This window comes from Tenebrio molitor, chromosome 8, assembly GCF_963966145.1.
Source record: "Tenebrio molitor chromosome 8, icTenMoli1.1, whole genome shotgun sequence".
Taxonomy (NCBI): Eukaryota; Metazoa; Arthropoda; class Insecta; order Coleoptera; family Tenebrionidae; genus Tenebrio; species Tenebrio molitor.
The window spans coordinates 894,106-1,104,995 of NC_091053.1; the positions used below are offsets into that span (position 1 = coordinate 894,106).

The following is a 210,890-nucleotide window of genomic DNA, read 5'->3' on the forward strand; positions in this document are numbered from 1 at the left end:
ACTGAGTGGGGCAATGAAGCTCACTTATCCCACTCAAATGAGTGGGATAAGTGTCATTTATCCCACGGCTTAAAATGTGACCATCCCAAAACCAAACACTTGCGGTAAATGACAATCACGAAGATTAATTAACACTGAACAATTCTACAAAATTAATTAATTATAAAATAAATTGTGAAATTAAAATTTGCGAATTAAACGAGACGTTTTGGGGTGTAGAAAAATTGTTTTTCTTTGTTCAAGAACCGTCACTTCCACTCCAGACGCCACAATTAACGAGTCCTTTTGACCTACCTGCAAGATTTTTTCCCTGACCTCTGCGTCGAAATTTCGCAAACCTCCTTACACAGTGATCCAATTTAGCTATCGGCAACCGCTTTACCGACTAGACGCCGCCATAGTCCGATTTGTATGAAAGTTCCAGGGAGAAATTCAATTTCGCAAATATGATAATACCGGCGCTTAATCGAAACGAGGCTGGAGGCGTCGCGCCGCCGTATAATTTTTTCGTCGGCCGAATATCGTGAGACACATATTCGCCGGCTCCCTTATTGGGTCGCATCTACATGCCTGGATTTTTACCTCGCAATTGACAATTCCATCCGATGTCGACGACTCCATCCCTCTCGGAAAAATCCAAACAACGATAAAATAAGCCCCGCAAACGTGCCTCCGCCGGCCGGGATTAATGTTCTCCGTGCACGCGATCTGATCGAAACAGCCGCGACGCTTTTTTGCGCAAAGTCGAACCTGTTCGATGGGAAAAGGAGAGCACCAAGGGATCAAGAAAACCCACCTTAAAAAATTAGCTTTATAGTCATAAATTCCATTACATCGTAAGACCCGAAGGCGACACTCGGGCCCGTGGTTGTTTTTTTTTTCGAGCTTTCAACTTTTTTTTACAAAATATATATATACGGTGGTCGAATAAAAAACATTGTAATAATAACAAACAACAACATTTAGACAGGTAATGCATCTTGACGTGGTGGTTTGGCTGCATCGAGAACAACAAAATCGGAAAGCTTTTGTGATGTTAATCTTACAGACTAGACTTTAAGATGATTTGTAACTTAAGACGAGGCCAATTTGACTCGGAAACAATCGAAGCGATGCGTATCTGCACGTTAGATGTCGCTCCAGATGACGGCCTTCTTGGATCTGTCGACGGTGGCGAGCATGGTTCCGTACGGATGCCACCCGGTAGCTGTCACGGCGGACCTGGAGAAGAGGCCATGTGATCTTCACAAAGCATGTAACAAACACCACAGACGTGCAGCCAACGGGTACTACCAGGGTGCGGAAAAAGAACGACGATCCTCGACGACCGCCCCCGAGTTGGGCGCCAAATCTTACATAAATCATCGTCAGCGGCGGCACCGTCTAATTACGAACGGGATCGATTACCTCGCGGGTTTTTCCGGCACGTCCCAAATTCACGACTGGCCGATCTGCAGTGTGAGACCGAGTCGACGGCCGAAATCGATCTGCGGACCACCTACAACTTTTAATTTAATAACGCGGCAATTAACCCCGAGTAAAACAAGATCATTAATTATGGTGCGACCGACGTGCAAAATACATACTATTAGAACCGGCAATTAATGGAAGCGTTGCCACTTGTGATGGGTCAAAAAAAAACGACTGGTAAAGGAAAGGATACATCATTCTGAGGCTTTTCAGAGAGTTTTCAGCCACACTGACGGGAAGATTCGGGATGGGTCGGTGAGGATGGGTGCGGAAGGTACTGGACCCAGCATTCGCCTTATCTGTGATATGAGACATACCACGATGTGATGGTGTGGAGAAACTTTGAAAAAAACCCACACCTAGTACCGGGGTTAGAACCCGGGACCTCCGGAATGTAAAGTGGCGCGCTAGGCGCTTGGCCACAGAACTCGGTCTGGCTGGTATTTCGGCGAAGAGGTGTAAAGTAGCGTGTTTTGGTCGTCGAGGAACGTCGCTTCTAAAAACAGATCTATCTGGAGAGAGAGGTGTTGTGAAGAAGCAGCACAGCTCAAGCTAGTGAGACGAGATAAAATTTGAGAGAAAAAAAGAGTGCACTTACGAGTGTTCCTTGAGGATGCCCTCGACTTTGGAGGAGTTGACTCCCCAAATGTAGACGCTGCCGTCGGCTGATCCCACCGCCAGGTACTGCCCATCGGGACTGAAAGTGACCCTCGCCCAGTCGCACCCCACCTTGAATCCGTCGCAGCTGGAAGGAAGAACAAGTGTGTGACAACAGCCCCCGCAGTCAATATTCGAACGTGTCAACCCGCGAGATGACAAATTAATACCGACATTATTTGCTCGAGAGCACTTTTCTTGAGTTGAAAAAGTCTCGCGTGAGCAGCGCAACTTTTATCTGACGTTGACGAGACATCGCGCGCCGCACAAAGGAACCAAGTCCCGCCAATTCGTGTTTCCATCCATAATAATTTTAAAGCGGGACAAGAAAAATGGAAAAAATTTAAGTGCGAAGTGCGCGATAATGGTTAAAGTTTTCGGATCGGAGTTTTCACGCCAAAACACCGTCGAATATCTAATAAATCACGCGGACCGTCGGCCGGGGACCGACAGGGGGTCGGGGTGATTCATTTTCGTACAAAACGCGTTAAACACTTAACTTCTTCGAGCGCGCCGGACGAAAGTGGGTTAAGTGGAGACGCCAACAGGTCCTCTCCGTGTGGATAGCGGCCGCGATAAGACGGCACCCTGGGCGAGACCGATATCGCCATAAAGTCATCGTTTTTATCTTACGTCATTAATCTTGCACCAGTCGACAGCCACCCCGCCAGAACATCTCGACCAGACCGGTGTATTTGAGAACTTCTTTATCGCGAAGGACGTACGCCACATGCCCCCGGCCGCCTTCCTTTTGAATTGTAAAAGATGTTATTAACTATGCAGTGCGACGGAGGGGATCGATCAAATACATTTTAAAGAACATCCAACCAAGACGGCCAATCTACTAGCGCAAAATGTTTGCTTCAACGACGGAATTTAATCATTTTATTCCTTGAAACCTGCACAGTCGACTGTGCACACTTCAATCTTACCAAATGAATCAACCCCACTGTCGTTTCTTCCATTTTTGGCACGCCAAAAACTATGCTACAGGAAGTGATTGCACAAAAATGAATACCGCCGAAAGACGCCACGGGCACCATGATTCTGATTCCCTTTCTTGTGTTCACAAAAACTGTTGTCTCCTTGTTTCCTCGTTGGTTTCAAAAACAAGACTACACCAATATCTTCTTTGGGTTGACAACCAGTTTCAGCCAAAGTCTAAGCTAACAGTTTCGTAGATTTTGTTCCTTTGAAGCTCTGGGGAAGCTTAAAGTGCTCCAGATACGAATTTTTAACACATTCTTCCTCGTCTTCGTAGAAATCGTGTCCACTTTAATCGACGATTAATCCTCGTTAAATTGTTGCCAGGCAACGACACTTGCTTGAAAAATGAAACCGGCCAATTCCGACCACTTGTGATATTACCGTCGACAATTATTTACGGTCGCCGTACTTGGACGACTATATTTTATCATAATTATCTTTCCAAAACAAAGACTACATTAATATTCACGCACAACCAATGCAAATATGAATTAGTTAAGTAAATATGAATTTATTATGCGAGCACCTGTTATTAAGCACAAAATCTATTAATTAAACACGGCTACCGTTTAAACATTTTTTTCACCGGTCTTGCTTTATGATATCCTACGGACATCACAGGTTTGTTTACTTTTAGTTGGAAATTTATTACAGAAATGCAAGCAAAAGCTTATTTACGAATGCATAATTAGTCGTGCTAATTTGAATCTCTGGAATAATAACTGAAACGTGGCCAGATTAATATTTGTTTTCTTGAATAAAAAGCTCTGGTAGCCGGAAAATTGTACCGATAATTCGAATTTTCGAAAAGAAAAGAATATTTTCCTTCGTCGTTAAGATGGAAGATGACTGAAAAGTGTGCCAAAACGATAGTTTCCGTCATATGTTCTCGACAACCGAGTACTGTGGCCAAGCGCTTAGCGCGCCACTTTACATTCGGGAGGTCCCGGGTTCTAACCCCGGTACTAGGTGTGGGTTTTTTTCAAAGTTTCTCCACACCATCACATCGTGGGATGTCTTATATCACAAATAAGGCGAATGCTGAGTCAGTATCAACCTCTCAGTACCCCTACTCCCTTCCGCACCCATCCTCACCGTACCTATCCCGAATCTTCCCGTCAGAGTGGCTGAAAAGGCTCGTATCCTTTCCTTTTCTTCTCGACATTCATATTTGAATAAATCATATGTATTCTATTTCATATCTCTTCGTAGATTTTTTCGGTAATAAATAGATTTATACCGTTTTGGTGTCTCAATTTATTCTTGGAAAAATTCGTAAAAACGAGACAAGTGGCGACGATCAAACTGTTTATAAAACGAGATCTTGCCAACGACAAGTGTGCTTACTCTGATGCTGCAAGTTTCATTTAGATTTTAAAGTAGCAGAAAAAAAACGTACACTTCTGTAGTAAAGTGCCATTTCCTCCCTTGTTAAATAATTATTAATTTCAGGTCATGTAGGTTAAGTGACGACAAACGTTTTAAAACACGCCTACTCCAAATGCGCGACTTTTCGAACAGCCGTTGCTATACGTGTATTCCCCGGAAGAGCTCTATTTTCATTGAAAATACATTTAGAATTGCAGTCTGACTTATAAATTTAAGAGGGACTGATTTTTGTCAACAACAACAACCCACACACCGGGGATGAAATAACAATGAGTAAACAACTCTGTTGCTGGAATTATGATTTTATCCGTCGTTTATGAAATCCTCCGAGCAATCTAAATACAACAAACTGACTCTTTGATTCTTACGAAAAGAATCAATTGAAAGCTAAGAGGTTAATATGTTTTTATGCAACTTACAATACGCTGGAGTCGTAAATTTGCCTACGTAACTTGCCGGTAACTCGCCTGGTAAAAATCCTCCCGGCCATAATTTAATCATCGTTCGTGTTTTTCGGGTCGAGAAGAGTGGTCGGATGTGTTTTCGACAACTTTCGACCCGAAGCGGGCGCATTAATATTTCGGGAGGTCGGTGGGGGGGTGGCGTTTCGAGGCACGCACCCCTCTGCCAAGTCCGAATCGTCGGAGCGCACTTATTCGAATAAATTTATTTCTGTGTGTGCGTCGGCACCGAATAAGTTGTTTAAAAAGATGTTTATTGGATTCGGAGCGTTCGCTCGAATGCAACGTTACGATCGAACGGGGAGTACATCATAGGGTGCGATATTCTGGTTCGATAACGGCGCAGTTTGAGATAGCGACTCAAAGCGAATTGTCGTTATTTCGTCAGGATTAAGGAACGATTGAGCGTATCTACCGAGTCGCTCAAAAGACTGAAAATTCAAAGGCGAACGAAAGATAGCGGAGGAGCTTTATGAACCGGCTTTAAAAATACCCGAGCAGTCAGCTAGTTTTCCGCCGATATGAATTATCTGCCCTTTATTGTCTCTCGGGTCATGGACGCCGGCACAGATCCTGCCACCGAAGGCGGAAGAAACATCGACGACCGAAACTTTGTCGCTTTATTCTCTACTCGCTGAAACCTATCGAGGGATCATTCGGACGCTTTTAATTACGCCTTCTCCGGATATTTTGCGCTTGCGACTCGAGTCTCTGCATGATTTACAAGGCGTCGCTACCAAAAAAGAAACACCAACAATCAACGTTCCCTCTAGGTCTGCCGGAGATTCCATTAAAAATAAATAACGGTCTGGTCGTTAATAATTTTCGATGTGCTTTGAGTGTATGACGTGGCGAGATCGAATTCCTTCGTCAAATACAAAACATGTTTTCTTCTCGATGTACAGAAAAAGAGCACAGTTTTTACCGACAAAACTAAACAATTCTAACAAAAAAATCTAAATCGAATGAAAAACTTATAAAGATAAGACGCGTAATTGAATTGAAACTGAATCACGGAAAGAAATAAAAACAGTAGTTTCGCTGGCTTGAAAATAAATAACAAGGTTGTGTTAATAAATCCGGGTAATTGTGAGAGACGCAATTTGTAAGAATTCAAAGAAGAGGGATTTGAAAGTTGAAGAAAAAGAAGAAATCCAGCTCCTGTATTAAGAAAATCAAAGCCAAGACAAAAAGGCGTAAAAAATAATTATGTGTTATTCAATTTTCGATAGTGAAGACATTTTCTGTGGAAAAAAACAATAACCTTCTGACTCTGAACAAATCTAGACAATAGCTCGGCTATCGCCTCGTGCCTAACACGGAAAAAAATTACATTTCCTAACTTATTGCACAAATAGCTATTTTAGTATCGTCTTTGGTAATAATGCATAAAAAATCATAATTACCCCTTTTTTAATTATTAAATAGAGAATATTAATTTCGCATAAATAATACATCCCAGAGATCATTTGAAAAATTAAAATTTTATGTTTTATCGAAAATTATTAGAAATAATTTTTAGCATTATAAAGAAAGAGGTCCTTTGGAAAACTGATTATGAATGAAAACCAGTCCTTCACTAATATTATTAACAAATTAATAAATTAATTATCAATATACAGGGTGTCTCAAAATTTCAGTGTAGATGATTGTGGAAAATAATAACATAAAACAATTTTTTGAAGAATAGCTTTACTTGGGAGTAAAAAAATCTTAAATTTTTGTAATTTTTTAATATGCAGACTGCTATAAATGCAACAAAATTAAAGTGCTTATATCTTCTTCAGGAAGAGCGATTTTTTTTTCTAAGTATTTACAAGCTCCACTGGGTCCTTCCCTACCACGCTTTGAATTCGGATTTCGACAATTTTGAAACACCCCGTATAATTGGGATTAGAGATTTCTTCATAAAAATTAGTATAAAATGTACATTTTCTTTGAAACTTTTGGGCAACATTTTGATTTTTTTCAATTAATTGTTACCGAGCCGATCCGAACCGATGAATCTATAAATCAAGCGAAATTGACATATTTCGTGGGGCGCTTTTTAACGTGTCTCACGTCTAAGCCTCAATTGATACAATATGTTTTTTTTACTCTTAGAATAAACGACTGGACTAGAACAGTAAAAGGAGACAAAGGTCATCAACAATAAAATTCGCAGCGTACCATAAACAAAAAACAAAATACGAAAGTGTCCTTGGATCGAATAATAAAAAGAGTCCTTCCAAAAAAAAGTGAAACACGGAATATAAAATTCATGCAACTTTATTGTTTGAAATAAATAAAACTTTGATTGTTATTCATTAGATTAATTTTAATAAACTTCTCTTTTTTAAACGTTGCTGATCTCTTCAAGGATACTGAAAAATGTAGTCTTCGACGCACTTTGTACATAACAAAAAAAAATGAATTGCACAGAATTTTATATTTGACTGTTACAAATCCGGAGTCAAGGGAAAATAGCACGGCCGGGCCCCACTTAACGCACCTTTTGCCTCGTCCTCCGTGCAATTCCTTGGCGCACTTTCACGATTCAGGTCAAGTTTATCGGGAAATTTTACAGTTTTCAGCTACTGGAAATCGTTCCGTCGCGGCGATAATGGCCACTTCTACGGGGAATCCGCGATAAGTACATTGGTCCGGTTTTATTGCGCCGTTTTTGCTTAACAATACGCCAATAACGCCTCGCACTGTAAATATCAGGCCATAAAGTCGCGTTCCGTCGAAGCGAAAGCTTTTTTCTCTCGAGATATCCACATAAAATTAACCCTCGACATGACAGATTTATTTTTATATCGCCGATTGAATTTTATCGGCTTTTTAAACGGCATCGATCACGTCGCCCAACTTTTACTCGAATCCTAATGTTTCACAATGGGGAAAATACACCGAGGAGGCAATGACTCAATGACTAATATGCATTTTACAAAGATTTCCACCTCGCGGACAGGACTGGCTTTCCTTCGTAATCAGTTTTTCCAGGGGACCTCGTCCAAAGAGATTTATAATTCTGGAAACCTGTCCAAATAATTTAATCCATCTTTTCGTCAAGATATAAAAATGGTGGAGGCGCCGGGTATCATATTTTTTATCTCGCGCAGAATGATCCACTCAAGATGGCGGAACAACAATGGACGTGTGGCTCAATAAGAAGAACAAGCAACTGTTTCTTCTGATAATGATCTTCCACTTTTAGGTGGTCAAAATCTTGAACGTAGATCGAGAAGAAAATATGCTAAGGAAGAACCATCAGTATAAAATATCGTGTACGTCAATTAGACAAAATGGGCCATTTTGGCATCAACAAAATTTAATACTTAGTTATTTCCACTACGAAAAAGCTTTTGTTCACGCGAATTGCGTGTTCGTTTTCATAAAATCGAATTTCGATTATGCGTGAGCGAAAGTGAAATCTTCACCCACTGGTAACTATGGATACAGACTCACTTTCTAGGGAGGTATCGAACAAAAAATATTGAATCTGTTTGATATTCGAAGGTAGTTGCTGCCTCTGAGAAAGAGATGAACTTGACAGATTATTTTCAAATTGCAAAAATTTTAATTTTTTTTCAATAGACAATTTGAAAAATCCAAAATAAAAACGACAAACAATTTTCAGGTTTTTCAAATTTTCACGAAAACAATTCCACAATCTACGAGGAAAGTTCAAAATATACGAGCAAGCTCAGGAAGCGTGGAGCTTTCCGTGCTCATTATACAGTTAAATATTCCTTTAATGTGCCGTGTTTTAAGACGTAGCGCTTTAATTTTTGCTTTTTTCCCAAAACAAACTCCCCAGTCGCCGCAGTGCACTTCTTCGCCGTCCCAATTTCCCTCTTACGTTTTGGAAAGTGTGAGAGAAAACGTGAAAAACGTTGCGTAACACCGTCGCCGATCACGCGGATCAGTTCGATGATCGATAATTACGCCCCGACACGTCCGACGCACCTACAATTTTCGTTCCCTAATGACCGGCAGAGGTTTTGATTGCAGCACCGACCAAGTTTTGTATTCGCATTAATGGGCATTAATTACGATGGAGCATAAATCATTACGCAACTTGGGGTGGACTTTAATGGCTATCGGTTACATCCCGGAAATTTATGTTTCGACGACGCGAACAAACGCAACTCACCTGAACGACTTGACCACTTGGTTCATCCTCAGGTCGAGGAGCTTGAGGGTGTCGTCTCTGACGCAGCACACCAGGTAGTTGGCATCTGCAAAACGAATCCACCTTTCAACCAGGAATGGGGGATGTCGACAATTCGTGTCGACTATGTTATTGTCGACGCGTCGACAATTAAGTAGACGTCGAGAATGTCAACAATGTCGACAATGTTATCAACGTCGAGAATGTCATCAACGTCGACAGTGTCGAGATTACGACATTGTTGACGTTATTGTTGACGCAATGTCGACGTTTTATCGACATTGTCGACATTGATGACATTGATGACGTATTGTCGACATGTCGACAAATAAAGTTGACGCGTCGCCACCCATCCCTGCCTATCATCATCTTGTATGACAGTATGACGTTAATTGACATTAATTAATTAATTTTTTGACACTTTGTTGATATGGGCATAATCAGGCAGTTTTTTTAATTTGTGACAATCTAAGGAAATTTTGAAATGACATACCTATTATTTCATATGTAACCTCACATTTGTCGACGTTTTATCGACATTGATGACATTGATTACATTGATGACGTATTGTCGACATGTCGACAAATAAAGTCGACGCGTCGCCCCGCATCCCTGTTTTCAACGAACGAGCCCCCAGATCGCGACGGCGTCCCCGCCGGATTAAAATTTATGCAGTCCGGCGTGTTATCTCGGCTGTTTTTATTTCCGCTCGGGGGCGCGGCGGCCGTTCGTGAGGAAGTTAGATTTATTTAATCAGGTGACGAAATTTACATAATTAGTTTGCATTAGTGAGTTTTCTCGGGCGCGCACAATGAACGCGCCTCGACGCTCGACTTTTCCGGCATTAGCCGGAATTTACAATTACAATTAGTGAAGACGCTGCCGATTCAGACGCCATCGGCTCACCTGCCACACCTTCGCAACCCGGAAACTTTGAAAAAATTTCAAAATCACGGTGAATCGCTTTTTATCTCGCAACCCTTAATTTTATTGGACCAGAGGGTGCCACTCACCCCTGGTTAGATCCAACGACGTCACTTTGCCGTTGAAGAGGATATTGTTGGCACTGGATTCCGAACGGGTGTCCCAGAAACGTATGCTCTTGTCGAAGTGACCGCTGACGATGGTGGATCCGGAACTGTCCACTATCACCAAGTCGTTGCAGCTGGAACCGGCGAATTTCGTCTCTATACCTGCAAAAATATTCACTTTTTTTACAAGTGGGAACGTTACACCCACGAGCGCAGCGAGTGTGGTAATCACACGCGTACAAAAGTGGTTCACACGCATCATTTTTGCAGCACCAATTCAAAAAGTTGTAGATATTTAGATTAGGTAAACCAGCTTAAAAAAGTGCAATTTTAGTAAAATGTGAAATGAAGTTTCCCAAAAAAAGTAAAATAAAGTTGTTAAATAATACGTTTATTCATTACGTAAATATAGATACATTATGCTAGTTATAAATTACACCCGTGACTTATTATAAGTCACTTGTGATTTATCATAAGTCACAGATCTTAAAAATTTTGTAATCTAAGTGTTTTATGAAAAAAAGTCGTAGGTCGTAGATAAAACGTTGTATTTAACTCGCGAATAATGCCTACAATCCACTGTGGTGATTAAAAAACTCGCCTGCGGCTCGTTTTTTAACTTTCACCCTCGTGGATTATGATAGGCATTATTAGCTCGTCAAATAATATACAATTTTTTTAAATAAAGTATAATAATAATGAAGTACTTTATTTTAGACTGGAGGGTAACGCCTTAGCGTGCAGCTGGCGAACGCGAAATGAAGATGAAAAGAAAAGAAGTGATAATAACAGACGGAATGTTGATAACCGTAAAAATTATAATCGTCTGCTAAATCAGATTATATTAAAATACTGAGAAACGGCGAATGTCAAATATGGGAATGGCGTTATTATAACGGAATCCCATAAAATATTGTTGAATATACATCTAATTACGAAGCATATAATTTATGTAAGTAAGCAAATAGTTGCTTGTTAGCATATAATATTGTTTGTGTTTTTTATTTATACCAGGAATGAGGTATTCTCAAGAGTGTAGGAAAAAAACAGTGTTAACATCTCTATCAGATCTATTAGCGGTCAGTAATTACGGAGCATTTTTTGCTGGAGCAATCAAGTTCTTTTACACACCTGTGGTGTGAAGGATATGTGAGCTTTTCAACAATCATCTCGCTAAAATCGGAATTTTTTACTAGTTAAAAACGAAACAAACAAAATCAAAAAATTGGGTAAAGTAATCACACGGAGGAGGAAATGAAACTTACTGCGGAGGGAAAAAAAAACACTAAAATCTAGAAAAACTTTCTCATAATTAGAGCATCAGAGTAAGCACACTTGCCGTTACCAAGGTCACGTTTATTTTATTGGAAAAATTAATTCTGGTAGAAAAGAGATTGTTGCGTGGGACATCCTCGAAGAGGCTAAAGCGGCACAATTGGATTTAGTCAAAAAACATAAGGAAAATGTAATTTTTGCCTATTTTTCATGCAAGTCGAAGACATTAACGTCAAAAACAATGTTGTATAATTTATAGGAGTATTAATTAATAAACAATTACTCGGGACGTTTTTACTTTTACTGCCTGGAGAGACAATTCTATTGTGTTCTTTCCTCTATACTTTCGGCCATAAAACGAGAGAACAATACATTTGGCGGTTTGTGTTCCGCAAGGGTCTCCACGCAGCCCCGCGCTTTTTTCCCTGCCACCATCACACTTTCTGCGTCCATCCGGCTCTTTAGGAGTCGATCTCACGTCCGGCCCTTGCAGCAACAAATTTGCATCGCTGCGACACGTCGAATTTAAATGTCAATTCGACAATGTCGGGGGTGTTTGTTAAAATTCGTAGACCGTACCGCGGCTAAAATACACAATAGAGGTGCGTTCGCGCCGGATTCGAAGATTCATGAATCAATCGAGTGATGCTGTCGGCATCAGCTCGGGCGATGAAGGAATGTAAATTTTCACTCAAACACGTCGACCGATCTTGCAGATGTAGATCAGCCTTGATTGTGCCTTTAACAACGAGAACGTGTAATTTTCATCGATTCACATACCATGTTGCTCGATAAAGACCGGCTTGCGTAAATGGGGATCTCCAAATGAGTGGTTCGTGGTGGTCGATGTTGACACTGTCTTCCAAAGGACTTGTCATTATCGATGATGTGCGTCATTTTGAAATCGAATTGGTGTTTGAAAATTAATTGGAAACATTGAGGAAGGTCGAAAAGAGAGAAAAGTCACCTGAAGGAGGAAAAACTACTCCACAGAAAAATCTTTCAATATACAGGGTGTTTTTGAAAGTTGTGCAGAAATTTTAACCACGAGCTACTGGCTTCATGTAGAACTCGGAAATAATATTTAAAAAATTCTGTCAAAAAATAAAATGACATTTATTTTTTAAGCTACAATTTTTTTTTATTGCTTTTAGTGTTCTACGTTGTTCCACAGCCTCGTTGGTAAAATTTCGGCACATTTTAAAAATACACCCTGTATATCATATTTTATAAAAATGGTTAATTGCAAGGCAGCATTTGTTCCAACAACATATATTTTTGTTTTTTATGACCCATTTTACACCTCAATTTGCAGACGATTTAATAAAAAAGGGAGGAAATTAAATTTTAAAAAGGCAGAAACAAGATATTTTTTTGCATAAAACTAATTACATTTCATTACCGAATTTTATAGACACGACATCTTTCCCAATGAATTTTAAAATCACTGCCGTGTTGTGTTTTTATTACCAGAACAACTCGTGCTTATTAGTGATAAGTTGAAAAATAAGAATTTAAATTTCACGACAGGGGTTGAAAGTGTTAGTGTTTCAAGTATGGCGCCAGTTTACTGGCGGCAGCCCGGAAAAGAAATTAAGGCGTAGACAGTGCAACCAACGTAGTCCATTAAATCGGTGTGGATGGTACCGTAAATCGTGCATCGGTCCCATATGAAAGTTTTCCCAGCTAGGAAATGCACCACCGCACAGAGCGGCACAACTTCCAGCGGCCATAAAATAAATTGAAAACTGCTACACAGAACAGGGAAAACCATTAATTCCGGTCCCAGTCTGAATTTAACATAGAAAAGTATGCAGAATACAGATAAGTGTTGAAAAATGTCGTCTCATAATTTAATTTAAAATCAATTTGGGGAAGTTAGTGACGCGCCGGTGACAAGAAAATTTGTGAACGAACAGACATCGATTTCGTCCCCTTTTTCTCTTCTCTGACCCCCACCCACCCGGTCTCGTCCCCGACAATCTTTCAACGTTTAATCTCCTCCGATGGAGTAGGTAGAGGAGGAGGATGAAGTGTCCCATAAATTGTTAACGGCTTTTTTACTATTTTTCCTTTCGACGATATTAAAATCGGCGGCTGGCGTCTCTTTCGGCACCGTTAATGGACATCAAAATGCAATAACTCCGAACAATGATGCGGAACGAACAGACGTCTCAGGTATCCGCCGGAAACTGACGACGGGACCGAGGTGTTACACCGGTGAGGCCCCGAGCGACAGACCGGACGCGTCCAACTTTTTTTGTCCTGTTTGTTCCGTCTCGCACCGGTTTCACTCTCCTCCGGCACCAGAAAAACGAACCACGAGGGTCGCAGTCAGCACATTCCAAAAAAAAATTGCCAAGGGTGCGTCTGTGGCGTGACGCTGACTAACGCCTTTGGGTCAAACTGTTACCCTGGCGCGAAAACCACGTCCACGAGACATGTTGAGCTCATCGAGGTCTACAACAAAGTCCCAGAAGGAATCTCTCCAAAATTTGTAGATTTTGACATATACATACATAATTATTTTTGCGAAAATTTTTCAACATATTTTTTGACCGATTCCAATACTTTTATGCGTTGGAGAAACATTTAGAATTGATTCTCTCGATTCTCTACTGTGCTTGGAACAAGTAAAAAAAATATCTGGGTGTTTTTTTAAAACGTTGGCGGTTACAACCGTACACCGTAGAAAAAATAATTAGTCCGCCGTCTGTGATAACTGTGTACGATAACACACGCGACCACTCCGACTTAAACACGAACAAGTCTATACTTACAGGCTCTGCTTCTGAGATCCCATATCTTAAGGGTACGATCGTGACTGCCGGTGACGACTTTGGACGCTTCGCCGAGAAACTTGGCCGCCATCACCTTGCCAGAATGTCCAGTCAGCGTGTGCTGCAAATAAAAACGACAAACTTGAACGATTGGATTATCTCGCGGTCCCCCGTGCATGTATCAGCAATGTGATGGTTGCACTAGAAAGATAGGAAATCGTTCCTATCACGATCGGTATTGCCGCTGCGAAATCGAGCATGTCTCTGCTTGGACATGGAATGATTTAAAGCAATACCACAATGTCTGCGGGACGCTCCGTTTTTACCAAATAAGCCGCACGGATCGATCCCGAATGCGAACAGGGAGGGCTTGTTTTTGTTGGAAGAGTCTTCACCAGACTTGTTCTACGACAAATCGGACTAATAATTCCAAACGTGACAGATCAATACACCGAATAAGCTCTCATTTCCGAAAAAATTCGCAAAAACGCCTTCCTGCTGGGATAGAGCACCTTAAGGTCCTGGTTTGAAACCTTGCGTCATTCGGAACAGCTTTCTCTGAATTTTCCGTGGAAAGCATTCTTCTTAGTGGAAGCTATAAGTTCAGAATGCAGTTTCTTACTTCCAACCGAGCATCGTGGCCAAGCGCCTAGCGCGCCACTTTGCACTCGGAAGGTCCGGGGTTCTAATCCCGGGACCGCCTGACTTGGTGTGGGTTTTTTTCATTTCATTTCATTTCCTTTGAGTTCGGAACTCGGTACATCGTTTGCGCCTTTGGACAAAGAGCAATTATGTCAAAGGAACGTGAAGGGTCCAAGGGTCTAGGACTAGAAGAACAAGGAAAATCATGGGAGAGACTCGATACTGCTCAACGGACTGCGGGACATCAAGAAGAACATTTTCATGATTTTTTCTTTCTCGTTCAAAGCAGTGACTTGCTCCTTTCGTTCCTCCAAGTGATGTTCCAGGAGTTCGCGTTTGAAATTCTTCTATTCTTCTCCCAGATTTTTGCATACGATAACTTTTTTTGTTCTTCTAATTTTTGTTATATTCTATTTGTGACCAGTTGGCTCTCGTATTTAATGCGGATGTAGGAAACTCGGGTCGGGGGAAGAGGTGGCGAATCAGACAATCCCTTTACCAAATCTGGATGTAACCCTTTCCCTTAATAATCGCCGAATCTAATGAGAAACGGGCGGAGGACTGCACGAGTGAAAACATTAATTGAGTTTTAGCACGTTTATAAATATTTAACCGTCCTATTTATCTCTCCTCATGCAAATGCGAACTACTACATCATCCTTTGACAAGTCCCAACGTCATTAATTTCCTGCTGATGATTCGGCTTTGATTCCGTTGATTAGACACCTGCACCGGAGCAGAAAAAAACCTCTAATAATTGGGAGGAGACTCCTCCGATACCACCGTCACTCCAACAACAATAACCACTATATTTCGAAACGGCTCCCTTCCATGGAGTGTGTAATTTCCTGTGAATCGATTGTGTCTAGTACGTAAGCCGTGTTATAAAAGAAAAATCAATTGGGAACAATCACTTCTGATGGACTCGAAATTCAGGAAGGTATAAATTACTCCGCCACTTGAACGTGAGCGCTTACGTGTACACCACATTGGGAAATTAACTTCCTCGTTCCTACCTACCATTTTTCCGCTTTCCACATTGCCGATAGATTGTGTGCAAATCGCACGACAACATTTTCCCTTCGACGCTTCAACAGTTCAAACTTTGCCTGCCAATTGCAACAAAGGGAATCGAACCGGCTGCAATTAAAGCTGCACATCATGCAAAATATTAGCGACGAACGACGAATTTTCCGGAACAATGCGCACCGACAAAGGTCGACCCGATCAACAACAACAATAAAATAAATTAGCATATTGACAATAATTACAGTGTTCAATTGAACGCGCAACGGTAATTATTATCGCTAGAAGAGTTCTGCGGTGGTGGTGCACAATTATTTACGGCCTTCTCTTGGAGCTTCACCATTTAGATAACTGTTGTGTCGACTTGGGCCGAGTTAATTAAAATTTTAAATTATCGACGGGACTGTTCGTTTTTCCAAACTGCTCAAATAAATCTGCCTCGAGGAGTGACATTTCCTCATCACAAAATAGCCCAATCGGTAGACAATATCTTTCAAAATCACCTCCGCATCAAGAAAAATGGGAGAAGCAAATTAATGTTTTCGGTAGATACGTTTGTAAATTTAAGATAAGATAAAAATCGACAAAAACTGTGACCTCTGTAAAAATTCTTTTAAATATTATTACAACATTAACAAACTTTTCCTGGAACAGTATTCACTCAGGAGTAATCATGATCCTACACTTTACTTCGGTGTTCATATCTGATACACCTGAAAGAAAGTTACGCAAACTTTGTGCTTCATTACTGCCACTTTTCTGACTTTTAAAACATTGTACGTTAATAAAGCAAACAGTAATTAATTACTAATCAGATATATCAGGTGGTCATTTAAATTTCTCTTCAAAGTTTTGGTGCTGCAACACTCGAGTCAACGCCCCGACAGTTTGGTCCTTCGAGCCGGACATGAACCAGCGACCACTCGTCAGTCGGCAGCGCAAAAACCCAACGCAAAAAGTGAGGTTAGATTTAAACAGCTGATCCGTGATCGTAATCCGTGGTGCATTCACAATCGACTCTTCAACGCCCACTTCGAGAATAATTAATTGAATACCCGATATTTTGTAACGATTTATCTGATCCACAATTAGAAAAGCAGAACTGGTGCCAATACCACCTTCTTTATTGACTATATTTTGCTGCGTTCGTGACCAGCCAACTATATTTTTTACTTTGGTGAGAAGCGAACTGCTCTGAAAGGTTTCCGGGCTGGTGATAATTTATTAATTTTTTTTACAAGTAATGACACCACTTCCGACTTTTAATGCAGCTAATGGGTTTGTTTCACATGCAAGTTGAGAAATTTATTTAAATTTAAAAACGGGAAAACGAAGCAATTAATCAAAACCACTGGAATACGTTAGCAATTTGTAACGATCCGTTCATTGTCTGACGTAGAAGCAAAACACTTTTTAGGCACCCTTAATGAAAAAGGTCATTTTACGTACTCCCATGCAGACGAAAAGTAACTCTTTTTCGGACGCACTTTTTCGTACGCACTTTTCAAGGCACTTTAATTTCTGCACGGTCCAAAGTACGATTGCTTTTTCAACGATTCGAATGGGTGAAAAGCGAATCCAATCAGGTACTGCCTTCTCATGTTCGATCGGTAATTCCGCGGCCGTAAACTTTATTTCCATAATTTAAGTTTTATCTGCATTTTACAAGCCAGATGATGGCTTTTAAGGAACTTAACGAGCAGCTTTTTGCTCTTTATAAAATTTTAATCTTGGAACCAGGAGGAATCGACAGACGAAAGGAAGATGATGCTTCTTCGGGGTCTCCGGTGAGATGGCGTACCCCGGAGAGTTTTACCATCCGCGCGAACCGATTACCATAAAGTTTAAGCGGCATTTAATTACAATTAACACAACTAGTTACAAAGCTGTTTCGATCTGCAGTTAATGAAACTACATTACCACTAATTAGCTGGTGGGTCGCGAATTCTGACAATAACACTTCAATTATAACCGGATCCGGTGATTTCGACTCCCTTTTGGTAGACCGTAAATCACGTGACGTCGCGTGATTTATGTCCGACCCAAAAACGAAATAACTTTCCAGGTATTTAATATCAAAACTTTTTAAATTCCGACCTCTAAGATTATTAGAGTAAAAAAACAGAATGTCATAAAGGCGGGCAATAAAGCGGAGGAATCTTTTAAAAGATAAAGTGACGTTGCGAGGGTGGAATTTATGAAAATACATAATAACTGGAACTCCTCCACTTCATTTCGTTCGGTTCCTGGCCAGGATTCCATCAACTAATTAAATCGCTTGATTTCGGGACGCGTTACAAACCAGAGGCGCAGATAAACATATTGGAACAAAGTTCTCCTCTTGGTAACTTCACAACTTCTTGCCTCCGATACTAGCTACATTTCGGTTTACCACCTTTTCGCTTAATTGTTGTTGTACTTTAATCAAGCGAGAGGCAAAAGTGCCCCGGGTCGCGTGCACTCCCATTCTTTTTGATTTATACACCGAAGGGTCCCCGGCGAGTACATAAATGCGAACCGAGGAGGCTCTTAATTGTCAAAGTCGACTCTCCTCGTTAGGAAGTTGAGGCAAGTTGGATTTCTTATTTATCCTTAATGAAATCATAACGAGCCGTTTATGTAGTCGACTACCAGGCAATACCCGTTGTCGGCACCGTAAACAACGGCTAATTGCTGTGGTATATTTGGAATTTTTCAATCAGAAACTGCAACCATAAATTCACCTAATGGCCAACCCACTTCGAGCGATGTAATATGCGTGGGTGGTCAAATAACATCCAAAATCGAAAAACAAGACCCAATTTAGTATCACGCTGATGACTCTAACGCGCCCTTAGTGGAAGTGGAAGTGTACGGGATCGGGGGCGGCACGATGCCCGTGTCGAAGGTTAAGACCGATATGAAAGCAAAACTGTATTCTATTGGTCTCTGGGGCGCACTTACCCCAAATCGCTCGAAATTAAGAAGTTTTTTATTTCTTTCCGAGCCGGATCCGACACCCGGACGCCACCGTGAGGGTAGATTTCATAAATCCCCCAAGGTTTTTCAGCCGCCACTCTCGCACATATTTAATTTTGAAAACTGTTTTTTCATCAAGACCGCCACGAAAAAAAGACATTTTACGCAGAGTGAACAAAAGCAATTGATACATATTAAGTAAGCATTACTAAAAATAGTGTAGTAGTGGTCATGGCTCAGGGGCTAGATACTAGCTTGTCACCCATACCGCCCGGGTTCGATTCCCGGTTAAATCATCAGGTTTTTTTCAAATCACTACAATCTTTCGGAGGAGATGTAAAGCTTTCTGTCCCAGTACTCACTTAGTAGTAGTTGTTAGATCATGTTAGAGGCGCTTTTATAAACAACCAAATGTAACTATGACACCTGAACATATCATGCAAACGCGATTTCCAACTCGAAAAAACTTTTTTTGTGCTTAACAAGCTTAAAAATGATAATAGGGGTTGCTTTTTGTGGGTGTCAAGCGACGAAGGTGACGATATACTCAGAGGATGAAATAGGGGTGAAGCGGCGAAGGTGAGGGTATTTCCAACTCGAAAAAACTGTCTTTTTTTCTTAACAGGGTTGAAAATGGTAGTAGGGGTTGGTTTTTGTAAAATTAAAGTAGGCAGTGATTTTCTTCTTGTTTTGAAGATTAAGTGTACAAAATTTCATCAAGATCGGAGTAAAACTGTAGATTTGCATACAAAATATACAAACAAACATTCAGTTTTATATATATAGATGAGCCAAAAAAATCATAGAAAAAAAAACCGATATGGTTTTGATCTATGGCGAAGCCCGTGGACTTTCAGAGCTAACACGGCAAATTTACGGTGAAAGGTTTCTTCAAGGGATACTTCCCAATACACGAACCTTTGTAAACGTTGTGCAGCATCTTCGCGAAATGAATAAGCGGTATCTTGGATCGCATTTTAGTTGCAAAATCTATTGCAATCGATCAGTTCGATGTACTTATTTCGTTTTTCATCAAAATCGGTGAACCCGCAAAGTGCGTCGCGCCAGGATAAAAATATCAAGTGATCCGGGATCATCCATCGTAGGGCCCGCGCATTCCATTTCGCACTGTGCACTTCATAAAATGGTGATGAGCACGTAAACTGTTCATTTTGTGGGAACAGAAAACCGACACAAAACTGTAATGCGGCGACCGCAATGTAATTTTCATTCGTGTTGTAATGTTGGTCGGCGGTTGCGTACTTCCAAATTGAATTTTAATTTCTTTCGCCTTTTAAGCTGCGTCCCGTGTTACTGCTCGTACTGCTCGTACCAACGCTAACCATGCATTCTTTCATCAGCGCCGACAGTTTCGATTAGTTTCGACAGATAGCTGGCGCCACGCAAGGTTGCTACCGGGGCCCGATCCTCTTCATCAAAAAATACCGGACGCTGTCGCAATTTTCGTCGATCGTTGCAACATAATAATGTATTTTTAATCGGATCAATTTGCAACATAACATGAATCAACAGAGCTTCTATTAATTATGACGGTGCAAGTCCGGACGTGATTGGCATATCGACTGTGGCGTCAAACCAACTCCGGAGGAAAATATCGTTCGATTCTTGTGTGCCATACTGATTTCCTGGAGAAACCGCTAAACAGGAAGAGACCAATAAAACCGTTTATGGGATGCTGTTTTCGTCCTTTTGATCGGAATGATGGGAATAACGATCGTTCGGTTTTACTACCTTGTTAACGGACATAATTAAAAATGGGTGATGCTTTGAGCTTTCGGGTCGAACTGATCGCGTGTGACGTGACTCGTCGGTATTAATTTGCAACGATTCGCAACATTCTGACGGATGTGAAAGAAAAGGAGACGCGACAATTGGCCGTAAAAAACGGATTTCGAATTCGCGGAGCTGGATGCACTTGGTGTGTCCTCGATAAAGCCGCGTTTTACATAAAGCAAACAGGACCATTTTTTTTTATTTCATTAAAGTGGAAAATTTGCAAACCGCACACGCGGAAAACTTTCCAATTTGGAAAAAACTGGAAAGTTTTCAGTGACTGCGCGAAAAATTGACTTGAAAAATTTCTTTTCAACAAATTTTTTCGTGTTTTTTTAATTTAACTTCCTTCAAAATTGCCATTGCGCAATAATTCTTGGTCTTGTGGATCCCTCTCGAGAGTTTTATCATATGAATTGCTTTTGGTCTGACCTGGTTCACATTTTAGACAGTAAAAAGTTTTTAATTTGTTTGCCAATTTCAATTTGCACACCATCTGGCATATTATCTTTAATTAAAATCTTTGATTTATTAAAAAAAAATTGATTTGGTTTTGAGGAAATAGCAAGAAACAAATATTTTCTTGTTTTTTTTTCACCTAACTTCCTTCGAAATTGCCCAAAAGTATTATTTTTGGTCTAGTGAAATTCTCTCGTGTGAGGGTATTTCCAACTCGAAAAAACTGTCTTTTTTCTTAACAGGGTTGAAAATGGTAGTAGGGGTTGGTTTTTGCAAAATTAAAGTAGACAGTAATTTTCTTCTTGTTTTGAAGATCAAGTGTACAAAATTTCATCAAGATAGGAGTAAAACTGTAGATTTGCATACAAAATATACAAACAAACAGACATTCAGTTTTATATATATAGATTTTTGTATCAAGAAATCAAGAAGAGAGACAACGAACAAACAATGGAACGAAGATTTCTTCGCAGCTACCCATCCAAATATTATCTGCACTCAGCGTTGCTTAACTTTTCTGATCAAATGATACAGAGAGACGTTTGCTCCTTTGCTGTCATAATATTTACGAATTTCCCCGCGTTATTTCAATACGCAAATGTTAGTTAACGTAACGTACGCGTATTTAATTGCGTACTTATTATTTAATAAACCATCTTGTTAGTCGCAGTAAATTACACGAATCCTCGGAATCGAATTTCACTTTTTGTTCGTTTTGTCGTCAGTGTAATCCGAGATTCACTCCTCGATATTTTTTCCTGCAGACACAAATCACAAAATATCGCAAATATTTCCACACACCAAATTGACAGATCGTTTTACCCAATTACCTATACAGTTGTAGCGTTTTTTTGATTAAATTCGATCCGGACACACCCTTTTCGCAATTTATTGTTTTACAAACTATGACAAATTGCCGGTTCACGTTTTACCGTTGCGTCTCACTGACCTACGCCGAAACTTGACCGAAATCCGACAATTGTTTCTCACATTCTCATTTTTTCCATGTACGGTAAACCACGCACATCGATGCGGTTTCGGCAAACCAAAACAGGTACAAATACAGCGAATTTTCGAAATTCTTTGCTTGCAAATTTGGTGGTAAATAACCATCTGTTCCCCATCATAAATCTTTATTATTGTTGTCTTTACATTTTGTTTGAAGATGTTCTTAGAGGTATTTTGAATAGAGAAGAACCTGTCACGTGGCCTTTACTACGCGTTGAAATAGAAAGGACACCGAGCGCAGTGGCGTAGCAAATTGTTTTTTCTCAGCTGGCTGATTGACGTTCGACATAGATTGATTTATGTGACATTTTAAAAATCTATATATATATAAAACTGAATGTCTGTTTGTTTGTATATTTTGTATGCAAATCTACAGTTTTATTCCGATCTTGATGAAATTTTGTACACTTGATCTTCAAAACAAGAAGAAAATTACTGTCTACTTTAATTTTACAAAAACCAACCCCTACTACCATTTTCAACCCTGTTAAGAAAAAAAGACACACCTGCCCAAGTGCGCACCTGACTCGTCACCTCCCCCTGCAGAAAGAAATGAACTAGTCCGACCTAATTTCGTCTCCTACGCATATCACGTGACAGGTCCTTCTCTATTCAAATTACCTATACATAATTTGACTTAATAAAATCAGGATTCAGATTTATTTTGTCCGGACTATACGCGGTGCCAGCTTGACACCGAGTCGGTGTGCAAGGTTAATAGCCATTTACTAAACTAATAACCCATTGAAAATTGCAGACATAATAATTCTAGCATAATCTGACAGCAATCTTAATATAAGTAGAGGCAGATTACTATTGATTTTTAATCGCGAAGTTCAGCCGGATTTAAAAATGCACAAGTGGGCAAATGTGGGACATAAATTATGAGAGGTAATTACAATTCGTCGAGCGTAAATAAGTCGATGCGTCCCCCCTTCCCGCGAAAAAATTAATTAAATTTCCTGAAAGTATCGGATACGGGTGACCGATAGAAAAATACAGGCGGCGAAAAAAGACAAGCAACGTCTTTCTTTGGGTTTGTGCAACCGCACTTATTGGACAGATGAGTGACAACTTCTTTTCCTCTCCAGTTAAACTCATTAACTCGACACAATACGAAACAGACCGACGTAATTATCATAACGCGAAAGCTCCACGAACGCGATATTTTATGGAAATTTTTGCCAATTATTGAAAGGGCAAAAAATACCACCTGTTAGTCGAGCTACGTGCAGCAAAACGGCCACTCTTAAATCTCGTCGCGTTTTTCCTGTACCTCGATAATTGCACCTCGTTTCGGGCGCTAATGAATCCACCTGCAGGTCAGATCGACGTTTTCGAGAAAACGCACCTTCGAATCGACCGATTTATTATCCTGTCATGGCGGTCAGGCGAGCGCGTTGTTGTACAAATATGGCGATGGCGCAATATCTGCGGTAATAAGTGATGATCGCAATTACGTCATTACATTATAAATCAGGGTTATTACATATTTATTAGAACATAAACGCCAATAAGTACTAGTGACAGCCAACCGCTGATATTCAAATTGAATGTACATAATTTCATTGGTAAAAAGATGCATTATTCCAGCAACAATGAAGATTTTTTCCTTCTTCCGCCATAAATCAATTTCTCTTCGTTCATCCTTTGTCAGTTGGATGTATCAATTCCGAGAAGCAACGGTTCTCCACATTCGAAATTTTGCACATCGCATTGTGTGACACTGTTTTCGGCAACACCCCGTACGTTGATTCTTGCATTCCGGAAAATTTCACGTTAAGCGTTGCTCGGCTTTTTTTGGCGGATCTGACCGGTCCTCGAACTTGAGAATTATTTTTCGTGGAATATTTATACGTGCAGTTATGATTTTTTCGCTGCAGTCGCATCTGCATGCGATAATGTCCTTGGCATGCCGAGACCTTGGACTAACTTAAGCGGCGTTAACTAATCACGTTTACATATACCTATCTGGATGCTTAAGGGCGTTTTCTTCAAATTAACGGTTGGCGCGACGAGTATGATGATGAGTCGTGAAAGACATTGTCACGTAAAAAATATGTCTTCAAACGATCCAGATTTAATCGACCGGTGTTTCGGAAAAATTCGCACCAACGAACAAAAATCACTATAAATATGGATGGCTCCAAGTCATGTTCTAAGGCTGAATAATTGGCTTTCTTACTTTAATAGATGCAAATCCGATTATCGTGTTTAACTGCAATCTATTAACAATTTGCATTGTAAGTTGTAACCTGAAGCGCACACGTAAAGTTTTTCTGCGAGATTTATTTCTTTGTTCACCTATACTCATTTCTCATAAGGCCTCATTTCGATCGCTTACGGTAAAATGAATTCAATTTGAGAAAAAGAAAACAAACCGATCTGTCGTCGTGTTATTGCTGGATCCAGAAATAGGATAGAATCCCCACAAAAATTTTAATCGTGAACAAGAACATCATTCTTTATGCGATGACGAAAATTAGTTCAATTTTATTGATCATAGAATCAAAAGCGCTATTGTGAACCACTTCAAACCTGGTGAAAATCCAATCCAACGCAATGACGCGTGGAATATGTGATCGTGAGATGACTCACCAAAGAGCAGAAACAATACATATAATAATAATAATAACGTCCGAACCGACAAACTAATCCAGCCTGAATGCCGTGCCATAGGATATGTGGTGGGTCAGAACGTAATAATATAATGCTATACTCCGTTTCTGAGTTCTGAGTTCGATGCCGGTAAGTCGTAGAACCCGGTTGTCATAAATGAAAAATAATCACCGCTTAACACATGCACATGCAAATTTATCTATCGTTATTTCGTTCCGAAAGCTGTGTGTAGGCGTAAGAGTGAGAAAACATGATGTTTGGAAGATAGTACTTAGAGCAGGAAATCCAAAACCTTGAATTGTAACATTTTAATACCAGTAGAATGGCCTAGGCTGCTTATAATTAATTTATTATTAACGAAATGTTTTGGACGCCCTGGAACGCTTCGGTTGTTTTATGGCTTAGCAGCATCGAACTCAGAAACAGAGTACACCTATCATCTTGATTTTTCAAGAAAAACATCGTTTGGCTTCTAAGGAACAAAAGGTTTTTTTTGTTCTGTATTAAACAGAAATGTGATACGGTGAGATCGAAAAAAAAATTGAGTTGGCAGTGACCAAAAATTTCAGTTGGCAATTCGTTAAGATTTCAATTATCTATCAGATGTCAGTCTTAAAAGTTAGGTTAATGATTTTTGAGAACGTTGAAATCTTGATTTTCATAAAGGTGAGCATTATGTGTGACCTGTCGGTTGTAAAAGAAGCTGTACTAAGCCCCGAAGTCGGAATACGATCATTTTAAGACACCCTGTATTGTATTGTATGAATAATACATAATAATTAACGTCGGTTGCAAAATAACTATGCACTTGTCATGAAAAAGTGGAAATATCTGCGCCACTGCGAGACATCGACGATTCATGCAGAACAACCTAAATTTTCAGGAAGAATTCCTGCAGCACAATGGATTTTACTGTCCACATTTTTAACCCGAATAACATAAATATTGTGCGGAATAATCTCCCAAAATAAAATTTGAATAGTTTCTGAACGTTTTAAGACACACTTTGTCTAAATAAAACTCTGAAATTTGTCTGGAGGTGATTTACTTTGTAAACGTGACTGTTATTCCATCCCACCAAATTATGTCACTCCACGTGACGAGTCTGACGGCTAGGGTGTGACAATTTGTCACTGGATGCGTCAAATGTTCGCTGACTCGATTGTCTGTTGTCGATCCGGTAGCAATTTTGATTGTTATTTGTCAGGACTCATAAAACCCAAAGAAAAAAACTAATAAAACGTCTCGAGGAACGTCTAATTAGGCATTATAAAATGTTGGGCACGCACGCATCTCGGTCGTTCTTGCTTCACATAGGTCAAGTACCTATGGAGGCGACCGCAAGGACGTTCATGATGCAAAAAGAGGTACGCCCAAGGCCTTCTTCAATCACTGCCGTGTTATTTTTGAACAGGTGAGTAGCGTTCTTCACACTCTCACTGTTACACGCAACGGATACGCACGGGAAGATCAAAATGACGTACGTGTTGGATCTGGCCGTTCTTGTGATTAACAAACAACATTAGGGAAGATAAGATCGGTGGCGTTTCCGATCGTGTCTTCGGACGAGACCCGCAACGACTCATCGATCCTTGCTTAATTGCTCTTCGAGTCGATAAACTCGGCGTTGTTAATGAAAGAATTACCGGAGAGGCGGGCAGAGCGGAGCCTTGGCACAACAGAAAGCGAAAAGCCGACTGTATGACGAGAAATTCCTGCAGCGCCGAGTGACATACGAGGGGTCTGGCAGGAGACGAGATGGCAGGAACGTGTTCCGCAGGACAATGCATATTTGTCTCTAGAACTGACTGATGATTGCCCCTAATAGGCAAATGAACTCCGTCTAATGGCTTCGTTCAAATTGAATTTTCTACTTGAGTAACCAGAGGCACAGCATCACGCTTCTTATGCTCGCACGACCAAATTAAATTAGCCTGGATTTTTTCCTACGCACATCCAACAGCCGCAATTATTGTTGTTGTTGCGCGCACGGGAAAATCCGGAGCCCCTCCGGAATCTTCCAGATTACAACAACCGCCGTTTCGACGATCTTAACGAGACCGCCGCCCATCCTCTCATTGTTGAGACACGCGGACTCTTTGTGCGCCACGTGTCGAGTGAAATGTGTCGGGCCTGGGGCGGCGCGACGGCGGCGGCAACCTACGATCGCCTCCAGATGGCTATGCACACACTTGCGACGCCGCATTGTATTAACGGGGTATGTGTATCTGAGACAAAGCAGCGCGGCTCAAGACCGCTCATGGTAGTCATCATTCATTCCTTGTCTTTGCACAATGTTGCCGGAGGAAGCATGGGAACGGTTCCGCAAACATCGCCGAGGAGGCGCCCCGCCGCGCGCACTGCTCCCATCTGGGACAGGGACGGACTCGTACAAAGAAGCTCCTGTCCAATCAGAATTCGTAACAGTTAAGCAAAAGAATCTCCCGTTGCAGAGTAGAAGATCGTTTTGGCCGAAAGGAGTACTCGACGAGTTTTTTGAAAGTGATTCTAGTCTTGCCCGGACGCGACGAGGAGTGCCTCCAAAGAAACCACTCACAAATGATTCCAAAGTAGATTTTGATCGTTAGGTTCTGATATTCTGAGCTTTTTGCTCACGGTTGAAAAATCAAAAACTAGAGTATACAAAAAATACTAAACTTCAGACGTCCTATAGGTACATATTGAATAGCATAGGACATAAAGCTGATCCCTGGGGACTTCAAATTCACAATGGTTCTATTAGATAGTACTGAGGAAACAAAAATGGTTGTCCGTCCCTGTCCCCATTGGTCTACAGCTTTTTTCCGCCTTCGCATGTCCGGTAAATTATATGTCCATTCCAACTGAGCGGAACACGTAACTCTACACGAAAAACAAACAAGTCCTCGTTACAAAATACGACATTAAAAAGTGCTTTCTCTTACGAGAAAATACACAAAAGTGAGAGTCAAAGCAGTTTAAGGAACCAGAATATGCAAGTCCAACACTGTAAAGCTTAATGGACTGCAATATTTAGTAATGGAGGCTTGGTCAATTCAACCCCAAATTTTAATACAAAATAATATATTTTTTTTTAATTTCTTCATTTTTCACCCAAACCAAGATGGCTACGAGTTCGACTGTTAGAAACTAAAAGAAGCCCCTTAAAAAGAGGAATCCAACGGTGTCAATCTCAATGGAATACGATATTTAGTAAGGGAGTAATGGTCAATTGAATCTTCAAATTTGAACTAAGGGTAAAATCATTTCCTATAAGTCTTCTTCATTTTACTCAAAAACTAAGAGGGTTACGACTCCGACTGTTATAAATTAAAAGAATCATCTTGAAGAGAGGAATCCAACACTGTAATGTTTAATGGACTGCGATATTTAGAAAGGGAGGAATGGCCAGTTAAACCCCAAATTTTAATACAAAATAATACATTTTTTTTTTCTTCACTTTTTACCCAAACCAAGAGGTCTACGAGTTCGACTGTTATAAACTAAAAGGAGCATCTTGAAAAGAGGAATCCAACGGTGTCAATTTCAAAGGAATACGATATTTAGTAAGGGAGCAATGGTCAATTGAATCTTCAAATTTAAACTGAGGGTAAAATCATCTATATATATATAAAACTGAATGTCTGTTTGTTTGTATATTTTGTATGCAAATCTACAATTTTACTCCGATCTTGATGAAATTTTGTACACTTGATCTTCAAAACAAGAAGAAAATTACTGTCTACTTTAATTTTACAAAAACCAACCCCTACTACCATTTTCAACCCTGTTAAGAAAAAAAGACAGTTTTTTCGAGTTGGAAATACCCTCACCTTCGCCGCTTCACCCCTATTTCATCCTCTGAGTATATCGTCACCTTCGCCGCTTGACACCCACAAAAAGCAACCCCTATTATCATTTTTAAGCCTGTTAAGCACAAAAAAAGTTTTTTCGAGTTGAAAATCGCGTTTGCATGATATGTTCAGGTGTCATAGTTACATTTGGTTGTTTATAAAAGTAGCAATTTCGCAAAATGTGTTTGAATGATTGTGTTTTACTAACTAAAAGAAGCACCTTGAAGCGAGGAATCCAATCCAATGGAATACGATATAAAGGAAAAGAGTCTCTGGTGACGTATTAGGAATTTGTTCCGTCCGAAATGAGTACTCGAGGAACTTCTCATTCCGGCCCTGCACGAAAACTTCTTCATTTTGATGACCAATGTTCCAAGCAGAGGTTCCAAAATGGAAGAATGATTAGGTTCTAGTATTGAAACAAACGTTCTCGTTTTGATGAAGAACGTTCCAAAGTGAAAGATTTTGATCATTAGAGTACTAGAAAGTACTCTAAGAATGGACAAAAGTACACCAAAAGCACTTGAAAATATTTTGCAAATCTTGCCACACGTGACAGATACGCATCTAATAACATAGGACCCACTAGTGATCCCTGGGGGACTTAAAATCGACCAATTTTCCATTTTCCTCGGTCGTTCTTCGCAAAGTTCTGACGCAAGGAAAAAATATAGTTGCCCGTCCCTGTCCGCGTTGGTCCAGCGCTTTCTTCCGCCTCCGCGTGTCCGTTAAATTATGTCCATTCCGGCAGAGCGCAACACGTAACTCCACTTTGTTAATTTCTGCGGGCAACAAAAGTTTATTAATTATTTACGATTGAGTTCGGAATTTACGACGCACACGTTGACATTAATTTCACTTTGAAACGTTCCTCCTAGCTGCAGGGGGCCATTCCGAGACCGATACATAGATAATGGGCGACGGGATTGGCCGGCTGCCGTTTTCAATCAGCGCTTTTATGAAGACGTATTCGATGACTAATTTGAAATTATCCCTCATTAAGTTGCGACGGGAATAATTTATCGGCTGTCGTACAAGAGACTTATCACCGAATGATACGTTAATGAAGATGAGGGGCGCGCGCGACTCCCGGAATCTTGCTCGCTTCCACCAAAGACGCTACTTGAATTTTTACGACTGCCAAATCTCTAATTCCGATCGAATTTACACTTAATCAGAGAAGTGCGCCGGGTCCCGGTGAAATATTGCCCCGCAGGAGGGGCACAGTTAATTTATGAAACAAATTTTTCAAAAGTGACAACCTTAAAATTTTTGTGGTGACAGATTATACGACTCTTAACGGTTCTGTACGCATTAAATGCTGCTTAAAATCTCATTCTGGGTATTTATGGGAGGTGTCGTAACTCCCAGATTATTTGGTGGCGGAACTAATAGGCGACCCACGCGAGTTCAATTGGACTCGGATCCGGTAATTTATCGTTTCTTTTGTGAGGGAAAATTACGTTTTCCTTCCGCGTGTGTGGAAAACAATCCGCGATGGAATCCCACCTGATCCTATAGCCTCGTTTTATGCGTGAGCTATTTCAGTGTTAATTAAATTGACCCCGTGGATTCCTCGAGCCCAGCGAAGATTTCGTTGGTGATTTTTGAGTCACGCGCCAACCGTTGCGAACCAGTCGAGATGTTTCCCGAATCCCAAATATGTAGGTAGGTACTACCGTTGCGGCCCAAAACCGGCGTAAATCATGGCGTGGAGTTGCGGAAAAACGTAGCGACATCGGCGCTAGCTCGAGTAAATCGAATCAATTATGTTCGGAGTGACTATAATTAATTACTTAATTATTGGAGCCCGTCCACCGGCGCGATTTATGCGATAATTATTTTAATCATGTCAAAAAGGCCGCGTTCGGCGCACTCGCCATTAATATTAATGCGAGGTTTTTTCCGCCCCGTCGCTAATACAGATGTTGTACAAGAGTCAACCGAGATGGAAAACGTCGGTCGGAGATGCTTCCTGCAGAACTTGTCCCATCTCGATCGCGGTCTATCAACATCTGCATTACAGATTTCTGTAATGGTTTTGCGGATGGATTTTGATTAATTATTGATGGGGTGACGAGTGCTCGATTCCATTAGTGCCATGCGAAATTTATTTAACTTTACGGCGACGGTGCCGACTCCGGAGGGGTCGACGCTTCCCGGAGAAAAAAAAAGGATAAGTACATCTTCATTCCCCCCCGAAGGGGGGCAAGCTGCTGACGCTGTCCAGAGCCTTTTCAGCCACATTGACGGGAAATTTGGAATGGGTGCGGTGAGGGGAAATACTGACCCAGCATTCGCCTTATTTGTGATATGAGACCTGTGCTCATACCACGACGTGATGTAGTGGGGAAACCCCTGAAAAAAACCCACTACAGATCAGGCGGCACCGGGGTTAGAACCCGGGACCTCCCGAATGCAAAGTGACGCGCTAGGCGCTTGGCCACAGTGCTCGGTTGCTTCCCGGGTAAAAACTATCCCTTCCCCATAAATATCGGCTTCATAATGCGGACCATGATTGTGTTTTCAATTTCCGATACGATTATGTTGCCAATTTCGCCCCGGCACGGTATGTAGGTAGGTATATAGAATTTGCATTTATATAACTGGAAATATCATTTTCTATACATCGCCGGAATATTTCTGTTGATGCGTTCTGTATTCTGAATGTTCATCATAAACACCATATAATTTCCGGGAGCTGTTTGAGTCACGTTTATGCTAAACATGCTCGCTTTTTAGGGTCGCCCGGAGTTTGCCAACTACAAAGTAACAGACCGCATCCACAAAGTGTATCAGAGACTTAACGCAATTACCGGATGCTGCACCTCCACACGTCCTTGCGGCGCCCCTTCGAAAGGGAGAAAAAAGTGCCGGTCCACCACCGACAGAAAGCGATCTTTCCGACCGACAACAATGGATTCGTAATTGGGAAAAAATGAACGCGGACCTCCCGGTTTCGTATTGTGAACGAGTACGGTTTTGCAGAACAAAACATTTTTTTTTTCGCCGGGGACGGCAAAAAGAATATTAATTTTTAAGAGTAATGGGAAATTCCGACACACGTAGATTGAATCGGGTGGAATGAAGATAATTATTTTTTGCAAATTGGGATTTTACATGGTGCGGAATTCGCGTGCGGCGATTCGCAGGAGCGGTCGGGATGCCCCAGGGTGTCGACGAAAGCTCAATCCGTGGGCCGTGATCGATGGTTCGATATGGTTGCGCAAATAAAATGTGTCGATGACAGTTCGCGATTCGTTCAACTCAATTTAACAATCGCTAATATCACTTAAAATATATACAGAGTGTTTTTGAAATGCGTAACCAAATTTTAACCACGAGCCACCGGCTTCATGTAGAACTTGGAAAAAATATTTAAAAAATAAAATGACATTTAATTTTTGAGGTACAATTTTTTTAATTGATTTTAGTCTTCTACGTTGTCCCACAACCTCGTAGGTAAAATTTAAGCACATTTTAAAAATACACCCTGTATATCATATTTAATAAAACGTACACCAATGCGGTTTCCTTGTTTTAAAGCATATTTCCTAGAGGTTACTTCGCATTGGCGTACATTTTATAAAACATGATATACAGGGTGTATTTTTAAAATGTGCCGAAATTTTACCTACGAGGTTGTGGGACAGCGTAGAAGACTAAAAGCAATAAAAAAAATCGTAGCTCAAAAATTAGAGACTTCGAAATATGTAGAGTAAGAAAGAAAGAAATAGATAAAAGAATCAATGTAGACGACATTAGAAAAACACAAAAACAAAAGAAAATACAAAAGTTTGCTGCATTTACTTCTGGAGTTGAAGTAAGTTGACAAAAGAACAAGAGGAAAATGTTAACCACGAGACGGAGGTTTTGGAGAGCTTAGACAGCTTCCAGTATTCAAGGTTAACATAGGGAAACATTCGGCAAACAATTTGTTGTCTCTCTGAAGACTAAACATTGTGAAGCATTCGGAATTCCTGATTTAACGTCAGGAAGACATCTTCAGTCGGCTAGTAGTGATTAGTGAATGATCCTTTTGTTGGCAAATTATACCATTTGGGCCATAAATCACGCGTCTGATTTGCGCTTAAATAAACACTACAAAGCATTGTTCACATTGTTTTGGAGCTCAATTTTCCGTGATGTCTTCTCTGGTCACCTTTCTGGACCTGGCCTTTGAGCAACCTACGCCGCACGCAAATCCTCCTCCTACACTATTTACTTTGTAGACAATGACGCGTCGTCAATCTTCATTTCATTAAATTCTTATTGTCCACCGAGGTATAAATATTGCAATAACTCCGAAACGATATTACACGTCCTCGGAAAATTTATGGGACATTGTGTTTGCCAGCTTCCTCCTTTTGATTATTGAAATAAAATAATAAACGTTCTTGAGGCGTGTCCACGTCCAGCTGTACCTCGTAATCTTGCAACATTCGTATCATTCACACCCGACTTCCCCGTTTTGTGCTGAATCAATTCACCGGCCACTTGCATTATGATCGATGCAGCAAGGTTGCATTATGTAACGCAGTGTGAATGCACCTTCGCCGGATTGTTGTTTCTCTTTCGTTGATGACTTTCCCCGGGCGATCAACCATCTGCAGAGAAGGACCAATTAGGCGTACTTTCTGTTAAATGGTAAAACTGATCCCGTTCAAATATTAAATATTGTCGGCGGTATTTGCGCTCGTCTCTTGGACATTTTTCCCTCTGCCATCGGTGTAATAGGTAGCGGTTCACGGATGTCGTAACAAGACTCATGGGAAATAATAAGAAAATTTCTGGTGGGCGTAAGCCGATTTGTTCTTCGCATATTTCCTCTGGGCGCGTAAGCTGGCATCTGGTTCAAACGCAACAAATCTTTCGGAGTCGGCTAATAGGTTTCCGCGGACGTTGCCTGATTAAAATTCTTCGCTTCCGGGTGGATGGAGCCGTTTCTTGCCGAACAATGGCTGACGGCAGGAGATGTTGTGAATTTTATGATGGAGAAATTAAAAACGGGAGCTTTTTCCGATTCAGACCAGAAATCCTCGGCTCCTGCAACGGAGGGAATCGATCGGCTCGAAACCGAAAGCTCGACACAGAATCTATATCTATGTATGTCTGATAGATGTGAAGAAAGCTTTGACACTGTGCAAATATAAGATGTAATGTATATTGTCGGAAGATCCAGTTCCATCTCAGAAGGATGAAATCCTTCAAAGGACTTTAAGATAATGCACGTACACATAAAGTTAGAATCAACCATCACATTGATGTCGTCAGTAATACAGGGTGTTTTTGAAATGAGTGTACAAATTTTAACTCGAAAAAAATATTTAAAAAATTCTGTCAAAAAATAAAATGACATATATTTTTTGACCCACAATTTTTTAAAATTGGTTTTAGTTTTCTACGTTGTCCCACGACCTCGTAGGTAAAATTTCGGCACATTTTAAAAAATCACCCTGTATATCATGTTTTATAAAATGTACGCCAATCTGTGTCTTCTGGGGTTCCGCAGGACTCCGTTCTTAGACATGTCCTGGTCATTTGTACGATAGTAGAATATTTGGAACGACTTGTGCAGGTTTTTATAACGTACTAATACTTTTATGAGGGTTGGAACGCTTGGGACAGCCCATTTAAATCAGATCTGCTTCCTCTCGTCACCGTTCCGAACGATATAATTTTGATTGTGGCGCGTCCGCCCCGATTTTCACCTGGCACCTTGATATTAAATTAAATCCGGATCGTTCCTCTGGCAGAATCAAAATGAAATTTTTATTGCGAACCGTCCGTAATTACTTTTCTGCATCGCAATTTGTCCACAAAGCCCGAAATGACTCTTCACTTCTGGCAGTCGATTGTGATTTTAATTTAACCCGTATGATAAGGAATTGTCCGTCAACATTTTCTACAACGTCCGTATTAATTTATTTTAATAATCAGATCCGGAGTGGCCTGGGGCCGGCTTAAGATGCCAGCGACTAAATAATAATGCGAATTCGACGATCCTTTATGACGGATGAAAAAGAAGAGGAATAAAAGGAGAGAAAAAAATGAGCACCGCTATCGGCAGAAAGTTTTCCAACGGCCATAATGAAAACAGCAACAATGCATATTACGGTATGTGGAAGTCTCAAGTGGCGATAATTCGCCAAGTAATTTATTACGTTCCAAAAAGACGTTATTAAAAGAGAAAATGCCGGATTCTTGCAGTCCTCATTGTATCGGACGGAATAATTGGACGTTGTGTTTACGCCAAAAAAATCATAACAGATGGTATTTCCTTAGGTAACAGGTAGACGACCTTGCCTGGGGACCTCAACTTTTGATTACACGCCGGTGTGAATCGCAGACGTGATGTAATGCGGTAATAAGGTGACTATCAATAAGTTTTCTTGTATTCAAAGCTCTCCTCCTTTGTGCGCGCGGATAAATTTTTACGATGTCTTTGCTAAGGCCGTAACTGGTTTAATTGCCGACACCCGGTGGTAAATTCTGCTCTTAGTGTTAATAAAATCCTCTAATAACGTACTTACGTTTTCAATTACAACACACCTTTAGCCTGGTGTCGCTTCGTTTTTCACCGGAGCTCGGATTGCCATAAATGCAAATTTCGTGTTTGCCTTCTCGTCTACGTCTCGTTTCTCGATTGCTTCATTAAAGATCAGATCGTCGTTTTTACTACTTGATGGGCAAACGATAAATCAACGTCGTTTCGCTAATTATCGAGGATGCAACTTTTCCGACGCGTTTCCCGAAAAAATCGTCGAGCTTTTCGCACCTGCTAATTAAAACGCGGTTTGTTTTAGTGTTTGAAAAAATTAATCAACCGCCGATGCGACTCTTCATAAATCATCGATTTTTTCCCTTTCGTAATTATATTTCGAGCGAAATATTCATCGCTAACGACGCCATTGATTAATTACAATAAATCCTATGACGACATGCGAACGTATTAACTGACTGCTAACAATACCCTTGCGCCACTGATATCACGTCCTTCTTCTTCTTCTTTACAAATTACTTCTTAGCTCGTGTTAATCTTTGAAATAATTATCTCGGACAGGACAGGATTCGCCCGCGTCTACGACGGAACACGCCGGATGTATATCATGCAAGGAACTAATTAAGTTTCGTAAATTTCGTCTGGACCGCTCTTAACGAGACAAGTTAGTTTTATGGAGGAGACACCTGCAACTGTTGCCTCTCGTTTTCCAAATTTTTTCCCCTTTATTCCTCGTTTTCAGACTTTGACCAATTTACCAGTTAATGAGAGGCGTGTTTCGGACGCTAACTGGCTCCCAACATGCGACTGCTCTTCCCTAATTGTCCCTCGAAGGTGATTTTTGACAACTTGCAAATTTCACAACGTATGGAAACTACAAGGCGAATAAAAAACGGCCAACAAATCAACTCTGCTTGGTAAGAGACAGAGCAAGAAAATCATATAGGGTAAGAGGAAGAAAAAAGAATGGAACAACCATATAGAAAGAATGAGAGACAGCAGAATGGTAAAAATCGCAAGAGACAAGTCACCAAAGGGACCAAGGAAGAGGTGGTGTGGCGACATCCAAAGAAGAGGTGAAGAATCGAAGAAGGAACAGCCAACTGGGCTAATAACGAGAAAGAAGAAGAAGAAAAAGAAGACCTCAGTTTATATTTTATTATTATCAGATCGTTATGTTTTGTTGAACAAACTGGAGGGATCTGCATAGGAAACACTATTTCTTTTGGTGTTCCGCAGGAATGCTTGTTTGGACCTTTGCTGTTCAATCCAAATCTTCAAAAATATCACAGCAAATCCAAAAACAAATTTGTTCCACCTTATCCCACCAGTACCCTCCATTTTGACTCAAGACCAAGAACAGACTTGTACTCATTCAACAATATTCTTTTGCTCATTCTCGCGTTTCCTTTCAAGCAGATCCACCATCTGGCACGTCCTACGCTCTTTCCCGTTTTCTCCGTCGGTCCACCTCGCCTTCCAACTCTTCTCGCGGTCTTGAAGAAAAAAGAATAGAACAACCATATAGAAAGAATGACAAGAATCGCAAGAGACAAGTCCCCAAAGGGACGAAGATCAACAGGAAGACCAAGGAAGAGGTGGTGTGGCGACATCCAAAGAAGAGGTTAAGAATCGAAGAAGGAACAGACAACTGGGCTAATAACGAGAAAGAAGAAGAAGAAAAAGAAGACTTCAGTGTACGTTTTATTGTTATTAGATCGTTATGTTGTGTTGAAGAAACTGGAGTGATTTGCAGTTCGCGAAACGAGTTTCAATCCAAAGGAATCACTATTTCTTGTGGTGTTCTGCAGGGACCCTTCTTTGGACCTAGGTTGTTCAATCCAACTATCTGGCACTAAATCTTCCACGACTAGCGATCCAAAAACAATCTTTTGCTCTTTTTCGCGTTTTCTTTCAAGCAGCTCCACCATCTTCGCCTTCCAGGTCTTCTCGCGTTCTTGATCTCGTTCCGCGGAGCGTCATTCCGGTGGGAACCCGCCGGAATTTGTCACTGGTTCCCTTCGCATCGAGCGCGCCTTCGTCCGGCAATCATGTCCGTCCTTCGTGATGGTGCAATATGCATTTTGTCGTGCACGACTGGATTCTGCAAATCTTTCGAATTGGGTGCAAGTCTTTCTTCACATGACTAAGTCCGCGCGGTTTTGCGGGCAAAAGAAACCGCACGGTTCAATCACGTCCGACTTTTTAAGCTTGCTCCGCGAAATAACTTCCAGTTGTGGATATCGTCCGTATCGAAAAAGTTTGATGAATTGCTTTTTGTCGTGGAGCACCTGCATTGTTTCGTCCTGTCGGCGTGCGTTACATGTTTCGAATTGCGCGCTACCGCTTCGACATAAAACCGGGCCGCGTTCACGTTGTGCCCCAAGCGGGGACGGCACTTTCCCCCGGAAAAATCAACGACACTAAAGAAGTGGATCGTCAATCTATATATGTATATATAAAACTGAATGTCTGTTTGTTTGTATATTTTGTATGCAAATCTACAGTTTTACTCCGATCTTGATGAAATTTTGTACACTTGATCTTCAAAACAACAAGAAAATTACTGTCTACTTTAATTTTACAAAAACCAACCCCTACTACCATTTTCAACCCTGTTAAGAAAAAAAGACAGTTTTTTCGAGTTGGAAATACCCTCACCTTCGCCGCTTCACCCCTATTTCATCCTCTGAGTATATCGTCATCTTCGCCGCTTGACACCCACAAAAAGCAACCCCTATTATCATTTTTAAGCCTGTTAACCACAAAAACAGTTAGTAAAAGCTAGTTCCAAATATTCCAGAGATGGATCTTTTGGATGGTCATCGCGTAACAACCAGCTCCCACCTTCGAGTGTTACATTAGGATCTTTAGAAGGCAAACCAGAATTTCTTGTATTTTCCTTTGGCGAGTTCTGCTGGTCATGGTAGAAAACAGCCGACGCCGGCAGTAAAACGCGTTAGATGCATCACCATCAGCCAAACAAACGGAAAAGTTATGCGCATATCCGTTAGACGTTTCATCTCGGACTGAAATTAGCATTGTATAATTGGAAGTAAACAATCTAATAGTTTTACTTTTAACTGTACATTCGTCGAGCCAGCATCGCAACTAACAATATGCACTCCGGCCAGAACGGACGATTCTCTAATTGGCTCCCATATAACAAAGACACATAATTGCGGTGCACAGGGCCAAAGTGAACACGAATTTCGTGAACAATCTCTTTCGAATGAGTCTTAATTACGGATCTGTAACACAGAAACTTTTTAGTCTTGGAGCGACCCGTTTTATCACTCAACTAATGGAATAACTTGAACATTTCGCATGCGAAAGAATAAAAGGCGTCATAAATTTTATTTCGAGTCAATTTCTTGCCTTGATGCATCCGGAAATAACACAGCCGAGAGTGGTTCTCGCGCTTGCAGTTTGTAGACACATTGTTGCACATCGCGCAAATAAAACTATTCCTCCGGACGGACTGATTTTCGAGTCTCGACAACAGCTGATGCCAGACTTTTCTCACTTTTCCAACCGCGAGGGCGAGGCCGTTAACTATGACTCCTTTTTGCAAACTGACGCGGTCGAAATTAGCGTGGGTGCGTTTGTTTCTTTGTCCTTCGAAGAATTGTCGGCGTTCGAAATTCGTCGACCGGCTTTGTAAGAAATGGATTTGACATGAAACCTAAACGCAACATCTGACCCGAACGCACGACTTGTATTAAAAGAATCGCACAAGGCGAAGATAAATGGGAAACTTTTAATGATAAACATCAAGAATATAATCGCGTGAGTTCCAAAGCTCGACTGACAAGAATTTATTTGAAGCTCACGTGTATGTAACTGTAACCTTACTTGGGGAAACTCCGGTTATTGTTTTACAAAGGAGATTTTGAGCGTGGCGTCTCGCAAGACATCTAAAACTAATTAAATAGTTTACTTCACGTGCACAAACGAACGCACACGTCCATTATCTCCCCGTACATCTCCTTATGCTAATTGCAAGCGCCTAGTGGGCAATTATAAAAACGGCGAGGGATTTTTTTCTGTTTGTGTTGTTGGTTGCGATAATGAAAAGGAATTGTCTCTTCATTGCGACGTCGAGTGGAAAAATCGAAAGTGCCACCGTTAGATTCGCCACGCGTTCTGTTTATTCAAATAAACTTAATAAGCTTCGGAAATATCGCCTACCAAGAGTAATGAGGAGGTAATTGGCGTCCTGTCGGGATCTCATAAACGTATCGGGATAATTGAACGCGCAAGTTTGCACAATTCGAAATCTGGATGAGCGTTCGTACCGTTACAATAAAAGACAACCAAGTCTGCGCACTAATAAGGCAAATTTATTTCACGCCGATAATTCGAACACACAAATCATGGAGAGAACACAATTACAATAATGAGCAGCGGGCAAGATCCATCCGCGATTTTTTCCATTATTATCACCACCATTACTATTATTATTATTATTCTCAAGTAGGAAATTGGTTGCGGTTTCATGTCCATTGCTCGGATGAAGATGGCATTAATTGCTAGACCACTCCACGTCACTTGTTAAGATCCACAACAAGAGAAAAACCGAACGAACAAAAAGGAAAACGAAACATTTTTCGCGGAGCGTGCTCGACGCTGCGGCTAAAAACTTTTAAATTAAAGCGTTGTTCTTGCTGAAAAATAATCTCCGAGTTGTAAGGATTATGTCGTGTTTGGTCTAGTCCATGCAAAAACAAAACGACTGTCTGTTGGGGGAGTTTTAACGCGCCATCAACATGCGAGTTTCGGAACACGTTAGAGCCTCCGCTTAAGAACTCCATTAGGAGGGGGGGATTTTTCCAGTCTAGCGGTCGAGGGGCGAGCTTTCCCGCTCTAATTAGGACGACGTCCCGTTTAGGTGGTTTCCAGGTTTACATTTACGACTGCAAGTGTAGTTGGCCATTATCGGTGGCTTTTATTAACAAGACATAAAACCGAATAGGTGGGAGTGTGCTGAAATAAAGTTATCGCGGGCGAAAACGTCGTAAACGTTTGCGCGACCGTTCCTGGGGAGCTCATAAAGGTGCGATTTGGCGTCCAAAAAAAAATGTAAGGTTCCAGGTCGACGTCGGCGGTGTTGAAAGCGACATTATAGCCCCGAAAAAGCGCAATAAACCACTTAAAACAAAGTGAATCGCATAAATCTCGGCCGGGATTAAACATGCAATAAAAAGTCACCGTGAAATTTATTCAAAAATGCAAATAAACGCCTCGGTTATGATTCATATGGTTTGGTGGCGTTCCCGCAGGAATATGAAAAACAGAGGAAAAATAAAAAGGAAAATCCGAATTTCTCGGTCTCTGATTTATGTAATGGAGCCGGTGGTCGGTGTCCACTCCGTGGGACGCCTCACCACTTATCTCTCCCAGATTAAGTCCAATGCCGTGTACAGTGTTGGAAATGAGTGTCGGGGCCCACGCTCCTTCCATAGATAGGTCAATCAGTTATCGCGAATCCTTGTTTAATTAGCATCGAGTCGGAAAAAGCTGGCGCCCACACGGCACAGACCGGCCCTGGAATGGAAGACCCTGTTGCTCGGCGTCCTGTCACTCCAGGAGCTTTGTATCCGGTAAGCTGAATGAAATGATTAATTGCCGTCTTCATATTTAATTATATTTTAAGATGTATCGTGTTTACTCGACAGCAGTCTGATAATAACATGCTCTCCGAGGGCTCGCTTTATTAATTTATTATTGTAACAAGGGGAAAAATCTCTCTCTGTATCCTACGATAACATGTCCGACATGGGAACTGCGAAACAGATGCTAATTTCGCACAGCTAAGCCGCTCCGAGGGTTTCACCACTCGGAAATCTTCTTCACACACGCGGCCTGTCACGTTGCTCCACACAAAAATGTCTCAAATGTTTGTTAGATTCTATGAGCAATCTGTAACCAAGATGGTTTCCCTAGTTTATGCATCGGACACGTGAGATAAGTTAGGTATGAAGACATTTCAGAACGTGTCTGGCAAATGCAAAACCAACCCACACTTGCCCACACCGGACCAGGATCGCAACGAGTTCCATTCATGCAACTACCAATCATCCAGTCGCGACTCATCAGCAAACTGTTAACGTCAACGTGCGTCAAAAAAACGCAATCAAGCTGCAAGATCCTCCGCCAGATTCCGGAATGTGTGGCGGCGCTATCGAACTTCCGTCCAGATCCGGTTCCCTTCGAGGGAAAAAACTCGATTTAATAAATCACACCAGTAAATTGACGAGACGGGTCTGGCGGTGTTGAAAGAAAGAAATGAAAGGACTTGTGTAATCTCGTTTCTTCCTCGTCCGGCCGTCGTAAGTGGTTCAGGTGCAACTTGTGTGGTCAAACAATGGCGAAGTTGTTGAGTGCGGACAGCCGCACAATGGCATATTTTCCGAAGTGAACCGCAGCCGCTGTCCAGTAGATCACAGCGAGATAAAACGCATGTGCACACGTCGAAAAGAACAATGAACTTGGACCGATGTGCATAAACCTCTCTGTGTCCGGAAGGTCCTTTAATCACCGCAATTGGACCTGAGCCTTTGTCGCGACGGTGCACCGAGACGTCCTCAAAAGGACTCGTTACAGTAATTGCTTTATTGGTTGCCTGAACGGGGCGCAGCTCCTGGTGCGTATGCAACCAGCAAAACCGAACCGGCCCGCGAAGTGTCGTCGTTTTTGCGCGCGAACTAATGGAAATTACCCCGAGTGGCTTTGCTCATTAGGGCGAGCCGCATGAATTTTTCACGAGCGCCGCCGCCGCCGCCTCCCGTTCGTGCGGACGTCGTAAAATTTCACCAGTTTTAATGTAGTCATAGATTCCGTCGTCCGGTTGACTGCACAAAGCCCGACAAGAAATGTTTGTGCACCTCAATGGCGTAATATTTCCTGCTCCCGCGGAGCCAGCGCAGTTTTTCCCCCCGGCCGGGACGGCTTTCCTTCGGGCGGCGTCTCATCCCATAAAGTACGCGTCATCTGCACCGACCATTCGCTACTTATTGTTTTGTTAAGTCGTTCGTGTCGTCTGAATATTCATGGAGCGAGCGCCGCACTCCGACCATATGGTGACGACGATTTCCCTTCGAACGCCGCTCCCTTCCGCCGCCTCCGCGGTGCAACGCGAATCGTGACGCACTTATTCCGTGAGCTTTCGATCTCGCATCGCTGTCATAATTTCATTAAATATCGCTTTCGGTCATCCAAGTTGTTCGCATACGTTTATGTGTGCGTAATCGGTTCTAATAGGCGATTCACGATGTGAGTGGCGGCTGTTATTAGATTCGATTCCACTTTCAGTTTCACACGTACATCATCGCGATATCATTTCTTACGTGCACCGATTGTAACACGCCGACTACGATCGACCGTACACATGTTGGGACGTGGACCATGTGGAGGAGGCGAGCCTGCCACCAGTACAACCACCCCGGAAAAAACTCACTTCTCAGAAATCATGCATTCTATTGCCCGAAGCTAGATGCCAATTTGCGGGGAATCGTTAGATCGCCACAAGGGTTACCGCAACGACCTGCCCACTTCTCCGTACGTTATGATTTTTTTTGCAAATCTGGTGCCAATTCTCGGCCGGACATTCTTTCGTCGATCACGTCGCACTGTTATTAGTGGTCGCGCTCAAAGTTCAACCGGATGGCTTGGACAACATTTTTCGTTTCGACTCTGCGATCTGTCAGATTCACGCTATTTTCGGGTTCATGTCGCGCATCGGAAGCCCTAAATAACCGGCAACCCACCAAGCGGGTTCCCAACATCACCACCAACCATTCCCATTCCCAAGCATTCACCGGAACCCAGCGAGAATTTGTCACAAAAAAATGGCCCGTTTAAAGAACCCTGGGGGACTCCTGTGACCCCTCTAGACCTGCATCCGCCGAAGGAGGGTCCAAACAGTGACGTTTCCACGCATTCCCGATTAAAGAACCCTGGGGGACTCCTGACCTGCATCCGCCGAAGGAGGATCCAAACAGTGACGTTTCCACGCATTCCCGATTAAAGAACCCTGGGGGACTCCTGACCTGCATCCGCCGAAGGAGGGTCCAAACAGTGACGTTTCCACGCATTCCCGATTAAAGAACCCTGGGGGACTCCTGACCTGCATCCGCCGAAGGAGGGTCCAAGCAGTGACGTTTCCACGCATTCCCGATTAAAGAACCCTGGGGGGCTCCTGACCTGCATCCGCCGAAGGAGGGTCCAAACAGTGACGTTTCCACGCATTTCCTCTTCGATCGCAGCTCTGGAACGCTCCCGCTTGCTTCACGCCTGCTCCTTTGTCCATCAGCTGCACTTTCATAGCGACCGCGATTCACAAATCGCCGACGTAACGTTCGTTTATTAATTGATCCGTTGACATCGCCAACAACTGGCAATTACCGTCCAACAATGGTAATCAGTGGCTGTCGAGCAGTTGAAAGAGGAGAAAAATCGGCAGAAAGCTCGAGTCCACGTAGCGAAATAACGACGCGAATAAAACGAAGACATCAGAACGCAATTAAATTTCGTGAACAGGGCAATATCTCACTTTCAGAGTAACATTCCGATTGTACGTACGGAGAGATATGATGTTATTTAAAATTTCTAAGTCGGTGATGGCACAGGTCAGGGAGCAGTCGTGAGCTCGCACACTTCCAGATCCTTCACTGCCATCATCGCCTGCTTCGTGCGCGGATGAAATTTGAAGATTCGAGTTGACTCCGCCGACCACGTGAGTCACGTCGCCTCGCGTCCTTCGGTCCGGCTCAAAAACTCACTCGGCTCATTTAATTTGATTTGCAATCACCGACGAATTAATACCTGCGCGTTTCCGGCATCGGGAGCAATTAAATTTAAAGATAATTATCGCCATTCTTCGGGTAACTGTACCGCCATGGTCTGCCTCTTACCGTACAAGAGACTTTATTAATTATCGAACGTAAGACGAGTAGTGGCAAAACAATCAAACGGTCGCTTTTAACATGTCTTTCATCGGAGCGGCACAATCCGTTTATACGGATCATTAATTTGACATAGCAGGATTTCAATAATGCGGATGTGTCTTCCGCTTCGGGTCCGTCATCGTCGTCATCATGGTTATTATATATTCGTCGCCCTCACATACGATGACGGCGATGACGTGACAAGTAATGGGTTTGTTAATTGGAATCATGTCGGAATAGAACAATTCCATCTTCTTGTTGTTGCGTTACACAGCTTGTTTGTCATTATCTTTTTACTGTTGATTTGACATTTTAATATTCCGTAATTAAATGGTAATGGGACGTGGTCGCACGTTTATTGCTCTAGGACAGTAATGAGTGCTTTCAACGTTTTACGACTGAATTAAACAATAATTAGTTATAATATTTTGCTCCATTCCACCTTTTCGACCGCAAACCGTACCCATTAACGATCATCATCCATAAATCGGCTCCGGCTCTATTTGAGCATATAAGGGGATAATGTTTTGTCGTTATCAAAGCCTCATTTTGACTCTAACGGACGTCCACCATCATTAACGTGAAGATTTATACCAAATTAATTCAAAGTCGGTAGCTCTGCATAATTGATGGAATTACTTATTAATAAATGGAGGCAACCTGAAAACACCGGTCTGGTTCGACCAGCTTGACAGGATCGAACCATCCAAGACCGCTTCCAAAAGCTCAAAACAAAACTAAAAAGCTCTGATTTTTATTTGGCACCTGGTGATGTTATTTGTGTTTGTTCATTGTTGCCCTTTCGCGGCCAAGTGAGCAGAGATAAATAATTAGGAATTAGATAAGCCGCTCCGGCTGTTGGCTGCACTCTCTCGTCTCGGCACATTCGCTTTTACGACTGCAACATCTCTTGCCGATTCGCATCCTTTCGTGGCGAACCGCCCGCTGGCGCACATTGCGCCACCATCTCACCAATACACAGCGATGATTACATTTGTCATATCCACGTTTGATAACAATGAGGGGGGCCGTTGAACCGCACAGCTTGTCACTCTTTGTCCGCCACCGCCGCATTCCATCGACGAAATGGTACACTTTTCACGAACACTATTTCCACGCCCCCCGGAGGTGGTCTCGGTGCAATCTCTTGTATAATTGCCGTTTTAAGATTGCAAAAATAATTGCGTGCCAACATCATAGGCCACCACACATGCTGGATCTAGGGAAGTGGCTCAAAGACCATTTTTCACCGACACCGTAATTATATACATCACGTGCCTGCCAATTTTAAGGTTGTTCTGTTGGCAATCAGCGACCACTTTGATTCATAATGGAGGAAAGTTAATACTGTACCGGAGCTGCGGTCAAGATTGCCGACAATTATCCGCGTAGACCTGGATCCAGATCTGGTCAGTATGGAAACCGCCATCGCTTGGATTGACAGGAGGCGGCGTCTGGACAGTCAATATTTCAAGTCACTCCACGGATTAGCATAACCCAACTCTGACGGATGATCAATATTAATTAAATCACATTTTTCCAGAGCCCGCAGCTAATCCATTAACTTTTCACCTCACATATCCACTTTCACGAAAACATCTCCGCACCGTGTTTAATTTAAATATATAAATATCCATTTTATAAATAAGCCAAGAATAAGCAACAATGGATTGTATCTCGTTTGAGGTGTATAATTCTGCCTTGTAAAACTCGTAATTACGGACTCACTTGTATTATGGCTGCGGAATACATTACAACAATACGCTCGAGAAAGTCAGCCGAAACAGCCACCAGATTGCTTTTACTTGAAAAAAAAGTACTACCAACAGATGCTCCGAGTGTGCACGGAATGGGGCTGCATTCGCAGCATATGAATGGCTTCCCCGAAGAATTGCAACTGAAACAATTACCACACGGGCTTTTAACCAACGGAATGCGTGTAAACGTTCTGGCGACAGAAAGGGAAATGCAACACCATTTGTTCCGTCTCGGGTGAGGTCTCGGGTTTGGGCCGACACCTCCTAAATCGTCACGAAATTATGTCAGCACGTTCACCGTTTATACATTTGTGGAACACGTTTTGGAAAATAAATTAATAATGAAAAAGGAAAGTAGTGAGCGCTGTTTTTCTTGCAACTCCGAGATGGCAACAAAAAGTAAATCCCAAATGAAACCGTTTCGGAATTCACTGTAGTTGGTGTGAATAGAATAGTTGTCCAGTGATAAAATGCATCCACAATGTAATTGTAAATACAAGAAACAGCCGATATTTTTATCCCACCTACTCTTAAAAGGAGCGAGCAATCCTCACCACCTTTTTTTCGGCGAGAGTATGCTTTTCGGCTTAGAGAACGAACCTTAGGCGTCACGACACCTGCAAATTCCTTCCCCATTTGATGATAATTTATTCTGCGACCAGATCGCTAAAAGCAACATCGTATTCGACTTCCGCGTGATGCCGAAAGCAACGCACATGTCTTCGGAAGGGCGTTCCGCGGAGAGCGCCTGTTCGACGACGTGGTCCGTCGCGAAGGATCCGACTTAATTGGTCGAAAAGCGATCGTCCCGAGCTTTCAGCGCTTCGACACCGACCTTTATTCGTAAGTTGATCTCGCGACAACCTGCTCGCCTGTCACATATTGTCTCGCCTCGGAACGCGCCCGAGATCAACGATAACGATGGTCAAGTCCGATACACGGTAGGTGGCATTACCGTTACGCCGTCCTGGTCATTAATTAATCCACCTGAGAAATAATAATATGCAAGTGTTGTTCCATATCTGTCGCGAAACGATCGTTATTATGCGTCCAGAGAAAATAATTATTGCCGGATGCTGGACAAGCAGGTTTATTGGTTCAAAAGCGGACCGCGCGCCGCATTCCGGCCTCATATCCGTGAGAATCTCCGATCTTGCCGCCGCCACCATCGTCGTTGCGTCCGCCGCCCCCAGCGCCCGACAAATGAAATACCGCCGCCATAAAACGGGCGCGACTTTAATTCGCCCGACGAGTTATTGTGGCGAGAGACCTACGTACGCACCAGATTTCGGTATTTGAACGGAAGAAACATTTTAAATTCGTCCTGCAAAACAGGACTGCGCTAACGCAAATATATTACGGCCACATATTACCGAGTGGCGGGAAAACCATAATGCGACCGGCACGGTGATATATTTTTCAGTTATACGCGGTTTATATTGTTTTCGGTAATGTCGGAACGTGCGATTCACGACCTAATCTTGACGTCGCTCCTTTCCACATGCAGGACACGAAATGACACCGCCGCAGACGCTCCCGATGGGCTGCCGGGCCATTTTTCAAATTGCACCAGCGCGATCCACGACACAACATCGAATATCCTTGAAGGAAAACCAGTCACGAGTGATTTCTGGCCAAAAGTTAAGGAAAAGATGTGCGGCAATGACACGAGCGCCCGAAAGACATACTCCAGCTATCGACCAACAGCTTCCTGATCGGAAACCGATGGGAACACTCTGGAACGGGAGTCGCATGGAATTCAAACGTGTGTGACACGTGAACGCTTGCCTCCGATTGCATTGCGAGAGTAGGTATTATGCAATGACAAAGGGAAACGTGTCCTCTTTCAGGAAACATCACCGACTGGTTTAAATTGTTGCGTTTTTGCGACAGAACAATTATTAATACAATACGACTGTGTTGAATCGGCCGACCCACTAGGCATATAATTGCTTACAAGATGCCGTGTAATGGAGGCATTTAATAAGTGCGGCTCGACATTTTTTCCCACTGGCATAAGATAGCGACGGGGAAAAGAGTACGTCCTGCAGGGATATGCAATATGCAAATTTATCCCAACGTATTATGCAAGACCGCTGGCTTATAATGAGCCGTGGCCAAGTAGGTGTTCTCATTTGTGAAACGGACACAACGCCGCCCCTTGAAACCCAACAGTTTCTCCCCCTTTCCACGAGATGTGGGTTTCTAGAATTCACGAACGGTCGTGTGTTCCTGTTTACAGTTAAGATCGAAGAGAATCGACGAACTGTCGGAGATATTTGCGGCAGAACACAACGCATTCATCTTGCATCATTGCATCTCATTGACATCAACTGCCTGACCGTTGTGCACCTTCCAATAAGGACCAGGATCTAAATAAACACGCCACGTATTTTAACAATAATGAAGATTGTCTCTTCGCGGATAATGGCCAATATTGTTTCCAATGCTCTCGACATGATTCTTCTTGCCGATTTTGATTACGGTAATCCTGCAAATAAACAACGAAACGACCATGGGAATGGGGACCGACCCTCGGGTACCGAAACATCCACAACCGTGCTCTCACGCATCGAAAAAAACCCATGTCCCAGTTTGTGCCATCCTCTGTTGGCATTTCATGTCTTCACGCGAGCTCTGGGGGCGTTGATTCTAAACCCATCACAATTGTCCACCAGTAAAGATAGCTTGTCTTCAGTTGGTCTTGTTTCTTTGTCATCATCACCTAACACTCTTACTTTGACACCTTCAAGATTAAAGAAGTAATACACCTTCTTGGATCTTGGAATTTTTCAACCAAATCAGTCAAAATCACAAACTGTTGTACAAGAGTTCTGTCCTTTTATTTATTTATTTATTTATTTAATTGCTCTAAGAAACAAATCAATATAACTTTCCAATGTCATTCTTTTCAAATCCCCTTCCACACTCTTAATCCATCTCTTCCCTGGTCTTCCCTTTCTTCTCGCTCCTACTGGTCTTTTTTTCTTAGCAGGGTTGAAAATGGTAGTAGGGGTTGGTTTTTGTAAAATTAAAGTAGACAGTAATTTTCTTCTTGTTTTGAAGATCAAGTGTACAAAATTTCATCAAGATCGGAGTAAAACTGTAGATTTGCATACAAAATATACAAACAAACAGACATTCAGTTTTATATATATAGATTATTCGCTTGTCCTTCTTATGTCAATTTCTTGTATTATTTTTTTAGTAATTTCTTTTTTTTTTCTGTTCCATATCCAAACTTCATCCTTAATTATTATCAGCTTTTGGAAGCCCATTTTCAACAACTGTCGTTCCAACGAAGATTTGAATTAGTTGCTTTAATCCGGGGCGTCGCACCCCTCTCCCCAAATTGCCCCCGGGGGCGACTTAATTCCGGTTTTTTTCCCGCCCGAATCGGAATATTAAGTTGGGCATTAAGAAAGATTCGGGTCGAGGGAGAGGGTGGTTGATAAATTAATAAGTCGGCAAACAATGAGTGTCGCAAGCACCCTCCCGGTGCTCCACCACGTGACAACAATCGAGTAAGTAATTGAGGAAAGGGGGTGTCTCGCAAAGAATAACCGCATCGTTGGAGGAACGGCGTGTTCCGCAGGACGCAGGTCCTGTTGACGATGGTCCTGATTTATATAACGAGTTGAGAAGGTCGTACCGAGCGCTACAATGAAATATCTGCGGGGCAAACAAAAACGACAACGTCCTCCCATCCGTTATACTAATAAGGGTGTAAATTCCGTCGACTGGGGGTGGAATAGTGGCGACGGCCACGCCGCCACTGCAGCCAACAATGCTACAGAAACACACGTCACCGACAAACGATTTATCGGCAACGTTTATTATGAAATTGCCGGGGAACGTTTTTACGCCAGGGCAAAATACGAAACGGGGACGAATTAGCGACGAAACTAAGATGCTAAATAAAACGACGCGGTTTCACAGACCCATTGGAGAAACTCGAATAAAATTCGACGAATAAAACGAATTTTACAGCTGTCTTCACCCCATGATTGAACACTAGTGCACTGAATGGGGGAAGATATATTTTATTTGAGGCTCACAATACGATCGAACGGGTGACTGAAAAAACTATCAATCTTTATTAATCGACATCCGGACAAGGACGACGTGATCATTCGATGAAATTATCCGCCCCTCGCAGGGGCGGCGTGACGAGGGAACTCATTTTGTTACGGAAAAACGGAAAGTTTCAATACAAATCAAACAATTTTTTCAACGTCAATAAAAAATTCGAAAAAACTAATTTTACGTACTCCCATGCGAACAAGAAGTAACTCTTTTTCGGACGCACTTTTTCGGACGGACTTTTTCGTACGCACTTTTTCGGACGGACTTTTCAAGCCACGGACCGTTGGTCTATTTAGTAAACTATTAGATCCTTAGAGGATTTCTTCAGAGAGTTATTATAATTAGGACTAAATCCACCGTACGTCAAGTCTGGCTGTTTTTGTCAAGTTTCAATCACATCAAGCATTTTTTTATTCAGAGTTATTCATCACCGAAAAAAAACTTGCAAGCCGAAAGGAGTCGCAGCCTCGAATGCAAAGCAACACTTTTATAACAAAGACTGCTTTAGACAGTACGAAGCAGCAGGTTTATTCAGTGTATTTTACAATAGAGCAGCGGTTGGAAAGAAAAATTGAAATCATCGTCAGATGTGAAAGTGGAAATTAATGCGGAGAAAGAAAATGTCTTGGAGTAAAATCAGTTAGACAGTTAAAAATACCTCACCTGGGGTCAAGAAGACAACCAAATTTGAATTCGCGATGTTCATGACAACAGACGAAGTGTCAAATTTGATGGGCAATTTATGAAAATTTATCGACGAATTACAAGCCGCGACATTTCGTCGAAAAAGGCAGAGAAATAACGGCATAATCGAGGATTTATCGGCGAGACGGTCGAGCAAAGTGGCAAAAATGCAAAATCAATTTCGATATTGAGAATTTAATAAGTTTGAATTTTTTCCAGTCGCGTCCAACACTCCTGATTAATTGAATATATTAACACCATAAATTTCGCCGGGAAAAAACCGCCATCTCCGATAATAGCACTGATCCTGCAGATAATATGAAACTAATTGCATACCCGTCGAACATAATTGCACAACGCTCTATAAATTTCGTCCGCGTTAAAAATCCCAACTGGGTTGACGTTGACTGGTGGGGCACATTAAAGAAAATAATAGGTGTTAACCTGTTGGCTATACTGTTGTTTGCATGGTAATTGATATCACTTTTTGTCGTCCCTCCTTTAACGGCGCAAAATTTCGTTAAACCAATCCGAAGCTTTTTAATCCGCCCGTTAGAATCGGCACAAAACAGAATTGTTTTGTGGAGGCGATGATGAACGTCGAGCGGGCCCTAACCTAATTAATTAGCCGAATTTACATGAAATTACTTTCGGCAAGGATTGAATCGTGAACAACGGTAATTTGGACAAGTTTTCCACATAATAAAGACGTCGAATAAAATAATTCGCTTCCGGGAGCTTGCCGTTTTATTAATGTTGTTCGCGTGGCCAAGAAACCCCAGAAATTCGTTTAATTGATGTTTAGGGGTCTGCAATATAATTAGGCGAAACATGCCGCAACGACTGACAATACGTTCTGAAACAGACATAAAACCTGCTGAGCTTTGTGCCAGAAATTCTAACGCTTCGACGTCCAAAACTGAACTCGGTACTATTTTTGCCAAGAAAGAGCTTTGCAGGATCGGTCATGTGTGAGCCCAAACAAATCTCTTGTTGTGTTTCGTTAAACAAACACAAATTTGTGCTCGCCAAACGAGAACAACTAATTTATTTCCAGATGTTAAGATGTGGAACAAAAAACGCGTAAAGGTAAATCGAAACTGCGGCCTTAATTATCTGGGAAGATTTGAAATGATAAACTACGTAACGCTACCGCCCACATTCAGGTATCATATAACGATAAACTACTCGTTGTCATATGTACAATACACACAAGCTGTTAAGTGCGATTTATAGATTACGTAATGCGAACGGCGCTATAAAATAAAATGTCGCGAAAAATAAACCGTAAAGTTTATTGTGGTCGTTCATAAACATTTTAAAGTAATCGTAACTGTTCAAAGTGATATTTGCATGTAGCAACAAAGAATCGAAATGGCACGGCGACGATCTAGCAGGAAGAGAGTGTCGAAGAGAATAGAAAAAACATCTGACCTCCTCGATGTCCACACCTCAAACGCGTTGAATTTTCGTGAGAAAAACTCAACAGAAAAATTAGATGACGTTGAGTAATGTAATACGTCCCTAGAAAGTGAGTCTGTATTTGTAGTTACCAGTGAGGGAAGGTTTCTCTTTCGTTCACTTCACTTTCGATCATTGCTTTTCGCTCACTGTCTTTTACTCACTGGTTTTCATTCAGTTGTAAATTTTTTCAATTCTTTCTGATAACCTAATTTTGATTTTTTAGGCAGCATTTGGTAACCCGCGGCACTTGCCTCTTCCCGACATCATCAGGAACATATAACTCTTCATCATCCATTTTCACAACTACAGCAACGTGCACACAACCATTTTATTGACGTTACACAACTTTGATTATTTTGTAGGAGTATTTTTTCCGTTCACTTCACTTTCGATCATCGCTTTTCGCTCACTGTCTTTCACTCACTGGTTTTCATTCAGTTGTAAATTTTTTCAACGTGCACACAACCACTTTATTGACGGTTGTTTATTTTGTGGGAGTATTTAATTTTTTTCCATAGCAACAGATCCGTCCAAAAATGTGATTTATTTTTATTTAAATTTTTGAATCCTCCCAAAAAAATCTCCCAACAATCTCTCTGGAGATCCACATCTACATTGTTGAATTTAATAGGTAAGCCTCTGGCTTACGTCAAAACCTACAATTTGTAGCAATAAAAATATCACCTTCAGAAAATTACCTTTCTAAATCCCATCACCTAAGCAGTACTAGTATGACATAGAAAGACCCAAAAAGTTTACTTAGATCAAACTGACAAAAACGAACTGTAGATTCTTCTGATGCAAGATGTTTTTTGGAACGAAAAGACTTCTTCATATCAATTCACCTCTGAAAAAGTCCTCCTGTGGTGCTGTCACGTGACTCTCTTCGCTTCTATCGATTCCATCTTCCCTCGGATCACGAAAGCGCAATTGCAAGGACAACATCAAATAAACTCTACCCACTTGTATCGGATAATTCATGGACATCGAAGAATTCCAGTGAGATATTATTCGGTCGGGAATTTAAAAGGTGGCGTCAACCATTAACGCTCATCAGAAACCGTTTCTTTCTCGAGAAACAGCAGCACTCGGTCGGATGCAATGAATGCAATAAAACGCAGCAATTAAGTTCGCCGGATTGAATAGGAAAAAGCTCGGCCTTCTGTGCATAAAACGCGATCCTTTCCGGGATCGTCGCCGTCAAATTCGATTAACGGTGTTGTTTTTTGTGGGCTTGCAGTGGGTTTCTTGACTAATTGCGTCATTTATTTTAAGTTGACAATATTACGCGCTAAATTCACCGTGACAATTGGATTTGGCGCTTCTGCTGCTATTACTGTTATTATTACTCGGACCGGTGATTAATTCTTCTGAAGGTTTAGGTCTGCCGGTGATGATGATACATCATGGTGATGCGACGTGTTCGATGCGGACCTTCTTTTTTTCACTCTATATATCTAGATAAATCAACAATAATAAACGATTCGTCGTTTCCTTTTCCCCTAAATAATTCCACCGAGCGCACGTATGATGAATGGAAAATTTTTATGAGCTTTTGTACGATTCGCGGCCATTGTGGTGGCGCTCGTTATGTAATTGATTTACAGTGTTCCTTTTGATTGCAGGATTGCTCACTCATATAATACACGTCGTCGGACATATGGCTGTATTAAAAGCTGAATTTATTGTCGATTAAGACACTAAACTGTTCACTTGTTGTGGTCGATTTATGGCCCCGTCTTTATTTCCTTCGCTTTTACCTTCACTTCCGTACGTCTCTTACATTGTTGGAACGGAACGACTTCTTGCACCGGCTCTCGTACACGGTTATTACATTTTTCCTGCATCCAAAATTAAATATTCGAAGAGAAAATACAAGTTTCTTTAAACCGTCCCCCGCGTCGACAACCCAGAATATCCCAACTCCTTTCACTTTATCACACAAATTTTTGTCTCATGTAATGTAACGAGAAGTACATGGGCGGTCCTGCGATTTACGTGACAACCAGCTGGGCCGGACGCCACGTGACGTGTACTTTTCGCTTCGAGCGTTTGAAAATTTCTAGTTTTCCGCCGGTTTAATTTTTAACTGCTGGCGCCACTTGAAAAAGCAGTAACGAGCACTCGAACCCGTTGTTTTTAATTTTGCGAACCGTTAAATCTAATCGAAAAGTCAGCAATCAAACAACAATAACAGGGGCACGGGGGGGAAAATCGTTAAAAAATGAAGCGATCCTCGTCGACCCGTAAAAAGTGCATTCCTCTTACGAATCCCGGATTTTTACGGCTCGTAATTACGTCCAATCAGTCGTTTTATTTTTTTTTATTCACGATCGAGAAGAACAAATCGAACGACGCAAAGACAATCTGAATAGAAATTTAAGGCCGGCTTTTTATCGGTCGCATTAGTGACGGATCGGCTCGAAAAACCCACATAATTAAATTAGTCGATGTTTTACGTTTATTTTCTGGGACATGCATCGATGATGAAGCGGGAGCTTTTTGTGGATGATGCAACGTGTTTATGACGGGACGTGTAATTATGTTTTTTCCGTGGGCTAATTGTGACCAATTAGCGTGCAAATAAAAACGTGATTTACGACGATTCCGAATTCAATTTACGATAATTAATGGACGTAATCAAAAGGGAGGCCCGAAAATGATGGTCCGCCGGAGGTCGAGGTCAAAGTTAAGACACGCACGGTCAGTAGCGCTCTCCTCCATTAAACTTTATGGTATTATGGACCAACGGGATTTTGCACCGAAAAAAATCCATAAATAACAATCGGTAATTATTCCTCCCACTACCACAACACCAGATCGATTCCCACAGACGGTTTTTTCTTGATCCATCGATTGTCGTCGATAAATTTCGTCAAATTATCCCCTGTACGGTGTCATGGATGTTACACAACCGTTGGATCAATCGTCACTCTTGACCCCCTTGTCCTTTTCCTTTATTATGGTAATAAAAACGATTTTCGAATGGTTCGGCGTGGGCCAAGTGGGAGGAAAAAGTTTTTCGCACTAGCTAACGGTGTCCCGGATTTGCATATCTGCCCGAAAAGTCCTGACCCCTCTCGCCAAAAAAATCAGGTCGACCGCATTCCGGTCGCACATCCAGGTACGCGTTAATTCGTTGCATCGGGTGCAGTGACCCGTCCGGGTGCAGGAAATCTTCCGACATAATTAAAACGTTGCGCGCAGACGTGCGAGGAGCTATTTTCACAGGATAAATTTCGAAATTGTGTACACAATACCTAATTTAGAAGTGCATGGGTGAATACAATGAAAATTCAATTAAGACTTCGCGTTGAACAGCACACGATTCGCGGCTTAGACTCGTTAATTTATGTCCCTCGCATGTATTCCTCCCGTTCCCAGAATCTTCGCTTGCGGACTCGCATCATCTCCCTTTCGATTCCATTCGGAAATCTGGTGACCTGACGATCTCTCGACACCACCCGTGCACACTTTTCCGACACGCGCTTTTCGCGATTCATCTTCCTTCTGTTGGATACTGTTATGACCCAATTACTTTACGATAAATGCTAATCGCGAATGGATTAATAAATTTGTAATGTATGTGATTCATAGCCCACTGGCCTGGATGATGGATCGTTTAATTAGTATGATAAAATTTTCCTGAGAATTATAATTTGATTCAATGAGGCGAACGAAACACGCTACTGCCTGTTAATTCCACTTTTCTACACAAACGAGTCTTGCAAAGTGTCACAAACAACTAAGTAAAGCTGCAAATTAATTCGATGCTGACATATTTCCAACTGCGTCATCTTGGTTGCTGGTTTACCGTAATCCCAAAAATTTTGACCGACACGTGGAGACGAACACCATTGGTACATTCTACTGCATGAGGTACCAAAAATTGCTCGCAAGTTCCTGCAAAGCAACCTAGAGACCCAGTTCTTCTAAAATTAATTCGGTTTGCTCACATGGTGAAGCTTTGTACTGTCATGATCTGACCCTGAAGGTTTTCTCTTGTGCAATTTTCTTGTCTGGTCCTCGAAGATTAGACCAAATTTATTTGCGTAAAACATGGTACCATTCCATTTTGGAACCATAGGTACTCCTCAGGGTTATCTTCCAAGACCCCATATATTTACAATTTAGTAGTATCGTTTCTCAACAGAGAGGAAAAGTTGTTCGTTTCTCATGACATAACTAGAATATTTACTACAACTCGTTTAAACTTCTTTACTTTTCAATTTTCTCAGCTTTGAAGATTAGACCAAATTGCCATCATCAGGAAGCCTCCTCAGGGGTACCTTCCAAGACCCAGTATCGTTTCCCAAAAGAGAAGAAAAGTTGTTCATTGCTCATAAGATAACTAGAACACGTATTTCCACAACTGGTCTAAACACCGAGTACTGTGGCCAAGCGCTTAGCGCGCCACTTTACATTCGGGAGGTCCCGGGTTCTAACCCCGGTGCCGCCTGACCAGGTGTGGGTTTTTTTCCGAAGTTTCCCCACATCATCACATCGTGGTATGTCTAATATTACAGAAAAGGCGAATGCTGGGTCTAAACTTCTTCACTTTTCAACTTCTCCCCTGCAAGCTTGAAACAAGAGAATCGCTACGGAAGAACGTTCGGAAAAACTCTCTAGTTTCGTTGTTTGGAGTCGATGCCGAGTCCCTGGACATTTCTCAATCTGAAAAGGAATCCCCGGAGCACTTCTCATCGATCAATCGCAAAACGTGGCGAATTCCGCCCCGTCGAGAGGCGCCGCCGCCGGACTACATTTTTCGTCGCTACATATTAGACAGAGCAATCTCGAAGATAATCGGCCGGTATTAATTACACTGAAACCATTAGCGATTACCGAGTAATTGGATATGATCATGTCAGTTGATGTGCGCATAATTATTCGACGAAAAATTCCGACCGATCCGTTAGCTTTTAGATTTATTTCATCATTATCATGTACCATACTGAAAAGAGAAGAAAACAGACTAACCATCTTATTACGTTCCATTATTATGCACCTTTCAAGAACGTACGTCTGCGCTCATTCTTCTACTGACAAAACTCCAAAGATGAAGGAATTCAAAGTCACTCACCTGAAAAAAAAAAAAAACAAAGAATTAGAAACAATGGACATTTTTACTTTCTTGTGTTTACTGCGGTGCTTTATCTGATGTGGCATCGCAAATTGCCACTTGAAACTTGTTCTGTCAACATAACAATCGAACGTAATCAATAAAGATCTGATCGGCCTTGAAACCTTGAAAGCTCTGTTGTTTTCGCGCGGACAATTGAATTTTTACGTCGACCGAGATGGAAATTGTATGGTCGACGAGTGGAGGTTCGACACTAATGTCATATCTCATTTGTCGACGGCCGACAACTCAAAGCTTCACACAATCATCTCAACACAACAAACAAATCAATCGTAACTGTACTTGGTGTCCAACGCAAAAATTTTGCCCACGATTCGGTATCAAAACAATGAAAATCTTGACAGTTTCGGCTCAGTTCTTCAATTCCCAAGTCACGTAAAGTCTAGACGTTTGAACTCTACGTGAGACTCATTAAAAATTAAACTTACGCAACTAATTAATCTTTGTTGTCATCTACAGCTTATCCAGGTAAAACCAGAGTAATAATTTTTGACCAGACTGGTGCGTATCTCGAGATTTATCTTCGATTAAGCGACCAAGACCAATTACTCGTCTCCAAATACTTGTTTAATTGTTTGCAAAATTTTTGGCAATAGGTGTCCAACAGATCGCAGATGGAGGGATAAGGAACCCCGAGGGAGAAAATGTCAGCAGATACGGATGTAGAATAGAAAGATATCTTTCGATTAGTTACAACTACCATCAAGGTAATTTATGGTTGTTAAGAGGCGCAGACAGTTATTGATATATTAAAATTCCGCAGATAATCTTACATCAACAGTATAATGTTCGCAGAAGATTTAGAGAAAAAAGTCATTTTTAATAACTGCCTTGGGGCCACGACGAATTTAATTAGAAACGAGGCAAACACGGAACCTCGTCGCCACCTTCTTCAACGAACAAAAACACTCTCACAATGAGTGCAATGAGTACCATTTCGGAGGCGAGAAGTCTTCCATTGAAGAAAGTGAATCCGGAACGTACTGACTACCGTAACTTCTTCTTTTTTTGGTCGAACTCAGTTAGAACAACACCATATGGTAGAGCACCGAATTGATGGTTTCTTCACACGTCGTGCGATATTTTCTTCAATTAACACTCCAATGGTACGGTCACGGTCAACGTACCTTGACCAACTGCTCGTAAAGAAATTTTCGTGGCATCCGCAACGCAGAAGTAACGCATCTTTCCGGTTCGACGTGATCATGAGAATCGACGTAATTTGTGGTGCCGGAAGTGTTTGTAATTTATGCAAGAACTGGGATTGGTCGCGAGTGCGTCAACCGGTGCATTTTTGATGGGACATCTGCGGCCCAAGATGGAGTGCGCTCGTAAGAAACGAGTAAAAAAGAAACTTCACTTTGGGCACGCCATTTTAACGGAAAACTCCCTTAACGGGTCGAGTTATACTTCACTTTCAACGTTACTTTCAGTTTTCGGTTCAATTTCATTTTTATGGCGGGTAATATAAACGGAAATTTGCAATATGTTCACACGTTTTATGACTTCCTAAACTTTTCATCAGTTGTAAATCTATACGGCTAAATAGCGGCAGTAACGTCGCCCTGGCAAAAGTTCCGGTTTTATAAAATTGAAACGGTGGCCCCATTAAGATTTACCGACGGTTCGCAAGACGGATTTTATGAGCCGTCGTGATCAACGTTCGAAATTATTGCGGTGGCCGAGTTAGGACAGAATTACGGACAGATTGCCGGAACGCCGAGTATTTTCTATTGTTTCATCCCTTTCGCATCCCAAGATCAAAATAAAAATAATTAAGTGAGGTTAAGCAACGTCGGACGCGGTCAGCGTTTGGATGGGTGGCCGCCAGAGAAACCGTGAAAATTTGGAGGTAAATAATAAAAACAAGTCTCTTCCTTTTATTCAGACAAAATATATATTTTTTAACACATGTACAGTATTCTCAATTTTGTTGTATGTCGTAAAATTTTATGACCTACAACCAAATTGAGAATACTGTATGTTTTTTGTCGCTCCATTGGCAATTCCAAAATCTAATTCCTCCTCAAGAAAAAGAAATAATTCCGAACAACTGGCGTTGGAACTCCTCGCATTGTTAGTTAGTGTCGTTGGCAACAATTAAGTTTTCTGGTTTTCCGGCCTGCTTGTGTATGTGCATTCGGTATTTGTGCCCGATAAGGAAGCGGAACCTCGGTAATGGTCTAATTTATACGACTGCTGATACATTGCGGTCGGTGTTTATCTGGCTTGAGGTCATAGGTGACCGTTCGATGTGGGACAAACAAACCGGAGGGGTCATTTCCTAGCGGGACAGAGAGAATTTTTTCCATCCGCACACACACACACACACAAACGGTTAAAAAATTCAACCCGACAACCGTGAGAGTGCACCATCAGAACCCATAAATCCGGACGCATTTATCTAGCCCAACACATCGTTACTTCCACCAAGTACAGATGTTTCTCGGTGGTACCGACGGTTTAAATAAGTCCGGTCTGAGACGTTTATGCGATATTGCATTCAATAGAGTAATAATTCAATTATTCATTGTTTTCTAATGCGGCCGTTGCCGGCTTACTTACGACCAGAGTTATATTTTAAGACTGTTGCCGCGACCGTGTAATTCCGCACTTTTCCCTTTAATATTCATGAGGTGTGTGAACGTACAGCTCCGTATGTTCATGAACGCAATTTCAATATTAATGCGACCGGGGATCGATCGGAGATTCTACTTCTGAACGTTTTCGGGACAAGACGTTTCCTGGGTCCTCGCTCGGAACCGCAACTTTTCCTACGAGCGAAGACGCTAAAAGGAAAATGATCCGACGACTGTCTACGTTTTCTCACAGAACAACGGTTAACAACATGATTTACGGTGTCTACAGATGGTGTTCTAGTTTCTTCAAGAGCCAGACACCATTTTGAAATATGTGTGTATTGTCTTGTGATCACATGTCATTTTCAAATACCGAGTCTGCATTTCAAGAATGTGAGTGGCGTCGGTGAGCAAAAATGGCAATTGAATCACTAGTGAGGAAAAAATATTTACTCACTAGTGAGGAAAAAATATTTTCTCACTAGTGAGCAAAATGAAAAAAAAAATGCTTTACCAAAGACAACAGCTTCCCACAAACTTGTTCAGGGAGTATTTTTACTATTAAATTTCAATTTCTTTAATTAATAAAATTCGGCAGGAACTCATTAAGGACCAATCAAGATAAGCTCGCTGCAAATTTAACATTTCACCGATTTCTTCTTTCGTGATTTATTTTGCACAATGTAACACGAAAGCCCAAAAAAAACAACATAAAAACGTTTTGTTGTCACAATTTACTGCTCATCACCGTTAGATCCTTTCAACGGACATCATCACTTTAGGATGCGTCAACAATAAACACGTCTTTAAGCGATCACGACCGTACGTTAACATATCATTTCAGCGCACAACTTTTCTTCATTTATCTCACAGTTTCGACCCACTCGATTTTTGCGAGAAACTTATGACCTTTTCTTTTCTTTTAATTTTCAACTGGAAAAATTATTCCCAGTTTATTCCGGCCACAATACAACTAATATTTATGCAAAACTCCGGCGAGACATCCTTATCTACCGGAATGAATCCTCCACCTACGCCTCCGACCCCAAACAAAAACACGCCAAACAAAATCCACCGTTTTCGATCTCGCCGCGGCACAAGAATTCATTCTGACAAGTTTTTGTCGAGGAGTAGCGCGCGTCCGCCGTTTCTTTCTGATCGTTTCCGATTAATTTCGATTAACGTCGTTGTTTTTCACGGCGGCGAAATAAAACAATAAAACTTGACCGATTCAAATTCCCAATCAAATAATCGAATCGGAGATGGTCCCGTTTTTGGGACGAAGGCAAAAACCACCAGAACACATCGCCCCGAAACGGTAACCGAAGAGATGGGTGTCACGGATGGTAATTGAAATTTTTGTGACGTTCGTCGACGGGCGGAGGAGGTTGGGGACGGCGGAAAAAATGACGGCGCGCAAGCACCACACAAATTAAATGGCTTTCGGTACGCATGACTTCCTTCAACGGTTAAAACAGGTGTAAATGTGGAACGAGTAGGTTGCGTAAGAGGTGGAAATATTTTCGCGTTTTTGCCCAAGACCAAAGGAGGACGGGGGGATGTGTCATGTGCCAAAAATCCAATTTGGAAAAGGAAAGGATACATTTTTTATTCTCCCCCGAAGGGAGGCGGGCTGCTGAGGCTTTCCAAAGCACACTGACGGGAAGATTCGGGATGGGTGCGGAAGGAAGGTGGTAAGGGGTACTGAGACCCAGCATTCGCCTTATCTGTGATATGAGACATACCACGATGTGATGGTGTGAGGAAACCTTTGAAAAAAACCCACACCTGACCGGGGTTAGAACCCGGGACCTCCCGATTGTAAAGTGGCGCGCTAGGCGCTTGGCCACAGTACTCGGTTTCCCTAATTTGGCATCTGTTCATTTATATTTCTCTTGCCTCTCAAAAGGTGGCAGGTGGGATCGCAATTAGCATGCGGCAAAAAAAATGTTTTCTTCGTCCAGATAACATCTTTTTATCGTTTCTTTGATTCCCCTTTTCCCGGCGTTTCCCCGCTTTTCTTTTCGTAGTTTTGCATTGCTGACCGTGACGTTCAGTCGAAAAAGATGCTTCGTCCCACCTCCCAGGACATCTGAGATACAAGTTTTTCGGTATCGCTCCTGTGAGCCCAACTGCAAACAAGGTAGATAAGTTCAAACGATTCCGGAGCGAGCTTTCACAATTTGCGACGTTTTAACGTTCTCCAGTAACGCGTTAAATGAGCCAACTTTACATCGGATAGAATTATCGAGGATGTTGTTCGTCATAAAAAAAGATCAAACGCTCCCAGAAGCGTTTTATTTAAATAAACACACGATAAAGGAGAAAAATACCGAGCCGCCTCCATTATATCCTGCTTATAAATACATTACGAAAAAAAAAAGTGAAAACAAGCGACATCAACAATGCGTCCGACATAATGGCGACCTACATAAATGAGACAGATCAGTTTCTTTGTTCCTGGTGGAATGAGGGGCTCTTCGGACCACATCGAAAGTGGTAATGTCGCTTCGGTACTTCCTTCTTGCAAACGTCACACCATAAATTGTGTATTTTTGTCATGAAGGGTGCCCCGCGATATTTCCACGCTCTTTATGCCCACATCCCCCGCGCTCTAAAATACGAAATTTATTTAGCACACGTCGAAGACTGTTTACGGCCTGTGCTCCTTTGAAATATTGAAGGGCGATAAACGGTTCGCTAAACAAACCCTGAAAAATCCCGAACCGATTCGTCAACGCATTTTAATTGTTTGGGGGGCATCACGATCATTCTCGAAAGCGTGATTGGCGAGTCGGAGCCATCGGCCATACCACGGAGCCGTTCTCATTTTTTCACTTCCATTCGATAATGCTCCTTGACCCGCCCCTTTTGCTTTTCTTCCGCGCCGAAGAGCTTTGACCCGCCGTGTCCTCACCAACCCCGACACTTTAATTCTCCTTGGGACAGGTGCGAGAAGCGAGTACTGTGGCCAAGCGCCTAGCGCGCCACTATACATTCGGGAGGTCCCGGGTTCTAACCCCGGTGCAGGTGTGGGTTTTTTTTCAGAGGTTTCCCCACACCACCACATCGTGGTATGTCTCAGTACCTATCACCTCCCTTCCGCACCCATCTTCACCGTACCTATCCCGAATCTTCCCGTCAATGTGGCTCTGGAAAGCTTCAGCAGCTCGCTATCTATGGATTATTTTTATTATTATTATTCTGGGAGTATGTTACGCCTGAAATGTGTCTCAGCTGATTCTAAAAGAATTCTTTTTGTTCGTTTGCGTCGAATATGATCAGTTTTCATGGAAAGAACTCCCGAAACTGCTGCGAACAAATCCGGTTTATGGAGTAACATCCGACATGTGTCGCCGATGTGGTGAAGGAACTCCACTCCTGCAACGACCGTGTCAAATCCGAATTCGACCTAACTGTTTCGACCGTCATTAGCCGCGAAGCATAAAACTAATCTGAAATTGGCGTTATTAGAGGAAATTTTCGGGGAACCACCCAAGATCGCGCTGTTCACGTTGGCACACCCGGAAGCCGCGTCGTCCCCCCTCCAACACCTTACCCGGTGACAAGACGCTATCTCCTGAGAATATCGAATCACATTAGAGTTTATATTTTAATGAGGCATCGGTGATGTCGTGTAAGCGCATAAAACGCATTCCCGCAGCCGCACACCATTGTTGTTGCCGTCGCCGACTTCCTGATTAGTTTAGTTTTAATTGTGAACCGCCCGCAGGAAAAACGAGACCGTCGAGATTCCGAACGCTACCGGTTTTGCTCCCGAACGGGGAAAAATTATGCAATTTATTGTTTCATAACGATACGATTCGCGGGACGTCCTTCCGCAGGATGCCGCCGACGTCAATGGATCCGATCCATTCATTCGCAGCAGGAAAAAAATGCGATTGATCGTGCGGCAGGAGTAACAACGAGGCCGCCTTCCAGGAACCGTGACCTGTTTTCGACGGAACTGACACTCTTTCGTTCGGCCGCCAGATGGCCAGAAAATTAGTTCAATTTCAATTTTGACACCTTTTATATTCTCACGATATTATTCTTTATGGTTGGACGGCGTCATTGTTATTGGTCGATGGTCGCGTTTCATATCTTTTTCCACATTTCACTCTTAAAGTAGCTATCGTCCGGCGCGGAGCACAAAATGCAGCCGCGCCACCCCTGTAATGGGGATATGGATCGTTGACAAGCAGCTGACACGTGAAAAGAGTTTCTCGTGAGTCTGCTAACACCTCTTCTGTTTTATTTTTCCCGATATTATTCCAGACTTGACCAAAAGGATCCATGAGAATTCGCGACGGATCAATTTAACACAATTCACATCTTTCTAGGGTCACACAGTTCGCATCACAAATTTTTTAAATGCTGTTTCATGTTCATAGATTTGTCTATTCAGCTTAGTCACTTATCTGTTAGTCAAATATCAGTTCACTGGCCGCAAGTCAAATTCAAAAAAATATTTATTGAATTCACTCATTTCTTGATATGATAACTATACTAGCTTTGCCCGCAAATTTCAGAATGTTTTAAAATTATGTTTCTACTTTCATGTAAAATTGAAGTAGACAGTAATTTTCTTCTTGTTTTGAAGATCAAGTGTACAAAATTTCATCAAGATCGGAGTAAAACTGTAGATTTGCATACAAAATATACAAACAAACAGACATTCATTTATATATATATATAGATAGATAACAAAATAGCCTCCAAAAGGAAAACGTTACAATATCGGGACCGAATTCCTCCTCCACCCTCGCTGTCTTTCCGAGGGCAGCGTGGGAAAGCGCCGTCCGAACCCACTGGTACAATTCCAACCAACCAAATTATTTGATAATGATCGTTGCTCATGAATCTTCTAAACGGTTTTTAATGATCAAATGTACTATTACGACGCGATTAGGACGTTCTTTATCTTAATTCGAAAGCTGATACCGTTGCGTTGTTCTTGCCTCACGTTCGTTGTCACTCCTGACCCACTCTGTACCTTTTCGGAAAATTGGTACCTTCGAAAAATCTCTGCCGGATTAGATCCGGACGAGTTTAAAAGCGGTGGTTCACGTTTTGCCGCAAAAAGCCTAATTTCGCCAGAACAAAGAGCTTACGGTACCAGAGTGGGTCCATCACGCCGCCGTCCCATCATTTAAGACACTCGAAGACATGGAAGACTTATTGCAAATCAGATTTAATGGACAGGATGAGCTAAATTACATTTCATGCTTCCACACGTCTTGCTTAATTTGACGAAAGAGTCAAAAAAACGTGGTAAAGTCGGGAGAGCGGCTATTTTATTAGTTGCAAATTCTATTCTTTCATAAAAAGCGAAGCTGCTCTTCCCGCGATTCGTTATAAGTAATGATAATCGCAACAAAAAACTATTCTTTCGGTTGACTCTTGAACCTCATGTGAGAGAATTCCTGTGCACGTTTCCGTTGTGCAGGACAAACTACTGACGAACCTACCGCAGGATAATTCCATCGCGGGTTCCGCGAGAACCATCGAGCAGGGTGTGGCAACGCTGCCGTATTTACGTTATATTATCTAATTGTAGCGGTTGTAAATTTATCATCTGGCGTTATTATATTGTTACTCCGTATAAGGAGCAAGTGGCAGCGAGATACCAACCGACTGCACTCGCTGTTGCAAGTATAAAATATTCATCAATTCGCTGCCGGCGGAGATGTTATCGGGTCTATCGTCGCCTAAAATCCATATGTTATTGCTGCCTGGCACAAATTCCATCCGGTGGTCCGAAAAAGAACGAAAATTTGTCTCGTCGCCGTACACAAAACGGACGTCTTTATTCACGCAAGCAAAAAAGAACGATAAGATGTCCACTTATTGCCGTTTCATTTCCGGTTCGTTATGGGTTTTGTTTGTGGCGAAGAATGATTTACCGTCAGGAGTGATTGCCGAGCATCTGTAACACTTCATTAAAGTAACGTCCCACGACAAATTTCTCTTAATTCAACACCTCCGTCTTTAGACCTCTGTAAAGATGTAATCGCGAGGGTCATCTCGTTTTGGGCACCGGTACCGTATAATGAGGCCTTCTTTGATCCGGTGGTAACAGTCAACACCCGAGCGATCCGCGATGGCAGATAAAAAATCATTCGCAACAGTTCAAAACACTGACGGGTCACTTTGACCCTTGCGAATGTTTTTCTTTCACTTATTTTTTTCAATTCTACATTGTCACTTTGTCTTCTCTTTGCGACTACGTAACGTAAAATACCCAATTACGTTTTTATTTGCTTATCATGACATGGGTCCGATGTGACCCTGAAAAAATATTTTGTTTCGGAAACGCTCTGTTGAGCTTGCATCAGTTTCTGTTTGTAGCGCAGCTTCCAAAAGTTAAAAAAGCAAAAATATGTAGAAAAACTCTGAAAAAACTTAATACAAGCAAGAAAAGAACAAAATCGTCAAGAGGCAAAGGAAGGTATAAGACAGTCAAAGAATAAAATTACATAAAAATATAAAAAATTGTCATTTCAACACGTTTTCCCTAGAACGGGTCAAAGTGACCCATACTGTAAGCTAGCTAAATTTAACTAAAAATCGCGTTTTTGCTGCCGGACGAGCGTTTCATTCAAGCCAACGTGCGCGTCCGACTTAAATTTTGTGTCTAAAATTTTAATCTTCATCTCGTTCCAAACTGGCGAAAAAGCGAGCGAAAGCGTTTAACAAATTTGTGTGAAAATTAGTACTAGGCGCGTTTATGTTTTAAACACAATTACAGTAACAATTGCGATAACGTTGAAACTTCCTCACAAAGAGACATTGTTGGTGTAACTGTTCATCATTTAATAAATTGCCCATTTTATTTTCATAGACCTCCGCGGATTAGCACTGCGAAGCGGAAACGTTAATTCTGCGTTAAATTTCTGTAATATCCCTTGAAGTGTTAATTGCCTATTGTTGTCCTGTTCGGTTTCAACAAATAACAATAATGGACGAGGGAAATGAGCGACATTACGTAATAATATTTACCAACGAAATCTGGCCCGTGTGAGACGGACTTATTAATTCCGCGATTCTCCCATCGCAATAAAAAAAATCTCCAGCGAACTAGTACAATTATCCGTTAACGATAAATTAACGAAAAAATCGCAACGAATTCGAGCAACGGTACATTTATTTATTAACGTTGCAATAATAAAAATAATTACGGTGCGTTCTCGTGGAAGAGGCGAATCATAATGACGATCCTCGATATTTTCTGTTCGATTGGAAGTGGTGTTATTTTTAAAAACTCAATTAAAATTTTGTTGAAAAAGTGATGCGTCTCATCAATTTTCGTTCCTTAATTAAAAGTAAACACTCTTCTCGCTAAATCATAAAAAAAGCGTTAATGAGGCGGGGTCGAAACGTCTTAAGAAGAGAAAGGAAAAAAATAACAAGAATAAAATTTCAATGAGGAAGTTTTCGCTGGATCTTTCTTCCTTCGTGCGTGTAAATATTAACTTTTGATGAAACCTGGAAGGCACAAACAGTCGACCATTAAATTATCACACCCACTTCGACTAGAGCGATGAGCTTAATAATAAAAGAGAGAGAACGTTTTTTTCCAATAAATAGTTAGCAAAGATGGCAATTGAATCACTAGTGAGGAAATAATATTTTCTCACTAGCGAGAAAAGTTTTTTTAATTCATTTTTAAAATACTTTCTGAACATTAGTAACTAAAGCTTCCGCGACTCTATTTTATGATCAGATTCAACACGCATGAGCACTCGGACGGTAGGGGTCCTCGCCTACGGCTCAGACGCCCAACTTCCGTACTGGTGATTAAATGCATTACTTTGCTCACTTGTATTGAAATAGCTATTAAATTGCCCACGGAAAAACACGCCAAATGAAATGTCATTTCGGACGTCCAGAAAAATACCAATACGAGTGACAGTTTATCGGACGGCGGGATCTAGCACTGATGACAACTAAATGAACACGTAAACGTCGCCACGAACATTAGTAATTTAAATCCGACTTTATCAATCGATTTGGATTTTTCATCGGCAAGGAAGTGTATTTTTTCCGCGTCCGATGCTAATTACGATCAAAATAATCCGTTAATGGAGACGTAATGATTTTTGATTTATGAGACGATGCAGCTGATTCACAAAAGATGACGTCCGATTTATGGTCTGAAATTACACGAGTTGGTGCAATAATTACGCGAGCAACCTTTTGCTTAGCCTTTAGCTCTCCGCGTGATAATTTCTTATTTTTTCGCGGGCCCCGCAATAATTACGCCACGAGCCCTCCCCATCTGCATTAGCTAATGTAAATTTTATTCGTCCATTTTTACCACCAAGACGACATTAATAACAGACTCCGTCCGGAGCGATCGCAAAATGATGTTGCTCTTGATGATATTGTTCGCCGAATGACGGTCACTCGAGATAGCTTCCGCTCATCTGCATAAACTAATTAATTTTTTTACTGTTCATGTCGTCTGCTCTTAATTACACTTTCTTCCTGTTCATTAAATTCTTTTGTGATGTACGCTGCTTGCGCTGATTAAATTTTAACGTTTCGCCTCATTATCTCCCCATCTCGGACCGGGAAGGATGCACCGGTACGTTTTTTGTCCGCGAACAACGTGGGTCGCACTGTGCGCCCCTGCGGTACGCCGCCGTGAACAAAACGCATTGAATCCGATTTCAATTAGAGTGGACGACGAGTTCCCGGAAAAACCGGAGGGTTTCATCGACGGACGCAGTTCCCGGAACAATCTATAGCATGAATGGGGATGGCGTCGGATGGACTCGACCAACAAAGTGCCCACACCGCTTAGTGCCTAATTAATAATTAACGTAACGCCAAGGCTGAGCTTTTGTCGAGCCGGATGGAAATTAATTAAACGGCCCCAGAGGAACTATTCTGTCGGAGATGGCGGACTCCATAAAGGCAACACTGACGGCTCTCCTCTTATCGGTCGATGCAAACGTAATAAATAAATGCAATTTAACGATATTGTGGCTTAATTGCGCGGACTTGAGCTAACGGCCAGGGATAAAAGCATAAGCCGAAGCTGAATGGTGCAGTACCGCTGCAATTCAGGATAATAAAGACGGAGAGCTTCCTGCATTAGTCCGCGGGTGTCTCTTCTTCTTTGGACCATCATACAAATGCCCCAATCACATCCTCCAATTATCCCCCCACCTGGGGCGACAAAACAAATGTCGGAAGTCGAATAAAGTCTATTTATCAATAACAAAATTCTAGAGGCGGCGACCGACCGTGAAGCGATTGCATTGTCGTGTAATTTAAATCACCCCAGATAGTGTCTGGATCTCGGCGTTCGTCTGCATAGGTAGTTGGATGGCCGAGATGGAGACCGAGATTGAGACCAGAACGGCGTTTTCCTCCTTGTACAGATAACTCGACAACCTATGAATTTCTATCTTTATTATTCATCTTTTCTTATTGGGCATTTCGCCACAATTCCGGTTCTTTATTGTTCCTGCGAACGGTCGCGACGAAAGGATCACCCTTGGAGGCTCGAGGGTTCGATGGAAATTTCCGCCGAGGGTCGCATTAACACTCCCAAACAAACCAAAAGGACAATCTCATGTGTCTCTCACCGAACGAGGGAGGAAAAATGTATAATATTAACAGCGTCGTCTCCGGAGAGCACTTACTTCCATTTAATTCAAATTATATTAATTCTAAAGAGGATTGGTGGTTCTGAACAATGAAAACCAGTGATTTACATGAAACATATCCATTCTTCTCCTATAAAGAACCAAAAAGGTAGACCCTGCTTTGGAAACAAACCGGAGCAATTTTTTGAAAGATCTTCCAACGATGTCATCCGAAAAGAGCGTAGCTACATGTTTTCTTTGACATTTTTCTTTGTTTCTGGATAAGGTTGCAAATTGGTCTCCCTTTTATTTGACTCTTCTGAAGGAAAGAGCCACGGACAAGGCACACATGAGAGAGATAGGGAGGAAGGTAAACAAGGTAGTGGGAATAGGAGAGAGAAAGTGGGGAGGTGATTTCGGCAGGAGAATGATGATGTTTGAGAGCAGGGTAGAGATCTGGGAATAGAAGGAACAAGAGGAGGTAGAGAGAGTGCAAGAAAAATTTGTGAGATGGGTGCTAGGAGTGGATGGAGGAATGAGGGAAGAGTGTAAGAGGAATAGGCTGAGAGTGAAAGCGGAAAAGAGAGCGGCAAAGTTTGAAGACAAAATGGATGGAAGGGAGTACCGGATACTAACGGAATGCTGGAGAGAAGAAGGAGAGAGAGAATACTACCAGAGGAACGACTATGCCATCGAAGAAGTGGAAAGATTGAGAGCAAAAAGAAGATGGATGAATGTAGAGCTGAGTGAAAGGGATAAAGACACAGACAAGCAAAAAAAAGGGAAAGGATCAAAGAATCCAGAAGAAATTCCCTACTTGGGGAGAGAGAGTGCAAGAGAAAGAAAAATGATGGCGAGATTCAGATGTGGGGACGAGGAGATAGAAACAGGTATTGGATGGGAAGAGAGGAAAGAAGATGCAGAATGTGCTATGAGGAGAGAGAGACAATAGAGAACGTGTGGAATAGATGTAGCCAAATGAAAGAGAGGAAGGGAAAAGAACAGAATGAAGACGGAAGGGAGATAGGATGGATGAAAAAGATGGAAGAGAAGGGAAAGGCACTGAACTTGTTCCAGAACATTTTTATTTTCTTTCTTCATCAATTTTTCCCTTCTTCCTTTTTAAACTTTGGAATGTCATCTTCGCAAAATCAAAATGGTTTTGGAAAAAGATGGAAGACGAGGGAAAGGCACTGAACTTGTTCCAGAACATGTTTACTTTCTTTCTTCATCAACTTTTCCCTTCTTCCTTTTTCAACTTTGGAATGCCATCTTCGTAAAATCAAAATGGTTTTGGAAAAAGATGGAAGACGAGGGAAAGGCCCTGAACTTGTTCCAGAACATGTTTACTTTCTTTCTTTATCAATTTTTCCGTCCTTCCTTTTTCAACTTTGGAATGCCATCTGCGTAAAATCAAAATGGTTTTGGAAAAAGATGGAAGACGAGGGAAAGGCACTGAACTTGTTCCAGAACATGTTTACTTTCTTTCTTCATCAACTTTTCCCTTCTTCCTTTTTCAACTTTGGAATGCCATCTGCGTAAAATCAAAATGGTTTTGGAAAAAGATGGAAGACGAGGGAAAGGCACTGAGCTTGTTCCAGAACATGTTTACTTTCTTTCTTCATCAACTTTTCCCTTCTTCCTTTTTCAACTTTGGAATGCCATCTTCGTAAAATCAAAATGGTTTTGAAAAAAGATGGAAGACGAGGGAAAGGCACTGAACTTGTTCCAGAACATGTTTACTTTCTTTTTTCATCAAATTTTCCGTCCTTCCTTTTTCAACTTTGGAATGCCATCTTCGTAAAATCAAAATGGTTTTGAAAAAAGATTTCTCCATCAGCAATCAGTTCACCCTTTCCTCCTTGCCATTTCAAATGTTTCCAAATACTTCGAGTGAAAGCATCAGTTTCCGTTTCATCTAAAACTTCCCATTTTTCCGTTTCGATTCAGTCTTGTCTTTCCTCCATCGTCAATTTTGATTTTTCCTTCGGCGACGTGAGCGCAACGGTGCCACTAATCGATTCCGCGGCCGCAATACAAGAGCACACCCTTCGATTACGACATAACGGACGGGTTTATTGTAAATTATGAAAATCAACACGACGGCTGTACGGTTTTTTTCCCGAGACGAAAGCATTATGCGACCGAGCCCCCTCGATATTAATTCCTTTGCAGGATTGAAACCCGTGAAATTTCCACAATCTCGTCCAACAGATAATTTAATTAAATACATTCTCGATCGACGATAAACCGTTGGCTTATGGGCACGCCGTCATTATTTAAAATGTTCGCCAACGACGACGTCATCTTGATTCGCGGCACAATTCGCCCCGGAATTTTAATAACAAAACACCTAATTAATTTTAAAGGCGACGTTTTGTCACCGCAACCCCCGCCCAAACATAATAACCTCATTTCACCACCACCATGCAAATTGAGTTTCGTCGGCGTTGATGTGTGCACGCGTGTGTAGCGTTTTGTACGACAAACAAGGTTTGCCATCCAGGAGACTTAGTGTCCCTTTGTCTGGCCTATATGGAAGTATGGAAACGTTTCAACAAGACCACCAACAAAATTAATAACTTCGTTACTAATATATTTGCTTAACTCTGAAATGGACCATTATATAATTTGTTCTTGATTGTAATTAACTTGAGTAAAGTGCTCCACGCTCAAATCGACAATGCCTGGATTCTACACGTTGTCCTTTTACGGGACCTTTGTTTTTCGAATCCAACACGCTCGTAAAAACTTCTAAACCTGTTTTGAACTGTCACCGCGAAACACTCTTCGTATTCTCTGCTCAACCAAACCGTTTTTCAAAATTTTTGCAATCATCAGAAACTCAAACATGTCTTTTCAATGGGATTCGTGTCGGGCGCATCACGTGTAACTTTGTGGCGTGCGTGTGAGGTTGACCAAGAGACACGATTCAAATCGGAGTCGACAACGTAACGGTGAAAAGTCGCAACCACCCTCATCAGCCGTTTTGGTTTATTGTAGGTGTGTGAAATTCACATGGCGGAGCACCGGATTTGATCAAATCAGGACGAGTCCTCGACAACAATGGCATCGGAGTGAGATATATCACGCAACACATGATGATAGCATCGCAACAATGAAGTGGGTAAGTATGGTAAAATTACAGCATCGGAACTGGCTGCGCCACACAAATGAAAACAGGAATTAATGACGACGTCGGGGCATGCGAAACGTAGGAAGACTAATCGCCAATTTATTAAATGATGGTCAGCAACCGGTCGACCGAGTTTAATAGGGCTTCGGTTATGCCATAAAGAATAAAGAATAATAATAGCAATAAGTTAAAAAATATACGCGAAGAACCAGTTTACAATTATTAAGCAGTTAGTGATATACGGCAAGATAGACAATAATAGTAGGTCCCCGTGCACTTTGTACAGTTAAACGAGATGCAATTACAAAAGTCGTCCTTGCCTCGTGTGTGATAAGCGTATCGCGGTGGGCTGCGAACCGGCCTGACAACCGCGGTCTGTTATCGCGGGTTCGGGCATGCAATCGCGTGGGGTCGACGGTGTCAGTCGCGTATATGAAATGCCCTTTTCATAATTAAGAGAACAATAACCGAGATTAACATGCAGTGAAGCTCGCATATTGAATATGTTTTGTGTTGGCTAATCGAACCGGACAGGACAAAAACGCGAAGGCTTTGTGCAACAACCCAGGTTTTCGGTGCGGGGATGCGCGTTCGACCACCACCGAAACGGGACAATGGTTTTGGTCGATCGAAATGTGAAGCGTGATGAAAAATTCTTGGACAAAATGCTGAAGGCTACGAAAGGAAGCAAAACGGAAGAAGGCTTCAAAGGCACGTTGCTAAACATGGAATTTACTCTCCGAAGATATTTACTGCTTCTTTTGAAACTCAAGAATGTAATGTGATACACTAGTGAAATGTGAGCACATATGAGTAGTAGTCATTACAACTGACAGGTGGCAATAAGTATGATGGAAATGGAATTTAAATAGCCAAACAGTTCTGAATCTGTAAACAAGTTTTTAGGCACCCTTAATGAAAAAGGTAGTTTTACGTACTCCCATGCGGACAAGAAGTAACTCTTTTTCGGACGCATTTTTCGTACGCACTTTTCCAAGTGGTCAGATAGACCATCACGGAGTAAATTTTACAGATCTTTTGGACGAATTAGGAAATTCAAAGAAAAAGAAAATACATAAATTCCTTCATCAATGAAGTTCCCTACTTCACAGATCTGACCCCTTCCGTTGTTCCTGTTTTTTCCAACTTGAAAAAAAATCTTGACTGGAAGGAATATTTCTATGAATTAAATTGTCTAGGTAAAGGTTCCCTATTTTTTTCAGAACCAGAAACGGAACCTGCAAAGTTGCGGAAGCAGTCTTGAAAAATAATGAAATTCAACTTTCTGGGTGGCAAATTAATTCAACGAGAAGTTGAGGCAGTCCTAGACAAAGTATTGAATTAATTAACATTTTAAAATATGTACGGAAGGTACGGCAATCGTAACTGCTCCTTCCCGACCCCACTTCTGGAAAAATCCCTGAAAGCCACCCCCTTGTCCAACCCTTCGATCGACCCGCGGACATCGTTTAGTATTCCTGGCGGGAGCGCGAACTTTTCGAAAGTATGCGCAATTTACGAGCACAATAACTTTCCGTGGAAATCTTGACCGGCGAGAAATCCCCGAACGATCTCGTTGCGAATTTTTGGCGGCAACTTTTTTTCGAATCTCTCCCTCGGACACGTGACGCACGAAATAAATTCGAGGTGGCGCGGCGGCGGCGGCTGAACAGCTTGCCGATATTTTATCCCTAATAAATTCGCCATTCTTGCGGACTCTTTTGCGGTCGTAATTTATCGGGAAACAGAGTACACAGCATCAGTTATCCGCTCCGTATTCTGCTGCGTGCCAAGTACGGGTGTTGGGTTTTAGTTAGTCGACCAACGAGTAGTATTTATGGACCTGTTACGTCCTTTCTTCCGTCATTATTATATTGTGCAACAAACGGAGGACGTTTTGTCCAATAATAATTGATATGCGTTCGTGCCGGCCGCCGCCATCAACACCTCCTCCGTTCATTATGAGCCGTTCTCTTCTTCCGCCGCCTCCGGTTACTGTTATTGCCTGTTGCCCTGTTGACTCAATTGCGCTACTTTACGAATAATGGATGACACGGACCGGCCCGGTTACACACGCCCCCTCGTAAATCTCTTTCGAGTTATTGCCCACAAGAGATACGGCGACGGCCAGAAAAGAAAAAAAATCAAATCAAATCATTAAAAGGGGCCTTCATCAACTCGACCACCATTTATCTAATTTTTTTTTTGGATCAAATGACAGAAGAAATCGTTCCCCGAGACACATCAAGTGTACTTCAAAGAACTGTTTTTATAAATGTGTAGTACCGAGCATTGTGGCCAAGCGCCTAGCGCGCCACTTTGCATGCGGGAGGTCCCGGGTTCTAACCCCGGTGCGGCCTGACCTGGTGTGGGTTTTTTTCAGAGGTTTCCCCACACCATCACATCGTGGGATGACCACAGGTCTCATATCACAGATAAGGCAAATGCTGGGTCAGTATCCAACCTCTCAGTACCTACCCACCCTCCTTCCGAACCCATCCTCACCGTACCCATCCCGATGGGGCTGAAAAGGTTCTGGAAAGCCTCAGCAGCCCCGCCTCCCTTCGGAGGGGAATGAAAGATGTTTTTTTCCCTTGTATGTCGTGCAAAAACACTCGACAATAAAATAATTTTAATGGCGCTCTAAAAGAAATTATTATTACTCCGTGATGGAATTAAATCCGGCCTCAATGCTGTGCCTCCATTTTACAATAATTACATTTCATTGAGGACTTGTGCTGCGATGAAAAACGCATGTTTCGAATGTTCTGAACGTTGCATTCGTGCACTTAAGTGAGAGCGATCGCGTTACATCGCTATGTTTTACACCTTCCGTGGATTTCGCTGATTTTAGAGCAATTTGAGGAGGAAAAAGCCGACTCGCAGCCAATTTCGGAATGATAATGAATAGAGCGTACTCGGCAACACGAAAAAGCGTGAGAAACGGCGTCCGCACGCGAAATTACACGTCTTTGTTTCAATATACCACATTCGTAATCGAATAATTATAGAGTTGCGTTACGACTGCCGTACGTTTGTTACTGTTGCACTGGTGTAATATCAAGACTGACACGTCCGACAGAAGGTGTGCACCGATCTTAACTGACCACTCTAATCTCGACCGGGAAGAATAAAATCCTTGGGAAAATTTAAGATGGCAAGTCGATAGCTTAATTGCCGAAGGGTCGATACCTGACTCGTAATTACGATTACAAATTAAAAAAAAACAAGATCATAATAAGCATGCAATGATTACCAGATACGTTACGCAATTTAATTGGGTCATTATTTACTGATCGATGATAGGACGTTGGCCATAAACTGAGTAAATTACAACTTACTAACTACTTAATTTCATACTTAAGATTCACCACTTAAAACTCGACTCTAATTAATTTTATTTGATTAAAGGGGACATTTTCGTTGTGTGACGTTTTTGTTCGTATAAATCTGCAATAAAGGACGGACCTCCTCGTAAAATTTCCTTTTAATAGTTTAAACTTTCTTATCTGACTTCCTTGAAAGCGCTAATTTACATACTCTTTGTAAATTAACTTGAGCTTTTTAAAGAAGAAATTGAACGTCAACTAACGTTGTTACGGTCGGAAAATTGCTCAGACTCGAATATAGATTTCATCTCGGAAGCGAGAAAGAAAACAAATATTAATTTAATAAAAATGTAGACGGCGAGAGAGTAACTCTTCGCGAGCGAAGACCTGAAGCTGCGAAAGTCAATCGACGAGCATCACAAAGACAAACGACCGAGAATTTAAATACAATAAACAAGTCAAATAATAAAATGCAAATACCTAGGCTACCGGTCATAAAGCACCGAGTTATACGCATTTAAATGAACAGTTCGCAGAAGACTTCTTCTGAAAAAATCTCGAGACAATATTGTTAAATATATACATAACGGTGACGGAAGTCGGCGTTATTGCTGCGTGACCATGTTGGAACAGTGCCCACAACGCCTGGACTCTCCATATGGACACTGTTGATCAGGAAGCGGCGGAATAAAGACGACCGTTTTTTCCAGGATGTAAATCTTATCGAAATATGTAAATGGGAGATTTCGAGTGCGCCGGGCTAATCACCCGAAATAAAGGTCTCGCTTTCCGTAATTAAAACCCAGATTAAGGTCCCAGCGTTCTAATCACAATGTATTAATCACACACGCAGGTACATTACACCGAACACTGTGGCCAAGCGCCTGGCGCGCCACTTTGCATTCGGGAGGACCCGGGTTCTAACCCCGGTGCCGCCTGATCTGTAGTGGGTTTTTTTCAGGGGTTTCCCCACTACATCCCATCGTGGTATGAGCACGGGTCTCATATCACAGATACGGCGAATGCTGGGGCAGTGACACATGTAGGTACATTACGAACACACCTCCGTTATCCGATCCAGATTCAATTGACTGGAAAATCTTCCGACCTGCTTCTGAGGAGGCAGCGCCTCCAAAAATCCGCTCTTGGTGTCCGTCACGCTCGGAGGCGTCGCGTGATGTAACAACCCGTTAAAAAATGCGAACCACTTGATTATTTCCATCAGGATGGCGGTGCGTGCAGACTTATGTAAATATAAACCGTACGCTTTCGCATCTAATTGTGCTTTCGCGACGACCTTACGTCCACTTTTTACCCAATTCGTAAAGCTCCACGTGCAACAGGGGTCACTCCTGCACAATTTATTATTTTAATTTCCTGCCTTCGGGTGCATTGTTTTCAGCGCGAAACGTTCGCTTTCGGTCACCTCACAAAAAACACAAAAAAGCTCTCGCTTTTCGCATTCATCCGAGCTTTAGATCGGCCGTTAATAATAATAATGATAACGGAGAGGGCGGTGAAAACGACTTGCAACCTGTTATTAACGTCCCACTTCAATTGCTTTCAGCAAAACCAGAAGCAAAAACAATGCGAGACGTTCTAGGGTAGAAAATTATAAGGCCCGGACATCATTTTGATGTCTTCATGATGGCGGGGTAATTCTCGGCGAGACACCTTTGGCCTGTAACATCAGATGCACATTTAAACTAATCATTTATACATCATACTTTGCACACGAGCGATTTTTTTCTTCGGGGACTGTTATTACACAGTTTTTTTGGCTGGCACCAGACGCGATGCATCCGCGGATGCATTGTTTATCAAGGCGAAGTGCATAAATGGTGTATAAATATTAATGAAACGAAAGCGTCGTAATTTGTGTAGTTGTTGGTGCGAAAACGAGTCCTCCACACCAAGCCAGAAGGAGTAGTTAAATTTCCTTCCCTTTTAAGTGCGTTCGTTGCGGCCACCTGCTCGAAAACTGGGATTCCGCCCTGTCAGGACAAATTATCATCGTCTTAGGAGGCCATTGTGGGGATGTCGCTTGATTGAGTATCGCGTAAATATTCTCGAAAAGGCTATTTGTTTGCGACGTGTGCGGTAATCATCGTTTGAAGGGTCGTTACATGGCGATGATTTATTGCCGGAACATAAAAAGTGAGCGAAAATCTCCGAGCACCTCATAAACCCGAATGAACAATACATAAGGAATTCAATATGGAGGAGGGGCGGTAGGTACGACTGCGGAGGGAAAACGTTGTAAATGGAAGGGTTGGGATTATTAGCACGGATGGCGACAAAAACATTCCGGGAACAATTCGCACGACAAGGAAATGTTGATTGCCACGCGTAAAAACAACTATTAAGTCTGATTGACAAAGTTTGCAATAAAAAGTGGGGCCGCGCCGGAAAGGGATGCGATTCCGGGAGCTTTTATGTAAGCGAGAAGGGCGCCCTACACCCGGACCGGCGGCTGAAAGGAAAGTAATTAAATCGGGAAAAATTACGATTGTCCGATAGCGCGCTTTATTAGCCCGCTTTTAAAATTCGCCGGGGATATCTTATTCCGGCAGTGAATTCACTTTTCTCGGGTCGACGCTGCAAAACGATAAGATTCATGAATACACATGCAACTCCGGATGGGGCAAGCGTTATCGCCGACTAAATTTTACCGAAACGAAAAAAAAAAACCTCAATTTGCTCGTTACGATCTTGCCGCTTCCACCAACAAGATAATACTCTCCTACCAAGCAATCCAGAACGCTGATCCCTTCCGCGATAATCTCTCACAAGACATAATTGCAACGAGTAAAGATGCACTAACGTAAGAGACTCTCTGCGTATTTGTAATTCCCAGGGGCCACCCGTTCTAATCTTAGCTGCACGCAGCGCTGCTTAACTTCTCTGATAGTAAGTGCTGTCAAACTAGTAGAGGCATCAAGGCATCCAGAAATTATAAAGTTACGGAACGAGCACTGTGGCCAAGCGGCTAGCGCGCCACTTTGCATTCGGGAGGTCCCGGGTTCTAACCCCGGTCAGGTGTGGGTTTTTTTCAAAGATTTCCCCACACCATCACATCGCGGTATGAGCACAGGTCTCATATCAGAGTTAAGGCGAATGCTGGGTCAGTATCAACCTCTCAGTACCTACCACAGCTTTCTTCCGTACCCATCCCGAATCTTCCCATCGATGTGGGTGAAAAGGCTCTGGAAAGCCTCATCAGCCGGCTTCCCTTCGGGGGGGAATGAAAAATGTATCCTTTTCCCCTCCGGCCACCCGTCCAAACACTGACCGCGTCACAGTATATTATTATCATCGTCATTATTATATTATTATAGAACATATTAGGAGTGAATTATGTTGAAACTGCAATAGTTATTTAAAAAAAAATCAAAAATCCCAGTAAGCGATAGCTTATGAAAGGAAGCTAATATTTATAAATTTAATAATAATCATTGTAATCTACATATTTAGATTAACGTAAACATGTATGATAATATACATTAGGCAAATGAGCTTCTTAGATGTGGACAATTTTATGCATATTTAAGAATTCTCGATGCAAATCGTATCAATTTCCAAGCGCGTCCATTCACTTGGCCACTTTTTCATTTCGAAAAAGAAAAAACCTCTGCTTGATGGATCCCAAAAAACCGAACTGACCTAGCCACCCGAAACAATCTTCTCCCTCGCTCGCTTTTTCCTCGTGCACCAGCGCTGCACTCCTGCATGCTCCGATTTAGTCGTTGCACCGTGAGGTTAGTCGCCGGTCATCGCGGCTAAATATAGACCTTGCCCTCTGACCCGTGCGTGTTTCACTCGAACATGAAAATACGTTGGGTGGCTGCTGAAAGCGAAACCGTGGCCTTGCTCCTTGAGCACTTCCATGTCGCTCTCTCTTTCGATTGACAGGTGAGCTCGTTTATTCAATTACCGGTGTCATAACGACGGCGGCTGATCGAACGTCGCCTGATCAATCATGCTGCCGTCTTCGGGGACAACTTCCAAGTGGTTCGCTCTCTCTCGGAGCGCTGAAAGGACACGATTAGCGGTCGCGATATTAGTCGTGATGCCTTTTCATCCATCCCCTTTGAATCGGAGGGATTAGCGGAGATTAGCATGGGGGGTGTGTGTGTATTCGCTGTTGGATGGGGCAAGATTGCAGCACGTGTGTGTATCTCATCCCGACCAGGCTGTTGACTCGGGTCATCAGGAAATGCACCTCCGAGGAACAAACATCGACTTCGTTAATTAACTTAACGATATGCAAACACGGCGATCGATGGGAAACTATTTTCGGCATCGACGATCTGACGGAAGTTATTCAGATTTCGGTCCAGATAGCGAACGAACATGTGCACGTCGCCGACGTCTGTTCAATACATCCGAAGAATTCCACTTGCTCTATTGATTAGTCCTCGAGCTTCGCTCTGCGGCAAATGATCACGGCAATAATGATTTATTATGATCCGTAAATGAATACAAGACTAAAAAGGTTGCAAACTACGAAGTATTAACAAGATGACAACTCCGACGACACAAAAAAATCAAGACGTTCCATTTGCGAAGTTGGAAGATGGAAAAATAATTTGTTTTTAGAGAAAAAAAAAAACAAATTGTTGTCACTTAAAGAACGATACAAGTGCACTCGTGTCTGGAGAAAATAACAAAATCCCACTGTGATGGACCCACTTCTTGGTATTCCTGTGGTATTTGGAGTGATCAAAATTTTTTTTTGGAATCGTGGTTAATAGAGTTTTCAAGATGCCCAATAAAATTTTGGCATTCGTTGGCAATTTCATGGTTTATTGAACGTGGAAGTAATTTCGCCACATTTAAATGATATTTAGTGTTTCGGTAATTTTTTTTTACTTAATTTGAGCAATAATGGAATCAGCAAACCATGTAGAGGATACGCAGAAAGATCTGATGAAGATACGAAAGCTGAGAGTGTCCAACAGATATTACAAAACTGTTGAAATCTTTTCTGAATGGACTTTATAGGTATGTTGCAGTGTATAAATCTTAGAAAAAATAGTTGTATTGGCATACGATTATATTTTGGTTAAAAGACCTACAGCTACATTTTTCTGCTATTTTTATCAACCAAATGTAACTATGACACCTGAACATAAAAAAAATGATAATAGGGGTGGCTTTTTGTGGGTGTCAAGCGGCGAAGGTGACGATATACTCAGAGGATGAAATAGGGGTCAAGCGGCGAAGGTGAAGGTATTTCCAACTCGAAAAAACTGTCTTTTTTTCTTGACAGGGTTGAAAATGGTAGTAGGGGTTGGTTTTTGTAAAATTAAAATAGACAGTAATTTTCTTCTTGTTTTGAAGATCAAGTGTACAAAATTTCATCAAGATCGGAGTAAAACTGTAGATTTGCATACAAAATATACAAACAAACAGACATTCAGTTTTATATATATAGATTTTCCTGTTTTTTTTTTTGGACTCGTCGAGTCGAAAACTTCACTTTGCTCAAGATGACCTTCCATCCGTCAGTCAAAAAGTTTCAAATTTCCCTCGTTTAATCTCCGTAATTCAGTCTCTTACCAAGAAAACACCGACATCCAGTCCGACTGATATACATTATCGGTCGTGGCAACTCTTACTTTCAGAAGTAAAAAATTCTGGAACCTGAGGCGAATAAACTTGATGCGGCTAATGATATGGAGCAAATTTTAGTTTGCAGAAACAGCGACTCGAGGCGTTCGAGTGCCTTCGAGGGCCTTTCCAGCGACAACGCTTTCGCTTAGATATGTACATATTTTACTCGGCTATCTTTTCCCGTTCGTCTTTTTTCCCCGATACATCTTTAATTATCGTCACCGGCTTGTCTTCCTCCGGGGCGACGGATGACGCGAGCCCGGTCACGTGCCCCTCGATTCCAATTTGTATAATTCGCGAGGACGTGCACGCCGATCGAATTAAAACCCGCATTGTCGACGGCAATTTTCGCTCCGGCTTTCCGGAGGCCCGGATTCTCTCCGGTCGACGAGGGGAATCCATTTCGGCGGCCGATCACGGACACGGATTCATTGGCCAATCAATCACCGCACGCTTCCTAAATTGTAATTGACTGTCAATTACCGCTGATGAAGCTTCCGAACGGAGTCCGCCGTTCGACGTGGAGAGAAGAATGCGCGCCAATTACCTCTTCGCGCTGTTATTGTTATTGCAAACTTTACCGATTCGATTATTCCCCCGTGAGAAATGTCGCCATTACGAAAATCACGAAACCTGTGATGCGGTGTGCCGTTGTGACTCTTCCTGATGGACTCGATGGGCGTTCCGTCCCGACGAAAAAACCGCATTCTATCACATGTTCGGGGATTAACGGATGTTTTACTTACAATGGTCGAACGGACAATGAAGATGATTTTTTTTGGGTCGACGGCGAATTACACAAATTCGTGTGTAGCGACGGACCTAACCCGACGACCACTTCGTCAAATATTTGCACGTGATGATCCCAAAAAATTAAAATGTAACAGTAAATCGTTCGGCTGAAGAAGAGCAGGCAAGAACCGAGCCCACATGGAGAATTTCACGCTTCTTTCACGGATTCTTTCCGGTGCTGAACAGAAGGCCCTCCATCGAAATGCTTCCCAACCGAGGGTGGCGAAGTTCATCCTCCTTCAAGAATCTCAAGATTCTTCATTCTAGACGTGGTTGGAGGCTCGAAGCGTCTAACCATCGAATCAAAGAACCGCGCCGATTAGCAAGCCAGATCGTACAGAATCAAGACAAGATCCCAGCAATGTTTAACTGAGGGCATCTCGAGACATTTTAACTTCTGAATCCTTTTCCGGAAGAAACGAAGAAAATTTAGAGAGATCAAACTCCCACCTACAATCTTCCGTTCTGGTGGCCACGTTCATCCTCCTTCAAGAATATCAATATTCTTCATTCTAGACGTGGTCGGAGGCTTGAAGCGTCTAACCATCGATCCGCACCTGGATTCAAAGCTTTTTGAGAAAGGAATCAAAGAACCGCACCGATTAGCAACGCCAAATCGTACAGAATCAAGACAAGATCCCAGCAATTGAGGTCATCTCTAGCTTCTGAACCTTTTTCCAGAAGAAACGAAGGAAATTTGGACAGACCAAACTTCCAAACAACGCCATCGACGACCACGACCACGAATGGTCAGTTACGTGAAAGCAATTTTCAATCCTTTGGTCACAACTTGACCCTCCTACCACCTGCAAGCCTTCCGTTCTTCATTTAACGACCAACAAGTCTCATTCGATCATGAAGATTCCCAGTTTGGTCTTGGGCAACAACCAAAAAATGTACGCACGTGAACTTTCACAACTGACCTTCGACACCATCGAGGATTGTGTCTACTCGTTAGAACCCACTTGCCCATTTCCAACGTGACCTTCCGCCCTGTTTGTCTTTTTTGCGCTTTTCAAGAATCAACCCCTCCCAGTAGGTAGATTCTGCACGGTTGAACTCGAAGTCACAAGAACAGATTATAATTGAATATATTGCCGGAGTAAATCAGGATTAGATGTCGGAAACATAACAGACAATTTCGCTGTGTCGAACGGCATCTGCGCTAATTACCCTAGAGGACGGTCTCCCCCACCTCCGTGCAAACAACAACAACAAGCGAGATGCACACCCGATTGGTCTTCACTTGGTGCTCGGGGTTTCCGAAAGCCATCTGTTATCGGCGATAGCATCGTGCAATAATATACTACATTCCAAGAGTCCCACCGTACACAGTGCGGTAGTATTGATATCTCATGATCACAATACCGTTACGACACCAAACATGAATTCATCTTCTTGTGTGGAAAAGAGCGCTGCGCGGACTCGCCATGATTCATGGGACCGTGCTCGCGGGGCTCTCTCCGACGATGGGTACGCCAACATAATTCCCAATCAGAATGCATACGCGAAGAGATGTCACCCGGTCCGGCGGTGACGGCTTCCGCCAGCATCGATCATCGCCCGTGGAAGAGGGACGACGTGGAACATGACGCCGCCGCTGTTCCGCCGACGATCTACATCTTTATTTCATGACGACAGAAGAGATACAAATAACGATTGACGCGACAGATCCAGGCCGAGCCGCGATCATGGCCAAACGAAAACGAATATCCGCAAAACATATCCGATGGATAAACATGTGGAGCGGTTTTATGGTTTGTGCACTTTGGAGGCGAACGGATCGACTCGACCTCTTCACCTCGCTGGAAACAGCGCCGTGCGCTCTTCGAGACTTTAATTTGATTATAATGTAAACGATCACCATCATTCCACCGACTCACTTATTAATCAACAGCTATGTTGCCGATGCCGAGGCACTTTTTTACGTTTCAATCGAAATGTTTGAAAAGTGCTTCCAGATTATGACCACAGCACTAAATCGATTACGCCGAGACAACTGGAAACTTACGGACGGTTGGAAATTTGTTATCACCCCAGGGTTCAATTATGAGACCGATTTTATTGAATGTATAAGTTCTACCGCCCCCGGGAACCTAGCGACTTCCATTTAGATTAACGCATTCGGAATAACTGTAAACGGCTCGGCATAAAAAAAAAACATCATTTTACTTTTGACAGTGCTATTTAGATAATAAAAATTGCTACAGATTTTTTAGAAAAATTTATTTCACTCACAATGTCTTTTTTTGCTAAAAGGCATAATAAAACATGATACCCGGAATTTTATAAAAAATTATTTGTTGAGTTGGGACCGGTTTTCTAAAGCAAATAACTTAATTGGAACTGATTAACGAACACAATTTTCCAATCGTTATTCAGATAAGACTATTTCTGGTTTGTTGGTTTTAAAAAAATCAATAAACCGTAGCTTTATCTTCATCTGAGGCCTTTATCAAGAAATGTGACAACATCGTCTATATCATGCCGATTTTTTTTTTTGAATTTTTTTCCAAAGATCTGTTTGAGCTATCCATTACTCAAAATTGAAAGACGTTTAAATAAATATAATTACGTTACGTGAAATTACAGTAATTAAGAAGAACTACAACTATAATATAGAACATAAACTTAACGTAATGGATTGCAACTAGGATAACATATGACTTGACGTAAACGTCCAAGGAAAAAAAAAGGTGAGCTCATTGTGATAGATATATGTATCTTTTTTAAATAGCACGGGGGTCAAATTTAGTATCATTAAAAATAGTATTTTTTTGTCAATTCAGTGATGTAACACATGCATATCTCATTTTCACCTAAACCTTATAAAAAATTATCGAATTAATAAAATTTGAAAAATCTAACCTTGGAAATGTCTTTATCTATAGTTAGTTCTTTGTGATCTATATTTTAACCAAAAAATAAATAAAAGTTAATACCTAATAAGTGTAAAAATTAGACATTTAACCGAAACAGAATACATTTTAATAAAAAAAAAATAATAAAAAGTTTAAACGCAAAATATGTACTTACATAATTTTTACGCTACAAAAGATTTTCAAAATAGCGGGATGTAGGTGTGTGTTACATCACTGAATTCACAAAAAATACTCTTTTCAAAAATATTAAATTTGCCCCCCCTTGCCATTTAAAAAAAATCAAGTTAGCCTTGTATCTTCAGAATAAATGAGGTTAGAAAATTGAAAAAATCTCAGATGATAGAATTTAAACACTTTTAACTGTGTGCCAAATTTCAACGAGTTCTGGTAAACCGTTCTGAAAATATTTAGCTGTGTCCATACTTTTTAGCGACCCTGTATATTTATCGTCACTGTGCAGTTCCCTGATGCCACATCGTGATGGACCAAGTTGCAGAACCCGACCAGGAATAGTCCCTTTCCAACAATCTTTGTTTGAAGAAAATAAAACCATTACTTTTTGAGTTAATTGGATACAAACATATTTTGAAAAAACTACTACAACGCGTATCGCGTAAATAATCGAAAACAATTCGAATTGTTTGAATATACATGTACTGAAAATATTCATAAACTTACAATAATTTAAAATTCAATTTTTTGCAGCATAATAGGTATTTGACTTGATCACTGCCGCACTAAGTTCCCACATTGGTCCCAAACTGGCAGTTTAATGCCGATTCGGTGAAAATTTCGACTTGTATTTTCGAATCGTGACTCACTAACTAAATCACTTAAACGTATTTGCAAAACTAATTATCACGAATGCAACTTAATTACGCTAAAAATTGTGTTCCCGTTCTGGGAACGTTGGCATGCATTGTTACACATTTTTTAACATCTGAAAAATTTTTTTTACAAATGCAAATTCCATTTCATTCCATGAATAGTCATTTGTCCCACACAACCTCCGGATTTTGTACAGGTTTGTTTCCTGTAAACATCTCGACAAATGTTTTTGTAAAAAAGAAATTTTGGCAACCTTGTAATTTTAAAATTTTCGGCTATTCGTTTGAAAAAAATTACGTCTGGTTGTCCTAAATCTCAAAATGAGCCAACTAAACTAAAACAAAATAGTAAAGTGAAAAAATAGCCATTTATGCAACGAGTTGCAAAATGAGCGTCTTTTTTGCACTAGACATGACAAATGTCGTGTGTAAAAAAATAGCCATTTTGCTACGTGTTTCATACAAGATTTTTTCTAATTTAGTTAGATATTACTACAATCGGGGAGTTGCTATGGGAATACTGTTGGTTGTTTCGTAAACAATAAAAATAATTTTTTAACACTAGTGATAATATAATGCCATTTTTTAACACTAGTGATACTACAGGGAAAAAATAAAATAAAAAATACAGGCTGATTCACGTAGCCCGTTCATTAGAAACTTTTTGATTTCTCAAAATCATATTAATATGAAAATTGGCAGTTGACTATAATCGACTACTCCAAATTCAAATGAAATATTTTCAAAATGGCGGCACTTCCGGAAATACCGGAAATCGATGCCATCTTTGTTTTTTTAAATAGAAAGGCCCCATTTTGACTTAACATTTCGATTCTACGTTAACTTTTGAGTTTAATACATCTTTTTGTCAATACTTATCTGTCATCGTTTTTGACCTATGTCATCTTTTTTGCAAAAAAGTGACGTTGCAGGGCTTCATTAAAAAATTTATAATTCCTGAACCATTAGAACTAAATAATTTATTTTTACTTTACCGACTTGCCAAAGATTTGTCCGCTTTTTTGCGCTATCAACGACGTTTTTTTTTATGTTTCATACGCCTACTGCAATTTTTTAAAATTGATAATCAAAAATGTTGAAAACTTCATTTTTTTAAATGGCAACTACCATTTCTGATACTAGATATAAATCTAAAATTAAATTTTAAGGCCACTTTTATTAACATTATGTATGCCTATTTGCAGCCGTTTAGGCGTAATTTCAATTTTTTGAAAAAAATATTCTTTTTTATAAGCAATTGTTTTATTTGAATTTTTATTCAAAAATAGCATTGCAATAAATATTAGATAACAACAAAACAATAAAAAATAAGCAAATTAACAAAAAAATATTTTAATGTAAATGATTTCATTGAAAATATTTTTTTGTTAATTTGCTTATTATTTATCATTTCGTTGTTATCTACGGCTTATTACATGTGATTTTTGAATAAAAATTCAAATAAAACAATTGTTTGATAAAAAAGATAATATTTTACTTAAAAAATCGCAATTACGCCAAAACGGCAGGGAATAATTAACACAATGTTAATAAAAGTAGGCTTAGGATTAAATTTTACATTTATATCTAGTGTCACAAATGGTGGTTGCCATTTAAAAAAATGAAGTTTTAGACATTTTTTGATTAGCAATTTTGAAAAATTTCAGTAGGCGTATGAAGCTTAAAAAAATTTCACTAATGGCGGAAAAGATCAGCCAGGTCTTTAGGAATTCAACTAAAAAAAATCAATTATTTATTTCTGATGGTTCAAGAGTTGTGAATTTGTTAATGAAGCCCTGCAACCTCGCTTTTTTGCAAAAAAGATGGCATAGGTCAAAAACGATGACAGATAAGTGTTGACAAAAAGATGTTCTAAACTCAAAATTTAACGTAGAATCTAAATGTGAAGTCAAAATGAGGCCTTTCCATTAAAAAAAATAAAGATGGCGTCGATTTCCGGTATTTCCGGAAGTGCCACCATTTTGAAAATATTTCATTTGAACTTGGAGTAGTAGATTATAGTCAACTACCAATTTTCATATTAATATGATTTGGGGAAATCAGAAAGTTTCTAATGAACGGGCTACGTGAATCAGCCTGTATAGGGGGTGGGGGTCTGAAGGTTCAAACTTTTCGTCATGTTTTCTTCAAATAAAAAATATAAATGGTTGACATTCATTTTGAAATATGGCGAGGATGATTATGTAAAAAAACAGTTTTACCTCGAAAAAATAAGTTTTATTTTTCCAATTTTTGTTCAAAAGGGAAGTACAACATAGCTATAATATTAATCAGGTATTTTTGAACAAATATTGGCAACTTTGATATTTTTTTCAAAGCAACAGCTTTTTTTTTTACATTTTTACTTGGTCAACAGGATGTCCCCTACTAAGCCCCGAACTCAGAATACGATAATTTTAAGACACCCTGTATAATGTCACTTTTTTCACTAGTTATTAAATGAAGCACGTTTGACAACTAAAATGACATATCACAATTTTCGTAACTAAATTAGAAAAAAAAAAGTATCAGAGAAATGTCCTAAATGGGCAAAACACTCTGAAAGAAAAAACCTTGTAATGAGGTTTCCAATTTGCGGTCTTTATAAATAGAGGTTACCAAAAAAAAGTTATCGGCATTATACTTAGAAAAAAATACTTTCTTTTTCACGATAACGATTGACTTGTTTTTTCTCCACAAACCAACTTTAATTAAGTCGGTTTTACAAGTCCGCTCGTCGGGATCATCTCTTGCTCAATTTTTACGACCGCTACGAGATAATTCGGCAACAGTAAGTAATGCTGTTAAAAAAAGGTGAATAAACTTACGGCGACTTAAAAAAAGAATAATTTTAATGAATTTAAAAGGTAATAATGGTCTTGAGGAAGGCACAACAAACATTTAATTTCACACTCAGAAAATGCCACATTAAAAAATTGATTATGAATTTTGACCGTTATGAATCATCCTTGACCGGCAAAAATCATCTCGAGTACGTTGTTGTGGCGGACGCGATTGTTTTACTAACGGTGCCCCAGCTTAATCAATTAGCTCCGATCGAAAAAAAAAAATTAAAACGCGTCATTAACGTTTTTGCATTTCCGACGATAATTCATGTGCAATTACCGGGAAGACCAAAAACCTGTCGCAAGAAATGCGTTTTTTAGTTTTTCATCGATCGCCTCGAGAGTGTATTTCTGGTTGCCTAAGCGCGGAAAAATGTCGATCGTAACAGTATTGTCTAGTTTTTATCGCTAAATCACGTTTACATTAGAATTCACGCAAAACAAGCAAGAAACCGTGCGATGGAATTGCGCGTTGCGCTTGTTTATGCGAATTTACAACACTCATCAACATACTGCACTTTAACGGTAACGTTGTTTTGTTGTTTTCTGGAAAGCTCTTCGTTAACGAACCCGGCAAGGACGTTGTCGAAAGCGTTCAACTCGGACTCACCTGAAAAAGAAGAGAAAAAAAACCATCAGAAATCGAATGAAAAGTGATATTTCTCTCTCTATTGATGGAAGAATGAATTGTGTTGCGGCCGACAATGGCGATAGTTTTAGGATGTCTTTTTTCCTCGACGACGACCGTTTTAACGGACCGTTTTCTGGTCACGTCCAAGACGGTAATTTAAAATTTTTCTTCTCCCCGAAGAGGCAAAAAAAATTTTTGTTAAGACATCTCTCTGGACAATTCCAATTTACAGTGACAATAAGCGAGTGTTCGTCGTACAAAATGCTTAAATGTTCCTGATTCTCGGAATGCATATCCACTGTAACAGCCGTAAAATTTCATTTTTGAAAGAAAGATTCAATTCGCGGAACGTCTCTCGTTCATTATCCGACCGGGAAAAAAACACCTCATTTGTTGCATCCGAAGGTGTGCCCGTTTGCTGGCCCACGTCGATGGACAATAGACCAACGCGGGCTTAACTAGTTTTTTATTGTCTCGGATTGTTCACGGCTCAAATTCGTAATCGGGCACGTGCTCGTCCGAAAATTTTTAATTAACTCCCGTCCCCCAGAAAGCTCCGCGCTTCCTGCGAGCCTGGTTGACTTCATAAGCCCCGAATCTGGGAGCTTTGCGAACATCCGCCAGGATTTCACATTCACTTCGATCCTTTGATTCGGCGCCTAAAGGTGGCTCTGCCGTGTTGTTCCTCTTTGCCGCCTCAAGAGGATCACCGACTCCGAGGATCGTAAAATGGCGCGCACACGCGTTTTAATATTTTAGTCGGACCGAAAACCGTAAGAGGGTTTACGGGTATAAGAGGAAAAGGTGATTTCATATGAGGGTTGTAAAGGCCCAGTTAATCATGATTGGGGATGCCCTTTTACGCCGTCTCCGGGTCCCGGCTTTAAAGAGAAACGTTGCCAACAGACGCGCACGATCCACGAAATTGCCCTCATTACAACTTTGGACGAGCCGCCGATGTATTGCCGCCAATGTGAGCAGGACATCCCGTCCGAATCGCACATCGTAAACCAACCGAACGTCCAAAATTATCTGCGGGAATGTTAAGTGGGAAACTGACCTCCCTTTTCGTTCTAATTTTATGCCAGAGGTCCTGTGATGAGAATACGGCGGATTGGCAACAGGTTTATAAGGCACGCGTGCCTAACAAGATCCCTCAGTGAAATAGTGAGCAAAGATGGCAATTGAATCACTAGTGAGGAAAAAATATTTTCTCACTAGTGAGCAAAGTGAATGTTTTGCGAGTACTGAAAGTTTTTTAAATCTGTTTTTAAAATACTTTCTGAATATTAATAACTAAAGCTTGTCTTATTTTTGACTTATTTAAATTTTTAACTTGTTTTTTAGATTTCAATTGACGAAAAAACGTGAAATTCCTTGTACGGTTGGGGTGCTCGCCTTCGGCTCGGACGCCCAACTTCCGTACTCGTGATCAAATGCACTACTTTGCTCACTTGTATTGAAAATAGCTATTAAAGGACACTATAATTATTTCGCGACGAAAGATTTCGTCTGTAGAATGTTTTCCCCAATTTCCCTATATCTCTCCCTGGGATCTCCTCTCCATTTCTCTAATTATTCTCCCTGCGTCTCCTGTCTCGGACGACCCTGTATTTCCTCCTGATCTCCCTGTATGTCTCCCGGATCTTACTGGATCTCCCATGCATCTTGTTCTATCTATCATCGCAGATCTCTCTGCATTTCCTTGTATCTTCCTGTGGGTATCTCTTTCCTTCTTCTCCCCCGGATCTCTTCGTACTTCCACCTCATCCTCCCGTATTTCCTCCAGATCTACCCGTTTGTCTCATGGTTTCCCTTGTACTTCTCATTTCGGATCCCACAGTTTCTCCTCCTGATCTTCCTGGATCTTCTCCTACAAGTATCTCTTATTCCGGATATTCCTGTATCTCTTCTACCTCTCATTCCAGATCGTTCTGTATTTTCCCCGGATCTTCCTAGATCTCCCATGGATCTTGTTCTATCTATCATCGCAGATCTCTCTGCATTTCCTTGTATCTTCCTGTAGGTATCTCTTTCTTTCTTTTTCCCCCGGATCTCTTCGTACTTCCCCCCATCCTTCCGTATTTCCTCCAGGTCTACCCGTTTTTCTCATGGTTTCCCTTGTACGTCTCATTTCGGATCCCACAGTTTCTCCTCCTGGATCTTCTCCCACAAGTATCTCTTATTCCGGATATTCCTGTATCTCTTCTACCTCTCATTCCAGATCGTTCTGTATTTTCCCCGGATTTTCCTAGATCTCCCATGGATCTTGTTCTATCTATCATCGCAGATCTCTCTGCATTTCCTTGTATCTTCCTGTAGGTGTCTCTTTCCTTTTTTCTCCCCCGGATCTCTTCGTACTTCCCCCCCCATCCTCCCGTATTTCCTCCAGATGTACCCGTTTTTCTCATGGTTTCCCTTGTACTTCTCATTTCGGATACCACAGTTTCTCCTCCTGATCTTCCTGGATCTTCTCCCACAAGTATCTCTTATTCCGGATATTCCTGTATCTCTTCTCTCATTCCAGCTCGTTCTGTATTTTCCCCGGGTCTCCCTGTCTCTCCTACGATTTTTCCTCCATTCCCCATCCAGAATCTCCATCAGATTTTCCTGTATTTCCCTCGAATCTCCTTGTATTTCCCCAGGATTTTTTCGTATTTCCCAACTCAGATCTCCTTGTATCATCTGGATTTCCCCATATTTCTCCCGCATGTCCCTGGGAAACCTCCGGCTGTCTGTTTCCGTTCAAGAGAAAAAAAGAATGATCGGAATAGAGCAGAAACGTCGCAACAGCGCCTCCGTTGACCTCAACCGAAAGAAGAAAAGGTCATACTTTCACTCGTTACCTCTTCCTTCATCGTACAGTTAGTTACGCGTCTAAAATGTTGCACTTTTTCGCATTATCCCATCACGACGCCTCCGAGACCTCCACGTTTAATATTCACAACGAAGACAGATTTATTATTATCGTTGTTTATAATATATTATATGGCAATTACACAAACAGATATGAAAATTCCTCTTAATAGATATTATTTATGATGCTCATCGCGTGCACTTTAAGTAACGATGAAATCGTAGCGGCATTAGCATCATCGTCAACATCAAATAACCGAGTTAAACTCATATGCTCGGTGGTGATTATTTTAACGATCCGGGAAATTACACCGGTCACCATATTAGATCATGTTAACGTTTCCGGTTTGTTTCCTCGCAGATAAATCCGTCGCCGATGATAAGGAACCCATCCCCACTCCAGAAGCGATATTCGCGTATGCCATTCGGCTATCTCGACCCACCTGACGCATTCCCGCGTGGTCGCGCGACCAATTAGCGTTGTTGTCGTTTGGACCCCTCTGTCAATCGGAAGGGCTTTGTTGATTCCACGGTGGAAGTGCAAATCGATGGCAAACAATGCAGCAATTAAATATAAAGCCGAGGCGATTCCCGTATTAGATGGGAGTTCGCGATGTGATTACGGTGTGCGCGACCAGGAAAACCGTATTGATTGTAGGTGTGTTAACGCTCGTGACATATGGATAAAAGGCACCAGTTGAAAAATCCGAATTGTAATACAAGATTCCAATATAAGCATACAATGACGCGATCCTTTATTGGGAACTATTGCTCAATACCGTTACATCGACTCTGGCATTTTTTATTTAATTTAGCACGATTTATGCAAATTTATAGGCGGTCGTGGTCACTTGTCGAATGTGGGGAGCCGGCAAACAATGCCGAACATCATTAGCAGAAACACGACATGTCAATTTGGTGCTTGTACGTTCGAATTCGGTCGGGCGACAAATGTTTGACCGTTTTCTTTTGTAACGGACTGCACACGGGTGTCACAGCCTCTCCTCCTGCCTCATTCAACAGATTTGATTTATTGCCGGCCAACACGTCACGATCCATTATGCAACGTACTTCTCCAGCGACCAATAGATCAGATTTTTTACCATTTTCATTTCTCACGTCATTTCTTCTTCTTGGAGAGTTTCGACCAAACGCGGAAGCAACAGCGCAAATGTTGATGCATTGTGGACTAGCTGGGAGCCGGCAGGCCACCGCGGAGCCTTCGAGCTTCTCAGAATATACTTTGTCTTTCATAAATCTCTTCGCTGACCGACGGTGGCGCACAAATTGTGGCAAAATCGACGCGCGCCGCAAGCCTCCCACTCGGGACCCATTCTTTTCGCGCTAGTATACAATGCGAGGACATGGCACGCATCTATCTTCTGGATCCCGATTCTGGCAGAAGAAATAATCATAGGAAGAAACAAGAAGACACAATATTGTTTTCTCTCTTGTGTTTTTAGATAAAAGAAATTTATCGAGTGATATTTTTTCATCGTCCATCGTTCGCAGACGATTTCCTCCTTTTAATTGAGACACAATTCTTGCAGCGCTCGTTTATTGACAACAATTATTTATGTGGACATCCACGTCTTGCAGAGCGAATGAATTATGGACCAGTGGAGATACATATCAAAACAAGTTGTCAACAGGACTTGACGCCGCATGGTGCAAATGTGCAGGGAACGGCCTTCGCCTATTAAATATTACCAATTTACCTAATTAATTTACGAAACACGTCGCTAATAATCATCACGCGTCACGCGTCCGCGCTGCACTCACCAACAATTATCACGCTGAAACAAGAAGAAAACCAACGCAGCAGGTTCTTCTGGGAATTAATCGGTATCGTAGTGTTAATTGGTCCTCGACGATTGAAATTTTCACTGAAAGCCGGAGAAACGCAATGTACTGAAAGAGGAGAACACGGATGGACGCTGAAACAGTAAATCTCTTTGACTTGAAAAACCAACGCTATTTGTAAAATTTCACGCTTCATATACTCCCATTTTCTTTTGCTCTGTTTAATAGTACTGCTCGATTATACCCATGAAATGGTGTCTAAAGACGAATTTTTTCACAAACGGCACTAATTTCGGCGCTGCCACACACAAAAGTGTTAAGAGAGTAATTGCCGCGCAACAACAAAAAAAAATTCTAACGGAAGACCGGTTCCATTCAATGCGCCTTTCACATATGCCGGAATGGAATTTTTCTTGAGTAAAAATGCAAAAATTCTAACGAGAAAGCGAAAGCTGTAATTTAATAAATGAACCACAATCAGAATAGTTTATTCTATAAGCAATCGCGACAATGCGCCGCCTAACGGCATCCCTCGGCAAATTACAGCCGGCATCTGTTGAGAACTGGAAGATTCGTTCGTCATCCGGCAACAGAAAAAAACCGAAATCAATGCACCCAACATGGAGCAACGGAGGATGAATGACGCACAGTGCTACCAAACGCACGACACCCGACCGGTTTCCCCGTCACATGACTGGGAGCGGTAAGTCACGCGTTTTAATGCCCCCAGCTTCAATTTTTAATTGGTAGTGAGCGAGCTTAACGTCCGATCGAAATTGATATTTCCTATGGTGCCAACCGAACGTCCTTGGAAACGGCCTTGATTTATTGTTGTGGAAGAGAGAGAGAAGGCGTCTGATATTACGCCGGAATAATTGGAATTAAGAGATGATATCGTGCTCTGCGGTCTGACTCTTGTTTTGTTTGCCGAAATGGAAAATTTAGAAGCACGACTCTGCAGAAAACCACCGATCGGAACGTTGTCGCTTCTGGAAACGAGAAACGCTAATGCTATTACCGGCAAAAAATGATACATTTAAACATGGCAATCATCTCGACCTCTCTATTCAATTTTCGAGCGAATGTTGACTTTGGTTTGCGATGGGATTTGTCTTTGTGCCGGTGGAGATGAAATTTCAGCCACTTTATACATTTTTTCATAAGAAAGAAGTTCTCTTTAATTAGGAAATCGTAAAACAGCACACAATGTTTTTTAACGCAAAAACTTCATCGACCGTAATTACTCTTCTCTTAACAATTTTCCATATGTTCGATGCTAACGGTGCAACTCTCTAATGCCAAGTTAATATCGTTTCTTGCAAAATCATCTTCCTGCAAAACTGATGTTTACATCAAAATCTTTCCACACAACTAGTTCTACAGCGAAAACTTCCCAATCTATATACATATATAAAACTGAATGTCTGTTTGTTTGTATATTTTGTATGCAAATCTACAGTTTTACTCCGATCTTGATGTAATTTTGTACACTTGATCTTCAAAACAAGAAGAAAATTACTGTCTACTTTAATTTACAAAAACCAACCCCTACTACCATTTTCAACCTTTGCCGCTCGTTCCTTCGTCACTCGTCCCACAAAAGCCCGCGCGCCCGTAAGAGAAAGGTCCTTTGCCGCTCGTTCCTTCGTCACTCGTCCCACAAAAGCCAGCGCGCCCGTAAGAGAAAGGTCGATCTAACGAGCTAAATCTGATTTTAAACGATATCTCCTTGGTTCCAGGGAGATTAAAATTCTGGTTGTAAATTACACAGTGTTAAAATATTTGCACAATTATAAGACGTTGTATCTGATGGCTCCAGGTGCAGATCCAATTGTGATTGACTTCCGTCTCGTCCGTTACACGTAATGGTTTCGTTTAACAATCGAAAGCATTAGGGTGGACTTACACCGGATTCTTTTCCTCACAATCGCGGCATTCTTTCGCATTATAAAAGTACAACGAGCTTATCTTATTCAGATGCGATTCGCACCGTTAGGTTCTTATTGTATTTATCTGCTGTTTTAGCATTTCGCTGTATATCAAGCGCGCTTGTGTATTGTATGATAACATCATCTCGGTCGCTTTTCAACGAAAAAACCCCATAATTTTTCCACTCGGACATAACTCGCCGTAATTAGTGCTTAATTGTGGCACCTCGATTAAATACAATAACCCATAAATTACAACGTTGTGAGACGATTCGATCGAGCCACGTTAATTACCAACTAATTCGGTGTTAATTAAATTGTCAACAATACTCTGCGTTAAAGTACCTAAGCGCCCATTAAATTTTCCAGGCAGATAAATAATTCCATACGAATAAGCGTGGGCTCTCGACACCGTTGTTAATTTCGTAAATGCCGACGATTCCTTCTGTTATTACCAATTAATGGAGGCGGCACCGTGGTTGGCTTTTCCCTTTCTTCACAAATGTAAAATCAAGACGTCAGTTGCGAAATGACTTTCCCACGTATCGATACGGCGAGGCAATAATCTAGGATCGTCTGGAAGGCCATTACTGCACCAACGCTGCATCGGATCATGTGTAATGTAAACAGGAAATAATTTGGCGTAATTATTACGAGAGGCTACTCCTTGGCAGGTTTCCAGTACCGCATTGAAAATTTCAGGACGCTGTGAGACGCAGCGCCGTCCTGCTGCCACCATAATTGCATCATCGGTAAAAAGCTCGCATCTGCCGGATGAAATATTCCGCAGGAAGGACCGACAGGACTGTCTAGATGTTGCCGGAGATTATCGTTCATATCTAATATATAACGCGTCAATTTCGTTTTGTTGTGTGTGGAGTTTTTGCTCCGGCAGATTTATTCCGGCCAGATCTGCATGCGCAAAAATCCCATGAATCAATGCCTCCAATATGTATCTAAATCGTTCATTTCCTGTTGGCCGAGCAACGTATCGGTCCAAGCCGAAGGAGTAAATCTTTCGCCATTCTCACGCTTCGAACGCGCCGGAAGATCCTATCGATTACTTATTACGACTGTGTATTAATTTCCGAACACTAAAACCGATCCCTATCTTTGTGTACAATTTCACGAGCGGCAATTAAGATCGAACGCTGATCCTTATCGTCGCAAAATTATTGTTTCGCCAAATGGGGGCGATCGCAGGTCCCGAACCCAAACTTTGCGCTCGGGAATTTACAGAGACGCCCTGCGGTAATTAACCGCCCCAGGGGCCCTCAAGCAAACTTAAGAATCGTGGTGATCCCTTTTTCGGCGATTTTACAAACCGAAAACAGACAGATAGGCAACCAGACATACAATCAAACGAACCTCCATAAGAAAATACACGGGATTTTGGACAGTTCTGCACAGGGGTGTACAAAAGGACCACTTAATAGGGTTGAAAATGGTAGTAGGGGTTGGTTTTTGTAAAATTAAAGTAGACAGTAATTTTCTTCTTGTTTTGTAGATCAAGTGTACAAAATTTCATCAAGATCGGAGTAAAACTGTAGATTTGCATACAAAATATACAAACGCTTGCCCCAAAAAGACTCACTTCTACTCTTTATGATATAATATACTATTTCACGCAGATTCGTTGCAAATAAAAACTATTTAAAGAACGTAAAGAGAACAGAAAGATGTCGCGCATTTCCATGGTTCGATCGCCTCGGGATCAAGCTTTTAATAAATGCAAGAATTTTCCTAGACGATTTTAATTAATTTCCTCGTCGTCTCGACCGTCTTTTTCTCCTCACGACGCGATGATACAATCTGCCACATCAAAAACATTAACACTCCTTGGGTGGCATCGTTCCATCAAAAATACGACCCTCGTTCACAAAGAACTGCGAACCCGACCATGGCACACCTAATCTTTATCCCGCTGTGGATAAGTGCGCATTCAACAAATTTATTTGTTTCGTATGATGTGTGCCTTTTAATCTGGCATTAAGTATGACGGCGTTTATTTCCCATTACGTGAACGCATGAGAATATAAATAGTATTGCCGCGAGTATATTTAAAACATAATGTATATGCTCGAGACCTCCGCATTGTAAAATACAAAGATAACCCCGGATTAATTCGTACGGTACTTTAATGCGACGTCTTGCACGTTGTTCGTTTTTTAAGACGGCCTCTGTGTCATTGTTAATTGTTCGCGTTATACCGACTGTAAACTCGCATGGTCCATTTAAACCAACAATGGCGCATCCACCATTCGTTGCGACGGAATAATGCCCAAATAAAACCCCGACTGCCTGAAAACACTCCATACAGGGTGATCCGACGACGCAATAAACGAATAATGTATGATACAAGTTGACAGACGCCTCTGAACTCTGTCCCACCTTGCTTAAAAATAAATAAAAATACCTAAAAAATTCTGTCAAAAAATAAAATCACATTTATTTTTTGAGCCACAATTTTTTTTTTATTGCTTTAGTCTTCTACGTTGTCAAACAACCTCGTAGGTAAAATTTCGGCACATTTTAAAAATACACCCTGTATATCATATTTTATAAAACTTACGCCAATGCGGTTTCCTTGTTTTAAAGCATATTTCCTATAGGTTACTTCGCCAGTAGCTCGTGGTTAAAATATCTGTACAACTTTCAATAACACCCTGTATATGGAAGAACAAACACTCATCAGTAGATACCAAGAGCAGAATTCACAAAAGGGTAGTCAGAGCAATAATGATATGCGCAGCTAAAGAAAGGTAGGAGGCAGCAATGACCTTGAGAATATTGAAAACAGAAGAAATGAGAATATCATGGAAGACAACAAATAAGACAGACAAGAGACAAGTGACCTAGTGGAAGAAAAACAACAGGAAGACCTAGAAAGAGTTGATGTGACGACATCTAAATAAGAATCGAAGAAGGAACAGGAACTTGCTTACTAACAAAAACAAGAAGAAGAAACTGGTAGATAAAATCTTGCTATTGGAAAATCATTTCCAGGATTCAAACTCGTCCAATTATATTCATGAGAGTCAACAAAATGTTTTGAACCAGAAAAGTTTGGCGGTTTCGAGAAGCCTTTCGCGACTTCATTCATGCATCTCTTCGGCACGGAAAAATTTTCCGGTGATACCGATGATGAAAGGCACCTCCTCGGTCTGTCGAGACAAGTCCCCATCGGTGACAGCCGAGCGACTTCACGTCCTCTCTCGGTCGAGCGAGAGCAGTTGCTGGATCCATTAGCGAGGGGACAAGGCCGGTCGGGGGATGCTGAAGGTCGCAGGTGGAATGAACTGGTCTTCTTCTGCTCCCCTTGTCCGTTAGGTGTGCGCGAGAGTATCCACCGGTTTTTACGACGGTGCCGAGCACAAGTACGCGCACGGTCGCCAACTTGCATGATTTATTTTGGGAATCGGTGAAGCCGACGAGCTCGGAAAGTTTCACCTCGTGATCGTGGTACTCTCGAGTAATTGCCGGTCGATGGAAACGCCAAAAAAAAAAACCTAGTCTTTTGTTCTCCGGACCAGTTTTTATTGGAGTGTCGATGATTTATTAAAAGTCGACCGGGTATTCGGTAACTTTGCCATGTAATTTTGTTGCCCCAGGCTCTCTTTACCGACGGAGAGGCAGACTGGGTTTCGATCGGCTAATTTGTCACATTTAACAAACGACGATCGACAATTTTTCTTCTCTAATACACAAACAAAGATGCTAGTTTCGGAAACTTATCGACATTATTCTTTCCACTCCACACTCTGTCAAATAATACCTCATATATCAGTTCACTCTACATTTAAAAAAATTACTACATCAGAACTTTTGACACCAAAGATTTCTCAAACTTCTGTTTCAATCACTATTAAGTCCAAAAAACACAAAAAACCGCGACATTATTCCAGGACAGTGAATTAGTTTCACCGTCACGTCTCACGCTCCGAGGTGAAAGACTCATTCGATTTTGATCTAAACTTTGCAAGAGACTGTCAAGAAGATTTTTTCAATGAAAATAAAACTTAAATCATGATTCAAAATTTTTGGTCCGGTTTATTCTTTCATTTGTTTAGTAACATTTTTTCCCACCTTTTTCCGATCCTAGTCTTTCTCTTCAGCTTCCGGCCATGTCTCGTTATATTTAGTAATTTTATAAAAGAATGAATAATTCTTCCTGTTTAAATAAACATGGGAAATGTACACCCACGAGCGCAGCACACTGCATTTATATCGCGGGTTCAAATGAAATCCCGGGCTGGGAAGGCGTTGGAAACCGTCAATTGTTGTGCTTTTTTAAAGCGTAGATTAATTGGAGCATGTTGACAGCTAACCTAAAATTTAGAGCCAAAAATATCTTGCTTCTTTCTTTCTTTGCAATGTTTTACATTAAAAATAGAGTAACGTATCGATTCCTATTCTCGAAGCAAATATCTAAAGGCACACTTTGCTGAAAACAAACATATTTAATTATGTCCCGATTAAACACAAACAAATGTCATTCATGTCAAACGGCGGGAAATTCAAACTTTACACTGTTCTAAACGGTTTAATTTTTCCAACGCCTACTCAGCCCAGGATTTCATTTGAACGCGCGATATCTCTGCATACATAAAGGTATTTGTACTAATTGTCTAGTATCATCGAGCTGTCGTCATGTTTTAGTGAAAACTTTTATATTTTAGAAAAACGACCGCACACTTTTTCTAATAGTTACAATTATAAAGTAAGTATCCCATTATTATTTTATTTTATCGATTATTCTGATCTCTTGGAAGACTGTTTCCATGTGAACTCACATGCTAGGCACATTCCTAATCATTTGATACCATTTTAGGCAACAAGAATGCTCTTCAAATTACCACAAGAAATGAGATTCCAGATAACATAACAATAGTGTACTGTCAATACAAAGGATTAGATCTACCAAATTACAGAAGGAAACACTTCCATCTGGCAGACCGTAAAATTGCCAAGTGTGAGTTTTTAGTGCAAGAACTTCCAAATTGTTTTGATTTTTCCTTGCCTTTTTACACTCATGATTTCTACTTCTGATGCCAAGAGACAGTCTCAGGCAAAGTTAAGAAAACGAAAATCTCTCCCCTAATTAAATCCAACCGGACCGAAGCTCGTACAACGCCGGAAACAATCCTTGGCGGTTCTTCCGCTCCACGGACGATCAATCACCCACGTCCGGAACGGGCGATATTTGGTGTTGTGCGTCTCGGCCGACAATCAATTTACGCCATAAATCTGTTGAATCGATGGTTTATCGTTGTTTAAAAGCTGCCCTCGGCCGTCGATTTATCTATATCACAAAACCACGACTGTGATAACTTTCGTTCTCTATGGAATGATTTACCGTCGCCTGAATCACTACGTATTATAATAATAGTGATTGGTGGCACGTAAAGTGAAACTGAAATTTATGTCGGCGATACTGGAGGCGTCCATTTCGCCGTGTCCCAGAGGTCAAAAGCGTTTTGATAAGTAATGTCCGGGATATTTATGGAGAATGGGTCACACAACGAATCCCGCAGGCTCTCGATTATTACCACCCAGCCGGAAAAGTGTTACGGCGGCGATTCGCACAAGAAATTCTATTTTCAACTCCTACGTTCCTTATTTTTACACCGACCATCGAAGATTCAAAGATATGCGACACGTCACAATTAAATTCAAGCAGGGATGGGCGATGTCGACAATTGTGTCGACTATGTCGACAATTGTGTCGACTATGTCGACAATTGTGTCGACTATGTCGAAAAATTGAGAGCTGTCAACAATGTCGACAAGGTCATCAACGTCGACAATGTCATCAACGTCGACAATATCAACAAGCATAATCAGGCAGTTTTTTTAATTTGTAACAATCTAAGGAAATTTTGAAATGACATACCTATTATTTCATACATAACCTCACATTATTACAGTTTCCGACATTGTCGATATTGTTGACGCAATGTCGGCGTTTTATCGACATTGATGACATTGATTACATTGATGACGTATTGTCGACATGTCGACAAATAAAGTCGACGCGTCGGCGCCTATCCCCGAAATCAAGAGAGCACTTGCCCGGCAATCCTCATGTTCAATAAATAGGCTGTAACGTTAAGTTAAAGTGACATAATTGATCGCGTTACACCACTGAAAGCTGCTTCAAACAACGATGCAGTCGGGTTGTGTTTGCACAAAATTGCAGCAAATAATTACGTTGAAAGTTGTCGCCGATTCAATTATCCTGGTAGCGATTTTATTGGTCCATCGCTTTTATCGCTCATCTCACACATATCACGCGTCAATTAAATTTGTTACTCGTCGAGAATCTAATTTATTCATTAGGTGATTTGCATGCCGTAAAAAAGACCAAAAACGTGCAAGTGTGAGTTATTTCATTACCGGCAAACCAGTCGGGAGACATCGAATCATGATGAATTATGTGCGAATCGACAGCTTTTCGCGTTTCGTTCGATCCTGTCAGATTTAGAGCTTTTAACGAGATGGAAAAAAATCAAGAAACAAAAGACAGGATGCTAAACAAAACGACGAGTGAGACAATTGCAAAAAGCACATCCGGGCCGAAGAAGATTAGAGAACGGTCCAGCCACGCCTCTTCAGAGATTGAAACTAAAACGCTCGATCGAAAAAATCCATCAAAAATCTTTCCCCTTGGCAGGAATCGACAATCCGCTGAAGAATTTGTATTTTTTGCGGGGTCGACACATATGGCCACGTAGAATGACTAGGCAACTCATATTTTGACTCAGAAATTGATATATTAATTTAATGCGAAAGAGATGCCGCGCGGTGTAAATCGATACGCAGAACTTCTTATGAAATTTCATGGTAAAACCTTCCGCCGGTAATTGAATGGTCAGATCGCGTCGGCGAAAAAATTTCAACCAAAAAAAAAAAATTACCACTCTCCGCGAATCCGATCTTCCATCGAGGCCGTTGCATTTTTCGATCTAGTTGCAACGCCACCTGGTTCCGATAATCACACCTTCCGCATGCGTTACAGATATGCAAAATAATAGAAATCGGAATCGGTCAAACAGGCGACCTTGTCCGTTCCGAATGAATTGTTTTTCGAATCTGTGTAATGTTATGTAGATTACGCAATTAAATTTTATGCGCGATCGGAGATACCGTTGGACGCAGCTACCTACTGACATTTTAATTGTAAACAAATGAAGCAAATCTATGTCGTTCTACTTGTCTGCTGTAATTTCACATAACACAGTGCAAGTTTGTTTTTTGTGCGTTGCCGCCATTAACCCGTTTAACGCGACCACAATAACTAAATAAAACGTGTTAAACCCGCGAAAAATCGCGTTTACGAAACGGTTATGCGGTCGGTGGCTGCGGAGGAGCTTCCAGATGGACGACGCCCCTGCAATCTGGGTCGTTCCAATAACGGGCCATTAGACATAATAACGCTATAAAAATCATGTTGTACAAGTAAAAACGCTCAACTGGACGACCATTACGGACGGGAAGACGTGAGTCGACCTTGGATGGCCAGACACAATGGACACCATCGACGTGGGCGAAGAGCACGCGGAAATTGGCCACGTAATGCGGACTTTGTGAACCAACCGGCATTGTGCCAATCTATTAGTCATAAATAAAAATTTAACGGGTACGAAACAACAATGGGATCCACGTAATTATTCCATTGAGGTTTCGGCTGCAGGACCAATTTGGACTGGCCGTTCGTGAGATCTTAATGATCGACAATCGAGCTACCGGCGCTTCTTTTCCTGCAAAACTGTCTCGATTGTTAACTGGTGCAAGAGTTCACTGTGCTAATTGGGCGGGACCCCCACGCTGAAGACGAGGTCACCTCCTACTTCCCGAAAAAAATTACAATTTAATTTTATACATTTTTTAGTACACACTATGTAGTTTCTTTTACTGACTATTTTAAATGAATGGTAGAAGTGTTATTTTCCACATTTTTTTATTAAATCGAGATGTCCGACAGAGGTAGTGAAGGACGAATCAGATAGATCAAGAAACCAGAAACTCACTCGAGAGTACGTCGCTTTCGTTCACTTGAATTGCATCGCAATTCGCGTGAACGAAAACTTTGCCTTCCTCACTCTTACTGTAAACAACTATTTTTTACTGTCACATCCACGTGTGTAAATTCGCGCGAATTTCCCTCTTCCCCGTTGGTAAAGATCAATGGATTTAGTGTCGTAAATCACGACCAGGTGTCGCCGTCCGGTTCTGCATTATTCCCGTGTAATAAAAGGGACTTAATTGTGTGGCCGCGCACACCGGTAACAAACGTTCCTGCTCTTCTTCGCGTCTTGATAAGCGGGAGGCCGTTAATAGCAAAGCTAACCTAGGCTATTTATTATTTCTGTGCAATAAATTTTCATTAGGGACGGTTTTTTCGCCGGTTTTCGTTACGAAACGTGCATCATATGCGGAAATTTGCGATTCCACGTCGAACAGTAATCGATACGGGACTCTTTTATTATCTGAACTTCATCTCGGGTAAGTGGTTTGTGGGATTCCTGAAATCTCGCACTTTGATCGATGGTTCCAGTTCACCTATACCTGCCACATAATGGAACTTTTAAAATTATTGCTTCGGTTTGTATATTTTTTTTTCAATCGGTGTAATCTACACCATTAAGAATGGACGATATGATCTGGTCGGTAGGTGGAGAAGTCATCAATAATTCGGTTGAAAACTCGAATTTGTACCGTTCAATCAGCGATAATTTATGCGTAAAATGATCAAACCCAATTTAAGAGATCGTATCGGTAATAAATAATTAACTCGGTAAAAATGGGTACTGTTATTGGTCACGAAACGTTGTAGCTTGGAGGAGCTACAAGAATCAATTAGCGGTCGGACGTATCGACACTTGCGCGATTGAATAATGTCCGCACGAGACATCGACTTTTTGATGAATCGCGCTCCGCACGAGACAAATCGGAAAAACTGATCAGATCGAGAGAAAACACAAATTGCTCTGCTCACGTCTCGGCGAAAAAGTGAAACGCCACTCGCTACCATTATTATTATCACCCTCTCCAATCGGTTCGAGAACACTCGGCATTATCCGGGAGCGTCGCCATAAAACAGTGACGATTTGTCAATGACTGTTGCAAGCAAGAGTTTAATCAAAAAATCTGGCGAAACGAGCAAACGTGCCTATGTTAAACAAGTTGCTCCTCGTGCCGACTGTGGGCGTATCGTCATCAGGAGCTGCCAACCGCCAGTTGACAACTGCAGAGCTTACACGACTCGAATTGCACACTGTTTATCTTTGCTAAATAATGGGTATTTGTGTTTTGTCTTTGGTAACGCTTCTGTTTGCTTTTGCGCGATTTTCGAACGCAGACACCCTCTCGTTGCTCATCCGAGGATTACCGATTGTGGAAAAATAATCACGACCTTACGACCAAAAAGCGATCCCGCGGAAATGCCTCGCCCGATCTCGGACGCCCTCTCTAGAAGTTTTCAGGTCACGCAAGCGCCTCCAATGACCTAAACTAAGTAAGTAGCCGGGACAGACAGCTTTACATCTCCTCCGAAAGATCGTAGTGATTTGAAAAAAATCTGATGATTTGACCGGGAATCGAACCCGGGCGGTACGGGTGACAAGCCAGTATCTAGCCCCTGAGCCATGACCACTACAGTTTGACATGTTGCTTCAACTCTACATACTTTTGATATTTTGATTATGCTCTACTGCGAGAATGACACAACAATCTGGCTCGATTTTCATCATGGTGGGGCATTTAACCGTCGATGGTCTTTATCCAAAGGATTATTCGGTCAATATTGACCCGAGATCCCGTGAGAGCTTCCTTGACAGAGATGGCGTTTGCAATATTTAACGAGTCCTCCTTTGGAACTTTTGATCTCTTCGATTGCCGGATCCGGTCGAATTAAGTCTTTGATTTAAGGAAAAAATCCGGACACGGATCCCCGTAAATATCATACAAAATGTATTTCCATTTAATTCGTTTCGTATAACGGAAGAGAAGCAACGAGGAAAAGGAAACCCGATTGATATTCCGGAGGAATGGAGTGGCTGCGGGCGTCGCAGGCGTCGTCGTCGGCGTCACACGATTTCAGCACGGTCACCATTCGTCAATTACGTGGTTGCCTTGCAGACTTTTAATGTCTGGTCGGTTTAATAACGTTGCTGCCTTCAAGACCAGTGCAATAATAACTGATGATGTGTTGCGCTGCCTATGAATACACGATCCTTTTACTTCCCCTTTAATTTGCTTATCCCATCCATATATGGCATCTAATTACATGTTATTGCTATTATCATCACTCTTTGTACTCTCGATGCAGATTGTTTGATCCTCTCTTATTCATGAACTGTTCGTACTCTCGCCGCGATTGTTTCGCTTTCCTTCTGGAATCTCTCCTTTTGTAAAGTTGAGTCGTTACGGTCTCTCTTCATTGTCTTCTCCGTGGCCCGTTTTTCGCCTTGATGAATGCATGAATCCATTAGATTTCGTACAACGTTTCGGATGAAAAATACAGTCACGTCTCGTCGGAATTTCGAGACGCCGACAGAAGAAGACGAAGGAAAAAAAACTGTTGTGCAATCTTTCTTGGTCATCGACGCTGACTTGCTCGGCTATTGCATAAATCCGTATTATCAAGTGCTCTTTATCATTATTGCTATTGTCATGTCCGTAATAGCATGTGCGTACACTAGAATTACACCGGTTCGTGTATGGAAAATAATACGGGGGACAAGTAATTACATATAAGTAATATCATGTTACTACTTATTGTATAAATAAAGCATTTAAGATGGAAACGATAAGAACTCAGCGACTTTGGTCGCATAGCATACCCTACCGACGAGAAATTATTTATCTGCTCCGGAGGACACAGAAACGGACGGCCTCTATTTAACATTTAATGCACCACATTTACCTACAACCGGATCTGGAAATTCAACAATGTTTAACGACGCCGTACGTAACTAGACGAAGAAATTGGCACGGATAACTGTGTCAAATGGCACGCGAAACGATCATTTTCGCATTGCAAGAAAATACCGATGCGGCAAAATCTTTCCTTCTGGTGGGCCGTTTCACGCTTCACCTCCTCCAAGAGCCGAATTCCCTTTTCAATTAACGCCTGTTTCAAGAGAAACTCACCGTCACAAAATCTGGTGTAAGAGACGAGGAATCCAAAGATGTGAATTATTTTTTAATGCAAAGCTCCATAAGGATTAACACAGATGCTTCTGTGGCAAAATAACTCCGCGAAATATTCAACAAAAACGTGCCGACCACGAGTTTTCCTTACTGGTCACTTTTTTCCAAAATTTTTCAAAATTTCTTATAGCAAGAGTCATAGTTATAGTCCGTAAACTGTAAATGTCCAAAGATACGTGAGGGAAAAAGCAAGAATAGTTATTTACGAAATGTGTGCGAGAAGACATTTTTCCCGCACGAGCGCATTATTTGAGCACGAGCGACGAAGGAGCGAGTACTTCATTTGCGCGAGTGTGCCGAATACGTCTTCCCGCATCGTTCGTACAATATTTTTTGAAACGAACATTATGTATGATTTGTCGCAGACCCTTTGTAAATAGGATGGCGCTTGTCCGCGCACTTTTGGATGATTTTGAAGCACTAGTGCGCGAACGTCGATTTCGCGGTCGCGAAATGTCGATTTCGCGGTCGCGAAATGCCATTTTGAACGTCCAAAAAAATAATTTAGAATCAACAACACTTACTCTTGCTTTACAAAATAGAATAGCATCTTTTACAAGCGTCTGACAAGTAGCAAAGCGAAGCATTGACAAGCAGATCCGTACAAGAATGCGCGATTACCCTTGTGGAGGTTTGAACTATCGCTAATGATCTTCGATTTATTCGCGGTGTTACAACTGACCCCAGTCTACTCGTACAAAAAACCTCGATACATCTAGCAGTTCCACTTCTTTTCCTTCTTTGAAAGCGAACGAGGCATCAGCCTGCAACATTATTGAAAAACTCCTTGTCCATACTTCAAAGACAGCACATGCATCACAATTAAGCTCCGAATGGCGATCATTACTAGGAAGCTTAAAGCTTGGCTGCATACATCACAATCGAAAAAATGTTGGCTGACTCTAATCGAGGCGGATCAACTTAATAAACCATAACTATCACCGGCGTTCCATCTAATGTGATAATCGTCTTCCATGCAATGGGCAAATGCAGATGCAGATAACACCTCTGCCAGGTCCCGCACATTAATTAACTTCCGTATGTCGATTAACCCCTCGAGCCGACCAGATTTCACAAATGGTGATCCTGGCACCGGTGGTGACGTCCACGTCACGAGTCCTCGGTGCGTGTGCAGGACACGCGCACGCCCTCGCCTTCCGCAATCAGATTATTATGAAATATATTTCATAGCGGTGCACGGGCAGATTTTCAACGCAGATTACATTTCCATGGGACATAACTCAAACCAGTCGAGGAACACGGCACATTATTATCACTCTTCTGGCGGCACCCTTTAAGGCAACGGTGTCGATTTACTCTGTTTACTTTTGACCACCACAATCTGTCACAAGTGATCTATCGAGGAGCAACGCAATTAAGAACCCAGCTAAGAAGATTTCTGATTTCAAACAGAAGAAGAATTCCCCTCGAAGAACGGAAACCATCTGATCCGTCTTCTTTTTGCCAAAGATAAAAAGACTAATGTAGAATAGAATAGCAACAGTTGAAATTTGTCGGCTAGAGTTCCAGGAAACTAGAAGCTGGATCTTCTGCGACAGCGCGAATGCAAGAAGCGTGTGGCAGAAGCAGAAGACATTTTCAACAGATCATTCCACAATCAAAGCCGACGATCTCCGGCCGTATGCTAATCCAAGGCCGATCCCGATCCGGATAATGTTTTTTGTCTCGACCGGAATCAGTCATCCCATCTGGACGCACCGTTTCGAGCTTTTTGCAAAATTCCTCGCCATTCCGAACACGTCTTCTGAAGTGCGTCGGCACACAACGCTGCGGCTCTTCTGCTACACAAAAACGTTAATTCGCGTTGGCCGAAGGCGCGCTTCACTTGGAGATAGCGACGATCGATCAGGCAACGAACTTTACCCATCAAATATTAGATATAAAAGCGATATTCTCTCGGTAACTGTACAAATAACATGTGTGTTTGCTCTCGCAAGGAATAAAAGAGTTTTCTTCGCATTTCCGCGTCTCGAGACTATGCCAAACAAACAACAGTCTTATCTTAAGCGCCCCGTTTATTCCACATTTATTTATTTATTTTAAATTGGGCAATTAACGTTTTTCTGGGCATTGTCTCGACTGAAAATCTCGCCCGGAAACCAACAGTTCGAAGAGGAAATGTAATCGCGGCCAACCTAATTAGTCTTAATGAAAGAATTTTAACAGTTAATGCACAAATGCCATGTTCTTTTTCAACAATTAAGATGATATCGAGTGCTTACAGTACTCGTGGATGATCTACGACCTCAGTCTACTTTGCATTTATTATTTCATTAATTTTCCACGCGGAAAAAAACATCCTTTGCCAAACACATTCTTGGTTTCCACATTCTTACATTTTGGAGCATGGGCTGATACCGTTAAATGGTACCGGGTGTCCAAGAACGCATAATATCTTATGAATCTAAAAATCTTAATTAAATGTTAATTCGCCGGGTTCTTCGTCTGGCAAAAAAAAAATTCCGCCCATAGCTGTGATTTATTTATCCAAATTCATTAGTGTCACAACTATTGGGATTTTTGGCGATTTTATTATTTTATTAGCAGTTCAATTTAATCGCGATCCTTTATCTACGTCGGATAATTTATGTTGCGATTGTAATGATATGGCTGAAGTTAATTAGAAAAAATAATTAATGGGTCCTGTGTGGTTTTAGTGGCTGAAATTTAATATCTCTGCGAATTCTGGTGAATTCGTTAACACCGAAGAGAAAAACAAGAACACTAATCTTTATTAGTTTAGGAAGTGGCATTTAAAAAATTCTCGTAAAATGCGATGTCGAGACACGTCGATTATGTTTTTGACAAGTTTGAGGACAAAACTGTGTGAAATTGCTTTGCATTCCTTGGAAAATATTTGCGAAAGAAATTACAAATATTTAATATGCAAGAAGTGTTCGCGGCCAGGAGCTTTACGTAATCTTGTCAAAAGCTTCGACTTCAAAGTCGAAGCTTTATTAAAATTGCTTTGCCATACTGAAAATATTTAGGCAGTTTTGCATGTTGCAACAATATTAATAATCCAAAGAGTACCTTGCACAATAAGGAAATTCAGTCGGTGGCGTTCACAGAGGAACATGCCTTGAGGTTTGACGGTTCAACCGGAGAAAACGTCAGAAACAACATCTAGATGTCAGTTCGCCGTCCAATTTCGATCAAAATTGCCTCTAATAACGATAATTAATGAGGCAACATGTGTGGATGTTGCACTTGTGTTGATTCACAAACCGGAAAAAAACCCCTTGTTACGACCGGTGATTCTGATTGATTCGATTATTATCGATCTCTTTGCATAATAGGTTTCGTAACCTGATTACCGTCACATTCGGCCACAGCTGTAATCTCTCATATGGCCAAGAGAGCATCTAATTCCGACCAAATTGGCTGACGGTAAATTGGAAATAACGAGACTGGAAGACGTGATTCCATATGGTCTCGGTGCGGTAATTGAATAAGATAAAAATTAGGACCCATTCAATGTGAAATTACGCCAAATGTACGGTATATCACTCGTCAATTGATTAATTAGGCATCCATTAAAACCGGTCAAAAGGTAACGAAATCAACGAGCAGACGCATCGCCAGATGTTCAACCGAATTTGCGAATTAACCGACGACGCAAAACTGTTTTGGGATACGCGAAGATTATGGAAATTCGCTCGAAACGTCGAGAATTAGAGCGGTGGGTCGCCGCGGGGTGCTGCTTACACTCCAGCCCTCGGCGGGGATTCCCGCAGAACACTCAAAGGGAATGCTTAGCGGATGCTATTAAGATGGCAACTGGGAAAACTGAGCAGACGTCACGTGCACAACAATCGGAAGCAATGACAAGAAACTACGACCGTCTGGAAGCACCGGAGAATTCACAATTCCCGCGATAAAAAGCACTGGAACGTTGCCGGGAAGACTTTGAACTATGTTCGAAATGACATATTACGCGACGAGTACGGAAAATGACACATTTCGCACGAGCGCGGAAAATGACACATTTCGCACGAGTGCGGAAAATGACACATTTCGCGCGGTAACTGCAAGAGTGAAACCAAACAGTCTAGACAATCGAAAAACAAAAACAACGCGTCCTCCATCAACTGTACCAGACGCGGTACCACCACCTTATAATTAAGCGACTCACTTCCATCGATTTGATTTAATGATGCGGTTGACAGAAAGCTTGTTTTCGGTCTCGTATCGCCTCATTTATAAACAAGACTGCGTGACGGGAACTCGACCCATTTGTCAAAGGGGATTTGCCATGGTCGCTTCGAAATTGCACCTGCCCGAATATCTTACTCAACTCAGCGTACCATTTTTCTCCCTTGCGCTTTGATGATCCAGTTAAAAGTCGAAAATTAACGAAGCGCCCGATAATGGTCGTTTTAATTCGATTTGTAGGGACTACTTAAAAAGAGCGACGATGACGTCCCCCCACCATGGATAAATCCTGATCCTGTCGACTCTAATTAGGTCCACTTCATAAATAAATTGTAAACGAACCCTAGGTGGGAAGCCAGGCGGAGGGAAAATCGAAAGTGGCATTGTGAAGCCTTAATAATGTCGTCATGACGGCTCCTGCACGAGGACGAGGATCAATCGATGCACTTTGATGCGCTTTACATTGATGCTCGAATCGGAAGGCTTTGTGCAAAGCAGAGACCAGGAGTTTTCGATGGGACTCGAATCAGGTCGTCCGGAGGGTCCACACAGAAGGATTATCGAAAACTCTTTAATCAAAGACCGTGCTGCCCACAGGGATGGGTGGCAACGCGTCGACTTTATTTGTCGACATCATGTCGACAATACGTCATCAATGTCGACAATGTCGATAAAACGTCGACATTGTGTCAACAAGATCGACAATGTCGGAAACTGTAATAATGTGAGGTTATGTACGAAATATTTCAAAATTTCAAAATTTTTTAAATTTTCCTTAGGGGGTGCATTTAAAAACGTCACTTTTCTTAAATTTTTATTGCGAGAGTAAAGATGTTTTCTGGAATCAATTGAAATTTAAATGATCGAAATCTCGACATTGTTGACATTGTCGACGTTGATGACATTGTCGACAGCTCTCAATTTCTCGAGATCTACTTAATTGATGACGCGTCGACAATGATATAGTCGACACAAATTGTCGACATCGCCCTGGCTGCCCAGAATAAAACATCCAGATACAAGTTTAAATAATAACACTTCCACGAACACCACATGACCATGGAAGGCAAACACAGTGATTTACGAAGTTGGAATTACCTAAACTGAAATACAGTTGCAAAGCCATTTGTTTCTGGAAAGGTTAGCAACCTAAACGAAGCAGCTGAGTCAACACTAATTAAACTAACTCGGTGTGACACCCGTGGGTGGATTTAAAACTAATAAAGTGAATTTATTCCCCGACCTTAACAAAAAAAAAACCTCTAATCGAATTGGGTCATCTCTGCAAACGGTTTCAATCTGGTGACAGGATCGATGAAAATCGCGTCCGCATCTGTAGGAGTGAAAAAAATGCGAACTATCCGATGGGATGCAGATTTCCAAAAGATAATTGGTTCACGTTCCACTGTTCCAATTCGTATCCGTGGGCGTGTCCCGTTTCTTTTTATAACCTAATCTCGCGTGCGCGTGAATCGTATTCCCTGCAAAATAGGTGCTACACCTACATTTAAATCCATTAAGCTAAAAAAGATTAATTGCGGCCGTTACGACCCGACTTATATGGCACGAGGAGGTGTTATTACGAAAACTGGTAAAAAAAGGGGATAGTAAAAGACCATGTCAGTATGACGCTGACCCCTCCGTCTTTGTGTCAAAATAACAGAACAAACCGGGACACCATAATTGCGTAAAACGACCAAATTACCTCGAAGCCATGTGGTCGACGAAAAAACCCTCAACACAAAATAATCATAATCCGGTATCGCTCGCACAAAGCCATCGGAGTCGTTCCTCGGTCGAGTTTAATGCGACATGTGTTACGTCGCCATTAAAAATACTAAACGATCTTGTTATTCCCGTAATATGTTCATCATGGCGACGTTTATCTTGCGAGAATGGAGACCGTACCGACGTGCAACATACAGAACCAATAATCCCAATTGGCAACCCCGTCACGTGTACTTCTTAATCTTGACGCGGCGCAATTAAACCGTCATCATCCAATTTTCTAGTATGTACTTCTCAAGAAGCGGTTATTGCTGCGGCCGTTACCATCGCAGTAATTAAATAATAACCATCGAGATAAAGTCGCGATGGACGTTACCCCCGATCCAAACACAGAAGTGTACATGCGCTTGTCCGACCAGAAAGCACGTCTAAACTCTCCTCCCACACTTGCACAAATTATTGTTATTAAGACAAGTTAAACGAATGGTGTGCTGTCAATTAATCTTTGTGACCGGCACGCATATGCAAGAGCTTTGTGCCCGATTCAATTAATACCAATCCGTTGTGCACCCTCCTTGTAAACCTAACAAACCAAGCTCCGAAAGAGTGGGAGTCAAAAAGGCAACATTTTATCGGTTGGAATCCGGCTCGAAGGACCAGATGAAACCGAATCTTCTCAACAAAATATTTCAACCGCCGGTGTGAACTTAACACACTCCTTTTGGCTTCGACCATTTATCTGCACCAAATGCACTTGTTCCTTCCTCATTCCAAAGAAAACACAAAGTCACTGAGGTTAGTTTAGGTCTTTCCGGAGGATGCCCAAGTTATTCAATTAATACCCAAAAAAGCAACTAACAATTATTCGTATTTTGGCGTTAACTAATTTCAGTATCGCTTGGAATCCGGCTCGAAGGACCAAAACGTTTCCAGATCAATCATGAAATTTATTATTTCTGGCCATTATGAACTTAACACACTCCTTTTGGCTTCGACCATTTATCTGCATTTCTACCAAATGCACCACTTGTTCCTTCCTCATTCCAAAGAAAACACAAAGTCACTAAGGTTAGTTTAGGTCATTCCGGAGGATGCAATTAATACCCAAAAGGCAACTAATAATTATTCTGATGTTGGCGTTAACTAATTTCAGTATCGTTTGGAATCCGGCTCGAAGGACCAAAACGTTTCCAGATGAGACCGAATCTTCTCAACAAAATATTTCAACCGTTCTTCTTCACTACCGATTGTCAATCATGAAATGTATTATTTCTGGCCGTTGTGATCTTAACACACTCCTTTTGGCTTCGACCATTTATCTGCATTTCTACCAAATGCACCACTTGTTCCTTCCTCATTCCAAAAAGGTTAGTTTAGGTCATTCCGAAAAGTTATTCAATTAATACCCAAAAAGCAACTAACAATTATTCTGATTTTGGCGTTAACTAATTTCAGTATCGTTTGGAATCCGGCTCGAAGGACCGAAGAGGTATGTTGCGCTTGGAAGCGACACATAAAAGCGACAAGAACGCCCACAACTCCTATAAATATCATCGAAAATATGTTAGTCAACCCCCACGCCACAGAGGCAACACTGAAATTCGCCCCGATGCACCTTGATTGGTACAACGTTGCATGTTTTGCTCGATTCTTGGTGCATTCGAGGCGCAATCGTTCAAACACATTTGTACACTTCCCTTGCAAATGCGATAACTTAGCTGGAGCATGCGTCCGCCGATCGAAATTATCCAGAAATCTAGTTTACTTAATTCCAGCGAGCCAAATGGAAACGAGTACCACTCGGATTGTGCATAATTGGCGTGATTGTCGTAATAATTCGTTGCATACCGACAATTTAAACCGTGTCATCATCACTTCGTTAAACTATTACAAGCAAACGTTTCGTTCGGCTCATTATCGCTAAGTGGTGTGCAATTTCGTCGAATGGCGAGTACATTTGCTGGAACTAGTTTATCGACATATTTATCGAAATTTTTCAAAAGCCAGCTTCTTGTCGCCGGAAATCAGATCCGGGGGGCGATAAAATACCCCGGCTTAAAACAACGCCACGATATTTTAATGAGACCAGGGAACCTTGCGCTTGTCCGATTAACTCGTGCCGATTGACCACTGAATTCTGCCACATCCTCCCGAGGCCAAAGAACTTCATCCGAACCCACCGATAACAATCAAAAGTAAAAGTAACTCACGTAACGATTGGCGGCGCCGTAAACTTTACTTTCGTCTTTAATATTTCATTTTTTCTAATTGGCAACCACATCTCCAATTATCTAATTAAATTTACGACTCGACTCTTTATCGCATTATGCGATCGTTTTAATGTTGATTTAATTAACTTGCTAACACCAGCCGGGACGTACCGAGTGGCGAACGTGATCAATTTAAAAATACTGTTCTCCACTGGAACGTGATCAGGTTGTGACCGGATGAGATTTCGTTTTCGACAAAAAAAGTCATTTCGTAGACGCCGCGACCACTGCTAGATTCGCAAGGACGTCACGAACGCGGCGGTTAAAGGATTTTAGCGCTAGCTCAAAAAATTTCATCGTTTACAGGTTGTCCCGCAAAATGAGACATCTTCAGATGGTGCTAGCGTAATCACCATGACTTTCTTTATCCAAATCCGCTGCATTTTATTGAATTTTTAATGAATTAGTTTCATGCGACACGCTAAAATCGTTCGCGACACGCTAAGAAGATCGAAGTTTTCACTTCTGTCGTGCGGTCTTAACTACACATTCTTTTTTTTTCAATATCTTGTGTCTGAAAGTTTAGACCGAGTTGCTATTATATGACAAGAAGAAGAAGAAGAAGAAGAAGAAGAAGAAGAAGAAGAAGAAGAAGACATTTGAGCAGATTGACCACGGTATCTTCAGTTTGAATTTTTCAATTTCTTCTCAACTACCTTGTACTCAGTTCACACTAGGTTCACTGTAACAGCTTTTCCTCAAGGCTTCGCTCTTGGACCATTGATATTCTCACTTTTTATAAAAGATCTATTGACTACTGTCAACAGTGAGCGTTTCTAACGAAACCCAACTTCAAAATACCAGTGATAATCTTCTTTCTTCGAATTTCCTTCTTCCTTCGGCTTTTTCTCTTCATTCTTCTAACTTTTTGCAATCCGGACCGAAAAAAATCCGGAAACGCGATAATCCTTCATCACCTGTTGTGTGGACCTCTAAAATCACTATTTCATTACGAGAATGATTTGCGAAATAGCGCTGGTGGGCTCAGTGACAGGTGAAATAGCGGGATCCCGTGAGCATTGACGAAAGCTCTCCGGACGAAATGTCAAAGGTGCTTTTATACCTAAAGCGGTCCAATAAACACGTTGTTTCCATAGTGTTTAATCAGGCACAGTCATGATATCTGTTATTAACCTTAATTCACTTCATTTGTGGTGTGGGGCTATAATAAATACCAAGTTTGAGGCAAATACATATTTCGCTACACAAAGCGAATAATATTCTCTCACGTCCCACATTTAATCCGCATTCGAGGTACTGTTATCGCAGTTTTGTACGTTAATAATATTAACAATAAATCACACAAGTGTATTATCGCAGATAGGAGAGAGATTTCGTTGTAGTTTTTTGTAGGTAATTATAATTCCATCTGAAATTGCTTCCACAAGGATCGCTCTAATCCTTATGCATTTTTCTCGAGGGGCTAATTCCACGAAAACACGTCGATAAAACGCAGTTCGATTCCACTCGGATGGTCTTTTTTTTTGGAAATAATTTCCGAAGACCTGTGTAACAGCCGTTCCATTGTGCCCGATCGGATTATTGAAACACAAAAGGGAATAAATTAAAAATCGAACAAAAATGCGAAAAAACCGCGATGTCGATCGATGATCCTCCAGTTTTTTCCGGCGGACGTTTTGTGTGGTCCCGCGAAAACAATTACCGAAGTAAAACAAGCAAAATGAAGTATGACGCAACGGTACTTAACGGTCTGGAACGGAATCCGAAAATTTGACACTGTGTATAGTAGAAAACAGGAAAAAACTTGTACGCTGGCCAATTAAACGTTTCCTTCTTCTGGCGGTTCTGTGCGGTTTCTCTTCGAAGGCCAAATAATCCATCACAAATTCACTTGACATTTACATGGACGCGTCACGTACATCGAACGTATTCATGTATGCGAACCGACCGTTGCATTATTCATACGCATACTCTCTGATACGGTTTCATACGTTAAAGTGCATTAACAATATTGCGATGCTGCTCAAATTCATTAGGAGAACCTCCAACCGGACCCACCAACTGCAGCTACAACTTCCACAGACCTCCAGTCAATTTTTCGAAGCGATCTTTGCGGTCAACGTCGATTTACTGTCGCCACAAATATTTAATAACGCTCAGACCACAGAAAAACAGCACAAAATACTGTAAAAAACTGTAAACAGGAGAATTGGAGAATCGGGAACAAGAAAGAGAGCAAGAATATGGTGCCGGAGGCAACTATTCGTACTGCCTCCGTCCTGATTTTAATTAATAATCAAGTTTATTTCTCTCATCGCACTATATGAAGAAGTGCAGGCAAAAACTCAAAATGGTTGTTAGACGTGCGGCAGGTTTAGCATAAACAAAGTGCGGAGTACCACAAGGGTCACCATTAGGATCATTATTTCTTAACGATCTGAACAACTTCGAGTGTTACGAAGATATTAATTCCAGTTTGAAAAAACTGTGTCTAATGACAATTAAGTGGGTACAAATATGGAAGAAAAGAAATGAAACCACTTTGGAATATGAAACTTGAAGCGAGTTGGGAAAAAATCAACAATTCGGAATGCGAACAGATAGAAAACAAATATTTAACTTCAACTTGTAAGATTATTTGCGGGATTAGATCCATGTTGACAGAAATAATTTGTGTGGGTTTTAATACGTATTGTCCAACATAAATCTTGTCCAAACCAAACAAGTTCTGCTCTTTGCAGAAGCGCGAGACATGGAGAACGTGCGATTTTTTTGTTGGAGATTACGGTCTTCCTGGCGCCACGAAATAAAGAGGAATATTGCCAAAAGTCAACTTTCACCTTTAACAAGATGTTATCGGCAATGTAGAAAAATCAGGTGTTGAAATTCTGATTCAAACATTATCAAAAGCAGCACAGCTCATCAATTTTTGCGTAAAAATAAAATGTGAGAAAACATGACAATAAAGCAATTAAAGCAATAAAAAGAACATTTGTTGTGAAAGTACAACATCGAAATGAGGATGAGACACAGCAGAACCGTCACGTCAAAGATTCCAGGTTTTCGGTCCATCTTTTGTCATTCCGGTTTAAAGACAATCTGGAAATGATGCGAAAAATATTGCTGACCAACTGCAAAGGTCTAAACCGTCCGATTGAACTACAAAAGCAAGACCATTCGTTTTGACCCACAATGGCCGACCCAATCACCCGATCTGGATCCAATCGAGAATCCGTGGTCGCGGAAGACTCGTTTTGCATATTTGAGGAAAAAAAGTAAAAACAGATCGCGCTTTCAGGGAAGGCGAAAAAATGGCGAGTTGCGTGTCGACTCCACATCATGTGCAAAAGTTAACACCACTCCTCGCGGGTCCTGATTATGCTCTGGGAACGATTACGACACGCACTCGTCCTCCCCCTGACGTAACCGTAAACCGTAACATAAAGATTTCTGAATGATTAATAACACCTGTTCGTGAAGAAATGCTTAACGACCTAGACATTCACCGGAGCGCGAGCACCTCGGCAAAAGTGAAACCGTGCCTCGTCGACTCAAAGAAAGGAAGAGGGATCGTTCGGCGCTAATTGCTCTCCGACGAGCACCGTGTGGGAGTGTCAATGTCAAGGACGCCCGTTCGACCATGTGACAATTGCCGATAATACACATATCGGTCGAGGATGAGTGCAGGTGCAAAGTGGATGGAGGTGCTTGGGTATGCGTTTATCTGGCGGTTCACATGCGGGATTCTCACACGGATCCGTGCTGTTATTATTTGCGGGCGCAATCCGGTAGCTCTGATTAGGAAAATAAAAGAATCGGACAAAACTCGGATTATCCGGCTCGAAGGACCGGAATCGTGGAAGGTAATGGTCGCGCGATCGGCGCTCGGCCGTGGGTGCAGACCACGGTGATACAGGACAAATGTTCCTTATTGATACTGTCATTTACAAATGTACGGCGGATCAGATAAGTGCCTCGCGGACTCACATAATAAGAGAAATTCTTACTCGTTATGTGAACCATCTGAATTACAAATCACGCATATTTCTCGATCTGATACGCATTTCAGAAAATATCCTAGAACCGCTGGAACAATGGAGGCGGCTCGCCGATCGTACATTCGTTATTCGACACTGTATCGCATCGGGTGTCGATCGCGGTCCGCTCTCCCCTATGACCGATTGCTTGGCAATTACGATTCGATTCGTTTCAAGCTTAATCAGTCTAATTCGAACTAACTGTCCTTCCTTAAAATTTAGCCAATTATTAAGTAATTAGCGGCCGTCTTGGCTAAATGACGCCATTTATGAGGAAAACGGTAAAGCCGTGATTTAGTGATTTATAATAACCAGCTGTAAACACAAACAGATGGTCTTTTCTGCCACAAGAATTGAAAAATCATAAAGTTAGCTCGGGTCGAATTTCGACGATACGACTCTGGCACGTGAGTGGCAAAGGTGTAATTGAATAATATTAATATTTAGATTGGCAATTATTACGGTGTGAAAAGATATACGTATCTATAAATTAATTTGAAACTAAACTTATTATGGTCAACAATGAAGTGTTATTATGCCGTGACTGTGCGTTAACGACCCTGTTATAGTCATAATTATATTCTACCATTTTCGTTCTTGAAAAAATCAAAGCGCCAATGTGGTCAACGTCAAATTAAATATGGCGGTGGAGTTTCAGGAACCGAAGGAACCGGTGTCAAGTGTTGGCGTCTCGTCGACGACTCCACGATAATGGAGCTCATACCGTGACCAAACACCTGCCCCTAGCTCTCGACTGCCCGAAGAAAAGACCACGAAGAGGTGCTTTCCCTTTGTGGCGCAAATTAATTTCGCCGCTAAAGTAAACGTTGATTTTATCGTGACAAAAACAGGCATCGCATGAATTCACCATCTACGTTTAAATTATAATCGATGCACCTTTCTCATTGTATCGACAAATACCTAGTACATCCAAATTCCAAACATTACTCGTTGAGGATTGTGGCAGCTAAAATTAATCTGTTTCGCCATGGATGAGTAACATATTTGCTATTTATGTACTTCAATTAAGATCAATTTAGTAAAGGTTTTGTGATTTTTTTTTCCTGAAGAAGCACAGAACATTATTTGTCCAACATCCTCAGACAAAACATACTTGGAGAATATTCCGACTGCAATAAAAATGTTGTTAACTTCCCAGCAATAAACCGGTCATAAATTTTTCCCGCTTGTGAAATCGGCAACTGAAGATGTGGATGTGCGTTGCCCTGTCCATAAATAACGAGAATTTTTCTCTTCTTGCCCTTCCTTTTTCTTTCAAATTCACTCAACCATTCTATTGATTTTTCATAGAACTAGAAGGACACGATCAGTGCGTGAAAACATCAGGATCTGCTGCATTTGCGATTACAATAGTTATTTACATTACATATGCAGTAGGCTACACTTTACAGTGCGAGGTTTTTAGATTGAAACACGATCGCGCAGCGGGAGTGTTTTAACAAAAATCGAGCAATGGATTAGTAATGTATTAATCATTAAGTACTTGATTGCTCAAATTTGAAATTTGTTGTAACGAATAATTTTGCAAAACTTGTCAAAAATTGACATTTAATTAATGAAATGGCAGAAAGTTATCTATTATACCGATAGCGATAACTGACACGTTTACGATTTACAGCACAAGATAGCGCCATCAGGAAGAAAACAATTAATTCATTTTTGAAAACTGAGTGGATTAATGGTAGCGGTATCTTGTCTTAGTATAAATGGACTTTACTTGTGATACGTTAAACGTATTTTTGGGGGTTCCAGAAAGCTTAAAATTTTCTTGTTATTTTACACACCCCGTGCGGTAACATGACAGATTAATGTGTAAAAATCAAGATACCCTATCTGTTCAAAATGTGTAAACGTTATTTTACACACTCAGTGCGGTAAAATGAGAGATAGTTTGATTAGTGTGTAAAAATCAAGATACTCTAGCTGTTCACAATGTGTAAACATGTCATTTAGAGTTGAGGAAGTCAAAAAAAATTTTTCTTTTTCAAGGTTTATTGTCCAACGTCTTTTTGCCACTTTAACAACCTGTACGCTTTTCTGTTTTATTTTTTTTTTTCACAAAACAAAAGAATAATCCATTTTCGTGTATGGTCGTGTATTCTGGGAACTTTTTTAATTCAACTTCGCACCATTTTATAGTTGAGACTCGATGGTTCGCCATAAATTGCTTTAAAAGAAATTTTGGTTTCCGAATGTTTCCAGTACAACATTCCAAGCTTGAAAGCTTTCAACTGTTACTTTTTTCTGAAATCGTTGTTCCCGAGATAAGTATTTTTGGATAGGACTAAAACATGATCTTGTCAATTGCCACATCTTGCAATTTTTTTCTCAAAATCTGTTCATTGAACTTTTCTTGACATTTCTGAAAATTTCTACTACTTTCCTTTTCATTTAAAAGTATCGAATCACTTGCAATTTTTTTCTCAAAATCTGTTCATTGAACTTTTCTTGACATTTCTGAAAATTTCTACTACTTTCCTTTTCATTTAAAAGTATCGAATCACTTGAAAAAATTCAAAAGACCCAAAACATCCAGTTTTATCCATTCTGTCACCCTCAAAAATAAATATCGGGTGTTCATTTAAATTGATCCTCAAAGTAGACATTGAAGAGTCGATTGTGAACGCACCATGGATTACAGATCACGGATCAGCTGTTTAAATCTAACCTCACTTTGTGCGTTGTTTGTATTTTTACAAGTGGTGCGGTCACAATCGACTTCAACGTTTAATTGAACACCCGATACAAAAAATATTTTTTGCAGAAATCGTTTAAATAACTTTTTAAGGGATTCTCGTTACTCACATTCAATATTTATTTCTTTTCAACATTTCCCAAGAGCGAGGAAAATGTTTTAGTAATCCGTAATTACCCCAGTTTTTCATCGATAGAAGAATTCCTTTTAAGTGTAAAATTGTCATTCAATTAAATCGAATTTCCCAGTTGGTCTACAATACTTCAAAGCTGACAAAGAAAAATTCTTGCAATGAAATAAAGTAGCAAAGTCGCCGAACCAGTTCATTAAAAACCAATTAGATTTAATTCGAAGTAATTAATCCAACGCGTTAGTTTGTTTTCCACTTCCAGAAGTCGACTAATTTCCACTATTTCTCCCGCTTACCAAAAAAAAAAATAAATCTATGCAATTTTTCAACGTCACGTTTCACTTATTCATTCGCGCTTCGAGTGATATTCATCGCGATTATTAATTCTCAGGGTAATTATTTCAACTGAATGAAAAAAAACCTACACATTTGCATAAATAACTCTTCGAAAGATTTATTTCGGCGTGAACAATTTGTATCGGACTCTTCGACCGGTGCATTAAGGAAATTGCCGGTGTTTCCTCTTCCTTAACAACTCAAACGACCGATTTAAAAAAAAATCACATTCATCTTTGTCCGCGACAGAAACGCCAACACGGCACTCTCCCGATAAACAATTAAAATAATCAAACAAGGAAAAAATCCAAATTTATGTGAGAAGAACCGAAGTGTGGCTTTTGCATACGATAATCATAAATTTTCATCTTGATGTGATGATCTAATTTTACCAACGTCATTAGCGTGGCATCTTTCAACATAAATTTCCCTATTCCCCATTCATGCAACTGGTTTTTCGACATCCGAAAAACGAGTTTTACGATTTCGTGTTTGCTCATCTCGTTGGCCGGTAACTTCTTATTTACACATCTTTTGTATTTGTTGTGTGAAAGACAAACAAGGCCCCCGGATTTAGTCCGGTCTTACGTAAATTCCCAATTTGGACGGAGAGCGTGGGCATCGCCGTCTTCGAAACTTCTTCCGATTGATTCACATGGCAGTCGTAAAAAAGCCCTAAACCCAAAATGGCAACGTCGAGAGTGCCACCAAGACGGGTGCGAAAGTTTGAACACGCTAACGACTCCCCGAAGTTGTTTCCGGTGAATTATAATTTGTGGTACCGGAAAGTTGCAAGTTCGGGAGTCGTAAAGCTATAACGGGCGAGCTTCCGGAGTTGAGGAAAAAATCCAGGTGGTAAATAATAGAAGATCGGTCCGGAACCGTCCCCCGGACGTTTCGCTTTGAGAAATGGCCTCTTCGATGATTGCGAGATGTGGTGCAGACCACAAATATCTCTGCGTACTTCGATTCTAAAGGATCTGATCGATCCTTATCTCGTAATCAATGTCGATTGTTCGGCAGGAAAGTTTCAATAATTATCGCTCGGGATAATTCAAAACGCACCGTAATCATGAATATTAAAGGAACGTTTGTGGCCGTGCAATTAATTGTTGGAGCCGTCCCTTGAGCCAAAGAAAAAAGAAAAAAGCCGAGAAATAGTACCGCAACGGCCATAACTCACTATTAACCTCAAAGCCTGACTAGATATCCCGCAAAACCCATGTTTCACCATTGTTTAAATCAGATATATACCCCAAGAGCAAATAATCCAAAGAGTTTTAATAGATAAGTACGAGTATAGGTAGCTAATTACCAGATCGTGTTGCCGGGTACCTTATAAATTAATACCCGAAGAAAAAAACCCGACCAAGTTGATGCCTCAGGCCTGCATCTTACTGCACTCATAAATAATGGACCTTACCTATTTCAATGCACGCTAGTTCAACGATTCCCATACCTGTTTTCAGAATTAATTAAGCTAATCGCCGCAAATAGTGAACCCCCGCCAAAATCCTCCTGCAGTACCCGCCATATGTCATATTAAAAGCGCAACCTGTCCGCATTTTAATTAGGTCGTTACTTATGCTTTCAGTCAACGGATGCAAAAAAAAGCGAAAGTGCGGACAATACCAGACCAATTAATGCGCCGGAATCGGTCCTGTTTTAGATGACAGCGATTTCCTGTCCAGCCAGATCAGACGTTTAAATCTGCGAAGCAACAACCTCGGAGACTCCGACGGCCGGTCAAGCGCCAAACTCGGCGAAAGCGCGTCACGTGACCGGAAACAATTCGGGATGGGGAACTGGACGTTCGGCGAATCGTCACGATCATCGAAAATCCATCGTGGAAATCGATTCTGCGCGGGCAGCGCTAATGCAACGCGATTTTTTGAGGGATTTCGATTCTCGGTAAGGCGAAGAACCCGCGCGCCGGATTCTTTTCGGAATTGATTTTGTCACATCGCGAACAAATGTTCGGTGTCAACTCATGTGTAATTCATCGTCGGCAGTTACGCTTAACGTCCGGACTCGATTCATTAGTATTCAGCAAATCGCCAGCAAGCATTAAACTGATCCAAATACATGACCAAGATTACTCTATGATCAATGCGTATCACCGACATTTATCACTATTACCCGATTATTGCTGTATACGTCCAACTTGTCTTCCCACGTGTGTGTAAGTTTCAGAGAATTTAATTAATGCCGGACGATGAGAATCATCCGGCTGTAAAACTTTGAGTGGCTCCTATAATTTTTCACGACCTTGTGGCGATAATAAATCGTCCACAGGTTATTACGTTCATTATTGCAACCTGTAAAATATAACTGATTATTGGTGTAATCCATGAAATGAAAATCGTAATTGTGTTTGTTTTGTTGCTTTGTATTTTATTGCTGCTCCTCGTAGTTTACGAGCTTGCCGGGAGCACCCACGTTTTATTAATGATTAACAATTCGGGAACGTCAGGCGTAACTGTTAATCAATAAACTCCGACTACATCAAAGTCGAGGAGGCGATTCTCCTTCCTCCATTACTCAACCAGACCGCAGGTAAAATTTCGCCAAAAAATTAATTTACAACACACAAGATATTTTACGGCCAGGAACAGTCTCACATGTGAGAAATTGTCAAATATAAATCAACAAAAAAAATATCTTCGATCGGTTCTGTTTCAACAGAAATAATAATTCAACAAGAGTTATTTTTGCAAAATTTGCAGCTGCTCAAAATGTACCTAAAACCGATCAATGAAAAATCTTCGACAAATTAGATACATAAGTATCGGGTGTTCATTTAAATTTCTCCTCAAAGTTGGGATTGAAGAATCGATTGTGAACAAACGCACCACTCGTCAGTCTGCACAGTAAAAACACAAACAACGCAAAAAGTGACAATGGGAATTCTCAATTTTATGGCAAAGCTGAAATAAGAGGCTCAAAACGGTCGGCTAGTAGTGAATGATCCTTTTGTTGGCAAATTATACCATTTGGGCCATATTTTATTAGAAGTCGCGATTTCTCGCGTGCGCGTATACGATGCTCCATCCTGTAGATAAATAGAAAAAAATCAAGTTTCGTAAAAATGCAGGTCTCATTATGAGCTAATTGATTGTTAACAAAACCTTCCAAACACGGAGATCCGTTCTAAATTAATGTGAACTTCCTATACTTAATAGCATCTAATTAATTCATTCATCTAATTAATTAATCGCTTGACATACTGGTCGCAAAATCTATTTGCCTCCAGATTTTGAAAAAATTAAGATTCAATACAATGTTCCTGTAACCAGTAATTATCAAAGTACTGTTTACGTTTGGATTGAATTCAAAAAACCAGCGCCTATTTCTACTTTTAAAACGTTCCGAACCGTCGTAGGTAAAATTTTGTACGCAACAGGTAAGATCCTTCACAATTACGGCACTTGTGTGATTACACAGGCCTCGTTGTGCAAACTTCACATGCGTGCGATAATTTTTATATCCCACTTGTTGCGCAAATAACTATTACTGCTTCTGAAATACAAAACGTTGAGTGACACATCAAAAACTTTCTTATCAACGAATGGTCATTTAGTAACGGAAATACAGGGTGTCTTAAAATTATCGTATTCCGAGTTCGGGGCTTAGTAGGGGACATCCTGTTGACCAAGTAAAAATGTTTAAAAAAAAAATTGTCACTGAAAAAAATATCAAAGTTGCCAATATTTGTTCAAAAGTACCAGATTAATATTCTAACTATGTTGTACTTCCCTTTGGAACAAAAATTGGAAGAATAAAACTTGTATTTTTTCGAGATAAAGCTGTTTTTTCAAGAAGTGTCTTTTCATTTATATTTTAACATTTTCCATAATCATCCTCACCATATTTCAAAATGAATGTCAACCATTTAAATTTTTATTTGAAGAAAACATGATGAAAAGTTTGACATTCAGACCCATATATTTTTTTAAAGACCCCCCCTATATTTTTTATTTTATTTTTTCGAGATTCCTGAAATTTTTCCCTACAAGACCCCCGACTTGGAATACGTTAATTTTGCAACACCCTGTATATCTCAAATTTGATGAAATGCAAAGGCGATAGTTGTGGCTTTTTTTGCACACCTGATCTGATTTCTAAGAATTTATCCATAATCCAGACAGATTTCTTAAGAAGTCGCATGAATTGGTAAGAATCAAAACGCTAAAGAAAGGAGAGGAGCGATGATGACGCCATCTCTTAGAAGATCTTCCGCAAACACCTCGGAAGGAAAAGTCATCACAACAGTTTTTTCAGTGCTCTTGAGTAAATATTAGGCGAGGAGACAAAGGTAAAAATTGACGATGAATCAATTTGCAGCCTCGGTGGTACTGTCAATAAAAAAAGAAAGGGAAACTGAAGACGAGATGTCTGCATTTCCTTCACCGTTACTCATAATGCCAGATCTAAAATTTTGATTCAGTGATTATTCTTAGTTGCCAAAATAATTAAAAGAGTACTTTCGTGGTACTAATTTTCCTGATGATGACGTGGTGAACATTTACAATGATCACGTAACAATGTTAAGAACTAAATTGTATGACTTTCATTCTCTTGTATTATATTGTCATAAAAATACATAATTCAACATCCAAACACTTACAGTAAAGCCTTTTGGTTTTTAATGAAAAAAAAAAAAAAAGTGGAGAACCGCTACAGCGTACTTTGGGTTTTTGCAATTACTGTTATTAGTGTCATTTTCTAACTAATGGGTCTCGTTTTTGACGAGGCAAGGCCCTCCACACCAATAAAAGAGTTTCTTCCGCGATTCAGCGTTGAAAAATCGGGGTAAGTGTCGTTGTGGGTGCGATAGGGTCAGTGAACGCGCGGTCTTCATACGGCCTTGGTAATGAACCTCCTCCGGTAGAGAATGCCGGAGCGGAACGTTCCGTGCATTTGCATTCTCTCGAACTCTCGGAGGATCAAGTGGACACCGTCACCGTCAAAAACGCGATCGCGCTCTCTTCGGTTGTCCTTCGAGGATCAGCAGCGACTGTCTCGAGCCGACTCTTGTGCCTTTGGGTACGTGCGCCGATGCATCCTCCGAAATCCTCCGGTCCTGACGGCGGAAGAGTCCGGTGGCAGCGACCAATGATGGTCTTCGCGAGTTATAAATATGCGATGTTCCACCTGCCGTGGTCGAAGTAGTGGTACGGCCCCACCACCAGGTCTTCAGCAGCCGCCGCTGTTGAGGCAGGAAAAGAAGCAGTTCGTCGCTCGCCAAAGCATTTCTGTTGTGGTTGTGACCGTGAACGCACCGCAAAAGACAAGGCCAAGGACAGTGTCAGTGTCTCGACAGTTCATACCATCGTGGTCACCGTCGCCGTCTGCATCAGCTCGTGCCGCGCACCGCACCACGGAAGGAAGTTCAAGGTAGGTGCATTGATACGCGCCGCCTCTTATTATTATGTCACGCAAACAAACCTCACGGCATTTTCGGTGGTCACAGAACGGAAAACAGTCCACCCCCGGATTATCGCGATTCCGGGGAATATTTATATATGGAGAGCTTTCTGAAAGCTCCGGTCCCGTTCCGGTGATTGTGAAAGTGATGCGCGATCATCTTTGCATACGCACAGGAAATTGATTCGGAGGAGGCGTCTCTGGAAAATCACGGTTTTCACCCGGAAAATCACAGAATCACTGAAATTATACGACCCGGAATCGATCCGAGGGGCCACAATAGAACTCAATAAATTTATAAATCTAGAGGAAAATGTAAAATTTTTGTTTTACAAAATAAATGAAATAATAAAAATTCGATTGGTCGGAATAAATAGAATTGGAAGGAAATCACGAGAAGTATTTACTTTTTAATTGAAAAACCGAGGAGCTCAAATATAAATTTTGAATTTTTGGAAATTTGTCGAAAGGGAAAATTGAAAGGAGAGCCGCGACTGAAAATAATTTTCTCGGCAAACATATTCCAATAATAATCCTAAATATGAGTAGGAGCTGCGAGTGGTGCAGCTCTTGTATATTAATAATTTTAAAAAAAGTCAACAATTACACGCACCGGAGGCGGCTGAAAAATACAGCAAGCCATTACGTCGCCGTTAATTAAAGCACATGTCGAAAAAATCCCGTCAAAAAATCAGTTTCGTTCGAACCTGCAAAAATCCATCATAACATCGAAATCCGAGCGAATTACGTGTGTGAACTCGAGCCTCGAGCAGAACAAATCGGCGTAATAATGGGTCCTGATTGTGCCGAAAAAAAAACCCCAGTAAATTTCTAATAAGCGCGCGTTAGCAAAATGAATCTGATGGAACTCCCGCTGGAAAAAAATTCCGAATCGAATCGGACATTTTTCAGTGCAAGCTGCCTCCACGTCGGCATATGCCACATAATCTGAAACGTGAAAGTATCGATGCATGTCGCTGCTGAAACTTTTTCAGGACTTTGATCTAACCGTAAATTCGCGAGTCGAAAATTTCTCGCTTCAATACGCCAAAAAAAAAACACACACAGATTTTCGATATCGATCCGAAGCGTCAAACAACGGAAATGATAACGAATTTATTATTTACAAGTGTTTCCAGTTTTAAATTTGCAAACGTCGCGGTTAACAGCAAGTGGCGAGCAGCGGTGTTCAACAAGTTTAAATTTGTTTGCGAATTTGTCAAACTACTAAAAACAAACATATTTTACACGAATCCATTAAAGATAAAAAGCGTGGGCAAAAAGTGAACAACAGTTAAACGAATCAGATGAACGTTCAGTGTTTTTAAATAAATCGACAAAAGCTTGTTTTCCGTGCATTTCACTTCGGAATTTTTGATGTTTAGCTCAAGTGAAAAACTGAGTCCTTTATCCTTTAATCTTACCTTTTCGTATTCATCTTACAAAAATATTCCCCTTTGTGATAAATATTTCTATGTGTATTGAATTTATAATACTATCTCCATTAGTACATGACTCTTGCAGTGTCGCTTTTCGTCAAGTTTTATTTCTTTATTTTAATTTTTATTCGAAAATAATTCATGCAGAATAATATTCGTGTACAAGATCTAATTGTGAATTGGGATGTTAAAACTTAAATTAAAAAAAATAAATAAAAAAAAATGAGAAAAGCACAATTAATGGTAGAATAATAGGTAGTAGTAGCCAAAAAGAGGAAAACGTGACGTTTTAGCAACCGACAGAAAGTGGAATTTGCTTAATTTGCTACAGAAATAAAGAAAATAAAAATAAATTTCATACTACTGTACGTGACAGTGCTTTATTATCACTTTCGCTCACTCTATGGAAATAATTGTATGTACAAGTACTCTAAATAGCTAATTAAAGTGACAAAAGAAATGCTGCCCAGTTCACATTTTAAACTTTTATCGTTTCAGAGACGATAACGTTGTAATTTGCATCTTATGCGTGAGATTGCGACACTCGCTGCTCGTGCATCTAAACTTCCCAATTCTACAAAACTGCGATGCTTTTTACAAGACATGTGTATTTTTTTTCGTCGAGCTAACCTAACATTTTACAACTTATTCCAGACATACCAAGAAGAATAAAATTGTGTTTTACAAGACAACAATACCGGTGCATTTCCTTATCCTCTCATAAAACTGCAAGGATTCGCTTTTTATCCAGTCTAATGCACTTGAATCGTACCTGCAACGTCTGAACACTTTTATTAGTTCTGATCTGATACTTCCGACGTTATCTTGCGTGGTTTTACAAACAGACTCGTCGCCACCGAATAAATACTCTTATCTTAGTTGAAAAAAAAAAACCAACACAACCCTGTTCCAAATTTTGTCGGCCGTGAAAACCTCGTGTCTATTGGTCGTGCGGTTCGACCGCATCCTCGGCGTTTCCCTTTCGGTAGCGAGGAAATAAGAGAGACAGTCATTAATCTCGTCGACAATGGGGTCGACCGGCCGATACGCATCTCCCGGGCGTGTGAAGGAGTTTCGCTAATGAAAGCGCGCGCGATACCCGTTAGCGGCACCGTGTGTGGGAGTACCCGGGTCGCACGATCTGCCATCGACGGGGTTGGTGCACCGGGTCGAGCGCTCGTCCTTCCGAAAGGACTTGATTAACTCCCGCCCGGCTCGCTAATTGCTTGCATTGTATTAAAGGACGCCGGATTCGTAACGACGCCCGTATTTGGGCATTTCCTTTCGCGGCGTTTTAATCTCTCAACAGCAACCATTACGGCGTGTTTCGTCTGCTGATTGACGCACATCACTTTGCGGATGATCGGATGAGCCCGGAAAAACTCCCCCCCGCGTCACGATTTCTTCGGGATCCCTCTGGCGTCGGAATCGTCATAAATCGTGGGTCGGAGCAATCGGACGGAGGGCGTCGCTGCGTGTCGGCGACGTCTTAATTGAGCCGCGTTATGGAACCGCAACCGTAAAAATGTAATACCCCCGACGGACGCACAATGAAAACCGTTGTAAGGACTTGACAATTATTAATTCGTCCTTGCCGGATCCGCTTTTACAGCCTTCTTTTGCGCGAACAATGGACTTGAAAGGAAACTTCCAACATAAAAAAAAAAACGAACCGCTCCCGACTAGAACGGCTCCGAGTAATGGGGGCAGCCGAATTCTACGATTCCGCTGTTTATCCTCGCAGAGGATGTTACTCCTTCCATAAAAGAACACCGAATTTATTGTTTTGTATCATCGGAGCTTGAAATATTTGATGTTTCTTGGGGGCCACCCATCCAACTATTGACCGCTCTCAACGTTGCTTAACTTCTCCGAGCGAATGCAATTGGTGTTTTATCGCTGTTATTGCGGCCGCGTCTCGATCCATAACCCCCAAATTTACTTTTTCTAGTTCACCCAGATCGTGATAAATCGCGAAAGTGGGACACGGGACGAATTTATTATTTATTCGTCGAGACCGGACACCGGTGGGTTTGCATATCAATAAGTCAATAACGCGTCGCACCCACGTTTTTCGCACAAAATAACTGTACCATCCAGATGTTGGCGTCTACCAAATGGGAAACGCTGGGACCTACGGAATGCCCACACGGCAGGTTGGCGTCCAAGTGACCCGCAAACCCACCGGTTTCCACCGTAACCTGACCTTGGTTAAACTTGCGTTGGTAAACGGTAGTTTAGATTTTTGCGAGACGACACCGATTCAAATTTCCATCGAACACGTCATCGAGGTGCAGCCGTTGCATCGGGAAAAATCGCCGAAAATTCCTTCATCTCTCGCGGATTCCGCATCCGGACCAAAGAGAGAGACGGAGGAGAGCTTTGACGATCTGGTTTGAGTGGTTATCTCGCCGTGTCGTAATCACAGAGGTTAACTCGGCCGGTCGTTTGACCCTGTTGCAAATGCAACTTACAGTTACGATTGTGGTGATCTAATAACATTCCATTGTCGCATAATGGGACTGCGTAACGCGATGAGAACCGCAATTCTGGGCCACGCGGTTAATTACCATTTTCTCGCTTTCGGAAACCGCATCGCACAACCTGAACTTTACGAAAACAAGAGGTAGCGGTGCGAATTCGAAGGTCTCCTCGCAGCGGGCGGTTTTACACGTTTCGACGTAAGAACGGTAGCGTTTTGAATTTCATTTACGGTAACCTTTGTAACGAGGAAATTAGGGTTTTTTGCCGCCTCTCGGACCACCCGCCGCATCCTAACAAGCACCACATTTACCTGTCAGTCGAGGAGGTGTCCACGTGACGATGTTGAATTTTTTTTAACTCACTACCTTCGAAATGACATTTCGCGACCGCGAAATTGAAATTTCGCGACCGCGAAATCGACGTTGGCGCATTAATGCTTCAAAATCATTCAAAAAGCATTCTGAAAATAATTTGACTTATCAGGTTTAGAAGACGCCATCATTACTCCAATTTGGATCATGAATGTTTTGAAAAGTAAATCGCTATTAATTCGATTGACGTATTCGGCACATTCGCGCAAATGAAGCACTCGCTCCGTCGTCGCTCGTGTCTCGCACTCATTTCGTAAATAACTAAGATCGCTCCATTTTACAACCGTAAAAGTAAAAGTTGAGGCGCGCAGCAACAATGAAAATGTGCAACACCTGGTAGTCTATATGAAAGTTATTTTATTAGACAAGTTTTTCTGTTCACAACTCTTGCACTCTATCGCATCTCAGCAACTTCGCGAAAGCCCCAAGCACGGAGATGATTCTAATGTAGTTGCATTCCTCTGTTGTTCATCTATTATTAAATCTCTAGACGCAAATAAAATCTAAATATAGGAAATCGCACTTGAACTGGAGAAAGAAGGGTAAATTATATGTGTGCCTCGGAAATAAAGTGTCATTTTATACACAGAATACTCTCTATTATTATTTGTACATAAAAATCTGCCACAAAAATGTGTTCGTAATTTGCTCCTTGTCGATCTGGATCTCTTTTGAATCGTACACAATCCGTAGAATAGGTGATTGCGAAAAATACATATCCGGTCAATTTCCGTAAAGGAATCCGGTGTAATTTTTTTTTACAAAAATCATCCGGCGCATCCCGTAAATATTCCCGGTGCATCATTAAAACCATGTCTGGCACTCCTATTCGCTCTTTTGTGTATCGCGTCGATGTTCGATTTCGATTCCGCAAACAATGCGCCTGTTCGAAATGGCCGTGCCATGTGTCAAAGCTCCGGTAATTTATATTTGGTATCTGGAACGCCCGGAATGCGGGAATCCTTCACTGATGGCGTTGATCCACCCTTCAGTTCGGATTCCGGATCGCGCATAATTCCACGAGCCGGAGCTGGATTTTCTACCGAAATCTCCACGATGATTCCGCTGCATCCCACCCCCGGCAGACCGTCGAGATCTCGCCCCCATAACACCTAAGCCGCGGAGATGCGGTCCGGGATAATTAGTTTCGCATCTTGCTTAGGCACTTAATGTCACCTCACGAACACCGGAATTAGAACCGGAGCCGAAAAAGGAAAAAGAAATGTGTGGAACCGTGTTCGGTTAAACACCGTTGCAGTGACGGAGCGTGTAATTGTCGCAAAACGCTCCGGAATCCCTCCGGCTCGACGCCACTGTCATCTCTTCATCCGGAGAGGTCGTTTTCGTTGCTCCAAGTGTCAGATTTTTTTCCCTCCTCGCGGAGAGGGCGCCCGCTGAGCCTTACAAATACATCGAGCACCCCGTCGAGAACGTGCAGCTACTGTTTGTGTCATCCACCTCTAACCCCTGACCGACGAGCCGCCCGTTTCACTCGCATTTTTCCAAAAGCCGACGTATAAATTACGTCCGATGGGAATTCTCCTATCGACATTTGCATTTATTACTATTGTTACTAAACAATAATATTGTGCACCGAGCACGACCACTTCGTGTTCTATCTCTTCCAGTCGTAACGTTAAATCAGAGGAGATTCGCTCAAGAAGAGGGGAGAAATATGCGCCAGGTGATTTCTTTCTAGGAAAAACGCTACACACTCTCTCGCTCAATTAAAACCTGGACGATCTCAACAGCACTCGTGTCGAGGAGCAACGATCCTCCAAGACCAAGAAAAGCCACTCCGTCAAATTGATTTATCCTAATCGGTTCGAGTTCAACACCGAACAGCTTAATCCACGAGAGGTGTTTTGACAAAACAGTTTACTTCCACAAAAGCTCCGCCGACTCCCAACTATAGACTTTTTTCCTTGATATTTTCAAATGTTTTTGCTCTCGACAACGTTGTTTCTCCCACGTTCTCAATCGATACACAAACTTTCGGCGCGCACTTTTTCACCTCTAATGCGAGAACAAATTAATTTCGATGTTGGCGAATGAGATAAAGCAAATATTGATTGAAGCCTCGAGGTTTTAATAAAGCCCACTCCGGGTGTAAATTTGATTATGATTTTCTCCGGCGATATTGTCCTCGTCGGACGTTCAATCATCGACTCCTCCGGTCTTTGACCAATTATTGTAAATCTCGAACGCGTTTAACGTCACACCATCTCCATTACGCCGTCATGTTTGTACCAAAGTCGGTCCTCGACAAAGAAAGGATACATCTCTCATTCCCCCCGAAGGGGGGCGGGCTGCTGAGGCTTTCCTGAGCTTTATCTGTGATATGAGACATACCACGATGTGATGGTATGGGGAAATCTCTGAAAAAAATCCACACCTGGTACCGGGGTTAGAACCCGGGACCTCCCGAATGTAAAGTGGCGCGCTAGGCGCTTGGCCACAGTACTCGGTCCTCGCCACCCGCCTATTTCATGTACCAGACGTTCACTTATTGGTCCGTGCGGAGCGGCCTTAATTAGCTCGCCATCATCGATATAAACAGGATTCCCGGCGGACTCCACATTTTACGCGACGCATCCCTTCCTCCAATTAATTACCTCCATCGAGTCCTTGGCGAAAAAAAAGACCAAGAAACGGAAGGAAAAAATCCGAAAGCTCCGCCACGGGATAATTAATTTTTTTCTTCTCCCTCATTTAGCTTCGGCAAAAAATTCGTCGAGAAAGGGAATTTAACGTGTAATGCGGTTTTAATGGGTATTTAATTAATTTTCGTCTTTTTACCGGCCGGTCATAATTGAATTAAATCGCATCATCGGTGGCACGCTCTGCGGAGGGCCTCGGGCCTCCACGAAAACTCGACCGAACTAGGTCTCTCGGTGACGACCATCGAGAGATATCTTGGTTTTCCAGTTGGCAGGATTCGTCCCCCGCTCCCGGGTGCAACGTGCAGGATCCTGCACCGCAATCTCGAAGTTCGTCCTTCGGCCGGCGATAATTCCAGTTGGGACCCTTCGACCCCAACGTTCAGCTGCTGACAGAGGAGATTATCGTAGCTTTTAATTATTATAGCGATCTGCATTCAGTCCCGACTGCTAATCCCTCCTATAATAACTATCTCTGTAGATCGCTGGTGTGTTTGACAGAACTACCGCATCAGATCGAAGTTTATACCGCTGCCGGTTGAGCTTAAGCTTAAGTCTCTCATTAAGGCTGCTATCATCATCGCTTTACAGTTAACCGGAGAGAACATCGGAAAACAATAAGAAGTATGCGTTGCGTGCCCTACCAGAATTACACGATGCTCATTGTAAGCAGCGTACACCGTGTGAACAAATTCTTCTGCTTTTTGCGTACGGTATCATCACGGTAACTGTATTCGCGACCAGTTTCAATTAAAATCGGGACATGGAAGCAAACCAAAAACGGGACACACGCATCCGATCCCGTCCGCTTCTGAAGCCAATTAAAATTATTGGTCCGGTGGGACGAGGATCGTTCTGTCACGTCCCGAATCGCCGTTTCGCTAATTAACGTAAAAACAGAAACGGTCAGCTGGAATCATTAGCATCTCAATATGACTCCTCGACCATAAAACATCGCCGATACGAACAGTCAGACGTTGTCTCGCAATCGCAAAAACATCTTCGATTACGTTGATTGAGGTGAAAACGCGCGACACGAAACGCGAATTCGCTCCTGCGGACTCAAAGCGTCCGGCGCATTCGGAAAGCCGCGAGGCACACGCTCGGATTGGTCCCCGCCCAAATGCGCTTCTAACGTCGATTATAAAAATTAATACAACGTGTCGGATCGATCGGGCGCACCACTTAAACGGCGCAACCGAAACCATTAGCGAAATTAATTGAACTGGCGCGTTTTTTTCCCGAATCCGCGGACGCTCCACGGAATTCACGAATAACACGGTCGGACATCAAAATTCACTAATGGATCTATCATGCAGGCATTCCAAATGGAGACGTTCGACGAATCTAACAAGCTTTCGTGTGGTCCCCCATTGTTCTTGGATTCGGGACCAAGTCCGACGTTTAGTTTTAAACGAGGCGGCGGAGGCGGCGGCGGTGGGAAAAAATTCAATTGTCGGTACCCGGCTTGAATATCAATCATTCAACAATATAGTTTCATTATTGTAGCAGGTTGTATGTATAAGTAATTGCATTGTGTGTTTCAACAATGCGATCTTCGGTCGACCAGTTATTAATCGTTGTCCCATTATGTGTTTTATTGAATGCTGCCGATGTACACGTCTCGTTTTCTATGCACAGCGACGTAATGAAACATGCCAGCAGTGTACGATTCGAATCTAACGACCCTTACGACGGCTCCTCTGGACCCGAAGGGCGGTTCGTCTCATTAACAACCCCATTTTTCCTGGTGGGAAACGCGACCGGCGCGGACCCGTGGGAAATACGAGAGCGTCCGAGTGAAATAATTTGACTGTATGTTCATAACTCTTGCAACGGCGGACGTTGTAAGATTTATGCCGGCCGAGACGCGACTCCGATAAATAATTGACCGGCAATGTGGTCATCGAAAGACACCTTCGCCTTCGTTACGACCGCTGTCGACCATCGATAAACCGTCTCTCTGGGAGACGAGATTAATTCCGCGACTCGCGTTACCACCCCAGGACCTTTCGACTCGGTCGATTTCATGCATCTTCCGAAATCATACACGGCACCCGGATTTAATTCGACGAGTTTTCCGCTTCAATTTTCCTAAGTAAATTCGATTTATTCCGTTTGAAGTTTTCTGATTTTTCGGTCGAGAGAGACGACTTGATCCTGGGTCATTTTAAGCGAACGTTCCGACGCATTCAGCTGTCACGAGTTGGCGTCTGCTGACCACTTTAATCTCGTTCGACGGACCCGGACTATTGAAGTTGTTTTGGGTCGCTCCGGAAAACTGACATCGCGGAACTTTTCCCCGGACGCTCGCAATTAATTTGCGCATTTTTTTGCCCTTCCCGTATCAATCGGTGTCAGTGAAGGTGCCAGGTGAAAACGAACATGAACCGGTCCTTCAGGACGAAAAACGGTCGAGTTCCGTTAGTCCCGCCCGCCGTCGCCAACTCGCTAATTACGACTGGTTCTGGTCGGCATCGATTACCTCCATCGCTGAAAGTGTTATGAGTCGGACGATATATTCGTAAATGGTGCAGGTGCGGCGGAGATTTAGGACTGCAAGGAGAGCGGGTCCGGTGACACTGATTCCCTCCGCGATATCCGAGATGCATCCGCGCAAGCTGACTCGACTGAAAATTTTTGCATTAAACATTTTCAGTTCGACTCCGAGAGCCTGATTTTTATCTAAACTTCGTTTATCTCCGGGGTTATTATGCTGCGCTTTGAACGAGCGCGGATTTATGGGACGTCCGGGTCAAAATAACGGCCAAATCTACAAATACACGATACGGAATTGTAAATACCGAACGCCTTTTTAACCCTCACCAGTCCCATCACTCGCCATAACAAGATCCTCCGCAGCGTTTTTTTTTTTCCTAAAGCGGTGAAATCATCAAAATGACACTTTTAAGGGTTCGCCACAAAAACCTCAACGACCTTGTCACGAATAATCGGTCTACGATGATTTAAAACCCGATTCATCTGGAAGCACTTCAGCGCCGTCCAATTATGATTGAATTTTATCACAGCGCGACGCCAAAAAACTAGTCTTCTTATGAACACTTTTTTTCCTTAATTGAATTTTTCGGTACGGTTTCGCACTTCGCTCCTTGTAATTTCAGACGATCCGGTTTTCACAACCGTGTGCGTCGTCTGTTATTATTTTAACAAGGGATAATGCGTACGACTTAGGCGAAACGCCCCCCCGTTGGTGAAAACCGAACAAAACTGACCGCTCGCGATTCACAGAACGTCGTGGTGGCCTCGAAAATCGAACCGTTTTCGCGGCTTTGTGCAATATTCACGAGAAAATAATGGTCCGCGGTGAGCACCTAGGGGGACGCCTCCCAGGAAACAGAAGTGACTTGCAAGTTGCGACTATTATAAATCGCGAAACCTTTATTGTCGATGTTTACCAGAGGCTGCAGCCATAAATCAAAATAATTATTTTCGCAACAAAAAAAAAAACAGATAATATGTAATTTCAAGTGACGGTTCTCGCTTATAACTCAATTACTGCAGCGTTAATTGTTGAAAATAATCGTTTCCGTGACGCAAAATTTTGCAACCGTTACAGTTAGTCATTAAGTCTCGAAGAAGATGATCTACCCGAATTTCCGCGGAATCACCATTGTGTGGAGTAAATCTCCCGCATGCGTACGGTAATGGTAATTTATCTAATTACGTTGGCGGCACCTGAACAATCGTCGCCTAATTCCTCCGGTGGGAAATGTTAACATGCCCGAAATTCGAATGCAAAAGAGTTCAACGACACTTCGACCAGTGCCGAGTCAGTGAGTCAAGGTGGCCGCCAGATAAGGAAACGCGTGCGTGTGCGATTTTTCTGGTACTCCTCACCCGGTTTCGCGTAGCAGATTTTTTCAAAATCCGCACAAATCACGTTCTCCGTTAACGGTACGGACATTGTTTCGAAACGATGAAGAGATATCCGTCCCTTCTAACATGATGAAATTTTTCATCGATGCACACCGCCGATTACGATGCACCGCCGCCGGCGGTCTTCATAACGAACGAAAACTATGAGGAAACACTCTGCCAAATTGAAAATGGTAATAAGATGGTGGAGGGCAAGCGAATAAATCTCCACGAAAGGAAACGGATCGATCGGAGAGGCGTCGGGGCCGAAAATTACAGTTAATGTAGTCGCCGCCTGTGGTGCGTCTGGCTACTTCGGAAAAGAGCATTCCGATGGACATACTGGTAGTGTTCCGCAAGCTGGCGGCCTACATAAACATCCATCGCACAGTTAGTCGCAGGAAAGGATCAGCGGCGGCGGATAATCCGTCACAACGACAATGAATCACCTCGAAACACGTCACGGGTTTAACTGTAGTTTTTTATTTGTAAACTCCGGACAAGTTTCGGCCAACAGTAATTATCCTAATTGCGTGCACAAATCCGGTCGACCAAGGCACACCTACACGCCCGACAAATACGGTGGAATACTGCAATTACGGTAAAACGCATTAAAACTAATGGAAGATCGATGCAACGATTCGTTCGCCATGTGCTCAAAATTTTTGCCATCGCACTTTATCCTTCACTAACGGCACCAGAATCCCCTTTGAGCCATCAAATGACCTAAAATCCCCAGTAGTAACAAATCGGTCATTTGAATCTTGCATTCGTTCAATTGAAGCAATTGGTCTTTCGAAGGAACATACTGTTCAGTCAAGGACCATTTGCTTCTTGCATATCGTGCTTGACCAAAAGAAAAACGCCAAGTACATCATCCGATTTGTATCAAAACTGGAAGTCCCTTTTCTGCGCGACGGCGATAAAAAGTACCGGATGCAGCTTTGAAACGTCGCAACAGATCAGGAGAGCTTTTCGGCTTGGGGAGCTTTTGGAAAATCTCTCCGGATCAATCGGCTTTCCGTCCGGCCCATTAACTCTTGCGTACGTTGATGGAACCGAAACGTCGATGCATCGATTAAAGCAATCGCCGATCTGTCTCCCACGCTCCCAAAATGGTTCAGTTGTAATTTGCAGACGGAGGACGGGTAATTAAATCGAATTTAACGGGATTCCGCCACATAGATCAATCCGTCCCCGAAGCACACATCGAAACAGACGTCCGAGTGTCGAGCTTTATTCAAATGAAATCGGTGCGACCGATAAGGAGAGACGTGGGAAAATTCGCTCGACGATTTCCTGTTTCGAGGAAATATTTATTACCGTACATGACAAAACGGCGTGATACACAAAGTACCATTTGCATTAATGCGATTACGATTAATTTCTGGTCGAACAGGAAGAGTGCGCCGCCTCCGGCTGCAAATTAAGCATATTTGTGTGTCTCATCTTTGACCATTGAAAAATTCACCGTCTATACAAGTGAAATAATTGACGCTAAGTCAGGTGGATTACGGTGTTTAGACGCAATTAGGGCCGTCATGAATTCGTTGTGTTGCGGCGATTCCCCAACAGATCTGTAACGATCAAGTAGATTCTTGTCAACTAATTACAAACCAGATCGATCTCCTCCGAGATGACGTATAATCAACTGGTCTATGGAATTCCATTGGCACCGACGTGCGTCGGAAATTCGTAGACATGCCAATGCGGAAAAGTACCACATTACTCTATTGTGGACGGCACAAATGAGAATTCGATGGAATTACTGTTAACATCTTACACAAGACATAACTGGACGTACGTCACATTACAATTTTACTCGATTCACATGATTTCGTTGTGGTTTGCGAAGAATCAACACTTCTCTATGTTACAGATTGCCGGTCCAATCCTAGGACAGATCAGGTGAGTCCTCCAATTCATTCAATTCTCACAATTCCAACACGGAGGGTGGCTCGTAATGACGGCGAAAAGTAAACCAAACGGTTCAGTTAGACGGCGAAACATTTATCGAGATGCGAATTCTTCACCACAAAAAAAAAATTAAATACCAATTATGTAATTCAGGAAATTTTGACTGCTTCACGCTAGTTCAGGAACAGTTACGGATGTTGAAAAAGCTCCTTTTGCGACAACAATAGCCTAAAATTACACGGTGTTATAATCTGAGTGCTATATTTAATAACGTTTTCGGAGAAGAAGCCGATTTTTCGGAAATAGATTTTGGAGACGCAACAAAAACATCTGTCACGAAACGATACAATTGAAAAATGCGGACATTTTCAAGAAAAAACAATGCACAAGAGAGAAGATTCAAGTACCGAAAACTGGAGGTGGCACTCTCTTCAGTAACGGCGCGTGGACTGTTGACAGATGCAAGATTAACAAAACAATTTACACACATTACTTCATCCTCTTGGAGCGTTGGTCAACAAACCAAACCTCTTGACCACAAAGAAAAAAATTCAGATCCTCGAATGACCATTCTGTTCTTCCTTGAACGATCCGAAATCGATCGTGGCCCATTATTTGTCTCTGTGAAAACAATCGCTTTCTAACGGTTACTCCCAAGCGAAACCACAACACTACAACAACTTGTCTTGGACCATACTCCCTCACAGCGAACACACACAACAGGGGAAATAAGAGAAAGGTGCAATAAAACCGCCCCCATTGCCGCAGCGCTTCCAAAGACAACTTTAATTACCAGCTGCATACATAAACGTTCTATTGGTCTTTACCGCGACCGAGCACCGTAGATGCGTGGCGAACGCGCCCGGTTTCAATTCGGGAGGTCCGGGGTTCGAATCCCTGGCCGGACTGTAAAGTTTTTTTCAGAGGTTTTTCTCATCTAGTCCTCTGACAAGCACTTGACTGGGCTCTCAAGTCATAACAGACTCGTCCAGTCAACGTGATACCGATGGTTGAGGAGATATCGTCATCATGTTGTTAATTATTGAAACGGTATTGCACCCTCGGTGGTCGCTCCATCGGCGTGTGCGTTTTTATCGCTGGGTCGATGCGTTGCAATCAAAAATCATAATAGACTCTGACATCCATCTATTAATTCGCAACGCAACGAATCTCTATAATTAATTAATTCACCATTCAATTATGCTAGCCCGGAGCGTCGAACAAGCTTTCAACACACAAGTGTTCTATCTTTGTGATTTCACCGGAGCAGTAGGTATTCCCGTGTATAGATCGCGTGCGAATACTTGCTTACCGTTAGTCGCCCAAAAAGAAAAAATACACCTTCGACCTATATCTTTCGAATTTAATAAATCAACGCCGACCAAGAAACATCATCACCTGTCTGTCAACGCTGTTGCCGCAACCAACAACAGGTCCTTTTCATTCGTGAATAATCGATAAGTCACAGTGTGCCCCATGCTGGGTCATTATTAATTGTGACCGGCCACCAGGACAATCGGTTCGGTCGATGGCGGACCTCCGGATTTATTTTCATCATGGAGGACCCAAACCGGTCGCAGTTTCGTGAAACGGTAAATAATTCGACAGATGTCCCACTTGATGCCGAGTAGGCACTCGAGGACAATTTAAATTTTGTTTTATTAACCTTTCACTGGTTTCATTATGTATGAAATGCCGTTAATGGCGCTTTATGGTTGTGGTGTCATAAAGGATTCATTCAGACTTCGAAACTTGCCAATTTGCTAAATATTCGCGATAGACCTTTCAAGAGAGGACCTTGCCGAGTTTCGACCGGAAGAAGCGTCCTCGACTTCTCTGAATAAATTCGGCACGTTTCGACCCTCCCCATATTCGTTTCGCAGCACAAATAAGCATGTTTGACTGTTGAAATACAGACTCCCACTGTATATAAATATATGCGTATTTCGGTTACCCAATCTCGTTTCCGGAATATGTTATTCGTAGCGCATTCGAATACTTATATTGAATGCGAAAGAGCGAATAACGGACCGTGCAAGTCGTTCCCGGTGCATCACATAACAGTTTTTCTCGATCGGTGCATTTAATGGACGAGACCACCTTCGTTAATCGACCAATTTGTCGAGCTGCGAGATCCTAAAAAGAAATGACGACGGTGCACCATTGGTCGATAACGGCAGATGTTTTACAAATTATTTTAATGATGACGATTAGAAGAGGTACAGTTAGGGGGAGGCCAAATGATCGCATATTGTACGTTTATCAAGGAGGCATCTTGTCCGTCGAGGAGCGTTGACATCGCTCGTTAAACCGCCAAAGATGATCCTGCGAATCGCACTTTATGAACCCGACAAAAAACCCCGCAGGAAATTCGGTTCGCAGTTTGCAAAGAGCGATCAGCCACCGGGATAATTAGTCGCTATGAAAATCGCATTAGTATATGAAGTACGGACGGTTGGACCCAACTCCGGACGTTTCAGCTTTTTGATGTGGACCAAACCGTAATTAATCACATGCAGATTAACGAGACGCAACTCCGGTACTGTTCCAGTACCGTAGTCTCTTTTATTTGTGGGTTAATGGTGCGTACGGACGTTTAAATGCCGCTATAACAGTTCTATTTATGTGGTGTTGGTACGTTACGTTTTAATCGTAGGAAACCAATTAAAACGCTGTTGCCTATCCTGATAACCAATCACTCATTCGTTTATTAATCGAACAGACTCAACATAAATTCCGGCTCACACAGACACCAACTGTAACAGAAAGCGGCCGCTAATCCGCCTCCTGATACCTCCCAGAAAATATAATAAATTCCCGGTCGTGTTTATCGCTTCGTAATATCAAGAGGCGCTTCACTAATTCAATTCATGCGGTTTTGTTGTGGCGCCCAACACGGGTTATCTAAAATCACCTTCGCTGCATCCAAAATCTACTAAAAAGACACCAAAGCACCTTTGAATCATCGCCATCTGTCGACTTTTGTGCTCGATGTTTGGCGCCCAACTGGGTCCACGCCTTAAACCCAAACTTTTCTCTCTATCTATCGAAGGAACTGACACTTTAGTAGTCAATATTGCAACTCATAAACTACTGGAGTTAGAGTTTTGTCATTCCACATTCGTGATGGAATGTCCAATCTAATTGGAATTTCTTACTGTTGTGTCAATGGATTTATCGTATTACATATTTTGATTCCAAAAACCTTTTGATCGACGTTTGGCGCCCAGCTGGTGTTCACGAAGTACATATTCCAACTCATAAACTACTAGATTTATCGTTCCTGATTCGTGTAATCGTTATAACGTCCAATCTAATTGTAATCTCTTACTTTTGCAAGTAGCAACATTCACCGCATGAACGAGTTACTTTTCTCGGAAGAGTCTCGAATCACCACCATGTCCCGACTTTTTGTTGGACGTTTGGCGCCCAACCGGTGTCCCCGCCTTCCATGTCCATCTCGCCGCGTTCCTCGAACTCTCACCACGACAATCGTACAAAAGTGGCCGTGTCCGTCAGGACTCGCATAACGTCGCGTTCACGGCTGAAATGCGTGGATAAAAAGGAAATGTACGAGCGCAACCTGTGCGCCTTTGATTACGAACGATGCAGGACCAGAAGCAGGAGTGCATCGTGTTCCGAGAACGCGACCCATTACGGTTCGTGCAGCAACGCTCGGTTGGATTCCGCGGCGTCGCGACGTCAACGGCCTCCTGGGGGCACCGCCTCGTACATATTCATGGACGCGCTCTCTCCCACCGGCAGAACGGCATTTTTCAGGCGGTCAACTGCGACCGAATCGTTCCTGTCATTGCCGCGACGATTTGTCGTGTGCGTGTTTTCATTTGTCGCATCACAAAACGTCGAAACGCGATTGTTCCGACACGAATCAGGAAGAGTTTCGGTGCGAAAACGGAAAAAATTACACAGAGTGGAAATACGACAAAACGGACATTACACGCTTGTCGTTTCGCGGTGTACCGGGAATCCGACCGATACAATGCCGCCGATTTGAATAACAACGTCAAAAAGCGACTTACGCCAGGTCAGAAATGGAAATCAAGAAGTTGTAAATTTTAATAGGCACGAAAAAACGACAGTGCAACTGCCGAGAGAGCTTCTTCCATGTCGATTAATCGATGCCTGGATCTGTTTTTCCGATAGCATCTGTCCCGTCAGAGATGCGGAAGTGCCGCTCGCATTATCGATCCCGACAATTATTGTCACAACCGTCCATGAATAATAAACCGGTAAACGATTAAACGTGATAACCAGAAATCTGTTTCCCACACACATAAAATAATTTGTTTAATGGTAACGGCTCCGGCATCGTTGATCTGCATACCGGCATGACCAGAAGGCCGCCACTGCATACATGCAACGTTAATTGATGTATTATTGCGATGTTCTATTTCACAAGGATTGTTTATGAACTAGTTTGCATATGCAATATTGGTTTTATTAGATTTGCCGCATTAACATACAAACTAGATCGACGCCGGCCGATTTCTTCGGTTTATCGAAGAAAAACCAGATGCCAGAAGCTAAACAGAGCAGAAATCGATGCCAACCGATCAAATATGACACAAGTGTAAAAATAATCAGCGACAAGTTTCAATCCCAAAGTTTCTATTGTCAGCGGAAAGGGAACACCACAAGGGTCAAGTTTGGGTTCTTCAATGTAAAAACCATACCAAACGCTACCTTTCAGTTGGATTCAGCGAAAGTTCTCTTCAGGAAACCATAATCATCACAGTTGGCATTCTGCCATCCGTCGATCAAAAGAATGCCGTTTGGTTCACGCATCACCCCCGAACGCTCTCAGCCCCGCGACTAATCTTGAGATTGCCCTTTAATTCGTCCTTGAATCGACCGTACATTGTTTTAATGGGCGAGCACGACAGTCGTGCCACCATAAACTCCATGTTGGATTAACAACGCCGTTAAACTTAATCGCTCGTTGAAATTTCTCTCACTTCCCCGCCGCCAGAGCGCCAGGTAGGTGTTCGCTTGTCCACGTATCGCCGCCCTAATGAAGTTTTACGACTGGCCATAGAGAACGATCGCTTTTCGGAACCAATAGCAGTAGAAGAAAGAAGAACCCGATGGGCGAATTTCCATTCGACGCTGTACGTCCATCTCGCTGCATTTTCCGGTTTAATCGATCCACAAAGTTCTTTCGGTGCCGGTTTCGTTCCTAGAACGCCGCCGCGCGCAAATTAATCCCAATTAGACCGGTCGTACCTTACGACGGGCGGAAGAAAAAACCGCCTCCGAGCACCCATTGTTTTAGCATGCAGCCAGACGGATTGTCTGTTTCTCTCGTTAATTTATTTAAGTTGGTGCGATCGTTATCGAGCATTGTTTATGAGATAATTTTATTTCATACGCCGAGCTGGGTCTGGTTTGCAATGAGCCAATTAAGGACTGAATCAAAGTACGATTAATACGACTGCTCGAGTGGAAAATTAATTCGTTTGTTGCAGAGATCGCGTTCTACTCTCGATTATACACCTTAACCGAATTAGCCAATTTTTTGAGATGTTTACTGTTGGCAATTAAGCTGGCGAACATGTTCCATTTGTTGGGCGCCAATCGATTCTGCCCCATGCGGCGTTATGGATCAATTAAACTCGCAACTTCCGTAAAGTACCATTTATTTCGTACAATACTCTCCGATCAGGAGATAATAAAAAAGCGATACATTGATCTTCTGGTTTTTATCCCATAACCGGACAGGCCGCCATTACCGCCTCGACCACTCGTCCAACATCTTCCAGATAACGGTGTGCCATTCATTAGCAATCTGCTTGATACATCTCAGAGGTAAAATCACAATCTCCACACAACTTACAAGCCGTACCAAATAATAACTCAACTGCTTTTAATTAAAGCCGATCTGATGACAAAAATGACGGGATGGTACTACTGGCAGGATTAATGGAAATAACCGATCCGGATCATTATGTAAACTCAGCCGCATTACTTACACCGGATCACAAATCACTTGTACTTGCACTTAACATGCTAAACTAGAACCGACGACTAGTCCATATGATCAATCAACGACGGTCGTACCGCAAACTGGTACTCTCGACACCATGGTATCAAACGTACGACCGCGAAAAATCCGCGGAATGCATGACCCGCACGATCTGATCGGTTTTAAGCTTATCTAAATGTGCGCGTATGCCATTCGGACTTCTCAATTCGCCTGGAACATCACGGCGAACTCACTTCCAGTGGTCGTCGTTTACGGTGTGGAACGCGAATTGTGTAATTAAGTTTACCACCATAAAATATATTCTCAGGTTAGTTAAACGGATTAGAGCAATTACTAGAAAAATAGTTATGTAAGAGCAACTTCGTAAAATGATAATTGCAGATGCTAGTTATAAATGATAATTTATGTGAACAATTTTCTGAAAGCAATTCCGCGTTTACGGCTGGAGCAAAAAAAACTTCTCGTCTCGTCAGAGAGATTCGACGGATCTGAAAGCATTTTACAGGCGTGTAATCGTCATTTCGGGTTCGTTTTGACCGAAGTGTGGAAATTTGTAAATTCAATTACGCCGTCCGATTGTCTCTTTCGCTTCGACGAAATCGTAGCTGTCAGTCTGGGCCGGCGATAAAACGGATTGCAGGAAAATTGGCTCGTCGATGTCCATCGTCGAGTACTCGACCTAAAACGGGGCATAAATTTCGCAGCGCGGAAACACACTCTTTAACAATCTCGGCCTTTTGCTGTATAAGTGAAATGTATTTCCTTTCAATACCGCCTTTTATCCGCCGTCGCCATTATTCTTGAGCACGTAGCGCTCAAGTGGCCCCCCCGGGGACTCCTGATTGCCCCTTTTCGCCGCTCGGGTGGTACAATTAAAAATCGTATCGGCGCAAAAAAAAAAACAGATTCAATTTGATCGGATGTTTGGACGACCGCCAGCGTGCCGAACGAGAGATTTTGCGGTCGGATCACAGCTCAATTCGTGAATTTCGACGCGGTTGACGAAATTAATAGTTTTAAAAATAATTTGGCGAGGGCGTCGGTGCGTGACGTACGTTTCATAATGGACTGTGAAATTCTGGGGTTTTGCCTCTTATTATAACTGTCTTCGGAGAAATTCCTCGCTTGTCCGCCTCCGAAAAAAACGCAGCTTTGGCAGGCCCAGCTCCGGTCGGTCTCGGGGCTTTGAACGTGCATCCTGAGCGTATGCATCGTAAACGCCGATCCGTATCGTTTATTATACCTGCGGTAATAGTCGACAGGTCGGTTTAACGGTGCGTTGCTGTTATCGGCAGCGTCCTTAACTCCAGAAGGCCGTGCTTAATGTCTTGTACCAGCACTGACAGCCTGTTTCGATTAAACCGAATCGACAAACGACCTATGCACACTTTTCCGTGCGCTGCAACTCATTTTTCAAACCTACCTCGACGGAACGTTTCCGGTGTGTTACCTCACCCGAAAGGCATTCGACCCCGTCGAAGCCTCTTTCCGGCTCACCTATCGACTTTTCGCGGTCCGAAACTCGCCGCAAGGACACGGCAATGTTGATTAATCGCTGCACTTCGACTCCTGCGGGTTATTTGCAACCCCCAGTGACAAAAATTCGCGCACCTGAGCCTTCGCTTGAATCGGATTTGCTTCGGACGTTGTCCTTCCGAGTCCACTGCACCGTCCGGTTGTTCCGTCGGCTAATTAGACGGATTGTTCTGCATGGCTCGGTGGAAAAGTTCACAAGTTGCTCGCAACAAGCAAAAAAAGGATGCAGCAGGACTCGCGGCCCGTGCATCCGGTCGCCGCCCTCCTCGGGGTCTCCCCGACAAAACGAGAGGCCGCAACTACACAGGAAGACACTTTATCCACGGCTCATCACGACTTTGCACATTTTTCCACGGTAAACGTTAACGACGATTATTTATTGTTCGACAAAAATTAATTCAACTCACAGACAATAAAACAATTGCAAGCAGACACGACGGTAGATTGTTCTGTAGTAACCATATATGTTGACTCTTTTGAAAAATTTGAAATGTGCATATAGTATAGTAAGGGTCCTAAACTAGACCCTTGCGGTACACCAGGTCTAGATATAGTTAAGTATAAGAATAATTGGAGTCGCGTAGTCCAGAATATCTCGTGAATCCGAGAGATTAACATATCCTTCCGAGTGGAGTCAAGGTCGTTGACTTAAGTAGTCACGTAATCCGTGGAAAAAGGGTAGAAGAAGCGGCACGGGCGACGATTACACGGCCTCCGCCTTGGACCTCGGCGTAAATTAGCGGCCACCTGAAACTGAAAGTTATGCGGGCATCCCGGGGTCATCGGGGTCCTGGGACACACCACCTTCACCCGGAGCTAATGTCCTGATAATTGATATGAAACGTGCAGGTCACTTTTACTTTTACAGAGTCAATGTCATAATGAGGTCAACAGGAGATTATTATGTTTATGTTGTTGTTCTGCGTGTTGTACAACAAAAGGAAACCGAACAAGGAAGCGTCGGGCTCCTTGATAATTAACGACTCGACGAAACAAGATTTTGGGTCCCACCGCGAAACGCAGATTTCGCGGTGCAAAGTGGCCACTTTGACGACGCCAAGACAATAGAGGACAATTAAAGAATCTTGTTTCCTCCGGTGAGGTGATGCACGTTTAATGACTGACATTTAATGGGATGATGGATAGGAAAATTGTAATGCAAATAGAATCTAGCAATTAAATTGTCTCGTCACGTAATAAAATCTTCATTTACCGTTGTCCATAGAACATCTATATTTATTCGCAATTTCCGGGAATCACATGGAAAATGTCTGCTTCCGAGCGACTGACCAACAATGCGACCAATTCAAACCGTGTAACATTTATTATTCGACTAATTATTTCGGTGCAGTCCAAGAATGAAACATCATCACACATCAGGTCCTTGACATCCGAAATCCGAATAATAATTCCGACCAATTTACTCTCAATTAAAATGGGTGGACCATGAGATAATTTAGGCGAGGAATCGGAGAGCCGTGCTAATGATCTCCGAACTGGATTACCACCTATAAGCATCGCGTAATGTATGCAAAATCCGAATTTGCATATGCAAATCGCTTTCGTCTTCAACGGTACGCGTAAGGTGACAATGGAAATTGGCCCTTTGTGACGAAAAAAATTAATCGACGCCACGCGAGATGGAATTTTAATCGAGAAAGGGACGAGAACGGAAAAGATGAATCACAAACGAAATATGTTGCGGTTTTCCATTGACGTCCATCATCATACGTTGGACGTGTTGGGATATGGACAAATTCGCCGATCACCCATATAACTTTTTTTTGGTCGATCTTATAATAACCGTACTCTAGAATGTGAATTGGAACCGGAAAGGTTCATAGAACTCGATGAAAAACCGATTCGTTCCAACGAGCGATGGAGAAAAACCAGTCCAAGGCACAGCTTCCATTGGGAGGCTCGAGCCCCCAACTACTAAAGACCTTTAAAGGATCTTTTTGCATAGTTTTCGAAAAATGAATCCAACTGATCCCATAAAAATTTAATTGTAAAAAAGAAGAAAACATAAATTTAATTATTTCTCTAGAAAAACGGAATTTTTCAACATTTTCCTCACCCAGTTCTCGACCTCAACTGCGTTTTGGTCTTCAATCTCTGGGCTAGCCACAAAAAGACTCACTTCTACTCTTAATGATATTATTTTTTCACGTCACTTTTACAAGTAATCTACGTTTGAATTGTCATCAAAATCTCGCTAAGTACCATGGTACCTTTGCAGAGAAATCACTGTCAAATAATGTTTACTGTCTTTGGACGAGCAACTCTTGAATACCTGGAAGAAACTTGCTAAAACAAGTCCATTGTTTATACGTCGACCACGTGATCGCCATGATTTTTTTTCAAATTCGTCTGACCATAACGGTCGATTAACCCAACACACAAACGTACACATCAAGTTTTCGCTGGATGCTCTTCGCCCTCCTGGAGCATCTCGTTCCAGAGGCAAAACACCCATAGATTCGATATTTTTCGTCCAATTCGATCCTTCCATTTCGATAGTTTATCTGTTTGACCGTCCGAACGTGCCATTATAATTTATTCCAATAGTTGTCTGATCACGGAGGCGTGCAGTTGTAAGTCATGTTCGACCTGTCGTGCCAATTAAATCGGTAACAAATCGTCCTAGACTCGCCCCTTCGATTTAACAGCGTCCATCGATAAGAGGCGGACGGCGTGCGGCGTCTTATCGAAAAATTTCGCACGCGAGATCACCCCGGAAGTGTCCGGAGCGGCACTCTCGCTTTCCGGGCACCACGAGCGAGAACCGGCCGCGTTCCGGAGAGCAAAGCTGGTGTCTCGATCAACAAATGCTCGATCTAGATGGTCATAATTAATCGACTTCTGTTTCGTCCGGTCCCACTCGAGGGACCGGCACTTTTTGTCCGCCCAACACGGGGGCGGGATTCCATCGTCCAGTAATAACACACCCAACGTCCGGATAATTGCGTGCCGCTCCGGTTCAAATTAACCTTTATTATGTTATCATTTAATTATAATAAACGCCGTTTTTTACCGAATGTAAATTGAAATACGTGAGTCGACCTCCACCCCCGCTCCATTTAATTTCTGCATTCCAAGTCGGAATTGCCGCCTTCTGGTGCGAATAATTTTTTGATTGGCGCTTTAATTAAATTAGACGGTGGCCTGGTCGCTCTCCAATTAACCGACGATCGTCGATCTCTTCGGCGATCGAAGGCAAAAGTGAAACAGTAGCACGAGCATCTGTTCCGTGCAAATTCATCAATTAGCGATAGTGCCTCAAGGACGACGTAAATTTCAACTCCTCTTCAGAGGCGAGGTCGTAAACAAGAGAAACCGTTGGTGAGTGTTTATGTCATCTTCCGCGGTGAATATTTAAAGTAGTTGATAATGGTACCAGTGCGTACATTACGCTGTGGGCACATAAAGTCCAACCATGACAGCTGCAAATAATTAACAGATATGTAAGGGAACTGCAAACACGACCGTAAACTTCCCAGCGACCGCGCAAAAATAAATCAATTGCGTGGGTGGACCCACCGACCATGGTGTTCAGATTTGTGGAAATCATTTTCATTTCCACCGTTCCAATGGTCTGGTACGACTTACCTACAGCGTTACAGTTCGAACAGGTTGCGATGTAAATTATACAACGTGCCTAATTATTGTTCCGAGTAATTTGATGGCAATTGTTCCTACAGGTACGTTTCAATTATTATTCCGCATCCTCTTCGGGAATGTAACGTTATTCAGTACTAATTAAAGTAACACGCACGTCGTACCGCGGGATACAGATTGGACTACGTCCCACTTAATTTTTCAGAGGCTCGTTTCCACCGACTTTTGTTGCACGTTTCAAACAATCGCAAAACAAGTTTTTAATGTGAAAGTCGAGTAATAACCGTCATTACGTCTCTTTAAAATTGCATCCTTCTTAGACCAGATTACACGGATCTGTATTCTGGGCCGGATCGTACCCTGATCGCACGACCAACTCCGATCGTTTATCTCGACACCTACGGAAGCGGCGAACCACATTCTCGCCCGTGCACGATCCCACTTGAAATTTCATCGTGTCCTTCTTTCTTGCAGATTCTTTCATACGAAATGAGCTGGACCAAGAGGGTGTTGTTCACCATGATGGTGGTGGCGGCGTACACGCGCGGCGAAGACGTCGACGTCGAAGTCGTCGAAGCTCCCGACAAGCTCCCCGCACCCCCACCAAGTCCCTTGGACGACTGCGATCCGGAACTGATCGGTTTCGAATTGATCACCGGATACGTGTTTTCCGCCCCCGGAAACGTACTCGACTCCATTCCTGGCACCCTGATGCTCACCGACTGTCTGGAAACGTGTCAAGGGAACGACTCGTGCCAGTCGGTCAACTACGAGACCGGACTGTGCATCCTCTTCAGTTCCAACGCTGATGTCTTGCCAGGTAAGTCGCGAAAGCGAAAGCTCCTTCGGCGATCTACCAACGCTTACACACCCGGGTGGCTGCGGTTGGCTGCGGGGGTTCGGTTTCAACCCGCTCAAAAGGAAAAGGAAAAGATAATTAGTAACCGACTTTATCAACGCAAAAAAGCTCCAAAACCAACTCTCATTTCTCTCAAAAAAAAAAAAATGTTTTGATATTCCTCCAAAGTATCTACTCTTGGACAGCTTCTTTTAACTTCTTCGTCAAAAACTTCTATGATGATGATATGTATAGGTGTCAATCTGTCACTCTTCAGTACTACCTTGAATTAGTACTTTTGCCTTCTATGGTGGACGTCAAAAACTCCTATGATGATGATATGTATAGATGTAAAAAAGCTCCAAAACCAACTCTCATTTCTCCAAAAAAAAATTTTTTGATAATCCCCCAAAGTAGTACCTACTCTTCGACGGCTTCTTTTAACTTCTTCGTCAAAAACTTCTATGATGATGATATGTATAGATGTTATTGGACTACGTTTTGTCTTCTGTCAATCTTCAGTACTGAACTGGTACTTTTACCTTCTATCTAGAAACTGTGAAGTTTCTAATAAATCAGGAAACTTGTCGTACAAGATGGCGGTACTCTAGTACTCCATGATTTTGTTTCGTCAAGACTGGAGCGAGGTTCGAAACCACGGTTTGCGTTTGTTCCGCGGTCTAGGAAGCAAGTTGAGGGAGGTCGTGATCCCTCGCCACGGACCCTCGAACTATCCAGTCCCGTTCATGTCCGTCCGTAATTAAGTGTCTTCCCTCCCTCCGCAGACAGAGATCATCGGCTGTTGTGTAATTTTAACGGGGGATAATTATTAATTGCAGCAATTTGCAGTAAATTGCATCTCGTCGCGTTGCAATCGGCAATTAAATTTTCGATATAGTTAAGTGTACATCTTTTATTTCCGTCTTGACAGACAGGTGATAAGTCTTTCGCACGTGAAGTCACGGATCCAGCGATTTTTCCCTTCTTCGGTCGAAGACGGAGACATTATTCGTCGAGTGGTCCCTAATCAAGAAGGTTTGCGTGTTCGACGCGCATGACTCCTGCTGGAAACGTATCGGCGTCCAACAGACAAACACTGAATGTCAATCGATTTGTTCCCACGCTGGAATACGCTAACATGCGTAATCGGAAGATAGCATCTTGCATGACAACGATCGTTGCGGTAAAAAAGCGCGGTCTAGACGACGAAGACGTAGACGAATAAGTTTTCTCGGTGCTTTTGCAGAAAAAGGAGCGGGACGTGTGTGCTATTTCATATTGTCAATCCGGCGACGATCTACAGTTAACAGTGTGGACAGAAATAGCAAATTAGTCGATGGGAATCCGCGATCGCTGGGGCGTTCCGCGAATCCATAAATCCAAAAATTATGCCCCGGTCAAGTGTGTAATAACAACAATTCCGTCGCACCTTCATCAATGTCTCAACAAACAACAGATTTTCCTAGAGCCGTTCCCATTTAGCCATCCGAGCGTGGTTCAAATCTGGTACATACGTCATCTGCGAACTTAATCAGTACCGTGGTAATGACGGGATGCCAACGTCTCGTAAATTACGATGTCGAATTCTTTGCTCTTGACGGTTTTCAGAGATGATGCGGTTCAGACACAGTGACCTATTACCATCGGTCGTCGTGACGGTTCACCATTCCTCCGGACGTACCAAAGTAATGACTCGTTCCAGTTCCGCCACAAATCGAAAAATGACTTCTTGCCCTGGCCGTTAATTATATCGATTCCTCGCGAGTCATGCAGTTTTCGAATGAGGCTTTGTTTCATCACACGACCTCTGTTACATCACGATTCCGCTTCAGCAGCTGTCATGTCCGACAGAAGTTCGTACAAGAGAAAAAATCTCATGGCTGGAAGGGCTTTTTCTGGCCTCATTAAACTGGCCTGGGTTATTGCCAGGCCACCTACAACACTTGGAATCTCGACTTGAAGTTGATAACACTTGAGGCTTTTTCTAATGAAATAACACAAAACGAGGACGTCAATCTTGTATCTCTCGCAACCAATTCCGCTCGTGGTGCCTTCCTTCGAGTGAATCGTTCCCACCCGTGCCATCATCATCTTGGATCTTTTGCAATTTGACTCGTGATCGACGACCAAGCAAAACCCAGGTAACTGTACCAGGTGGCAGTTCTTGTTTTACGATTTTCCGGTGACGGTCGCTAATCCTTTTATTGTTATGATCGGCGACGCAAGCAATCACAGAAAACAGTTTAGCCGATCCGCCTTGAAGAATTGCACCCGGACGTGCTCCGATTATCAGGAAACATACCGCGAGCACCATCCTCGGCTCCGGGGAAAAAATCCAGCCCGATGCAGAAGTAAACCATTCTCGTACCGTTCAGTGATTTTGTTGTCAAACAAATCCAAGAAATTCTACAACAGTATCTAAAACGTGAGCGGAGCTCCGTACGTGTTCGGTTTAGTTACGTTCATTGCACAGGAGCGGACTTTTTAGCGACGCACACACAAAATCCAATAAGATTTCCGTCAAATGTGCTGAATTTATTTTCGGATCCGGGGGCCGGAGCACTCGACCGCACGGATTTATCAACGTTCTATCGCGGTTTAGTTTTTGCGCACAACCAGTAATTGCCGTAATTATTTAAATGTTTTAAAAGTCGTTCGCGAAGGTACGTGATCCGTGTGAGACTTGTTAAAATAATGTGGAAACTATTATTTGTGACCAGTGCTTATTACTTGGGAATTTATTGCATTATGAACTGGATTTTTTTTCTTCAGTGTGTACGCAATAACCGCAATTTATTTCAGTTAGGATTCGAATCTGGAAATGATCGCCGAGACCTGTAATTATTCGAGCTTCAGCAAGAGAAAACAAAGAGGAAATTTGTAAAAGTAAACTGTAAATTATATGGTTGCCGTTGTTTGAACCGCACGGATTAGATGTGTTCCAAGGGCCCCCCCGACACAAAAACAAACACCGCGGAAGACCTGTTACCTCACACGACCATTTTATCATAACTCCATTTAATCTTGTTCTTTGGCGAACCGCTCCGACCAATTATTTTCGAATGATACGTTTTTAATTCAGCCGGTCATTTAAAAATGTCATTCTGTTTACATGGCCGATTTGATCCGAATAGAAAAAGTCAACAGACGACGAAAATCGTGCATTCGAACACTTCCAAAGCCAACATGTTAAATCCCGTTAAAAGACCCATCGGAGCGATCAGCCAGACGAAGCTATTTATTATGAATGAATTGATTTTAACCGAAATCGATTTAGTGACGCCCCCTTGGCTCTCATGCATCGATTGACGAAACGTCGGCTGCTTAAAATCGTTTCATCCAACACCAGAAATGCCAAACGGTATGTGAACCACCAATCGTGCGTCAGTTCTTAGACCGACTTTATGTCATCGTTCGTGCAAATGGGAAGGCATTGTCGCAGATCACATCTCGGAAGGCTTAACTTTCCAGATTTCTACGGTTTCTGAGGGAGCGTTGCCCAACCAAAACAAATAGATAAACTGATCGATGATATAAAAAATGCAACGACGTCAGATGCAACTTATCATTCCGGCAACAGAATAGATACATAGAAGTATTGTGGGTGATTCAGCGTGAAGACGAAACAGAAGAGAGATTTACGATGCAAAGTGTAAAAAAGAGACAAGCTTGATTTTCATAAAGGTGTGCATTATGTGTGACCTGTTGGTTGTAAAAAAATCATGAGGATCCAGTCGTATTTACGAACTAGAGTAAATGTTCGGTATTTCAACATTGCTAAACTTTGCTTTTGTCACATTTCCTGGAGTATATTGGGAAATTTCCCGGTCTAAGTACTGTTGCTACTTCATTCTATTTCAAAACTAGTTTTACTTAGTTTCTCCAACAATGCTACAATCCATCTATTTTCTCTTCAAATAAGTTGGCAAACGATTCATCAGTAACTACAACTTCCCCATTTTTTGAAAATTTCTTTCCAGTTTTCTTCATTTTGAGAAGAGCAAATAATCCGGATGAACCATATAAAAACATGGTGCCTACTGCGGCAACTCTTCAGAGCCGCCGTAAAGGAAGTTTTACTACAGCAAGTCCAGATGTATGATCATGATTAAAGAAGACCTTCCTCTTACTCTCACTCTCGATTATGTTCAAACGTGTTGGCAGATAATCAACCACTACTAAAAACAAACAGACGGCAAAGCATTTCGACACATGAATCTGTTCTCTCCACTGCTTCAATGCTTCATTTCTTTCCGGAGTGCAGTATTGGACCCAGGTTTCACCAATAGTGATCAATCTTCTCTTATTCGTGAATCGCTCTAAATTGTCTTTTGTAACTTGCCACCGAAAGGTTTTTTTTTTCAAGTGAAAACTTCTTTAGGCGCACCACATACATTTTATTCCCGGGCAGTGAATTAGTTTAATGCGACACGCTAAAATCGTTCGCAACACGCTAAGAAGATCGTTCGCAACACGCTAAAATCTCGGGAATTGAAGAGAATAATAGCAAGAAACAGTCACTTGTCACTTCCAAATTTTCATTGTTCAGTGTGTTTTCATATTACTTAAAATCAATAATGGGCGTCATAGAAGTTTTCACTTCTTAAGCACACACTCTTTTCTCGGAGATACTTCCTTCCGAGAACGAACGAGAAGAGCCGACCCGATCCGTGCTACGCTTGTTTTGGAATATTCTTGTGCAAATAAATTTGTAATCTAGCAACAACATTCCTGTCGAATGACTTGACAAAAACTGGTAGATCTGAAGATTCTATAACAAGAACCAAACAGCAAGAACTGGCGCAAAGAGTCGACCTCGAACAATTAAAATCGAAATGAGAAAATTTGCTTTGATCAGACATGCCACGTTGCTCTGTCAGAATGTTCACTTTCGTTTGAATTTTTTCGCCTGGCGACCGTTGTTTTGCATATTGTGATGAACGTTGTGTGTTTCTATAATTGACAGGGAATAGTTTAATTACGGCGCAGCCACGGGCGAGCGTTTGATGGAAACCTGCAAATTAAAGCCTCGTCAGGGATGTGTGGGTATGTGTCCCAATCTGCATGTTATGATGTCGATATTAGGCCCGCCCAGGGGCATTCATCCGGTATAAACTCGACGGGCCACCGTATGTTTGTTTAATGAATTGCTGCTCGAGTACCAACTCGAGAGGAAAAGCTACCGGATCTCGGCCGGACCAGTTGGATTCTAATTAGAGTCGATTTCGCTTTTTCGACGCGCCGCGATAACATCTACTACCGTTCGCTATGTTATGTAAGGACGATTTGATTGGAAAATAAATTAGAAATGCGGTTAAGTAGATGTGTATAACGGATCGGTTGCCACTGATGCTGTTAGTACAACGCAACGGCGGAAAATTAGTAGGATGATGGACTCAGACCCAATTTGCCGGATTGTTTCCGCGTTGGCCTCGTCATGGTGCTCGCAACAAAAAAATATATCGAAGCAAGCACCTGGAGAGGTGAAACTCACCCTGGATTTAATAACAAATCGTTTTCCTGAAGAGTGAAGAGTTTTCCATGTCGGAGTGGTTTATTTCTGTTGCCGCATTAATTCAGGTACGAGGTTAACTTCGTTCACGTTTTATAAATATGCACAAAATGTATATTTATAAAGACAAAATCTGGCGCTTTATTTGAAAGCAAGCATCGGTCTGTTTGCGAATTTTCCGAGTAGAGCTTTCATCTCAGCCACCGAGTTAATTATTAACAGGGTAGAAATTTTCAACGGCCTTTCAAAGCGCTCGTTCAAAGGGCGCTCCAGCACACGCAAGCTCCGATCTAACACACGTCGAAAACGTTACGCTTCCACGTTATCTTATTATTTGTTCTGAAAATTTGCCACTTTGTATCGCAAATATTGAGTATTGTTTTTGCTGGATGTGTAAATAACTCCTGATTGAGTCGGCTCGGATGGATGGCGTTCCATCATCAGATAGAGCAAACATATTTGCTTCGTTTTCGGAATTTCTTGTGCACACCGTGCTGATTTTTCACGCGTCCCGACTCAAAAGGCAACACACGCTCCCGTCCGCCTTCCAATAAATTCCTTTCCAGGATGTTTTATTTATTTTGTTCAAAAGTTCGAATTTTAATCTCGAGAAACGGCATCGATAATAACGGCTCCTCTCTACGTGCCGCCGCCTAATAATTCCCTCCAGAAATGTTCCTCGCATCCCGTCCGAAAGGAAGCTCTCTTCTGTTTGCTCCTTTTCGGAAATCTTCCGAATCACTCCCGAGACCTCCCCCACAGTCGTTTCTGGTGTTAGTTCCTTCCAGAGCCCGTCATTTTCGCTATGCCGTCTACCTGACCGAACACAAAGCAGTCCGGAGATCCGTGAACGTGATACACTTGCATATTCCGGATCTGGCGTGGTATTTTTCGAGATGGTAAATAACGTGGAAACGATGCCTCGTGCATTACAATCTCAATGTAAACCGTGCATCATTACGGCCAGATGCACTACGTGTTGTAGGGTAGAATTGGAATGATCTAAGCTCCGCGGACCGATTTGCTCCGAACCTACTACTTGTGTTTTACCTAAATTATACGGCTTTCGAGGCCGTGATTGCCTGCAACTTGACGCCGTTGCATTTCCGCGTTTTTACTTTCCACGCCGATGTAAGGCACGCAAACGGCTTTAACACTCGAATCGCCCGCGATTCCCATTAAGGATGATCGCGAGAAATCCGAAGGGAAAGTGGATCGGTCTCGGTGCCCTGAGGGACGCCGCGCGAAACCGGAGCTAAACGAGCGTGAAACACGACCTTTTCTTCAACTCTCGTCTTCTCGACCGAACCAAAAAAACACATCCCATTCTCACCTGTTGATCTCGCCAAGAGGAGACGAAAAACCGGCGGCGTGAGAAAAGGAACAACTCTCAAACAAAAGGACTATTTATCATGAGTAATTAACAAGACAGTAACCTCGGGGATTAACCACATTTGTACACATAAAATCCGACCTTTAACACCGAAGGTTGGTTTAGTCGATAAAGTGTGGATTTATCGTCACGTTCTGCTGCTTCCGCTGCAAAAATGTGCGGATGGATCCTGACCTCGACAATTTCGCAATTGTCTTTTGGCAATTTTTCACCAAACACTGATAGATCAGCACCGGGTTCGTTGTGATTCCGGTAAAAAAAAGGAAAGGATACATTTTTCATTCCCCCCCCCCGAACATGTGGGATGGGTACGGTGAGGATGGGTGCGAAAGGAAGGTGATAGGTACTGAGAGCTTGATACTGACCCAGCATTCGCCTTATCTGTGATATTAGACATACCACAATGCGATGGTGTGGGGAAACCTCTGAAAAAAAACCCACACCTGACCGGGGTTAGAACCCCGGACCTCCCGAATGTAAAGTGTCGCGCTAGGCGCTTGGCCACAGTACTCGGTGTATGATTCCGGTGCAACTCGGGGTGTTTTATTGCCGTCTGCGAAACGAAGCATGACTGAAAGTAGAAGTTATTAACTTTAACATGAAAATAGGATGGATCGGCTCGTCCGTCTCAGTCCAATTTGTTCTCGTAACTAACAGTACAAAAAGAGAAGATAGATAAATTGGCATTCTTTTCATCATTAACAGCATCACAATCTCTTCACTGGTACCACTTATCGCAGTAGCACTTCGTTTAATTTATTCACTTGCTCCGGTACAATCTCCAGTAACAACGATAATACCAATTAACCGGTTGAAAGATCGGCTACTGTCCCCCGATCGGCAACAAAGTCTCGCCGATTAGAATATCTTGTAATTTTATGACCGGCAATCGGTTGCTATTAGCGATCCGCCAGTTTATGCTGAATTTATTGCTCTTCCAGGAGCCCTGACCAAGTCGCAGTTCCCCGTCTTCACGATCTACGCCCAAAAGAACTGCCTCGGGGTGAAACCTTGCGAACGGGCCTGGTGCATCGACAGGGTGCAGAACTACAGACTCCAGGGGTACACCAGGAGCAAGCAGACCGCCACCACCAGACAGGAATGCCTCGAGATGTGTCTCGGCGAGACAGAGTTCAACTGCAGGTAAGTGACAAATTGACAGAGTGGCTTTTAGCACTTAAAAATTTACGGATGGCGAGAATATACTGTTTTAATGGCGGCCGTAACTTATTTGTGCACTTAGCAGGGGTAACGCTGCCAATTGGCTGCTCCAGTTGGATTTTTACTCCCGAGACTCGATCATCTGTTAAATCGCTTTGGTTTTGTTTCTGCATCCTCCGGTTTCCGGACCGGTGCCTCCATATCGCTGCGCAATTATCGAACGAATCTTATAATTCCGCAAACGATACTTTAATTCTTATTTATGGTTATGTTCGATCGGTGGCAGGTGGTGGGGGCAACGGTGGAATTCCTCCGGGTCGGACTTTACGACCCTCCAGCGGGACGAACTTTCCAAATTGCCCGGTAATCTGTTTAGGAATTCGTGAAAAACTCTCTTTCTGACGGAAATTAACTTTGAAGACGCACCTGCAATAAATATAGTTGTCGCCGTCGCAATTTAATTACAATCGCAACAACGACAACCTAACGGATTATGTGCACAAAGAGAGGACAACACGATTGTGTGATGATGGGTTGGTGCGGGACGATCCCAACAACACCGTTAATAAAAGATAGGATTTTAGATTTTTTACGGGACGTGACTAATGGCTAATGAGTGTGCCACGTCTTTGGATTTTTGTCAGGCTTCTTTCCGATCGCGAAACTCACAAAGACCGTAACATCATCTAATTCAGAACGGATGTTTTGTTATCTTCTCTTCAGAAATTCAATCAGCTCGTGTTATTGTTGGCGAAACCGAAACGTCGCGTGATGTTTTGACGAAATCTACCGAAAAGGAAAAAAACCGGTGAGATGTCTAAATTCGCGAGTCCGTCTTTGACGTTTGTTGTTGTTGAGAAATGGATTGTTTATGACGAGGAATTCGCCTGGTGCACCCAAAAAAGGCAAATCAAATGGAGTCATGCGTGCGTGTCTTACAGCAAATACACGTCATTACATTTTTCAATGGCCGCCGCTACCTATAAATAAAACTTCAATAGCCTAACGGATGGACATTTTATGAAACCTCGCTCATTGCTTTTCCTGGCAGACAACTTCATAAAAGACAAATTGTTCGGTTCATAAAACTATACCAAGTAGCTGCTGGATGGAATTCGTTTTGCAAGCCCCGGACGAAAAAAAAAGCGCTCCGGAGACGGTGTACGCGAGAACGTGACTCCGACTGAAAGACCGGCGACGTATGGATTCTGACAACTTCTTAATCTATTTGAGGGAAAAAAGTGCACTTTTTACGCTTTGCCACAATCATTTTTAAGCGGAACCGGACAAAAGCAACTAACAACCTTCGAAGAACACCCTGAATCTAATTTAAACCTTTTGTTATGGCAAAAACCGACTGAAAATCCAACTCGGTCAATTGCCGGATAACAATAAAATCCTCTTCGCATTTTTCCACGCCCTTAAAATTTAAACAAAACCAAAACCTCCCCCGCCCCCATCGAAACACTCGCAACTTCACTTTGCCAACACAAAAACCTAATTAGAACGAAACCCAACCACTCAAACTCTTCGCTGTTCCTGGAGTCCCCGCGATGTATCTCTCCCCCTCGTCATGACCTGATGTGCGCCCTCAAGTGCGCTTTAAAAAATACAAAATCACATTTCCTCCCCTTCCGAACACGCACCCGTTACGGTATCAGTTAATTGCAATTAGTTCGGGGTCGCTTCTGTACAAGGGTGGGCACAGTTATCGGCCCAGCTCACACTATTAAATTACACCGTCCGTGGAGGTCAACCTTGCAAGACAAGCCACACCGATAATTACCAAACTTTGGAATGTTCGCTGCAACCGCACCCCTATATCTCCACTATTAAGTTAGCATACGGATTTCGATAGGGGTTTGTTAAGGAATTGATAACAACTCCCCCTTAGTTAATCATCAAAGAAACGTCCTCATTCGAGGACACAATTAGTTTTCAATAGGTTTCGATGTTTCTGGACGATTTGAACGATATTTTCTCGGTGCGACGCTGCAGGTGCATTCAGATAGCCGAACGGCATTCACATAAACTCGTCGCCCGCTCGGCGACCGTAAAATATTCGCGTTTCGAGACAATTTCCCCGACAAAAAGAACCATCCAGTGTATTTATTGTGCCACACGGAATCCTGGTACTGCCTCCATAACTCATCGACGGAGTCATAAGCGCGGAAAGCTCGTCCGCGGTCTCGTGGACGGTATTACACGGCTCGGACGTCTTGTAATCGTAAATAATCGCATACGTTGTATGTCGAAATTTGCATGCGGACACTTCTTACATGGTGAACACGGCTGAAACATCGCACCAACTATACCCATACATGGCACTTCCAGCGGCACCCTCGTTAATAACGATACGTGGCAATTAGCATAAAATAATGCATCTCTCTGGTGTGCGTCGCCTCGCGCCGACTTTTTTTTCCGTGAACCTGCCGGAATCCGGCGACGAAGGTCGAGCTTCAAATATCCGAGCTTTTTTTCCCCAACCAACGTGCATGCCGAAGACGGCAAGGTCGCCGTTGTACGTATTAATTTCGAATTCCTGGTGGTTTTTATCCGAGATTATAAAATAAACAATCTCGGTAACGACGCCGAAAGGCGTTTCCACCGTCTTTTTTTCACCGGCGCTAATGTAACCGAGGTGCGTTAGGAATTTTGTTGTTGACGGCCGACCAATATACACACCGCATTAAGAAAAAAAAACGAGAGCAATCCTGGTAAGGTTGTTCTTCATCTGTACCCCTTCGAGGCAACATTTTTGCATAATTTGCCAGTTAAAACACGTCAAAGCGTCATTAACGCATCGAACTCGCACGTTTAAAAACAAATTTGGTGCCGACACTAATGACCAGAAAAAATAGCAACACTAAACGGGAGAATAAAAAATGGAAAATTTTATGCGGCGGACAACGATGTGACCAACTTGCGATCTTCGTTGGGATTTGCTGATGATACAAACGTAGTACCATGGTAGTGTCCGAATCTGAGAAGAAGTAGAGAGTGAAAGGAAAGGATACATCTTTCATTTCCCCCGGCTGAGGCTTTCCAGAGCCTTTTCAGCCAGATTCGGGATGGGTACGGTGTGGATGGGTGCGGAAGGAAGGTGCAGAGGGAGATACTGACCCAGCATTCGCCTATCGGTGATATGAGACATATCACGATGTGATGGTGTGGGGAAACTTCTGAAAAAAACCCACACCTGACCGGGGTTAGAACCCGGGACCTTCCGAATGTAAAGTGGCGCGCTAGGCGCTTGGCCACAGTACTCGCTAATGATTTAATGATTTTGTTGCAACAGAACCAAAGCAACTTCTAGAAGCGAATCTTTATTGGGTGATCAAAAATCCACGTGACAAAATTTTGCACCATGACTGACAAGTACGACCGTCAACGGTCTTTTCTTCTTCATCAACGTTCTAACGCTTTCTTCGGTGACTTTCAACTTTCATTAAAGACCGTTTTGTTCATTCAAACATCTGTGTGTCACCCTCACCTCTCGGCGAGACAACATGAGCATTCCGGAATGCTAAAAATCTTCAATTTCCGTTAACACACGTCGAGATAATTTGTATCGATTTGATTAAGAATGTATTATTAGTTTGATTACGGTAGCCATTGTGAGTATTATGCACAGGACCAAATATGGTCGACCAGACCGGATACTCGTTATACCTTCTGACGTGGTGGTTAAATGAGTAATGAATGTCCATCGGATAAAAACCGAAATTTTGCTTTCGGTTGATTGGTGCCCGAAGGACTGACCGCAATTAGCTCTCCCAACAACGGAACATGCAGACGCGCACACCAATACACACATACGCTCGTATAAACACGTCGTGGGAACAAACACCTCGACGCAATTATGCGAAATTGCCAATTATTAATCACTACGAAGATGACAATGTTACTGAGCGAACGGATGGCGTGATTTATACGCCAATTATGAAAACGAGACTGCATTCAATGTTCAGATTGAGTGACTTATCAACGCGACGGGTGATCGCCATTGGGTAAACGGTGCCACTTAAATCAAATTGCAGATGGTGGATTTGTTAAGTGGCATCGACAATCGACAATAATACCAACAGGTGCCGTCCAAAGACATCGAAAGTGGGAGAAGCGCGAATAGGAATCCGTACGGGTCCGCGAGACCCGAAACTGACAATATTGACCGAAAGCTTGCATAAAACGCACTTTTTCCAAACATTTCAAGTTGTTGGGTTAAGTTGGAGAATGTGGGCCCCTATGTGAAAAATGTCCGGAGCGGTCGTCCGGGTAAACACTCCGGACCTAATGGCCTTCGGATGTTTGCGGCGTCTGGATTCCACGAGTTAGTTTGTGAGTTAGTACACAACTAATCCGAATAAATTCTAACCGGAGGCGGCAATGAATTAATTTAATGAATTTATACGCGAGCTCCATTGATACCGGATCGGAGCGCTTTGTCGGAGGGGGCGGTTTTTTCTCCCCCCCGCTCCCCTCCACCGCAGATCCTTAACGAGTTCGTGAAGTAAATATCAGATAATTATCTGATAATTGCACGAAATTACATCACGTAAAGTAATTTGGAACTGATTTTAAGTTTGCAATATCGTCCGACTCTCGCTGCTCATGGAGAGAGGCTCGCATCGATCGGTATTTTATTAAACATTGTGTTCGAACTGTAATCTCATTAGGTGGATTAGATCTCACTTCCGTTTTGCTTTATTTGCTCTACGCCACACATTGAATACCCAACTCGCAACCGATTCCACGATCCCGCACGTACTCATGGGGGCGCCCGCCGAACAAGAAAAATCGACCCGACCTAGCTCGTAACTTTTAAGTGTAACGTAATGGCGGTGATTATTTCAGCTGCAACTGAGACATGTAAATGTAAATTACCAATAATGGCCGTGACAAGATAATGTACGAGCAATATCACATGCTAATGCACCAGACTAATCTGCAGACGCCTACACTTGCATTATTACTTTATTACTGGCGAACGGACCCCCATTAATCCAATCACAAACTGTTATTACGGTGACTTATTACGATTCAGACAAATCGTCCTTGATTAATGAATATTCATAGATGACCGACGCTCTTCTGCGCCACCCTGGAACGACTCCAACGGAACAGTTGTAAAAGTTGTTAAAAGACAATTGTTATGTTTCTCTTGGTCCAAAAGAGTGGATGGTCGTTTCGTCTTTATCGGAATAGCGAAATGGTCCAGTTTGTTTGAATTTTCAACATTTTGTCGTTGGGAAACTTCGGTAGTCTTGATTGGAAGATGCAGAAAAAGCCGCAGGACCATCATCGTGAATTACAAATTTCTCCGTTGACCAAATTCCGCCGAGACGTAAAAATTTGCCGCTACAAAGAACATCTCCCTGGATTCCATTTGATCATCTCGAGCGATCTCCAAACATCGGCAAAGTGAAAATCTATAATCAATCGAGCCGTCTGACGGCGCACCCGACAGGCTATTTAGAAAAATAGAGAAGAGCAAAAGCGGTCGTCCATTAAGGAAAAGGGGGGTACCGATTAAAGGGATTCGAAATGCATTTCCGTCACAAGCATCGCCTTCATATCGGTTTTAAGACGCGAAGTCGATCGCGATATGAAATTTATCATCGCAAACGGCAAAAATATTGTAAAAGCGGAGCGCGTGTGAGCGTTGGCGCGTTATTAAATCCTTTTATGATGGCTGATTGAAGGGAGTAGATAGATTACCTATAGATCGCAACTGATAAATGGGGCAGCCTGGTAGAGTCCTTCACCTTTCAGCTAGACAAAGACGGATCCTTCGAGGATCCATCTCCATACAATGGCCGAGTGGCACGCTCGCTCTCTCGAAGGTGCACGTCATATGGCGTTGCACTAATTACTAATTACCACCCATCAAAATGTTAATACGGTACGTTGTCGAGACCGTGTGCTTGTGCATGTGATAAATGTCCCGTCTACTTCTCCAACTGCCAACTTAAGGACTAATTGGACTGCCCGTCGAGACCGACGCCACCTCCATTTTTGTCCCACTCGACCGAGGAAATTAATTTGAATGAATTGGAGGCAGAGGTGTCGGACGGGCGCCCAACGGGTGGCACAACAACGGACCTGACATGACCACTGTGCGCTCCGACCAATAAGACCAACAAAGAAGACTTTCCGTAATTGAACGGAGAGGAAGGTTCGCGATTCATCCTAGAAAAATGACTCGACCGAACGGATTAAAAAGGAAAAGTCGCGAAAATCAATTACTCGAGTCAGTTTTAATTATCGCCGCGGTGATTGATCGAGCATGGTGGTGGCCAGACGTGATGAGACTCGAAAGGAGAAAGAAAGGCCGCAGGTTTCAACTCGTTCGATTCGAACACCGGGGGAGAATTCGCAAAAGAAACTGGAAGGCGATCGCACGAAGGAGAAATTAACGGCAAAATTCAGAAGCTGGGTTCGATTCGATTTTGAACCTAACGAATCCGAACATTTTGAACTTTCAGAGCTTTCAGCAAAAAACGAAAATCACGTTTGAGATGGTTTAAAAGCTTCACTTCCAGTTTTTCACACATTCCTGCTTGAAAAATATTATTTTAACTTTTACAACACTATAACGTTAATTGATTTTTAAACTTTTTAAAACACAGAAGACCGAGTGAGGGAACAAAAACTTTCGCGGCGTTTTAACGCATTTTTTCGGAAACACGAGAAAATACCGCGAAACTTCCAAATCAACGTCATCAACGGTGATGAGGCAGAAACAGAAGTTCCAGTTTGAAACGTCGAGCGTCCAACTCTGACAACCAAAATTGAAAATTCATTTCGCTCGTGAAATCCTTGACTGTTTAACACAAACAATAGCGCAGATTGCCTCTTCACCGGAAAACTCTATCCAGTTTTTTTTTTCAATCAGGGTAATTTGAAACGTTTTCGACGTGGAGTGTCAGCGCTGCATTTCAACCATTAAATTTCAACATTTGATATAGAATTCTTCGTCCATGGTGTTAGAATGTTGACTCGCGGATGTCATCCAAAAGATGGTGCGACCCAGGAAGGACTTCGGAGGATGCAACGCTCAGTTTGCAAATCGGAAGAAAAACTCCACGTTTGTACAACTGTTCTGCCCATCCCGCGAAAAATCCAGTTACAATGTGCTAATTTGTTGCGACTTTAGTGCGCATTGTTTCGTCCGAGCGAGACGACTCATAATAAAATTACCGGTCGTCTTGGTCGTAAAGAGACAACATAATAACGCCGCCCCCGCCGGAAGCGTCGATTTCCCTCTTCTCGTCGTCGCGACGTTCGCCTTCGTGACTCGCAGTTAGGAGCCGCGTGTGTGGCTCGTCATCGCCGACCTGGTGACACTAAACACGCACGCTTTGCATCTCAACAATACAACCACCCTGGTCGGTTCCGACCCAACAATCTGCCCGATACGGCTGATTACCTTCGCCTTGCGGCGGCCGCATCGCCACCTGGGGTTCTTCGCGTCCTCAGAGGTCGACTCGTGTCCCTTATTAAAACTGTACGACTAATAATCCCTGGAGAAAAAGCTAGCGCTTGTCGTGTTTGCATGGGTGCAACTTTAACGGGATGCCGCATTCACCGTGGTACGTTACCCAAATTGCACGTGATGGGTTAATGATGGTGTGGTTGCGACAAAAATTGCCCCGATGGTGACGTGACCCAAGAGTACAGTAAACGCACTTAGAGAGATGAGCAACGAATCGACCATCATTAAGATTGTTTTGATTATGGTTGTCAGCAGTTATTAGTCCAGACACAGAGCAAATAACCCTTTCCTGGTATCGAGAGGCGCTCACTTCAAAGACTATTAATCAGGACCATGCCGTACAGGCAGAGATTATCTAATTAATTAAGTCCAGTTTCCGATTTTTTACTCTCTTTGTTTTTCATAAATGCACACACGACCGGTTTCATTCTGTTCCGGCGAGAAACATCCACTCTGATATATTACGGTGTCGCAGCATTTACATTTTCTTTACGACTCATCGTCATCGAAAAACACCGAAACCGGTTGATTCCGTGATAAATCTCAACATCTGCAATCGGCACAACTGGTCTTATTTATCAGCATTAACCACATTTTAGTGGCACTTCATGGAAACTTCTTCGGCACTTCGTATTCCGATTTCCTCTCGGGACGCCCACTTAATTACTCGTCCCAATCAAAATTCCCATCTTCTGGCTGACGGACGTCCGCTAATCTGAGAGACAACCGCAGAATCTCGCCATAATCCAGCTGTCACGAGATCGGATTGGAGTTTTTTTCCCCCTCCTCTGTCTTTTGTTCGTCTTTTTCCATCAATTACGCTAAGACATCAGGTACGAGGTCGTCTCGCACAGTCCGACTGATGAATTTGAACGGCTCTTTGTCGTGTTTTACTTGGAAACGTCAAAAAAGGAGTGAATGGTTTCCGTGATCGTCAGACCACAGGATGGACCCAACGGTTGCAACTTTTTACACAGGAAAAGTTCGTGCGGTGTCGCTCCCAGCCGTGAAATGGGTCAATAACGGCTCCACGGGCCTGTCAACGCCAGCAATGCAAATATCTTTGTTTTGTTCGAAACACGAGTGCGGGTCGCAAGGGCCGAATGCTGACAGTTTGGCGGTGCCGAGACAGACAAATGGATTCGAAATTAAATCGAAATGTCGCGCGTTCAAATGAAATCAAATTAAACCGTTTAGAACAGTGTAAAGTTTGAATTTCCCGCCAAAGATTTCTTATTTTCTTTGGTTCTAAATTTTAGGTTAGCTGTCACATGCTCCGATTAATCTACGCTTTAAAAAAGCACAACAACTGACGGTTTCCAACGCCTTCCCAGCCCAGGATTTCTTTTGAACTCGCGATATAATTTCTTTTGGCACCGAACAATGTTCAACAAATGTACATGACGCAAGATTCAAGGATCTTGTCGAGACGCGTTCGGCTCGACTTCAGTTTCACTTTCAACCACCAAACCTGAACAATCAGACTGTTGCGGAACAAAACACAATCCAATACGAGATTCTTAATTTTTTTACGATTCTTAATCAACTCGGAATGATTGTCTTTAGCACTAAACACAGCTTCCCAATCCTGGTTACAGTTATATTAGTCCTCGCACTCACGAATTCTTTTCTAAGAGGTCTATCAGATTTAATATCACATCTGGGAGGACTTTGAAAAATTTGCGATTATCTAAAAAGCAATTTCGTTCCAATGGAATCCTCTGGTCTGATCCGTTCTCGAATGTTGGTGTGCCTGAAGCGGTGCAAACTAATTTCTTTGGGTTCGTAAGCTAGAATAAACAACGAGACAAATGCATTTCGTATTCATCACCTTCACGTCGTCGTAGAATCATTGTCGAATGAACAAAAGAGGAAGACAATGGAAGATGAAGAAGCGAATGTGGTTCACACAGTTTGGTGTCAACGATTTAAAGTTGACAAAAACCGCACAAATACGTAGAGAAGAAAGAAGAAAGATTAAATTTTGCTTTGTTACGAACCACCGGCACCGTGCCCAAGTTGGTACTCAATTTCCTACCAAGCACAGTATTGTTCTATTAGTTGGGTGGCTCGAGCAAGAGGAACCATTAGATCAAACCATTAAACCGTCCATTTAACCGCCGATTTACTTTGATTTTTTCCGTAACCGAGTCACGCTACTGCGCATGAGAACTCGCATCATCGATTTGCTAAATCGACAGAGTACGGATAATTGTGGTGGAAGATGAGATTTCCATTTCTTCCGCGCACCAGATCGTGCCCCAGAACGTGAAAATATCTCGTGCAATTGAACGTTACGAGAGACCAGCGATTTGCTAATCGAAATGGGAGTTTTACGTCGCCGGCTTGTGCATCTCCACATGACAGTAGCAGCAAACATGACTGTGACAGGTCATCATTTCATTGCGCGCCGCACAACGAACCCGACACTGACAAGACACCGCCCCGTCGAAAGTGACCGCCATTCAAAAGCGAATGACTGGACGGTAATCCTGAAAGGACCGCCGCGGAGATATTATTTACGCATGTTATTACCTTCGCCAAAGTATTTATTATCTATCGCACATGTGAACGCGAGACGTGCTCCTCCTGCCCCCGGACGCCACCACCGTAATTTATGGACATTTTACTTGGCTCTACACCTGTTAGTGTCTTCGATTACCAGCTGGAAGCCTGTAATTTCTAGACGCCTCCCTGAATCGCGAGTATGAACGCGAGAGCTTTGAAACACTGAGTTAGGGTTGGCGCTCACCGGAGCGCTTTCGTACGCATCCCACAGATAATTATGTTTGCCTTTGTGTGTTCTGTTTGGAGAAGTTACGGACCGTCTATTTTATAAATCTCCGAAGCGTGTTCAGTTTTATTGTATCGACATGGTTATAGTGTGGTTGTATTCTAATAGGTCGGAGCTTATCGTTAGGTACCGGTGACGTCATAGTACCCTATTCATAACCATAAGCGTCGCCTTAGCGATGCCATATCGTACAATCAATCCAATTTAAAATGGCATTTCAATACTATTGCTTATATGAAAGTGCACACAATACCCCTTGGAAGTGCACACACATGCACTTATTCTATCTCGGTTGACAACATTAAGATTTACGCATCAGATAATTCCGGTGAACGCGAGCGTCCGTTCGCCGCCTTATACACAACTCGAAAAGCTTTCACTTAATTATAACGCGAAAGGGAAAGGGCATTCGAATCACGTAAAGATAATGGTTAGGTTATGTAGTGTTCGAGGCACCATCTTCATTCTTAACAGGCCGAACATGGCAGAGAGCCTGTTAGGCCGCAAATGGGCGAGACAATGAGACGTAGATCCAGAAACGCAATAAATAGGCCTTAACACTTGCAAAAGCGCCGGTTTTTCATGTCGTCAGGGACCGTGATTAACAAGTGTAACAGCGAATGGTAATAAGGTTGTTGTCCACCACTCTCGCGATAAATAATTTATCACGAAGCCATTGTACCCGACATTGGGAAATGGCTAGTTCGTGATGGACTGGGCAGTTCCGGTCCCATCAATCCTTCGGATGAGAAGGGACAATGACCATAATCCATCGTGAGCGATCCGCGCCCATCAAACAACACTTATTAAACGAAAAAACGACGAGTTATGGTCTATTTAGTCGGCGAATAATGGCGAGCATTAAAGTAACTGCCCGTACATGTCTACATATGTAAAGCACGATCCAAGATGGATTGCCTGCCATTCGGACCTTACAAAGGATGGCGGCGCTACGCCACGAACTCGAGATTATTTATTTACACAGGAAAGTCGGAGATTATGAAAGTGAACCGCTAATAGGCAGCTCAATACCTTTTTCTTTATGAAATGCCTCATCTACGCTGCACCAACCGTAACAGCGTTGCTATTTCTGCATCATACACGTATTTTTCTAAAGCCGACGCGCGTTTCCACAGCAAACTTGACGTGCGTTTCGACAGTAAAGCTGCCGTGCGTCAGTTTTAGAAAAAAGTGTGTCCAGCGTGCCCAATCTATATAAATATATGAAACTGAATGTCTGTTTGTTTGTATATTTTGTATGCAAATCTACAGTTTTACTCCGATCTTGATGAAATTTTGTACACTTGATCTTCAAAACAAGAAGAAAATTACTGTCTACTTTAATTTTACAAAAACCAACCCCTACTATCCATTAAATCCGTGACACAGATCACAGTTGCCAACCGTATACAGCAGAAAGTACTAAAAGGTGATTCTGCCAACCGTTCATTTTATCTGGTCATCAAACTGTTTTTGTAAAGACTCTATTACACCGCGAGTGTGGTAAACTCTTTTAACGAACGTCCGTTTCAGGTCCGCCAACTACAACAACGCAACAGGCGACTGCGAACTCTCCAACATGGACCGTCTCACCCTGGCCGGAAGTTCGGTATTCCAAGCGGCCGACGGTTACGACTACATGGAAAACAACTGCGTGGAGGAGCCGTCGAAACTGTGCGAATTCAAGAAACTGAACGGCAGAATCCTGAAAACCGTCGACTCCGTCTACCAAGATGTCGGCTCCGTCGACGAATGTCGGGAGTTGTGTCTCAACTCTCCTTACAGGTGTCACTCGTACGATTACGGTGACACCGGCGAGATGGTGTGCCGGCTCAGTCATCATTCGCGTGCCACTCTTGCCGACATCCAGGTCTGTAGCTTATCTCGCTGTGTGCGAACCAAATTCCTCATCCGCGGACGTAACAATGAGAAACGAGAGGCGCGCCGTCGAAAAATTTAAAAAAATGACGACAACCACTCGAGCTTGCTTAATGTATCCGGAGATGAACAAACCTAGCAGCGTCAACTCGCCAAATTTATTTTCTTAATATTCAAATCCGGCGGAGATGCCATCTGAGCTCATCTTCCTCTTATCGTGTCGCTATTATTATGATCCGGAGAATTAACCGCGGACTTCCTTACACGGCCTCATGAATATTTACCGGACGATTAAAAACCGAAATGATATCACTTCGCCATTGTGCCTTGTCGCGATAATATGAAAATTAAGACCCAACCAAACATGGAGATGTTGACCGCGCCGCGAGATCAACGCACCGCGATAATTCAAAAGATTTTTCCCGAAGCAACAACCCCTCGAACCGGTCCCCCACTAATAAAATCCCATCTTGTCACTCATCCCGGCCTTCGTGCAGCCGGCGCTTTAAATAAACCTCATGAATATTTAGCTCCTGTGTGATATGTTAACATCCATTCTCGTCCTGCAGGATCCTTATTTGGAGGTCCCCGAGGCGGCGACGTACGAATTGAGCTCGTGCTACAACGTCAGCATCGATTGCCGGTCTGGGGACATGGTGGCCCGCATCCAGACCAGCAAACTCTTCGACGGAAAGATCTACGCCAAAGGTAGCCCCAATTCGTGCGTGCGCGACGTCAACAACAGCCTCGAGTTCGAACTCAGCATGGCGTACGACAATCTGGAGTGCAACGTGCGCAAAAACGGACTCGGAAGGTAGGTCAACTTACCTGAAACAAAAAGAAAACAAAAATCAGCGCGTTTTTGCGTACCGCAGAGCTCTACTCGAGAGCCTATGCTTGACTTGGTATATGTTTTAATTCAGATACATCAACGACGTCGTCATCCAGCACCACGACAAGATCGTCACCAGCTCCGACCTCGGTCTGGCCGTGACCTGCCAGTACGACTTGACCAACAAGAGCGTGACCAACGAGGTCGACTTGGGAGTCCACGGGGACATCCAGCCCGCCCTTTCCGAGGAGGTGACCGTGGACTCGCCCAACGTGGCCATGAAGATCACCGACCGCAGCGGCGGCGATGTCATGCCCACCGCCGAGGTGGGTGATCCCCTTGCCCTCCGTTTCGAGATCATGGACAAGAACAGCCCTTACGAGATCTTCGTCAGGGAGCTGGTGGCGATGGACGGTGTGGATTCGAGCGAGATCGTTCTGATCGATTCGGACGGTTGCCCCACGGACCACTTCATCATGGGCCCCATCTACAAGTCGGCCGAGTCAGGAAAGGTATGCAATTAACCGGCAAAATTGAAAAATCCTTATAAGCGTACGGGGGGAGGACCCGAGGCGGCTTTTTGGCAAATTGAAATTTAAATTAATCTTAGATCGGATTGATAACGATCGGGGGTACCGGATTTCAGACGAAATTTTCCTAATTAAAATCGATCGTAGACTAAACGAGTCAGGTTGCACAAGAGTGGAGACGCATGCATAACAAGAAGACGACTTGCTAATTGTCGGAATGTCAAACATCGGACATAATCTGGGATTAAATTGCTTTTATAATTGCTAATTAATTCTTAATTCAGCGCCATTTTCTGTTATTTCACACGTATCTAGCGACAGGCGGCGAGTTCACAACGACAGATTTGCAACAGTCGTGGTAATGTTTGTTCGTTAAGCTCGCAAACGAGATTGTAATTAAATTAATTTCACCGCATTCGCTATTTTTTCTTTGTTCAATGTTTCAATCATGAAAAGCCGCAAAAACGAACCAACACATACCGCAAGCAAATAAGCCAACATAGTTTTTTCCGACCAAAATTATAGTCCAACCATCTTGTTTTGTAGTCTTGGCATAATTGCATAATCGCAATCTTACATTGGTTACCACATAATACGTTCAGTCAACGTAAATTGTAAGACAGACGCAAGGCGACATTCTTCCACCAAAATTACATTTAAAAAAGGACTGCTACCAAATTGTAAATTAAAGACCAGTTTTATGACCTGCAGTGCCTATAAAAATGTAAAATGGGCCTCGTGTGCGACTTTAACTTTATACCAAAATTCTGAATCGGGCAAGCCGACCAACCGGTCTGAAAGAATCAAGTTTCTTGCTGTCGTAAAGATCAAGCCGACATCGTATCATCATATCTGGATGCTACGTGGTCTGCGAAAGATCTAACGAAACGAAACTAGTATCAACTATTGAGAAAGATTCCTTCTGAATTTCTATTGATGTTGATAGTGATGGGGTACCACTAATCACTTATGATACTTTGTCGTCAACTCTTGATAGTCTTGGAATTGTGAACTGTTCCTAGCATCTTTTCAAAGATTTGCCCATCTTGACCGATTCTTATTTGGTCTGAAAGAATCAAGTTTCTTGCTGTCGTAAAGATCAAGCTGACATCGTATCATCATATCACGTTGCTACGTGGTCTGCGAAAGATCTAACGAAACGAACTAGTATCAACTATAGAGGAAGATTCCTTCTGAAATCCTATTGATGTTGATAATGATGTGGTACCAATAATCACTTATGATACTTTGTGATCAACTCTTGATAGTCTTGAAATTGTGAACTATCTTCAGATGTAGTGTTAAGAAACAGAATAGTGGACTAGGTTCTCTTTCTTAACAGATGGTACAAGAGCAAATGGTTCATTCTAAACCTGCATCGGTACCATTCGCAAGAACTGTTCCTAGCTTTGCCCCATTTTGATCGATTCTTATTTGTTGCAGATCTTGTTGTCTCACTTCGACGCCTTCAAGTTCCCTTCATCTGAGGTGGTCCAATTCCGCGCACTCGTCACCCCCTGCATGCCCAACTGCGAGCCCGTCCAGTGCGACCAAGAGGAGTCCTCCGGTGACCTCCGTTCCGTGGTGTCCTACGGAAGACGTCGGCGACGTCGCTCGGCCAGCACCCCCCAAGACGACTTGCTCCTCGTCCAGTCGATCCAGATCACCGATAAGTTCGGTTTCGAACGCGACATGAACAAGACCGTCGACAGCGAAGCCATCTTCGTGCCGAACGAGGCCGGCCTCTGCATAAACATGGCGGGATTGATAGTCGCCGCCACCGTTTTCCTCTCGGCTCAGCTCGTCATCATCGCCGCCTGGACCTTCATCTGGCAGAGACGAAGGTCCAACAAGTTGATGGGTGACGGAATGTCGGTCAGCGTCAGTCTGCCCTCCGGTTTGAGTTCCGGTCGCACCGACAGCCTCTGCAAGCTCTACGAATCCGGCTACAACCACTCCCGCCGCTTCTAACCGAACTAAAATCGCGTGTGATATGTTTTAGGAATTTTTGTATGTACAGCGCCGTACGGACCCTAAATTCGCGCGTAAACACATACCTGGATTATGCGTTTCTATTTTTTTTTTTGTGGGGGAGTGTGCGGACCTGCGGCAATTGCCATCTTAGTCTTCGGTCTAGTGTATAACAGCCTAAGTCGCATTTTAACGCCGCCGGTGCACGCGCATCCACCCCACAAAAGAGAATAAGTATCTTTGAATGCCCGATTGATTAACGCCTTGTCTTGTAACACCGCAACGTATTAGAATAATACTCGTTTAGTTAATTTAATGAAAATATTATCATTATTAATATTACAAAAACACAATTAGGAAAGTGCTTCAGGTAACGTTTTGCCAACGAACTCCGACTAACAATAATATTTTTGCTAAGCTTGAGGTTCAGGTCAGCATTTATTCCATTGAGTGACACGTGAAACGTTACTTCATTTTATCGGGGCGCCCTGCACGAATGGACTCTAGGACGATCTAGCGCGAACGACTGAGTGAAATTATTATACTATATATTTTTTTTAATATTAATGATTATATAATAATTATTATTCAACTGCAATATGGTGTGAATGGTGACGAACGAGTGCTATTTAAAACTGCTTGTCCTAGTTTCTTGAGTGCTATGCTGGGCGGTTTTGCTATTATTTTTGCGAAACCTTCTACGCTAAAGCGCCTTTAAATAATTTTTAACAAATACCATATATTTTTTATTTTTAGGTAATTATTATAATTTTATACTATTTATAAGTTATAACGCGCTGATTGTACTCAGTTATAAATTCTGAACTTTCTAAATATATGAATTGAATCAAAAACGTCTTGTTTTATTTAAAAACTATTTTGCTCAAAATAACAATAACCTTCTGCACCTGTTAAAAAGCCAACGGTTTTTACTGATTTATTTCTTTCTCGATAAAAAATCTGATGAAATACTTTGTCTTAATATACATACAAAAGGTTCACACGAGATTTTTTGCTTGTTCGTTACAAAAAGTGAGACGTTTAGTGTACTGTTTTACATAAGATAAGGAATTGCTTCCTAAATAACTTTAACGTAAAATGTTGTAATTATACTTTCAAATGTTAAACGCAGGTTTAATTGAATTTAATGATATCTCTACAATTACGGACGCAGTTTCAAAGTACATTAAGAATGCAAATTAACCAAGAACAAATAAAAAGTTGAAAAAAACAGGTGCTAAATTCGAAATGTTTAGTGAATTTTTTCAAAGGATTTCTTAGACGGTTTCTTACAGGTTAGTTTCAATGAATCACTTCCTATGATTCACACAGACTGAATGAACAATTAAAACACTTGTTTAGTGTTCATTGACTGAGAAGTTATTTTGCTTTTTTTGGTAAAAGTTAAAACCTACTCAACTCTTGATCGTGGAAACATTTATTTAATTGAGCGTCGTTAACATCAGAACAGACAATCACTTTTTGAATGAATTCACATTTGGACAAATATTTTCATCCAAAATATTTCGAAAACATTATTAAAAAAATTTACCATCAATTCTAAAAAACCCTTTATTTGTGAATTACAACGAATAACATGACCTAACCTTAATGAATTAAAAACTATTGTAATAAAAAAATGCATTAACCTTAAGTGGTGGGTCTAATTGTAATATTAATTATTAATCAGAACGTTAATACCTTTCACTTACAAGGGAAATGGAATGAATTCTTAATACTGTTAAGAGGTTAGTTACCCTCTCTCAAAGTGAATAAATGGTTTGTAATTCTAAACAGATAAACACTAAAGTAACCCCAACACAAAACAACAAAATAATTAAACTTTCAAACTGGTGTCTTTCCCAGTGTTTATCTTTAGGATTATCAAGACAGTTGGCTCTTAGATATAGATACTGTTCTTAGCAAATTGTCTGCCGGCTCCTGTTTCATAGACTTGTAACTGTACTATCAAGAGAATGAAAAGCCACAACGAGAACATTTCTTAAATCTCATTGTTACATTACACAGTCAAAGAAATCGATAATGTGATTTCAGTAGTGAAGTAGGTACTGTTTAGAAGTAGTTCTAAAGATGCAGTAGGTACTGTTGAAGACACTGGTTCTTAAACCAAAGCTAAAACCCGGTAAATGCATTTCTGTTGGTTAGAAATTGAAGTCATCAAGGGTGGAGTTACATAGGTCAGGTCAGGTCAGGTCAGGTTCAGGTTAACCATTTTTTGTTAACTTTTAAATATGTACATGCAACACAGTATTAAAACTTTATCGGATTTCTTCAGGAACTTATTAGAAATGAAGCCATCACAGGTTTAGTCTGGTCTGGTCAGGTCAGGTAAAGCGTTTAAATCAGATCGGGCTTGGTTTATTTTCTTTGTAAAAAAATATTTGAAGGTGATACAACATCAAAGAGTTGTAGAACTTTTCCGGGAGTTTATTTCAATTAGAAATTAAAACTATCATGTGGTTTCTTCAACTTATTTTACTTCAAGTTTTTGCAGTGAGCGTTTCTTGTACCATCATAAAATTAAAAAATCAAAATGAAACCTCACGTTTCCGCCAGTTGTTATACGAGATAGATAAGTCGTGTTAAAAATAAAGGTTGTAGTGAGACACTCTGTATATGGTACCTACGGGTATGACAAAATCTGCTTTGCAAAATCTAAGTTTTTATAATATCGCAGAAATAAAATCTCTCCTTTTGCACAATAACACTAAATAAGTCTTGTCCGGTACTAAAATACACCAAACAAATAATTATTGCACGCACCACCATCACCAAACACGTCACATTTCAATTTCCGCGAAATGTCAAAAAGCCAACTAGATTTATGAACCTCGTCGGACTAATCATAATTGAATTAAATATTAATCGGGGCAATTTCATATTTCAATCACATCCTAGGGCAGAATCGCATTATAGCACCTCCACACCAAAAACACGATTTCCAAATTACTCGGTTTCAATTTTTTACGAAAAAATCAAATCACGCCGTCGGCAACGTAACTGTAGCCACCGCCGATTAAAGGAGCGACAGCCAAGCCACAAAAAACTCCCACGCGATTTGGTGGTCTCGACGAAACGTAAAAATTAATCCATCACGCAAATTATGGTAATAAAATTGAACTAATGACGGTTGGCGATCGTAAAAAAATTATTACGCCTCGCCGTGCTGGAGTTTTTTGTGGGAGTGACAGGCCGCGCTGGCGGCAGTTTTGACACGACTTGTCACATAACCTATTTACTTGCGTAATTAGCAAAAATCAGTTTATTGTTTTTGTCGCAGAAGTGTTGGACTTGATTGGCACAGGTAGGTACAAAGAACGGTTGGGATTATTCAGGCAACGTAAATCGATTTTTGTACAGGTAAGACGACCCCAACTGACACCCTCGACGGTTCGTATTAAACTTGTAAATTACAGGTGTAGTTAAATTCTCGCAATTATTTTTAGCTTGCGAGTTTGTGCGTCGAGAATCGTCGGCGTAAAGCTGAGAAACAAACGGATGAAATGTGAAAAGTTTGTTGAGCCACAGGTTAAACGAATTGCGAAACAGGTGAGTCTGACACGTGTTCAACTCAATCAAATATTTCTGGGGCTCTGTAAGTAATTATAAAGCATCGTTCTTGTCATAACCTAAACAAATCTGCTGAAGTGACGCCATTTAAGTCGCCGCCGCAGCGCCATCTACACACAATATACAGACGTCCAAAATCTTCAAATCGTTCTGCGATTAAAATAAAACGGATTGTATCTCCTTCAACTCGAATTGCGAAACATTAAACACGATCAAATGTTTCTGGAGTAATTATTACCTAACCATCGAATATTTAACGTTTTTGTCGTAACCTAACCAAATCTGCCTGAAGTGACGTCATTTAAGTCGTGGCCGTGGCGCCATCTACATACCATATACAGGGCTGATCCAAAATACTCCACACAATACTCTTCAACTCATTGACACAATACAAGAATAAAAAAATTCAAACTGATTTGTAGCACAGCTTGAACTCCAAAAATTCATGTTTTAATTGAAATAATAAAAATGTATTGTTTCTCGATTTTGATCGAATGCTTCAATTGTTTGTAACTGTTATTTCCAATTCGGTCAAATCGGTTGGGAGTTGTAGGTGGAGTCGCAATAAAAATGTTTAAACTGTCGAGTTGAATAAAGCTTCAAAAAACTAATGTTTAATGATGTCGGTTAACCCAACAATCCCCACATAATGGCCTGCCATCCACAAAAGCGAACAGTTTCGGTGTTAAATTTCCCGTATAGTTCTGACTAGTTTAGTAACCAAAGCTAACTCGAAATAACGGACAAAAGCCACACAATAGACAGATCAAAAACATATTTGCCCCTTTTATCAATTAACCTTCCGAACCGAGGAAGAAACTTAGAGTGTATGTGTGTGTGTGTGTGCATCCAGAAAATTGTTTATTGTGGTTGGAAACTTGAGTTTGTAAAACTTCTTTAGGCTATCGATCGTGACTGTACACTAGGAAAACCACTTGGAAATTTCCAGTAAACTCGCCAATATGCTTATGTTCTTAATTTTGCACTTTGTCAGTGGTTATACGATGTAAGAGCCTTGTCGGTAAGTTGTTTGGTAAGTTGTGATCGGAAATTCCATTTAAAAAATATTGATACACCGTTCGATCAGTGCGTGCCCCATATGTGCATAAATGAATTAACATGGCCGCGAATTGTTAATTGGCTACAAATGGAATGTTGGTAACATGTTAATTGAGTAAAGATGACACATATACGGGCAGAGTTGTTCTTTAATTGCGGATAGTGCTTAACGGCATCATAAATCGTGGACACGTAGACAGTTCCGTGGAATAGGTCGTCAAGAAGCCGAGAATGAACTTGAGAAAAACGACAATAAAAAAATTTGTATTGGTAACAGGTAATATTCGTTTTTCATTGAAGTAGTAAAAGTTTGATGATAAAAAATTTCCGATGATGAGGATGAAGGTGATCATGCATTTAGAGAGTATCAAAAGGTATGGAATGTCAAAATAAACTGTTTTATTGCCAAAAGGTGCAGGGAGAACAATTTGAAAAAACAACCAACAAATATTAAAAAAAAAATACTTCTTGGTATCATCCCTAACCATTTTGTGGATTATACTAGAATATCCACATGCAGGGATGGGCGGTGTCGACAATTTGTGTCGACTATGTCATTGTCAACGCGTCGACAATTAGCTAGATGTCGACAAATTGGGAGCTGTCAACAATGTCGACAATGTCAACAATGTCGAGATTCCGATAATTAAAGTTTTAATTGCATTCAGAAAACATCCTTACTCTCGAAATAAAAATTTAAGAAAAGTGACGGTTTTAAATGCACTCTATGTAAATTTAAAAAAAAATCCAAAACAATCAAATCGAACATGGTCCGCATTAACAATTTGGTTAAGTTGGAAATAATGCTAAAGCTGAGTACGGTTGGTCAATAAGGAGGATTGCGCCAAATTTATACAATTACCTATCATTTAAGAAACCAAATACGAAATTCATTTTTACCGTTATGTTTTAAAATTATATTATTAGAAAAGTTTTCGCTACGGGACTGCGGCCGGTCGGGTTCGAGTTAGGTAGAAAATTTCAAGGCAAAACCGAACATCTGGCAGCTTCAAAAAATTGCACCCTTTAACGCTCCAAATTGTTGTAAACAACACCGACCCAAACAAAGCCTTTAATAAACATTTCAATGCCGAGTATGACACTTTTATCCAATGTTTAGCAGTGCAGCAGTTGTGCTGCACACTTTCAAGATATAGGATATTTATCTGACTCTGAAGGCCGATCTAATAAAACTATAATATTCACCACATACAGGGAGAGGCATTGTGTAGGTGTATTTCCCAAAGTATTACAATTAAATCTGAATTTACTAAGAACGATCCCTGTAATTGAGGAAAGGACTGTGGGTTCGGAGTTTCTATCTGATTTGACAAGAATTATGAATGAGACAAAAATGACCCTTATGGCAAAACATTTTTAAGGTAAAATTACAATGAAACAGTCGGTACCAACATCTTCATCTGGTGTCCCATCGGTTTATTAGTCTGGCCTTCAGTCAGATAAATATCCTAAAAAATGCAACACCGAGAAAACAATTTGCAGACCCTTTGACGGCTTTCAATTAGTTGTTCTCCGATGCCACCCGGCACCCGCACAAAGCTTCCGTATTTACATACATATAATCTATTCATTTTGATTGTGACCACTCCGTAGTAACTTTTCAGTTGCTAGGTTATTGATAGGGAATTTTAGATAACACTAAATCCAGTCGCAGTTGGCAACCCTCGGAGGCGCCATTTTGACAGAAACGTCACGCTCACAGAAGACAGAACGGAGAACGACTTGCGCAAACGTTTTTCAACGTACACTGTGCGCATATCTATAAAATTGAGTTTTGGTACAAAATTTTACAATTCAAAAAGAAAATGCCACGTCGTCTTCTCAAAGTTGGGACCAAACGGTTAATATTGACTTGTTTCGAGACATTTATTGAAGCCAACGGGAAAACAACTCACAAAAATGAACATCACCAATAAAGTTAACTCTATTTGTGCTTTTTTGTTGTACATTTTGGCTAGTAACTGTTGTAGTTTGATATCTTCTGCCTTTTCATCCCCTGTAAATCATTTTTTTGAACTTTCTGTCTGATTAGTTTTTATCTGAAAATATTTGTATTAATCAATGCTAATTGAAAGTTCTGGTTACCTTTATACCAGGCATTTGTCGCGTTTGTCTTACTGCCAAATTACCATTTCCTTCGTTCTTCATTAATATTGAGAATTGCATGAGGTGATTTCGAAGTTTTTACGTTAAATAATCTGTACCTGGATATAACTCCACTTTTCAACAGACGTGATCACAGAATCAGACAGACGTTTTTAGTTTCTCCTACTTCAAATATTGATTTCCGTTATTAATATTGATAAATACATAAAAATCATTGCTTTACTACCATGGTCAAGTTTTGACAATTCTGACATTTTCCATCATGTTCACACCACACAAATATTTAGTGTAAAACGTATGCAGCACACAGCTAAACAGCGCCTACTATGTTTTTCGTTGTGGTCACAATCAAAGTGAATAGATAATAGTTGCCTGTCTACGTATGACACTTGTCACAGCTAATACGAAGTACGAGTAGGAGCAATTGTATTAAAAAAATAGCTGTTCACGATTGATTTAAACACGCAGTAGGCCAAGATATTTTTTTGTTAGTTTGGCGTCAGGTCTCGTCATATGACCTTTCGTTATTAAATATTCGTCTTGTTGTCAATTCCGTAATTGATTTTTTCTACTTTCCGTTCGTACTGATGCTATTACGAAACTGTTTTGCATATCGTAATAGGAAAAGGCGTGATATAATAATAATACTAAAAATAGTGAAATTTAATTTTTTAATTTTGACGGATACTGTGGTGTCGCGGCAGACCGCAGACGTGACCTTGGGTGGAATCCTTCAACTTTAACGGTTTTACATTTTAAATTATTTTTTTCATTGAAAAAGTGGCAAAGTAGAAAAAATATTGTATGACATCTCGTTTATAAGGCATTTTATCGCACTTACTCCTTTAGGGTACTCCTCGCAAGCTCGTCGTGCTCTAAAACCGTGCGTGCGATAAAATGCTTCTTATAAGACTCGTATCATAATATACTATAGTACAATTCAATTATAACCTAAAATAGATTTATTATGCTAAATCACAATATTGATTATTCATTGCCAACTTAAATGTCAGATTTTCATAGACATTTCGAATTTGAAATAATTGTGAATGTTGTATAATAAATTGTTGGCATATATACGACAGTGCATGTGAGATTTAAGTCATACATAACCTCACATTACATATTACAATTTCCGACATTGTCGATATTGTTGACGCAGTGTCGACGTTTTATCGACATTGTCGACATTGATGACATTGTCGACATTGATGACATTGATGACGTATTGTCGACGTGTCGATGTCGACAAATAAAGTCGACGCGTCGACGCCCATCCCTGTCCACATGTTTTCGATTGGACTTAAATCAGGAAACTGTCAAGACCAATGTATTCCTTCTCGTCTTGATCGACTTTCAACATGCTTTGAGTCATTATCTTTCTAAAACTGGAACTTCAACTCTGAGTATTATTTTTTTCAAAAGTTTTTGGCAAACTGAAGTTGAGCTTTTGCATCCTTGCATTTCTACAAGTCAATATGTGAGACTTTCTATTCCCACTCCTCAATTCATATCACTGAATCTGACTCTTCCTTTTGGAATTAAAACAATTATGTACTTTCCACGCTGAACGTCTTCACATTGCAAAGCTTTCCTGGTGAATTTCCTTGAATAGAAGTTTGCATTTCGCCAGTCAAATCGCAATGTACGTTTTTCCAACAATCCAAGAACAACGTGAGAAGAGTATTTCACTGTCACTCTGATTCCACTTCCTCCATTTGCCACTCCCGCCGCCTTTATGATCCTTGTTAATTTCGTAGGCGTGTACTTTTTTCCCCAGGATTCGAAAACGAGCCAGTGCCGGAAATCGGCGGCTCCCCTCGAAATTAATCGTCCTTGTAATAACTCCTCGACGCACATCCTTATTGCTAAATGAGAGTTTGATATATACCCTAGGCCTCGGCGCGCCAATGATTGATTCGTCCAGATGTGCAAACATCCCATTTCTTCTGCGTGTGCGTGCACTTCGCGTTGTGCATTTGTGCTGGTCTTAATTACCCAAGCACACGACAGATCGGGTGATCTGTTAGCCGCGAGCCCCGTCCGGACCACACCTAGAGAACGCCCGGATCGCGAAATCCGGCCCGGAGCGGAGCGCAGGATGTGCCGGATTCGCGACGTTCCCTTTTTATTCGGGAACGGCGAGCGGTTTTATAGACGCGAGATATTTCAAACCACCCCGCCCCCCACGTCACCAACATACGATGATGTGCTCCGGGGAGAAAGACATAACGCGTGCTTTTTGCCATTACGACCGCTCCAGACAACATTGTTACAATTCCGGCACGACGAAATATGGAGGGAAAGCACCAAATAAAACACCGAGGGGGTCATTCTTGGGACAGCGAATGCACCACAGACTGATTTAAAAATGTGTTAGTTTTCACCACCCGAAAACACTAATTATTCGATCGGAGAAGTTAAGCAACGCTCGTCGCGGTTAATATTTGGATGGGTGGCCGCCGGGAAACCTCATTTCTTTGACGTCCCATCACTTCGTTACGTTATTCCAGTACGTTGGACGAGCTGGATATGATGTAATAATAATTATAATAGTTACTTTCATTTAAAAGAAAAAAATTGTAATTCCAGCGTGGGCAGGTTGATTTGTAGCGTCGCGTTCAAATCTGCTGCACCTCCTTCTGTTTTATTTGCAGGACGAAGAGTTGCCTTTAATTAGGCCATATATCACTTTTACTTGCACGTTTAATAATATGTCGGGTTTTATTGGGGCACTAAAGTTGCCTTTTATGATGGGCGCCCCCATTAAATCGTTCCGTTTTTACAAACAATGAGTTAAGCACACCGTGATGGAGATTCTCGTTACTGGAAATCGAGTGCTCATAACATGTTTTTGTCGAAGAGGATGAAAAAGTTTAATAAAATTATACACAGTATAAAATGACTGAGCAAATGTTTGTTGGAGTATCGTGCAAATAACATAAATTATTTCATTTGCAAAATGTTTGCCAATCGAGTTGGGTCAATAAATATGGATTCATAAACCGTTAATTATTACAACGTCGGACTGGATAAACAACAACGTTGTGAAAGGGGGAGAAATATTAGGTGGAGGTTGGGACAGTTGATTATTATCAAGCAAATTTTGGTGGAAATAAACGACGAAAGTTTGGAGCTGGACTGGAAACTATTGTTAAGATTTCTCATCTAGTCGGACTATTTTTAACACCGGGCGCCACAAGACACAAACCAGAAGGTTAAAAGAAAATCTGTTTTAAAGAAAAAAGGAAAAATAAACAAGATAGCTCCTACTTGTTTGCGATTGGGAGAATATTACGCAGTCTCGAATTAAAAAAAAATATCTCTTTGGTTCTTGAATCTACTTTTTTTCATAACGTAGTAATACTTTTATGAGGGTTGGAACGATTGCTGGGGATCTTCAACGTATTTGTGCTCTGCAACTTTTGCGAAATAATAAAAAAGAATTATTTTTTGGTGCTTATAAAAATTAATAGAATAAACCTACAGTTTATCTAAATTCAAGAACTGTTTGACTTTTTTAAGAAGTTCTGAATTTTCCATTTTCTATTCCGGAAATTCGAATCAATTCAAATTTGAAATCTCAAATCTCGAATAATTCCTCGTATTGGAAGAATGCGAGTATTGGCAGACAGTATTCTGCATTCCTATTAAAAATAATTGTTTTGTTAAGCGAACCAGAGAGGATTGAAATATTAATGATGCCTCGTTAAGGTCAGAGGAAGAGGTCATACGAAGATATCCGTTATTTATTTAACACTGTTAATCCTGATCGAGTGTAGTAAGGTTGACTATGTAAATTTATGAGGTGCAGGATCATACCACAACACGTGAGAAACCGTTAACTCAAAAACTATTCCAAAAGAAACCAAGAAAACACAACGAAATTTAAAAATCGTAGTATGGACAAAACATTAATGACGCTGATTTGTAGATATTTTTTAATGGAGCTATGTTTGATGTTGGCAGAAAAAAATTCTGCCGTTTAATTAAAAAAATCATTTGTATTATTGACAATCACGCCGCAGGCCAGCTTTTCATAAATCAATAGATTTTTTATTCCCATGTGTGATAATCCATTGAATATAACTGGAAGTGTTCAGTGTTAATAACAAACAAAAAATGTTGTGTTTGTATTTTTTTATAAGCTGAAACAGCGCAAGGAATTCTTCCCAGACCTAATATCGCGCGTTCAAATGAAATCCTGGGCTGAGTAGGCCTTGGAAAAATTAAACCGTTTAGAACAGTGTAAAGTTTGAATTTCCCGCCGTTTGACACGAATGACATTTGTTTATGTTTAATCGGGACATAACTGAACATTTTTGTTTTCAGCAAAGGGTGTCCTTAGATATTTGCTTCGAAAATAGGAATCGTTAAGTTATTCTATTTTTACTGTAAAACATTGCAAAGAAAAAAAGATTTTTTGGCTCTAAATTTTAGGTTAGCTGTCAACATGCTCCGATTAATCTACGCTTTAAAAAAGCACAACAATTGACGGTTTCCAACGCCTTCCCAGCCTAGCATGTCATTTGAACGCTAGATACAGGGTGACTTTTAAAGTTGTGCAGATATTTTAATCACGAGCTACTGGCTTCATGTAGAACTCGGAAAAAATGTTTAAAAAATTCTGTCAAAAAATAAAATGACATTTATTTTTTCAGCTACAATTTTTTTTATTGCTTTTAGTCTTCTACGTTGTCAAACAACCTCGTAGGTAAAATTTCGGTACATTTTAAAAATATACCCTGTATATTTTATTTTATAAAACGTACACCAATGCGGTTTCCTTGTTTTAAAGCATATTTCCTATAGGTTACTTCGCATTGGTGTACATTTTATAAAACATGATATACAAGGGTGTATTTTTTAAATGTGCCGAAATTTTACCTACGAGGTTGTAGGACAACGTAGAAAACTAAAAGCAATTAAAAAAAATTGTAGCTCAAAAAATAAATGTCATTTTATTTTTTGACATAGAATTTTTTAAATATTTTTTCCGAGTTCTACATGAAGCCAGTAGCTCGTGATTACAATATCTGCACAACTTTCAAAATCACCCTGTATATTTTACATATTTATTTTTTAATGAGTTCGTTGTACAAAAACTGCAGTATCACTTGTAGTAATGTTAAATTCCACATTTTTTAAATGGAAAATATTTCCACTGAAGATATGAAAAAATCTGGGAGAAATGTTGCAAAATCCCGCTCGTAAACTGTTGGCAACGTTATAAAATAACTTTAACGTTTTAATAGCCCACCCTGTAACTCCCCTGTAAAAAATCTCCGGTGTTTTTATTGCGGCGGTTTCCGGGCCAGCGGCGGCCCATGCACGACATTTATTTATTACACTTATGAGGGAATAAACGAGTCGTTCATTTGCCGACCAGGAGTTAATGAAGATTACAGCACACGGCGATAAATTAACCCGTCTGACACCTGTTGGGTCCCGCGTTTACATCTCCACGCATGCACGTCATCTTCTTCACTTCCTTTACGCGCCCTCCTCCATCTCGCGACGTCTTCCTCGGCGAAACCGACACCGAAAGAGAGTGGTCTCGGGGGCGATTTATCACCCAAAAAAAAAATTGTATATATTTTCGGGACAATATGAAATGTGGCCGGACGGAAAAATTAGCGGCATTAATTTAATAGATTGCGCTTGTTCCATTACCAGCTTGGAATCTCTTCTGCATGCTCTCCGCGAGGCGGTAAATCACCGGAGGGATGAATGCGGCGCGGCGGAGCTGTGTCCGTTTTGCAAAATTGCGATGTGGTCGGTGGCAAAGAGTCGCGCAAATCGGTTTGTGGAACGTCGTAATGGCAACTGACGTGTTAAGCGGCGCTTTGGTTTGAGTTTTCAATGTGTCACGACATGGTTCGCTATGTAATTTAAATGTTTTCTCTGAAATGAGGCAAATTATCGACTTCTTAGTTTCGGTTCGTTAAGAATTTGCCCGAGGCGAGGCAGAATGGCGAGGATGTATATCTTGCAGTGAAGTTTATGCATGTTTGGAATTACGTTACTGTTGGGGAAATGTACAAATGTGTCTGAGCTGTTGCGTTATCGGATCGGGGTTCGATACGGCACAAGGAACATTTCCAATTTGGAAATTTTCTTCTAACTGTACTGCAAATAAATTAGATAATAATAGTAATTATAATTGAAGGAGTTGTGCAAGAATGCCGAGAAAAAAGAAGATTGATAATAAACGACAACCGACTTGGATGTTGGGCGTATGGAAAAATAAATAATAATATAAATAGTGCTTTCAAAGGAATTACTGATAATTTCTTTCCTCCGGCCTCGATACCGTGCCTTCTTTTTATAATAATAATAATATTACGAAAAGTAAGTACAATTCGTATCAACATATTTATGTATTTGACAATATGTCATATAAAAAGTAAGACTTGTTGTGGTTTACCTCGTTTAAAAATAAAACACAAATTCAATAGATATGACAAGGAAAAAATGATCCATTTCTTTGTAAAATTTTGTTGAAAATTCTTGAAAGTAAATATATTTTGCATGTACAGGATGTCCCAAAATTCGCGAATTCCGAATTCAGAGCGTTGTAGGGGATCACTTCAGTAGTCCAAATGTGGAAATAAAAAAAAATCGGGACTCCCCCCACAAAGATACATTGGTCTGAAGATGCACCCTTTGAACTGGGTTTTCTTCAAATACAAGAGCGATTTTTTTTTTCTAAGTATTTTTCGAGCTTCACTGGGTCCTTCCCTACCACACTCTGAATACGGAACTCGCCAATTTTGAAACACCCTGTATTATTTTTCCGATAAGTGTTTTTTTTATTTACTAAAAAATAATCATAATAGGGAAAATTCAACCTATCGGGTTGGCAGCTCTGTATGTTAAAAAGTTAGTCATTTGTTATTTCATAAAAATCTGCGAGAGTGCAAAAGAAAACATTTGGTCAGCCGAAAAGTCTAATACAAATGTCGTACGGTATTTTTTACACCGCTCCAGCTAATCAGATACGAGGCGAAGCCGAGTGCTTAACCTAGCTGTAAAATATCCCTACCGTATTCGAATGTAAATAACTATTTTGTGTGTTTATTGATCACATTCGACCTCTCCAAAGTTTCTTTCAAGATGAGTTATTAATAATTTCCATTGAAAGATTTGAAATTAACATTCACTGTCATGGCCATGAGGTGAAGTGAGGTTCACCTAGGTCATAACGCCGAGTCTAACTGCATCTTCTGTATAATTCTATAATTATATAATGTCATAAACTTTTAGTACTCCAACGCAACTAAAAAACTTTCTTTTTTCAAATAAGATTGATCTTCTTGCCAGAATTAAAATAGCATAGTAGTATTTACTTTTATTTACATAAATAAAGGGGAACGGTTTTTCGACGAGAAACGATAAAAACAATCAGACAAATGGTTTTTATTTTATTTTTTAACAAAAATCTTATTCTCATACTTACTCCCAACAGGTACAATGCAATAAATGTGTTGTTAAAATAGTTATTTGGGCAACGAGTGGGACATGGATATTGTCGTACGCATGTGAAGTTTGCACAACGAGGCCTTGAGCCAAACTTGCGTAATCACATATCACCACATAACGCTAAAATTTAGATTTTCGTTTTTGTGAAAGTTTGCGAGAAAAATCGGCCTTCAGACAAACGAACAGCAGCGTCAATTTTTATTTTAGTTCTCGTCCCTGAAAAATCACGAAATATCAATTAGACAGTTTTCCTCCATTTTTTCCACTCTTTACCGCATGACATGATCTAAAACATTTATTACCGCACGCCGTGCGGTAAAGTAAGTAATGACATGTCTGAAATGCGTGAGATAAACAGAACATTTCGCCTTTACTACTCGACATTTTTCCTCATTGACAAAATTACAGTGGAAACAAGACTTTGAAGTTGTTTTTTACTTTTACTGGTGTTTTGTTTCTTTTTCTGGTCAACCCATTCCAAAAATTTTAAGTCTCTTATTTCGTTTTTTTTTTCCACTTTTTTTTGCAACTTTTGACTCCCCGATCTTCGACTGTTAATGCTCAGATACTTTCGAACAGTTCCTTGATGAACCTGAAGCCCGCTTACGTGGATAATCCAACATTGTACTCCACATAACTCCTCATCAGGTGAATTCGCATCAGACAGACTTCAAACATAATTTCAGAAAGGGTTCACCGTATTAGTTCTCCCAAAGCTGCTTATCACTCGGTAGACCAACAACTGCCAAGACATCACGTCAACATGCCGTGACGAGTCGACGACAGACGCAACAAATTAATAGATTTCCGAGCATGCAGACGCACTTCCGAAATGAAATTCTTGCCGCGTCAAGATTTTTCGTGGCAGAGTTTATGAGAACGTGGCACAGACTCCACTTGAATTATTCATGGGCCCTGTTTGTAACAGATACATCGTCGAGAAGTTATCTCCTGACAGACGGACTCTCCGATAACGATCTGTATTAATCTGGGGGGGCGTGCCACAAGGTGGTACTCGTGGCCCCGTATTGTTCCACTTACCAATATACTTCGCCGAGGTGCCTCGACAATTTGGAAGTTTCCGATTAAAAAAATTCGTTTGAAATTTGCGCCATCTGGCGTCGAACCGCTAATTGCGTTTGGGGCACCCATCAGCGGATTTTTCTCAGGTGGTAGCACCGTTACGGTCATAATTGCGTCTAATGACGCCATCACGAGGTGGTAACGACGCCGGTGTTCGTGCGGAGCGAACGGGACAAAGAGCGACCTCTTTGCTCCACTGTAAAAATTCTACTCACCCTTAAACGCTGGTCTGCCACGGTCCAAACTCGGCTGGCGTAGTCGTTGGAAGCACCCAAGATCAAAGTACCGGAAGAATCAAAGTCGACAGCCATCACACCTGCATTACTTCCTACCAGTATGCCTTTACTCTCGCACGTTCCTAGAATAGTGAGACAATACGAGAAAAGTGGTGCTGAGTGGTGATACCGAGCCCCGAATTGTCGACGAGTGGAGACTTCGTGAGTCGGTCCAGTCGCCGCAACGAAAAGAGAAAATGAAATAAAAACGGACACAGATGAACAAAATGAACAATTTATTCAACAAATCAGAAAATCGAAACAATTCACAGATGGATGGAGGACGTACACGACAATCGGACAGTGCTATAACTGACCTTTGGATATCTCCCAGAGCTTGACCTTTCTGTCGGCACCTCCAGTCGCCACCAGTCTATCAACGGGACTCCACTTCACCGCGTTGACTTCACCGTCGTGGGCATCCTGCATCGCACAAAGCGTTAAAATCGTCTCCGAGGGCCGACAACCAAACACTACATTCCCAACAAGTCTAACGAAAATTCGTACAATTGTAAAAAGGTGAAACCATGCCTCATCAGTAAAAAAAAAATATTTCTTGCGTGTCAAAAATCGGGAGTAGGAGATTTTGAATCAACGAATATTTGAAAGGGTATAAATGTAATGTTTTTAAAGGATTTTTCTTGGGATTTATTGGAAAGTCCTAAAATGAGGGGAATTAATTTTGAAGAGGGAAGGAAAAAGGTTAATTGTTAACTCCGATTTACTAATTTGTTGGATTAAACCATGCACGGAAGTCTGTGGTTTCGTTGAACATCTGGTGTAGTTACTGTAGAAGTTAAGTAGACTTGCCTTAAGCTACACTTCCAGTATTTAAAAGCGTTCAACCACTCTTCCACAATGCTGTGAAGAAACACGACATACCACTTCTTCTGGATACAAAACAAGACACTGATGGTATACCAATTGTTGTGAATACATCAACAGTGAAAACCATTTCTAGAAATGCTTATTTTTAAAAATGAATTAACAATAAGTGTCAAAATAACGCCAATGTCTTGATTTAAGCATCAGCTTTACCAAAAACCGATGAAAAATAGTCACAACCTTTACTAGTGCATGTAAAAATTCTCTACAACTGTAATAAATTACTAAACGCAACCACACAAGTGTGGAAATGACGTTACGAAATCATTACAAGTAGTTTTTTTTTTTTGTACACTTGTTGGATTTGTAGTGTTGGCGTTACGTCACAGCGAGACTTACGAATTTCACTCCGACCTTGGTAGGTATCGTCGACTGACTGGCCGGCCCGAACCCCTCCTGCAAGTCCTCCGGAGAGACTCCTCTCGTATCCTTGCAAGCCTCCTCGATCTCCTTCTGCATCTTGGCGAACCTCTTTCTGCAAAACAAGACGTGTGTCATCGTCGGAGTCTTAACCGATCGAGGGTGAAAAGAGTGCGCCGAAGCCACACTCCACGTTTACCAAAATCAACGTACCTGAAGAGACCGAAAGTGCTGCGCACTGAAGGAAAGTGCTTGGTGCCTTCGCTGGAAATCAGGTGATACAAGCGAATCGTCATGCGTACAAAACAAAACTAATGCGACAGAAACAAACTAAAAACACATGCGGATTATTTGGGGTGTTAGGTGGAGGACGGGTCCGTTTTGACCCGAACTCGTCACGATGCGACCGGCAACAAATTGTGTCTTTTTTGACTGACCGATTGGACTTTGGTTTGAGAGGTTTGGTGTGTCAGGACACAAGTGGAGGACGGGTCCGTTTTGACCCGAACTCGTCACGATGCGACCGGCAACAAATTGTGTCTTTTTTGACTGACCGATTGGACTTTGGTTTGAGAGGTTTGGTGTGTCAGGACACAAGTGGAGGACGGGTCCGTTTTGACCCGAACTCGTCACGAGAAGCAACTCTTTGACGCGACCGGCAAGAAATTGTGTCATTTTTGACTGACCGATCGTAGCGACCCCTGAGAAGGCTCGGTTGATCTTGGACGACCTCTCCGGCTTTACGGAAAGAGACACCACGGGAGGAAACTGACAAGCTCGTTAATATCGTCCGGAGTTGGAAATGGCCGCATAAAGCACAAGGATAAGGTTACCTATTAATACAAGAAATTTTTCACCGTAATAAGGCTTTTGTTCCGATATTCATGATGGCCGTTTCTTCGTATATCATTTACGACCGTTGCCTCAACGAAGAGTGTTCGGTTTCAGCTTTCGCATAATTCAAATTGCAAACGAGATATTTTATGATCACGTAATGACAATAACTGTACAAGCTTTGAGGCTTCTAACAGAACACGCAATTTATTTTTCACTTTTCGGCTTAACTTTTCCGACTAGATTCCCATTTATAATTGGTTAGTGGATGGATGGATTCTCTTCTGAGAAAATTCTTTCACTATTTTTAACGATTTGTCTTTATTCTGTTTCATTTCAATTAACACTTATAAAAAAAAAAACAAAAAAAAAGATGACATACATACACAAAACATTCAACCAATACAGTTTTTACGAGTCGTAGGACTGAATCATCAAATTGTTTTTTTTAAGGTTATGTAAAAATACTCCACAATTCAACTTTTTTTTTTAATTTACAAATAAAACGAAACACGTGTCAAATAAATTTTACGATGATGTTTTTCCACTTTTTTTTTAATAAAAGACAAATTCATTTTTGCGAATGACAATAGAAGCTCTGGTCGGAATTTAAAAACCAAAACCACAACCACAGTCGTTTCAATTACGATACTGAATATCAGTGTTTTAGTTCTATTAAACTTGTTTCCGCTGTTAAATAAAATGGATATTTATATTGCATTGTGCAATGTGGAGATCGTGGATCTCGTAAATACTAATTAGGTCATCTTAAGGGTAGAATAGGGTCGCTTGGTACCCCCACCACTTTTTGCCACGCCCACTAACCGGGTTGATGAACTTGAATGGCCGCGGTCAAGGTTAATGGGCGTGGCAAAAAAGTAGTGGAGGTACCGAGTGGCGCTGCAGTCTGTACCTACTTGCTACATAAGCTTAAAAAAAAGTTTTACACACTGGTGTTTTTGTAATTGTTGTTGAAAAATTGACATTTCTTGTGTGACACTGATTACATACATTGACCTTGAATAAAATGGTGAAAACAAACTATTCTACTAATTTTTTGTATGCATTTTCGTCATTATTATTTTCAACAGTCATAACTTTATGTTAGGATGTTCGTTTACCAAAAAACAAAAGTGACACAGCTGAAAACAATAAAGATTCTTAGGCTTTCATGCTGCAATAACCAAAATTCACAATTAGGTAATTCAGAAATATAAAAAATATGTTTTCACAACAAAAATCTCTTGATTAAACTTTTTACATTTCACATCATTGAAAAATTGCACTGGAGCATTGAATAAAAAATTTGAAACGTGAATAAAACTTGTTTTTTTTTTAATAAGAAACCATCGAAATCCATTTGAATCATTTCCGACGAAAGCAAACATGTCAAATGATACAATAATAAAAATAAAAGCTGTTTGAGAGCCTGGCATTACATAATTTAATTTTTATTTTCAAACTGTCACAACAGTCACTCTTACTAATTTTACTAATTGAGTAACATTTGTAAAAAATAAATAAAACCCGAATTCTCTCTTATAACAGAATAAATTATTTTCAAGAAAAAACGTACAAATCGTAGACTTAATAATTGAAATTTTCCTTGTGTTGTTTTGGGTAGTGCTTCACAAACGTTAACAGAAAGAAATCTTTAGAGTTGTGTCTAAAATATTGTGGAGTAAATTCAAACGAAGAAGTACATGGGCGGTCCTATGACTTGCACAACAATCAACTGGGTTGGACACCACGTGATGTGTACTCTTCTCTTTGAGGCTGCCTAAAGATCTTCGTTCACGAAAGAAAAAAAAAAGAACAAAGAATTAAAATCTTTTACAAATTTCTGAAATTCGATTCCATCGCCTTAAACGGTTTTTGAAGAATTTCTCTAATTTCACAAATTAGAAATTTACAATACTTGGGACTGTTTTCAAAAACTTTATGAATGTAAATTCGTTTATTTTTTCAAGTCAGACTAGTAAGCTATTTTGCATGAAGGATGACGCAAATTTAAATATAAAATAAATCACTTTTATCAGGAATTTCAAGTTTAAATAAATATTACGTTAAAAATGTATTTGCACTTTTCTTATCTCGTCTAAAAGTGTTTTCAAAATTAATTGCTCTTCTGATGTGGCAACTTTCAATAAATACACGCGGTTTGTTTACATAAAATGAGACCGCATTTTACACCAATCGTTTGGCGAGGGTCCAAACATTTTTCCGATTTCGGTACCGACCACACGCTCGTCGTTAACAAACGATTTTGACACAAAATACTTTTACTTTTGTAGAATTTTAACATTTTTAGTTGGAAATCTCTACACAAAAACCAATCCAAAAAAAAAAAACCACAACACAAAAAGCCAAGCGAAGACGCCAGCAAAGCACAAACAAGTTAGTAGCAGCTGTAATAAAATTCGTTAGGAGGGTAATAGCAGATCCACCACCGTCCGTTTTGGCCCCACAATAGCAAACTTACTTGAGGAAATTCTCGTTTTCTTCGTTCATCTTGTCCGCGTCTTTAGTCTTGTACTTCATCAACCGATCTAGCAACTGTCTATTTTCATCCTAAAAAATAAATGATTTAAACGCATACGGATAAAACAAGCGAGTGTCATCCAATATTTCAAACAAACTGGAACTGGACTGCGGCCAATTCTACATAATAACAAGAATTTAGATGTTCTCTCGTTGCGTGATTGCGCACCCACTTTGCACTAAATTTAAATGGTACCTGTGCTTTTCTTATTTTGTCCTCTAGAGCTGTGTACGCCAGATGCAGAGCCTGGTGTTCATCTCTGAGCGCCTCATTCAGCACCTTCAATTCGTTATTGTTCCTGGTGAAGAGCGCTATCTCGGCTTGAAGGCTCGCCATCTTGGCCGCGTTCTCTGCCAAACTGTTGAAGAAAAAAATTCTAACAACGTTCACGATTTCGCCGCGACTAACCTAATATCTTTCGTGACCAGAAGTTTCTCTTTTTCTTGGAGTTTTGCGTTCAGGTCGATGATTTGTTGTGAGTTCTCGCCTTTTCTCCTGTGCAATTCAGTCAGTTCCTCCTGTTGGGTCAACAGTTTCTGCTCGAGACCCTGGATCTTGTCGTGGAGACGGCTGTCGCCGCCCCCGACGCGGTCCCCTTGCGACCGCAGGTTCTCATTCTGTATCGACAATTGTAAATTTTCGTATTTTAAGGCATTTGCATTATCGAAGATCTTATTGTCTGGAAGCGAAATGTCAAAACAAACTTTGAGGTTATGTGCGGCGACTTACGTTGTGCTATCAAGTCTTGGAAGCAATTCGTTTGAAATCTGTTCCTTTCTTGTAGCTTGGTCAGAATGTCTTCCCGCCAATTGAACTCGGCCGTTGCCATTTTTTTAAGCGGTTCTGCTGGTTATCATGAGAGTTAACGCGACGAAAGCTGACATAAAACATACAGGTTGCGACCTTGTATCTCTCGGTGTTTGCGTATGTGCCGTGGAAATTGCTGTAATTTGTAACTGCGAAGCTGAAATGTTGGCTTATTGTAACACAAACATGAAAATTTTTTTGTGGATTTATTTTGACAATACTGACAGATGTGACAGATAACAACGTGAGTAAACAGCTGATTTCCGATCTAGTAGGCATGCGTCAAATTTGAAAGTTGGAATACCCCTTTATAATTATTAAATAATGGCCAAAGTCGTTTTCATTCTACACTAATTCACGACGAATAAATCAAAAACGTTCTAGGAAATGTTCGTTGGCACGTTTAACTGCAGAACAGCTGAAAAAGTTAACTTAAATACAGGAAACATGCCAAAATCAGTTCTGTAGATGTTGTCACTTATGTGTATAATGTGTTGCATATATCAAACCCATTCCTTACTATTTTACATTTTTATGGTTTAAGCAGTTGTTTCAAATTTTGAGAAAGAAACACAAAATCGATTGCATAAAATGTAGACAAAAATATATAAGAAATAGAAAATAGAAAAATATTATGTACTTAAGTTGATTAATAATTATAAAGATACAATTTAAAAAAAAAAGAAATTCGATTGGATACACAAGAGATACAAAAAATAAGAATTATTAATTAATTATACATATCTATATCCCTGATTTTATATTCTGATTTAGAACAAGAAACCTGAAAGTCGAGGTTTTATTTTAAAATGTTTTAATCATTTTATCTATTTTTTTTACAATGCAAAAATACGTTTAACATATGTATGTATTTTATATGGTTACATTTAGAGGAAATAAATTTATTTTCATATGTATTTATAAATTCATCATTAAAAAAACACATATGTACATATGTATAAACTACTTAAGATAGTCGGATATTTTAGTTTGTACATGAATGCTAGAAAAACTAAAATGTTATTTATATATCTTCGAAGGTCACAAAAACCATTCCAAACTTTTTCTGGAACCTTGCGTGATTGCGTATCGGTCATTTTCTGTATCATATCTTTGATTGAAGGAACGCTAACGATAACATACTCATCAAACTCATTCTCCTTCTCTTCGTCATCATTTACTGCCACATTTGTCACTAAAAACAAAAAAAAAAGTTTTAAATTTTATTTCCAAACTATGCAAGAAAATGGCATTGGCACCAGTACAGAGACATTGTACTGTACCTGTTTTTACTAAAATAATATCTATTTTAAAAAAACCAACCAAGAATTACAAAACGTTACTTACACTTTGCTAAAGACAAGGACAAGGACAAGAACACGAACTCTCGAACACGAAACAAGAAAGAAAAAAGAATGGTAGCACAGAATGGTAGACAAGAGGAAGAGAGGATTGACAGGAAAAGTTAGTAAGTTACCGAGACCAAGCCAATCAAAATTTTTAAAAAGCTTCACGATACCGCATGCGCAATAACTTTGCACATATCGACAATGGCACTGAAGAACTGAAGTTTTCAGATCGGCTCCGGGTCGGCTCCGGGTGGGTTCGGGGTCGGCTCCAGGTCGGGGCCGGGTGGGTTCAGGGTCGGCTCCAGGTGGGTTCCGGGTCGGCTTCAAGTCGGTGCCGGGTGGGATCAGGATAGGCTCTGGGTGGGTTCCGGGTCGGCTCAGGGTCGGCTCCAAGTGGGTTCCGGGTAGATTCCGTGTCGACTACGGGTGGGTTCCGAGTCGGCTCCGTGTCAGTTCCGGGTCGGCTCCGTGTCGGTTCCGGGTAGGTTTAGGATCGGCTCCGGGTGGATTCCGGGTCGGGTCCGGGTGAGTTCCGGGACGGCTCGGGATGGGTTGCGAGTCGGCTCCAGGTGGATTCCGGTTCGGCTCCGGGTGGGTTACGAGTCGGTTCCGGGTAAGTTCCGGGTCGGCTCCGGGTAGGTCCCGGGTCGGCTCCGGGTAGGTTCCGGGTGAGTTCCGGGTCAGCTCCGGGTGGATTCCGGGTAGGCTCCGGGTGGATTCCGGGTCGGGTCCGGGTGAGTTCCGGGTCGGCTCCGGATGGGTTCCGGGTCGGCTCCAGGTGGATTCCGGTTCGGCTCCGGGTGGGTTCCGAGTCGGTTCCGGGTAAGTTCCGGGTCGGCTCCGGGTAGGTCCCGGGTCGGCTCCGGGTAGGTCCCGGGTCGGCTCCGGGTAGGTTCCGGGTCGGCTCCGGGTATGCTCTGGATGAGTTCCGGGTCGGCTCCGGATGGCAATGAATTTTGCACCGTTGGATTGCTCTTATCAAGGCGCTTCTTCTGAGCCGAAAAAAATTTACCTGGATTTTTCCGTTTTAGAGAAATTCGCAAAAAACCAAAAAATCCATATTTTTGGCTCCCACAGCAAAAAATGGGTTCAATGGTCGGAACTTTTTCTATACCTGAATTCAACTCATCCTATACAATAAATGACAGCAATTTGGTTCGAATCGGAGAGAAAAAAATTTTGGAAAAAAACTATGTACCCCCCCCCTTCTATCTAATTTTCACTTCGGAAAATCATTTAAACGCCCATAGCTCCCTTATTAAGCCACATATGGCAATGAATTTTGCACCGTTGGATTGCTCTTGTCAAGGCGCTTCTTCTGAGCCGAAAAAAATTTACCTGGATTTTTCCGTTTTAGAGAAATTCGCCAAAAACCAAAAAATCCATATTTTTGGCTCCCACAGCAAAACATGGGTTCAATGGCCGGAACTTTTACTATACCTGACTTCAACTCATCCTATACAATAACTGACAGCAATTTGGTTCGAATCGGCGACAAAAAATTTTTGGAAAAAAACCATGTACCCCCCCCTTCTATCTAATTTTCACTTTGGAAAATCATTTAAACGCCCAAAGCTCTCTTATTAAGCCACATATGGCAATGAATTTTGCACCGTTGGATTGCTCTTGTCAAGGCGCTTCTTCTGAGCCGAAAAAAATTTACCTGGATTTTTCCGTTTTAGAGAAATTCGCAAAAAACCAAAAAATCCATATTTTTGGCTCCCACAGCAAAAAATGGGTTCAATGGCCGGAACTTTTACTATACCTGAATTCAACTCATCCTATACAATAAATGACAGCAATTTGGTTCGAATCGGAGACAAAAAAAATTTGGAAAAAAACCATGTACCCCCCCCCCTTCTATCTAATTTTCACTTCGGAAAATCATTTAAACGCCCATAGCTCCCTTATTAGGCCACATATGGCAATGAATTTTGCACCGTTGGATTGCTCTTGTCAAGGCGCTTCTTCTGAGCCGAAAAAAATTTACCTGGATTTTTCCGTTTTAGAGAAAATCGCAAAAAACCAAAAATCCATATTTTTGGCTCCCACAGCAAAAAATGGGTTCAATGGCCGGAACTTTTACTATACCTGAATTCAACTCATCCTATACAATAACTGACAGCAATTTGGTTCGAATCGGCGACAAAAAATTTTTGGAAAAAAACCATGTACCCCCCCCTTCTATCTAATTTTCACTTTGGAAAATCATTTAAACGCCCAAAGCTCTCTTATTAAGCCACATATGGCAATGAATTTTGCACCGTTGGATTGCTCTTGTCAAGGCGCTTCTTCTGAGCCGAAAAAAATTTACCTGGATTTTTCCGTTTTAGAGAAATTCGCAAAAAAACAAAAAATCCATATTTTTGGCTCCCACAGCAAAAAATGGGTTCAATGGCCGGAACTTTTACTATACCTGAATTCAACTCATCCTATACAATAACTGACAGCAATTTGGTTCGAATCGGAGACAAAAAAATTTTGGAAAAAAACCATGTACCCCCCCTTCTATCTAATTTTCACTTTGGAAAATCATTTAAACGCCCAAAGCTCTCTTATTAAGCCACATATGGCAATGAATTTTGCACCGTTGGATTGCTCTTGTCAAGGCGCTTCTTCTGAGCCGAAAAAAATTTACCTGGATTTTTCCGTTTTAGAGAAATTCGCAAAAAAACAAAAAATCCATATTTTTGGCTCCCACAGCAAAAAATGGGTTCAATGGCCGGAACTTTTACTATACCTGAATTCAACTCATCCTATACAATAACTGACAGCAATTTGGTTCGAATCGGAGACAAAAAAATTTTGGAAAAAAACCATGTACCCCCCCCTTCTATCTAATTTTCACTTTGGAAAATCATTTAAACGCCCAAAGCTCTCTTATTAAGCCACATATGGCAATGAATTTTGCACCGTTGGATTGCTCTTGTCAAGGCGCTTCTTCTGAGCCGAAAAAAATTTACCTGGATTTTTCCGTTTTAGAGAAATTCGCAAAAAAACAAAAAATCCATATTTTTGGCTCCCACAGCAAAAAATGGGTTCAATGGCCGGAACTTTTACTATACCTGAATTCAACTCATCCTATACAATAACTGACAGCAATTTGGTTCGAATCGGAGACAAAAAAAATTTGGAAAAAAACCATGTACCCCCCCCTTCTATCTAATTTTCACTTTGGAAAATCATTTAAACGCCCAAAGCTCTCTTATTAAGCCACATATGGCAATGAATTTTGCACCGGTGGATTGCTCTTGTCAAGGCGCTTCTTCTGAGCCGAAAAAAATTTACCTGGATTTTTCCGTTTTAGAGAAATTCGCAAAAAAACAAAAAATCCATATTTTTGGCTCCCACAGCAAAAAATGGGTTCAATGGCCGGAACTTTTACTATACCTGAATTCAACTCATCCTATACAATAACTGACAGCAATTTGGTTCGAATCGGAGACAAAAAAATTTTGGAAAAAAACCATGTACCCCCCCCTTCTATCTAATTTTCACTTTGGAAAATCATTTAAACGCCCAAAGCTCTCTTATTAAGCCACATATGGCAATGAATTTTGCACCGTTGGATTGCTCTTGTCAAGGCGCTTCTTCTGAGCCGAAAAAAATTTACCTGGATTTTTCCGTTTTAGAGAAATTCGCAAAAAAACAAAAAATCCATATTTTTGGCTCCCACAGCAAAAAATGGGTTCAATGGCCGGAACTTTTACTATACCTGAATTCAACTCATCCTATACAATAACTGACAGCAATTTGGTTCGAATCGGAGACAAAAAAATTTTGGAAAAAAACCATGTACCCCCCCTTCTATCTAATTTTCACTTTGGAAAATCATTTAAACGCCCAAAGCTCTCTTATTAAGCCACATATGGCAATGAATTTTGCACCGTTGGATTGCTCTTGTCAAGGCGCTTCTTCTGAGCCGAAAAAAATTTACCTGGATTTTTCCGTTTTAGAGAAATTCGCAAAAAAACAAAAAATCCATATTTTTGGCTCCCACAGCAAAAAATGGGTTCAATGGCCGGAACTTTTACTATACCTGAATTCAACTCATCCTATACAATAACTGACAGCAATTTGGTTCGAATCGGAGACAAAAAAATTTTGGAAAAAAACCATGTACCCCCCCCTTCTATCTAATTTTCACTTTGGAAAATCATTTAAACGCCCAAAGCTCTCTTATTAAGCCACATATGGCAATGAATTTTGCACCGTTGGATTGCTCTTGTCAAGGCGCTTCTTCTGAGCCGAAAAAAATTTACCTGGATTTTTCCGTTTTAGAGAAATTCGCAAAAAAACAAAAAATCCATATTTTTGGCTCCCACAGCAAAAAATGGGTTCAATGGCCGGAACTTTTACTATACCTGAATTCAACTCATCCTATACAATAACTGACAGCAATTTGGTTCGAATCGGAGACAAAAAAATTTTGGAAAAAAACCATGTACCCCCCCCCTTCTATCTAATTTTCACTTTGGAAAATCATTTAAACGCCCAAAGCTCTCTTATTAAGCCACATATGGCAATGAATTTTGCACCGTTGGATTGCTCTTGTCAAGGCGCTTCTTCTGAGCCGAAAAAAATTTACCTGGATTTTTCCGTTTTAGAGAAATTCGCAAAAAAACAAAAAATCCATATTTTTGGCTCCCACAGCAAAAAATGGGTTCAATGGCCGGAACTTTTACTATACCTGAATTCAACTCATCCTATACAATAACTGACAGCAATTTGGTTCGAATCGGAGACAAAAAAATTTTGGAAAAAAACCATGTACCCCCCCCTTCTATCTAATTTTCACTTTGGAAAATCATTTAAACGCCCAAAGCTCTCTTATTAAGCCACATATGGCAATGAATTTTGCACCGTTGGATTGCTCTTGTCAAGGCGCTTCTTCTGAGCCGAAAAAAATTTACCTGGATTTTTCCGTTTTAGAGAAATTCGCAAAAAACCAAAAAATCCATATTTTTGGCTCCCACAGCAAAAAATGGGTTCAATGGCCGGAACTTTTACTATACCTGAATTCAACTCATCCTATACAATAACTGACAGCAATTTGGTTCGAATCGGAGACAAAAAAATTTTGGAAAAAAACCATGTACCCCCCCCTTCTATCTAATTTTCACTTTGGAAAATCATTTAAACGCCCAAAGCTCTCTTATTAAGCCACATATGGCAATGAATTTTGCACCGTTGGATTGCTCTTGTCAAGGCGCTTCTTCTGAGCCGAAAAAAATTTACCTGGATTTTTCCGTTTTAGAGAAATTCGCAAAAAACCAAAAAATCCATATTTTTGGCTCCCACAGCAAAAAATGGGTTCAATGGCCGGAACTTTTACTATACCTGACTTCAACTCATCCTATACAATAAGTGACAGCAATTTGGTTCGAATCAGCGACAAAAAATTTTTGGAAAAAAACCATGTACCCCCCCCTTCTATCTAATTTTCACTTTGGAAAATCATTTAAACGCCCAAAGCTCTCTTATTAAGCCACATATGGCAATGAATTTTGCACCGTTGGATTGCTCTTGTCAAGGCGCTTCTTCTGAGCCGAAAAAAATTTACCTGGATTTTTCCGTTTTAGAGAAATTCGCAAAAAAACAAAAAATCCATATTTTTGGCTCCCACAGCAAAAAATGGGTTCAATGGCCGGAACTTTTACTATACCTGAATTCAACTCATCCTATACAATAACTGACAGCAATTTGGTTCGAATCGGAGACAAAAAAATTTTGGAAAAAAACCATGTACCCCCCCCTTCTATCTAATTTTCACTTTGGAAAATCATTTAAACGCCCAAAGCTCTCTTATTAAGCCACATATGGCAATGAATTTTGCACCGTTGGATTGCTCTTGTCAAGGCGCTTCTTCTGAGCCGAAAAAAATTTACCTGGATTTTTCCGTTTTAGAGAAATTCGCAAAAAACCAAAAAATCCATATTTTTGGCTCCCACAGCAAAAAATGGGTTCAATGGCCGGAACTTTTACTATACCTGACTTCAACTCATCCTATACAATAAGTGACAGCAATTTGGTTCGAATCGGCGACAAAAAATTTTTGGAAAAAAACCATGTACCCCCCCCTTCTATCTAATTTTCACTTTGGAAAATCATTTAAACGCCCAAAGCTCTCTTATTAAGCCACATATGGCAATGAATTTTGCACCGTTGGATTGCTCTTGTCAAGGCGCTTCTTCTGAGCCGAAAAAAATTTACCTGGATTTTTCCGTTTTAGAGAAATTCGCAAAAAACCAAAAAATCCATATTTTTGGCTCCCACAGCAAAAAATGGGTTCAATGGCCGGAACTTTTACTATACCTGACTTCAACTCATCCTATACAATAACTGACAGCAATTTGGTTCGAATCGGCGACAAAAAATTTTTGGAAAAAAACCATGTACCCCCCCCTTCTATCTAATTTTCACTTTGGAAAATCATTTAAACGCCCAAAGCTCTCTTATTAAGCCACATATGGCAATGAATTTTGCACCGTTGGATTGCTCTTGTCAAGGCGCTTCTTCTGAGCCGAAAAAAATTTACCTGGATTTTTCCGTTTTAGAGAAATTCGCAAAAAAACAAAAAATCCATATTTTTGGCTCCCACAGCAAAAAATGGGTTCAATGGCCGGAACTTTTACTATACCTGAATTCAACTCATCCTATACAATAAGTGACAGCAATTTGGTTCGAATCGGCGACAAAAAATTTTTGGAAAAAAACCATGTACCCCCCCCTTCTATCTAATTTTCACTTTGGAAAATCATTTAAACGCCCAAAGCTCTCTTATTAAGCCACATATGGCAATGAATTTTGCACCGTTGGATTGCTCTTGTCAAGGCGCTTCTTCTGAGCCGAAAAAAATTTACCTGGATTTTTCCGTTTTAGAGAAATTCGCAAAAAACCAAAAAATCCATATTTTTGGCTCCCACAGCAAAAAATGGGTTCAATGGCCGGAACTTTTACTATACCTGACTTCAACTCATCCTATACAATAACTGACAGCAATTTGGTTCGAATCGGCGACAAAAAATTTTTGGAAAAAAACCATGTACCCCCCCCTTCTATCTAATTTTCACTTTGGAAAATCATTTAAACGCCCAAAGCTCTCTTATTAAGCCACATATGGCAATGAATTTTGCACCGTTGGATTGCTCTTGTCAAGGCGCTTCTTCTGAGCCGAAAAAAATTTACCTGGATTTTTCCGTTTTAGAGAAATTCGCAAAAAACCAAAAATCCATATTTTTGGCTCCCACAGCAAAAAATGGGTTCAATGGCCGGAACTTTTACTATACCTGAATTCAACTCATCCTATACAATAAATGACAGCAATTTGGTTCGAATCGGAGACAAAAAAATTTTGGAAAAAAACCATGTACCCCCCCCTTCTATCTAATTTTCACTTCGGAAAATCATTTAAACGCCCATAGCTCCCTTATTAAGCCACATATGGCAATGAATTTTGCACCGTTGGATTACTCTTGTCAAGGCGCTTCTTCTGAGCCGAAAAAAATTTACCTGGATTTTTCCGTTTTAGAGAAATTCGCAAAAAAACAAAAAATCCATATTTTTGGCTCCCACAGCAAAAAATGGGTTCAATGGCCGGAACTTTTACTATACCTGAATTCAACTCATCCTATACAATAACTGACAGCAATTTGGTTCGAATCGGAGACAAAAAAATTTTGGAAAAAAACCATGTACCCCCCCCTTCTATCTAATTTTCACTTTGGAAAATCATTTAAACGCCCAAAGCTCTCTTATTAAGCCACATATGGCAATGAATTTTGCACCGTTGGATTGCTCTTGTCAAGGCGCTTCTTCTGAGCCGAAAAAAATTTACCTGGATTTTTCCGTTTTAGAGAAATTCGCAAAAAACCAAAAAATCCATATTTTTGGCTCCCACAGCAAAAAATGGGTTCAATGGCCGGAACTTTTACTATACCTGAATTCAACTCATCCTATACAATAACTGACAGCAATTTGGTTCGAATCGGAGACAAAAAAATTTTGGAAAAAAACCATGTACCCCCCCCTTCTATCTAATTTTCACTTTGGAAAATCATTTAAACGCCCAAAGCTCTCTTATTAAGCCACATATGGCAATGAATTTTGCACCGTTGGATTGCTCTTGTCAAGGCGCTTCTTCTGAGCCGAAAAAAATTTACCTGGATTTTTCCGTTTTAGAGAAATTCGCAAAAAACCAAAAAATCCATATTTTTGGCTCCCACAGCAAAAAATGGGTTCAATGGCCGGAACTTTTACTATACCTGACTTCAACTCATCCTATACAATAAGTGACAGCAATTTGGTTCGAATCAGCGACAAAAAATTTTTGGAAAAAAACCATGTACCCCCCCCTTCTATCTAATTTTCACTTTGGAAAATCATTTAAACGCCCAAAGCTCTCTTATTAAGCCACATATGGCAATGAATTTTGCACCGTTGGATTGCTCTTGTCAAGGCGCTTCTTCTGAGCCGAAAAAAATTTACCTGGATTTTTCCGTTTTAGAGAAATTCGCAAAAAAACAAAAAATCCATATTTTTGGCTCCCACAGCAAAAAATGGGTTCAATGGCCGGAACTTTTACTATACCTGAATTCAACTCATCCTATACAATAACTGACAGCAATTTGGTTCGAATCGGAGACAAAAAAATTTTGGAAAAAAACCATGTACCCCCCCCTTCTATCTAATTTTCACTTTGGAAAATCATTTAAACGCCCAAAGCTCTCTTATTAAGCCACATATGGCAATGAATTTTGCACCGTTGGATTGCTCTTGTCAAGGCGCTTCTTCTGAGCCGAAAAAAATTTACCTGGATTTTTCCGTTTTAGAGAAATTCGCAAAAAAACAAAAAATCCATATTTTTGGCTCCCACAGCAAAAAATGGGTTCAATGGCCGGAACTTTTACTATACCTGAATTCAACTCATCCTATACAATAACTGACAGCAATTTGGTTCGAATCGGAGACAAAAAAATTTTGGAAAAAAACCATGTACCCCCCCCTTCTATCTAATTTTCACTTTGGAAAATCATTTAAACGCCCAAAGCTCTCTTATTAAGCCACATATGGCAATGAATTTTGCACCGTTGGATTGCTCTTGTCAAGGCGCTTCTTCTGAGCCGAAAAAAATTTACCTGGATTTTTCCGTTTTAGAGAAATTCGCAAAAAACCAAAAAATCCATATTTTTGGCTCCCACAGCAAAAAATGGGTTCAATGGCCGGAACTTTTACTATACCTGACTTCAACTCATCCTATACAATAACTGACAGCAATTTGGTTCGAATCGGCGACAAAAAATTTTTGGAAAAAAACCATGTACCCCCCCCTTCTATCTAATTTTCACTTTGGAAAATCATTTAAACGCCCAAAGCTCTCTTATTAAGCCACATATGGCAATGAATTTTGCACCGTTGGATTGCTCTTGTCAAGGCGCTTCTTCTGAGCCGAAAAAAATTTACCTGGATTTTTCCGTTTTAGAGAAATTCGCAAAAAACCAAAAAATCCATATTTTTGGCTCCCACAGCAAAAAATGGGTTCAATGGCCGGAACTTTTACTATACCTGACTTCAACTCATCCTATACAATAACTGACAGCAATTTGGTTCGAATCGGCGACAAAAAATTTTTGGAAAAAAACCATGTACCCCCCCCTTCTATCTAATTTTCACTTTGGAAAATCATTTAAACGCCCAAAGCTCTCTTATTAAGCCACATATGGCAATGAATTTTGCACCGTTGGATTGCTCTTGTCAAGGCGCTTCTTCTGAGCCGAAAAAAATTTACCTGGATTTTTCCGTTTTAGAGAAATTCGCAAAAAACCAAAAATCCATATTTTTGGCTCCCACAGCAAAAAATGGGTTCAATGGCCGGAACTTTTACTATACCTGAATTCAACTCATCCTATACAATAAATGACAGCAATTTGGTTCGAATCGGAGACAAAAAAATTTTGGAAAAAAACCATGTACCCCCCCCTTCTATCTAATTTTCACTTTGGAAAATCATTTAAACGCCCAAAGCTCTCTTATTAAGCCACATATGGCAATGAATTTTGCACCGTTGGATTGCTCTTGTCAAGGCGCTTCTTCTGAGCCGAAAAAAATTTACCTGGATTTTTCCGTTTTAGAGAAATTCGCAAAAAACCAAAAATCCATATTTTTGGCTCCCACAGCAAAAAATGGGTTCAATGGCCGGAACTTTTACTATAGCTGAATTCAACTCATCCTATACAATAACTGACAGCAATTTGGTTCGAATCGGCGACAAAAAATTTTTGGAAAAAAAATTGGCCGGAACTTTTACTATACCTTCAGCGCATCAAACATCACGTATAGGGCCTAAACCGATCAAATAAGTTAATTTAACTTAATTTAATATGTGTGGTTAACAACTTAAAGGGTGTCTGTGAAGTTGGTGGAGAAATACTGCCGTCAGCACCAGACTTGTTCTGGTTGTATAGAAAATCATCGAACACCCCAAGTATGCTCCTTTGGAACGGGTTCATGCAGCAGGTAGCAAGTGTTCTTGATTTTTATGGCTCAAGAATTATTTTCCTCTCATTCTCAACTCAAACTATAGTGAATTTAATCTAGTTTAAAAAAGGTAACTTCAACTTTGAGAGATATTGAGCAAAAACTGAAAATAGTGCCAAAATCTTGCTGTTCTTTGGCTACCACGCAGCGCGCCCAAGTCTTTCGAAGTTGCAAATTTGGTTTTTTACTCTTGGCTGAGGTCCAAACAACATATTAAAAAATCAGAACATAAGGAAATTTTGACATTGACAATTGTTTAAAAAAAACGACTATAATGTAAATAACGTGCGATCAATTAAAAAAAAAATCGAGTTACCTGGATTGTGCTATTCTGATGCTTTGATTGGTTCAAACCACCATTTTCGCCTACTCTATTTTTTTTTTATTTGATCGCACGGTATTACAAACAAAATAATTGTGTCGGTAGGTTTTGTGGAACGGCCGAGCGAGGGGAATAGAGCGGTACGGGAGGGTAATCGAAGTTTACATTTCTAATGGCATACAGATTTTGTTGCAACGTTAGTTTTTTAATCATAACTTGATTAATATTCCCTCAAAATTATAACAATAAACACCATCGTAATCAGAGAATATCTGTCTTTAGTTCTTAAACAATACATTTTTTCGATTTGAGGCTTAGTTTTCGAGTAATGGAGTGAGAAACGTAAAAACACGGCAAAATTAAGGAATTTTTGACGAGCGCCGAACAGAGATACAGCCATTTCAATTTTATTCTTTCCATAAGACGCAATACATTTTTGAAAATTCTTTATTTTTTTACAACCAAACGGCTACAGAAAATATTACAAAGTTTCCACCAAAAAAATATTTGAACATCGGCTATCTGACACGCTACGTAAGTCGAAAATTTTGAATAACGCCCTTTTGCACGTGACAATTTTTGAAGTGTTTTTTTTTTGGAAGTTCCCCGATGCATGACCAATCGATTTAGCAAGGTGTCAGCTTTTTGCCATTAACTGCCCACACGATGAACTTTTTGAGCCTCCGGGTTCTCTGTCAGCGAATATTTTTCTCTTTTCGTTTCGCCACGAGAATTTTATAATTCGTATCATGCGACTTGGCAATCATGGAGCTGAATATCTGGCAACAGTGCGTTAAAACGTAGCACGAGAGCCCACCGCTCAACTCAGCAAAAAGAAAAATATAATTGACTCGATAATAATATTTGCACCATTGCCGGACGGTTTGATGGTTTTCAACAAACATTTTTAAATGATGTTTTTATAAAACCTGACGTTGTCTACTTGTAATCATTGAAGGATATTTTTTTCAAACATCATGGTTTAAGTCATCTATTCCTAAATTGAAATTACTTTTTGGAGAAATGAAGAGAATAATTTAGATGTGATGGCAAGCTCGAAATGGTTTAGTTGTTTTACTCAGAGAGACCAGCAACAATTCGTTTAGATTAGAACATAACATTTAAATGGTTTTTTCAATGTTTTGCGCTTTTCTAGAAAATCAAGAGTAAAATTATAATGTTTAAAGAATGACCTTGAAAAGTAGAATGCGACGGAAAAAATTCAATATCATTCCGTTGCATTAAGGAACATATGGTGGATTGAATTTGTTTATTTCAAGAAAAATGAAATTCATTTTTTCAGTTTTTTGGGTTTTTCTAAAAAATGAAGAAGGTTAAATATGATGTTTATAGTCTCAAGGAAGCGTCTTGAAGAGTGCA

General features: G+C 41.5%; 2 protein-coding genes across 5 annotated transcripts; one reads left to right on the forward strand and one right to left on the reverse strand.

Moving 5' to 3' along the window:
* Nucleotides 1-797: 797 nt before the first annotated feature.
* Atg16 (Autophagy-related 16) lies at nt 798-197,566 on the reverse strand. Of its 3 annotated transcripts, none has more exons than XM_069055619.1 (13): nt 197,226-197,566; nt 196,905-197,175; nt 196,692-196,854; nt 196,437-196,525; nt 193,334-193,384; nt 193,100-193,235; nt 192,193-192,298; nt 191,816-191,958; nt 14,208-14,328; nt 10,135-10,314; nt 9,103-9,187; nt 2,069-2,215; nt 798-1,242 (listed from the first exon to the last, which is right to left on the reverse strand). In XM_069055619.1, exons 1-13 carry the CDS (start codon nt 197,323-197,325, stop codon nt 1,128-1,130), a joined length of 1,707 nt encoding a protein of 568 aa, XP_068911720.1. In that variant the 5' UTR covers nt 197,326-197,566; the 3' UTR covers nt 798-1,127. The 3 variants fall into 3 exon arrangements, with proteins under 3 accessions (XP_068911720.1, XP_068911721.1, XP_068911722.1); XM_069055620.1 differs by having other exon boundaries at nt 798-1,221; nt 197,226-197,564; XM_069055621.1 differs by lacking the exon at nt 193,334-193,384 and having other exon boundaries at nt 197,226-197,564.
* neo (neyo) lies at nt 127,436-177,112 on the forward strand. 2 transcript variants are annotated; one of them, XM_069055792.1, is made up of 8 exons: nt 127,440-127,919; nt 140,659-140,687; nt 152,329-152,674; nt 160,539-160,740; nt 172,581-172,917; nt 173,495-173,739; nt 173,849-174,269; nt 175,731-177,112. In XM_069055792.1, the coding sequence occupies exons 3-8, from the start codon at nt 152,344-152,346 to the stop codon at nt 176,256-176,258; spliced, it is 2,064 nt and encodes a 687-aa protein (XP_068911893.1). In that variant the 5' UTR covers nt 127,440-127,919; nt 140,659-140,687; nt 152,329-152,343; the 3' UTR covers nt 176,259-177,112. The 2 variants fall into 2 exon arrangements, with proteins under 2 accessions (XP_068911894.1, XP_068911893.1); XM_069055793.1 differs by lacking the exon at nt 140,659-140,687 and having other exon boundaries at nt 127,436-127,919.
* Nucleotides 197,567-210,890: the final 13,324 nt, after the last annotated feature.

Excerpts from the sequence above, each read along its gene's own strand:
- neo (XM_069055793.1), top strand. The coding sequence starts at position 152,344 with ATGAGCTGGACCAAGAGGGTGTTGTTCACCATGATGGTGGTGGCGGCG. Across the intron at positions 160,741-172,580 it reads GAGACAGAGTTCAACTGCAG|GTCCGCCAACTACAACAACG; the intron begins GTAAGTGACAAA and ends CGTCCGTTTCAG. Across the intron at positions 172,918-173,494 it reads CCACTCTTGCCGACATCCAG|GATCCTTATTTGGAGGTCCC; the intron begins GTCTGTAGCTTA and ends CTCGTCCTGCAG.
- Atg16 (XM_069055619.1), bottom strand. The coding sequence starts at position 197,325 with ATGGCAACGGCCGAGTTCAATTGGCGGGAAGACATTCTGACCAAGCTA. Across the intron at positions 193,236-193,333 it reads AGCACTTTCGGTCTCTTCAG|AAAGAGGTTCGCCAAGATGC; the intron begins GTACGTTGATTT and ends CTTGTTTTGCAG. Across the intron at positions 9,188-10,134 it reads GTCGTTGGATCTAACCAGGG|ATGCCAACTACCTGGTGTGC; the intron begins GTGAGTGGCACC and ends TTCGTTTTGCAG.